The 288,358-nt window shown below is 35.5% G+C and overlaps 1 protein-coding gene and 2 long non-coding RNA genes across 4 annotated transcripts; all 3 read right to left on the bottom strand.

Moving 5' to 3' along the window:
• Positions 1 to 15,317: 15,317 nt before the first annotated feature.
• On the bottom strand, positions 15,318 to 19,772 carry LOC150096835 (uncharacterized). The gene is made up of 2 exons (XR_016549800.1): positions 19,614 to 19,772; positions 15,318 to 15,847 (listed from the first exon to the last, which is right to left on the bottom strand). It is a non-coding gene; the product is annotated as an uncharacterized LOC150096835 (long non-coding RNA).
• Positions 19,773 to 39,971: 20,199 nt separating this feature from the next.
• LOC150096834 (uncharacterized) lies at positions 39,972 to 74,121 on the bottom strand. Its single transcript, XM_090408036.1, has 3 exons — positions 73,893 to 74,121; positions 52,118 to 55,358; positions 39,972 to 40,257 (listed from the first exon to the last, which is right to left on the bottom strand). The coding sequence occupies exons 1-2, from the start codon at positions 73,908 to 73,910 to the stop codon at positions 52,131 to 52,133; spliced, it is 3,246 nt and encodes a 1,081-aa protein (XP_090264162.1). The 5' UTR covers positions 73,911 to 74,121; the 3' UTR covers positions 39,972 to 40,257; positions 52,118 to 52,130.
• Positions 74,122 to 103,308: 29,187 nt separating this feature from the next.
• LOC150096833 (uncharacterized) lies at positions 103,309 to 260,850 on the bottom strand. Of its 2 annotated transcripts, XR_016549846.1 has the most exons (4): positions 260,650 to 260,850; positions 234,417 to 234,635; positions 124,693 to 124,896; positions 103,309 to 103,353 (listed from the first exon to the last, which is right to left on the bottom strand). It is a non-coding gene; the product is annotated as an uncharacterized LOC150096833 (long non-coding RNA). The 2 variants fall into 2 exon arrangements; XR_016549845.1 differs by lacking the exon at positions 103,309 to 103,353 and having other exon boundaries at positions 124,438 to 124,896.
• Between the last annotated feature and the right edge of the window lie 27,508 nt (positions 260,851 to 288,358).

Genomic DNA, 288,358 nt, shown 5'->3' with positions numbered 1-288,358 from the left:
ATTAGGCCTAATATACGTAAAAGGTGGATATCTGTATTCCATTCTATTGGTATTAGTCCATTTGTTTAAATTTTATTTAAAATTTTTAATAAACTCGATGAAATTTTGTTCCAGCAAATTTATTCAGTTTATCCCATCTCCTGTTGGTTTTGTCTGGAGATATAACTACCTATAGAAGAATAATAAAAATATTATTCTTCCTTCAAAGAAATTACAAATTCACAAAAGCATATAAACAAAATTAACGCTGTAATTTTTTTTTACATTAAGTATAATTGATATATGAATAACAATAACAATTTGCAATAACAATATGTTACAGTAAGTAGAATAGGTACATTTTTAGACAGAAATACTACATTTTACTACTTGTGGTTCAGTGCATTGTTGAAATAATATCCTTATAATTTGCATAACGTCCAATTGTTATAATCGCCCACGTATTGCTATTATTAATAATAATCACAGTGATAATTTACCGTATATAATTCAGAGTTACATAAATGAATTAATAATTTACGTTGCGGTTCACATTTTTTTCTTCACCATTTGAGAAAGTGTGAATATACATTGTGTTTACATTTACAATTAAAATATTATACATCGTACTATTTCGTGCAATCAAACTGTATAAAGTAAATTCATTATTCTTATAGGAAGCTGAGAGGGTTTCTTTATGAGGGGACCATGTTATGGTTTTGATCTACATAATGTGCAGCATTGGTAATTGTTAATGTTATGCGCAGACATTTCCCTATCACATACAGAAACTTGGATGAAGATTAGAACATCGTTATGTCAGGAGTGTTTGAACAAGGTTGATAGTGTAAGCCAGTATTTCTTTATGCTTATGTTTGTGTGTAATATGATTAGTTCAAAATTTGTACAAAATTTATCCATCCAAGTATTTAAAGATTCAAATACAACACAGGTGACGTTTTTCCTGTTGAATATGTTCGGCGGGATTTATTGTAGCCATATTAATGCGAGCAAATAGCGTAAAACCTGTTCTTTATAGTATAGAAGGGATGGATGATTAAGTACTACATTGGGAGACTGGTTAGATCAGAGTCGCATGAGATCAATATGAATTCCACTGTTATCATCGTGTCGCATAAAGACCTGGGAATTATTACTCTATAGAAACGTAGTTTATTTCTGTTTTTTGTTCTCATCGCTTGGTGCAACAAGTTTCTGTAATATGGGGTCCAGTGTTCTGTTATATAGTTTGGAGTTGAGGGTTTATTCTTATTGAGAATTGACGTTGTTGGCTTTACCTTCTTGCTCGCAGCAAGGATGCGATCTCTCAAGCTTTTACTAGTGAAGTATGCGCTTACGCATGGTGGTTGGTCTCTTCCTATTTCGTTGTGGTCCTGGATTTACGGAGGCGATATCAGTGGATGTGACCGGAACGCCGATTGATGTGCCAATCGATTGTATTAGAGTTCAAATCTGCTGACTCTGCTTTGGGTATCCCATCTATTTGCAATTCTTTTTTTTTTTTTCGTTCTTTCTGTAAGACATTTTCCATTTGAGATTTGAGGGTTTTCACTTCTTTTCTGAACTCTCCGTTCTTGCGCTTAAGAATTTGCTGTTCTTCCATTACTGCTAACAGATCAGATTTAATAGCGCGCGCAGTTCCAAGCATTTTCTTCGACACTGCGTTATTGGATTCTTGACTAAATAGTGTTCGTAATCGTTAAAAATTTTGGTCGATTTGCTCCATGTGGGAATTAAGTATTTCTTTCGCCGTGATTTTAAAGGAATCTAAATGATCAATAACACTGAGGTCAGGAATTGACTTACCTCTCCGTATTTCGTCCGCGAATTGGTTTTTGCATCTCGGATTTTCTCGGCACTGTGGACAGCCCCATTCCGTGAGCATAGTTAATCCTTTTCTCTTCCTGTGCTTTCGAAAATACTGGTAGTATAGCTTCTGTTGACAACCAGATCAGTATGGACCATCCTCTTCTTCCCACAATGGCTCAAGGTATTTGTTGCAGGATATAGTGTTTGCGTAGCCCATTTAACACATTAGATGGTAGATTAAACTAAAAATGACTTAATATACTGAGGAGCATAACTCATGTCGACTTACTGTTATACTGACCACAACGCGTTTTTTGATAATAATAATAATAATAATAATAATAATAATAATAATAATAATAATAATAATAAATTCCAGTAAATGATGGTAATTATTGTCATTTCCATAAAAAATAAGAGAAATATATTCATGGATAAGTATTTTTTGATTGTACATTATATCAATCCATCGTTTAGTTTGATCCCCCATTTCTTGTCTGACCTCAGATCCACCGTTAATTACACGATCCACTTGAAAAATTCTTCAAACGTGCATGCATGGCCGTCATATAATGTACGATCTTAAATGGCGATGTCCTCAAATTGAAGAGATTTTTCTTTATCGAAGATTGTGTTTTCTAGTGTTAAGGAAGATCGTTAAGGATGTTGTCATTATTGTAATCTTCTTTATTACTTTTGTTACATGTATACTGAGAATTTCAACCACCTCCTCTCTCTCTCTCTCTCTCTCTCTCTCTCTCTCTCTTTATCCATCATTGTATCAAATATCTCACATCTTCCGCTTCCTGCAGTGTTTCCATGAATATATTTCCATCATCATTGCATCCTCGGCGTCGTTAAGTGCATTTTTACTGTACTTGCCTGTTCAATTTTTCAAGTGTGGTGCAAAGCGCGAACGATATTAAAGCATCCCTCTTCTGCATAGGGAGTTAGCTGTGTAAATAAATTTTCCCGAAGTGGTATTACATAAAAGTTATTTTTATACTTTTCGAAACTTTGAGTTTTGCAAACAGCTGAATGTCTGGCTTCAAACTCTGCTATTTTTCAATATATAAGTTCCAAGCAGTGCCCAAACAAAGAACCCTGTGTAAGCCATCTCGCCTCAAGACACTGTGGCTCCATACGCATTATATTGAAATATCTATCATATGTCCATTATCCAATTCATGACTAATATATTACTTCCCCCTAATATGTTTGTTAGGGAGAAACATGTTAGGGAGAAGGGGTGAAAATGAGCTTTGAAATCGCAGAATCTTTGTACGAAAAAAAAAAAAAAAACTGAGTTTTACACGTTCCACTTTATTATCATTATTGCAGAGGTGTTATTACCAAATGTGTTTAGTACTCGGTCTATATTTGTTGATTTATTTATTTTCTAAAAGAAATAAATCTATATATATAGCACTTATAAATAAATATATAGCACTTATATTAATATTAGACATTGTTATTTTTATTTAAACTTGTAAAAGTGTAGTACACACCTTATATTTTATATCATAATATTATTATTACTACTACCAGTGTTCAGATATGAACTGAGGTGAGATGCGGTGATTGATTCATCCAATCCAATACCCTTGGAGGGTAATGGATGGCAATGCTGTAGCCAATGAAGTTCTAACTAAGGCTCGGCTATTGCTGTTACTCTCCTGCCATGATCAGAGCTTTAATTGGCCAATAACACCTTATTCCTACAACGGGGAATATGAAAAGCATTCTTGCTTCGCCCCTTTAAGCCAGTCCTTATAAGGACTATAAGCCATTTTGTAGCTGGTATTCGAAATATAATGTTACTCCTACTATTCTTTTGTATATATTAGAAATATACTTATTTCTAAGGGCTCTTTGACACTATTTGTGCAGAAGCTAAAAAGGAGAGTGGCATCATATTAAAACGTCCCTTCATAAAACTCCTTTAATACTTCGTATATCATAGCAAAAAGTACTCAAAAATTATAACAAAAATATAAATGAGATATAGATAAAACTGAACATCAATTGGGTTAGTTAATTAAAATAAAAGTATAAATAAATAATGAGTTAAATAACATTAATGAATATAAATTTCAAAATCCATGTTCTAAATATATAGCGTAGATTAATATTACAATTACAGAAACTGTTGTAAACTTGATGTGGCTTTATTCGGCTGTTTACTTGACACTCCTATTCATAAAAACATCATAATACATAAAAACAAGTGAAATGTATCCTGTAATATTCATATCTAATAATATAAAAGGAAAATATCGTATAGCAATAAGACTTTGCTATCATCCAAGTTTTTTTTTTTTTTCTGATTCCCGATTTCTTATTTCCACGAAAATAAAGATTTTCGTGGAAATAAGAATTTTTATTTGAGGTTAAATATAGAATTGTCTTTTGGATAATAGTATGTTGTCTTGCATGGAATGATTTAATTCTTCCGTGCTCTGATAGATATATGTACGCAATGGCAAAATAATATGATAAATGGTTCTTGAAACGTGAGTACTTTTTCCAGCAGCCTTCTTAACAACTTCATATTTTTTTTAAAAAAAAAAAAAAAAAAAAATATTTAAAAAAGTGATTATCCTAAAAACTATAAAAAGACGTGGAAAAAATATTACGCCTATTAATATTTGAAGTGAAATTTTAATAACTTTTAAATTTGTTCAAAAGACGATAATTGAATTAATACACCAAAAAAAGTAAAACATCATGGAAGTTAATAAGAAATGTGCATAAAGACTATTGCAGAAAGTGGTGCAGAGTCTACAATTTGGATTCATTCAATCTAATGCCGTTGGAGGGTAATGAATGGCAATGCTGTAGCCAATGAACTTCTAACTGAGGCTCGGCTATTGCTGTTACCCTCCTGCCATGATCAGAGCTTTAATTGCTCAATAACACCTTATTCCTACACTGTCCTCTACAGATAACGGGGAAGATGAAAAGCATTCCTGCTTCGCTTCTTTAAGCCAGTCCTTATCCTTATAAGGACTTACTGCAGAAAGTGTCGGGGTTTCAGGGTAAGATACTGCTGCCAAAAGTATCGGAATACCTGGAAAATACTGCCACCTTTACTAAGAATCAGCATTTAATATGCTTGGTATACTTTTTCAACGTACATGGATAACTTCACGTCTTACTAGTGTTTAATTCGGTTTAGATTAAGCTAGCCACTCTAGTAGAATCATGTCATTGTTCTCGAGCCGAGCTATAGTAGACTTCGCTGTGTGCTGGTGGGGTGGAAGTAGTACCTGTCTATATTCATGGTAGTGCTGCTAAATACGTGGACCGTCCTCTCACACTTCCACCCACTACCTCCATCTAGAGTTAGGACAGTGCGGTGATACTCTTAGCGTCCATCGGTCTGCCGCAAAATGCAGACTTTTCCACCCATTGAAAACAGACCGTAGCGAGATATACTGCTGCAAAGCATCCTCTATGCACAGTGACATTGTTGATATTTGCTCAATTGTAAATCTTCTTGATGACGTAATGATCAACTGAGTCCACTGTTATTGCATTCACAGCAACAGATCTTTTAGTATAAACCCGCTAGTGGCTATCGCTCACTAAAGCAATCTTAAACCACTTCGAGGCACAGTCACTTCACTGATCGGCATTAGAATCGCCGACATAAATCGTTCTGTAGACAGGCTAGTGATGACCTGTCGTTCACGTTATGCCTCCAGCAATGCGTGGATAATGGGCAATCAGGGCGATAGCATTGTGGAACATCTCGCTCAGATCATGACTCGGTTGCGAGAGTGCAAGTTTTACAACAACGGGAGATAAAGCTGCTCGCGGAAGTGCTCAGGGAGCGGGATCAGGATCAGAGGCCCCTGTTCGCCCTTCACGGAGATGGCTTGCAACACCACCCCCCGAGCGATGCACCACCTTCTCACCGAGATCCTGACGATGTTCCGCGAAATAGAATTTGTCCCCCAAGGAAACGTTGAACAAGAAGTGCATCGACTTCACACTCAGATCGTGGATAGCTTGCGACAAATCCACGCAGTGCAAGAACAGGAGTAGGAGTTGATACAGCTGATACAACAACGAAGAGAGTAAAATGTGTTCTTTTTTCGTATTTAGGTCTGAATAAATTCTGCTTTGAAAATACATTCGTTTTTTGAGCACGTTTCTTATTTAAATTTCGTTAACTTAATTTGAATTTCCTTTTGCTCTAAAACTAAGTGGTGTAATTACAATTTCTGTGCTGCCCCGCAACAACCTGTAAGTTAGCACCTTCTGATATTTTTGATGAGTCCCTTTTAAAGATCGTCAGTGGATATGCCAACCTCTCATATCCACTGACAAACGAATAGCACTTAAATTCTCAATTGTAATTTAAGGAAATTAGCGTCAGTACAGAAGATTAATGGATCGGACTTGATTAACCTCCACCTGCGGAAGACATGATCGCACTTGTACCGCAGAGAAACCAAATATTCATCGTGAGATCGAATCTGCAATCACCAAGCCATTTAGTCCCCCCACAATTAAGTTTCCTTCTTTGAATTTGTCAACTAAAATTTAATTTTTTTTAATTTTATTTATTGAATTATTTTTGTCAGTTTTTGAATTGTGCCGAAATCAACCAAGGTGTTGTGTTTATTAATCGCATGCGTTCTTTAGCCGGTTTGCAGAAGTACAAATCCTGTCCGCTTCCGTATGAAATCGGCTAGCCTACCTTCAGTTGATTAACTCTTAGAAATGTCCTTCGTGCTGTACACAGTATTTGAATTCAGGTTTTTCCCATCCAAAAAATGCGGAGATTTAAACAGAAAATAGGAAAGAATTGCTGAGAATTGGAAACGTTATTCTAAATTCAGCGCAAATGAAAACAAATTGGGAATGGTGTTGTGAATGGAAAGATATTGGAAGCCTGAAGTGGCTTGAGAAAGATCCATGTTTTGTGTCCAGAGCAGGGTTCTTTGAATTATGTAAATTTTCTCCATAAAAATATGGAGAAAAACTCGTTAGGACACAGACTGTGCTAACATACGACAGGTTCACACAGTTTCGTTGGGACTCATAAAAACAAAACAATAAAATATCACAAAAAATTAAATATAAGCTTTTATTTAATTTAAAATTTACTAATTGCAGCAAACCTCAGTTACACGATGAATATGATTTGGGGGGGGGGGACGAGAACTAATAAAAATTCCGCAGGCATTCCTGATGCAAAAATAACATTAATAAAAAAATATATATCACGGTGTCTTGAAGTAAAAATAATTTTTGGAACCATTTGTCACCAATGGCTTGGGACTAGTGTGGCGCAACCTACACTGCTTAAAAAGAAATCAGAGCACACCCCCATTATACAACGTGCATTATACAACCATCTAATCTTGTAGCTGGTATTAAATTGAAGGAATGTGATGATCTCAATTCAGTGCAACTGGGTCTGAGTCTGGACCTGCAAAACGAAAAACTGATGGAGTTTGAAAGGGGGAGTCAACTGCAAGTGCTACCCGCAGTGAGTCGTGCATTTTTACATATCCTTCGTAGCACCCTAGAGGGTGCTACGAAGGATATGTAAAAATCGCCATTCGTTGGCCCACACGTTGAATGACCAGTTCCAATCATCGACTGGAACTCGAATCTGTACAAAAACATTTAGAACCGAGGTTCACAGCATGACCTCTACATCCTCTTCCGAGCATATGGGCGGGTTTGGGAGTGGCGGATGCTCAGTGAACCTCTCTTACTAGAGTTCGTAATAACAACTATGAAATTCGGAGGTGACGGTGTGTTGCTACTGTCTCCTGGTTTGTCCTCGGACCTTTGTTTGTGGTGCCACGAACATCTGAGAATTCTAGACAGTCTCTTTTAGCAAGACAATGCACGGTGTCATAAGGTTGCTGCTGTAACTGCGTGGTTTGTGGACATGAACGTCATCACCAGTGTCTTAATTAGGCAGGTGCCTAAGTAAGATGCATAGGCGTAGGGTCCACGACGAAGGGGACCTGAAATAGGGTATCAAAAAAAATCAGTATTATATTTTCATTTTCAAATTTTAAATTTTGCCGTCGTGGGGGGCAGATTCCGTAACGTTTTGGTTGAAGATAAAAATGAATTGATCCATTTCTATCCTATTTTGTTTTGTTTTTTTCCAAAAAAGGGGAGACCAAAAATAAAATCTTGCACAAAGCCCATGAAAAGTTATTTATGGCATTGGTCACCACACTTGCTGGTTTCCTCAGAGCCCTGATGTGAACCTTATTGAGCACCTGTGGAATGAACTGGAGCATCGGGTGAGGTCAAAGGACGTCCGCCCACCAACATTGCAGGACCTCATTACATGCCTACAGGAAGAATTATCAAACCTTCCCATTGATCGCTTTCGTGCGCTTGTGGAAAGTATGTCCCGTAGGTCGCAGCGAAAGGAGGCCCTACATCTTATTAAGATGGGCTCATAGCTGTTTGCTACTCACACTATGGTGTTCGTTGACTTCTTTCCAGCAGTGTATATTAGTTCATCTGATCTCTCCCGATTTTTAGTTCATCTCCTTTCCCGTGTTGTGCCCTAATTAACTCGACTGCAATGACTATTTTTTTTCCATCGGTATCTTCATCCTGAAGCGGAAGTTTGCATCTGTCGGTTGTAATTAAGAAGTTGTTTTCTACAAAGATGGTAATTCAACTCTGTTTCATAGTGCAAACAAAGAAAGAAATCTATTGGAGACACATCTTTCTTTCAGAGTAGTTGAAGCGAGCACAACTTCCTTCTTGTTCCGAGTGGTATGTTATTAGATGCAGATGTACCTTTCATCTTTTACACACACGATTGAGGTCTGATGAACACCTAGAACAAAAGTGATATTAAAGATTTAACCACAAGAAAGAACATACTGGTAGCAGAGTTAGGAAGGTAACTCGTGTTCTTATATCCTCGTGTGTTCTTTCTTTCTTGTGATTATATCAGTTGGTTTAATATCGCTTTTGTTCTAAGTGCTCATCAGAACTTTCCAGACACCCCCCCCCCCTCCCTCGTGTATATATTTTCCCTACATATCAGCAGTGTTGATCTAGCTCAACCTGATGGAATTCTTTGCCATCTCTTGCAGCTGTATCCAAACGGCATTGGAATGGCTTAGAAAGGGATTAATGACAGTATTAAGACAGTGTATCATCACAGTTCTGTTTTTGACAACAATTTGCGTTCGAGACTGAGCATTCATGTGCCGGACTGATTAAGAATACCTAAGACAAAGTTATTATTTATTTACTTTTTGGGAAATTACAGCGGATATAAATTACTTTGAGTTATCTGCTTCAAAGTATATTCCTTTAATTAGTCATTTGTATCTTAGTAGACCTATTTGGGAATGGTATGTCGTGTTCAAGTTGCATATCCCAAGATGGCTTTGGAGAATACGGAAGATTCTAACAGTAAGGTGGATGAAGGAATCATGGACATGTATTTACGAGAACGTCTGAGAAGTTTTCGGCCTCGACCTTACATGGCGATCGGCAAGACTTTGTTTCTAAGTTGGTACATCTTTCATACGCATCCATGTGGAATTGCAAGTCATTCTATCAAGTAGTTTGTTTTCTACAGATGTCTGAAGCAGAAATGTTGTCTGTATCCCTTGAAATGGACAAAATTGAGTATCGTACGGTTATAAAATTCTTTGTAAAAGAAGGTTTAACGCCAAAAGAAATTCATTCGAAGTTCATAAAATGGGTGCTAGATGGGTGCTCTTCTCTGTCGTTTACGACAATTAAGAAATGGGCTGCATACATTCGACCGCACCACACCAGCCTTGAAGATGATCCACGTGAAGGACGTCCAAAAAGTGTAACACCACCACCAGAAATCATTGATCGAGTGCACGATGTGGTATTGGATGACCGGCGAGTGAAATTGCTGAGACTATAGACATTTCAAAAGAACGTGTAGGATATATTTTGCATGAAGAATTACAAATGAAAAAGCTTGGCGCAAGATGGGAGCCACGCTTGTTCACGCGCATGAAAATCTCTGAACAGTGCTTGGAGCGTTTTAACAAGAATAAAACTGATTTTGTGCTTCGATTTATTACTATGGATAAACTTGGATTCACCGTTACACACCAGAATCCAAACAGCAATCAAAACAGTGGACAGAAGCCGGTTGTTCCGCATCAACGATGTTTTGGAATGCTAAAGGCATTTTGTTTATTAATTATCTTGAAAAGGGTAAAACCAGGAAATATTATTCCAATCTTTTAACCAGACTAGACGATAAAATTGGTCAGAAAACACCCGGTTTGCAGAAGAAAAAAATTATCTTTCATCAGGAAAATGCACCTGCCCACAAAGGTGTTTTGACAATGCGAAAATTAAGGGATCTGCACTATGAATTGTTGGAACATCCACCCTATTCCTCAGATTTGGCTCCCTCTGACTTCTTTCTCTTCCCAAAACTAAAACTCTTCCTCGCTGGTCAGCGTTTTTATTTGAATCAAGAGGTGATTGCAGCTGTAGAGGGGTATTTTCAGATCTTTCTGAGAACCACTACAGAGATGGGATAATGGCACTGGAGCATCGCTGGAATAAATGTCTTAAGGGAGATTATGTTGAGAAATAAAAATGATTTTGAAATTATAAATTCGTTTTTTCATTGTTAGGCCGAGAACGTTTCAGACCACCGTCGTACTAAGAAATCCTCTGAAACTGGATCCCACTTAATTCAAAAACAACCATTCATGAGACTGTCCGTCAGATGATAAGACTGTAATCGAAGGCAATGCGGAAACCTCTTGAATAGTCTGAATCTTGGGGGATGGCTTTAGCTTCCTCGTGTATATTGTTTTGTGACATTTTGTGGTTTAATTTGTGTTAGCTAAAATATTAAACCGATAGGTTTCCAGCGTAAAAAAATACTCTAATACGGCAAAATAGAGCTTAGAAAATTTTTTATTTGTCGCTGGAGGACCGGAACACTCGCCACGAAATTTAAACGGTAACTATTTTAGCTTCAACATCGTTCTTTTAGAGCAGTGAAACCACACGTCGCAATCTTCAAGGAGACGCGCCGTCAAGTGGCTCCAATCGCTGAGGATGGAAAATAAGGTGTTGGTTAGTAGGAAGATTAGATGCATAAAGAATTAGCACGAAACCTTCACTGATTTACAACTCAAAAAAACACCAGTTGCAACGATTTCTGTTTGACTTACCAACTTCACTTGGTCCGTCGGACGTACGCTTTTCCATAAGACGACAAACTCCGGAGCCAAAAGAATCTCCATTTGGATCAACAGCAGCTTTTGCATCTCGCGAATGAGGTCTCGGAATTTGTGAATGCTCAGGAGAACGTTGCGATCGCCGACAGCTTCCAATTTGGATCCCGCGATAAACAATCCCAAGGACAAAAGTGGCCCTTTTGCACCATTTGCAATTAGTTTTCTGAATGATTGTTGCTATCATAACGTAAACGAGTGGCAAAACAGCCCCATGCAATATTTGGATGACGACTACAGACATCGTTTATTCAAGGAAGCAACAATAGTGTTAATAACTGGCGGAAACCTCAACAGAAACCAGGATACTATTCTTAACAGTTCATGGAAAAACTTCATCCTTTCTCTAAATCCATCTGAACTACAGCTAGCCAGTAATCACATTACGCGTTTACAACAAACACGCATGCGTGATAATGAATAAGAACAATTAGTCTTCTCAGTCTCTGTCACGCGAACCTTAGCTACTAGATTGTTTACAACGTTTTTATGTTCCTTTCAATTTGCATTTACTATTTTTTTTATGCTTTTCCGTTAACGCCTTGAAAAAGCTAGACAGTTTGCTAGCGAAACTAGTAGGCAAAGGATGTAAGATGTTTGTACGCATTACAATATGGTCAGTATTAAAACAATAAGTTTGTATGTTTAATTTTCATAATTTGTTATTGGTTCAACTGATTGTGACGTCATAGTGTCTGGTCAACAAAACGCCTTAAACAATTACACATCGCTAGAGAAGTACTAGTAAAACAGCTGCAGTTTAGTTTTCGGTACAAAATTTGAAATCCGTCAAACCATGTCCAAAGATCACGTCCACCAACCAAATCAACTTTTACACTCGCTACAAGCATCCGTGAAGCAACTGAGTTCTACTTTTGCGGTGTCGCGACAAGCGTTCAATCTCTTACGAGCTCGGTTTCCTGGCTTGTCCCATCAATGGGAAATCCTTCATTATCACTTCGAGCAAATGCAAACAGAACTACACGACATCGAAGTGCAGATCAGAGACATGGCTGAGAGATTCGGTCTCAGTGAGTACACCACCACCACCACCACCATTCAGGACGTCACAATAATTACGAGAAGGCTCGAAACCTGCTGTCGACACTTGAGGACAATCCTCAACTATCTAAATCCTGTGGTTACCCTCTGCGGGAGGATTATACAGGTCTTCCGTGAACGACAGCTGGGTGCGGAACCAGGACCTTCAGATGCTGACCCCAATGAAGATGCGGAAAATACAGAATAATTTATTGCGACACAACTCCCAACATTTCTGATTTGCTAGTCCTCGACAATCACAGAAAATAGCAAGCTCTCTTTCTAGCTTTTCTAAATGTTTTTTATTAAACTATTCTAAGTGTTTTTATAGAATTTATTGCTGCTTTTTTTATTTGTTTAGTGGTAGCAATGCTTGATGTGGGTTTTCTTAGTTGAAATTTTCCCAGTTTAGTTTTAGCCAGTCAAAAAATTGCAACACCCATTCCTGTCTCTGATCGCTGAAATACATTTCCAGCTATTCCAATTCATTTTCATTGCAGTGTGCGTAGCGGGAGGATAAGCATAAATCTGGGAAGAACGTTCTATTTTCATGTTGTGTTCTAATCTGCCATCTTGATTCAAGTCACTCTTATTAATAAAACAACTAATTGCAAATTGATCACCGATCCAAAAGTAGGGAAATTTATAATTATACTGCGCCACCCTATTTTTAGATTAGTCTATATATAAAACAGTAGGATCAATTCTTAATTAAGTTAGTAGTCTTCTCATTTAGGCCGAATTATTTACTATTCTACTTGGGGCACCAGCAAGATTCGAATTTTTTATGAACGGTGCAATAAAAGGGAATTCAGGCAAACACAATATTTAGATTAACAAAATAAAACATTTAATATATGATATATAACAAATACAAGAATTCTACCTTTAAATGAAACAATACAAATAACTTAATACATCTTGCTAAGTCACTCATTCCAATTCAATGTTCTAAACTTTAACATACAATTCACAGCTTCAAAATTACAAGCCTTCTTAACTCAAGTTAATAAAACGAAACTTCTTATTAAATCATCCACATATCTATCAGCTGTACTTAATGTTTAAATTCACAGGAAGCACTAATCAAGGTAGACAATATTCCAAGCAATCTTATTTCGGACTTTGAACTTCGAAGATATGTTAATGTTAGAATAAACAAACAAGTATGACTACTCTTGCCAGATACAATCTTCAATACATCTATTAATTGTGAGCACACTTATGAATTAACTTATTTACGTTAGCGGAACACATTAATAAAATTTCTCCAACGATTTAACTGAACTACTGTTAATTGCACTTCACTACTCAAAAAAAAAAAAAACACATCAATAAGGCACTGATATCTTTCCTTGTTTACTTTTCTCAAACCAGTTAATTTCAATATAATTCTTCTCAGGGCAATATAGAATTAAGACGTAATCCTAGACTAACTGGAACTAATCAGAATTTTTGCATTGAATGTCCAGTTCTTTATTTATCCAATTACGGCATTAATCTTCCTTTACAACACAGCTGATTTCCCTTACAGCTAAGTATATGACTCACTATGTTTTGGCTCACTTCTAAACACTATTCTCATGAATTTCTGCCCTAGAGAACTTATAATTTTCTTCCACTTCCTTCGCTTATATCCTATCCTCCTTCCCGCTCCACAAAAACTTCTCTCCTCTCTAATTAAAAATCTTATATATATATTTTTTCTCCTTTCAGTCCGAAGGTCACGCTCTATTCGACTCGTGCTTGTTTATTTCATGCGTCTCCATGACAACAAATGAACGCAAACATTTCGCTAATGTAATACAATGCTCTGCTACTACATGAGTGATTACATAACGTTAAATTTTCACAAATAAGAATAAACAGAATATTTGAGCTATTTAATCAGCTTTTTGATTGCGTATAGAATTAATTATAATAATACTTTTCGTTACATCATATATATATTTTAGTTATTATAAATTCTGCACATATTATTGCTTAATAAATTAATAGTAGGTTAAATTTAGAATAAATATTTAAATAGTAATCCTAAATTAAGGAATAATAAATAATTTTTATACAAATCATGATTAATACATAATAAGCAATGTTAAATGTGAATTAAAAAAAATAAATTACACAACATAGTTTCATTCACAATTTAACAAAAGCATTTACGCTAAAAAATAAATTACGCTAAAAAATTTACGCTAATTTACGCTAAAAAATAAATTACACAACATAGTTTCATTCACAATTTAACAGTGCGTAGCGGGAGGATAAGCATAAATCTGGGAAGAAGAAGAATCACCCAAACATCATGGTCCGGAAGAAACAGGAAGGAGGCCAGAAAGTTATGATATTGAAGATGTCTTTTCTGATGGCGCGAGTGTACTCCAACAGATAATACGCTGTGATGTTACCAGTATCGTTGGAGAGTAGGTCAACCACGACTTCCAGATGTTATCATTATCAAGAGATCCGATATTTGAATTCTCCACCCTGAATAGTGAAAGAAGCGATTCTGATGTGGCATGCTTCTTCCTACGATGGAACAAATTTTGTTTTCGTTACCTGTCTGTTGCTATAGCGATACCTTAGACTGCAGTGGTGGCGAACCTTTTTATGTGCGCGTGCCAAAAGTTTACAAATCGCGTTACTGACGTGTCGGGCAGTTTATAGTAGGGGAAAAATTAATAGAAAATCTATTAATTAATTTATAATAATATATAATATTTGATAAATAATTATTTATAATTTTATAAATAATATTTTGTTTTATTTATATATAAATGTATAATATTCTTCAGTGTAAAATTAATTATTAAATTGATTTTAATGTTGATTTGAAAGAAAAAAATGGTAGTAAGAAAAATATTTATGCATTGTAACTCACCATATAGGGTAAACGGCCCCGCCTACTCCCTATACGGGAACAACATAGGCGTTAGCTGATTTTTTTTTAATTAAAAAACTTAAATATAAATGGCGGCGAACAATTCGATGAAGTTACGTGTATTAAAAGTTATGTCACCAGTGAAAAGGCCGAAGAATGGTCTTTTCGCTTAAAAAAAATCAAACTACCGGTTACCGTAAGCCAAATGCTATACTGAAAATTATATAATATACAATCATTTTACTTGACTGAAAAAAAAAAGACGATGGATCTTTAATATCCTTTATTTTTAATAATAAATTACTTTGGTATAAATCAAATAAGTGAACAGATCATTAGCAACAAACACAACTTTATTAAACAGGAGTTACGTATACTTACAAATAGATTAAAACATGGGAGAGAGAGAAGAAATTACACAAAATGCTTACAAGTCTATGCAGCTATTATCTATCAAAATAAAAATCTATTTACTAAAACAGTGAATTACTTCAAAATTAGTTACATTTATTTAGAAAATTATCATATTACAATTATAACATAACACATAGCAGTAATATATTACACGTTTAAGAAAAGTGTTAATTTGGAATATTGCATTTTATTATCTTCGTGTACTGGGTTCTCCAGGAGACATCTGGGAAAACATACTACTGATTGTTTTCCCTACTTCTTCGATCACTTTTTCACGCGACTTCTTGGCCATTTCGGCTATTTCTTTTCCCTGTTCAGAAACTAACAGTGACGGTGGATCTTGAGGGGACCTCCCAAATCTTTCTAGTAACAGAATTCTTTCGACACCTTGTTCCATATGAGGTTGGGGAAGTGACAGGTGTTGGGGTAGAAGAGTAAGTATTAGTAGCAACTAAAAAAAAAAAATTACAAACACTTCAATAAATGAAATTATTTCGAGTGTTTTAAAATTGTATGTAAACGTAAAGCAGTAAAATTATAATCTGTTATTAGAATGAATTTTAAAGACAATTCCTAAATTTATATGAAATATATTTTTAAATGCTTCTGTTTTCTTAATTTTTTGGAATATTTTTATGAAAACCTAAAATAGTATTATTAAAAAAAAATAAAAAAATAAATCGAAACTAGTCTGGGTAGTGGCCCTTCCCTTAATGCATAACATTATGCATATCCGCAAGGAGGTGTGTTTTGCATTATGGGAGATACTAGGATAGGAGTGATGGTACCTTGCTCCACCTTTGCTACGAGTTGCCCCGTGTTGTACTACCTTACCCCAGCCCTGAAGATATTTTCAGGTGCAAACTTTGTTTGCTCACACTTGGATAAAGGATTAAACTAAATTTATTATGGCAACTTTCATATCTACAAACATTCGGCTTTGAAATAATGTGGGATTTTTAATATCCACTTTGCCTATGTAACTAAATTATTATATTTATTAGCTTTATTAAGCAAATTACAGTTATGAATCAATAGTAAAGAATTAAAAAAACGCAATTTGCTAAAGCCAACGAGCTGATGGTTCTAATCCTTCCATGGGCAGGGATGTTTGTTACTGACTTTAAGCAGAAGATGATTTCGTCAACCGGTGTGAGAGCAACGTCCTGCTGACTGGAGGACTGAAGTAGCATGAAAACCTTTTTATGTTTGGTCTCACAGCAGAATTTCCAGATGATGTAAAAAATAGAAAAATCCTTAGCGCGTCCTACTACAACCTCTTGCATGTAAGACTCAAATGTAAAAAATGACTAATGATTAGTTAAATACATATTTAAGTATTATTTTTGATTAATATGATGTTTTAATTAATAATATGACTACTAGTTAATGCAAACGAAGTTAATGGAGCATATCAAAATATTATTTTTAATTAATGTAACGTTATCTTAAAAATTGCTAAAGGAATAAATATATTGAGTTTGATTCTTCTCTTAAGCTTAGGAATCTTTAATGGCTTTATCTTGTGAAGATGTGATCAGAATTTATCTTCTGTTATGAGTCAACATGCGGCGATAGCAGAATTTTCTACTCCCGAAATTCGAGATTGTCATTCCACATACAAGCAAATCGACCAGAGAACACACGCCATGTACAGACAACAAAATCCTATTAGTGTACGATACATGGTGGATTGGGATGCAGTTTGTAGTGTGGACAGTGAGTCGTGTGGTGTGTAGTGACCACCCACAGTCACTACTTTCGACTCTTTGGTGGTGTCACGTAACAATAATAAAGCATTATGTTTTATTAAAATATTGCATTAATTTAATAAATCGTATTAATGTTTTCTTTTTATTAATATTTATTTTACTACCCAACTTTCAGTAGGTGTATAAAGATAATTAATAAATACTTACGTTAATCAATATATATGAGAAATATACAGCCATTCTGGCTGCAAAATATCTGCCATCGAGTGTATAGTCTCCCTGTCCAGTCTATACATACTTGATGTGATAACTTAAGAGGACTAGGGTTACAGAAATCAATATTGAGGATGAATCTCGTAGGCTTATTTTTTTAAACAATTAGACAAGCTTCGACATGTTTCGCAGACAATTAGCTGACAGTAACATCAGAAGAAATAGCATAGAACGTAAAATAACATCTCAGCACTTTAACCACACATCTTATTCAAGCAATTCCTTCAAAATGAATATTTGAAAAGGTTATTAAACAAATTCTTATTCTCTGATAAAAACGAAGAGCCTCGGTAGCTCAGTTAGTATAGACGAAGCCCTTTGGTGGGAAAGATCTGTGTTCGTTTCCCGTTAGTGACGTGCTTTATCTAGTCTCTTTCGACTAAAAGTGAATTAACCGGTCTCATGCTGAGGGTGGGTTTTTTTTTACCCGGAAACCCGGTTTTCCTGTACCCCAAGAACAGGAAAACTGTCCCGGTAAACACACGTTGATTACAGCTATGAATATGTCCATGCCATATACCGGTACCGAGCCGGGATAAAATTGGAGGGAGGGGGAAGCAATGGTGAACTATCCTGTGAAAAAATTTAGGAATATTTTGTAGGCAATGCCTACAAAGTCACCTACAGTCGCAAACGACTGAAAACCAGTACAGTAGATAAAAACAACTCGTGCTTCTCCAGAAATTAATTATAGGGGAAACATTACTTGTATCCTGCGTGGGTCGTCAAGATCTCTGAAGTGATTTGTTCACACGGCACCTCGAAACAGAAACCAACAACCTACAGACTTATATACATCATGCTCAGACTGTGCATGATATATACTATGACACTCGTGACTAGCTATTTATGTTATATATTTCTTTCATTTAAAATAATAATAATAATAAAAAAATGTTGTTAATATGTTCAAATCTTTCTGTATGTTCTCTGATGCTGTCAGATAATTGACGACGAAACATGTCTAATTAAAAAAAAAAACCTTAATTCCACATTATTTATTCTAAGAAATTGCTAAGGTTTAATACCTTAAAATGAAAAATCTTTCATCTGAATGATAAAAAAATTTAACGATAATCTACTATGTGGATAAAAATAAATTCAGATCGGTTGAAGAATGTGCCCAAAACTGAAACTATCCATTTATATATAAAATTATAATTTTTGACCCCAAAATCGAGCACTTTTTAAGAGCTAAACAAGGTTATAAAAACGCCCTTTTTTTTAATATTTTAAAGTAATTGAAATGTTGTCTTCGAGTTCTATGTTATGAATAATAGGGTATTTATTGAACATATTCAAATGTAACGAATTTATGGTGAAAAGTTAAATAAATAACATTAAAATGAAAGTTACGTTTTATCAGTTATATTCACATGTGGAGACTGGTCGTGTTATGTGCCTGATTTAATTTTTTGTGCAGCTATAAATTATCTCAAGTGTCTGGTGTTTCCATCTAGTGACTACTTTTCAAACTGTTGTTATATATGAAGCTGCTGGTATCCAAATAAAAGTAGTAGCGTTCTCTGCCTTGAATCATTTCCTTTGCATCCCGATCTTAGAAATATTCAATTAAACTGTTTTTTATTTAAATTATTAATATAAATGATTTTAATACTTTCATGTATCTAAAATGCTACTATTAAATCAAAAATTTAATGTTAAGTTTTAAGAAAATTAGAGGAGATTAATTAAAGAAAATATTTACACCTTATATTTAGAATGATATGAAAATTATGAGATTTAAAAATAAATAAATAAATACGAATTTAAAAAAAAATAATTACGAAATTAGTTGATGGTTCATGGTAAAAATTTCAAATTGTATTATTATATAGTGAAAACATATTTAATATATTGTGCGTAAACACGTATATAAGTGCCAGCGTACACACGCACGTGAATTCCATTTTTATTTTAGTTTTTATGATACAATATAAACAATCACTCACCGTATTCGTTACAGATATTAAAAGATAGGTATCAATATTAAAAGTTATAAAACACGGCAAATTAAATTTGAATTTCTTATTTAAAATACTTTAAAATGTGAGGTTTTATATCGAAAATTGTTAATTATTTTGTAATATTAAAACAATTATAATAATAAGGCTCAGAAATATAATACACCTTTTGAAGAAAATTATCCTAACTATATACATATTTAGGAATGAACATTTTTTGATTTTATTCTACAATAAAGAAAACCAAGTGGATTTAGCAGAAACCTACCCAAAACGTCATGTTGCAAGCGTTGGGTACTAGGCTAAGAGGCAGACAGTTTCAAGGCACGTTGCTTCTTTTCGTGTTGATAGCTAAGCCGTTGTTAATGGCTCACACACATATCAATGTTTTTACTAAAATCTTACACTGCTATCACATGACAACACTTCATCGAATGTGAAAGGTCACTTTCACTGCTACTGATAAGTACTTCTGCGCTGTGAATTACTGAAAATATGATCGTTTCTCTTTCTTCCTGGAAAAATAAGACGCTAGTGACTTCCCTAAAGAACAAAGTACTTTTCGTGAGACTTTGGTACTCATTTAGATAATATTTCTTCAAATATCTCTTTTGAAGAGATGTATTTGTTAAAAGTATTTTGACTTTTTTTTGTTTTATTTTATTTTTTAATTTTTAAATTATTCTTCTAAAAAAGTAAATGAATTAATTATTCTTAATAACACATATTAAAATCTTTAAATATTTCTAGAAAATCACTAATTTAAATGATTTTAATTTTATCCAGTAAAAATTGGCGTGTATGAGTGAATTTATATTCTGATCAAGACACGTAAAAGGAAACACATTCAATCCAATACCCTTGGAGGGTAATGGATGGCAATGCTGTAGCCAATGAAGTTCTAACTGAGGTTCGGCTATTGCTGTTACCCTCCTGCCATGATCAGAGCTTTAATAGCTCAATAACACCTTATCCCTACACTGTCCTCTACAGATAACGGGGAATATGAAAAGCATTCTTGCTTCGCCCCTTTAAGCCAGTCCTTATAAGGATAATAAGGAAACAAGAAAAGGTGTAATAATTAATACCCTTTTCCTACCCTACTTCGGGACCACTAGCCACGTGCGGAGACGGTTCCAGAGTGGTACTACAAAATATGCAAACTTTTCAAAAAAATGGCAACGGATGGAGTTCGAGTGCTTCAGCTCAGCCCAAACAAGCTGTACTGGAAAATTTTTGACAACTTTGACTGGGAAAAGCTCGATCTGGGCACAAACAAAGAGGTGCTGTTCACCAACCTAAAAAACAGCTGGGGACAACCATTTCACCGGGACTTAGCCTGGAGAATCACCTACGGCAGATTCCAGGTGAAACTGGTAAAATCGGCCTACAGCTCGCGACCGTGCAACCCCTTCTGCGAAGCCTGCGGCGCGGTAGAAACCGTAGGGCACCTCTTCTTTCACTGCCCGCCAGCACAGAGTGTTTGGCACAGACTGGCTGAGGTGCTTGCGATCCCAGCGCTCACATTCGCCGAAGTAGTTTTGCTACAGTTTCCTCCCCCAGTAACCAAAAACAAGAAACACCTGATTTTCCTAATAAATGTGATTAAACACCACATTTGGAAAATCAGGAAAAAACACCTTCTTAACGAGGAGGATCGCATCTATCTCCGTGTTAACAACTGTCTCTCAGCCTACCTCCGCCGCTTCCTGGAGCAGGAAAGGTACTTACGGGGAAAAGAGAAGGTGGGTCGCACCTTCCTGAAGAGATGGTGCGACCCACCAACCATTTGCCAGATCATAAAGGGGGGGAATCCGGTTGTGTCTGCACCTATAACACCTTCAAGTTGTAGGTGTCGACGCTATCTCGATCTTCCTTCCTGATCAGCGTTTAACCCACAGGTATGTCTAGTCCTTTCACAGTTGAAAGTTTTTCTGTCCCCAGGTTGGGGTTGACCTGAACAAACCCGGACTGCGAAGGCCAACATCGAGGTGGTCTCAAGCCCTTTTCAGGGCGGGGTCTTCCGGGCCAGGTCATCTCCCTTTTTTTTCCTGGTTATACTGTTCTGGGTTTGCTCGGCAAACTCATTCCTCTATAGAATTGTCTTCCACATAGTCTTTAGATTTATTTACACTTGTTAAATTTGCTTAGTCTCTCCTTTTTTTTCCTTTTAAAAGTGAAAAATCAACGACCGTTTTAGAAGCACCCCTGGGGGGGTCAACAGCTAAAACAGGTCAGCTGAGGCCTCTTTTATCTACTCTACTACTATGCACTCTATCTTTATCTCCTCTACTACTATCTGCTGAATCTCAGCCTATCTTACTCCACAGGCCAATGATGAGATACGTTGAACTCACAAAATGATCAATGGATGGCAATGCTGTAGCCAATGAATTTCTAACTAAGGCTCGGCTATTGCTTTTACCCTCTTGCCATGATCAGAGCTTTAATAGCTCAATAACACCTTATCCCTACACTGTCCTCTACAGATAATGGAGAAGATGAAAAGTATTCTTGCTTCGCCCCTTTAAGCCAGTCCTTATAAGGATATAAGAAAAAGGAAACATTATATAAGCAATTACAGACCCATCCCCACATTGTCTGTAATCAACGCAATCATGGAGCACAGTTTGTGTGGTAAACTCTCCACATGCATTGCGAAATTCCGAATCATCCCCAAACACAATATAGTTTTCAAAAAAAATAATAATAATAATAAAGGAACAGCAACACTCCTGGAAGATTTCACAGGCCTGATAAACGCTGCATTAGATAAAAACAGAATAGTATGGGTTGTGTTTATTGACCTTACAAAAGCGTTTGACACATTAACACACAAAACCTTGTTGAACAAACTAACACATATCGGAATTGGTGAACGGGTCCTATGGTTCAAAAGCATACAGCAAAAAGCACATCACACGTAGAGGATCAGCGCGCAGCAAAGAGGTACCTTTAACCTGTGGAGTACCACAAGGAGCTGTCTTTCTCACCTTATATTTAACATACAAGGGTGGTCTGAAAAGTTCTCGGCCTAACAGTAAAAAAAAACGAATTTGTAATTTCAAAGTTATTTTTATTAACTCACTAACTCAGCGCATTTAGATATATACAGAATTGTATATATCTAAATGCGCTGTATAATAATAAACAATGATATTGATATTTAAAAAATTACATTATTATTATTATTATTATTATTATTATTATTCTGTGCGCTTGTGAAAGAGCTTCTCGTAGCCACCAACTCAATAACCTGCCACAAATTTAAAATGCATGTAAAATATTACAGTTTTATGCTCTCTGATAATGAATCGACATGGTTGATATATCAGATAGCACCCACGTGCACTCCACAAATCTAAGAAATTACAACATCCCACGCCTAAACTCCGTCCATTTAAAGGCCTAAACCTAATAAATAGTTTACGGTAACTTCACTCTCTTCCGCCTTCAAAGTTGGTGAAATAGAATGACAGAACACGTCCTCAACTCCTTAACTAGCATTACTAATAATAATATTTTAACAAACTCACTTTATATTATAATCTGCACAAATTCTGTAAGATAATACGATAGTTCTAACTAAATTTTCTAAGTATACCAATGTTATTTGCTACTTCCCTAAGAGAAAATAAAATTGATTTAATATATAGGGCTTTTTTTCTAAATATTAGTTTACCGGAACTCTACCATCTCATCTCATAAAACAAAAAAATCGAAACATACCAGGCCTTTGAAGCCCTCGTTCTTTTACTTTTGACAAATGGATATTCTATATAGCAAATGGAAATAAAACATTAAAGCAAAGATGAAAAAACTTTTAAAAATACCTTAATTTTCACAATAGCTTCCAAATTGTGCTCATCACACTGGTGTTGCCATCTTCACGAGTTCGTTCCTTACTTTTAGTGTTTGTTGCTAGATGTCTCCCTTTCAGGAACCAGGAATTGACTTAAGGTAAGGGTTGAAAAACAAAACAGGCAGAGGAGGCCCAAACAGTTTGATGAACATCAGTATATTCACGGACTTCATTTGAAGAGAAGCTCTTTTCGGTGTGATAATCAGGTTCATCTGGGAAAAGTCACGCTGTTGATCGACTGGTTACCCTCTTCTACAAAGTCACTCCTTTAAAGTTCAGATTTTCAACTGCTTGGAAAGCTTCACGATAAAAAGGCCGCCATTGACTTTCCTGTCTTCAAATAGCCGAATCTGTTATGAGCTTTGTAGAGTGTAATATCCCTTGCTGACAGTTCAACACTAAGTTGTGACAATTCTTGGAGAGCATCACACATCAATCCACGATCCAAATCAAAATCAACACTTGTTATTTTCTTTAAAAGACCTTCATACATTACTCTTCCAGACTTGTCTCTGTCTTCATTTTGTTTTGCTGCTGTAAAATGAGCCACAAATGCTTCATAATCTTTCCACACCACGGAAACACTTCTAAAACTAGAAGCAACCCAACGTGTACTTAAAACTCTTCCAATTTTGAAGATCACCTTGTCAAGATCTTCAGCTACTTTGCCTAGTTCTCTGACATTTTTGGGTGACTGGTGATAGAGAGAGAGAGTAAAGTTTGTCAAGAAATGACTTGAAGTGGTTGATTTGTTCTGGGAAGTCTTTTTCACAATGCCAAACCAAAATGTGAGCAATAGCGTTCCTTAATCAAAGCCACTACTCCTTTCTTCATACCCAACATCTCAGCTGCTCCATCACAGACAATGGCAACAAGAGTTTTCTTCAAATAATCATCATGAAACCCCAATTCATTAAGGGTATTCATCAAGCTATGGAACATACCTTGTGCGGATACATTTTTCAACTCTGCAATCTTAATAAAAATATTGGCGTGTTGCTCCATATCAAGTAGCATTGTGCATACATACATTATTAATGATGCCAACTGCCTCATAGGGGTGCTTTCGTCAATCAAAAGGGAAATCTCACAGTTTGACTCTATTATTTTTTTTTAAAAAGGATTTTTTTTTATTTCAGTTTCCAATATGATTTGTTATATTCATACAAGCATTTGTAGAATATAGAATTCGACCCATGTCACTGCCGTTCAATTCTTGGAGGTCAATTTCTGATTCAAAGTCATTGAAAGCATGGGTTTTCTTTGCAACTTTATATGCTGTTCTGAAGATTCTACAAGTGACTTCTTTCTCATCTTCAAATGCTTTTGAATAAGCTACCTCCAGTTTTCGTTCTTTTGCAGATTCTATAATTTCAGCGGCAGCAATGTGAGCTGAACTGTTCGTATGATCATGAATTTTTTTACGTTGTGCAATCATTTACTCTTTTTTTATTCCTACCACAATGAGAAATTTGAATATTTGCCCATGGCTTTGAAATATTCATACCTTGCTTATTCCTATCTACTCCCAAACTTGCGACTTCCTTACATATTTTACAGCCGATGTTTTCATTCTCCACCAACAGTCGGGCAGATCTTCTTGTGTGTCTTTGCTCGTCGTTGTAGCAACTTTTATTAGCAGCCACGTGTTTTATCCCTCCAGTTTTTGTATCGCTGTCCATCGGATCTGTTTTTGCCCCATCACAATCATTACACTTACAGTTCTTGAGTTTTAACATTTTAGTTGCGGGAGCGGTAGATAAATATTGTGTTATTTTACTATGGATCGCATAAAACTGGTGAAACTTCCACGAAACACGTTAGCCTCACTCACCCACGTTGTAAAAGTGCGACTCTACTTGCGTAGAGAACGTTAGTTTGTATGCTTATTCACATAGAAGTTCCGCTTCGGTAACCAGTGCCGTAAAGAGGGCGTAGCGAAAGAGGCGTCCTCCGCGGGCGCAACTAGGTTTGGGGCGCAAAACGTATAACATTTTTCTCATTTTTGAGTTGGGGGGCGCAAATTAGACACTTGCCACAGGCCTTCATACCCTCGTTATGTCGGCCGGAAGTTACGGTAACTACCGTAACTTCCGGCCGACTATCGATTCTAATCGAAAACTTCGATTTTCGAGGTTCATTGTCAACAACACAAAAGAAGCTGAAAAACACCAAAATCCGAAATAACCTCATAAAGAGATATAATACTGGAACACGACCTATTGATGAAGTATTAGAAGAACTGAAACAACAAATAGTTGTAGTTGCGGCTAAAATAAGAAGATGCAGTGCACGCATTGACCAGTACAAGCAAAATTCGATGTTTCGCGCAAATCAGCACCAATTTTACAAGAAAATTGATTGCTGTAGGAATGATAATCTTAAAGAAAATATAAATACAAATACCAGAGAACGAAAATACACTTAAATTTTGGAAAAACCTATGGGACAACCCTAAAAGGCAAAATAACAAGGCAAAGTGGATTGAACAAATTACGAACGAATCCCAAGTACGAAAAATGGACCAACTGAAAATAACAACTGCAATGGTTCAAAAGCAAGCTAAAAAAATAAAAAAATTAGTCAACACCCGGGAAGGATGAATTACATGGCTACTGGTTGAAATATCTAACAGGCTTACACGAAAGACTTGCTAACCAATTTTGTAATGTTTTAGAAGGAAAGTGCAAAGAAGAGTGGCTCACAGCAGGGAAAACATTTTTAATCATAAAGGATAAAGAAAAAGGTCCAAACCTAGAAAACTTCCGACCAATAACCTGCCTGCCAACAACTTTTAAGACTCACAGACATACTAGCTGATAAAATAAACAGCTATCTTAAAGCAAATTCTCTTTTCCCAATTGAACAAAAAGGTAGCATCAAAAATTCAAGAGGCACAAAAAACCAATTGCTGATTGATAAAATGATTCTTAAAAATTGCAAACGTTGAAAAAACAATCTTCATATGGCTTGGATAGATTATAAAAAAGCATTTGATTCGGTGCTTCATAGTTGGATTTTAAAATGCATAGAACTCTCGGTATTAGCGAAAACGTACAAACACTTTTGCAATCCAGCATGAAAAACTGGAAAACAACGTTGGTTATAAATAGAGAAGAAATTGGAGAAATTGCAAACATAAAAAGGGATATCTTTCAAGGAGACTCATTATCTCCTCTATTGTTTATCTTGTCATTGATCTTTAACTAGAATTATAAATAAAACTGCTCATGGTTATCAAACTGCGCAAAAAAGTGCAAAGATATCACACCTTTTATACATGGACGATCTGAAGTGTATGCAAAATCAGAGAATGAACGCGGATCGTTGCTAAATACTGTGCAAATATTCAGGCAAGATATATATCAATGGATTTTGGCTTAGACAAATGTGCAATTGCTGGAATAACAATAGGAAAGTTTGAAGATCTGAACGAAATCGAGCTGCTCAATGGTGAAATAATCAAGGCAATAAAATTCAAAGGTAGCTACAAATATTTGGGAATTTTAGAAGCATCACAAATTCTGCACAATAAGATCAAAGAAAGAACCAGAGCAGAATACATAAGACGATCAAAAAAATTCCTTAAGTCAATGCTTAATGCTAGAAATTTCATAAAAGCAATTAATACTTGGGCCATACCTGTTCTGAGATATTCAGCAGGCATTGTTGAATGGACCCAACTAGAGATGGAAGATTTAAACTGAAAAACTCGACAATTAATGACAATGCACCATGCCCTCAATCCTGGCAGTGACATTGATAGGCTCTATCTATCACGCAAAACAGGAGGTAGAGGATAATTACAAGTGAAGCAAGTTATTGAAGAAGAAAAACGAAATTTGAATGATTATCTGTAGCAAACAACGGAAAAATTTCTAATCGAGGTAAGGAAAGAGAGTTTATAATTGAGGTAAGGAAAGAGGGTTTATTTAAACCCATGGAGACAAAATTGGAATATAAAACCAACCAAGTAAAAGTGAGAACTGAAAGATGAAAAAATAAGACATTGCATGGAAAATACCTTCACGGCATAGAGGACAACGCTGACAGCAACTTGATCTGGCAATGGTTGAGAAATGGAGCACTAAAGAAAGAAACAGAATCGGTAATTTTTGCAGCACAAGAACAGGCCATTAAAACCTACGTTATGAAGGCAAAAATACAAAAAATGCAAGAAGACAGTAAATGTAGATTGTGCAAAGAAAAGGAAGAAACGGTAGACCACATTATAAGTGGATGCAGCAAAATCGCACAAATTGAGTATCGTAAAATGCACGATAACGTAGCTAAGATAATCCACTGGCATTTATGTAAATATCATGGGTTTAATCAGGTCCGGCTGATGGCGTGTGCGAAGTGCGCAATATACACAGGAGCCGCAGAAGAAAAGGAGCCTAAAAGATGTCAAAAAATATGAGATAAGAGTTTAAACGAACAACGAATGGTACATATAATTATGAATGTACGTGGTCTTCCGTTTGGGCCCCTTCAGATCTTCAGAAACGAACAAATAAATTCTGAAACTGTATCCTGGACTCGATTATATCACTGTAATTTTTTATTAAAATTTATGAAAATATACCTAAAATAGTTCTTTATTTTTTGATGTATCATAAATCAACTTATGATTAATTGTTGAGTTCCGTGTAAAACAAAATTGTATAAGCAGGACTAATCCGTAGGTAACATTAAACTGTAAAGCGGTTTTCATTTGTTTTTCATTTCCTGTTCGTTTTATTCACACTTTATTCAAAAAAACGTTTTTGGAAACGCGCTGAACATTAATCGCACAGACAAGACTAGGCGCCGGCGCTGAGCTTAATGTATCTAAAGACTATTGGAACCCTAAAGTTCACCAGAAAGTGGTTGAGAATGCAAAAGCGAGGGTAAAAAAGCATTAGTGCTTCATGAAGAAGGCACTTTTCCCCGCGTAAACATTGCGTCACATTCCCAGGCGCAGCGGGTCAAATTCTTAGCTTTCTAATATTTTTAAACCACTGAGAAGGCGGGACTGGGAGAGCAAAATTTTAAGCTCACCCATCACCCAGCGGCTGTGATTGGTTATTGTGTCAACCAATCCAATAGAACGTTGTCACTTGTCATGAGTTAAGCACCTTCCTGTATCTGATGGCTTTATTACAAACAGTTGTTACGCATGTTAAAGATACCAAGTAATTTTATAACCTTGGTTTTAATCCTTTTTCCCAAGTAAGCAAACAGACAAGTAAGTCCAGTTTGCGCCTGAACGTGGTTCAAGTCTTATGGTGGCGGTGCAACCAACACCAAGGCAACTCGTGGTAAATATGGATTAAGTTCTGATCACATCTTTCTCTCATCCGGAGATTCTTAATTAATAAGATCAAAGTGCCTTGTGGCAACTTGCATAGGTAAAATCGATAAGCTCTGTATTACTTAAACCTTGGCATTTCAGGGCCTGCCTACTCACTGATGAGAAGGCAGACCCTGAAATGAAAAGATAAATAAAATATACCAATTACTGTGGTGATAATGAAAAGAATAAAAGTGAATGTATTGAGCTCGAGCGAGAAAACTTCCTTGGGCTGCATATAATATGTGAAAGAGTGTTAGATCTGATTATAGTGTTAGAATGGGTTTCAGCTCTCCTGTCTCTGGTTGGTGCCAATGACCATGCGATACTCACTTAGGTATCGCATGGTCATTGGTTAAAGATGCGATATCAGAATGAGTCCCGAGAGATCGAAGAATAAATAGAGTAGGAGAGAAATGGATTGATCTTATCAAGCAAGAGATTCGTAAGAAAAAGATGACGTGGAAGGAATATCGCGTGCATAAGGATGATATCAGTTACGATAATTATAAGTAGCAGGCCAGAAGAGTCACAAGTGTTGTACGGAAAACAACACTTGTGAATCTTCTGGAATGCTGCTTATAAGTGTTGTACGTAAAACTAAGTCCAAGTATGAAAAGAAACTGGCTCTGCAAGTTAAAGACAACGCAAAAGAATTCTATCATTATGCTAGAAGTAAAAGAAAAAATAACTCTACTGATGCAGAAGTGATTGCTCAATTAATGAGTGACAATTATACTAAACGCAACCAACTTGGTGTATGCAACTTTGAATCCACCGCTACCTGTTCGCTGTATGAAGAAACTCAGGTGTATGAGGAGGAGGTACCAGAGCTGTTGCACAAACTGAATAAAAATGCTGCACCCTCGAATGGTGCTGATATGATATCAGCACCAATGCTAAAAGAGTGTTCATCTAAATCCGCTATTCCGTTGACTAGACTATATAATTTGAGTCTCAGAACAGGGAAGATTACACAGGAGTGGAAAGAATGTATGATAATCCTATTGCACAAGAGTGGTGCAACAACTGACGCACCCCACTATCGACTAATTGGTATCTTACGAGTGGTAGTCAAGATTTTGGAAAGATAGGTTAGGGCTGGCATTCGGAAATGGGTTGATATTGAATCTCTACTTTGAAATGAAGAAGTTAGACAAGGGGGGGATGGTTACACCATGATACTTTTGGATTTTGCTAAGGCTTGTATCAGAATACAGAATGAAACACTGTAGTATAAATTAGATCATATGGCATTAGATTATAAAATATTGGTATGGATAAGAGGATGACTGTGTGACCGATATCAAAATGGTATATGGGGGTTGTGAGTCAGTAAGACTTAAGGTAACCAATGGTGTCCAACAAGGATCAGTCCGTGATCCATTGTTATTCAGTTTGTAGATGAATGATATTGGGAAGGATCTGACAAGCGACATTCAGCTATTTGCTGACGATGCAAAGATAGGTACCGTAATCAGGAGAGCAGCTGATGTGCAATAATTGGAGAATACTTGAATATACTGTAATAGTGAGCATGCTAAAATGGCTATCAGTTCAATCTTAGGAGATGTAAAGTTATTCATTTCGGTGTGATTAGATATCCAATGTCGTATTAAATTCGTGGGATTATGTTAGAAGACACTGATCAGTCTAGGGATCTTCGAGTGTTAGTAGATAGGAAGTTGAAGTTCAGGGGCCATGGAGCAAATAAGAGAATAATTGCAATGCTGAACGAACCTTGACGTGATAAGGATGCTATTTTGCCTCTTTACAAAGCCTTGATAAGACCTCACTTGGACTACTCTTGCGCGCATATCTGGTTTCCCATGGTGATTCGGATACAGTGGAGAGCGAGAGAGAGAGAGAGAGAGAGAGAGAGAGAGAGAGTTAAAAATGATATCGGGATTGTAGAATACTGATTACGAAGTTACGAATTACAATAACATTCCAAGTTATTGTGTGTGGTGGGTGTGGGGATGGGTGGATAGGTGGATGGATGAGTGGGTGGATGTGGGTGTACATGCGCGAATTTCTCAATCATAGATTTCGTAGCTTTCCAACACAGCAAAAGAAACAATAAATAATAACCAACTGGTGTCATCCTCAGATAAGCTTACATATAAGCTTCGAGGATGAAAGCAAAGAAATTACTTCTCATCCAAGATGTATCATATGTAACCAAATGAATATAATGTATGTAATAACTGTAACAAATGTATGCAATGTAATAAAATAAAATAAAAAATGAAATTCTTCTTCTTATTATTATTATTTCGTACTCAATCGTGTTTTCACTCGCATTGTACCTCAGTGGAATAAGTTGAAAGGGCAAAAGCAAGTGCACAGCGCTAATTCTATCACGAATTATCGCTGTGCACTGGGGCATTACTTCATATTGTTCCTCTGCATCCCACGGGTGTGGTGCAGTGAAGTGGTCCACTCCCCTAAATCATAAATGCTCATATCCTGTATATAGTGTATATTATAGAAAACACTATCGCACTTTCCTTCTATGTAACAAGCCAATATTGTTCCTGAATCTTCCCTACTTTGAAGACCATTACAGCTTGGACTCGTCATAAATATTATAATTGATTGCATTCCTTCTATTAAAATACAGGAGGCAAGGTTGAGATGGTTTGGTCATGTGATGAGGAGGGAGGACGAATATGTGGGAAGAAGGGTCATGCAGATGGATGTGCAAGGAAGGCGGAAGCGTGGGCGGCCAAAGAAGAGATGGAGGGAGCTGGTAGAAGAGGACTTTAAGATGACTTGAAGACATGAAGAACTTGGATGTGGTGACAGCCCAAGACAGGAAGGTGTGGAGGAGACTCATAATAAACAGTGACCCCACTTAAGTGGGAGAAGCTGCAGAAGAAGAATAAGAAGAAGAATATTGCATTCCTTCTATTCTCTATTATATATAAGATGATACGCTTTGGAATATTAGTGGTAGCTCATAATATTTCAACGCTTTCCCCCAAATCACGTATGGCACGTTTGTTAATTCATGTCTATATAGGGATGCTATTTCGATATGAAGATAATAATAATAAAGAAATTAATCCACCTTACATTCTTCAAAGAGAACAGCCGAGAGCGTTTAGTCCTACGCAGCTTTTGAAATCTGGGGGAGAGGCAATCTCCACCCTTAGCTAAATACAAATAACTTACCCAAGGCTATCAATGATTCTCACTCGTATCCAGGAAGGAGATTACGGGAAAAAATTGTCGCCGTAGTCCTTAACCGCAAAACTATATATTATCTGAAACAGAACGAGTCTAGATTTGTGGAATTAAAACTTCCTACTTTCGATTACAAAAAAAAAATTGCTTATCTGTGTCAGATATCGACATACTCAAGAATTCGTCGAAGAAAGGCTTAGAAAAGTCCATTTTGGTCATCAATTAAATGGAACCTATCACGATCTTTCCTCCAGTGTCCTAGCGCTATGGACACAAGTGCATTTCCCAAAAGGTCTTACAAGCCTTTGTATATGTTTATGTAAATCACCTTTTAGTTCTGAACTTTCCTGTGTTTTTAAAAATAAAATAAGAATTTTATGTTCTTTATGCATAACAATGTAATAAAATAGTTTAATTTATATCTTTATTCGTTAGTTTAAGAAGGGTGTGGAATTATGTTTGCATATCTATCTATCATATTTCCTCATACAAATAAATCCCCTGGATTTCTTTGTATCCTACTTCTCCCCCCACATATAAGTCTTATGTGGGGGGAGAGTAGAATTGCAGTGTGTGTGTGTGTGTGTGTGTGTGTTGTGTATTATTTATTTATTTTTAATTTTATAAATAAATTTATATTTTAATATTTTTATTTTAAAATATAAATTTTATATTTTAATATAAAATTTATATTTTATATTTTAATTATATTTCTTTATATTTTAATTATTTTTCTTTTTAAATTCATTTACTTAAAAGTAGTAAAAATCTAACCACTACTGTTTGCTCTACTGCTTTTTAAATTATAAACTCATCAGGTTTGCTTTGGAAGAATGTTTTGTAAATTCGCAACTTATAATAGTGACGACTACGCTAATATTTATGGTTGTAATGTTGCCCTTTGCTTAGACAAGTGAAGTCAAGTAAAGACGAAAGCTTATACAATAAATCTGAGTATCATTTTTTCATATAGAAAAAATAGAAAAATTTTTATCCCCACCCTCCTAATTTAATATAGGCGTATTTTTTCTTCATTATCTATATTAGAGAAAAATTATGCCCGGAAAGAGAACTAGCCCAGAAGAGGCCAACTGCGTCAGAAGGACTAGGTGGATATCTAATATTCCGGTTGGCAAATTGACAGTTTGGGTCATATTAAGGGAATTAACGAAGAGAAGTCACCTTGAATTATAGAGGTTGAAATTCAAGGAACTTCACTGTATGGATCTTTGGACCTCAGAAAATCAAGGCTAACAGAAAAATATCTAATCATCATGTGAAGAAGGATAAAGACGGTAAATAAACACAACAGGAAGCGAGGAAATTTTGAAGCAGAGAGGATTAAAGAAACGATTTATTCAACAAAGATACAAGTTCCATCCTCGGAATGAGAACAGGAATTCGGAACGCAATTAAGAAAGTTGAAGTAGATAGATTGTCGTCGCAACCAGATGGAGTTCAGTTCGAAATTACATTCGACTTCAGATATCCGAAAGTGTTTTAACAGATTTCCGGTTGGATTTTGTTTTTGTTTAATTTGACTACCAAACAGGACATTGTATTCTTTGCTAAAATATAATTATGGTTGTTCATTCTTTTTCATTCTAGGTAGGGTGGCCATATGTCTCCGTTTCGCTGGCACTGTTCTAGTTTCCGCCTGTTGTCGTTTCCGGTTTAGCATATTTTCAGGTTTTATTTTTATTTTCAAACAAAATATTTGTTGAAGAAAGGCACTCTTTAATGAAGGCAAAACGTCAGTACCCATGATATTATTTAAAAAAAAACAATACAAAAAAAAATAATAAATAAATAAAATAAAATAATAGAATTGAGAATATTCTCCATTTTGTAGATTTCGCTCTAGGCAAGCCTAGAGCGAAATCTACAAAATGGAGAATATTCTCAAATTATTCTCAAAATGTGTCTGGCGAATACCACGTACAACTTTTAAGAAATTATTATTGAAATACTAGTTTAGTACATTTTCGTATACTTCTTCAGGTTACAAAACAAGTTGGTAAAAAAATGCTTTCACCGAGAATGCCTTACCAATTGTTATTATTCAAATGAAACTTGAAGTAGACGTTGAAAATTCTAGTGAGAAGTCAGACATCGACTCATTATTGTGATGTGGTTGATAACTTCTCTCGTAGCCTAATTTATAGAATTCAATTCACAGAAAAATTACAGTACCTGTAATTTTTCTGTAACCTGCCCACATAGCTGATTAAGTTCGTTTTCAGATGTACAGGTGGCAGCACAGTCCAGAAAATAAGTTGACATCTCTTGTGTGCAACGTTATGCAAAACCATTTCTAATATGTCCAGAGGAAAGCTTTCAGACACCCCTGTTTTGAGATTTTTTTTGTGTTAATGTGAGAAATCAATAAATAAGAATACTTGTTAGTATTTTGCAATATAGTAACCACGTTACATGTAAGAGAATTACAGTAAATCAGCATTCAATGGACTGAATATCAGCAAGTAGTATCGACTGTTAACGTGCTGCCATCTACTGGATACGAGCGAAACCTCAGGAAGAATGAAGAGGTCATAAAAATAAAAACTGATACAGAAGAATATGAATCCTTCTGTATTAAGAACGATTGCGATATTATGATAGTGTCCGTGTTTTCAATGTTCGTTATAATTTTTCAATTATACCGAATATTGAAAGCAATACTTTCGGTTGAGTGCCTAACGAAATGTACTGGTAAAACGTTCTTGTTCTATTGGAGATCGAGCAGCATAAGTTAATTTTCTTTCAATATTTTGTTATATACAAAACTTCGGAAGTTTTAAAACATCCAGTTTCAATGTCGGAGGTCAAATGTGTTTTTCTATTGAGTGTACTTCTACGTGGTATAAAAACGTAATTGATTTGAACTTTCTTAACAATAATAACTGTGTAGTTCAGTAGATGTGACGTTTGCACACCACAGTGCTTGACCTCAAGAAGGAAGACTTGCGTTGGAATCTAGTCGGCGACTGCAGGAAATTTTTCTAAGCTTTTTTTCGACTGGTTCCTGAGTTAGTCGATCTCTGGTACGAGCAAGCAGGTTTTCCTCCCATAAACTCGGGTTTTTCGTCCCGTAAACTAAAGAAAATCGACCGTAAAAGCCACATTATTTCAGACATTAAATATATTGTGTTAGGGACCACAAGATGGCGGCACTTGTTGAGTCGTCTCTCTTCACTGCGTGCCGCTTAATTAGTGATAGCCTTGGGCCAGCTATCTCTGATTGGCTACCAGTGGAGATTGAACTACCCACTCGGTCTCCAAAAGTTAAGATAGGGCTATAAACGGCCCCGCCTACTCCCTATACGGGAATAAAAAGGCGTTAGCTGATTTTTTTAAGTATTTAAAATATTCTAGAAAATTTTAAAACGTTACATGCCCCTTCATAACTTCCATGCAATGTGTTATGATTACGCCAAATGGCAGTTTCTCTTTTGAGTCTCTCCATGAAACATTTAGACTTCTCTGACTGATATTTTTACTTATAATTTTATTATAAATAATTTTGAATTACGTTTCACCATATTCTGCTGTTATTCTGGAAGAGTTCCATTCGTACTATTATTAGTAGTACGAATGACGAAACATCGTTCTTCATCAATCGCGCAATCGGAAGCGAAAATAATATGTGAAAATCAGTGATCACCTTGAGCAGTCACCGCTAGTTGAGATCAAGGCTAACGATGACTGCAGACATCAAGGTAGGAATACGGATGACATTGACAACTATCTCGTGTTCCTAATTCCAAATTAATGTATAATGATCTGAAATAGTCCGTGTTCTACTGCAGCGTTTTCGAACCCGAGGGAGGAAAAACGTTTTGTCTGTGACTTAATATTAATTAACTCGAGAAGAAGCTTTAAAAAAGAAGCCTTAAAAGTTTATCTAGTCGACAGCTACAGTTGAATAAGTGCCTTTTATCTGTCGATCATCAGTGCACCAGAAATCTTACCACAAAGGTACAGGAAGGAAAGAAGCTTCTGATTTCAGCATCGATTGCGACAACCAGCTTTTACAACATCCTGGAGTAGAAACGCAGAGTAGCAAAACACGCAGAGTATTAGTTCTCAAATACAAATACACAATAATTACAAAAATCTATATCCGAGTTTTGGCAACGTTGTTTCGCTACAAGAAGAAAGTGGATAGACTTCTTTCTCTAAGGTCACCTGCACTCCCCGCACACGCACGCACGCACGCGCACGCACACACACACACACACACACACACACACACACACACACACACAGTAGGTTCTTTTGCATTTCGTGTACGAGATCGATATAAAGCAACAACAACGACAAAAAAAAAATCTCGCCACATTTTATTAAGCAATTGGTTAGATGAAATGTAAAAATGAATGAGATCAAGGTAACTAAACGAAACTAACATAATAGGATACGGGTTTTTATTTACACAAAAAATGTAATTATGTATTGAGACAGTGAGCAGCGGGTGTGTAAGCTGTCCTGTGGCATAATGTAAAAGAAAACAAGCATGCAAATAGGAATGCATTTTTCCATAGTCGTCAATAAGTGTCTGTTCTGTAAGAATTCATTTAACACATGTAAGCAATAGGTATTATTTACAGAATGCGGGATATATTGAACAAACGTAGATATATTGAACAAACTAAAATGTAAAGCTTATACCAAGAGACTGTAGTGAGTTTTTTCATTATTATTTTTTTTTATCAGTTATTGTTGCTGCGATATCAAAGCTGATCTACACTTGAACACGACCGAACGAAACTTGATGGTGATTTGATTAGTGAAAATAAAATATAAAACAAACCTCGATAAATGTATTTCCCGAAGAGTCTTATTAACCTTTTTTATATATATATTTACTACACAAGAAATGACAGAACTCTAGTACATATTTTTCCCTTTAATTACTCACTCCAATACGGCACAGTGTGAAGCATAAAAGCAAGTAATTAAGATGAAAAAAATGTGCTTAAAATGATTAAAAATGTGTTGCGGGAGAAGTGTTGGAGACATAAAAAAAAAACAATCTCGTGTTTCTTGAACAGCCGGGGCCGTAGTCCATGGACTCCAAACTCCTGAGTTAGGAGCTGGCTTTGTAAAAAATATAGGAATACCATGGTGCTAGAATCCAAAATGATTTACTACACAAACGAGAAATAAATCTGGAATATTTTTTCACTTGATTATAAATTAAAATTAAATATTCCAAGAAATTATAAAGGGTGGTTTATAAGTCATAAATGGGTTTAAACTTTTAATAATTTTATTTATCTATATTTATAAATTTTTTGTTGTCATAATGAAATACAGAACCTGTAGATGTTTATTCGTTATGAAAAACCATATCATGTCTTTCATTTTTGGCTTCACAAATACGAGCCTCTTCTACGGCATGTTCCATGACAGCTGTTAATGTTTCTGGCTGCAAAACCCAATTTCTGGGCGCCAGACAATCCAACAGCTTAAGTTCAGCTATTGGACTGTCTGGGGTTTGTTCACATACACCTTTTCCCTCAGGGAACCCTATAGGAAGGCTTGTTCACACCTTTTCCTTAAAATAAAATTAAAAGGCTTCTTTATACTAGCATAATGTAAAACAAACGAAGTAGCAGAAAAATTAGAGTAAAAGATTTTTTATCCTCTACTGTCTGTGGTAACGCTAACCAGAGACAGTAGAGGGGCGGCTCGTGCATAGGCACTGCAACATCCCAATTTTTCTCGATATATAAATATATTTATTAATTTATTTATATTTGCTTGTAATATTTAATTTTATTATCAATAATTCTATACAATTCGTATAAAAAATAATAAAAATCCATCTTGTAGCACTTAGGAGGTGTAAGGACGCTAGTAGCTGTGTTTACCACAGTGTCATATTGCTACGCGCGCAAGCATATGCAGGCCATAGTGAGATGCGAGCTATTAGCGTAATGAGACACTGTCCGTCGCGCAGTTCCACTGTTGTTTATATGCAGTTTGCGCCAGTAGTAGAGTGTTCGTAGTGCTTATCGTGTTTACTCCATCTCTTTAAATATTTGGACATTACAATTAAAGACATTTGTAATAGTTTTTATTTTAGCACATTATTGGGGTTATAATAATGGGTTTTATTTTTAAGTAATTTTGAATTATACTAAACTCTATAATTTTATCGATAATATACGTCCGGTAGCGGCTTAGACTTAAAAATCAGGCGCTTCTGAAGTACGTCATCTGTTCAAGGATAAAAATGACAAAATACTTCGTAATATCTCAAAGAGGCAGTACAGATTCCAAGAAAGAAGGGGAGAAAAAAATTTATTCTCTTCAGTAAAACACAAACTACCGCCCAACAACCGTTCAAACCGAACTATTAGCTACCCAGCGCCAGAGGAATGGCTATTCTTCCAGACATATTGACCATCTAAATGACTACCGACCGGCTGATGGTCGATGTTTGATAAAGTCTGGGGAAGACTTGTTGTTCAATAATGTTACCGGTTTATACATCTATCAACGCACTGTCATGTGATATTTGCCAGCTGATGGCTGTTTTCTTGTCTACTCAAATAATAATAGACCATCAAAATGAATTTAGTAAGGTCTGACAGCTGAGTTCATCAATCCCTACCATCATTTCAATAAATGGATTATATATAAAAAGGAAATAAATGAAAAACAAATCCAAATGATAATTAACGACCTACATACGAGTATATTTGGGTTGCTTTATTGATTAGTGCCGTGTTTTCCAAACGGAAAAGCATGTTGCGCAGAGAGGATCGCCATTTATGCCAAGGAGGCTAGAAATAATGCCCAAATGATAATGTTAGTACTGTATCGTTATCTATAGACAGATTTCCTGTTCCTCTACATCATTCGATCAAGAATTTCATTTAAAATAAACAGATGTTAAATGAAAATTGTGATTTGTATATATGGTTGTTGTGTCCTGATACAATAAGAATTTTTATAGCTGTTATATTTCTAGAAATAATTAATATTATAATTTTTCCATACGTTTACGTGTAGTCGTCATGATGACGTATAACTTTGTCATTGTTATATCATTCTAAGTAGCAAGAGGTTTTATTTTTATGTATTGATATTGCTTCCATCACTGTAATAGAAATGAATGAACTATGTTATTCATAACCAATAGTAATACAGCACGTAACAGAAATGAACATTATTCATAACCAATAGTAATACAGCACGTAACAGAAATGAACATTATTCATAACCAATAGTAATACAGCACGTAATAGAAATGCCATAGTAACAGAAATGAACATTATTCATAACAATAGTAATACGGCACGTAATAGAAATGCCATAGTAACAGAAATCAACAATGTCATCAAACCATGAATTTTAACAGACATAATATTACTAGATATATTTGGTGTTTGGAATTTTAAGTATTAATTTTCTTTAAATTTTTAAATGATTAATTAAGTTAAATCATTACATTCTTAATGTACATTTTCTAGATGAAGTATTTAATAAATTTCTATAAATAATTATTTTTAAAAATTAATTGATTCAAATAAGGGGGAATTGGGTACAATATTTAATGGTGGATGGAGGCATCTTTACCTAACGTGAGTGAATAAATGCATGAGTAAAGGTTGTAAACTTATAGAAGTATTCATATATTAGTATTAGGGTAGGTTTACACGACCACAGATATAGATTAATTAGTACTGTTGTAGAATGTAAAACTCCAGATATCCTTAAAAATGTTGCGGGAATTAATAAACTGCCAATTACAGAATTTTAAACGATTCATTCTACAGACTTATCATATTAATGTACACCAACTTGTTCATTGTAGGCCTGAAATGGCTCGATAAAGTTTTATGTTTGCATTAGTGCATAGTTTTGGGATTATATAGTACGTAACTAATCCAAGATACAAATGCTAATGTACTATAGGGTTATAACAAGTGAAGTGTGAAGTCAGCAGATGCTACTTTTGACTGGTAAGAGTTAACTGACATCATTAGATCAATATCATTAAGCTTTCCACCATACTATTGCCTTATATTTTGATCTCACAATCGGAAAGTTTATATACTGGTAGTATTTCTACTATTACATAAATACTTTTTTTTTTCCCTTTGGAAGAATGTATATATCGACGCACATATATGGAGCATATTATGTATGCTAGTTTTCATTCTACTCATTAGGTGGCGCCACTTTCTCTCTCTCTCTCTCTCTCTCTGACGCCTTTATAAAAAAAGAACTCAGTCAATTTGACTTTTATTAAAATCAACTTTTCTTTTAACATAAAATTAGAAACTTCTTAACTTGATGTTAACAGCATTATGAGCAAAGAGCTACGTAACAATGAATTAATCGTTGATTCGTAATAAACCACGTGATGAACTCTTCAAAGCTTCCTGCCTTTTGTCAAAGGCCTAGGCGTCTACTATTTACAGCATATTTTTATTCATCGATTATGAGGGATAGCCTTTCAAATATAACACTGTAATCCGCTCTAGCTAACCCACGCAGAACATGGATGAAAAACTGAAAAAAAAAATAACCATAAATAACAATCAAGATTTATTTATGTAATATTTTAATTGTATATTGTAATAGTAAACAAATTTTATATTAAATGTAGCAAATAAAAATGGGTCACTAATATAAAAATCATTTTAATTAAAGAAATTTAATAAATTGTGAAGAATTATTTTACACATATATATAGTAATTTTATATAAACTTGGTTTTTAATCCTATTTCCCAAGTAAACAAACAGACAAGTATGTCAAGTTTGCGCTTCACGTAGGGCAAGTCTGAGGCAATTCATGGTAAAGGTGGATTAAGCTCTGATCACTTTCCTTAGTATTTTTCTCTTAATGTAAAGCACATCCCCTTGCGGAGATGTATGATGCTATGCATTAAAGGCAATGGTCACTACCCATACCGGTTTCGACCTTTATTGAGGTCTCGTTAGTGGGAGCCAGACCTGATAATGCTAAGGTTGAAGTAATACAGAGCTTAAAGGTCGAAACCGGTATGGGTAGTGACCGTTGCCTTTAATGCATAGCATCATACATCTCCGCAAGGGGATGTGCTTTACATTAAGAGAAAAATACTAAGGAAGGTGATCAGAACTTAATCCACCTTTACCGCGAGTTGCCTAGGAAGTGGGACTGGACCTTCGGAGACAGAGATATACAGAGAATTCAAGCAGCAGACATGAAATTCTTTTGAAAAACAGAAAAACTAACCCTATTAGATAAAAAAAGAAAAGAAGAAGAACATTAACAATCTTTAAAATTGAGCCTGACATTCAACACACCATGTTTTAATGAAAATTACGAATTTTGATATTCATAAAAGAGTGAGGCATTTTTCTATAAATTATTTGATTTATCCGTAGAGAAAAACTTTCTCTAGTTGCTGGTTTTCAGATCAGTTTTCTAAAAAAAAAAAAAAAACGGGGAAATAATGTGATAAACAATTGATAATTGAAAAACTGTACGATAATATAAAAATTGTATAATACAAGTAATATATAATATTAAAAAGTAGGTGCTCTTTGGGAAGCAAAGTAGAATGTTTACAATATCTTTTTTGGCCGAATGTGGCTGCCTATGTACACACATATGACTATTTCCTTTAGCATTATTTCTACTTTTTGTTTATTCTTGAATGAAGCTATCCTATAAATAAAATGCATAACCACAAGAATGCTGATGACGTTCGACACAACCAAACAGTAAAGAGCTTTGATAAGAATATTATTTTATGATGATGGGCGGTAGATGGCGCAAGCTAGCTTTACTTGGTATATACCAAGTAAAGCTAGCTTGCTTATAGTTGTTAGGTTAGATAATACCAGCTAAATATGGGCAGCGCAAATGTTTGTTTTTTTGAAGAAGGAAAATATTTCGTGTGCAGATTTTGAATTTTGTCCTTGACATTCTGTAATTGGTTCCGGTTGGTTTATTTGCCCTTCAACTTGTGTAGCCCATTTGCATTTTGTTTATTGTTTTGGTATAGTTTTACTGGATATCGGACGAAACTTAAGTACTATGGTTTGGTGTGTGTAAGAATCCTCTTCCACCATCTTTTGCTTTTATCATTAGGTATGAAATGTACTTCGGATCTAATTATCACTCTTGAAAATGTGTTTCTAATTTAGATCTTGGACTTAGCTCTTTTTACTAGACAAAGAACTGAATTCATGTAAACGGGTGTCCTGAGAGTAAACTCAGGAATCGGCCTTGATGCTAGGCAAAAGAACGGCTTACAATTACTATTTGAGTCAATGATTAGAGGAACTTTTTCTAGATCATTACAAATTCGATTATAATCGAACAGAACTTTTCCTAGGCCTCAGCACATTTCTGAGAAAATGTGTAGAATCAAAGGTCTATTACAGAACGTCAATGTCAATACATCTGTGGGATTGGATGGTATACCAGCTCGTGTTGTACGAGAAGCAGCTAAAGAATTGTCAGTACCCTTGACCATTTTGTTTAATTTGAGTCTCGGGTCTGGGTTAGTCCCGAGCGGGTGGAAAGAGGGGAAAATAGTTCCACTGCATAAAGGTGGTTCCAAGACTGCTGTTGTAAATTAACGACCGATTAGCATATCAGGAATCATTGTCAAGGTCTTAGAGAAAATAGTCAAAAGGAAAATACAAGATTGGATTGAAGAAAATGGGATACTGTATCGGGGACAGCATGGTTTTGTGAAGGGTAGGTCATGCCTCAGTAACTTGCTCACGTATTATAACACAGTGACGGCTGAACTGGATAAGGGTAATGGGTTTACGGTGATTCTACTGGACCTTGCCAAGGCCTTTGACAGGATTCCACATGGAATTCTAATCAGTAAATTGCAGCATATGGGAATGGACATAGGGTTGGTGAGATGGATAGGAGGGTGGTTGACGGAGAGATATCAGAGAGTGGTTTACTCGGGAGTAGAGTCCACAAGACGGCCTGTGACTAGTGGTGTGCCACAAGGATCTGTTCTTGGACCACTACTGTTTAATTTGTTCATAAATGATATAGGAAATGATCTGAGAGGAACACTTCATTTGTTTGCGGATGATGCGAAGTTGGGTAGGGCAATAGTGAATGCAGATGACGTCAAAATTTTGCAGGATGATTTGGATAGATTGGAGGTCTGGGCTAAGGAGAATGGATGTCAATTTAATGTGGCAAAATGTAAGGTTATGCATTTTGGGGTGAAAAGATTAGCGGCAGTTTACTGCATTGGTGGAACCGTGCTCCAGGAAATTGATCAGGCACGAGATTTAGGAGTGTTGGTAGATAAGGAATTGAAATTTAGGGGACACATTGCAAAAGTGGCCAAAACAGCTCATCAAATCACTTGGTTGCTGAAGAATACGTTGACAAGCAGGTTATTGTTCCTCTGTATCGAGCCTTGATAAGACCCCATCTAGACTACTGTGCTCAGATTTGGTCACCTAGGTTTCTTCTTGATGGGGAGGAGGTGGAGAGGATCCAGAGGCGAGTGACCAAGATGATAGCAGGTCTGTGGAATGAACCGTATGAGAACAGGTTGAAGATTTGTGGGTTGCAAAAATTGGTTGATAGGCGGAGGAGGGGAGATATGATTGAGACATTCAAATTACTGAAGGGTTTCTATAAAATTAATTCAGAAGATATTTTTGAGAACAGGGCTGGTTGTGGGAGAACTAGGGGGCAAACTATGGAAACTGGGCAAAAGTGTGGTTAGTAAAGGTGTTAGAGCTGGGTTCTTTACTTTTAGAGTAGTGAATGAGTGCAATGCGCTCCCTGAGTCTGTAGTGGATGCTGTGACAGTGAATGAGTTTAAGGCGAGGTATGATAGATACTGTATGAATGTCAGATAGTTGTGATGAATATGATTTGGGGCCTCCCTCGATGAGTCTAATGCCTCCCTGGAGTTGCCCGTAATAATAGTAATAATAGTAATATTGCGCAAATAAGAATGATTTTTCTTCAAGGATAAAAAAAAAAAAAAATCGGGTTTTCAATCATCTAACAAGTTATTGAAATCTACCATAGAATCCATACAAAATCACATAAAAATAAATATTATTTATTTTTATGTGATTTCTAAAATCTAAACAGAAAAGGAATGATTCTGAAAGACATCTGGATAAGCCTAATAAATTCACTTAGCTTACCAGAATTTCATTTCGCTAAAAACTATACAATGCACTCAATAAACAATGATTGAGACACCACTCTTATGATGTTACGCATCAGTTTTAATTTTAATTGATTTGACTGTGTTACTCCATTCTTCTCTTTTACTAGTAAACGTTGTTGTACTGTCATACTTATCCTGAAGAAGTCAGACAGAGTAACTGGTAAAACTTGATGACAATTTGTGTATATCTATTATACACAAATTTTCTTTTGGTTTATCAACTAATAAACCAAAAGAAAAAACTCAATTTTAAAAATAAACACTAGTTAGGATTAGGAACGTCATCTTTTGTCTAGCATGCTACAGAAGTACACAAATTTCAATAATAGTTAGGACTAAAATTGTACGACCTTCTCTTTTGGAACGAAAGGGCTTTAAAGGATTGCTTTTTATTCATAATCATGAATATTCATGATCAAAAGGACGTTTTTTTAAACGTAGACAACCTACATGATGAGGTGGATTCACTCGATTCTATTTTATCTTTCAAGTGTCAACAGGTTTTGAGTACCACTTGCACGTTTTCAAAGAAAGAAACAAAAAAAGTGGCAAGTAAATAGAAAATACAGAGGGGAAAATCCCTTATGAGGTTGGAAGAAGCTGAATGTATGCAGAGAACAAATAAATGTTTTGAAAGAAAGATGAATACTCTTTCTTTTTTGTCACTCATAGGGAAAAGATGCAACTCTTTAGGCCTAACTTTTTCTGGAAGAGTTGGTCTTGACTCTAGTTTACGACTTCGAGGAGATTATTAACGTCAGAAATAATAAACATAAAATAATTGAGATTAGCTTTGTTGTACACCGTTGAAAGTATTAAAAAGCTGAGCTTCGTTGTCTCAAGGCATATTTGAACAAGTCACTGTTCCTGTAAACAACTCAAGTGTGGTCCTACTGCTTTTATTGTTCGTGATAGACGTCGAAAACTCAGTGTGTTGTTCCTGCGTGTGGCATTTGGTGAGATCTGAAAATCGGAAACAAAATATGAACAAAATTTCTGCAAAAAAATCCCCAGTTGACAACTGAAACAAACACAAATGAATCCAAATTACGTTTCGTGTTGATGCACAGTGAAGCGTGTCTGTTTTTCAAGTGGTTACGCCATATTAAGAACTCACGCAAGCAAATCCAATGAGATGCTAATGGTTTTGTTCGGTCACAGAGTTGCTGTCCATTACGAATGTTTGACAAGGCCAAACGATTAAATCAGTATTCATAGGTGGAAGTTTTAGAGCGACTTTAGGGTGCAGGTAAGCCGGAAACGAGTGGAGAAATGAACATCCGGCGACTAGAAATTTAAAAAATAGACGATACGCTCCAACACCACAACTCAAGTTGGGGTTTCGATTGTTAATACAGTGTTAATGAGCATTCATATAGTCCACAGAATAAGAAAAATTAGTTCTATGACCTTGTAGAGATATAATGACTGATTGTTACCACTGTTCTTAACAGACATGCAAAAAAAATGTAGGGTACGTGTATTACATTGAGAAGTTCAAATCAAAACAACATATACAGGGAATTACATAAGGATTGTGATTAATATCCTTAAAAAAAACATTTCAATAATTGTTGGTTCGATAACGTTCGAAGCAACTAAGGCTATTAGGTTAGCTTGTGATGTTTGTTTATAGCACGTGTTCTCTGGTCGATTTGACTGTTTTGCAGTATTAAAAATCCGAATTAAGCAGGAAAAAAACCTTCTACCTGCTGGCTAATTCACATTCACTTAAAATAGTCCTTATGAAGATTTTCGCATCCTGAGGAAAGATTCGAATTCATGCCATAAAAACGAAGTATTATACGTACAGTTCATAGAACCGAGGTTGGCAATGTGCCAATAGTCAATTTATGTTGAAGGGAAGAAAGAAATAAAAGATGTACGAATTGGTCACCAAACACGCTAAATCACGTGCTTTATACGTAAATTTTCCAACTGTTGTACAAGCAAAATAGTTCCCACTTTAAGAACTGGAATTTTCATGAAAGAAAAGCTAATTTTCTGACGTATAATAATAAACATTCATCTCAAGAAACGCATTGACTACCCTAATAGCGGAAATGGATTCTCTTTCTTCTGATATGCGCAGAAGGGTCTCGCATCTGTGGGCATACAGTACCTACTGTATGTTATTGGGACTGAAATGGATGAACAAGAAAAGAAATTAGTAATTAATTCTCGGTTTTTTTTTCTAAATTTATCCTGGGTATTTTAAACAGTTTCATCCATCAAAACTCTAGTATTCCTTGCCTGAACAGATCAGTATCGAGTGACTGCATTAAATAAAAATAAATCCTTTAACGCCTCTTAATTCTCCATAAGGAGTAGGTGAAACTGTTTAGCATTCACTAACTTTGTGAAGACTAGTAAACAACCAGATCTCTCCTTAACTATTCAGTGATAGTTGATCCAACACTATTAATAATTTTAATAGGCATTTGGAAAGGAGAGTATGGCAAACAACTGCCACCATCTCCTGGTCCCTAACCCTAACACTATATATTATTGTTTAAAATAGTGTGAATTCTATACGGTCGAATTTCTTGAGTTGTGATTTTAAAAATCCAAGTTTTCGACAGGAAAAACCTCTAGTTTTCCGTTTCAGAGATCGACTAATTCGCGAACCGGTTAAAAAGGCTTAGAAAAATTCTAATCTGAGACTAGAATCTAAATTATAACGGTTTTTCTTCGGACAGTCCGGTGCTATAAATGCATCCGCCATCTTCCCTGGACTCAATAGGGTTTCTTCACATAGAAACTGAAGGAAAAAAAAGAAAAAGTAAAAAAACCTTGAATCATAAGTTAATGTAATTTTTCAAAAAAAATATTCTAAGTTTTATTTATTTTTTTTTAACTTTTTACGAAATATTAATGATAAAAAAACAACAGTAAATAATATTCCAGTAAGTTGACGTATTCTAATTCTCTGGAATTAGAATATTGAAGAATCAAAATCGCTGAGTCCCTAAAAAAAAAAAAAAAAAAAAAAAGGAACAAATGCCTTTCTTTTTTTTTTTTTTTTTTTTGTAGTTAATGGATCCAGTTTCGTTTTTTCAAGTGGTTAAAAAAATTAGCAACATGACGTTCGCTTTTACGATGATCCGCTCATACGAAATTCGCCAATCATGACCAATGCCCATTTACAAGACACTGCACTAGCTCATACGACGCTTTTAGCGACATCATGGTCCCATGAATCAACCGACGCGCAGTTTTTTGTAGCCTAAAAGTTTCTATTCGACTGTTACTCACTGCATCTTTCTGTGTTTTGTTTGTTCGCTGTGAACTATAATCGAAAAGCATTATTTTATTTTATTGTTGTTAATAATGGTAAAACAAAATTCAAATAAGGGTGCTGATGCTTCTGACAAGAAGAATGCGCATAAACCTATAACATTACACACTGAGGTAAAAGTGATTCATTTAGCGTCGATGGTGTATCGAACTTACTGAAACAACAGTATTTATTATAAACAAAGTTATTGCCGAACTGCAAAAACTTTTAATGGTGTAAATTGATGATCAAACTGGTCATAGAAGGAGTTTCTTTTATTTATTTATTTGTAATACTAGAAGTGTAGTGTGAGTTGGAGTTGATGAACTGCAAAGAGACTTGTTACCGTACGCTACAATGTCCGTCATCAATCAATTATGCCATTAAATGTAATGTAAAAGAAACCCACGTGGCATACTCAGGCTGCATAAATAGGCTATAAGGAAGCGCAACATATATACTTCATATCAAATGGACGTGTTCAGATATGACAACTCTCAGCAGAATCTTAACCCTCTCGACATTTGTGTACAGAGCAGATGGTATCATCCCATTGTTTGTTGATTTGATATATAAGGCAGACCATAACATGCCATGGGATTTGTTCAGCATCCTTCTATTCCACACTTTTATCATATGTTCTGGAAATATCAAGAACTACGCTACAGATTTCTCAAAACTTTTGCATGGCATCTGTCCAGAGTGGATGATGTAGACCAGGTGACCGAACTTGAATCTGAAGTGAGAGAATCTATCCTGGTGGTCAGCTTCCGGTAACAAAAAAAGGGACTATTGCTGATATTCACCATTGTTTCCATGCTATTTGAACATAAGTGATTATAAAAAACTATAAGAACGATAAAAGATGGATGTCGGTTCTGGAGCCCAAATTTAAAAGTTTACAGTTCTTCTTATATATTTCTGGCGAAGCAGTGGAAGCATGCGGCAGCACTGTTTCTAATATTGCAGAGAGTGATTTACCTTAGTCAGGTATTCAAGTGTCTCGGCATTATAGGTGCATTTTCAGGTGATAGGAACAATTACAAAAAGAGCTGGACAAGGTTGCCCAAGGACTATGTCGACGATAAGAGATTTCTATCCCATTCTAAGAGCAATCCGCACACGATGGTGGAGTACTATATTGAACCTTGAGATATCCAGCGATTACTGTGGGCCAGCACGAACATTAGACATAAATAAACCCGATTGAACATGTGTGGGACGTCCTTGGAACTCTTAAGATTTTCATTACCAACTATGTCTTTAGGTTGCTGCCGCCACAGATGAAAGCATCTCCTACGGGACCGTCTTAATGATCTGAAGGCTGAAACTTGTCTTCACGTTTTTGATAGAAATACCGTAACTGAGAAAAGGTACCGAGAACATATCTGAACTCTATGGCGACTTTGTAAGGTTTAGGTTGCTCAAGTTCTTTCTCGTGAGTGACGTGACCACTGTCCACGGCTAAAGTAATGGAGGAACATCTTGAAGCTGAAGCTATCCAACGATTGTTGTTGGTTAGCGCGATCATCAAACATAAATCCTATTGAACAAAATGTGATTCTTGCCACAGCATCTTGTTGACGCTCTTATAGTGAGCAACGTCCACCGCTGTTAGGAATTTTTAGCTGTTAGAGGAAGACTCATACAGAATACTGATTGTTCTGTGATCATAGTTTCAAGCATATGTGTTGCCATCGGTTGTGTGATCTTTTTGGTAATTTTCACTTTCTAAAATAAAGAGCAAAAAGGCTTCATTTCGGCGATGCACAATTATATAAATCACGGGATATTAAATCCAGCATTATTTCAAAGCTGAATATGGAAACGATGAAAGTTTCGTAAAGAAGTTGACCAGAGCGCTTACAGGAATACACTCGCCAGCATTTACGAGGTGCTCTAACCGGACTTTATATTTATGGATGCTAAAACCAATGAACGGAATGAGACCAAATTTTATATTGAGACTTTTGAAGGCATGGGGAGATGATTTCTGCAAAAAAAAAAAAAAAAAAAAGATTTAGTACCAAAAAGTCGCCAATATGGGAAATTTTGGCGCTGGTGGAGCCAAATACAAGCGGATAATTACATTAAAGGCAGATAAAATGGAATAATAACATTTCGACGGTGTAAGTGACAGCCGTGTCACTCATTCTAGCTGGATATGTGGCGCGTTACACTGATGATGATGATGATAATAATAATAATAATAATAATAATAATAATAATAATAATTAAACTAAAACAATAACTGCAGTAGACGTCTGTTACTGTCTCTTCTTGCACTGCTTTCCATCCTCTGCCAGGTCTAACTCGTAGTGATCCAGTTTCTTCAAAGTTCTTAATCATAGCTCTCAGTGCTACAGCTGACATAGGATGTGTACGCAGGTTATGAAGCTTTCTAAATCCCCGAAGGACCGCTACGGCATTGCACTGTTTGAGGTAAAACAACGTACGCAGGACGCATATTGAGCAAAATTCGTCAGTCATTCGAATAACTGCCTGAACGTTCCCAATCCCTTTTTAAGTGGAAATGGTGGCGCTGTTGTCACGTACGCACAGTAAAATTTGCATAATCCTTTTTACCTGCGTTTACTGGAAATATTTGACTGCTTTCGGCTCCGCCAGCGTCAAAATTTGACCTATCGGCAACTTTTGGTACTAATTTTTTTTTTTTTTTTTTTTTTTCGCGGAATTCATCTTCCCATGCCTTCAAAAGTCTCAATATAAAATTTGGTCTCATTCCTTTTACTGGTTTTTTAGCTACAGATGCCTCCAAAGAGGGAAAGTTATTTTATGGCCACCCTGTACTTTATGCACCGACCGAGAGTTTGCTTAGTGTCAGTTCAATTCCACTCACGAAAGATTGGTGACCTATGATACATTTAGTACTGTGGAATTAAAATGCTAATAAGCATATTTAATGTTTAATAAAAAAAACACACATACAACGAAGGATGAATCCTGAATTCCTCGACCCAGATCAAGTAATCATCGAGAATTCAAATCACTGGAAATTATAAATGCAAATTAATGCCCACCCCCCTTCTGATTCCTTCTCTGATTTCTCACCAGCTTACTTTTCCTCATGAAGGAAGGTCAATTAAATAACCTTGGAGTACCTGGATAACCTTGAAGCAGAAGTCTTCTTATTGAGGGCGAACCGTAACTATTTGCTAAAAGGATTGAGTCAGCTTTATAAACATGCCCTGGTTGTAAAGACTTAATTCTTGAAAAGAGGAAGCAATCCTACAGAGAAGTGGGACATTTTATTTCTGCTACACCTTCACGTATGCATTGAAACCGACACTCTTTGGTTTGGGTTTCTAAAAGAAGGTGTCATCAGATGGAGCAGCTGAATGACGCTTTCTGATTCCTTCTCTGATTTCTTCAATAATTATGGATTGGATCATATACAGATCTGACCTCATGGTTCACATAAGATCTCCTTAATACAGTAATCTCCGAGTGAAACATTCAACTTTGTCTACACTTCCTCAAAAAGTCAGAAAGTTAACAGATTGGGGGATCATACTGGCCATTCACGAGCATCTGCAGCTCAGCTGGTTGGAAAGAACTGTGTTCGAATCTAGGACAACCTTTTTCAATCAAAGGTGAGTTAGCGATTCTGGGGAAGTTTTATCTTCCGGAAACTCGGGGTTTTTTACGTATTTTACAAACTGGCCCAGTGACACACATCTACAGACATAGAACTATTGGACAAGGAAAGCAACACATTATGGAAAATACTAAGGAAAGTGATCTGGAGCTAACCCTACCTTTACTATGAGTTGTCCATAAGGTTGCTTCACTGTCACCAATCAGAGGCAGAATAGTTACGTCTTTAACGGAAACACCCTCTGACACTATAGTCAAATCTAACAATTTGACCTCAAGTTCCTTCTGTCACATGCTGCTTGAGGAAGTTGTCCTGCTACAGCTCATTTTGCCTGAGAAAAAAAAATCACATAGAATCTCTGGCTATTCATAGACCTTTAGTTAATGTCACCATAACACGTCTGAAATTGTTTAAGGCTACTGGATTTGAATAAAAAACCATTTCACCATAGAATATATTAATTTATTCAGAGAACTCTAATAGTAAAAATGGAAATGGGATATTCTGAAATATTATTTACTATATTTAGCAACGTAAATCCGAATGATGTTATGGAATTAAGTTGAACATTTTGTAGTCAGTTGAGCTAAGTTAAGGGTCTTCATCTTTAGGTCTACTGATGTGATTCGATAAATTTATCACGTTTTTTTTTTCGTTTTTTTTCAGGAACAGGTTGGATTTATCATCATCGACACGGCCTATCATATCCCAACTATAACGCCTTCCAATTGTAAGTTAGTCCCGTATTCTGTAACATTTAAGTTTATGGGAACGGGTGGTTATACACGTATGCGCTTCCAAATTTTTGACTGCAGGAGATGAAGTTTACAGCTAGCTCGATGTTATTATTATTCCCCCCCCCCCAGGGATATAATCTTAAAAAGTAGGAACACTTCCCAAGTGTTTTTGCAATAATATCAGGCCGTTCATAAATTTCAATTTTGCAGATGAAACTGGTATTTTGAAATCCATACGATTCGGTTTGAATTGTAATCTATATTTTCTTATTTTATTGATGAAAAGGACTATGAACTACAATAATAATAATGATAATAAATTTATCAGCTCAATTTACAGACGAAAAGATTAACCCCTGTGATAAAACTGGGGTTACGAAAACCAGGATATCCTGGCAGGTCGCGGGCCTGAATCACCTGTAAGGATTGCTGATTATTATTATTAAACTATAAATTCCTGAAACTTCTTAGAGGTTTTTAAGATTTTTTTTTTAACTTATTTAAATGGATAAAAATTTACGGAGTTGAAAGTATCAATGATCTCAGTATGCTATATATCAATAAACTTCTTACCACTAGATGTCACTCACACCGTTCGACCTCGCCTTTCATCAGGTCGAATGAATAAGTTATCGTCGCTATCTCCTTTTCGTGGATCATACACGGGATACTGCACTTCAGTCTTGTTTCCGCGTGATGTACTGTCCCTCTGAAGATAAATTTGCGACTCAATAATTTCTTTGGAACTTCTGAAAACTGGTTTTAATGGTACTGCCGATGAGCGGTAGGGAGTGACTGTTGGATGTCTGTCGCCTGAGGAAGACTCTCTTACTGCTGTTTGATTTTTCATGGGCAACACAAAAGCAGAAGTTCGAGACGCATCGGCACCACCATGTGGACTTTCTCCTGCCTTTCTATCTGGTACAGGTTTTCTAATATGTTCGTCTAAACCTGTGAGGTTCTGTTCCACCGATGGCACGTTCCATGCTGTATCACGGTCATCGACAAAAGATGTATCGTTACGTAGCAAAACACGGTCTGTCGTATTCCTTGTAGTTTCAGGTTTTCTGCCCTGAGGATTGACTTCTACACCGACAGGTGCTTCGTAACGACTTGTATCTCTGTTAACTTGAGGCAGGCGTCGTTCCTCATCTGTCCTTATTGAAGGGTCGTTTCTCTTCACCTGGGGATCACTGATCTCATCTTGCCTTCTAGCGTCGGGAGAAAAACGTCTGTCATCTATCTTTGCGTCATCCTTTAGTGGAGGACGAATTCGGTCTTCTCTTCTGGATGGAGGATCATACACACTTTCTTCTGTCCTCAATTTGGGATCATAACGCTCCTCATCCCTCTTTGTTTGAGGGTCATAACGTTCTTCGACCCTTCTCGTCAGGATGCCAGAGCGTTCTTCGACTCCTTTGGGTGGAGGACGGTATGGTCTATCATCCCTCCTAGGTAGTGGTTCATAATGATCTTCGTCTATCACCCGAGGAATATAACGTCCCTCATCTCTCTTTGAATCCCGATAATAACGCTCATCATCATGACGATCATCGGGTCTTCTATCCGGACGATTATCTCTTGTTCTTTGGGGATTAGGACGTCTTTCATCTCTCCTGAATTCGGGATCATACGGTGCTTCATCCCTTCTTGGAAGATCGTAGCGTCTATCATCTCTTCTCGAATAACGGTCATCATCCCTGGAATCGTAACGCCCTTCATCCCTTATTAAACGAGGATCGTAACGTCTTTCGTCTCCGCTGGATGGAGAATAGTCTCGAGAGTCATCTATCCTCGACTCCCGATAACGTGGTTCATCTCTCCTCGCTTGTGAATCATAACGTGGATCGTCTCGTCCAGACCGAGGATTATAACGTACTTCATCTCTTCCTGCTGGATTATCATAAGGTTCTTCATCCGTCCTTGACTGAGAACGATAAGGCGTATCACCTCGCCTATAACGATCATCTCTGTCCAAGTCGGTATCATAACGTCTTTCATCCCTCCTAGGATGTGGCTCATAGCGATCTTCATCTCTTCTGTCCTGGGGAGGATAACGTCTATCACCCTTTAAATCTCTTCTGTCATCAATGTTTCTACTCGAATGTCTGTCATCATAGTCATCTCTGGAAGGCTTCAGATCTGATTGTGGTTTGTTAGAGCGATACATTGATTCCGACCGGTCTCTTTCTAGTCGTTCTTCATCAGTTTCAATCCTGCGGTCTCTCCCTCTGTCTCTAAACGAGTCCACTGGCGCTTTATCATCGTAATAATCTCTGTCTGCAACTGAATCCCGTCTTGGTGGCAAGTAAGGTTCCGATGTCTGGGGTTTCCGATCAATCGGAATCATTCTATCCGACTGAGATCTATCTGGAATGGGGTCACGGATTCGGTCGGTTCCAGGTCTTCTGACTTCGTCTATACGATCTCCTGAGTTGCGAATAAGAGGTGGTCTATCACCCTTTATGATAACGGGATCTCTGTCTCGATCAGGAGATCTAACAGGGTTCGAATCAGATCGATATCTTTCGTCATGGGAATCAGGTCTGTCTCTGACTCTTCTATCATCATAAGATTCGTCTCTTGCTGGAGGAGCGTCTATTCTACGTCTGTCTTCAGGAGAACCTCTGTAAGTATCAGTTCTAGGCTCCTCATAAACCCGTCTATCATCTCTATTTGATCGGGAAATGGGATCAGGGGATCTACTCATACACCCTTTGTCTCCGCAAGGAAGTGGATCGATATCATATCTATCGTCACCTCTTCTCCGTGAGGGGTTAGATCTTGGTCTATCGTCATAAGCAGGCCTGCTTCGGAAATCATCGTTCGATGGAGGTCGTCTATCATATGCGGAATCCCTACTATCAAATGACCCTCGACGATCCTCTCGAGCTCTTGAATCCGATTCACGATAAGGACCATCTCTACTTTCCGACAGTGGTTTTGCGTATGCATCATCTCTGGTTCCTTCAGTCCTTCGGTAAGTACCGGAACTTGTCCTTCCTTCGTAGGTATCTTCACTGGAATCCAACGCCCGTCGGTCGTTACTTATCACTGCTGGTCGTATATTACGGTCATCATAAGAGCTTCCTCTATTTGAAGGAAGATCGGGTTCAGGTCTAACTCTGGAACGTTCGTTGTCCCTGCTATATTCTTCTCTACTAGGAGGATAACGAGAAGGCTGCCGATCCGTCTTTCTAAGGTCCTCATCATAAGCTGGACGTGAACCAGGTGGATAAATTCTCCTTTCTTCTTGTGAAACCGAATCGGTTCTAGATTCCTGTCTAGGTCTGTTTTCATAAGGTCTGTCTTTGTAATTTCTGTCTGGATCTATTACTGGGGCGCGCACTCCTCTGTCATCTTGAAACGTGGGACTTGTCATTGGAATGTCCGCTGTTTTTTCCCTGCTTCGTACAGCATCTGAGGTGGATTGTCTTTCACGATAGACAGCATCTGATGCTGGAGGAACCAATCTTCTCTCTGGTTCCACTCTTTTAGGAGCGATATCCCTAGTCATATCATCGGAACTGCCTTTCATGACGGATCGGTGAACTCCTTCATTCCTGGAATTCTGATTTGATTGTCCATCTGATCGCGAAGAACGGACATCATCTCTAATAATTGATGAACCTGTGATATTTTGGGGGTTGCGAATAGCGTCTTTCCTGACTGTAGGGTTATTCAAAGGGATTCTTTCTGTAATGATTTTAGTAGTGATCTCTCTATTTGGTCGAGGAGTAGTATCATAAGTCACTACAGATCTTCGTTGAGAAGATACTAGATACGTCATGTGCAACACAAGGAAGAAGTATACCTGAAATAAAGAAAGATTCATTGCATCATCTGATATTCACAAATACAAAGAAATATTATATATATATATAACACCTTTAATTCCCATAATTCCCATATAGAGAGTAGACGGGGTCGTTTTAAGCCTTATTTAACTTTTGGAAACAGAGGGGGGGGGAGTTCAATCTCCACTGGAAGCCAATAAGAGATAGCTGGCCCAAGGCTATTATTAATTATACATGCCATTCGGTGAAGAGAGGCGGCTGACAAGCGCCACCGTCTCGTATCCCTAATCCTAACAGTATATTTACTGTCTGAAAATGGTGTGGGTTCTACGGTCGATTTTTACGAGAAGAAAAGCCAGTTTCCTGGGGGAAAATACTTGCTTATTTTATAACTCGGGAACCCGTCGAAAAAAAAACAGTAAAAATTCCTGTGGTCGATAAATAGAATTGAACTTACGACGCTCTTTCTTTGGACGATCTAGTCCGGTGGACATCACGCGTCACTTCCACTGAGCTACACAGGTCACTATATTTATTTATTACATTTATTTCAACCTCGAGGTTGAAAATATTTTCAAATCGCTCGCTAGCATTTTGTAATGTTGACCGGATGCCGATTGGTTGGAAAGACCTTGGATCTAATTCCCTCTGGAACGCGAAGAACTTTTATCAGAGCATTTCAATGGAGGGTGAATCAGACAGTCTCGTGCAGTGGTGGAGGAATTTTTTCCCTTCCGGAAATTCGGGTTTTTCGTCTCGCAATCAGACCAACCGGTCAGAAGAACGCACGCAGATTACTGATAAATATGTAACATTAAAACTAATAGCTTAATATTGCTTTTATAGGATGGTATCGTACCCGTCTGTATAGGCCTCATAGCCGTTGTATCATCATACGCTATTAACTAACCGGATTTGGCTAAACACGTGACCTATAAATTTACATATGAGAACCAAAAAGTGTAAAATGTCAGATTTTGGTCTACGTTAATAAGTCACTTTAAAAATTGACGAATTGATCAGCGTTCCTACTTTTTGACCGTGAGTGTGAATCCCGCCGATTCACACTCACGGTGGGCAAGGGTGTTTATGATTATTTTTAGCAAAGTGAACTTTATCGCCCAAGCTCAGACCACCGTATCGTGGTCTGAACGTACGGTGAAGTGGCTTTAAAAGTTCCATGTTTTTCTCTAGAACAGGGTTTTCCGATTAGGTATAAATAAAATAAAAAGTAAAACACCCGAGCCCAACTGCGGTACTAATGTAGTATAGATTTACAAACTTTCATGAGTGGGAGTAAGATTAAAAAAAAAAAAAATTTAAATCGCAGTTCTCCTTGATATATTATCATCTATTAGAAAACTAGACATTTTGGTTTTTTTCTGGAGGACGACAGTACTTCCTTCTGTGTCTCTGTTTACGTTAACTGAATATTATCTCTCTGAGCACGTCAATTTCTCTAATCAAAACTGAGCGTTGGTTAAATTTATTTCTTGAAGTCCAGTCAGTGTAGAATAATTAACATAAGGAACGATTTATTGTAGAAAACAAAAGGTGTTGCTTTCTTAACTCTCCCCCCCCACACACACTTCTAAAACCACACCAGTCAAAATGTCCTTGATTGGAGGTCACCTACTAACTATTGGAATTGAAACTGACCTAGCTACTTTTGCGCAAGCACCTGCAACTAGCCGTAAACGACAAAGATGGTTATTAACAGTCGTCTAAAAAAGACTAGTTTGGTTTCAAAGTATGGTCTACAATTATTTTCTGTATTTACGTATTTTAGTGTGATGATCGTGAAGTGGTAGGATAGCTATAAAATCATTCAAAATTATCAGATTTTGTGTTTTAGTCTGGGTTAAGTCTGTTGTTTCCCTTTGGGAAACAACACACATTCCAAATTTTAATCATTATTCCGATAACCTCTCGTGTCAGGCTTTTATTTACGTTAATGATTTCAGGTTATTTACAACATTCACTTGAAATCATGCAATGTGATAATCTCATGAATTTATCTTCAACACAAATACTCGGCAATTAAAGGCGTTCTTGAAGTTACCCACGCAAGACCGGTCGCCCTTTACGAGAACTGGTATCGCCCGCGGAGATGTAAGACATTTGAGTCATTAAAATACAATTCTTATTTGGTACCATTTGAATCTAAGAGTCGATAACAAACACTGGGATTCGGTATTTGAGTTTATAAAGATATATCTTGCAATATCGTATGTATAGTTTTTAAAAACTAATCCACAAGATATTTCTATACCAAAGTAGCCATTATAAAGTACAGGGTGTCCCAAAATTCACGCAAGATTTAAATTTAGCGCCATTTGTGCGGTAAAGTGTTGCCAACGAGAAAAAAAGACAGCGTGACAGCTGACAGTTCAGGGTTATTAATTAAATGGAGCGCTACACGAAAGACCAACGCATTTTCATTGTTGAGCAATATTTTAAAAATAATGCTTATTTTTCGAACAAAATCATCTTCAGCGATGAGGCTCATTTTCATCTTGATGGCTTCGTTAATCGACAAAATTGTCGCATTTGGGGTTCAGAAAATCCACGAGTGATTGTTGAGAAACAAATGCATCCACAACGTGTCACTGTTTGGTGCGGATTTTGGGCTGGAGGCATCGTCGGTCCATTTTTCTTCGAAAATGCGGCTGGTAAGGCAATAACAGTTAATGGTGCTCGCTATCGCGACATGATAATCCAGTTTTTGTGGCTAAATTGCAAGATATGGATGTGGACGACATGTGGTTTCAACAAGACGGTGCCGCATGCCATACAGCCCGAGAAACAATTCAATTACTGCATGAGTCATTTCCTGGTCGTGTAATTTCCCGTTTTGGTGATCAGAATTGGCCGCCCAGATCATGTGACTTAACGCCGTTGGACTTTTTTCTTTAGGGTTTTTTTGAAGTCTAAGGTTTATGCCAACAAGCCCACGACCACCCACGCCTTGAAGGAGGAAATTGAGCGCTGTATCAACGAAATTCAGCCACATTTATGCAAAACGGTCATGGAAAAGTTCGACAAAAGAGTGCGTATGTGCCAGCAAAGCCGTGGAGGCCATTTACCCGATATGCTGTTCCATGCATAACCCTATACTGTATACTTTATGAATCAATAAGAAATTACAATTTTTAATTAAAAACCTATGTTTTCTATCAAAATTACTTCTTGCGTTGGGACACCCTGTACAATAGCCTCTTCACCTAAATGCACATGTCGTAATTTCACACAACATTCAGTAGTACATGCATCGTTGAGACACAAATATAAGAGAAAAGTAAAATTCTACAAAGTTTGCTGGAAAACGAAGCAATACAAGAACAGATTCATTTATCATCAACGTTCGCATGCCAAACTATTAATGCCTATAGAAGACCGGAAGAGATAGAATATTAGACCTTAAACAGAAGTTCCATCATTGAAAGTAATACTTTGAAGGAAAAAAAAATTGAAAACGCAACTATAAAGAAAAAGTTGGTGTCATCATTCATACGTGTCACTATTTATGCAAGGAAAAAAAGAAAAAATCTAGCACTTCGGTAGGAAAGAGATATTGAATTTTCTGTTGTTTGCCAAGAAAAGAGAAATATTTGATCCTAAACGAATAAAAGACTCGATCGACTTGTATATTCGCTGTCATTGTCATTTTAATGTGCAGCTGTGTGAGGAGAGGAAAGAAAGGCAAATACGATGAAAAGAGTTCAATCAATGGGTGAGAATGATGAGGCTAGCAGATGCTTCTCTTATTAAAGGCACAAAACGAACGTAGCATCTTGTGTTTGATGGACTAATGCTCTCAAAGAAACCAATTCTCAAGTTTGTTTCATAAAGACGATATTCAATTATATAAAACACAATTTCATCCTGAAAACTAAAATAATATTTAATTATATAATTTTTATTTATCTGGAAGAATTCCAGACCTATTTATTTCATTTTCCTTCTTTTACGTACTTGAAAGAGACAAAAGAAAGAAGAAATAACAAAGTTGTCATTTAATACATTCAGAATCTTTACGAGAACTTGAAATCTGTAGATTATTAATCTTAGTGAAAATGGGAAAGATACTCAACAGGTACCAGCCCTTGAACTCTTATTGTTTTCAATAAATAAGTGGATAATCAAGATACAGTTCAGTGATGTGTGACTGAGCTTTTGGTGTTTGAAATACTCGAGTGAGCAGCAGGTGGTACAGGGGGTTCATAAATGCCGGTGATTTGGTAATAAAGAAGACCGATTTGTTTTTGTATGTAACAAATGTTTTTTATAATTTTAAATAGTATACGAACAAATGAACTGATATATCAGCGACAGATAGAACGAGAAACTGATCATTTTGTTTTTCAATATTACAATATTCTATATTACACAAGAGAAATATAGAATAATATAAAGAATATTTTGTGACAGAACATATATGAATATAGAAGCACATATTAGAATACAATAGATTATAGAATACTCTCTAATAAAATACAGAAAAATATATTGGAATATAACAGATCATAGAATATTCTGCAATAGGATATGGAAGAATATAATACAGAATATTTTGGAATAGAATAGAGAAGAATACTATAGAACCACGGTGGCCAAACTGCGGCTCGCGAGCCGCATGTGGCTTATATCTTCTTATGTTTTATTGCGGCTCAACTAACAAATAAAAAATATTTATGATTTTTCTTAATTTTCTAGCAGACATGGGGCAATCAGCTAATAAAGTTTTTCCGAATGATGATAATAATTTAAAAATACTCGAGGCAAAGCCTAAAAAAGGGAAAAAAAGGCGATGTTTTTCTCTAAAAATCATCGATGTTTGTTTGCCATCCCTAATAAGCTGAATTTTGCTGCTCGATTGGTCAATGTTTATGAGTGGCTCGATGACATTTGCTGTTCATATGCTGTTCGGCAATGTAGTTCTATTTATATTACCTTGTCAGTAAATTTAAAAAGATACATTACTGAATTTCGTACTTCTTATATTAATAAAAAGGCAATAATTGAAATTCCAAATGATTTAAATGTTAATATTTTATTAACATTTAAATGGTCGCATTGATTGGAGTGAGGAGAGGACACACGGGAGGAAGAAACTGGATTTTATGCGGTTATTAAGGGATAACTATCTGCGACAGCATGTAATGGAAAATACTACGGGTCAGAGAGTGCTTGACCTAGTAATTACATCTGAGGATTTGGCTGTAACAAATATGACCACATTGCCACCAATCGGTGAGAGTGATCATAGGGTCTTAAGTTGGGAGGTGGATAAAGGTGTAGAATTTTCAATTAAGACAGGGTACATGTGGAATTATCGGGCTGGAAAGTATGACAAGCTTAGGAGTTTGATTGGTTCAGTGCCATGGCATGTACAACTGCAAGGACTAGACGTTGATAGTGCATGGGAGGTAGTTAAGAAGTGCTTGCATGAAGCAATGGCTGACTGTATACCTAGAGTCCGAATAATAAATCAAGTAGGGGTTAAATGGATGAATAACACCATTAAGCTTGAGTTGCAAAAAAAGAAACAACTATGGAGGGAATTTAAGGAGAAGGGTGACCAGCAGGCACATGAACGGTATAAAGCGCAGGCCAGAAGGGTGACGAGTGTGGTAAGAAAAGCAAAAAAGGATTACGAAAGAACATTGGCCATGCAGGCTAAAGAGAATCCTAAACAGTTTTTTAGATATGTAGCAAGTAAAAGGAAAATGTACATGGCAGATTGATTTTAAAGAATGCCGATGGTAGGGAGGTAACTGAATCAGTTGAGATAGTTGAGTTACTGAGTGAGCACTTTGCAAAAGTATATCATCCAGGTGGTGACATTGCAGAAACGAATAAACCAGTAGATTATACGGGAATTGTGGTTAATGAAGTGGAGGTGAGTAGTCTATTACATAACCTCAATGTTAATACATCTGTGGGAGTGGATGGTATACCAGCTCGTGTTGTACGAGAAGCAGCTAAAGAATTGTCAGTACCCTTGACTATTTTGTTTAATTTGAGTCTCGGGTCTGGGTTAGTCCCGAGCGGGTGGAAAGAGGGGAAAATAGTTCCACTGCATAAAGGTGGTTCCAAGACTGCTGTTGTAAATTACCGACCGATTAGCATATCAGGAATCATTGTCAAGGTCTTAGAGAAAATAGTCAAGAGGAAAATACAAGATTGGATAGAAGAAAATGGGATACTGTATCGGGGACAGCATGGTTTTGTGAAGGGTAGGTCATGCCTCAGTAACTTGCTCACGTATTATAACACAGTGACGGCTGAACTGGATAAGGGTAATGGGTTTACGGTAATTCTACTGGACTTTGCCAAGGCCTTTGACAGGATTCCACATGGAATTCTAATCAGTAAATTGCAGCATATGGGAATGGACATAGGGTTGGTGAGATGGATAGGAGGGTGGTTGACGGAGAGATATCAGAGAGTGGTTTACTCGGGAGTAGAGTCCACAAGACGGCCTGTGACTAGTGGTGTGCCACAAGGATCTGTTCTTGGACCACTGCTGTTTAATTTGTTCATAAATGATATAGGAAATGATCTGAGAGGAACAGTTCATTTGTTTGCGGATGATGCGAAGTTGGGTAGGGCAATAGTGAATGCAGATGACGTCAAAATTTTGCAGGATGATTTGGATAGATTGGAGGTCTGGGCTAAGGAGAATGGATGTCAGTTTAATGTGGCAAAATGTAAGGTTATGCATTTTGGGGTGAAAAGATTGGCGGCAGTTTACTGCATTGGTGGAACCGTGTTCCAGGAAATTGATCAGGCACGAGATTTAGGAGTGTTGGTAGATAAGGAATTGAAATTTAGGGGACACATTGCAAAAGTGGCCAAAACAGCTCATCAAATCACTTGGTTGCTGAAGAATACGTTGACAAGCAGAGACAAGCAGGTTATTGTTCCTCTGTATCGAGCCTTGATAAGACCCCATCTAGACTACTGTGCTCAGATTTGGTCACCTAGGTTTCTTCTTGATGGGGAGGAGGTGGAGAGGATCCAGAGGCGAGTGACCAAGATGATAGCAGGTCTGTGGAATGAACCGTATGAGAACAGGTTGAAGATTTGTGGGTTGCAAAAATTGGTTGATAGGCGGAGGAGGGGAGATATGATTGAGACATTCAAATTACTGAAGGGTTTCTATAAAATTAATTCAGAAGATATTTTTGAGAACAGGGCTGGTTGTGGGAGAACTAGGGGGCAAACTATGGAAACTGGGCAAAAGTGTGGTTAGTAAAGGTGTTAGAGCTGGGTTCTTTACTTTTAGAGTAGTGAATGAGTGGAATGCGCTCCCTGAGTCTGTGGTGGATGCTGTGACAGTGAATGAGTTTAAGGCGAGGTATGATAGATACTGTATGAATGTCAAATAGTTGTGATGAATATGATTTGGGGCCTCCCTCGATGAGTCTAATGACTCCCTGGAGTTGCCCGTAATAATAGTAATAGTAATAGTAAAATTTTATTATAGCATATTTTGCAGCATGACTCTTGAAAATAAACAGAAGCGGAAGTATATCGACGAACATAGAAATTTTAAGGAAGAATGGGAAGAAGACTATGCTTTAATTGAGAAAAATGGTCAAGCTTTTTGCCTCATCTGTAGTTCTACAGTGAGCAATTTCAAAGTAGGGAATTTAAAACGTCATTATGAAAAATTGCATTGCGAGTATTCGTCTCAATATCCGGAAAAATCTGAAATATTAATTAAAAAGTTTAAATCGTTGAAATCTTCAGTTAATAACCAAATTAACTTCATGACAAAATTTACTGAAGAATCTAAAACTGTAATACAGGCTAGTTTTAAAATATCATGGAACATCGCATGTGCAAAACGGCCTTATACCGAAGGGGAATTTATTAAGCAAATCATTCTTGATACAATTGAGTCACTGGACCCTAATAATTCAAAACTTTTAAAATTAATTACCGACATTCCTCCTTCACGACATACAATTGAACGTCGAATTTCAGAAATAAACGTGGATTTATTATCAAAATTAGAAAACGATATAAAAGATTGTGTAGCATTTTGTTTGGCGCTTGACGCATCAACTGACATTACAGACCAACCACAATTAGCAATTTTTATTCGTTTCGTTCTTGAGGACGGAGTGAAGCGAGAAGAATTATTAGATTTAATAGCATTAAAAGATAGTACTCGTGGCGTTGATATTAAGGAAGCGTTTGAAGTTGCCCTTAAAAATGTTCCAAAAAGTAAATTAGTAAGTGTGGCTACTGATGGAGCAGCAGCAATAGTGGGTAAGAATATAGGATTAATTGGACTTTAAAAAAAAGACGAAAGCATTCCCGATTTCATTCCAATTCATTGTAATTTGCATCGAGGACATCTTGTTGCAAAACACTTTAATTTTGAACATCTGTTTACACCACTCATAAAAATCGTAAATTTCATTCAGCCAATGCAAAAAACCCACTGTCAGTTTCGAAATTTTATTGATGAACTTGATTTGAATGAACAAATAAATGATTTATTGGTTGTACTGCATAGTGAGATGGTTATCTACGTACGATGCATTGAACAAATTTGTAGCTTTATTGGAACCTGTTATCGAATTCCTAGATATAAAAAAGCAATCATATCCGCAATTAAAAAACAATGAATGTATCCATGACTTAATGTTTTTTACCGATATAATGGAACATTTACAAAATTTCAATGTGTCGCTGCAAGGAGAGGACAAGAATATTTCAGAATTGAAATATTCTTGTCCTGTGATTGACATTCAATCACTTTCCACGTTTGAAAAAAAAGAGACTTCAGGGTGTGATATTCTTCCTACATCCATCAGTAACTATCGAGCAAAATGAAACACTTGTTGGACAATTTTGAAGAAGGATTTGTAGACTTACAAGAATTAAAACCATCTTTCTATTAAATCCATTTGAAATTGATGTAATTAGCAACGGTTTCCCGCTTCTAAAAAGCTACTTCCTGGAACGGCATCAGGAGAAATGGAGTTAATAGAAATGCAAGAAGACGAAGGTCTTAAAATGTTACATAATTCAGTAAATTTAATCAATGAATTTTGGAAATGTGTACCTACCATAAAGCACAGCCATTTAAAAATGCAGCATATCGTTTATTATCAATTTTTGGATCGACGTGTGATGTTGAATCACTGTACTCAACGATGAAATTTGTAAAATCCAAGTATCGTTCTCGATTAACAAACCAACATTTGAAAGAATTAATAAGAAGTTCAATTACTTATTATAAACCAAATTATCAAAAATTAGTTGCTAACTTAGAAATCCATAAACCTTCTACTAGTAAAGAGTAAATAAAAAAATGTAAATACATGTAAAAAAAATGTGTAATATAAATATAATGTTTCAAAAACGTTTTTTCCTTATTCCTCATAAATGATTGGATTTATATGTGTACGTATATGACTGACATAGATCTCTGGGATGCGGCTTTTAACAATTTCTGGTAGGTACTGTAACTACGGTTTTTGTTGCAAAAACTCTGGCCACCCCTGCTATAGAATATTCTAATAAAGTAATTTAGAGATGTGTTATTCTATATTTTATATTCTATAATAGAATATTCTAATCTAGAAAAACAAAAGTATCAATTCAGATCAAAGGATACACTATTGCTCATATACCAATTCACTTATTAAAATAATCCATTATGTTGACCATTGTGTTATTGTTCAATGATTAGAGTTTGCTTCTTGGTAATCTTGGCTCGAAATGAATTTGTTCTGAAATTTCAAGTATAGGTTCTTAGGTCTTTTTGCGATTGACCTGTGAAAGAGTGTTAAACAAGCTGATGTCCCTGAATTTAAAAGTACACCTGACACCAAACGAAAATCGAGATATAAAGTAAATACTCGTAAATATGTAAATTGTATGCACCCTCTGTCCAAAAAGAAACCGAACTTTTCGAAAATAGAAGAAACTAGTGGCGCCACCTGTTGTATCTTTTTGTTGTGGAAAGCGGCAACCTTCATTAGTGTTGTGTCAACTGTTTATGACATTTGTTTCATTAGAAGCCGAGTTATAGTGCCAAGAGTGACAGTGTGTTTTGACGAACGGTCGGAAAATGAGTTTTAAACACACAGCTGCGATTGACTTTTGTGTTTAACTTGGTAAACGTTTTACCGAAACGCATCAAATGCTTCAAAAAGCATACAGTGATGAATGGTTATCCCGTACTCGAGTTTACGAGTGGTTTAAGCGATTTCAAAGTGATCGTGAGACGCTTCAGGACGACGAAAACCCGGGCCGTTCAAAAACTGCTGAGCGAAGTTAACATATAAACACTACGTGATTTCATCAAAGAAAACCCGAATTCGTCCGTGAGATTGATTTAAGATGAATTGGGGATTCCAAAATCAACTGTACAGAACATTTTGACCGAGAGTTTGGGCCTTCGTAAATTGAATTCGCGATTTGTTCCCCACAAGTTGATCGATGACCAAAAACTGTATCAAATTGAACACTGCAAGGACCTCAGTAAAACCGCTCGAAAGGACTCAGACGTCCTTGAAACGATCGTTTCTGGTGACGAAACGTGGTGTTTTGAGTATGAGCTTGAAACAAAGCGCCAGAGTGCCGAGTGGAGACCACCAGAAGAGGGGCATCCGAAAAAAAGTCGCTTGGAGAAGTCAAAAATAAAGACAATGCTGATTTGTTTCTACGATTCCAAGGGCATTATCCACAACGAATTCGTTCCGCCTGGCCAAAGGATCAATGGTGATTTTTATCTCGAAGTTTTGAAGATATTAATAGCGAGAATTCGTCGCGTACGGTATGAATATCTTGGCGACCGACCGTTCGTCAAAACACACTGTCATTCTTGGCACTATAACTCGGTTTCTGATGAAATAATTGTCATAAACAGTTGACACAACACTAATGAAGGTTGCCGTTTTCGACAACGAAAAGATACAACAGGTGGGGCCACTAGTTTCTCCTATTTTCGAAAAGTTCGGTTTCTGTTTGGACAGAGGGTGTGTGTGTGTGTGTGTGTGTGTGTGTGTGTGTGTGTGTGTGTGTGTGTGTGTGTGTGTGTGTGTGTGTGTGTGTGTGAAATTCAAATAATTGAAATTCAAATAACTCAAGAAATATTTCATCAAAAAAATTATATCATATATATAATTTTTTTCTGTTTGAATGAATCATGCAAATAAAATGGATTTGAACCAGGAATACTTATGAAATGTTTTCAAATGAAGTGTTGTTAAAGAGACTTATACAGAGGTGGAGTTTATTCCCTATCTAAAAAAAGGACATACCTAATTGGATCTCAAACACTTGCTAGCGTGCGTGTGTTTTAGCCAGGTGTGTCCTTTTTTTCTTTTTCATGTCCTTCATTTTTACGCCCTATGGTCACTCCCGTACCTCATTTGTTTTGACATTCACGAACATTCATTCCCATGGATGGGATTCGAAACAGCAGCCTATTGGATTGAAAATGGAGCGAATACGCTGCCAGCACTCGGCTAGAGAGGCCAGTCATCCAAGCATAGTTGGCAAACATAATCCAAAACATCTCCAAAAGAAAAACGCCGAAAATTAAAACATGGAGGGATTTAAACATAGAACATTATTGAGAATGTGACTCTGTTTCATGAACATTATTTGTCAGGAAATAAATATTTATTTCAATAATAAGAAGAGATAAGTAAATTTGGATTGAAGAATGATGTTCTTTACATTTTATGCAAAGTAAAGATTTGAGGCTACGTTGGAAATTAATGTCGAGACAATGGCCTTGCCATAAAGCTGGTTTGTCTAGTGGGATTGGACTCTTCAGGAAGCAGTTTCCATCCCTACTTCTCCATAAGATCAGATACTTCCCATGAAACGCGTGTCCTCGCATTGTGGTTCAAAATGAGCGATATCCGATTGAGTCAGATTCCCCGTCGTCCATTTTATTATTTCACGCAACACGAACACCGTTAAGAGGTAAACAAGAGTAGGACGTTTCTGTTTACGAGTCTTGCTTACAACTACCAAGGTTGAAGCTATTACATCATTTCAAATGCCACGCATGCGCCGTGTGCAGAAGCATTAAATACCCCTGGTAGATCACTTAATCATGTTCCTCCAACATTACTCTGAATACTTTCTCTTATGGACTATATTCGGGGAGTCGGGGGAGGGGGGTACAAATTACACACTATGAAATAATATTAGCGAATCAGGAAACAAATTTACAATAGCTTATGCGTATAAATCTGAAGGTTATACCAACAGTTAGCGAAACTGTTCATAAAAGCAGCAAACTGCATTCTTTCATTGACACCAGTTCTGTTCTAATTAACTTACAGAATTATATCATTTATTGCATGTGATTTTCTACAGAAAAGAATATTGCTTCTCGACTTCAAACACATTGCCAATTCATTCCAACACAGTGGTCACCTTGAAGCTATTTAGCCCTACGGCAATCAGGAAAAGGTGTGTGGCCACACGTTAAAGAAACTGCCGCGAGACATACTGTAATTTCTGTATGTTGATCAGTGACGCAATATCACAGCGAAAATAAGAACGAGCTTATTACAGAAGATGCAAACACTGCATACATCTATCTCAAAAGGCTATGAATTTGATATTATCTAATCGATAAAAAGCCAAACTGGTAAACTACAGCATACACCTTTTTTTTTTTTTTTAATAAACTACTGTAGTTTAATTGGAGTACAATAATCAAATAATTCACATCCTAAATTGTAATTTTTGAACTACACCGACATTCCCGCTCCCTACGATTGCGTAGAGTGATATACACATGTAAGTACTGATGAAAGAATAACTGATATGGGCAGGGGCGGCTCGTGCATAGACACGAGGGAACTGCAGCACCCCCAATTTTTCTCGATATATAAATATATTAATTAATTTATTTATATTTGCTTGTAATATTTAATTTTATCATCAACAATCCTATACAATTCTCTTGTTTTGTATAAAAAAATAATAAAAATCCATCTTATAGCACTTAGGAGGGCGAAGGACGCTAGCAGCACTGTGTTTGTCACAGTGTCATATTGCTACGCGCGCAAGCATATGCACGTTATAGTGAGATGCGAGCTATTAGCGTAATGCGGCACTGTTCGTCGCGCAGTTCCACTGTTGTTTATATGCAGTTTGCGCCAGTAGTAGAGTGTTCGTAGTGGTTATCGTGTTTACTCCGTCTCTTTAAATATTTGGACATTACAATTAAAGACATAACATTTGCAATAGTTTTTATTTTAGAACATTATTGGGGTTATGATAATAAACCATTACATTCAAGGTTGTATAATAAGCTACACTGTGAAAATCGATCAGAAGCATTAGCAAAATCTAAAACAATATTAGTGTATGCATTCCCCTCATTCAACTCGCTGCCACTCTATTGTAACTTTCCAATAAATTGGTAACACAAGATATCTACCTTTAACAAAGCCATGCTGTCTTCTATAAAGATCAAATGTTACCTGCCTCTGGTTGCGATTTCACATTAGCCTCACAAACCTTAATGACTAATCCAAATATACAGACTACTCTATAATTGATTCTAGCTCTACACGTGTATAATATGGAATAACAATCCTTACTATCACTCATTTGAAATGATTGATGCAAAGAAGTATACAATCAACTAATCCACCTTCAGTTGAAAAGTCCTACGAAATCAGTTTTGCAATTTTGATTCTGAACATAAAAGGCGTATTCTTGGTTTTTCAAAGATATAACACTGAAGCGCATAAGATCTATTAAAAAAAACTTTGTTCACATCCTCCCACGATGGATTAAAATATAATTTTATTTCTACATTCATTTGTTATATTTGATATAAGTAATAAATTGCACCCTGCATCAAGTATGCGTAACTCTTAGCTCTTCAACTTACTCTAATTAATCCAAATAAATGTATTTTATTCGTAATTTTCTTTTCACCAAGCTTTTGTTTATTTATATATTTATAACGTGGCAATTTGGAGTTTCATCACACACAAGATGTTTTCATTAAGATATTATTTCTTGTAAAATCCCATGCAATGCTATCTGTCAAGAGATATGATGTGTCGGCTACATTAAGCCCAAAGTACGATACGAAATCTGACATTTTAATTTGAACTTTGTTTTCTAATGTGTCAAAATAAACGCTGGTGTTGGATGCATATTTAACACAGAAATATTTACGTAATCCTCCAAAATGTAAAACGTGAAGTCCGCGATAAAAGAAAGGAATCCACAAAGCAATTTTTTATCATACAAATTCACATTGTTTAATTTAAATAAATAAAAAAGCGAGAAAGGAGTGATGATTACAAACTAAAACCAATCAAGCAAATGGTCATTGGAGACATCTACGTTTGCTTGGTACGAATACGTTTATCATGTGACTAATGTTCCGCAATTTTTTTTTTTTCTTCTCCAAAATGTCTTGATTTTTACTTGAGTGTTAAGAAAAAGTCAATTGTTAAATAATATTCTAAACAGCTGCCTGAAAATTTTGCTTATAAGATCCAAAATAATGGTCTGTAATCTTTATTATTTAAGTAGATATTCCTAAAGCGTCATAAAATGGCAGCAAACATTCGCCAACATAATATGCAGGTGATTTATGTTTTAACACCTACAAGCCATGTTAATGAGGGCAGTTACTGATAAAATGACTAATATTATAATAACTTAAACGCTACCATCAGAATAACATGTTACATAATACCGTAGTGATTTGGTTAGGAAATTTCCTGATATGATTATACTTCCCGGATGTTTGATTTCGTTAATACCCATTACTAAACCGGAAGTTGTTTCGATAAATTTTGACCAAAAACTTTTCAATAATGAAAGGTCAGATTATTCGTTGTCATGACAACCACGAGTTCTTGACTCATATCGAACACATTGTTAGAAGAATTGCATAGCAAATGAAATTTCATGATTAGCCGTTGTCATGACAACCACGAGTTCTCATATCGAACACATTGTTAGAAGAATTGCATAACAAATGAAATTTCATGCTTAGCCGTTGTCATGACAACCACGAGTTCTAAACTCATATGGCATATGTTGTTTGTTGGCAATTAAAGAATCCTAACTGATTGAGTATTTGTTCAATTCTGTGGTTATTTCTCACTGCTCGATTTTTTTTTTCTTTGAGTCCCATTCTACACGTTGAACAGTAACTAAGAATTATTGCAGCAATTCCAAAGAACGCCATCGTCTCTCAGTACAAATGGAACCAGATGTCGTGTGTCTCTATGGGCTCGGGCACGTGTAAATCCTCGAGAATACATTTACGTACCTCTCTAACAGCGTTCGTTATTGCAAGTCTTAGCGACCGACCTACAATTCTCTTCGTCAAGGTGATGGCTATTCATTAACGGGGGATCAAGCCAGGAGTGTTCCCGTACACAAGCGCAGTTGGTTTCTTCTTTTCTGTAATTGTTTCCGAGGAAGATTCCGTGGAAAAGTTTTTTTTTGCTGTTTACTAGCAGGGGACCAGAACTGTTCGAGTAGACATTGTCAATGTCGCTTGTCAAGTCAGGTGGAGTATTTCTAATTTTGTTGTGGTTTATAAGTCTATAGTAATATTGTAAATATTTGTGCACCATTTTGGAGATGATAATAATAATTCATATGCTTATAGTTAGAAAGCAATGAAAAGTTTCCAAAATTCAACTGCAGTTCAACCCTGAACGCAGTTTCGCATCCATCCCGCTCATTCACATACGGGAAAAGGTGGACAATTTAGAAGCAGTTACTTTATTGCCATCATTTTCAATATTCAGTATATTTGGTATTGTAATCAGTGGCGGCTCATGGCTTGAAATCAATCCTGGGGGGGGGGCTGCAACTTTCGAAATATACATGCACACTGTAAGTACAGTGTATACGTGTTTGGATAATATATCAAAATTATGGTAAAAAAAAAATTAAACATGAAAAAATATTATTTATTATCGATAAAATTATACAGTTTAGTATAATTCAAAATTACTTAAAAATAAAACCATTATCATAACCCCAATAATGTTCTAAAATAAAAACTATAACAAATGTTGTCTTTAATTGTAATGTCCAAATATTTAAATAGACAGAGTAAACGCGATAAGCACTACGAACACTCTACTACTGGCGCAAACTGCATATAAACAACAGTGGAACTGCGCGACGGACAGTGCCGCATTACGCTAATAGCTCTCATCTCACTGTGACGTGCTTGCGCGCGTAGCAAATACTAGCAATAGCGCAATATGCTAGCGTCGTTCTCCCTCTTAAGTGCTACAAGATGGATTTTTATTATTTTTTATGAAAATAAGAGAATTGTATAGGATTGTTGATGATAAAATTAAATATTAGAAGCAAATAGAAATAAATTAATAAATATATTTATATAGCGAGAAAAATTGGGGATGCTGCAGTTCCGCAGTGCCTATGTACGAGCCGCCCCTGATTGTGATTAATGATGCTATTTTGGATGTGCATTTATATTATTAGCAATTAAAACTACATTATCCTACAAGTAGTCACTTCTAAACACACTCAATCTCTGCTTCCCTATACTTGGCTAACTACCTCATCTGTTTTGCGATCTCACTTAGTTTTTTGGATTAATTAGGTAAAACAATTAAAAAAGAAATTATCAAATGGATTGTACGATTCAGACTGGATTGGTGATTACAGTAACTACACTGCTCAATAGCTTCCTGTTTATTTTATTCTGATTGTAGCGAAACTTTTAGTACCGCCTATAATTACAAATTGATTGATTATTTGTATCTTTATTTCAGTTAGAGTTTAGGCAACTAAGGCTATGAGGTTAATGTAGTATGTGTTAAATGCGAATATTTTCATCTGGCCATTTCGCATGATTGGATTAAAAATCAAAGTTTTCTAGGAGGAGGGAAAAACCTTATCCGCCTTGGAAAAATCTTATAAAGATTCGTCGCGTCCTGGACGGATCTTTACAACTGAATTGAAGAGTATCCTCGATACTGACTGAGCGTATTCTGGTTTACAAAGTCTAAAATAATATTTCAATCGTTAATTAACGTAATAATAAAAATTCGCTAACGTGTTTATTCCCATAGGGAGCAGGCAAGGGCCGTTTTAGAGATGAGAGCAGTCAATGATAGATAACTAGCCCAAGATTATTACTCATTTTAAACGATATCTAGTGAAGAGAATACGGCACACAGATGTCGCCATCTTATGGTCTCTAATCCTAACGCAGTATGTCATTCTCCGAATGGGTTCTAACGGTCAATTTCGTTGAGTTTACAGAACGAAAACCCTGAGTTTCTGAGAGATAAAACCTGTGTGGTCAAGTCAGAGACGACTAACTCAGGGTTAGGAAAAAGTTCCTCTAATCGGACACTAGAATCGAACTTAGAACATCTTTCTTCGCGTGGCCTAGCACTATAGATGTAAATTCCATTTCCACAGGACTACATAGTTCTAATTTTTAATTAAAAGAGTCATTATACATTAACTCAAAATAGGATTAAATATTACATATTGTGTAATGGACACAATATGTAATATTATGTCCATCTGTCCTCTCATCTGTTTTGATTTTTGCATAGAAGTTCATTCAGAAATTATTTTTCAAAAAAATTTTGTTTGGAAATAAATTACATGCTATTTAACAACAGTATTGAAACTAAATAATATTTAGGCATTCTCGAATTTGTTAGATGGAAACACTCCAAATCGAAGTCTGATTTCTATTGATAATAAACATAGTTGAAATAACTTCCAAGTATTAAATAAAAAGAGAAATACTTTTCGTATGTACATATCTTACTGTTAATATATGAGCTTAATTTTATTTTAAAAGTATTCAATGATTAAAAGACATTACTCAGAACCTGTTTTGTATTTGATATTTACGCTTCTGCTTAGCCAACTTTAGTTTTATCTTGCTTCCCATATACACTGTACACTGTGTTTGGGATGTGACGTAAGTCCAGGTATAAAATTTATTTTGAAATGAATTTTATACCTGTAGTAAATGGCTTCTGAATCTACTGACCTTTTAAAATTATTAATACGCTAATGGAACAGCAATTCGGCTTAAAAGTGGATTGCACTATAACCGTGAGATGAAGAGTTATTACACTGGCGAACTTATCAATAAAGCTCATATTAATAACTATAATTAGTCCTTCTCTCTCTCTCTCTCTGTCGACTTAATTATTATAAATGAACAACCTACTTTCGACTTCGTTATCTTATAAGCTACACCGAATACAAGTATATAATGATCAGGCACGAATATCTATCTTGTTAGGCTTAATGCCTAAATGATATTATTAAGAACACTTCTATACACATAAAAAAAGGAAAGAGTGATTGAGAGAGAGAGAGAGAACTCATTAATACTTTTGGGATGGTGCAAAGTTGGCTTAATAGCGGTTCATTTCTCCTTAAGTCCTATAAGTGAAGAAGATTTGTCCCCCTTCTTAATAACCACTTTGCAAACATCTCCAAAAGTGTTTCAAAGATGAACTGTTTTTAACTCAAATTTGAACGAAATAGCTTCAACTTACCCAGGTGTTCAAGGCCATGGCTATCGTGTTCGAAGATCAACAGGCATCTACACACTCCGAAGATGCATAGCTCGTTCACGGAAAGTCCACGTGCCAAACTTGCATGTGTCCCGAGGCAAAAATTTTCCTGTTCACTGAATACGAGGCTAAAAACCAGACACGATTTTTTTTTTTTTTTTTTCCCTTTCGTTAGCTGCTGGAAGGCAAACGGAATATATTTACGTGCTGGTTATTTGAAATCATATTTCAAAGCAAACAAGTTCCACAGAAATAGTTGAGAGGCAAATAATAATGAAAATGTAATCTTTAACCCTCAAACATGATTAGTAGAGTCCCCCCCCCTTAGATTCGTGACGTCACCATCATAGGAGATGACGTCATGTGTTGCTGACTGCAACGCCACTTCAACTCGGTGTATCTCCTGTTTCTATGTCGTTTAAGTGGCAATGTAGCAAATCGTGTCCTGATTAAAGTTATTTGCGTTAAAAAAAAAAAAAAAAGATAACCACAAAATTAGTTAAATCGGACTAACTTATAATTCTATCGCAAGAAACCTTAACAGATACGTTATGACTGGATTTCCATTTTAACGTATTCCTCCTAAAATATAAAAAATTAATTTTGTAAATTAAATAAAGGAAAACATTAAACTGATTATTTTATATGTCGTGGAAAGGTGAGGGATTAGAGAGTGAAGGGGATATCCAATTAGATGCATAAATTAATTAGATACCCCCTTAAAGGTAGAACCAGAATTGTTGTGTTTGTCGCACATCTTTCACTAACGCATGGAGAGATTCGCTGGATAGCCCCCCCCCCAAAAAAAAAAAAACTTTTATTGTCACTTAGAATGTCATGAAATTGTGAGTTACGATATTTGGAGGCTTCACACAGAACTCCAAGTATCGTAACGTATAGTTATAAAACAGAAATATAAATATTTACTCATCTTTACAGGAAAAGTGTATTAATGTTAGCTAAATAATAATAACAACAAAAACTTAAAAGACAAAATTTTTCTAAAATTTCATAAATACATATAATTCAATATTATTTTTTATATAAAATTGAATAATTATTCTTGGAATAATTAACTCATGTTAAACAAAGTGTCTAATAATTATTTCCTCAAAACAGATATCATGTATTTCCTAATAAAATAATGTTAGTTACTTGTCAACTACAGCCAAAGTAAAAGTCTATGTGGCTATATAGTTGCATTAATGTCATATTTTAATAGTAACTGAATTACTCGCTGAGGAATACTCTACAAAAAGAAATAAACCAACTTTGGAAGGTCGGCATATAAGGATCCTGAAAAGAAGAAAGAATTAAGAACAAGAGAGAAAAATGAATGAATGAGCCTGAAGACATTCAGCTGTTGCTGACACGACAGAAAAAATCCATCTAAGGCTCAGAAGGCAGTGGTGATGTTCTTCTTACGGAAAACTGGATTTTTTTTTTTCATCTCTAAATCAGGTAAAACCGCAGTGACGTCATACAGTGACGTAGCTACTTCAGCTGTAACTGAATCACACCAAAACTATTTGTGGCGAGTTTGTCGCTGAATCCCCCTATTATGTATATAATACCCTATTACAGCACGTAAATTATCACATGTATTTTTATGTAGTTCGATTCTCTCTCTCACTCACTCATCTTAAATAGATAAATTGGCTCGAGTACATTACTCCACTCAACATACTAAAGAGGAGTTGTCTGCTCTCAGAGGATTAACAATGTTTTATCTTTCGAAAAGACAAGTCAGCCGAAGCACACACTTAACAAACATATACTATTCTCATATCTTTAGTTGTTTCGGGTAATTCCACACAGCAAAAACATGGCCTTATTTTATTTATCTTCGTATAAACTTAACCAACCAGTCAACTTGGGTTGGTTGGTGTAACTGTGATACTGATTCTGCATGGTTAGGCCTTGGGTAGGACCACAGTTCCAGGTTGGCTGTCCGGGTTGCCCCTAAATCATGCAGTTTCCAGATATTTCGGCCTGCCTTCATTCCAAGCTTCCCATATTTTATCCCCTAATTTCAAGTAACAGCTAGATCAGGTTCCCCAGTTCTTCAAAGTACATATAATTAGTTCTTTGGACTCTAGATGCTTAACTCTATCTGCTCTTCACATTCTCACTGGATGGTCTGAAGCTTGTTGGTCTATTTGGATGAATTAATACTGACTGGAATTACAGTCAAAGCAACTTAGCCTATGTAAGCTATATAATGTTTATTAATTGATTGTATTCTTTGAATACAATCAATTAATAAATTAACACTAAGCATAGAAATCTATTTTACTTCGTAGAAACGATTATGCGTTTCAAACTCAATTCTTTTTCAGCCAAACAGCTCGTGTGTTGCTTTTCTAACCGACCAAATCGATTACAAGATAAACACACGCAAACAAAAAAGAGAAAACACAGCTAGATATGAGTAAATAGTACAGGAAGATAAGTTAAAACTAATGTACAAAATGCTTTACACAAAAACGAAATAATGAGAGAAAGAAAAAGCCAGTGGTAGATTAATAGAACACAGATAAGTACTACAACACACACACACGTTAAGTATTACACACTCAAAGAAAAAAAAAAAAGCAGCTTTGGATAAAACATAAAGGACAATTAAATGAAAGAGATAAAATGACAAATAGAAGACAGGATACAGTTAAATACAGAGATAAACGAAAATGAGAATAAGATAAAGAAACAACGCAAGCAAGGCAAAACCCTAACCTGTGCACATGACTGACAGTCTGTTAACCTATGCGCAGACAGAAAAAAAAAAATACTCAAAGAGAAAGAAACGATGGACAGATAGGCAACAAAGTATAACTAATTTTGTTCCCTTGAAGGGTGGGGAGTTAGATAAAGGCTCTGATAACTGTTTTCTTTCGGAAGTTTCTTGACAGTCTGATGTGGAAAGCGATCCCTTCCTTCCCGTACTTGGTCTACGGTCCGTGGGGAATGATATGATCGTCAGACTGTGAAGCGGAAATCCGAAAATTGGACCATAAATCTAAGCCATGTCAAGAAGAGACAGGGATTAGTTGCTTGGGATTTTCGGTACGTTCTCCGTTAATCCCATAGAAGTGCATGAAATTGCTGCTTAGCATTCTGATCAGGGTGTACTTTCGGCCACAGAACGGTCAGGCTGGTGCGGTTACGGAACACCAACTTTTGTCTTAAGAGCAGTGCAGCCGCAACGGACTTCGACCTTCCCAAATCAAAGGGGAAAAGGGTGCTGAATTTGAGTAATTTTACGCTCAGTGCAGACTTTGATGAGTAAAGCAGGTCGTCCCTGACTAACAGCGAATAATGAACAGGAGTGAAACATAAAAGTCGTATCCCTTATTGCCACCGCTGACTAGGCACACCTTAAACCCCGAATTCTGTATAATAACAGCCAGCACAGTATCCGGAGTATGATGAGTGCGTGCCCATCGCTTATAACATTATATATCCGACTTTATTTTTATTATCAAGAAAACCAATGATATTTTGTACAATGAAAAAAACAATATGGATAATTACATAATTAAAATACTGTGAAAATGTAAAGCAAGAATCATCCCTACGACATGTCAACTGTTTTTCAATTAGATTGACACCTTCTGTGCAAAAAGAAACCGAACTTTTCGAAAATAGAAGAAACTATTGGCGCCACCTGTTGTATCTTTTTGTTGTCGAAAGCGGCAACCTTCATTAGTGTTGTGTCAACTGTTTATGACATTTGTTTCATTAGAAGCCGAGTTATAGTGCCAAGAGTGACAGTGTGTTTTGACGAACGGTCGGAAAATGAGTTTCAAACAGAGAGCTGCGATTGACTTTTGTGTTAAACTTGGTAAACGTTTTACCCAAACGCATCAAATGCTTCAAAAAGCATACAGTGATGAATGGTTATCCCGTACTCGAGTTTACGAGTGGTTTAAGCGATTTCAAAGTGGTCGTGAGACGCTTCAGGACGACGAAAAGCCGTGTCTTCCAAAAACATCCAAAAAAGTGCGTGATTTCATTACAGAAAACCTGAAATCGTCCGTGAGATTGATTGAGGTTGAATTGGGGATTCCAAAATCAACTGAGCACAACATTTTGACCGAGAGTTTGGGCCTTCGTAAACTGAATTCGCGATTTGTTCCCCACAAGTTGACCAACGACCAAAAAATGTATCGAATTGAACACTGGAAGGCCCTCATTAAAACCGCTCGTAAGGACTCAAACTTCCTTGAAACGATCGGTACTGATGAAGAAACGTGGTGTTTTGAGTATGAGCCCGAAACAAAGCGTCTGAGTGCCGAGTGGAGACCACCAGAAGAGGGGAATCAGAAAAAAAAGTCGCTTGGAGAAGTCAAAAGTGAAGACAATGCTGATTTGTTTCTACGATTCCAAGGGCATTATCCACAAAGAATTCGTTTCGCCTGGCCAAACGGTCAATGGTGAGTGTTATCTCGAAGTTTTGAAGCGATTGGTAGCGAGAATGCGTGGCGTGCGGTATGAATATCGTGACGACCGACCGTTCGTCAAAACACACTGTCACTCTTGGCACTATAACTCGGTTTGTAATGAATCAAATGTCATAAACAGTTGACACAATACTAATGATGGTTGCCGCTTTCGAGAACAAAAAGATACAACAGGTGGCGCTACTAGTTTCTTCTATTTTCGAAAAGTTCGGTTTCTTTTTGGACAGAAAGTGTATTTATAATTTCTATTCCCCTCCACTATAGTAACAAATCCAGTGATTGCAAGTGTAATTTGCCACCACACTTTTGGGCTATGACACTCGGCTATTTCATTCTTGACTACGCAACCTAACAGATGCAAACAAAACCTAATAGAAACATCACACACACGCGCATATACATATACTAGAAGCTCTGGCTTGATAACCAATGGACACTATCCTAACCTCGTAGTACCATTTTTATTTATTTTTATTTTTTTAAAGATTGTTCATAAAATACTTCTGATTTTTTTTTTTTAAACAATGGTTGATTTTGAAGCTTTATCCACCTTTGCACGGGTTGGCTTGTAATATATGCAGAGGCAACTCGTTTGCCAAAGAAGTTCCACCGTCTAGTGTCATTTAATTTTTTTAGAGAGATTACTGATATTCGATGGGATCATAATTTGAAAGATATTTTCGTAGAAAATTGCAGATCTATTTGTACCGACGAAAGTGATCACACCAGCATATAGAGGTGCTTGTTTTTAACTCACTATTATAATTATGTAACTCATCAATACTATTTATTGTTGTTGTTTTGAGAAAGTGATATATATCTTGGTAGCACAGTCGAGAAAACGATTTCGTCTTATTCATTTAAAATACCTGGGTGTTAGAAATTCGTCGAAGTACCAGATGTTTGTCGTATCATCATGCTGATGGGAAAGAGGATTCAATGTGAACAGAAGTAATATATTCTTTGAAAATATCTAGAGGTGTCTGATGAATTTTTACCTCATTACTTTTATATATTGTGTATAAATTTTGTTTGTCTTTTTTATTGCAATTTAAGGTTTTTGCAACGGAAATAAATATTTTTAAGAAAGCTTGTAATTAAGTATACGGGATTAAGTATATATATCTTATGCATGTAGATCCGTGTGAGTTCACAGGTCGGTTTGCTTATTCAGGGGAACGAAAAACCCAGGTTTCCTAATGAAAAAACCCTCCATTGTCATATGAGACCGGCTAACTCACCTTTAGTCGAAAGTGACCAGATAAAGGTTCCTCGCGTCATGGACAGGAATCGAACCCAGGTCTTTCCGACCAAAGGGCTTCGTCTATACCGACTGAGCTACGGAGGCACTATATTACATGATATGTCCAGCAGATGTCCCAACCCTTGTTCTCCAAGATGGCAGATTACTTCACATTCGCTACAAAACCTGTCTTGAAAGACAAGGTGCCCATTTCGAGCACGTAATCTACCGTCGTTAATGCTTTATTCCCACGGTGGGCTAAACTGCGGTTTGCAAGCCGCATGTGGCTCTTCTTAAGTTTTATTGAGGCTCAACTAACAAATAAAAAATATTTATAATTTTTCTTAATTTTCTAGCAGACATGGGGCAATCACCTAATAAGCTGTATTTTGCTGGTCGATTGGTCAATGTTTTACGAAATTCAGTAATGTATCTTTTTAAATTTTCTTGTCAGACAATTTAAAAAGATACATTACTGAATTTCGTACTTATATTAATAAAAAGGTAAATTTAAATTCCAAATGATTTAAATATTAATATTTTATTTTAAAAATTTTATTATAGCATATTTTGCAGTATGACTCTTGAAAATAAACAGAAGCGGAAGTATATCGACGAACATAGAAATTTTAAGGAAGAATGGGAATGGGGCTCTTAACCTTTGGGATGTGGCTCTCTTAACAATTTGTGGTATGGTAAGTAACTACGGCTCTTGCTGCAAAAACTCTGGCCATCCCTGCTTTATTCAATCAAGATTACACTGATAGTTCTGGAAGTACATATCATTAGGTGTAAAGATATATTTCTTTGTTAATAAACCCGTTTATTCCATAACATATATCGTTGTATTTATTCAGTACTGTTTTTTTTTTCTTTTCCTCCATACTACAGTAAATTTCAGTTTGTTTGTTTTTTTATTTCTTTTTTTTAATGACTCAACACCAACGTAGAATATCTTCCAAGTTTGCCTCTGAATTATGTTTGAGGTTCAGTTTTTTTTTTTTTTTTTTTTCAATAATCGGAACCCACTAGTAATATGTGCGGTCGCTTGATTTTTAGGACTATTTTACTTACAGTTTTCTTACACCTTCGTTTGAAAGTCCTTATAAAGATTTTTGTGTCCCAAAGACGGGATTTTTCTCAAACGTATCTTTACCATCTAACCGCTAGGAAGCAGTATCATGCATCTTATCACTGAGCTACAAGCAGAATCTATTGTTACCATGGAAACAATACACAATCTATTGCCTCACGGGGAATTTTTTTATTATGTCACTAAAACTACATCTTCTACAGAAAAGATAATGACATGTGATGCTCATTCGTTGCCACAGTCCTGCATATATTTTTCATCTGATTATCCGTATTTTATGGCAACAAACAGCGGTACATAAGCGCGCCACTTGTAACTTCAGAGTAAAATGGATCAACGTAGTTTTGAGTTTAATAAATAAATTAATTAATTTAGAAAAAGGCACATTCCGGTCCACTAAGCTTCTTTCTCTGCACTAAATCTGTTGCGTAGTACATTTTGCTCTCTAGCGGTAATATAAAAAACTAATTCTTGCGCATGCGTACTCTAAAACTCTTCGAGTTCTTCTATCAAATCATGCACGTGATATTTTTCATTCTACATTTTCGGCTGGGAATTTTGGTTCGTGCGGGAATCGAACCCGCTGGTTGCTGGTTGGAAAGAGAGAGCTAACTAGGTCGGATGTTGTCATTAAAGTAATGGGACGTACTTAGGAAAAGCACAATCGGTTCCTTAGACATTTTAAGGAGTAATATAAAGTAAAACGTGATTTTTATTTTTATTTTTTATTTATTTATTTTATTTTTTTTTTTTTGATGGTGTAATCCTTATGTATTGTCAGCGACGTCTTGCGTCTATGACGTCTTCCTGAAAAACTTTCATAAAAGATTCAATTATTATAGTTTTTGTTTGTTGGATTTATTTAATTGACACACATTTTCCAGCATTTTAAGCTGGTTATATTGCAAAACTTAGCAATTTCATGGAGCATCTGTTATCTCATTTCAATTAATAGATTAGCTTAATTCAGCAGTTGCTATAGTATAAGCTCAAAGTAAATATTAAAATCGAACGGACAAAAAAAATCAAGGCTAGGAAAGAAATGAAAAAACTATCTGAAAATAAAGTTATGTATCAAGAAAATATTCAATATACGTGTATATACAAGTATATACACGTATATTGTATACAAATGAAACTGTATACACTCGTATACAGTTTCCATTGGAAACCATGGTTGTTGTTGTATGAAACCAGACAAATGAAATTGATTCTGGTAATAGTACATTGAATTGCCTGTGAAGATAATACCTTTTAGTCGAAGTCAAGGATGCAAAGAATCTTTATCGGAGCTTTTAAAATGAAGACCAGTTATCCGGTCTTATATGAAGATAGCAGTGTTATTTTTCTTCTAGAAAATGGGCGCTTCTTTCATCCCTTAAACATGCAAACTAGAAAAACATACACAGTTAAAAGACATTATACATTGACCTCATAACCTTAGCTGTTTCGATAATAAATCAGAACAGCCTGCGTCCTTAACTGGGAAAATAAGGAAAAAGCTGGATTTGAATCCCGGTTGCAATACAATCAATCTACATAAGGCTTTACATCGCAAGGGGAAGAATTTTTGTATTGAAAAACAGAAATGATTAGATATTATACCACACGCCGGCCTGGTTGGTTGAGTGGTTAGCGTATCCGCTCTCCAACCAAGAGGTTGCGGTTCGAATCCCACCGTTGGCATGGATGTTTGGGATTGTCTTCCACCTTCATACATTCATTCATACAAGTGAATAAACACTCTGCCAAGATGAACTGGGTCACCATAGGAGTAGTAGACCTAACCTTCCCGCAATGGGAGAAGCCTTCACCCTGTAGTGGGTAGAAAACAGGCTGAATAACATCATCATAATCAGATACCACACGCATTAACAAATACAACAGACAATGTGGATATCATTAATCATCCTATGAATGCTACCATCAGATTTAAGAAAATAAATTGGTGGTGGTGATGGTGGTTTATCCTTTTCAGTCGTTTCCGATCTTAGGTGATTTTGTAGGCATTGCTTACAAAGTGTTCTAGGTGAGATTTTTTACGAGATAGTTAATTATTGCTTTTCAAAACACTCCAGTTTTATCCGGGCTAGGGACCGGCATACAGCTGGGACGTATTCTTGACTGTAATCCATGTGCGTTTGTTCAAGGGGCCGGTTTACCTCTTCTGGGGGACGAAAAACCCGAGTTTCCAGGTGAGAAAAAAAAAACCTACCTCCGTATTAGACCGGCTAACTCACCTCTAGTCGAAAGAGACCAGATAAAGGTTCCTCACATCATAGAAGGGAATCGAACCCAGGTCTTTCCGACTAAAGGGCTTCGTCTATACCGACTGAGCTACGAAGGCTCCGAAACTAAATTCGGAGCCGTCGTAGATATCAGCTCAGCTAACGCCTTTTTATTCCCGTATACGGGGAGTAAGCGAGGCCATTTAGTCCTGTCTAACTTTTGGAGACTGAGTGGACAGTTCAATCTCCACTGGTACCCAATCAGAGATAGCTGGCCCAAGGCTATCACGAATTAAGCGGCACTCAGTGAAGAGAGACGGCTCAACAAGTGCCGCCATCTCGTAGTCCCTAACCCTAACACTCGTATTTAATGTCTGAAATAATGTGGGTTATTATTTCTTGAGTTTACGGGACTAAAAACCCGCGTTTCCGGGAGAAAAAAACCCGCTTGCCCGTGCCAGAGATCGACTAACTCCGGAACCGATCGAAAGAAAGGCTTACAAAAATTTCTTCTGGTCGCCGACTAGATTCGAAACGAAGAGGTCTTCCATCGTGCGGTCAAGCGCCGTGGTGTGTAAACGCCACACACCGAGACACCACACACCAAACAACGAGAGGAATAATGACAACAAGATATCAAATCTAATAAAAATAAATAAAATAAAATAAAAATAAAAAAAATAAAAAAGTATATATGTATATAAAATAATTAAAATAAATAAGTAAAAGTTTAAAAAAAAAAATAAAAATATTAATAATAATATATAGGTACGCCTATATATAAGGGATAAGAATGTTATATATATATATAATTGTGTAAGAAAAAAAAAAAGAAAAGTAAATAGCAAATTACTCCTTAAGATAAGTCAATACTACTCTAGTAATAAATATGTAGATTAAGATATATTACCAGAAATATGTATATGTTCTTGTATATACAGACACAAGGACGGTAGAAATGTCAATTGTAAGAAATGTAGATAACATAAGTTCATAACATGATAATAACCCAAAATGTTAATAGGATATATTATCCATTTATAGACCTGTAACTAAAACGCCATAACCACTGAGCTACATAGGCTCTACCATGGTATTAATATGTAAAATAAGATTGAGACAGGAATAACGTAGTTCATAGTGTGAAGCATGCAAAGACATCTTGCGATTCAGCTCAAGATTTCTGGCTTGTCAAGCGAATAATCATAACGACAATTATTCATACAGAAAGAATTCGATATTTTTTCTGGAAGAACCATGTTCATGAGTCAGTCGCTCTTCAAACTGTAATTAAAATACTGATTAATAATTAACTATAATTAACTGATATAAAAACACGAAAAAAACAGAAAAAGATTCCTACAAAATTAACAAAATATCATAAAAACTCAAAATCTGACCACCCCCCCACACCCAAAAAAAAAAAAAAAGCTGCAAAAATCTATACAAAAATGTACTTCTAGATTCGATACTTCAAAATTCCCTCAACACACAGATAAACGATGTCCACCACTACAACATGCATCTAAACTGAACCTGATTTTTCTGACCCTGAACTGTGAGCCTCGGCAAAAGGTACTCTCTCTCGTCATCTAAATCACCAATCTTCACAAAGTACACTCTTCTTCCAGCGAAAGGCGGTACCCTTTTTTGGCAAGCATGAATCCCACCTCTTTGTTCTAATTTGGATTAAAATTTCCTTCTTACTACATTTTGATGCATTTATTTTCTTTCTTTCTTTATCCCGCTTTCAAATCATAACCAAACTGATCTCTTTGATTATTATATTTGAAGCTCGACTTTCTAAGTCAAAATTGTGGTGTTCTCTTATTTGGGACTTCAGTTTCAAAACTGACATTGCTTCTCTAATTCCTATGGTTACACTGGAAGAAATGGTGACATATTTTGTTGCTAGCTATGATCTAACTCAAGCTGTCCACCTCTCCAACAAGTGGAAATCAAACCTTATCATTCTTCCCACGCTTTTCTTATCTTCCAAATACGAGAGGTTAGCTTACCTCTTAATAAGTTAGACCATAATCTTGCCCACATTTCTTTTTCCTATTGAACATTCTTCACCCAACAATGTTTGGTCTTTGAAGGGCCTCTCACAAGATGAAATCATAAGAAGTTCGAATTTTCTGATGTAAAAAAGAAAAGAAAAAAGTGAAATAGATGAACCTTGTCTCCTACTGAAATGGCAATTGAAACTTCTAACCCTTCGCAAAGGCTACTAGGTATACCTTTTGTCCTTACACATCAAACTCTCTCTCATATAGAAGTGGTACCCTTAGATCAACAATTAACAATAGAGCTGACCTTCTGGTATCTATTTACCCCCCCTATTCCTGTACTAATATAAATCGCCTCTCAATATACCGAGAGTAGCCTACTGTGTTACATGCATGCGTATCTTTAACCAAAAAACACATCAGAAGAATCCGATAGTAAGTTTGGATATCAGCAAGTCTCCTGGTCTAATACCTGTTATATTACATAGTCTGTACAAGCTGTCATACTCGTCTAGCATCTGTAAGACTAAATAGAAGCGAAATTAAAATTCAACACATTAAAAAATAATAATAATAATAATTAAAATTAAAAATTAAAAACTCAACCATCAAGCTACATTTCTCTCGAAAATAATGGACAAGGTTATCAGCAACAAACTTATTCACTGGAGGCCCAGTAATGAATTAGTGATCATCATTGAGAATTCCAGTATTACATCACATCAAATAGTCAATTTCTTTTGGGGCGTACTACCCCAAAATGACTAAGACAAATATACATACCCAAAACAAGAATATATTATTCTTAAAAAATTAATAAAATAAAAATCGATAAATATTGGCAAATAAACAAACAATAGGCATAATATAAATGAAGTTAAAAAAATCGTAGTTAATATTATGCCATAAAGAATTGGATACTTGCCAAGAGGAACTACATCTCTTGATAGTACTGTAAACAAATATGGCAGTTTCAGCAAGATCAAATAGAGATGCTAAATTTATAACTAATAGTGAACTAGCAAAACATATGGTTTATTAACAACTCACCTCTTGGAAAAACTTTCTTGTGGTATAGTTTATTTACATCTGAAACCAAATAAACAGATATTTACTTATAAAACTGTGGCCAAGATTGTACATTCTTAAAAAGTATAGATATCTTAGGGAAGAATACTCTTTTTTCAAACCTTGGATATCTTTTTCAGTGTATATATATTTACTTTCACTTGTATTCTTTCAACTAAATTGCGTACGACAAAGGACACTGTCTATCTTCAGCGATAAACAAGACCTACGTCATCCCCTACCATGACCTATATAACATTTTCCTTATTGTTTTGAAGGTAATCAGCAAAGTTGTCTCGTTAAATATATGTAGGAAAATTTCCAAGTGTTGAAGTAAACATTTGTTTTTCCCTATTGCTCATCTTTCCCCAGAGTTAGGGGATTTTGATATAAAAATTATTTTCTGTTACTGAGAAAAGTTATTGAAAAGAAAGGAAATGTCACTCGGGGATACGTTACAAAACAAATGAGCAATACCGGAAGGCAGAACTACGTCATCAAGGGGAAATGCTTTATGTTGAAATATATTGTTTGAAATTCACAGAAAATCCTTGAATAAAATAATACATAAAGTATTGTTGGTCAAAACGGTATTATTGTAATCAATTGAAATACAAAATAGCTTTTACAAGGAAATCTACATCTTTCTTGTTATTCACTGTTTAAGTTAGGAAATCTACATCTTTCTTGTTATTCACTGTTAAAGTTAGGAAATCTACATCTTATTACTTTATTTTTTTGTTTCGTTAAATATCTTTTCGTCAGCAAACTTTATGTCGGCTACTGACGCGGACACTTTTAACATGTCCAAAGCAACCTTAAAATGTCAACTACTTAAATAAACAATTTTCGCGTTGATTAATTTTACTCTGCGCATATTTTCTACGCTCCAGGGATTAGTTTAATCTTCAGGTGCGCCTATTCGGTAGATGTATTTCAGCAAAAAAAAAAAAAAAAAAAAAAATCATTACTATCGCAGCGCCATCTACCGGACCATCAAAAAACTACCACAGCATGATGTTTTTAAGTGTATTTTAATATAAAATTACTATAAATATTGGATTATTTGCTACAAGGCTGATTGTTAAGTTCATATACTTAGATTTTCCTACTAATTAATTAAAATAAATGCCATTTAATTCTGTTATTGCGGATACGATATATGAAAAGTTAGAATTTTTAAAAATTAGTGTAAAAAGCATAGAAATTTAATTTATATATATATTTTTAAATTCTATTATATTAGATTAAACAATTACAATTATTGCCTGAAATTTTTAATTATAAATCTAGAAAAATTTCTTTAATATGCGCTAAAGAGGATTTAAACTTTCAAAGAAATTTTTACTCGCACCATTTTTTATGTGTGGATATCCGCACTTTGTATACACAATCATCCCTAGAGCGACGTTTTCCATTAGGATTGAATACCAGCGAGGGAAATGTGGAATTCGAGATTCACAGCATGCTATCATCAATCACTTGAGCATTTTTACAAGATAAAAACATTCTAGTCCTCTGTTGGTTTTAAACCAGCCCGCTTGCTAACAAATAAATCGTAGTTGAATCCACTGGTGAAGAATTACTCACGAAGCCAGTTTCGTTTCATTGATTTTTTTTCTTTTCTTTTTTTTTGGGGGGGGGGGGTTATACGTCCGTATAACAAGACGTCTCTCTTAACACATTACGCACGGTAGGGTAGCTTCCATATGGTTGTTTTCCCTCAATTAACCTTTTCGGTATGTGTGTGCTTGTGTGCTTTATCACCGTCCATTTTAAAGGTTCCTGGGCACTCCATCAATCATAAAACAATCGCATATGCATTCTAGAGGAAGCCTTCTTCTTCAATCATTTCGTTCTATAATTGTTAGAGAAATTCTTAATAAGCAAATAAATAACCAATATATTAGCGATTTAACTGATAATTTTCTATTTAATTATTAATTAAAATATTGCTTTATTGATATTTCTAAACGTTTGTGTAAATTTAAAAAAAAATGAGAATATTATTTTCATGTTCACCGGTAGATGGCACGATGAGGTTAAGACTGCGGAAATGTCAAAGAGCTTACAAAAATATTTAATGCATAAATAAAGCCACATAATAAACGTTTTGGGAAACGTTTAGGTTTATTCAACTCTATCGAATTTATAATAGTTTTATTCTGAAATTTTAAGACAACGTAAAATGACTGTTTAACTAAACGCTGACGAAATGCACCAGCCTGCGTTGCTAAGCAACGTAGCTCTAAAAGTGCAACATATTAGACTGGTGTACATTTCTGATTATTATTATTTGTGTATTTCACTCAGGCAAAACATCATTTTTAACAGTCAGTAATTATAAATAATGTACATTCCAAGTTGCTGAGCAACGACTGTTGCGTATTTCCTGTTGCTAAGCAACAGTTGACGTTATCATTGTTGAAAATGATTAGAGCCTTAATTCACACACAAATTAATTTTACCAGTGAAATCTGTTATTATGCTTATTCTAAAGCAGCATAATTGTGACAATTGATCTTCTTTTTTTGCGTGGCAGTGCAGCTGTTAAAAATAGTCACAAAGCAGCAAAAAATCGATAATTTTTACTAGCAGACGACTCCCCATTTCACACGTTGATAGTACGTTTCTAAAGAAAGTCGCCAGCTGTGGTGTCTTTAAATCATCGTTCTAGTCATATAACACTCAACTCCTGAATATTTTCACAGACGAAGGCCTCCGTTGTGGGAGTTTAGCGTTAGTGCGTGCAAGACCTCGTGACCTAGATCTTTGAGGGAAATGGGGGGGGGGTAACTCAGGTATCCGAGTTCCTAGCATCATTGTACACAATACAGCCTCCACGTGACCCTCCTAAGTTTAACTTCTCCTAGTCGTCAACACCAGCGAGTCAAATAAATGCCATTTTTCACTGTATTTATAGAAACGGCAACAGAGGCACGTGCTGAAACTGGCGTTCCTCCAAAAACGTGCCTCCAGCGTTCTAAAGAGATAAATGTTTACGTGCGGGCCAACGACCCATTCACGTGCAGCGCCGGCCACCCTTATCAGTTTTGGAATCGTACATCATCCCCTAAGTGAGGCAGTTAACGGTGGGGGTGGCAAAAGAAAAAAAAAAAAAAAGAAAAAGAAAAAATCAATCCTTCCCTTGTCGGGACGAACTACGGACACGCCACTTGCAACCAGATGTCATCGATTATCGGAAGTCATCTCCGAAACCAATGCCGGTAAGCGAGAGATAAAAAGTCTCTCGGAGGAGTGAGAGAGACGGGGGGGGGGGGATGACGAGCCATAATCCACGGGATGTAAAAGGAAAAAGTAAGTTTGAAAAATGCCTCTTTGCTCGGGCATCTCCTGAAGAGAGGAAAAAAGTGATACGTCTTCTTCCGGAGATGGAAGAGATTGGCAAATTGATCATAGAATCTGTTTTTTTTTTTATTATTATTATTATTCCTTTTCTAAGCCAGTAGGTATTTAATTACTCTCAACGCCTTCTATAGGAGCCATCGAAATCGTATGTTATATTGTAACCTGTCAACTTGTGACAACCTTTGCTATTAATGTCCTATTGCGACTCCCTGACTGTACGTGTGCGTTCTTTGGCTTGTGCTGTTTTAGTTCTCGGAGTCACCAAGGTGAGGATGCGGGGGACGCATACAGCAATGCAGGATTCAAGGAAGGAAGGGAGTCCTGATTTGTAGGGGCTGGGATCTCCGAGATTCCTGTCAAGTACATTTGTTTAGGATGTACAAATGTATTTGAACGTTTGCAATTTTTTTTTTCTACGATAAAGGGTTCACTCGGAGATAGTACAAAGAAAAAAAATCTGTTTATTAAGCTATTTATTCATTTGGATTTTAAAAAATTGCAACCATTATTTTTAAAACGCAACTGAAATATAAAACATCAGGCTGTTCTGTTCTGTTGAGAGAATATATAAAAATGAAATCAATTCTTTTAGATGGAGAATGATGTGGTTGTTGGAATTTATGAAGAACTGGAGTGTCTAGGATGGAATAACCTTTGTAGCTCCTTATAAAACTACTAACTAACCTTCACTTAAAGAGCTCTTATATTTCTATCCGAGACATGATTCGAACCCAGGTCTTTCTAAACAATAGATTTCGCCCATAGTAACTAAGCCGCATGCTCCTCAGCACCTCTTAAAATCTTTTTTAAAGATGTGATAAAATTTATTTATTAATTCTAAATAAATAGACTTATTTAATACATAGATTCTAAATCATTTTAATAATAATAAATAGATTATAAATAATTCTAATAATAATAGTCTAAATAAATAAATTTATTCTAAATAAATAAATAAATACCGAATGCAAACGGAATTCCAAATATTAATTTGTTTGAGAATCCCAAATATGCTAGAGAGGATTGTTATGATTTGTAATTCTGGAAGCCACAACAGCAACATTAAAAACGAAAATTTTCATAGGAAAATGGGGGGGGGGGCAGTGGAATATCCAAATTCACAATGTCGTTCAGCCAACTATTTAGTATTTATTGGCTGAAGAACACTGCAGATGTCATTTCATGTAAAAAAAATGAATGATTTTAATAATTATTATTATCACGAGCATGCACATCTTCCCTTATACAAACTACGATTTCTGCTAATTGTCTATTTGTGTTTCAATTTCTCTCTCTCTCTCTCTCTCTCACACACACACACACACACACACACACACACACACACACACACACACACACACGATAGCACTATATAACAACACAGTTGTAAAACTCTAGCATCATTCTCTTGAAAGTCCTGTAAAGATGACCAAGGCAATCACCTTGTGCAATACCAGAAACAGTGGGACGTCGTTCAGTATGAAATCTTTCGCCAGGAAGACACCAAGTGAATCTCAAATAAACCACATAACAAAACGTCGCTTCTGGTATTGATGATTTTTACCGAGTTAGAAGATGGTATTTATGTTATTTACCAAGTTCTAAGATGGTATTCATGGTACTGACGAAGTTCTAAGATGGGTATTCGTATTATATACCAATGGTATTCATTATATTTACCGACTTCTAAGATAGTATTGCTGACTCCACCATTACGATTTCTATTGATTGTATTGATTGATTCTATTGATTTCCCCTTCAAAGAAAATATGGCTTTCAAATTTCTATTTAAGACAAAACTTTTCATTTGTCCAGCTGCTATTCGGATCCCAAATTTGTTCCACTTAGAGTACCTTAAAATATTAGGGATGGATCAAAACTTATCGAATACTACGTTGTGCTGGAGAACTAATACCTGCCCTGTATGGTCTCTGAATTACTTTACAATCAATAAGAATCGACTATTCAACTAGGAAAACAAACTTTTATCTAGTAGATCTCATTAGACTATTTTCCAATTGCTCTCACCTCAATTACTGTAAAATAACGGAAATGGTCATCAGTGATATTTGACGAAGTTTTACCACAAGTCTCCATAATAAACTACCATCTGATGGGCTACGTTCCATCCTTTGCAACTTTAAACAATTTTCTCCTATCATGCACTGCATCATGGTGGATGAGTTTCCATCTTCAGATATTTCAACTGATGTTGCAGTGCTCCTGTCCATCCTTAAGCGCATTAATAATTTTCTCCATGGTTTTGTCGATGACAGAGCTTTGCCTTTCTGTTTAGCATTTGATAAACCTTGCAGTGCTCATATATTCCAGGATCTTCGATAATCAGGGTCTCAGACACTGATCTCCATGCCATAATTCAGTGGGATGAGGACACCTTATCATATGATACCATATCATATTATGATATATATCTACCAGGAAAGACGGAAGGGAAAAGTCAGTCCAAAAAGAGAAATATGAACTTGCTTGGATTTATAGATGAATCCCGATTATCAGCAATCATTGGAAGTTCTGAACTAGAAAGAAGAGATGCTGGATAAACTGCCTCTAGTTATTCCACCACCAGATCGAAATCATTCACTAAAATCAAACACCACAGAGATACAGAAGGTAAAACGGTTGCTTTCAGGCATCATGAAACATGTAGGAAATTCAAGAACCAAATTCATGCTCACAGCACTGCAGCAAGAACTACATGAATCAGACGGAAAGAAAATTTGAATCTGCGAGTATCTCAACGACGGAAGGCTAAATTAGTCCTAATCTCTGATGTCTTAATAGAACACCATGATATGGATTGGTCATTGGCTCTTTGATGTCTTAGCTTGCAATAACCTTCTATTCCTGATTGATAAAGAATCTAGCGAGGTTATAAGTTCTCATAGCTGTCTAAACGAACACGATGACCACATCTTGCTTTATATTTGGAAACATCCGTTTATGCAGTAATCAGTCTTCCTACGCTGGCAATCACCCAAAAGCTATTTTGTTGCAAACAGCTGGTAAGCTGGACATCATATATTTAACTGTAATGCAATCTTTAGATATATTTTTTTTTTATAAATGAGTGTTTTCTGGGTCTTCCGAGCTTTTTCTATTTGGGTTTTTCTAGTCAAAGTTTCCTTACTCAACGGATTTTTTTAAATGTGAGATTACTTATTTTTCCTATTAAATAGATAACATAGTTAAGAAATAACTACCTGAAATCGGCTTAATGCTGTTACTTGTATGCATGAGTGTCTGTGGATCAGGATTCAAAAAAAAAAAAAAAAGACGCAATTTTGTGATTTCTTTTTTTTTCTTTCTTTTCTTTTTTTTTTTTAAACAATGAATTTCATATAAATTTTCCTTTTTTTGTATAATGTGTTAATAATAGTTACTGTAGATGGTAATTTATAGATGCAGTTGAATAAGATTACATTTTTAACAGCATTTATAGGATAACAATGTTATATATATTTTACAATTTTTGCTTGCAATGTATTTAAACGCTGTAACTACAGCACTTCAATGTAATAAATGGATTTTTTTTTTCTTTCTGTTGATCTCGGTTGAGATGTAATGTTTCAGCTTGCATCTTCGAACCTTTTGAGTGAGCTTACACCGGTTAGATATCTTTTATTAATTTAATTGCTGTGTTGGAAGTATTCTAATGTTTGAGAGGTCAAATGAATGAGCTGATCAAAGTGAAATTGCCGATATATTCCTGGTGTTATTACATCTGTCTGGTGGTTCACATTCATTTTTATTGTGGCTTTGTTTTTGAACTAATTAGGAGACTTTTTTTTTTTTTTCACTGTGGCAGCCTTTCTATGTCTTCTGAGCTTTTGATTTGTATCAGCTTTGATGTTTGTGAGTTCCTGAAGAATATCTTCGCATCTCTGATCCGCAAAAATTGGTAATTTTTTTTTCTGTTTTTGCTTTCCTTGCTTGGTACAACAGATTTTGGTTGGATGGTGTTAAATATTCCGATAGGAAGATTGGTGTATTGTCTTGCAGGGGCGGCTCGTGCATAGGCACTACGGAACTGCAGCACCCCCAATTTTTCTCGACATATAAATATATTTATTAATTTATTTATATTTGCTTGTAATATTTAATTTTATCATCAACAATCCTATATAATTTTCTTATTTTGTATAAAAAATAATAAAAATCCATCTTGTTGTATTTAGGAAGGCGAAGGACGCTAGCAGCACTGTGTTTTTTACAGTGTCATATTGCTACGCGCGCAAGCATATGCACGTCATAGTGAGATGCGAGCTATTAGCGTAATGTGGCACTGTCCGTCGCGCAGTTCCACTGTTGTTTACATGAAGTTTGCGCCAATAGTAGAGTGTTCGTAGAGCGTTCGTAGAGTATTCTACAGTAGATGCGATATGCATGATTATTGGAAATTAATTGACTTGTTAAAATTTATAACAGAAAATAATTTAGATTATGTTCTTAGTGAATTTACTGTATTGATAAAAATTCTCTCGACAATTCCTATGATTTCATCAGAGCCTGAACGCTGTTTTTTAACATTAAAGAGAATAAAAACATTTCTGAGGGGCACTATGAATCGGGATAGGTTAAATGCACTTGCGATGATTTCGACGGAGAAAAAATTCTTCAACAGTCACACAAACATCAAAGAAAAAGTTACTGACCTTTTTACTGGAAACAAAACAAGAAGAATGGATTTTATTTTTAAGTAATTTTGAATTATATCAAACTGTATAATTTTATCGATAATAAACAATATTTTTTCATGTTTATTTTTTTTTTTAATTTTTACCATAATTTTGATATTTTATCCCACCACGTATACACTGTTCTTACAGTGTGATTGTGTATATTTCGAAAGTTGCAGAACCCCCACGATTTGAAACCACGAGCCGCCACTGTTGTCTTGCAATGCGTTCAAGTCTTTGGCAACCGTTTTTTTTTCTTTCTTTCTTCTTCTATCTGCTGGCTTTTATGAGATTGTCTCTTGTGGACTTGCTTGTAAGAAGAACTATGACTGGTGCGGGTCGCGGCAAGCCTTGTTATTTGCTCTTCCTGGGTATCCGATTTACGGTCTGAATGTGCTATGCTGTAGAGGAATGTCGATTGCATGGCCTAATTTGAAAACTACGTCTCTGAGGTTTTCTGTAGGTGCAATTTCAGGAAGACCGTTTATAATAAGATCTTCTTTATATTGTTGATGATTTAAACGTTCGTATTGTACTTTTATGGAATTAAGTTCTTGAAGGAGTTCGGATGTCTCTTTTATCAAATTGTGTTGCCTGTCAGTTAGTGCGTTAATGCTTATTTTAATGTATTCTACCGTTTGCAACACTTCTATCACTGCTAAATTATTATGTTTGACAAAATTCTCATATTCGCTAGATTTTTATGTTATTTCTTCGTTCTTGCACAAGCTCTACTAAGCTGGACTCTGAGACTTATAGTCTCTAGACTATAAATACTATAAAGTCCAAATGACAGGGCTCACGTGCTGTTTTTTTTTTTTTTTTTTTTTTTTTTTGTATGTTCAGTTCGTCGTCTGATTTTGCCTCCGGTATAATCAACTGCGCTGTAGGTGACTGCCTTAGGTACGTTTCTTTGTTGTCCTTGCAGAGTAGGCACTTCCATTCTTCTCGTGTTGCATTGGATTTACGTTGCCAGGTTGTTTCTGAAAGGCCAGCACATATAAAGTGTAGATTCCTACGGCAATTCCTACAGGTTATATGATTACCATCAGACGATAAATCCTTCAGGCATTTGATGCACTTCATAACTCACCTTTCTTCACTTGAGCAACGGCAGTGTGATTGTAAAGAGACGACGTCCTTTGTTCTTCGCTCGTTGTTGACCATGGTCCTCTCTGTTCAATATTCAGCACTCAAATGATTTCATCTTAGCCGATTTTGGTGAATTTTTTTTTATCACTGTCTTTGGCGTGACAAGTAGAGTTATTTGGGAACACGTTCAAATTAAAAACAGGAGTTAGAACCACTTTGAACTATTAAAAAACGGGAGCAGTGCTCTCACCGTGTGCCCGTTTGTATACCTACACAGCGCCCTCTCCTGTCGTTTATCTTTGTCGGTTGTCTTTTCTTAGCATTTAACGCGCGCCGAAGCTCTAACATAAAAAAGTTGAAGTCTTTCAAATCTTTTTTCTTTATTTTTTATTTTTTTGTCTTAGAATCGATAACTAGTCGGAGGTGAACTATCAAACGTGTGTGACACCTTTTTGGGTGAGGCATTGTGACAGCAAACTTACAGTGTGTGTGTGTGTGTGTGTGTGTGTGTGTGTGTGTGTGTGTGTGTGTGTGTGTGTGTGTGTGTGTGTGTGTGTGTGTGTGTGTGTGTGTGTGTGTGTGTGTGTGTGTGTGTGTGTGTGTGTGTACGAGGGGAAGGTGGCTGGAAAGTTCTGATAAACACCTAGAACAAAAATGATATTAAAGCAACTGATATAACCACAAGAAAGAACATATCTTAAAACCCTTTAATACTCATGTTTCATCAAATTGTAATAATTTGTTCTTTTTCTTTTAGGTATGTAAGAAGACCTTTCAGAGGTTTTGAAGAAATTTGAAGACAGAGGTGCATGCCGTCAGGTTTTTTCGTGCTGTAAGAAAGATCTGCAACTTAGGTTCATCAAACTTTGTGTGAGACTTTAGGGAACTGTGTCCCAGCATATCCAACAGTTACCAAGTGGGTGGCCAAGTTTAAAGTTGAGCATCATGAGACGACAGATGCCCCCAGGTCAGGAAGACCTTCCACAGCGATCACACCCGAAAGCATCGATGAAGTGCATGCCATGATCCTTGATGATAGACAAATACAACCAAAAACATTGCAAAGACTCTGGGGATATCTAGGGAACGAGTTGCGGTCATCTCCCACCAATATCTGGACATGGAGATGCTCTCAGCAAAGTGGATCCTCAAATGTTTGAATACTGACCACAAGAAAGAACGTGTGCTGTCATCTCAAGGCATTTTGGGTCATTTTGAGAAATCAGATGCAAATTTCTTGACTCATATTGTGTCTGTTGATGAAACATGGCTTCATCGGTGTGACCCAGAGACTAAACAACGGTCAGTGGAGTGGAGATGGAAAGGTTATCCACGGACGGAGAAGTTCCGAATCCAAAAGTCAGCAGGGAAGGTTCTTGCCATGGTCTTTTGGAACATGGATGGTGTAAAACGTATCAAGTACCTCAAAAAAGATGAAGCAGTTACAGCAGCAGCAGTTTACTCAACAGCTCTGAAAGAATTGGAGGAGGTACTGGAGGAAAAACGCAGGGAAACTGAGCAGAGGCGTGTTGCTTTTGAAGGAGAACGCACCTGCTCACATTGCTCATGAAACCCAGCAGTTGATACACAACTTGGGCTTTCCAATGTCTGCATCATCCACCGTATTCGCCAGATCTGGCCTCATCTGACTATTTCCTATTCCAAAATTTAAAGAAGTACTTCCAAGGAACAAAATTTACCACAGATGATGAGGTCAAATCTGCAGCTGACTGGTTTGTATGACAAGGGAAAGAACTTTTTTCTCAGAGGATTCCAAATGGCACCAGCTTTATAATAAGTGTATAACACTTCGTGGGAATTAATGATAATGATTCCCTCAGTATGACTAGACTTACACTGAGCCAAAAGATTATTGCGACCCAACTAGCAGCTTGGTGGACCTCATCTGGTCCAGATAACCCTTGCAACCGCATTGGCATTGACTTCTGTAGACCACTGAAATTATCCTGAGGTATTCTGGACGAGCTAGAAAGAATAATGTCTCAGAGGTCATTGAATGAGTGACCCTCTGGCGTCAAACATTGGATGCTACGTTCCGCATATCCTACAAATGTTCGATAGGATTCAATTCAGAAGACTTAGGTCGCCAGGACATCACAGAATGCTAGGATATCTTCTTCGAACCATGTTTGTATGTGAGCAGTGTAACAAGCGGCGTGGTCTTCAATGCCCCTTGTTACACAGACAATAGTTAGACAATAGGAGACAATATTTGGTCCGAAACAATTCCCGTGTTCAATGGTGGATGGAGGATGGAGGATCTAGTTCTGGCCATGACAACAATCACCATACCAGAGCGATGCAGTCTGGTCATAATATTTTGGTTCATGAGTGTATATGATGGTTCATAACAATATTGGTAGTTATAACGTCCCATTAGTTAAACAATATAACTATAGAGACAATTATAACATGCTATTGTTCAAACAATATAACTGATAACTAATATACTAACTTGGAATATCAAAGTAGACGAAACGCATTGATAAAAGTCAAAACAAACTATGTACGCGAGCAGTCGATAGAAGAATGCATTAACCAAGTCAATGACAACGCACTTTCTCCTGTAAAATAAACGCAACACTTTCCAACATTAAAAAAAAAAAAAAAAAGCTTTTTGATATTCGCTCCCGATTATGCCGCTCCGATGTTCGATAATTCTAACAGCAAAGAGGTGCCTCTAATCATAATGGAATGCATAAAAAAAAAATAATAAAAAAACTGAAAATAAAGTGCAAGGACGGTAGCTTCTTTCGCCAGCTTGTACGCAACAATGTCACCTACGAATCACAGACGATGGCCCGGATTAATGTGCCACTGCACTTTGTTTAGATGAAGTACCGTTTTGTTTGGCACAGAGCCAGTGGCGATTATCGTCAGCGAGTGGCGTTCTTTCTAATACCAACGAAATAGGGCCAGTCTCCCAATGTAACGAGACCTGGGACTACTCGATATTCCGCTCCGACTATAAAGGACACACTGGCAGACAAAAGTGACCCTTGAAGTCTATACTAGAAGCTTTAAAAGCAATTTTAGAGAGAAGGGAAAAAAAAAAAACATCTTTTACTAACCCGTCAGTCAAATAATGTCACCTTGACTTTACGGTCATTATTCAAAGAGAAAATAAATACATTCATACGATGATAAGCAGATTTGGGTTGCCGAATACACGAGAAACTGTTGAAGTGATGTTATCAATATATCCCGGTAGATTATTAATGGCATTTACGTAATTAGACGTCAACGTATTATAGATTCAACTTTAGTTTCTCATTTCAAACTAAATAGTTTAATATTCAATTTGTATTGAAGTGAAAATTACAATCACATAAGGACAAATTGATGAAAAAAATTTCAGACGTAAAATACCTGGATATTTTAAAATGAAATGGATCTGAAATTAACATGTTTATTTATTGTTTGAATGCACCAATTAAATTTAGCTTTTGCATTTTATGCAGATTTCATTCAGTGTTTTTTTTTTCATTGTTAACACAAATATGGCTTTTACGTCACCCAATTATAAACAATATCTCATGTCTGTTTCATGTTAAACACTGTACAATTATTTTTAAAAAATGTGAACATAATTATATCAGTATAATCTTTTGGTTAATATTTCTATAGCACATTCTAAACTAGAATTTTAATGCGAACTATTTTGAAAACAATATTAATTTGAACTTCCCTGAAAAGTTCAATTTGACGTAACTGAATTATAACAGAACGAGTTGTGATATACAATTTTTTTTTTAAATTTGCCTTAAAAAATGAAAGCAGTCATCTGTTTAGAAGCTTGAATAAATATTTTTTGTCAAACGAAATGGAAATTTTATTCCTAAACCAACAAGAAAATTGTTCATAATAACAGTTGTCCAAATGTCTTGGCAACTGTTTACTCTGCAATTTGAATAGCGTTAAAAGAATTTACGACCATAAAGGTTAGCTAGAAAAACGAAATATACAGAACATTATCGATCAGCTTAGCTGAAAAACTGATTAGGCTTAATTAAGCCTAATGAGTAGGGTTCACTAAGCCTAATTAGGCCTAGTTATGAATATTGTAGAAAGTACCTAATAATTGACCAATTAAGCACGTATTTGATATTAATCCATAAAGAAGATTAAGCTCTCTCTCTCTCTCTCTTTCTCTCTCTCTCTCACACATACACACACACATTTAGAAATCGATATCACTATTGATTTGCTGACCTTATCAGTCTGTCATTAGCCTTCCCTTAATTTTTATGTTTAGTAATTATCAGATAGCTGCACCTGCAAATAAAAGGTGATCGCGCTGATAAGAGAAAAAAATTGTTCATTATTTTAAAGTACCAAATGATCACGAATTAAATCCACATTTGTTAGCGTCCACGACCAATAGATTTCTACTTTACTTGTCGAAACTTACAAAAGCCATTTCATTTAAATAGTTTTCTCGTTTATACCGCGAGAGGTCTCCCGAAGATAAACTGCCATGTTTTAATTTTAAAGAAATGGAAATAATTGCAATTGATTTTATAAACAAACAAGAAATGACTATTAAAAAGAATTAAAAATAATCTTAAGAGCCATTGCATGAATTTAATATGAGGCTAAAGCCTTCGTCTAATAAGGATTTAGGGAGGTTTTTTCACCCGGAAACGTGCGGGTTTCTCGTCCCCCCCCCCCCTCCCCAGAACAGGCAAACCGGCCCCGTGAACTCGCACGGTTACAGTAAGGAATACTTAAGACCCAACCATAGGTCTGATTCGTCAGCTATACCTGTTCCGATCTCGGATAAAATTAGGGGGATTGAGATGGTGCTGTACTCCCTCGGAAAAAAGGGGCTCACGGCAGTTGTATCATCATAGGAAATAAATAAAAAATATAAGGTTTTACTTAGGTTAGTAAAATCGGGTTTGGGGCAATTTTCTCAGTTTAAAAAAAATGAAAACAATTTCAAAGCTCACACAAAAGCAGGTTCAGAGGTTCCTGAACCATTTTAAATTAAAATCCATGTCTTCTGGTTCCTAAAGTTTAAGAATGGCTATTGTAGTGTACCGTCTGACAATATCGGTTCTTTTTTATTATTTATTTATTGGTCTCCCACCTACAAATGGTTACAATAGTACCGTGAGTGGGCTAAAGATGCTTGTTTTTTTATTAATTTTATATATATTTATTATTTTTTCATTGATTTTTTTATTTCTAAAGCAAAAATTTAAATTTCCAAATTGATAATTGTTCTGATTGTCTTCTAAATAAAACTACAAACACATATTACTGTGATAAATTACGTACCGAAATTAGCTTCTCAAGAATGCATATTAAACACACTAATACAAACGTGAATTGTGATAAGTAATCGATGAGTTTTAACTTTCTGTCATAACTCTTAGCGCGGTTATCGGAACAAGAGAGAGAGAGAGAGAGGGAGGGAGAGAAAGTAAAGATCGTCAATACCAATTGGATACTCGTAATGCCACAAACTTATCTTGACCTTATTTCTGTAGGGTTCTTTACTTACCAGAAAAGGCGATTGTTGTTGATCGATGGTAGATCAAATACCCGAAACTCTTACAAGAGAAGCAGATCGAAGCCATAAAGAGATTGGTTTTGCTGATAGTGTGATGAAGCATCTTGGAATCATTTGGAAAAAAAAAAATAAATAGGACTTCTATCGTATTAACTGTGATTTTCAACGAATAGTTATTATGTAGCTGTGGCAGCATAGAGGAGATAAATAACAGAAAGTTTTGCACGAATCCCTTAGCCAAATGAACCTCCATCTTTCTTGATATTGAACAGTGAAATAAAAATTCGAAACAGAAAAAAAAAAAAAAAAAAGCTCCATTTCTCGAATCATTATACAATTCCAAAGTAAATATTGTTGGCTTAATGAAGGGGGCGCCACCTAATTGGCCGAGTGGATAATGTACTCACGCTCCAACCGACAGGTTATGGTTTCAATATTTCACACTGTACGCGAATATTTGTGAATGTCTTTGGAATAAATTTCAGCATCCAATGGGAGACCATTCTGCTTATTGGAGGCCTGAAGTGGCTTGAAAAACTTCCATGTTTGGTCTCAAAAGCAGGATTTCCAAAATTAACGATAAAGAAATATAGAAGGGTTCTTCAAGGGTTTTTCTAATAGTTCTAATAACCAATAGGGATTACCGATAGGGGTTATATCATCTTAAAGATAATGAAATGGAATTCGGTATGTTTTTTTTTTTTTTTTTTTTTTTTTTTTTTTTTTTTTTTTTTATGCATCTAATAAATCTCATGCCTTAAACTTTCACGGCGGATATCACAGAAAATAATTTATTTTATAAACCTAACATAGATGATAATTATAATTGTTCTCGTGCCCTTTATGCCACCCCAACCTCCTGAAAAAAAAAAGGCCTTATCAACTCCCTAAGAGAAATCCATTCTACCCCCTGAGAAACTATTGTATAAGATTATTTAAATGAAGGGGATATTAAATCCCACATTATTTCAAAGCCGAATAAGAAACTCAAAGATCGGAATCAAAGAGTTTCATGCCGAATATAGTAAACTATGAAAGTATCGGCGGATACCAGCGTAAGCCAAAGCACGCGTAGTTCAACACTAGGGAAACTCATTGCAAAGGTGGGTACAGCTCTGATCACTATTCTTAGTATTACCCATAATATAAAACACATCTAGGAGATGTATGATGTTATACATTATGGTGGAAGGTAATAAGAGAAGGCGTCAGGACGAGGATTTTCCCTTTGCAACGAGTTGCCCTAGTGTTGAACTATGTGCTTTAGCTCACGCTAGTAGTCGCCGATACTTTTATAGTTTACTATATTCGGCATGAAACTCTTTGATTCCGATCTTTGAGTTTCTTATTCAGCTTTGAAATAATGTGGCATTTAATATCCCCTTAATTTAAATAATCTTACATCGCCGAAGTGAAGCCCCTATTCGCTCTTTTATTTAAGTTGTATTTTATATAATAATATCTTATACAATTTATTGTATAAGATATTTTTGTTACACATCAGCATTGTTTTATCCTTTCAACACTAGATGGCAGCATGCACGCAACGTTTCGTGTCAGCCCCAGGCATTTAGTTTTAATATTAATTTTGCGCGTTATTTGTGGAAAATGAATTCCCGAAGCCATGCTGAGAAAAATGAGAATGCGTGATTGTAGTATTAATTCAGCAAATTACATTGAAAGTGGAATTATAGTTTTTCCCCTCACTTGGTATTTCAATCCTGGCGTGGATCGGGAATTAAGTTTAATGGAAAATGAAGCTACCGTTCTGTAAATTACGACAACTTTTCCGTGTGTGTGTGTGTGTGTCGTGGGTCGAAGGCGACCGTGTGCTGATTTAATAAGAGAAGGCGTCAGGACGAGGATTTGACAAACACAAGCGTGGAAAAGAAACACGTAGCGTACCTTCTGCTCTATAAATATACGTTTGCGTCTTCTAATTTAGGAAAGACTGGTATATTGCCACGGGCAAACTTTCAAAATACATTTACTAAAATAATACCTTCATGTCTGTAACAACGATCATATCGTAAAAAGAATGTTGCAGTTAGCTTCTAAAACTGTATCGAGAAATTCTCCATCTAGTTGAAACAGCAAATTTTGTGCTTTTTTATTTTTCAAAACTGAGGTACAAAAGTATCAGCGAAAAAAAAAAAAGAAAAAAAAAAACATGAGCATAAGAGCAATAAATATGTTTTTTTTTTGTTTGTTTTTTGTTTCTTTCTACGCAACAATACTTTTTTTACGCTATTAATGATGAGAGTCAGAAATTCATATATTAAACATCATTCGCACGAGAAGTGCCATTTGTTGTTGTACTTTGCACAAATGAGTGTTCTTTTTTTTTAGAAGCTTGCAATCATTAATGAAATCAATGATGTTAAGGGATTTCACCGATTTGAATGCTTTATGAAACGCTCTCTGTAAGAAATTGAAATATTTCCTTCTTTCTTTTTTCTTTTCTTTTTTCTTTTTTTTAAATTAAAATAATAAGAAACCAAGCTTCAGAAAGAGGAGAGAGAAATTTCTAAAAACTGAAAGAGGAGGGAAAAAAAAAAAAAAAGGATTTTAAAAACTTACTGTTCCTTGACAAGCTGATTCGGTGTGGCCTTTGACGTTGAAATCCAGTCTTTCATGTGCCACTAATGAAACAAAGAAAAAATGAGGAATCAGATAAAAAAAAAAAAAAGTGAACAGTTTTGCCACGAGAAAAAGAAGAAAAAAAAAAACATCGTAATACAAAATTCAAGAAAATAGTTTGTGTTTTAAAATACTTTTATTTGATTCTCCACTTTTAAGTGAAACGAGGGTTCCTGTATCAATTAATGGAAGCATAATATATAAGAACATAAAATATGCAAGTTTTAAGTATAAAAAATAATGCATTTGACTGTAATAGGCATTTTGTCATTTTACCATTTCTAATTGCAAAGAACGTCTACTGTGTAATACACTCGAGATATCTGCCATGAACGTAGAGGCAACAGATTGGACATTCCCCAAGATACAAACGGTAGCTAGATGAGCATTCCACATCCACTTTATTCCTTAAGATCAGATTAAAGATTAAAGATCAGATCAGATAATCCCACTAACCCACCCAAAAAAAAATCAAAAATCCTGGATATGCCTCTGAAAAACATATAACCGAATTAAGAAGTCATTTTTTTTTTAAATTTAGCCCTATGTTCATAAATAAAAAAAATAAATAAATAAAATAAAACTGCCTTTTCTATGTTAACAGTCGCACACAATTAATATTCTTAAAGAAATGCGCAAGAGAACATCCCACATCCCCCAATTTAAAAATAATCAAAAAAGTATTTATTTTATATATTAATATCGTTTGTTTTAACCTCCCAAAATACCTTAATTACAAAAGGAATCACGAAATATAAAATATAACATAAGCAAATCAGGCGATCATGTGATCACGCTAAATCTCCTTACTGTAATGTGTGATAGCAAAACAGACAGTTAAGGTGAGTTGTGAGAAAAACTACAAGAGATCTATTCGTTAAAATTGTTACAGAAAACTGCTGTATTGTAGATGCCTATTGGTCAGGGCAGTTCAGATAAAGCAACCGCAGTCAACGTAATGACCCCATGGCCATATATTTGCATAGTGTCATTGGAAAGCAACTTGTATAGAATCATACGGAGGATTGAAAGAAGTAAAATGGTTACTGGACCTTCTACCAAAAGGATCCTTCAAAACATTTATAGATTGTATGCTATCATAGAGTACTTTAATTAAATAGATATGGATGACAACCAACTGCACAATATTCTGATCACATACAAACAATTCACATTGAACTTAACTGGTTGATGGACTGAGTCCTTGACTCTTTATCCCTTCATCTGGATTTTAGTTTGTGGGTGATGAGATTATTGTGGGTAATTTACCCGCTCATTGTGAGCATTGAGGCTGTATCAGCTTTCTCTTGCGATGGAGGATTTCGGGTTTTTTTATGTTTGAAATGATCTGAGGGATTGTAGTCCGCTGCTTGTCGAATTAGGTGATTTGGGTGATTATCCGTGTTTGTGAAGAATTTCTCCGCAATGCCTGTCATGTAGGTCTTAATATCTGGAAGATTGGCTTCTTGATGTAACTGGATTTTTCTGATGAACCATGGGGCATTAAATGCCATTCTTAGGCATTTATTCTGTATTGTCTGAAGTTGTTGATGTTGCTTTTAGTTGTGTGTGACCCCAGGTTGGAGAGGCGTAAGTTAGTGGCGGTCTGATTACCGATTTGTAAAGGAGAATTTTGTTGCTTATGCTTAGGAAGCTGTTCCTATTCAAAAGTGGATATAGCTGTGCTATGGTCTGACTTGCTTTAGTGGCGACACTATCTATATGTGACTTGAAGTTTAGGCGTCTATCAAGATGAACTCCCAGATATTTGGTAGAATTGCGCCAAGGGATGATTTTACCAAATATTTGTATGCTTGTATTCGGTTCTGCTTAACGTCTGGTAAAAGAACTGCAGAGCTTTTGTTTGGATTGATTGCGATACGCCACTTGGTGTACCAATCCTCCAATTCATTGAGTGTTCTCTGCAGCTTGATTGTGGCCAGATGTGGACGGAGGGATCTGGATATAATGATTGTGTCATCGGCATATACAGCGGCGATAGATGGGGACAGTTTGGGGGAGATCTGCCATTTACATGGAGAAGAGTAGGGGAGATAGCAGAGAGCCTTGAGGGACTACGGCCGTGATTCTCCTCTCTCTGGATCTGATACCGTTGAGTTTTATTTTAAATTTTATGTTATTTAGATATGATTTGATAAGTAGAACTAGTGATAATGGAATACCAACTTCGTGTAGTTTAAAAATTAGTCCGTGATGCCACACTTTATCAAATGCCTGAGTGATGTCCAGGAAAACTGTGCCAGAGTGTTGGTGCCATTCATACCCTTGGGCTATATGTTCGACAACTCTGTAAATTTGTAGCGTTGTGGAGTGATATTTCCTAAAGCCGAATTGTTCATCTTGAATGACATGGTTGATATCTGTTGTCTCTTGAACCCGTGTGAGAATAGCACGTTCGGTAATCTTACCTATGCATGAAAGAAGGCTGATTGGTCTGTAATTTTTAGGAAACTGTCTATTTTTTCCAGGTTTGGGAATTAGGAAAACGTCGGCAATTTTCCATCGCTCTGGGAAATAATTTAGCCGGAGAATGGCATTAATGATGGCTACTAGATGCATAACCCCTTTGTGGGGAAGTAGCGTGAGCACCTTGTTTGTTATTCCATCTGGTTCCGGAGCCTTTTTGTTATTTAGTTTTTTCTTAAAATCTCATATATTTCTGTTGGTGACAAGTATTTGTTATTGGATTGGAGTGAAGCATTTTGAGTTATTTTACGCACTTGAGTGTGAATTTTACTTATGAAATTTATATCTGTATTGATATAATTGGGGCTTCACTGTTTTTCTAAACTGTCAGCAAATGCTTCAGCTTTTTCCTCGTCGTTGTAGATAACATTAGATTCACCTTGGATTGGAGGAAATGTAAAACGCTTTGAACGGAGTGATTTCATCATTTTCCATAATGATTTATCCTCTGTGTTTAATTGGTGAATTTTGTTATTCCAGAGTTGGTTACGGTGGTCCTTTAGGGCATATCGAACCTGGTTTGTTGCTCTATTGACTACTTGTTTATCCACTAGGTCCATTGTTCTCTGATATTGTCTTCTTAATCTGTTTTTCTCTTGGATAAAACGTTTTATATCCTCTGGGAGTTTATTTGATGGTGCACATTTGGTTTTACTTGTTACCTGTGTTATAGCTGTCAGTATTTATTTTTCAAGAGTTTTCACTGCTTTTTCTATATCTTCGGCGGATGTTATATACGGTATTGGACCAAGGTTTTCCTAGAAGGCTGAGGGAAGTTGTTTCCAATTTATAAATGTGGTGGTGTTTTCCGTTAAATCTTCTATGGTGCCTAGTTGTAATATGATGGGGTTATGATAAGAACTTAAGTCGTTGATTGCTTGTATCTGATAGCTGTGCGCTATGTTTTTTAATATAGCTATATCTAGTACATCAGGACGTCCGGTTGTCCCGTAATGTGTGGGTTTAGTGGGTCCTATTACTGTTATATTTCTTGAAGTAGTGTAAGAGTTGAGTATTCTTCCGTTAATATTTGAGTTTCCGCTGTTCCAGACTGAATGTTTGGCATTAAAATCTCCGGCTATAATCACTGCTCTGCCTGTATTTAGTATCACATCTAAGTCAGATTCAAGGAGTTTTTTTAATTTGGGGGGTTGTAGGCTGCATATATCGTAATGCTGTTTGTGTTTTCCATATGCATTTCTATTCCTGTAGTTTCCGTGTGTTCTGTCGTTTCCATGGGGTTCGGCTATTGAATTATGTTTTATGTTTCTTTTCACAAAGATAGCAGTGCCTTCACCTTTAGCAAAGCATCTGTCTGTACGGAAAGTGCTATAACCGTTGATTCTGATTTTGTCACTTGGACGAAGATGTGATTCATTCATGAGGATGATGTCTGCTTGAGTTTCTGCTGCAACCTCCTGCAGCTCCTGTAATTTGATAGATAAACCATTTGCGTTCCATGAAACAATTTATAGCGATTTCGGTTTTCTTTTGGACTTATCCATTAAGAATTTCCATAAGGAGTGATTGTGTGTGCCTTAAGATGATATCCTTGGCGTCTTGAGTTGGGTTGGTTTGCCGGAGTTTAGCAAGCATTTCTCCTAAGTGGCTTGTTATGTTCAGTAGGATAGGTTCGTTGTTTGCTGTGACTGATTTGGTTTTGGATATTTTTGGGAGGTTGATCTTGTAACTTCAGCATACGATCTTCCATCCGTTGTGGAGACTATGGTTTGATGGGAGGACGTGCGCTCTTGAAGAGGCTTACTGGTTTTGAGTTGTATCTTTTGGTTTTGGGGAAATGCTATACAGCCCTATAGTTTTCAGGGTGTGGTCCTCCGCAATTTGCACACTTTGCTGGAAGTGTGCGGGGTTTTTGGCATTCATTTGATGCGTGTTCGCCACCACATTTCACGCAACGAATTCAGCCTTGCAGCATCATTGTGCGTGCCCAATCTTCTGGCATCTATGACACTGGGTTGTAGTTGATTTATATTTCAATGACTCAACTTTCATGACTAGATCACAGATGGTTTGGAGATTGTATATATGTTTTTGGTCTTTACTTATTTCCACCAGAATTAGGGGATAGGGTGTTTTATCAGCTCTCCGAATTCGGCTGACTTTAATTGGGTTAAATCCCTTATATTAGAGGTCTGCTGTGAGGTCTTATATTTGTAATGTTTCAGTTACTCCCCTTAATACCACTTTTAGATTTTTCTCACTGTTGAGTGCAAAAGTGTGGTATGGCAGGTTGTTGTTGTTGTCTAGGAGTTTGGTTATTTTTCTATAGTATGACGACGTTTTAGGTTATATACGTATCCCTTCTTCTGTGTTTGTGGCTTTCATGAAGGTGATATCTGAAGATTTTAGTGCGGATGCTACGGACGTCCAGTGCTCCGTGGCCCTTAGGACGACTGGGGGTACCCTTTCTTTAAGTTCATTATCTGGTTCTATCTCTGCTGTTTTGGGTGTATCTGCAGTAGAGGAGATTTTCATTTTCTTTTTGACCGTTTGGAATTCTGTGTTGGTTACCAAAAATTGCTGAGTATTATCTAGGGATGCAGCGTCCTCAATATTCGTGGAGTGTCATCCATCCTATCCTCTGTGACTGCTGTAGGGGGGGGATGTATCTAACAGTTTTACTTTCCCTGGCCAGTTGTTGCTCAACAGTTTTCCTAATCTTAAAATTCTCTGTAAACTTCTTCGAATATGCTTTCATTGAGAGGTTTTGACATGTCTGATAGGAGGTAATAACCCTGTTAGAATAAAGTTTGAGAACTTTATTCTAACAGGGTTATTACTTATTTTATTATTAATTATTACCTAGAGCCCAATATAAATATTAGATCAAATCGATCTACCAGCATAGGTAGCAAAATTTTGCACTTAAAATTTTTCTGAACAAAACTACTTACCAAAAAACTTCATTTATACATACTTTTGATATTTGATTGCGAATCTAAACCAAAACTCAACAAACATTATTCGTCAAACTAAACGATATTACATTCACTAGGCTTTATACGACTCAGCTAACCCTCACTCAGTAGATACAATCCACTAATCTTATAATCTTATGCAGAAGTTTGCTTTCTGCCGAAATGCCAAACAATTCACATCCTTATCCTTATAAGGACTGGCTTAAAGGGGGAAAGCAAGAATGCTTTTCATCTTCCTCGTTATTTGTAGAGGACAGTGTAGGGATAAGGTGTTATTGAGGTATTAAAGCTCTGATCATGGCAGGAGGGTAACAGCAATAGCCGAGCTTCTGTTAGAACTTCATTGGCTACAGCATTGCCATCCATTGCCCTCCAAGGGTATTAATCACCACATCTTACGGTCGATCCTCATTTTTACATATAGTGTTATTAATTTATAAATTATATGGTAATTTCTTCCTATATTATTTATTTTAAACATTTTCTTATAATTACTTTCGATAATTAGTATATGTCTATTATATAATTGATACAATAAATTATTATACACGATAAATAGTTAAATTTAAAAAAACATTTCTTAATGGACTTATCCGCTAATTTTTATTCGGTACGTCATTAAATGCATAAAAAGTCTAGATTCCTATTTTAATTAGCTGAATTTATTTAAAAAAACGTATCATTATCGTTCATAAATTAACATCTAAAATAAATAATAGGAAGAGTTTAAAAAAAAAAAACGCGATCGCGAATATTGGCAAACTCAATATCTACTTAGTTCAGTGAATAAATGCAAAATAAATCAAGCAAAAAGACATGAAAATAAAGCAAATAACTGTCGATCTGTGGACAAAAATGTTCCCCAATGTGGACATACGAAAGTAAAAGATTAATACTTTAGCCCGTCTAGGTATAAACAAATGGTAAGGCTGTCACTATATAAAAGAAAAAGAAAAAGAAAAAAGAAAAAAAAATTAATTAGTCTTCTCCTTCTATTTCTTTCATTTTTTATTGCATATTGAGAGCAATTTTATGTCATGCAGATTTCAAATTCAAATCGTTCTCAAGTTTCTAAAAATGGAAAAAAAAAAAAAACAATAAAAAACGGTGTCCAAATAAAAAAATAAAAAATAAAGGAAAGAAAAATGATTCAGTACAAGCACCCAGCTCGATTATTTCGTAAGATAGTTAACCAGTTTCTGTACTCTGCATACCAGAGTTTCATTATTCTGTCTAGTTCTCCACCAATCGATTAAAACTTCTGGAGCAATCGCGTTATGTTTGTGTAAGACAAACATTTCCAAATCGATTCGTTTGGCTGATAAGAGTTAGCAGATGGAAATGGGAACTTAAAGAGAACAATTAATTCTCTTAGCTTGTAATCTTGCTTCTCTTTAAGTGCTCACATATTGTACACTCATTCATGCCATTCTTATTTATAAAATCCTCAGTGATAAATTAATTCTATGTTATCTTAGTGTTTCCTTAATATAGTATATTTTTGGTGAATAAATTTCTTCTTGGGTAAATGTATTAATATTAATAATTGAAAGGAGTTTATTTGTAAAAATAACGTAGTTTAATATTGGACAAAAGCTTCCATCGATCTCCACAAAAGGAAGTGTATTGTTGGTTAATTTTATCGGAAATGAATTACGTAACACATTTTTTTTATATATAGAAAAAGAAATAAACTTGTTTTCTTTGAAAAAAAAAAATAAAAGTGAAGGCCAAATTGATTACTGCAATGTTATTAAAATATTAGCGAACTATAGTTTTACATAGGCGACAATGTATTATCCTTTACATCAGAAATATACAGTAATTGATATGCTTGCCTTTATATTTTGCCGTTGTGCGGCGCTGTTGACGTAAGTCAAGTACAGTTCTTCAAAGCACGTCAATGCAACCGAAGGCGAAAAGGCAGTCCAAGTGATAATAAGAAAAAAAAAAAAAAAGTTCCCGTAAACCGAGCTTGATGTCAAGGTCACTTTTTTGTTGTTAACAGCTTGAAATAACAAATATCTAAAAGAGTGCATCATTTACAGTGAAGATTTTATATACAACTTTAAAAAAAAAAAATAATAATAATAATAGAAACTGATCAAATTGAATTTTGTTACAACCAACTATATATATATATATATATATATATATATATATATATATATATATATATATATATATATATATATATATATATATATATATATATATATATAACCCTGAACCGTCAGCGTTACAGCTGACGGTTCAGGGTTATTAAAAATGAAGCGCTACACGAAAGAAACAACGCATTTTCATTGTTGAGCAATATTTTAAAAATAATGAAGGTTTGGCAGCTACAGTTCGCAATTTTCCTACAAAATATGGTCGGAATAGTGATTTAACTTCATCAACTGTGAAAAGATTAATTAAAAAATTCAAGGAAACTGGATCAGTTAGTGATCTTATACACTCTGGCCGTCCTTCAACAAGTCGTTCAACAGAAAACATCGAAGCAGTTCGTGAGAGTTTGCTGAGAGTCCAGGAACATCAATTCGGCACCGTGGTCTTGAATTGGGCATTTCGAGAAGCTCTCTACAGCGTATTCTCACAAACGATTTGCATCTTTATGCTTACAAAGTTCAATTGACTCAAGAACTGAAGCCTACTGACCACACACAGCGAATAGAGTTCGTTGAATGGATTACGGAACAACAACAAGTGGATGCTTATTTTTCGAACAAAATCATCTTCAGCGATGAGGCTCATTTTCATCTTGATGGCTTCGTTAATCGACAAAATTGTCGCATTTGGGATTCAGAAAATCCACGAGTGATTGTTGGGAAACAAATGCATCCACAACGTGTCACTGTTTGGTGCGGATTTTGGGCAGGAGGCATCATCGGTCCATTCTTCTTCGAAAATGCGGCTGGTAAGGCAATATCAGTTAATTCGCTATCGCGACATGATAATCCAGTTTTTTGTGCCTAAATTGCAAGATATGGATGTGGACGACATGTGGTTTCAACAAGACGGTGCCACATGCCATACAGCCCGAGAAACAATTCAATTACTGCATGAGTCATTTCCTGGTCGTGTAATTTCCCGTTTCGGTGATCAGAATTGGCCGCCCAGATCATGTGACTTAACGCCGTTGGACTTTTTTCTTTGGGGTTTTTTGAAGTCTAAGGTTTGTGCCAACAAGCCCACGACCACCCACGCCTTGAAGGAGGAAATTGAGCGCTGTATCAACGAAATTCAGCCACATTTATGCAAAACGGTCATGGAAAATTTCGACAAAAGAGTGCGTATGTGCCAGCAAAGCCGTGGAAGCCATTTACCCGATATGCTATTCCATGCATAACCCTATACTGTATACTTTATGAATCAATAAGAAATTACAATTTTTAATTAAAAACCTGTTTTCTATCAAAATTACTTCTTGCGTGAATTTTGGGACACCCTGTATATATGAAACACATTCGGTTGCAAAATATCAGCAAAAGTATTTGTACTCTGTTGTGGATTTTCTTCTGGGGAGGGAAGAGGGGAGAACGATAGATTGGCTCATTCTGAACGTTTATGTGTGAATGGTTTGTATTTTTTTTTTCTTTTCTATGAGTGTTTTTGAATGACCAGCTCATATTTAAATATAATCATATGTCGTTCTACTCAGAAAAGACAGAATGGAGTCATCTGATTACTGATAGTGGAGCACAAGGTAAGACTTTGATTTTTGATGCAATTTAATTGCTATTGCTTCATTTAGCCTACGCTTGGTATTGCTGGCAGTCCTTTGTGGCTGCGGGATTTTGTACAAAATTTCTGCTGGCAGGTCTCTGGACCTGCGGGATTTCTACTAGCGCTCACACGCAATTAAATCGATATGAGCGTGCCTGACCTAGACGTCGTCACTGATTTGCTCGATAAAGAACTGGCTCTTATACTCATTAATAAATTCCAAAATAAGTTCAAGCTGACATGGCCTACTAGCATGATCGACCCCGACATCATTATCGAGTCACTCGATAAAGGGTTAGCACTCACTTTTGTTAAAAAGCTTCTCAAGAAATTTGAACCAGATTGGCCCGGCTACTTAAACTTATATTCTTAACCTGAGGTCGATATTGAAGAAAATGAAGACTCTCCTCAAATGGAGGAAAAACTCAATCTAGTTGTCTCTGCCTCTAATCCTTCTGATCAAGGAGAGATCCACGCTCGTAAGAAGCGAAAAACTCTCGCTGATGAGCCAACAAATGATGTTGGTATGGATGAGGACGCTCCCATTTCAGATCCCTCTGCCTCCCCCAATGAAAAGGTGCCACCGATTATCCGAAGGGAAAAGCAGAGATGGACAACACTAAGAACCACCATAGCTAACTTACAAATAAGTTATAGATCGGATAAAAATGTAGATGAGGGCATAAAAATTCAGCCCGCCACGGTGGCTGATTATAGAAATCTTACAAAGGAGCTGGACGCAAGAGGAACACAATATCACACGTTTTCACTTGCCTCCGAAAAAAATCTGAAAGTGGTCCTACGAGTAGTCTCCGAGGATATTGACATGGATGAAATAGTTACTGACCTCAACTTACATGACCTCCCATAAAAGTCATTAGAATGTTCTGATCAAATAGGACACCTATGCCTCTAGTCGTTGTAGAGATTCATAATATTTACAAAGACATATACAATCTAAAATCAATCTGTGAACTTAAAATCACCCCAGAACCATTGAGAAAGAGAGCATCTTCTGAGCAGTGCCACAGATGCCAAAAATTTGGCCATGCCCAGAAGCTATGCAAAGCCCAGTACAGATGCCTAAAATCACCCCACAAACACCTGCACCAAGCCAAAATCCACTCCGGCTAAGTGCGCTAATTGTGGGGGTTCTCACCCCCACATATTAGATGGAACGATCAAAATAATCAATCTACCTCGTCATCTAGTGCGAGAGTTCCTGAATTTCAGGCTTCTCAGTCCTCCCAGAGTGAGAACATGACAACAGGTGCTCGCCCACCATTAACTGAGCCCCTTAAGAAAATGAATCTTCAACATCAAGCGAGAACATATGCTGATGTGGCCCGCTCCAAACAGATAGTACAAACCCAAATTCAAATCTATCAGCTATTATCACCTCTTCTCTTGCAAACATACTGCAGGATTTCAGCAACTCAAATCCATCACTAAGTGTTACAAAAAGATTCTTACAGCAATCCCAATCTATATTATCTGCACTCTCTGATGCATAGGAAAAAAATCACCCCAGATTCGCTTAGGATTATCGCTTGGAATGCCAACGGTATCAAAACAAAGTGTTGGAAATCCAGGAATTCAATAATAGATATAATCCAGACATATTTCTAATCAATGAAACTCACCTGAGACCTGCTGACAACCTAAAAATTAGAGGGTATAAGATTTACAGAAACGACAGACTTGACTATAGAGGTGGAGATACAGCCACCCTTATCAAAAACTATATCGACCATCATTCAATAACCAACCCTACAACCGACAACCTCGAAATCACAGGCATTAATGTCCTCACAAACTCAATTGGAAACCTAAAAATGTTTGCTTCTTACAACCCTCCATTAAAAACATTGCTGACCTCAGATCTGGATGCCATCCTTGGAGTAAGAACCGGTCATCATCGCTGGAGACTTCAATGCAAAACATCCTGCCTGGAACAGTAAATCTACCAACAAAAATGGCCGAATACTGTTTAACCACTCTAGTTCCAATTGCATAGCTGTGACTGGTCCTTCTATACCAACTCATATCAGTCCAATTGGCTCCTCCGACGTCCTAGATACAGTTGTCCTCCAAAATGTCAAATTGCAGTACAACTTGGATTCACTTGACGAATTAACCTCTGACCACAACCCTATTCTGCTCCAATTAGGCAACCAGAAGGGACTGTCCCCCCCCCCGCCTCACACCTTCATACCTTGGGAAAAACTATCCAATGTGCTCCCAAACTACTTTGGTCCTGTTCCTCATATTAACTCTAAAGAAGAAATTTATTCTGTAATCAATAAATTTACTCAACAAATCAATGCAGCCTTATCATCTATCACCTCAAATACACCTACTTCTAAGCCTAAAAGACTTCCAGAAGATATTATGAACTTAATCAGGGAAAAAAATAAGGCAAGAAAAAGATACTTTAATACCAGGGCTGCCCAGGATAAAAAGTTACTCAACCGGTTGAATAGCGCAGTGAGAGATACACTGAAGGCCTACAGAAACAAACTATGGGAAGATAAATTAGCTTCCATTTCACCCGGGGATCAAACCGTTTGGAAACTGTTAAGAAATGTCAAAAATAAAAATAAAACTCTTCCTCCTCTCAAATCGGATTTAGGCATAGTTCACTCAGATGCTGAAAAAGTTGAAACTACAGTTAAAAACTTAGAAAAGCAGTACAGTCCATCTTATGATAACCTGAACTTCAATCATATTTATAAAATCCACTGCCATGTCAGATACGTACTAAAACAGTGTGATACTTGTACCAGCCAACTCACACCTACTTCTCCAGCTGAAATTTATGACATTATAAAGAACTTAAAGAATAAAAAAACTCCAGGGCCTGACGGCATATCCAACAAAGTTATTAAACTGCTACCCCGAAAGGTCATCGAAAGGCGTTCGACAAATTATGGCACTTTGGACTACTATACAAGTTGATTTTAGCTGCCATTCCATTAGATCTAGTCCAAATCATAAAGTCATTTCTTAGTGGCAGATGAATGCAAGTCAAACTAAATGATATATTATCTATCCAGCGACGAATCTTGGCAGGAGTGCCTCAAGGGTCCCTACTGTCACCGATACTTTTCACGATTTACATGGCGGACATTCCGCACGATCCAATGTCATCCATCATTGCCCTATACGCAGACGACACAGCTATACTAACCAGATCTATTAAACCGCACCTTGTCACCAAGAAACTGCAAGAAAACCTGCAGAGATTAGAGCACTGGTTCTGGGAATGGAGATTGCAAGTAAACCTTCAGAAGAGTATCGCCATGCTCTTCACTAAAAACTCAATATCTCCCAAAGATGACATCTTCTATTTAATATCAAGATTCCTTGGAAAGCAGAAACCAAATATCTGGGTGTACTACTGGACAGAAAATTAACCTTCAGTCCACATATAAGAGCCTCATGTACAAAAGCATCAAAAAGCATTGCACAGCTTTACCCTCTTATCAATAGGAATAGCAAGCTGGATACCAAAATAAAACTGCTCCTTTATCAGTTGATGATTCGACCCATTATTACTTATGCATCCCCAGCCTTGAGCCACACCTCAAGTACAAATATCCTCAAACTACAGAGAGTGCAAAACAAATGTCTCCGCGTGATCTTAAACGTACCATGGAATATCAAAAATATGCAACTCCACCGGGATACAAATATCCCCTACATCTACTCTTTCCTGCAGTCTTCAGCAATAAAGTTCTTCTCAGCATCCTCTTCACATCCAAATGAATTAGTGCAACAAGCAGCAATTATGATGAAACAGACTTCTCCAAATATAGGAGACCCAAGGCCATCCTACTTCCAAATGAAGATCTTTAAATCGCTCCCACACTTAGCTCATAAACTTTTCCCTACACAGCAACCTTATCAGACAGCAGGGATTATAAAAGCATTTTGCTTCACCCTTATAGTCAGCAACGTCTTGCGTCTTGCGAAACACATTCATTCAGTCAACCATAAACCTAATACTATAAATTATAGCTAACATTGAAAAAAATAATAATAAAAACTGCAATTGTTGAGTTCTCGAGGCCAGTTTCCCCGCTCTGCTGGATGAAAAACTCCAGATAAACTGGGGAGAAAAACCCTACTGTGCACGTCCAAGAGCGACTAACTTGGCTATGGAAGATCCTTCATCATCTCACGTCACCGACGGGAATCGAACCTAGGACACTCTTTCCGCAGCCATATGATTGGCGAAGCGCATAGTCACTAGGTTAACCGCGCGGACAGTATTTATTATTTTTAAATATAAAATATTTAAATACTGCTCGCAAACAATTTGTTCAACTTACAACGGTTTGTTTTACTGAGCCACTAATAACAGAAATGTAGGTTAAAACTATCTTCCATGTACGAACATGATATCCAGTAACAATATACTGTACTTTCTGTTATTCTTCTATTCCACAATCGAAGTCACCAATGTACATCTCCCAGACTGTAATCTTTCACATTTTCTATTTCTCTCATTCCTCCTGAAACATTAACCATAGTCTTCTTATCTGTTCTGCGTCTATTTTAATGACGTCTGGAGTATCTATCACGATTGTTTTTATCCGTCTGCCTGTTTTTCTGTCTGTCTCGCGACAAATTAACTTGAGAAGGGGGGAAAAAATGAATGCCATACGTTTATTAATAAAAGTTTCGGGATTAGATTCAGTTTAAATGAATAACTCTAACAAAGAATTAAATTGTTTTTAAGCTACTGATGCGATAAATCTATAATAAAAAAAGGGGGCATCTTTCAGTCAATATATTTTTTAAAAAAAAAAATTGCATTCGTTATGTTTAACAGATAAAACTGTATTCCATTGCATCTCTTAACGTGTTGTTTATAAAGTAAATAACTCATTTCTGAAGAAAAGAAGAAGGAAGAATTATACAATACCAATCAGCTAAGAGTGTCTCGTATGATGCCTTCCATTTCTGATAAGTTTCAAAGTTGAAAGACGTAAAATAAATAAATAAAATAAATGTCATTTGAAACTAGACATCTATTTCTTGCAAAATGCTGAAAAACAATTACTAGGATGTTTCATTTCTTTTCTTTCTTTTAAAGTCTACTTTCATTTGTTTTTTGTTTGTTTTTTTACCAATCATTCCATTGATAAGACCAAAATTTCCAGACAACCCCAAGTTTTTCTTCTATAATTTTAATCCCCAGTCCATCTTTGACGTATCACGTGAATCGACTCCTCAAAATCTAAGCACTTAGTTTTTCACTACAGATACAGGTTTATTATATATAGTTTAATAATATGTAATGTTATATAAATTTTAAAACCGATTATAGACTACTACTTTTGTTTATGACGTTCTCTCAATAGCCATGAGCTCCGTGGGTCAGTTGATTTCGACTCCCCTTTCAGATAGAAATATCTACATTCGAATGCAGTCTAGGACTCGAAGAATCTTTATCGGGTTTGTCTCAGGTATTGGGTGGGAGGCGATGTTGCTCATACCTCGAGGAACTTCACGTATCTATAGTTATTGGTTTGGGTGTTTTTAGGTGCCACTGCACACTCCAGGAATAACAGCAATGGTTGCCGAAATTGGTGTAGGATTCAGTTTTCTAACATACTCTCGCTTCAGTGCTTTAAAAGAAAATCATCAATGGACTATTTATTGAAAAACAGAAATTGATAAATCTTATAAAAATAATTTGCAAGAATTATTTTTATAAGACTTGAACGCAATGGATCATTTTGTAGAAACCCCCTAGCTTTATTTTGCGCCTAAAATATTAAGAACAATTTTGTATACAAATTAGAACTGACTTTCTTAATTTTAATCTTAATTCAATTTGATACCTTTAATCAAAACAGGCCTGTTATATTACACAAAGTTGATTTTTAATATGAATTCATAATTCTCTCAGTCAAATGAAAATAGCGATACTGTTTTACAGGTATATGTTTTATTTATCATATTATTGTAATATGCTACCATTCATACTCCTCCCATTCATTTCACCTTCTGCACGTGTCTTCAAAATTCATCATCATCATCACGTGTCAAATAACGTAAACCCATCCCTCCTCTTCATTTAACTTACGTGACCTTTAGAAGGTACGTAAAATAGCGTTGACTTCTACAGTGAGTTAAGCGAAAGTGGAAAGAATATCTTTACGCCCTCCCTTACCAGAGGGCGCCCCTACTAGATTTTTATTATTTTTTTTCTTTTGTGGCGTTTAACATTCCATTTTGGTTGCTAAACCAAAGAAAAAAAAATTGGATAAGTAATAACCTTTATCAGCTATTTGGAAAAGGAATCCTAGCCAAATGCGTAATGCCATCATGTGATTATTGACCAATAGAAAGCCATGAGAACTAATACGCTCTGAGCCAATTGAGTCTATTATCATAAAAACATAAATATGAAACATAAGCAAACTATATGGATTTAAATATCGCCTTTCTTAAGCCTACAGTTGTAATGCGCATGCGTGTAAGATAGCCCCGAATCCCAAAGGCAACTTTTTAAATGAAATAATGTCAAAGAAAATATTATAACATGTTTCGCATGGTTCGTTCTGTGACTGTTTCACAGGTAAACCACTTTCGTACTAAGTTAGTGAAAGGATGCATGCAAACAGTGACTGATGAAATATTCTGAGAAGAATGTAACATAAACGATACAGGGTTCTCAAGATGACAATAAGTACAACACCTGAAAGCGGGAGAGGATTCACGTCGACAAAAAGTTTTTCCGAACTTTTCTATCTTCTCTTTGGATTATCGTAACAGATATTTAAGCTGCAAGTTTAAAACTTTCGATTTTTATATTTATTTTTATTTATTTATTTATTTTCATTTTTTTTTTTTGTGTGATTTATATTTTTCTGTTGTTCTTAAACGTATGCGTACAAGAGACTACGATGTCTATGCGCATGGGTGAGGAAGGAGAAAGTTAAAATTGGGGATGTGCACTCAACCTCAAGAATAGGGTTTTCGAAGCAGATAAAAAATAAATAAAGAATACAAAATATATATAAAAATTAATTAAAATATAGAAAAAATCCATAGACCACCCAAAATAGTAATGTATTAAAGATTTACAACCTTTTCTGGGTGAAAGTTATATTTAAAAAAAAATATATCCCGGAAGACCAGGCTGCTATTTAGATCACCGCCGATATTTAATTATATTTTTAAAATAAACATTCCAATGCATATATTGATTTAAATATATAAAATTATCAGCTAATTAGCAACAATCTAAATTAGTTTATGAAGTTTATTTTTAATTTTTCTACCACGCGGATAATTATGAAATGGTCTAGTCCAATGGCAGATCCTAATCCACACAATCAGTGTTGAAGATTAAATAAGTCGCGTTTTTATTTTTATTTTTCCGTTTTATTTATTTATTTTGGATAAAATAAATAAATTTTTATTTATTTTGAATAAAATAAATAAATATTTTATTTATTTATTTATTTTATTCTATTCTCTTCGTGTACTTAATGGTTTATGTCTTTATATTTTTTGAAATCGTTAATTTTTGCTTTCATACTTAGGACCCCTTTTTTTTTTTTTAACAAATAATTCATTTTATCTGAAATATGCATTGAACTTTTCTTTGTTAACTGAAATATACGTTGAACCTTTCTCATTATCTGAAATATAGACTGAGCCATTTATTATTATTATTTTCCAAAATAATATTATTTTATAAAATGCTAACATCACACAGTTGGAAGACGCATCGCTTGTTGGGAAAGATTTGGATTCGGAAAAGTGCGAGACACTTTATCCAGATCTTTCTTAACCAATACTAAAGTATTATTGCAGTGGTTTTCTTCTATGAAGACCACTTTTTCTCCAAAAACAGCCAAACTGACCAAAGAACGTACAGTTAGAGGAAACATGACACATGCATGTGCCATGGCATATGTGCCTCTTAGTAATGCAACTATTATTCTCTCGGTTTTTGAAATACTCTTGATTTTCGTCCCTTCTTTCTCTTAGTTCTAGTTAGTCTTCGGTAACTAAGCGTTAAGTGTATTTTCTTTTTCTTCTTGTTTATTTTTTAATGTTTCTTTTATACTGCATTCCTCTATACTATATTGTTTCCTTTCCTAAATTCCTCCTTTTCTCTCTTCGTATGCCCTCTTCGTTTTCCACTGCTTCCTTGAATTTTCGTTCATATTCTTCTTCTTCCATTGCTGTTAGTGTTTGTTTTTAATAAATTTTACTTTCACTTTAGTTCGAAATTCATATCAAAGTAGAAAATATCGAAGAGATTTTTTTTTAGTTTCATTAAAATAAAAAATTTTTAAAAATTAAAAACAAAAAACATTCATATTTGCTGTATGCGTCTGTTACTCCCGAGTATTATCATTTGCTACATAAAAGCCCTTTAATACCTGAAAAAAGATCGTAGAAATTTAAAGAAGCTTTCTTGAAGATATCTGGGAAAGCCACGGTACAACACAACTGAATTTCTCTCACACAAAAGCATCTGTAGAAGCAAAAGAAGAAGGAGAAGAAGGCGTCTATAAAATCTTGTTTCCGCTCAAGCTCTCAAAAGGTCCAACAAAAGATTAAGAAAGTGCAAAAAAATCCTTCCTTAGCCAGGATATGTAGTCTGAATAACGTCTTCCTTCCACAGGATGTTTCACTCAGCAAAGTTTCCATAGTAACGGTCTTGAAATTTACGTCACAAAGAACACCTTCTTTATGTCCGCGTTGCATCTACCGTGTGCAATCACTAAGGGACAAACTGTCACAGTAAACAGCGACAGCTCGCGACTAAAGCCATACATTCCGTACGGGTACCATCTTGTACGATAACAATTTCGACTCTAAATGGATTTCTGACCCACGCAAATCTCGGTGCACTTTTGTAACAGTTGGATGCCGACACTAATAACTAGAACACCGTTCTCGTTGCCATGAAAATGCACCGCTCGGGTTTGCATGTCGTTTGACGGGCTTAGTGACGTAAATTCGGGACAGGGGAATTTAAAATTTTTTTTTTATTGTTGCTATTCATAAAATCTCGAGGGATATAACAGAATATGGTTCTATTGATATTTGGATGGATAGATATCGTAGAAATATTAAAATCAGCAAAACCCTTCAGCTAATCTGCCTGTTGTTATTATCTTCACTGTCTATAGCACGTGTGTGTGTGTGTGTGTGTGTGTGTGTGTGTGTGTGTGTGTGTGTGTGTGTGTGTGTGTGTGTGTGTGTGTGTGTGTGTGTGTGTGTGTGTGTGTGTGTGTGTGTGCGCGCGCGCGCGCGTGCGTGCGTGCGTGCGTGCACTGATTGAATACGAACCATGGGCTAATACCGACCTAATTGGTCGAGTAGGTGGCATACCCGCTCTTCAGCTGACAGGACGCAAGTTACGATCTCGCCATGGATATTTATGAACGTCTTCAGATGGGAGATGAATTTCATCGCCCTATGTGACACCAATATCTCTCACTTACTAGCGGCCAGGTGAGGGAGCTCAAAGTTTAGTCTCCGCAGAATGGCTTCTGAATTATGCATAAATAAATAAACAAATAATACGACAAAAATAATAAAATAGCAATGAACCTTAGTTAACCTATGTTACTAATGCGCAATACGCTTAAAAACTTTTTTGTGTGTGTGTGTGGAATTAGAATAATAAGAATAACGCATCTCCGGCTTGAGTTGTAGCCCTTACAAGATGTGATAGAGACTCTAAGGTTTTTAAAGATATAAATATTTGCAAATTTTTAAGTGATGATGATCAGACACGATTAAATACTGATCGCCAGTGTATCTTTATTCGTAATCCGGGGCGGCTCGTGCATAGGCACTAAGGAACTATAGCACCCTCATTTTTTCTCGATATATAAATATATTTATTAATTTATTTATATTTGCTTGTAATATTTAATTTTATTATCAGCAATCCTATACAATTCTCTTATTTTGTATAAAAAATAATGAAAATCCATCTTGTAGCACTTAGGAGGGAAAAGGACGCTAGCAGCACTGTGTTTATCACAGTGTCATATTGCTAGTATTTGCTACGCGCACAAGCATATGCACGTCATAGTGAGATGCGAGCTATTAGCGTAATGTGGCACTGTCCGTCGCGCAGTTCCACTGTTGTTTATATGCAGTTTGCGCCAGTAGTAGAGTGTTCGTAGTGCTTATCGTGTTTACTCCGTCTCTTTAAATATTTGGACATTACAATTAAAGACATAACATTTACTACGATAAAGAGCCAAGAGGCTATTTTTCCGGCGGCGTAAATTAAGTTAAGGGGATAATAAATCCCTCATTATTTTAAAGTCGGATACGAAACTCGGAAATCGAAATCTAAGAGTTTCATACCGAAGAACTATCGGCGAGTCCAAGCGTAAGTCAACACCTGGGTGATACAACACTAGGGCAACTCGGAGCAAAGGTGGAGCAAGCTCCGTCACTATCCTTAATATTTTCTCATAATGTAAAACGCAGCTCGGAGGAGATGTATTACTGTTTTACATTATGAGGAGAGGTCACTACCCAGACCGGTTTCGACCTTTATTGAGGTCTCATCAGTGAGTAGGTAGAACTGGATAATACCAAGGTTTAAGTGAACCAAAGTTACATTTTTTACATTATGAGAAAGTTTTACATTATAAGAAAATATTTTTTTTTACGTGCCGGAAAAATAGCCTCTTGGCTCTTTATCTAGTAATAATAATATATGGGTACGCCGGTCTGGCAATTCGTTAGTAGGGGTATATGCAAGTTCGGTTCACTTAAACCTTGGTATTATCCAGGTCCACCTACTCACTGATGAGACCTCAATAAAGGTCGAAACCGGTCTGGGTAGTGACCTCTCCTCATAATGTAAAACAGTAATACATCTCCTAGGAGCTGTGTTTTGCATTATGAGAAAATATCAAGGATAGTGAGGGAACTTGCTCCACCTTTGACACGAGTTTCCATAGTGTTGTACCACCTAATGTTGACTTACGCTCGGACTCGCCGATAGTTCTTCGGCATGAAACTCTTAGATTTCGATCTCCGAGTTTCGTATCCGGCTTTGAAATAATGAGGGATTTACTATCCCCTTAACTTAATTAGACATAACATTTGTTATAGTTTTTATTTTAGAACATTATTGGGCTTGTTGAGAATTATGACCTCAGAAACGCAAGGTATTCTTTCACTAAACATTTAGTAGCTACTAAATTATTTAACAAGGATAAATTAGCTAATTTTAAGAATAAATTGCCTACAGAAGAAATAAAATTGACCACTGAAGCATATTCCATGATCGACAACAAAAAACTTGAAACTGAACATCGAGTATTCTACAGGAGACCCGACATGCATGATTACTGTAAATTAATTGACTTGTTAATTAATTGACTTTTAAGTAATTTTGAATTATACAAAACTGCATAATTTTATCGATAATAAACAATATTTTTTCATGTTTAATTTTTTTTAATTTTTTTCTATAATTTTGATATTTTATCCAAACACGTGTACTTACAGTATGTATGTATATTTCGAAAGTTGCAGCATCCCCACGATATCAAGCCACGAGCCACACTATTCGTAATACAAGTATTTATTCAAAACTGAGAACTTAGTTTTGGCGTATACATGCAAAACGGAGTGAAGGATGATAGCACTGGCAAACATAATTAATTATTAACGATGGGAGTTTACTTGAGCATCCCAAAACTCCCATTTTGTTTCTTATTATACTACAAAAGCCCTAAAAACGACGTGACTCTTCCTTAGTATCACCTACACATTTCAGAATTCACTATTTAAAGTGGGTTTCCCAAATTTTAAATCTTATATGCATCTGGGAACAAACAAAAATATTAATAATAAATAAATAATACTAATTCAATTAATATTTACGGTTTGCTTGCTTCGGTGAACTTTGGGTCAGCTAGTTCATCTGCTTCTTCTTTTTTGGCAATTTTTATAATTATTACAATATTCCAAAAAATCTAATATTGAAATTTTTCCTAGCAAAGCGGCTCTCTTATGATTTCTACTTCCTCTGTCCTTCCTATAGTGCAGTCATGCATTCTTAACCCAAGATCGATACTTTGGCTATTCTCCCCTACACACTAAACTCACTCTCACTGCCAACTAATTCCTATAGTGTTCGCTTAATGATGTCAAAAATCTCCTTTCAAATCTTACCGTCACAATATTTATATCTTTAGACAAGATGAGATTTCTTCTATTGAAAAAACTAAGAGCCTCCGCAGCACATCTAGGAGAACAACGGGCCTTTGATTGGAAAATACCTTTGTTCGATTCACTTCGTGAGACGAAGGATCTTGATATAGGCGTTTGTCAACTGAAGCTAAGTAGTCGATCTCATGCTAAAGTAGCAGACTTTTTCTGAAAAAAAAAAAAAAAAAAAAACTTGAGTTTTTCATCAAGCATACAGAAGAATCGGCCAAGAGAACACGCGCAATTTACAGAAGAAATATTCGTAGTGGCAGGCGGTAGATAAAATTGTGTATAGAAAGTGTTTACCTTGGGTTTATTACACGTTAAAGATACAAAGAAATTATTTAAAACCAAATTTTAAACCAAAAAATTTAAAACCAAGTATATAATTTCTTGGGATTATGTGTAGGATTAAGTAGTGGAGAAAGTATGTTTTCTGTAGAAGAGTGGAGTGTTTCGACCAGTAGTACCTGCGCACCTTAGACGTGTCACGTAAAAAAAAAAAAAAAAAAAAAAAAAAAAAAAGAAAGAAAAAAAAAGAAACTACAGTATATCAATTCATAAGAATTCAATAAACGTATCTCCCCACTCTTAGTCAAATGTTCTTGTGCTAATTTTCAACCACATATAAATTCATAATTTTCTGACTGATTTATTCTTAATATTCAGTGGAATTCAACCTTCATGTATTTACTCTCTCTCTCTCTCTATTCATCGTAATTTGAACTGTCTATCCCCCCCCCCCTAAACGAGCAAAGAGGATAGTCTAATGGGCATTAACAGCATTGAGAAGGAGAATATCCTCTACTGTATAACGACCATGAATCACCTCTCTCTCTCTCTCTCTCTCTCTCTATGTGTGTGTCAATATTTCTCCATTTGCCTTTGTTCTGTCCATGTCCATGCAGTCACCTTCCTTCGCTCCTAAATAGTAACAGGAAAGCAAATTGTTACAAATCGATAAATGAGGGTAATAATTCATTGTGGTCCCACTCTTACTCTTCTGTCTTTCTCGCTCTTTCTCTCACGCCACACGAACACCCAAACTCACTAGCGCGCGCCAGCGTTGGATTAGAGGTCGGATGACTCAGGCAACGAAAACAATCTCCCAATCCTAAGTATTCACGACTTGCATGACAAGCATATTCGGAGTTACTCAGTAACCCCCCCCCCCCAACACACACCACGACCCCAACGATTAAATTACCAAACTGATTACGCCAAAGGCGCACGTGTCGCCATTATGACCTTGATACTATAGAAAGAGAAGGTCGGGACGACACACCAACAACCGGATTCTGTTGCCTTGTAACAGTTGAAGAAAGTCCGGTAGTGAAAGGCTTCGCTAATTTAAAACCTAAGAATTAGCTACGCGTGCAAAAGGTCCTATAGGAATGAATTATGACCTCCCTTGTAATCTGAAATGCTTGAAACATTTAACACCGTTCAAGCAGAGCCGTTTCTACTACATTTGCGGGGCCCTGTGCGAAATGGAAAAGCGGAGCCCATGAAAGTTAGCAACATTTATGGAAATTTTAAATGGAAGAATATCTTGTTAATTAATTAATTAAATCAAATCAAATATGAAAAATATTTATGCACATAAATAAAAAAGTATACTCTTTAGCATTAATTTAAGTGAAGGGGAAAAAATTAGTTCAAAAATAAATGTGTTTGTATGTACATGATATATTATTTGTTTATGTAAGTACACATTATCATATAAATACGCCAGAACAATGATTTATTTAATAATATAAATAATAATATAAAAATATGAAAAAAAATGTCCATTTTTACTATAAAGAATGAAATATATGTATAACAACTTATAAGATTGAAAAGAAATCTTAATATATTAAATTTTATTTAACCTAATGCGCTTATCAATAAAATAATTTATAACGCTATCAAAATTCTAATTTTTTGCATTTTAATGCTCTATAGATATTATTGCCAGTGACGACAAACGTTCTTGAGACATAGAGGATCACAAATAGGTTTTTATTCATTTTAATTTCTAAAATGACCTTTCTGCTGATGCGACCGTAACTGGACTGGTCAATAATATTTTAAATGTTGTAGTAATATTTGGATAAATATCCGACAAATTATTTGCAATTATGAATTTTAAAATATTAATGGGTACATCTTCTGGAACAATATTTCTAAAAATAATTAATTCATTGTAAAATTCAGATTCATCAATATCTGCATTTAATTATTGATACAGCTGTTTGCAGCAAAATTTTAATTAAATTAAAGTTCATTTTCTATCATTTTTCTTATTAATTTCATATCATAAAGAAATCCAAATGATTTTTGGTGAATTTCATACAATTCAAATCTTTTTTTGACAGATTGTAGAGCGGTATCTAAAATAACAAAAATAGAAATTTATCCTAAAATTATCTTTGTTATCACCTATGTGCGATTCATCAGGTGTTTCATAATCAAAAAATACTTTTCCTCGACGTACTCGACTTTCTTTAAATTTAATATATATTTCTAATAGATTTAACAGTTCTTTAGCAATTCAAAACAGCTTTCAAATCCTGATATTCTCTGCTCTTCAAAGTACTGCACTAACGCTTTAATATGCTTAGTTGCTACGGGAATTTTTGCATTTTATAATACTTTACTTACTAAATTAACTTTTAACAAAAGCTCATACCAAATTACAAGGCTTAGTATAAACTCAAATGAATCTATTTGTTCATATATTGAAACCACTTCTACTTTGATAGTATTATCTGATGCAGTTTTAAATAATTCTTTTAATGCATTTAAAAATTCTGGAATTTGAAAACGCACAGTTCTAACTGATTCTATTCTACATTCCCATCTTGTATCACATAACGGTTTTGGAGTTAATTGTTTAACAAATTGCTTTAATATGTCCCAACGTGAAGTTGAGGCAGCAAATAATGTATATATTTTTTGTATAACATTAAAAAATTTATTGCTATAATAGATGATTTTTGCTATATCCCCTAAAATCAAATTTAAATTATGACAGGCGCAAGGAGTATAAAATGCCTTTTCGTTTTTATTTAAAATGTAAGCACGGACTCCATTATATACTCCTTTCATATTCGCTCCGTTACCATACCCTTGCTTCTACAATCTGACAATTTAAGATTTAATTTATTCAAAAGTGCTTTTATATTTTCATATATACCTGTACCAGTAGTTATTAGTTGTTAAAAACTTCAAAAAGTGTTCACGAATTTCAATATCTGCTTCAAATATATGTAAAAATCAAAAAATTACGGAAATTTGCTCCTGATGACTAACATCAGGAGTACAATCGAGAATTATTGAATAGTACTTCGCCTGTCGTATCATATTTACAATATTTTGTTGAATTTTGGTTCCCATATCAACAATTAATTCATTTTGCACAATGGGTGATAGACACGAATTTTTTTTTCCCGAACATCGCATTAAATGATCTTTCAAAAGTGGATCAAATTCTGCAATTAATTCTATGATTCCAAAAAAATTACCATTATGGGCTGTGTACAAAGTATCAAAATTACCTCTAAAAGCTAAATTATGTTCGGATAAATAAATAATTGCTGCTACTATTCGTCTTAAAACATTTCTTAACCGTTCTGCTTCAAATTTTATGACATTTTGATTTGCCTGATCAATTGTATTGTGATTTTTTAAATTACATTCCATTTGTGTCCATGAATACATGCATTTCATGTGCACTGGATTTCGTTCGTGCGATTTTAATCTTTCACTTACATGTCGCCAGTCAGAAAAGCCATTATTAGATAAAAAAAAAATTATCATCAGAAGAAAATAATTTGCAACAAAAGCAAAAAAATAGAGTTGGAAGAGTTTGAATATACAAGCCATCTTCTGTTTTGCTTCTCTCCGTTTGCAATTGCCCTAACATAGTGAGCTGTGGAAAAACACCTCTTGTTGTCATCTTTTGGAAAATCATTTTCAGTCGAAGGAGACGGTGGACCACGTTGTACAATTTGTGTTAGTGTCGCGTTGTTCAAAATTTTGGGCCATGTTGCTGGATCATCAATAGTACACAGTTCACCTTCCTCTGGTGTCTCAGTTTTAGGATCTTCGATACTCATTGTTTGACCAAACGCGTCATGTTCTCCGCTTCCTTTAAGTATTTCAGAACTCTCATTATTAATTAATGTTGAAGCCGAAAAACCGTTTGTAGTTATTTCAGAACTCCCGTTATCAACTGATATATCTGAACAAATAGATGAGTTCAACTTCATAAATTTAAACAGTGAATTTCTTTGACGTTCCTCAGCCGCTTCTTTTTCTTGTTTTCGCTTTTGTTTTTCATGCCCACTTGGGTATTTTCTTCCATAATAATCTCTCTCACGACTAGTCATACTCTAGAATTAAATACGATAATTTTAATTATAAAATAAGTTAATAAATTAAAACAAAATTACTTACCAGATAAATAAAATATATCTACAATAGATAATATTAGAAAATAAATAAATCTAATATAGATTGAAAACTGCTATTGAAGAAAAATTCTGATGTCGGTTAACCAAAAATCAGTTTGCAAAATATATTTTTAAAGATGTTTTGCAAATAATGTCATATAAAAAAATTGCCATGACAGTACGTTGATATACTTACTTGTTCATAAAATCAAAAACTAAAATAAAAAAACTCCTTAAAATTATTAAAAACACCTGTTTTAAAATGCACTTTTACCCCTATTTAACACTATGTTGTACGATATTGTTATATATCTTAGAGTAGTTTCAAATACTACCGCTCTAGCGCTACGATCTTATTTCGCTAACTATAACAACAATAGTTAGTTGTAAAATTATATACATAAAATTTTCTATACAATAATATTTTTATATAATAATTACAATATTAATTTATATGATAATTTAAAAAAAATTAATTGATTTTATTTTTTCAATTTTTTGAGCTTTGCGGGGCCCTGTGCCACCGCACAGTTCGCACACCCATGAATCCTGCCTTGCACCGTTGATCAGAAATAATATGTTTTGAAGAATTATGTTAATTACAAAAAGGCTTAACTCTAAGAAGTTGAAATACATCTTTATTCTCTTTTATCTCATAACACCATATTGTTTCTCGAACTCTGATGGACTTCATGATCATTGGTATTTAATTACTTAAAATTCCGCTGCATATTTTGAAGATTGAAATAAAAGAATATTTTTCAAAAAAAAAATGCCTTGTCTGCGTGATTACTGGCAATTCTAATTAATATGCAAATCACCCGCTTATTCTAGTTTGCTTAAATCACCAAAATCAAAGAATGAAAGTGTGTTCAAAGAAAAACGAAAAGCAACTTAAAGCATTTGTGTGAAATTCTAGAAATTCTGAAGTTATTTTGAGAATTCTCTGGTATAATAAAGTTAATGAATTTTATAAATAGCTACTGATTACCGAACTAATACAACGTATCTAAAATAAATGTCTATTTGAAAACAAAAATATGTTTAATATTCGCGTATATATCCTTGATAAAAGACAGCCCCAGGGAAGGAGAGTGTGTATTTTAATTAATATGCAAATTAGGTGGTGATCTTACGGTGTTAAATCACACAATCAAATAAGGACTTAAAAAAAAAAAACACGGTTCATTAAAGTTTCCAAACATTTCATAATTCATCTTGAATGTCAGTATAAAATCTGTTCAGTTTATTTTTAAACATATATATATATATATATATATATATATATATATCGCGTCTTTTACCTTTAACGAATTAATAATAATTTTATTTTCTGCTATTTTATAAACTTGTTATTTTTTTTTTTTTCCACTGGTGTACTTTCATTGCAAAATTTTAACGAAAATATATGATTTAAGTTACGTCTTCCTCTTAATATATAATATTTGTAAATAAGGTCATCAGAAAGTTATCTGTACTCCAGTAAGTATTTTTTTTATTATTATTCTTATTAATATTAATCTACTTTTCAGTCTTTTGGCAAGCACGTGCGCCAGTCTTCTGCTTAGTTGAAATAAACAAAATCCGTGTGCCATATGAAAAAAAAAAAAAAAAGAGAGAGATTAGTTTAAGATAAAGTAACTAAAACTAAAAACTACAGCAGTTAAAATGTCGGTTTGGTGTCCAAAGAAAGTTTCCAAATTAGTAATACAATAATGAATCTTGTCTGGTAAAAAGATTTCACTTTTACTAAGCAAAAGTGGGCGATAGGATTCAGTTGTGAATAAAAAACAAGTAGCACATGGCAAACAGAGCGTCATTTTAATCAAGGAATTATATCTGATTATTTTTTATTAGGTTATTTTAATTTTTTTTATTATTTTATGCAAGTTATTAAAATATGTTTTCCATTTTTAAAATTATATTTATATTTTATTATTAATTTCTCCCAGACAGACGAACTGTAAAACTACACCTACGATATTTATATATAATATTTGAATATATATCAAATCATAAGCAAAGGTTAACCGTAATGTTTATTCTGGTGGGAAGTAATCATGGATTTCGTTTTGGCAGGTTGCTAAACATTTAGAATTTTCAAAGAAGGGATGTGGGTAAGTACAGGGAAGACTACCAAGTCCAAATAAAATATAAATATAAATAAATAAATTATATATAATTTATTTATTTATATATTTTTTATTTGGAGTTGGTAGGTGAAAAGAAAATGATCGACCGTGAGATGCGGTGATTAATACCCTTGGAGGGTAATGGATGGCAATGCTGTAGCCGATGAAGTTCTAACTGAGGCTCGGCTATTGCTGTTACCCTCTTGCCATGATCAGAGCTTTAATAGCTCAATAACACCTTATCCCTACACTGTCCTATACAGATAATGGGGAAGATGAAAAGCATTCTTGCTTCGCCCCTTTAAGACAGTATTCAAATATGAAAAAACCTCATGTATATATATATATATATACATGAGGTTTTTATATATATATATATATATATATATATATATTAATATTATATATATTCAAATATGAAAAAACTCTCTCTCACACACACACACACACCACACACACACACACACACACACACACACACACACACACACACACATATATATATATATATATATATTGTCACGATAGCAAACAGACAGTTGCTTATGATTACAAAATAAGAAACAATGGCGATACTAGAGGCAGTAGGCCTAGCGTAACGCCCTTGTAATTTCAATTGACTTACCTAGATAAACCAATATGGAAAAATAAAGTGTCTGTTTATGGTAGCAAGCAATTAACTACTATATATATATATATATATATATATATATATATAGTAGTTAATGTCTATTTGCTATCGTGACAAGGGCAAGGCATGTCCTGTCCCACAGAACAGACTTTGGGGCCAATCATGGAGGTACCATATGAAGAACTAAATTTCAAAGAACTTCTGGCTATCTTCAAGCATGTAGGCAATCTACTGCACACTAAATGGCCAGATCGTAATTCATCAAATAAAAGAGATTGATTCAGATGACCCTCAACTCTCTGAACTTCTTCCCAGTATCCATCAAGAGAGCACCAGCGTAACAGAAACAACCGCTGATGACAATTCCATTGCAGATCACAGCGATTATCGGGAGGTTCGCGCTCGCAAAACTGCAGTCTCTGAACCAGCCAAAGCTGATCAAATGGAAGAAGACGGTCCTGACCCGGACTCTCCTACCTCCTCAAGGGAAAAGATACCTCCGATTATTCTGAGACAGAAGAAAAAATGAAAAAATGGATGTCCCTAAGGACAACGATGTCCAATTTAAAGATTTCATACTGTCAAGCAAAGAATGTCACAGAAGGTATTAAAATACAGCCCTACTCAGTGATGGATTATCGAAGGCTGATTGGTGAATTGGATGCTAAAGGTATACAGTATCACACCTTTTCACTAGAATCAGAAAGAAACCTCAAGGTAGTAATCAGAGGTGTCTCTAAAGATGTATCCATAGAAGAAGTGGTTGCGGATCTACACCACCAAGACCTACCACCCGTTAAGGTCAGTAGAATAACCAAAAAAAGACAAGACTGCCACTGGTTCTAATTGAGATCAGTCAAGCTTATAAGCACATATATACTCTGACATCCATCTGTGGACTAAAAATTACTATAGAACCACTAAGAAAAAGAGCTTCAACAGGGCAGTGCCACAGATGTCAAAGATTTGGCCATGCCCAGAAGATGTGCAGGGCTGAATTCAGATGTCTAAAATGTGGGGTCGCCCACCCAACAAATACATGCACTAAACCAAAATGTACCCCGGCTAAATGTGTCAATTGTGGCGGTCCTCACACTGCCAATTACAAAGGATGCGCTCACAATCCAAAGAAATAGAAAATCAGAAGCAGAAACATTTTCTTCCTCACTCAGCACACCTATGTTAGAGATTACTTCACAATTTCCTGAAGTTCAATATAAAAGTCAGACGCCCTTCAGACGAAGCCAGAGGTTCCCAAAAGAGTAACTCCTCAACAACAATCTAGGACATATGCGGATGTAACTCGTCCAAAAGTCATCCTGTGAACAGACAACACCACACACAAATCTGACAGCCTATCATTACCTCTTCTCTCGCAAATATGCTGTTGGATTTTAGCAGAGCGAACCCTTCACAAAGTTCTACTAACAGATTTCTAAAGGACACACAAGCCATTTTTTCAGCGCTCACTAATGAACAGTAACAAATTAAAACCAGAATCTCTAGAGATCATTGCGTGGAATGCGAACGGCCTGAGGAGTAAGATTTTAGAACTTCAAAATTTCGTCCAAAGACATCAGCCAGATGTTCTTTTACTAAATGAGATGCACCTAAGTCCTTCAGACAACCCCAAAAATTTGTGGATACCAACTGTACAGAGCTAATAGACTATCCCACAAGGGAGGAGGCACGGGGATTTTCATTAAAAATTTCATCTCTCATCACTCCATAAACATCCCTCCTACCACTAACCTCGAGGTCACTGGCATTGAGATTCTCACGAGTTCTGTCGGCAAATTAAAAATCTTCGCAGCATATCATCCTCCACAAAAATCATTACTGTTCTCGGATTTGAATGCCTTATTCGATACCAGAGAGTTGTCGCAGATAATTTAAATGCCAAGAATTCAACCTGGAATAGCCGTTCCACCAACAAAAATGGAGACAGATACTATAAAGCTATGCTGGTTTCAACAACCTTCATGTAATAGGTCCCGCTTACCCCATCCATCACAAAACTTATGGTCGGTCTGATGTGTTGGATATAGCCATATTGCAGCACATCAGACTCCAATACAATTTAATGACGATTAACGATCTGTCATCAGACCATAACCCAATACGGTTAAAATTGGGAAACCTTGAAAAATTATCTCCCCTCCCTCACTCATTCATTCCTTGGGCAAGGCTCTCCACAGTACTTCTAAAATACATTGTTCCTGTTCCCATCATTAAATCAAAAGAGGAAATTGAAACGGCTGTTAAAAATCTAACAGAACAGATTAAAGCAGCCTGTGCAGCAGTTACTACCCGTGCAACTACCCGCAAATCCAACCACTTGCCAGAAGATATGAATCTGATTAGAGAAAAAAATAAGGCAAGAAAAAGATACCACAACACTAGGGTGCCGCAATACAAACGGATCTTGAACAGGTTCAACTCTGCAGTGAGAGATGCCCTCGCAGCCCATAGAACTCAACTCTGGGAAGAAAAACCGACCTCCATCTCTACTGATAAACATTCCATATGGAATCTCATCCGAAAGATTAAAAACAGAAATACCCCCCCTTCCAAACAGATTCAGGTCAAATCCACACTGATGCTGATAAAGCTGAAGCAATAGCAAATCATCTTGAAAAACAAAGTCAGGTATTCACTCAATTCTGCTCTCACATATTCCACTTAAATTGCACCCACCTCACCTGCTGAAATATATGCTATTATTAAGAAGTTCAAGAACAAAAAGGCTCCAGGACCCGATGGTATCTCTAACAAAGTAATAAAACTTCTACCAGGTAGAGGTATTGTCCATCTGACAAATATAATTAACTCCATCCTTCACTACAAACATTTCCCTTCCTACTGGAAACTGGCGGACATAATACCGATCCATAAATCTGGAAAAGATCCCAGATTGCCTCAAAATTACAGACCAATCAGCCTCATCTCAAATCTCGGCAAAACTGCCGAGAAGTTAATTCTTACCAGACTCCAAGATTCAGTACTCCGACTAAATATCCTGCCTGAGGAGCAGTTTGGCTTCCGACAATCACATAGCACCACGCAACAAATACACTGATTAGTGGAACACATCATGAGATTTAACTGACGTCAATGCACTGGGGCTGTTTTCCTTGACATAGCCAGTGCATTTGACAAGGTTTGGCATTATGGTTTGCTATACAAACTGATATCATCAAGTGTACCAATCGGAATCATTCATCTTATAAAGGCATACCTCTACGATAGGCGCATGCAAGTCAGGATGTGTGGGGTAGTCTCAACACAAAACTCATCTTGGCTGGAGTTCCACAAGGATCCTTACTAGCAGCAATCCTATTCTCCTTATACTTGTATGATATATGATATACCGCACAACCGATTATCTTCAAATAAAGCACTATATGCTGATGATACAGCGATATTGGTCAGATCTTTAAAGCCTCACCTAGCCATCAAGAAACTGCAAGAAAACCTACTGCTAATCGAACAATATTTCTCCAAATGGCGACTCCAAGTGAATCCCCTGAAGAGCATAGCCGTCCTATTCTCTAGAAGATCAGCGCTTCCTAAAGAAGATATTCTCCTTTTCAACACTAAAATTTCGTGGAAAACTGAAATTAAATATCTTGGTGTGATATTGGACAGAAAACTGACTTTCAGCTACCATATCAAGACTCTCTGTGCAAACACATCAAAAACCATAGCCCAGCTCTACCCGCTAATTAACAGAAACCGTAAGCTGAGCACCAGAAGCAAACTTCTCATATACTGTACAAACTGATGGTTCGTCCAATACTCATCTACGCTTCACCAGCCTGGAGTAATACTTCAAATACTAATATTCTCAAATTACAATGTATCCAGAATAAATGTCTCAGAATGATCCTGGGCGCCCCGTGGTTCATCCGAACTGTCCAGCCATATCGGGACACAAATGTCCCCCTATATTTACACTTTCACACAGACTATAGCAATCAAATTCTTCTCAAAAGCATCTGTGCACCCTAACAAACTGATCAAACTGGCTGCAGATTATGACGCAATGGATTATTTCAAACATAAAAGACCTAAAGCGATCCTAAACTTCAACACTGAGGACTAATCTCCTAGCCCACTCAGGGCAAGCAATTAGCTCATAAACTTTCTCCACTCACAGTTTCTCTCAAGATAGCCGGGAATATGAAAAGCTTTTACTTCACCCTTTATGTCAGTATAGTTGATATATATATATATATATATATATCAACTATTTATTTTTATGGGTCGTATTTTGCTTTGGAACGAGAACAGACGTATTATTTTAGACTGAGCCTGATTAGATTTCATACAAGGTTTTTCAGGATCCTCACATTGCACTGATGCTGACACAGTATGATTACTACTGTCTCCCCCCTCTGCATGAAAAATGCATGAGGTCTGATGGTCGTGTAGGTCCCACCCGAAACGAGGACCAGTGGTAGATTTATGGTATTTTAGGGTGGTAGGTTTTCACTCTGTGGCCAAGTGAGTTCTTGACACTGCTTTCCCCTTTTATTACGGCATTACAAACTTGCTATACTTAGCTAGTAGACTTCGGAGTGAGTCTACAGGACTTAATAGTAGGCTATAAGCCTCCATGCCAAAAGGCATAACTGAATAAGAGGTATATCTACCAAGGCGCTTTTTATCCAATTATGGACATCACGGACGATATTGTTCAAGCCTTTAGCAAAGAGCAGTTGCTAGACCTGTTCAAGAAGATATTAAAAAGGTTTGATACAGAATTCCCGAGATTTATAAACATATACGCCCAGGCCAATGATCAAGAAGGAGAGGATGAGGATACAGAGGGCGAATTCACAACGGTCCCATCGCCCAAGAAACATCGACAGATCGACTCCCAGGATGCACAGGCAACCAAAAGAAGAACGACCTCTGAAGATCTTATGGAAGAAGATCTAACACCACAAGCTTCAGAAGTCAAAAAAGAAAAAGTCCCACCAGTGATTCTCCGAGACAAAGAAAAGTGGACTTCAGTTTCGATGACCCTTGGTGAACAAAACATCAACTTCTCCAGGGCCAGAAACACAGATGAGGGAGTTAAGATTCATCCTGCTACTGTCTCAGATTATCGCAAAATGACAAAAATGCTGGAGAATGCCAAATTGCCCTTCCACACCTTTGCACTAGCAAGCAAGAAAAATCGAAAAGTGGTCCACAGAGGGATTTCCGAGTGCATCACAACAGATGAGATCACTGCTGACCTCATCAGTCAAGCACTTATTCCAATGAAAGTTAGCAGAAATCTGAGATCTGACTAAAGGACAAAAGTGCCTTCAGTACTAGTAGAAATCAGCAGCACCCAGATAAGGATATACGAAGTGACAGATATCTGCATGCTCAAAATTAGTACTGAGCCTTTAAGGAAAAGGGCGTTGGCAGGCCAGTACCATAGATGCCAAAAATTTGGGCATGCCCGAAATTTGTGGAGAGCAGCCTACAGATGTCTAAAATGTAGTGGAGGACACCAGAACAGCTCCTGCACCAACTCCTGTAGTACGGCTGTGCTACAGCCGTACTACACCTGTTTGTTGCGCCAATTATAGAGGATCTCACCCCACGAATTACAAGGAGTGCCTTTCCCACCCAAAACATCGTGGATCAGCAAGAGGGAACCCCCTGCTCCTCCATGTAATGACACCATAAGCAACCAAGCAGTTTGCCCTCCTGTTCGAAACACCTCAACTTCAGCAGCACAGGAAGATACGTGATCTTCATCCATGAACGAGACATATGAAGAGGCGGCTCGAACTCAGATTCCTTCATCACATGAGCAAGCAAGCTCCAACTTAACATCAATTCTAACTGCATCTCTTGCCACCATGCTGCAGGAATTCAGCAAAGCAAGCTCCTCATTATCTTCCAGAAAGAGATTTTATCTAGAAACCCAATCCATACTCACAGCACTATACAATTCATAAAAATCTCAAACCAAACTAACTCGCTCTACCCGTCATGTCAAAGAAACGCACCTTAGGCCAGCTAATAGCCCAAAATTACGGGGATTTACGATGTATAAAACAGACAGACTTACCGCCAGTAGAGGAGGCACAGCCGTATACATCAAAATTATTTAAGCCACAACGTCCTGACCAACCCATAAACCAAAAACCCACCCGGCATCCCACTGTTGGCAGCTGATTTCGATTCCATTCTCGGCTCTACTGACTCCTTTATTATGGCTGGAGACTTTATTTGTTTCAGCTCCACAATCAATGACAAAGGTCGTATTCTATACCACTACTCAACCCAAATCTCAATAGTTATAGCTGGACCTACAGAGCCCACTCATCACAGCCCAGCTGGAAGCTCAGATGTACTTGACATAGTCATCCTCAGAAATATTAGATACCAGTTCAGCGGGAAACACTATATGAACTGTCTTCTGACCACAACCCCATCCTGCTTAAGCTCGGTACGCTCGAACAACTCACTCCACCAGACTCATTTATACCTTGGGACAAACTCTCTAGAATTCTCCCAGAGCACTTCAGCCCATCCCCTGTTATTCGCAATAAAGAGAAGGAGATAGACTTAGCCATAAACAACCTAATCAGTCAAATCAAAAAAAGCAATAAAGTCAGTCACCCAAACTACAGTTTTTCACCCACTCAGTCGGATCCCCGAGGAAATCATAGATCCAATCAGATTAAAAATCAAAGCCAGAAAGTGGTACCATAATACAAGAGTCCCACAAGATAAAAGAACTCTGAATAATCTAAATAGACAAGTCCGTGAAGCTCTGCAAAAACATCGAAACCAAGATTGGTAAACCAAACTGATGAACCTAAACCCAGAGGACAACTCCATCTGGAAAATCTTGATAACCCTTCGCACTAAAAGGCAACTTATACCACCAAATCAGACCAAGAAGGGAGTAGCCCACACTGACAAAGACAAAGCAGAAGCTCTAGTTGACAGCTTGGAAACTCAACGTAAACCCTCTTATGAAAATCTGAACATCAATCTTACCTACAAGATTTACCGCCGAGTCAAGCTGGTCTTAAGACAACAAAAGGATAACTCAGAACCTATCACACCTGCTTCTCCAGCAGAAGTTATAAATAGCATAACCCATTTGAACAACAACAAGGCTCCAGGTCCAGATGGAATCACAAACAGAATAATCAAACTACTCCACAGAAAAGCCATTGCGCATCTAATCAACATAATCAATGCCATCGTCAGATTCAAGCATATTCCCATAACTTGGAAGACAGCGGATATCATGCCAATCAAAAAGATTGGAAAGACCTCTGAACTCCCCAAAAGCTACAAACCTATCAGTCTTCTATCCAGCCTTGGAAAGGTAGCGGAAAAAGTCATCCTTACAAGTAGGGCCACCGAGAGAAATTTTCGGGCCCGTGACAAGTCTGTGTTCGAGACCCCCACTTAAAAAAATACATCACTTTTTCACTATCTTGGTGTTCTTCCATCATCAAATATTTCAGTAGTAAATGCTTGTTTTTTAAATCTTCTTTTGCCTTCTCACGATTCGTTTTCTCCTTTCGTTTTTGATTTCTAGATTTATGATGATACAATTCTGTTGGTCAAATTTTTATCATTAAAAATATAATTTTAATAATAAAAAAATAAAATTAATAAGAATACTTATTTTTATTTTTTTAGCGCACGGCCTACACTATATAGTTGCACACTTTACAAACAATCACAAAACCTTCATCTATCAAAATACTAACAAGAATGAAGCGTTCTGGCAGGGAACATTACTGTGAGTGCAACTAGCGCAGCCGACTGCTACAACCTTGCACGAATGCCTATGACGTCATCACCCGCAATAACTGCAGTGATCTGTGCAGAGAGAATCAGTGTCTTCCGGACACTCATGGCGAGCTAAAGAGCATAGCCGTCAGTCATCTAAAACAAAACACAGTAACATTCTCGATATGCCATTATTCTTTATCTTCGTTGTATTATTACGAGAATTAAAACCATGCATTATAAACACAGTTATGTGACATGTTGGGGCCCGACGGTCGGGCCCTTTTCGATGCCAGGCCCGTGACAAAAGTTTCAGACGTTACCCCCCTCTCGACGGCGCTGCTTACACGGCTTCGGACAGCAACGGATAAGTTAGGAATTATTCCGGACGAGTAGTTCGGATTCAGAAAAAAACCATAGCACTGAACAACAACTACATCGACTGGTCGAATATATCACAAAATGTTTCAACTGGAACCTGTACCAAAATACCAATTAATCTAGTAAAAATAATTGACACATACCTCAAAGACAAGCCTGTGTAGCTCAGTGAATGTGGCCTTTGCATACCACGGTGCTTGGCCGCACGAAGAAAGACTTGGTTTCGAATCTAGTCGGCAACTAGAGGAAATTTTTCTAAGCTTTTTTTCGAACGGTTCCCGAGTTAGTCGATCTCTGGCACGGGCAACTCCGGGAAACTCGGGTTTTTCGTCCCGTAAACTCAAGAAAATCGACCGTAGAACCCATATTATTTCAGACATTAAATATATTGTGTTAGGGTTAGGGACCATGAGATGGCGGCACATTTGAGCCGTCTCTCTTCACTGTGTACCGCTTAATTAGTGATAGCCTTGGGCCATCTATCTCTGATTGGGTACCAGTGGAAAGTGAGCTGCCCACTCAGTCTCCAAAAGTTAGATAGGGCTAAATGGCCTCGCCTACTCCCGTATACGGGAATAAAAAGCCGTTAGCTGATTTTGACCTCAAAGACAGATACATGCAAGTGAAAATAAATGAAACTCTATCAACCAGATGCAATATCCTGGCAGGAGTGCTGCAGGGCTCACTGATAGTCTTCTGTATATATATATATATATATATACTCGATATATATACAGAAAGTGGTTGAGAATGAAAAAGCTAAAATACTCTGGGATTTCAAAATCCAGACTGACAAAAGCTTGGAATGTAACACACCCGATATCACAGTGGTTGAAAAAAGTGAAAACAAGGGTGTTACGTTTATCGAAATATCAGTACCGGGAGATAGTCGGATTGACGACAAAGAAAATGAAAAAATTACAAAATATCGCGATTTGCAAATCGAAGTTGAACGAATCTGGCAAAAGAAAACAAAAGTTGTTCCCGTAATAATAGGTGCTTTAGGCGCCATCCCTAAAACATTGAAAAAACATCTAGAAGCACTCGAGTTAGATGGATTAAAAATTGGGCAGCTGCAAAAGGCCGCTTTGTTCGGCACAGCTTTCATTTTCAGAAAGTATTTCCACAACTCATAGGCCCTTGGGTAGGGCCCGAATTATTGGAATATAACCAGCCTTTTCTTAAGACTGAGGAAGCAAATCAAGCTTTGATGAATATTCTATATATATATATATATATATATATATATATATATATATATAGAATACAGTGCCATCTGTTGGAATAAAATTTATATTAATTCCTAAATTCTATTTTTATTGGTATCAATTTCTTTGTAGAAGTTCTTTTTATCTAAGAAATAATAATAATGAAAAAACAGTTGCAAGCAATAAAGATAAATTTCTGGATTTTCTTACTTTAATACGGTCTTATACAGGGGATAAAATTCTCAGTGGTTAGAAAAACAACTGCAATTTTGCCACCTAACTGACCACATGGCTGTGATGTCCATCTCAATGCGTCTTGTGGACATGTTGTGAATTCAGCTTTCTAAGCAACCCAATTCAATTACCAACTTCGCGAAGAGATTATTTCAACACGCCTGTTTTCATTGCTATCGCCCTAACTTCTCTTCCCTACCCCTCGTCCCTTCCTTAATCTAACATCTTTGTTCGCTGGCTCTCCAAGTGTTCATCTAGTTAGCGATGACGTCATCGATGCGATGGTGTTTCGCTTGAAAGATTGTCACAAAAAAGCACCTCAATATAAAATCTATGAGATCATTGAGAAAATGAAAAACTTATTCAGCCAGAAATATGAAGTCAGAATTGTGTTTAGCTTAAAAAAAATAAAATAAAAAAATGTAAAAGGGATGTTGACTACGTTCAGCTGTATATTTATTTCAATCCCTAAAATAATCGTTTTTTTTTTTTTTTGTAGATTCTTTATGATTGTCACTGTTAATGGAAATAAATCAAGGCTAAAATTGTCACCTTTAAGGGTGATAATCATAAATAATATGCAGCACTTCGAATAATTCTTTTATAAAATTCAATTTACTTAGAATAAATAATATGCATGCAAAACTTCGAACAATTATTTTCGAATAGAAAATAATTGGCATTATATAGTTTGCTATACAAACTGATATCATCAAGTGTACCAATCGGAATCATTCCTTATCCTTATAAGGACTGGCTTAAAGGGGCGAAGCAAGAATGCTTTTCATATACCCCGTTATCTGTAGAGGACAGAGTAGGGATAAGGTGTTATTGAGCAATTAAAGCTCTGATCATGGCAGGAGGGTAACAGCAATAGCCGAGCCTCAGTTAGAACTTCATTGGCTACAGCATTGCCATCCATTACTCTCCAAGGGTATTGGATTGAATGAATCAATCACCGCATCTCACGGTCGATTGTTCCAATCAATCAATCTCGGATCATTTATTTCTATCGGAATCATTCCTTATAGTCCTTATAAGGACTGGCTTAAAGGGGCGAAGCAAAAATGCTTTTCATCTTCCCCGTTATCTGTAGAGGACAGTGTAGGGATAAGGTGTTATTGAGCTATTAAAGCTCTGATCATGGCAGGAGAGTAACAGCAATAGCCGAGCCTCAGTTAGAACTTCATTGGCTACAGCATTGCCATCCATTACCCTCCAAGGGTGTTGGATTGAATGAATCAATCACCGACTATGTAAGTAAAGGTGAAATCTCAAAAATACGGACGATCTCTAGGCCACTCCTTCGTGGGCGAAAGACCGTCCTAATCTCAGCGTTGGTTCCACTCAGTGACGGGCTCCCCGACCACTGAGCAGAACCACTCAAATTCCGAAGAAAATAATTCACCGACAAAGCCCCTCAGCGGGCCGTGCCGGAGAACACTTTCCCCGGAGACTCAAAGTGCTCCCTTAAGGCAAAAACCTTAAGAGAGCGAACTCAAAAACTCATCGCCCAAGAGGGTAACAGCAACAGCCGAACCTCAGTTAAACTTCATTGGTACAGCATTGCATTGTTGCCATCCCCAAGGGCATTAATGAACCAATCGACTATGTAAGTAAAGGTTCAATCTCAAAAATATCGGACGATCTCTAGGACACTCATTCGTGGGCGAAAGACCGTTCAAATCTCAGCGTTGGTTCTACTCAGTGAAACTCGAGTACCGAGCAGAACCGCTCATATTCCGAGGAAAATAATTCACCGACAAAGCCCCTCAGCGGGCCATGCCGGAGAACACCTTCCCCGGAGACTCAAAGTGCTCCCTTAAGGCAAAAACCTTAAGAGAGCGAACTCAAAAACCCATCGCCCAAGGGGGTAACAGCAACAGCCGAACCTCAGTTAAACTTCATTGGTACAGCTTTGCGTTGCTATCCATCACCCCCAAGGGCATTAATGAACCAATCGACCGACTATGTAAGTAAAGGTGAAATCTCAAAAATACGGACGATCTCTAGGCCACTCCATAGTGAGCGAAAGACCGTCCTAATCTCAGCGTTGGTTCCACTCAGTGACGGGCTCCCCGACCACTGAGCAGAACCGCTCAAATTCCGAGGAAAATAATTCACCGACAAAGCCCTCAGCGGGCCGTGCCGGAGAACAACTTCCTGGAGACTCAAAGTGCTCCCTTAAGGCAAAAACCTTAAGAGAGCGAACTCAAAAACTCGTCGCCCAAGGGGGTAACAGCAACAGCCGAACCTCAGTTAAACTTCATTGGTACAGCATTGCATTGTTGCCATCCGTTACCCCCAAGGGCATTAATGAACCAATCGACTATGTAAGTAAAGGTTCAATCTCAAAAATATCGGACGATCTCTAGGCCACTCATTCGTGGGCGAAAGACCGTTCAAATCTCAGCGTTGGTTCTACTCAGTGAAACTCGATTACCGAGCAGAACCGCTCAAATTCCGAGGAAAATAATCCACCGACAAAGCCCCTCAGCGGGCCGTGCCGGAGAACACCTTCCCCGGAGACTCAAAGTGCTCCCTTAAGGCAAAAACCTTAAGAGAGCGAACTCAAAAACTCATCGCCCAAGTGGGTAAGAGCAACAGCCGAACCTCAGTTAAACTTCATTGGTTCAGCATTGCCATCCGTTACCCTATATGGGCATCTTATATAAAATCAATCACCGTAATGTGTAAGTAAAGGTTCAATCTCAAAAATATCGGACGATCTCTAGGCCACTCATTCGTGGGCGAAAGACCGTCCAAATCTCAGCGTTGGTTCTACTCAGTGAAACTCGATTGCCGAGCAGAACCGCTCAAATTCCGAGGAAAATAATTCACCGACAAAGCCCCTCAGCGGGCCGTGCCGGAGAACACCTTCCCCGGAGACTCAAAGTGCTCCCTTAAGGCAAAAACCCCAAGAGAGCGAACTCAAAAACTCGTCGCCCAAGGGGATAAGAGCAACAGCCGAACCTCAGTTAAACTTCATTGGTACAGCTTTGCGTTGCTATCCATCACCCCCAAGGGCATTAATGAACCAATCGACTATGTAAGTAAAGGTTCGATCTCAAAAATATCGGACGATCTCTAGGCCACTCATTCGTGGGCGAAAGACCGTCCAAATCTCAGCGTTGGTTCTACTCAGTGAAACTCGATTACCGAGCAGAACCGCTCAAATTCCGAGGAAAATAATTCACCGACAAAGCCCCTCAGCGGGCCGTGCCAGAGAACACCTTCCCCGGAGACTCAAAGTGCTCCCTTAAGGCAAAAACCCTAAGAGAGCGAACTCAAAAACTCGTCGCCCAAGGGGATAAGAGCAACAGCCGAACCTCAGTTAAACTTCATTGGTACAGCCTTGCGTTGCTATCCATCACCCCCAAGGGCATTAATGAACCAATCGACTATGTAAGTAAAGGTTCGATCTCAAAAATATCGGACGATCTCTAGGCCACTCATTCGTGGGCGAAAGACCGTCCAAATCTCAGCGTTGGTTCTACTCAGTGAAACTCGATTACCGAGCAGAACCGCTCAAATTCCGAGGAAAATAATTCACCGACAAAGCCCCTCAGCGGGCCGTGCCAGAGAACACCTTCCCCGGAGACTCAAAGTGCTCCCTTAAGGCAAAAACCCTAAGAGAGCGAACTCAAAAACTCGTCGCCCAAGGGGATAAGAGCAACAGCCGAACCTCAGTTAAACTTCATTGGTACAGCCTTGCGTTGCTATCCATCACCCCCAAGGGCATTAATGAACCAATCGACTATGTAAGTAAAGGTTCTATCTCAAAAATATGGACGATCTCTAGGCCACTCATTCGTGGGCGAAAGACCGTCCAAATCTCAGCGTTGGTTCTACTCAGTGAAACTCGATTACCGAGCAGAACCGCTCAAATTCCGAGGAAAATAATTCACCGACAAAGCCCCTCAGCGGGCCGTGCCGGAGAACACCTTCCCCGGAGACTCAAAGTGCTCCCTTAAGGTAAAAACCCTAAGAGAGCGGACTCAAAAACTCCTCGCCCAAAGGGGTAGCAGCAACAGCCGAACCTCAGTTAAACTTCATTGGTACAGCTTTGCGTTGCTATCCATCACCCCCAAGGGCATTAATGAACCAATCTACCGCATCTCACGGTCGATTGTTCCAATCAATCTCGGAATCATTTATTTCTATTCTATATTGATATATGGAACCTTTCCGAAAAATAAAAAGGTGTTTTATTGCAATTTCCGTTTAAACAACATATATTAAAGTGTAGTTATATAATTTTACTCTTTCTTTCTTTATCTTTATTCTTCTTCCTTTTTTTATATAAACAAATACAGACAGTTAAGGTTAACCCGCCCTTGGTGGTTCCAAAGGTAGGTGGGTGACATTCAATTTACTAAAGTTCACTGTTTTATTTATGAAAGTTACGCCCTAAAGGGTGTAACTCCTAAAACCGCCTGAACTTAATTTTATTCCTAATTAAAATAGAATATGTTAGTATTCTAACGGCATCCTATTGATACTTTAATTCAGTTATTTTTAAAGTAGCAATTATGACATTAAAATATAACGATAAAAAACCCCAACTGCTTTTTGACTGTGTCGTTTTGCCTTTATTCATTTCCATTAACAGACTGTATAGTACTACTGCACCTCTTCACAATCAATTCTTAGAAACACATGGCCCTGTTGAGAGAAACAGGTGGAAGTTGATCATCGCGAGCTAGTCTTCAACTTTTTTTTTTCGTCATTGCTTATTTATGAAATAATATCTGTGATATTCACTTGTTCAAAAATTTATGGATCAAAAGTCCTATGCGGCCTTAAAGGTTAAAATGTTTACGATACTAGTTTATACGAATTTTCGAAAGTTTTCTTTGATATTTGTTCAGCAAAATGATCGTGTAAAAATTGGCGTGTAAAAATTATGCGCAACTAAATTGTAAGTGTATGATAGTTGTGTGTCAGATAAGGTGTGTCATAAGTTATAACCTCTGACACGCCCGTCGGAGTTTTTCCAAGTTGTACCACTGTTCCATACATTGCTTGCAATAACGTAAATTAGTCACAAGCATCATGACTCTCGCGAAAATTATGGAAATATTGACAATCGAAAATTCAATACTGAATACTTTCAAGCCTACAGTGGATGTAAATAATTAAATGAAATATTACCATTAATGCTAATGTGGTAAAATAGAATGCCCCGATAGTTTTTGTTGTTAAAACTACTCTTAGTTCAAGACATTTGGGGAGGGGGGAAGATTTTTTCATTATAATTCCATTTTTATTGACGAAATAATTTCTAATAATATAGTCTTTCTTTTTTTCGTTATAAATGTACCAAGTTAATGGCAAAATTACACAATGTCTACAGTGCGTACACAAAAGAAACAGCTTCTAGGTTGTTGCAAGTCTTAATAATAAGAAGAATTTGGGGTATTGCCTTCATGAAATAGTATTTACTTGCATAGCGCTAAACCGTTTTAGTATCAATTCTAGTTGCCGACTAGAAGAACTTTTACTAAGCCTTTCCTCGGTAAGTGGACTTTTTTTTTTCTCTCCAGGTAAACCAGGTTTTAACCTCTCACCCCCAAAAAATATGACTGTAGAATTCACATTATTTTAGCCATAATATGTATATACGTTAGGCATCATGAGCCAGTGGGATACTTGTCTGCCCTAATCTCTCCCCTGAAGGTCTTGATTCACTGATAGCCTCAAGTTCGTCAGCGATAGCACCGAATTATTATCCACGGAAATCTTCAAATATTATAGCTAAAGAAGCTGTACTTGCTTTTAGATAAAAATATACTACATAATTTATTTATTTAATATTTTCCAATAGTGACTTGTTTAATTATTCTAATAATAATAATAATATAATAATAATTTTTTCGGAGTACTTAATTCTTTATAAATATAAATATATATATATTTTAAACTAACTAAATATTTATCCTTCCTATTTTCGTATGGATTGGCACGAATGTGCATACAATTCACTATACAATGCAGTAATGCAGTTTAAGATTGACACAAGAGAAAGAAATATAATCAAAACAGGATTGAAATTCATTATTGGACTAAGATAAAAAAAATATATTATATATAATATATTAATATATTATATTTAATTATATAAGGGCGATGTTATATTGGATAGAATGAGGATACCATTTAATAAGAAATTTAATTATCAAGGGTATATTATTGTATAGGGTGGATGTTATTGGGATAGTAAGTAAAATAATAAAAGTAAAATAAATAAAAAATAAATAAAATAAAAGTAAAATAATAATAATTTTAAGATAATGTCATGTTGTTTGCAGAGTTCATCTTCAGTCACGATAGGCACGTTCTATCCACCGGCCAACATGTTCCTGAATTCCCATAGTATATATACATATACGATATCTTTAACACACTATCGTTAAGAAAGAAAATGTTTATAAACACACACACACACACACACACACACACACACACACACACACACACACACACACACACACACACACACACACACACACATTAATTCATAATGAACCATTCTTGTGGCTGTCCATTTTCCCATCGTTGTTCTGAAACTTAATCTCCCAATCCGAGTTTAAGTTTATTTTTGTCCATTTTTCCGGACTTGGGCGATAAATCATACTCTCTAGTCGGGTATCATTCGATGCTGTATTCATTTGGAAAGAGAGGGAATCAGACATGAAGGATTCTGGGAACGAACAACTGTGTTGTGCAGAGAAGAGGAGTGGGTGGGTGGGGGAAGAGTTGGTTATTTCTGGAACTGATCTTTCCTACTGACCTGAATTAAGATGGTCGACGAAACTACAGTTTTATGAGAAATCGATAGCAGCCAATTCCTCCTTTGTAGTCACATCGCGAAAAGTGCACGAGATGGGGGATGGGAGGGGGAGAAAGGACGAAATATTTTATAAGTTGGGATAAAATTGTTCCGAGGAGAAGTTTGTGAAAAACGGCAAGTACAAATAAGATAGCAGAAACCACATATTTTGGAGTTGATCCGACATATAACAAATAGCGAAAGGCAAATCGTATATCACGGAGAAATGCGGTTGCAAACCACACTTAAAGATCAAATCTTTTCTTAGAAGGAGGGCTAAAAGAAAAGAAGAAACAAATATAAGTTAGAAACAGTACGATCTCACTTATGCAGGCATTTAAGTATTCGATGAGATTCTAATTCATTTACTGTTAGTCTGGTCATTCTCTCTCTCTCTCTCTCTCTCTCTATCGTGAAAACTAAACTTCATTGTATTTCGAATATATTCACAATAAAAGTAATCTTCATGCATGCATACTCTGTATACTAAGAGATTCAAATACCCCTTTGTATTAAAATAAATAAACAATAATAACACGTGGAGACCCAGATCCTCTAGCTGCCAGAAAGAAACATTATATTCAAAATCACCTTTTTTGACGAAATAAATAAATCCAATAACGCTATTTTATTTTATTTTTCAAAGGGAGTAGGCTGAACTATTTTTATCCCTAACTTACTTTTTTTGTAAGTTATCACACTTAGTTACCACCGGTAGTTGAGTTCATGACTTCCGATGATTTTGAAGACTTCAGGAAGAGTGTATGGTAAACAACCGAGGACATTTTGTGTTCCTAAACTATAACTGGTATTATTGTTAACCGTGTACTTCTATAGTCGATTTGCCTTCCGTCACAAACGCAGGCTGGTTGGGCAATTTTGATATAGAATGAAAGAGAAAATCAGGAAACTTGAGAAGGTAGGAGTTGAAAAAAAATGCCTTCGGTTATTTGATATTTTAATAGGTAAGTGCAGAATCGATGTCAGATCATTGTATAAACCAAATATATCGCAATATATATTAGCCTTGCCAGCACAACTGAAAAAAAAAAATAAGAAGAAGTTATGAGCAGTAAATATTCGGATTACTTATTCCTCTTCACTCCATTGGAAGCATAGGGCCTCGATTACGGACTATATTTTGTGCTTCGGATTAGTTTGGTTGGAATTATGACCGAAATAGTCAATGCTATGAGGCCAGTGTATTAGTTATTAACTTAATGTGTTCTACGGCTGGTTTGTCTTTTTTACAAAAAAAAAAAAAGGTCAGTTTGAGTTGTTCTGATTATAGCAAACGTAACTAAGTCTATGAAAAAGCGTATTATGTCAGAAAATTGGTCCCATTCTTTCCAAATTTTGAGGGATAAAAATCCCCAGTAAACTTCCGCGAAGTGAGGACAAATTCTCAGTTCCGTATGATACTGAATAACTCACTTTCAGCTGAAAAGTCGTTATGTACGTTCTTCACATCTTATAAAGACTCTTCTAGACGGAATTTGAAACTATATCTTTACGGAAGAAAAATTAATGCCACCTCCGTATGAGATGGATAATTCACCTTCACCCAAGAAAGCCCATATGAAGGTTCCTGAAGTCATGGACAGCATCTGAACACAGGTATTTCTAATTGAAGAGCAGATGTTGCTTAGTCCTCACAACTTTCTCTACGGAGGGAAAACTGATTATCATGAAGTCAGATTACAGAAAACCTCGATTTCAATTGAGTAGATTGGTTTGTAGCAATAAAGTAAGTAAATTAATTTCATAGAAGTAAAAAAAAAAAAAAAGCAGATAGAGAAACTTGGAACCATAAGCGATCCAAAGAAGAATATTTCAACTATCGGTATCTGAATCCATATGCGAAAATACCACGAAGTGTGAGAAAGAGTAATTATTTATGATAAATATGAAGATTGACATCTGTACAATGTATATTCTGTCGGTTTTCGTTGTAAGAAATATTCTGAATGAGTTTTAAGTAGATTTATGGCAATAATTTTTAAACATGACTAAACTCAGAGGCGCAGTTAACATATTAGGCAATACTCGTTGTGTGTGTATGTGTGTTGGGGAGGAGAGAGCTTAGGTATGCTTATTGAAGGCCTTCAGAGAGTCCAAAAATATTCACTATTTTAAAGAGACCTTCGAAATCTTCTTTAATGTTGGAGAAGGGGAATTCTAGTTACATCCTGGATAAGATAGCAATAAAAAACTGTCTTATGACGAACATCTTTGTTAACGTGGTTAGTAGAGGTTCTTTTTTTTTTTTTTTTAGAATTAATTGTGGTGTACATAACACCAACTCTAAACAAGCTCTAAACTTTACTTACGGGACTCGCATTTACCCACCCCCACTTTGTTTTGAACATTGAGGGAAGTCCCAATTTTTTTTTTTTTTTTTTTCCATTTTATTTTTGAACATTGAGGGAAGCCACTATTCATAAACTTCTATCTGAAGCGAACTAAACGTATGGAAAATGACGAGGATTTTCGCCGTAGCCACCCCGAACAGTGGCACGTGATCTGAACGAAACAAAACGCTGTCGTTTTGAATGCATTTCGATATTCTAAATTCACCGCATCGACGGAAAACGAGACTTAACGTCAAGCCTGACTGTTCTGGTGATCATTATGTGGCTCAGAGTGTTATAACTCCCGGAGAAACGTTACTAGTGATAAATAGGAGACCAGCGTGACGCTATAGCTCAAGCGGCAGTCTGCCAGCATGCGTTTGTAGGCGGGAAAATGGTAGAGGTGAAATCCGGAAAGTGAGGAGGGGGATGCCAGGGAGTAGGAAACGGGGGGAGGGGGGGGGGAGAAACTGGAGTGCCGCTGAATGAAATGTAATCTACAGCTGAGAGAACAGAACGAAACTTTGCTGTTTGTGCAGATGAAGGCTTAGTTGATTTATCGCAAAATTAAGTCACCCAGCCATGTGGGGGTGGGCGTCTGGGTTGTCTCACTGTCTCCGGAACGAGCCAGGCAACAAACAGATTGAGAAAATGAGAAAAGGTTGCCCATTTGTCTTCGAGAAGTTCATTCCATCTGAGAAGTGATCAGATAGGAACCGATGAACTGAGTTTTATTCTTGTGATGTGTGTTGCATTTTAATATCTTTTCTGTTTAAGTGAGCATTTAATTTCTCTTTTATATCATCTCAAGACAGCTTGTAGAGAATTATGGGGAAAGTTAAATTCAAATATCAAAAGTGAGAGAGAGAGAGAGAGAGAGAGAGAGAAAGAGAGAGAGAGAGAGAGGTGATGTTTGGTCTTCATTATATGAAAGCTTTAAACCTCACAAGATCATTTTCAGGTTTTCATCCAAGGTTGAGTGAACCATTCGCAGGCCGAGGGTTAAGGTTTCGTCTCCGCAGAAATGCAAATCGATTTGAAAACGCGTGGAATTAGTAGACTCTATACAGAAAGCCATGAAGACTTAACTGTTCCAGCGATAATTAAGCCTAAACAAGCTACATTTATTTAAAACTTTTCTTGTCAGCTAACGCCGTTGTAGTGTAGTCGGTAATGATGACACTATTCTGAAGAAAAAAAAAAAAAAAGGTTGAATTCCCATCGCAGCATCAGAAATGCATTTCTAAAGGCTTTCCTTTTATAAGGATAAGTTAACCGGTCTCATTTATACCTCCTTCTACGAGAGAAAAAACACGCAGTTTATATATATATATATATATATAACAGGCGTATTAATCGAAAACGCACTAATCGAATATAATAACCTATTGGAGAAAGTATAATTCGTTCCTCGGATTTCTTTTTTGAGCCTTAATTTTTTTATAAAAGAATTAAGGTATGTCTCAGGGCCTAATGAAGCACGTGCGAATTGGCCGCCAACACGCGCAATCACGTGCTTTATAGATAAAATTTCCCTACTGTTATACAAGCAAAATAGTTACCACTTTAAAAACTACAATGATCATAAAAGAGAAGTTAATTTTCCGACCTGTAATAATAAACAACTCATCCCAGAAGATGGATTAATTACCCTATTATCGGAATGGATTATCCATTTTGTGACATGCGCAGAAGTGTCGAAGGGTCTCGAATCTGTGGGCGTACTATAGCAGACGACATAAATTTTGGCGGGAAAAATTTGGAACATAATGTACATGGAAGTAATGTAGTATGCCATTAAAGATAACTTTGTAAAATGTTTTAAATCGGTAACTAAATTATTTCATTCTAGTGAGTGATTTTTTAAAACAGTTAGCCATAAAAATGTATAGATAGAAAATATATATAAAAAACAGAATATATATAAACAGAATTTGATTTATTTTTATTGTTATTATTGTTATTTTTTTTAAATCTTTAATGGTGTTGCAAACTACGACCGTGATGTTTGGGTTCTAGTACCGTTGTCTTCCGTTTCAATTGATCTTCTAAATACGCACGCGTTTATCTGTGATTGTAACATGGTTGGATTTTGTGTGTGTGTGTGTGTGTGTGTGTGTGTGTGTGTGTGTGTGTGTGTGTGTGTGTGTGTGTGTGTGTGTGTGTGTTCCGACGAATATGTAGAAAGACCACCCAGAGTTTATAAATGCCCCGAGGCTCCCCCTCTGGCTGGCACATGTTTATCATTAGAAGGTGGGCTATTTACATTCAAACTGAACAGTTTAGTTTAGCAGAAAATTAATTAATTATTTTATTTTTATTTTTAATTTAAGGATGGAGAATCTTAAATTTGGTTTGATCCTCCTTGAGATTTATTTTGCTAAAAACTGTGCTTAAATAGCTGAAATATTTACTTGTCTACAGGTTCACCATTTAAGATACAGTGGATGTTTTCAATGTTCCTGCCTATTTTCGTAGTAAAACAAACTGGTAAATGCTTCTTACCGTACTCCCGATGCAAAAAAAAAAAAATTCTCCCAAAACCCTCTTTTTTAAATGATATATAATATATGGACCAATTTTTCCTGATATTAATGTGACGTCATGATTCTATGTTACCAAGGTAACAGTAGATTTTGTTTGCGCATATTAAGTGGAACAATATGAGTTGTGTGTTTGCACGCCTACTGAATGACATAGTCAATAACTGGTGTTGGTATTTTTTCGGTTAGTTCTTTGAAACTAAATTAAGCATTAATTAAGTTTTTGTGCGGTTGGATAATATGGTTCGCGATAGTTTATATTGCAAAACGTTGTCCTTTCAATGTGAGAATGATCGAGTTACACACACACACACACACACACACACACACACACACACACACACACGCGCGCGCGCAGTGGTCTGTGCACACACTAAACTTCTAGCAGGTTTGTTAGAACAGAAAAAAGTATCAAAGACTGCATAATTAACGAATCAAATTTACATATCAACAAGAAACTAATTAATAAATTAACAGTAATTACTAGTTGGATGGAAAATCAAGGAATATAAACAAGCTTTTTAGTTCAGCAAACACAAATAGTGTTTTCCTCTCCTCCTATACAACCCCTGGCACGATTTCGTTACATTAAATTCGACACACACACACACACACAGATTATATTGTACTTTCGTTCATCACAAAATCACATGTAAAGTAATTGGAAACCAAACAAAGCAAATCGGAAAGATTATCAACAAAAGGAGAACTAAGATCAGAAATAAATTAGTGACTGGCAACTGTGAAAGGGACCTCAGAATTATTTTTCCGATGAGCTTTAATTATAGCCAATCAGTCCCTACCGGACTACAAGTTGGTCTGATGAACGCTAATACAGAAGGGAAGACGTATTCGTAATTACATCAATTCCGCCTCCCTTTCGTGCTAGCAGAACCCTCCCCTGTGTACCTGAACAACATTTTGGTAATGTTGAAGGCACTTTATGTCGAATAACAACATCTGCTTCTCAATATTAACAACCAACATTCCTTTCTCTGTATATTTTACATATTCTGAATTACTGTGGGTTGGTATTCAAAGAACAACATGTAAGAACACAGGCGGACTGTATTTTATGGACGACATCAAACCCAAAGCTTTTTTTTTTTTTTCCTTGAATGGCCTATTTGCAAGTACACAAACAACCGGCTTCTTCTAGAGCAGTGCCTAAATGCTCTTGGACTACCGAACACAAGGACGTTGTAATGGGTAAAGGGAAAGACAGAGAGAAGGAAAGAGAGAATAGGGGGAGGGATGAAATGGCAGAAACTACGGATGCGTCCATGTGTCGCCTGAAACAAAGCAGCGTTGTCCAATCGATTGTTTTGTCAGGCCAAGGGGAAAATGCTACGACACAGATAACTTCAACAGGGATACGGTGGAAGCTGTTTATTTTAAATCAACGTCTTTTTCGTTTGCATAATCATATCCTATATGAGGTAGTTGGAGTGTGATGGACTCAACAAAGAAACGCCCATGTTTACTACGAATGCTTGTAACGTGAAAGCTTTTCAAAGTTGTCTGCACTTAAATATTCGAGAAGTTCATTAAGTACCTTTTCCGTGATTAAAAAAAAAAAATGAGGAAATGGCAGAAAAAATATTAGACGAATCATGGGAACAAGTGGTGTCCTTCCACAAACTCCAAAATCAAAAGTCACCTGGTTTTCTATCTTCCTTTATTGTACAGTATAGCTCAAGTGCAAAGGAAAACGGTAATAAAAACGACAAAAGATACTGTGCCCATATATACCACCTGAGACAGTGAAAACGCAACAAATTGACTCCACTATATCTCTTTTAATGACTGGATCTTTTCATTAACATACCCACAAACAGAAGCAAAAGATAGTGAGTTGGTAACCCGCTTTCTCAATAGCCAAGACTTTAATTATTCAAATGGAGCAGTACATCGATCTTGCCCTTTATCTCTTCACTCGCAAACGAGTCTAGAACCAATATATACACACAGGGATGACGTCAGTAACATCTAAGAACTCTTATCTTAATTGACGTTAACAGGCCGCGCTAACATTAGAAGACTGTCTTAAATCACTTCGGAAAATAAAAGGTTGATACTTCCAAATGGTTAAATAACATGTCTGGTACCTCCTAATAAACACACGAAGAGAATCGTAGTTCTTAAAAGGATAAATAGTGGTTACATACTGGATAAATGCACTGTTGTATTTTAAATGCAGAACAAAATGGATACTGTTGTATTTAATGGCGTATTTTCTCCAATGAATTCCAATCCTATAGCTTTAATAATCTCTTCTGATTTCGCTGCAAACTGCTTATCTATTAATATCATGGAATGACAGTTTACGTTGCTTCAATTATTATTATTATTATTATTATTATTATTATTATTATTATTATTATTATTAACGTTATTTACGCGATCAGCCTCTCATCTTCATCACGATATATTTGAATCTTTTAGCGACAATGCTTCTGTAATTAAATTAATTATTTCTGGCGAAATCATGTCCCAAGCTCTCAAAATCCAGTTGCACAACAGTTTTAAGGATGATGTCTTAATCTTAATCCTCCCCGCAATCGAAGATCGAATAAAAGTCAATGCTCTCACTCCCACATTTCCTCTACAGGTTGCCTCCCATTTCTATGCATATGATTGGTGTGGTATTAATTAAAGATCGCGCGACTCAACGACAAAGGTAAGCCGACGATTGTTGAGTTGAAATGCTGATTCTCTTCAACCGAATTCCGAAGTATCTGAAACAGCCATGCACTGTCTATTTCTTAAAGTTGTAAATTTTTTTCGTGTGCAAACTATATGTGAAACGTTTAATTTAATTTTTTTTTTCGTAAAGTAAAATCAGGGGTAAGAGTTATATTCGTGTAAATAGGGTAGTAATCCAGACGTTATATTGGAAATAAATATTACTAGAACAGAGAGATGGCACATTTTAAATGTAAAGCCTTCTTCACCTACGATTTTTAATAATCCAAGGATACCGGCCATGGTATCCTTGGATTTCGTGACCATTATTCCAGGTGGTTAGCATTATGCCTATGTTTGTGCTTTTGTACGTAAATTGCGTGCGTTCTTCTGAACAACCCGAGTTTTCTTCCGTAAACTGGGGTTGTTCATTTGGTCCAAAACAGACAAACTAGCTATAAGAACACACGCCATTAGCGCACATAAAAGATTGATCTCATTAGCCTTAGTTCCTCCAACAGTAATTCCAAAACAACATTCTTAAAGTGCTATATGAAAAAGGAATATATTTATATACAAATAAAAAAAAAATGTAAACTATTTTTATCTACATAAAGCAAGAATGGCATTAGCGCATTAAAATATACATTTTGGAAGTTAATGGAAAGTTTGGTTAGTATTAATAGATCACAAAACCATTGTTAACTCTCTTCTTCATCAGTTAACATTTACCATTTTTTTTTAATAATCGGGAACATCAAATGAACAGAAAATAATATATTAATTACTTCTAATCTATTAGAATTCTCTATCACCCTTTCCACACGGCTAATAATAATAATAATAAAACAAAAACAGCCAGCCATTGGACAAATGCATTATTTAGGAAAGTTAACATTATTGAAGCTTTTGTTTAATCACGTGAAGAAACAACAACAGCCGCTTGAATCTCACTTGACTGTCTTAAATCGCTTGTAATCTTTTCTACGCTGAAGACATTCGCTTGCTCAGAACAAATTACAGTAAAAAAAAAAAAAAAAAAGAAAGAAAGAAAAATGCATAGATATAACTAGGAGTGGGTTTAGGATGAGTGTACAAGAGTTCCCGTCATTGTAAGATTAATTTTGCGTGCTGTTGCAGTGACTAGAAGAGCGTCATGTGAACTAGGTGTCTGTGGTGATGATGATGGTTAAGGATCGCGTTACAAGGAGCCTAAGTCACTTGAATTTAAAAGCGATCAAAGAAAAAAAAATTGCAAAGAATAAGGTGGAGTATCAAATTGCGTATCAGATGATGACGTGATACTAAATAGAGAACCTGATATAAATTCAATTTGCCCATCATCTCTCGTAAGAATCACAGCTATTCTTCTAAGAAATTGACTTTTTCGATGCAATTATTTAAAGAAGGTATTCAGGCGAAGTCCATTATAATGAGATTTCCGAAGTGTTTTGATACTTCTGACGCATTTATATGAAACAATAAAAGTTGTCACAAAAAAAGAAGAATGGAAAATCAATCCACTGCGTCAGAGAATGATGCATCGATTTGATAGTGCAGGATGAGCAAACTCAAAGAGTAAAACCTTGGTGCCTCCGAAGTGATCGAGTGTTCTTCTCTGTGAACTTTAATTAATTAATCAGCTCATTCCAAATTTCACGTTGTAGTATCAAATTTTGTTAATATCATTTGTGTAACCAAAGAGCAACAACTCATTCAGGGCGAGAAACTGCATAAAGTTACTGACAGATGTATAAATCATCATTACAAGCATGCAGTAGTTTGGGTTCGGAATAAAATAAACCAGAATAACTAACACTATTTATATTTTAATACTATTGCAGTCTGTTGGAACCATTACTCAAAATTAATTTTGCCAATTATTTTGAATATTTTCGTCATTTTACTAGAATAGACAATTTTTCGATAGGGTTATTGTATTTGTTTGGGTTTAATTTCTTATTAAAAAAAGAGGGCTTGTGAATAGTGTTGATGTATTGCTTCTTGGCGTAATGTGGGAACTGCATATTTCATTTCTTGTTGTCTAAAAATGTATATAATTGAATACTAACGTGCTCATTATCATTTCTAAACAATAATAGTAATCTATAAAACGTATAAAAATCTAAGAGGTAGTATGCTCACTGTGATATTTTATTGCACTTTATAATACCTTTATATTGGTTTCAAGTGCAGATCTGAAGTGCTTTGAAAGCGAAAACTAAAATTTTGAGGGTAAACTTAGTAGAAGAGTTGCAGTGAGCTTTATTCCAACTTATAATAATTCTGTAGTGCAGTATGCCTGGAATTCATACGGAATCAATCAATATAAATTGTTAATAAATAAGTATAGAGTATTATTAGCACTAATCAATCAGTGCTAATAATAGTGATAGTCGCTAAGAATAACTGTCTCACTAGGATTTAAACGAAAAACAACCAAGTGGACTAGTTATAACAAAATTAATGAAATAGGGTCCCTATTACAATCAAAATGTATTCCTATGTTTAACATTATCGCTGTGACTGAATATTTTTTATCTGGGTCTTTTCAACCAAAGGTATCGTTGTCATCCATTGTGATACTGATGCTCCAAAGAAAGAAGTAAATCAAGACCCAAATTCTTCTTTCTAGCAGTAATTTCTCTTTCTCAGCCATGTTGTATTAGTGTTTACCATCCATTTTTATTTTTAACGAATTTTTATTTTATTTTTATTTTATTCCTTAAAACCTGTTGTTGTATTATTCGACATTATGTTAAAACTATATTAGGAATGCAATATATCAGAAATGTATAATGACCTTTTCCGTTCTGTTATTTCCAAGAACCCATCTTAAGAATGATTTAATATTTTTGAGAAAAGCTTTTAAAACTATCTCTCTCTCTCTTTCTGAATATTAAAATCTCTCTCTCGATCTTCTTAGGCAGTACTGCTCTATGCTTTTTTACTCTCACTCCATCGCCAAATCTTTCGTTGGGCCCTCTGAGATCTCGGTCTTCCCCCGCATTATAGAATTTCGCAATATGATAATACGCCACTGCTCTCAGCATATTAAATCTCTCTCTCTCATACTTTCATATTTTCTTCCTCCAGAATATTAAAACATTTTTAGCAAAATTGCTATGCGCTATCCAGTGACAAAAGCGAATAACCGTGGCACGTGTTTGAATATTTAAATACAGTGGAATTCGAAACACCCAAATGAAAAAAAAAAAAAAAAACGATAAAAAAAATATTGAAATCGTCTGTGAAAAAGTAAAGAACTGTTGATTTAATCTAAAAAAATCTTTAATCTATCGAGAGGTTTCTTTAATCAGACCATTAAAGACAAATCTCTAACAAAAGTTTAGTTCTTTGTTCCACAGAGTCCACTAATCACCTGATCTATCTTACCCAGCAGTCAAGCCTCGTGTGGGAACACTTCTTTAACATAACACACTTCACGCGAGTCGGCCAGGAGTGTGCGGTAGATTAACAATGAAAGTCTTTTTACCGCCCACTTCCTCTTGTACGCCAACAGTATGCGAAGAAGAAAAAAAGAAACTGGACAAAAACACGCGCAGAAATACTAAATAAAAGCGAGACGAACTCCTAATAAGATTAAGAACTCACAGGAAGGGATAGTCCGAAGACAGATTCGAGTAAGGACTCTTAAACAGATTCCCCAAAACAAACAGAAGCTGTTGGAATATATTCCTATTCACATTCCGTCAAAATGCAATTTTGAATTAAGTATTTTACGATAGTTTATTTACTTATAAGTTTGATGTTTTAAAAATATTCCTATTATTTTGTAGAAAATAAAAATTATAAACATTTACTGTAGGTTAGCGATTATTCTTAATAATAACTTTTTTTTTTAGAAATGAAAATCTTTTTTCATTAATATTACAGAGCTTCCCAAAGGTTTTTCCATATGACGTCACTGAAACGTCATATAACGTCACGATTTAAGAATATTACATTTATAGATCTAGTTTTGCCATGAAATTTCCGGATCAATATTTGTAATCAAATTCAATAAAAAAACAAATTAAGATTTGTTTTTTTATTGAATATGTGCTTCTAATTTATCCCACATTTAATCAAATGCTAACAATCAGCTAAAATTAAAATTAATTATTTAAAATAATTTCAACTGTATTTATAGAAATGTTTTGGGTGAATGTACATGTTATCTATATTGACGTATTTTAATTTGAATCAGTTTGTATTTGTAAATCTTATTTTTCTTTTTATAATTTATTTTTTTATCAATTTGGCCAAATTGGAACGTGGTATTTTCAGCATATCCAATTCTAGCCGCCAGGGGGGATAAGAGAAGATTGGAGTAATCAACATTTGGAGTGATCTACGCTTGCACATGCGCAATGGAGTATAGCCAGAGGGTGAAGGTAAAAGATTGCACAGACTACGGATATCTGGTATCTTCATTATATAAGTTGTGTCATGCTTTTTTTTCTACCGTCTCCCACCCACATAAACGTGCTTTTCAGAAAGAGGAACACACAGAGAGAGTACGTGCTTCTATCACAGATCGTTTATGGAAAGAAAAAGACAAGCATCAAGACAAAATTATAACCTTCGCTTAGAGATGCATCTTAAGACATTCATTGTCTTTAGAACAGTATGATCCCAATTCTCCACCATTTCTCGATGGATTTAAATTTTTCATAGAATCAATAGTCCTGTTTCGCTGTCTCCCAACAATCCATGTATAATTGAGCAGCTTCGCTTGCACAAAAATATACTTCCCGGAGATTCCATTTATAGGGTGTGTCGACAGAGAATTTTATACTGTTTGCATCTTTATCACGCTCGGAGAAGATTAAAATAGAATATGAGTGATATAAAATAGCTCTATCAATCACATTTATGCCACTTGGGATGCATTATTGGGATAAATAACATGTTTATCAATCAAGAATTATCAAAATTATTTAAATTATCACTGCCTTTTTTTCTTTTTTGAAGAGATCGCCTATAAGTTGAGAGGATGTTCAGACGAAAGAGATAAAGCAGATTGTGTTATCGATCTTTAGGAATCTGGCGTCTTCACTGTACATCTTTTCATAAATATGAAGTAAGGGCAGCCATGTAGAAGAGATTAAAACGAATGCATATCCAACAACCAGTATACAGACAAATCAATACCGTCTGGGAATTTCAAAAGTCATGAAACCAGTTTGCGTCCAACTTTTTTCTTTATTGTCTCCGAAGTTATTTTTTTTATTTTTTTTTTAATTCTGTCTACCCACCTATCTCATTTTTTAAAATATTTCCTATGTATTTATCAGAATAGTTTATCATTTTCTAAATATTTCAAACTTTTTTCTCATTCCACCTATCAGTTATTCCACTATTCTTTTTCTCGTTAGACTTTCAAGTATTTTTTATCTGAATTTTTTTATTCATCTTCTTACGATATGGAGGAAAGATTAAACAGTGATTTTTCCTGAATTTTTTATGTGAAAAGATTAATTCTATCTAAATATATTTACTCTGCAGAGAGAGAGAGAGAGAGAGAGAGAGAGAGAGAGAGAGAGAGAGGGGTTGAAATATTTTTCTGTATACAACTTTCGAATGAGATACTTGTATAAAACGTTTATTACTAAGTACTGTACGCCCACAGATACGAGACCCTTCGACACTTCTGCGCATGTCAGAAGAAGAAGAATCCATTCCGATAATAGGGTAATCAATCTATCTTGTGGGATGAATTGTTTATTATTACACGTCGGAAAATTAACTTCTCTTTTATGAACATTGTGGTTTTTAAAATCGTAACTATTTTGCTTGCATAACAGTTGGAAAATTTTACGTATAAAGCGTAATTTTGAGTGCTGGTGACCAATTCGTACATCAGCTTATTTCTTTTCCCCCCTTAAACATGAATTGACTCTTCTTGACAAGTTGCCAGACTAGAGTCTCGGATCCGTGGTGAGACAGTATTTAACTTAATTATACAAGTTTTTAACTTACCAAAATCTGTATATACAATATACAAGCGTCGAATTATTTCTGAATTCGATATCTGTCTGTTTAAGAACGTCGTAAATAACAATCTAACATCGCATATTATTATTATCATTATTATTAAATGGGTGTCTCCACGTAGTCAGAAGACTCATCATTTCGGAAACCCTATAATGCCACACTACCCATTATTCGCAACAATACCTATCAGACCTCTCTTTAAACTCATTCGCAGACGAAGCACTCACAACCACCTCTGATAACGCATTACACACATTCACCACCCTCCAAGGAAAAAAAAAAAAAAAAAACTAGTCCTATCATCCTTGTTAACCACACTCTTGTATAATTTCCAGGGATGACCCCTCGTTTTCTCCCATTCTTCACTGCACAAAAAAGTCATCAGTATCAATCCTATAAGATCCCCACCCCCCTTAAATTTTGGAATCCACAAATCTTCAGTCTATCCTCATAGGAAATATTCCACAGACCAGCAAAAACTTTGTCATTCGCCTCTGGATCATTTCAATAATCACTTTGTCATCACCAAGGAATCTAGGTGACCAGATCTGTGCGCAATAGTCCAGTGCAGCCTTATCAATGCCTTATAAAGTGGAACAATAACTTCCTTTTAGCTGTTTGTCCGTGTGTTCTTCAACAACCATATAATTTGATGTGCTGTTTTGGTCACCATTCCGATATGCCCACTAAACTTCAATTCTCTGTCTACAATTATTTCCAAGTCCCTTGCCTCGTCAACTTCTTGCAGTTCAATTGCATCAATATAGTACATAGCATGTGATCTCATCTCCCCAAAGTGCATCACATTATTACCTTAGCCACGTTAAACTGGCAGCCATTGAACTTTGCCCATACCGCCAGCATATTTAAGTCATCTTGCAAGATATCTACATCACTTTAATTGACTATTGCTTCTCCCAGTTTTGCATCTTCAGCAAACAAGTGGATATTTCCTGTCAAGTTATTTCTAATATCGTTAATGTACAAATTAAATAACAGAGAATCAAGTATTGAGCCCTGAGATACAACACTAGTCACTTGCCTTCATCTGAATTGAATTCCTCCATAAACCATTAATTGATATCTGTCCATCTGCCACCCTCTAATCCAAATCACCAGCTTCGGATCCATTTCAATTTGCTCCAATTTATGTAACAGATTTCCGTGTGGAATCCTGTCAATTGTCTTTGCAAAGTCCAGCAGTATCAACGAGTAAGGATTTCCTTTATCCAACTCCACTATTACTTTATTATAGAAAGTAAGTTACTGGGGAAAGACTGCCCCCTCACAAAACCATGCTGTCCCTTATAAAATATCATATTTCTTCACCCAATCCTGGATTCTAATTTTTATCAACCTCTCCAAAACATTAACAGTCACTCCTGATGTGCTGATTGGCCTACAATTTGCTACTTCTGTCTTGGAGCTTCCATTATGCAGTGGAATTATTATCCCCTCTTTCCACTCAATTAAAACCTTACCATAACTGAGGCTTATATTAAACAGCTTGGTCAGAGGAGGTGCCTAATTCTCTTGCATATTCCACCAATACGAAAACAATTAGAAGTTTCACTATGTTGAATTATTTACAAGGAACATTGCTATAATAAAGCTTTAAATGATGGTAATGTGATGGTGAAACTTAAAAATTAATGATAATTTTGAAAATTATAGTTTTTTTTTTTTTTTTTGTCACCATCCGTAGTAGAGTTCACTTTTACAGACGATTAGTAGACATGGTTGACAAGAATATGGCAGATAAGTGAAGCTATGTGGTGTTTCCAATCTTAACTGGTATATATTACTGTGTAAAATAATGAATTCTATGGGCGCTTTTTTATTTGCTAGACAGTTTCTGATAGAAATAACTACTTAAGGGCACCACAGATTGAAATAGGTGATCCACAAATAAATGGCTTAGAAACATTTCCGCTAGTCAGCGAGTTTTATCAAACCCTGGGTAGTCTTGTCTCTACTAGCCTAACGTCATGGATACACAGAGGTTACATCTGCTCTATTGTGCTTTATCTTGCTCTATATTTTTATTTATCTCTGTAATTTATTATGAAATGTGGTATCAATAATCATGAATACAATATTATTTTTAATTAACATACCCAAGAAATGTATTATATTTATAATAATTAAAATTAAAATTAATAATTAAAATCTATTGCCACACTCAGCAACTTGGAACATGAGGATGGTTGGTTGGATGTGGAGCCAATCTAGGAGACGTACAGAGCCATCTGGTGACGTTAATCTAGAATTTTGAGGGTGGATTAGCTGGTCTTCCTTGCTGTCATACAGTTTATTTTTATCGAGAAGTAAATGCAACTTGCTTGCGCGAAGTGTGCGCTTAATCACGTGATTCCAAATGGGTTGTTAGAAGCCAGTGATTACCCTGTTGAGTGGTGGAGTGATAGCTGTAGAATAGGTGCCCTCCCTCGATGAGCCTTTGGACTTCTTGGAGGTGTCACGTAATAATAATAATAATAATAATAATAAATTTGGGCACGTCATTTTTTAAATTCTTCACAAGTTTTAAGATTCGCTTTGCATCTAATTTCCCTATCTGAATACCTGAAAAAAAGGTTACTTTGCCACAAAGTTTGTGTGAAATGCTAACCTTAAATGATAATTGATACGTAAATCAACGTTTTATCAGTAAGAGGTGACATGGTGAGGATAGAGAGGTGGTTCGATGACCAGTACTCAGATCAAGTTAGAATAGTTTCAGCCTGTGATTTGAAGTCATGACAACGTTTCACGTATTAAAAGAAGTTTTTATGTAATTTTCATAATTATAAGAAGACCAGTATTATAACTTAAGCAGTAATACAAGCATAATCTGTAATGCAAAATAATAATAATAAACTACATATAGTGTATGACAATGTACTGATCAAAGTCGACTATTGTTTACTTTATGATTTTGGTTTTATACATAATAAGCACTAAAACATACAAATAGCATCAAAATATGTTGTGTGTAGCACTGAATCACCGATTTGGTGGTATACAACCGCATTATACATATTTTCTGGAATTTCGTGATATTTTTAATACCCGAAAATGGACTTCATTTGAAAGCGATACATGTCAACATCCTTTTTTTTTTTTTTTGTCAACCCACCGCGAAAGGTTTGTAAATATACCCTAGATTTAGTACCATGGTAGGATGTTAGCTAATCTAGCAGCCCTTGTTCTAGAGAACAAACACGGGGCTATTTTATGCCATTTCAGACTTCCAGTATGCAAAAGTGATCATATAACGGGAGATGAAATTCAACAGTTCATTTTGCTGAGTTTTATTTTGTTTTTCATCATTTTGCATTTTTTAGTTTTTTTTTTTCACTTATAAAATAAAAACTTAAATTAAACATCTTGCTTCAAATAATGACTAGAAAACAAAATTAGATAATTAAAAAAACTTCATAAAAAAAGGAAAAACTTTCGTGTATCGTGTGTTACGTAAGTTGATTTCCCTTTATGTATTTCTTTTTCTTTTTTTTTTTTGCAAGATGACACCGTAGTTACAGTATACTTGAAGTGAATGTTACAGGATGTCACAGATGTTGCGGATTTTCTATTTTTAATAACAGAATATATTAAATCTGTTAACCTAGTGAGTAACAAAAAATTTTAAAAAAAAAAAAAAAAAAACTCTTGCATCCACTTGCTGTGATATTCATAAATTTGTCAAGAATAGGATGCGAATATTATCAATTCATTACAACCGAAAAGCATTAGAAATATCAGGAAACATTCAATCCTTTCAATAAAGGAATGTGATGAAAACAGGACCATTTCGTCTCAATGGAGTGAACGATAGAGAATGTAGACTATTCCCGTGCTATACCCAGTCATACAAGACACTGCAACTGCCTTATAGCAACACAATCGCATTGAATGTGACCTAGATATCACACTCTAATAATCCCACCTTTCCATTGGGATGTGAAATCCTATCGGAATGCAAGGAAATGACATTCCAACAAAAACAGAAAGTATGCTGTAGATGATATTAAAAAGAAAGGATACGTAATTTCTTTAAATTGATTATCGTAGCCTAAATGTGAACTCTAGAAGATTGGACTTTATACATCTTGCAAATAAAACGAAGTATCTCTCAACAGAAATAATAATAACACAGTTGCATGTGTGTGTGTGTGTGTGCGTGTGTGCGCGCGCGTGAGTGAGAGAGAGAGAGAGAGAGAGAGAGAGAGAGAGAGAGAGAGAAAATAACGATTGCATCCTTAGCTTTTGTTTATCTTTCTCTTCCTCACTCTCCTATCCTTTACGAGAATGCACGCGAAAGATTTAAACCCTCCGCATTTGCTAGAGAGTACAGAATTATGTAATTAACGCGTGTAACTGCTAAAACTGGTTCATAGTAAGTTTACAAGCATCTGACCTTCATAAAGTTTGTTTCCCATCACAGTAGGAGAGGTTCAGAAGAGCAAGCCTACAGCCATTCATTACCGGTTATTTAATTCTGTAGAGGAATCTAATTAGCAGCGTCAAGAGCACTGGTGGATGTTCACAATTACGTGTAGTTGGTAAGAAGAGCAGTTACTAAAGTGGGAAACACTATTTAATGATATTCATAGCTGGAAGGAAGAGCAAAAGAAGATAAACCTAATATAGCCGAGCGTTATGATGCATCAAATGCTACGGGTCTGTCATTTATAAATTTTATGTGGATACCGCTGTGTATGGAAGGTTAGATTGCACCTTTCAACACACTCATCACGAATGCATAACCCTGCAGAGGAAAAAGGTCATTTAGGTTTGTAATACTGGTTATAAAGGTCGTAAAAACTTGCTGGAAGGTTATCGGCTACTTCTAGTTTACTCCCACAGTGTCCTACTAAAGAACTGAGCGTTGCAATCATTTTGTTTCTTCTTTTTTGACCTCTGATGATCTCTCGTGAACTCTGTAATGAAATTAAGGTGCGGTTAGCAGCAGCAAGGAAGATCTAGGTTACATGTATGCGCGGCTTGTACTTTAGGGTCAGGAAAGATCACGAGTTGTTTTAAAAGCTTTCTGCATTGCATAGCAAGATTATATATACGATACTGTCATCATCACTCTAGTGTGACATTATTATCGAACGTTCTGGTGCGAGCTGATTATTAATTATATAATCCAAAGGCTTGGAATTTTCATGTAATTCACAAGCTACACGAAACAATGAAGATGCGAACAATATATATGAAAAGAATTATAATGAAAATAAAAACTTGATAAATGTGAAGTTTAATTTGCATCGATTTGCCTTCATGAAGTCAAAAGAGACTGCCAAGATTTCGACGAAATGGAACACATCATAGACCGGTAAAAATCATTGATCTCCGAACAAAGCGGATCAGTTCAGTCCAGGGTTATAGTCGTAAGTTTTTAATTGAGAGTTCGGAAGGGCTGTATTATTATAGATCAGATCAAAAATAATAATTCTAATTATTATTGCTATCAATCACGGTCGTAACAAATGTGGAGCTCAGCTAGAATTAGTTTAGTGGGCCCCTAATTAAATTACATTTTCTGGATTGAGATACTTCGTAGCTCAGTAAAGATTACGCATTTTGTTAAAAAGAAAGGATGGGAAAAAGGTGTTCGAATTTTGCCTGCGATGCAAAGAACGATTACAATGACCTTTCAACCAAAATTCAGTTAGCTGCTTTCATACGAAAGTAGGAGGTTATTTAAACTTGCAAGACAGACAATCCGGCCCGAATATAAGCAAGTAAAAAAAGACACCAGACTATATATTTCCCTATATTAGATTTCCCTAAAGCCAAGTTACTTGGCCACTATAAGTCACTGAGTCTAATACGTTCGGATTCCAACTCCACAAAAAACAGAACAATGAAAATATATAATACTAGTAAATATATAGAACCTGCACTTTTCCATTTTATAAGCTATTTTTCTTTAGTCTCTGGCCATTCCATATGTCTTTGATTATTACTCAGGAACTATCATACAGCTAGCCTTTCATAGAAATCGGATTTAGATCTTTGGTCATCACCTCAGTGCATCGAACCGACAATTAAAAAAAAAAAAAAAGAACTCAAAGTCTTTCCAGAATACTTTCACATGGATGAGCAAAAGGATCCTTTGGGAGATGTTCAGTAAGAATAGACCTGATCTGGCTTCAAACAAGCCGAGCCATCAGCCATGGTTATGTTCAGTCCTTTGATTCTTAGAAAACTAAGCTATCCATAATTACAGTTTCCTTTTATAATAATCAATTATACAACTTGGATTCAATCATTCTAAATCTTACTTTGTGTCCAGCAGATATTATTTCTTCCCCATGCAAAAGAAAGCGGTGATGCACCACATATAACTTAAAGGCAATAACTGATAAGCACAATGATTATTACCCATCCACGTTATACCGTAGTCGCTGTAACCTCTAGTTTTTCGCTCTGCATAAAAAAAAAAAAAAATGTCTGTCAGCTACAAGTCGATCTGCACAGTGCACAAAACACTCCTATAATATTAGTTAAATAGCTTAAAAGAATGAAAGCATTTATTTACTTCTTCCTCTGTATATTTCTTGATTTGGTCGCTGTCGGAGCCCTCTGGAGTATTAAAAGACAATCACTCATTGCACTTGCGCAAATGAAAAATTAATCGCATGACTGTAAATGATGGAACAAACAAACAGCTTCCATGTTTCCGGACTGCAACTCAGTCTGCAATAAATGTTAAAACTTCAATGTTTGAATTGTTTTTTTTTCCTCCAAATATTTCGAATCATAAATCACTGTGCTCTTTATTCTAGGACAGACTGAATTCCAGATGCTAATTCCGTCTTGTCCCCTCATATCATGCAGATATAGGGTTGCCATAGAAACATACTGAGTGATACAATGCCTACATCTAATGCATACAGAAGCGGAATTTTGAGGATATGAAATGATCAATAGCGCGGTATGAAGCCATTACTCAGCAATGGCTCCCGAACCAAGTTAGTTATGTGTATATTACGAGAGTTTAAAGTATGTAACATCATTTTAAATGCAAGTTTTAAGTGATATTTTACACACAAAATCCTTTAAAATATAGTTAGTAGACAGTTTACAATCTCCTTTGAGTCTATCACAAGAGAGTTCTAAACTACAAACATGATAGAAGGTAATGGGTTAGGAAAATAAAACAACAACAAAAAAATTCTTCATCAGCCTTTCTATTTCAAAAATAAATGAGAAAATGCTCTGGCTCATGACCACGTAGATGACTAAACTTAACAACTAGCCTCTATACAGCCACACTTTTATGATCACCCATTTCGCTGGAGACATACGTCCGACTTCACAAGAAAATGAATGCCTTGAAGTGCTTCGAAATAAGTAGGAACAACAGAGGTCATAATTCGAAAAGATACGACTACCCATCGCTGACTTGTCGGAGTTGATATCTCTATTAACACCACTTCCACTAATGTGTGTGATTGACACCCTAGAATTGACGTCTTTTCCCAGCCCCTTGTATGACTCATCCCTCATAGCTTTGCTGGCAGCCCTTCCATTATATTATTTCACCAAGGCCGTCAGCCGTCAAATTATATGATTATTACTTTAGGCACTGCATCGTCGACTTGAGCTTATGGGGAGCCAGTAAACTATTAAAGAGCGGTCGTTGGCCTTGTACTTTATGTTCGGAAAAAGAAAAATGCCGGAAGGAGAAAGTTTGTGTGGGGACGGTAAGAGGGAAATGAGAAACGACACAAAGTCTGTTGATATGTTTTATTTCTTTACATGTTTTCATTTGAGTTTAGAGATGCATGTAAAATTGCGAAGAGTTAGATTTGAAAAAGAATTTACGTGTGTTTAATTCCAATACATACAATGTTTTGCTAAAGTTGTGTTATCATAATGTATGTCCATATTACAGCATGCCGTTTTCCTGAATTAAAAAAAAAAAAAAAAAAACTCTGACTCTAGTCAGTCCTTCCCTCGACGTGTCTGTTTGAAGCCTCATCATCAGGGAGTACGCAAAATTTTTTTTCATCTTTGTAGCAATAGGATAACCTTGACTAAAATAGGAGGAACTTTAATTTATTATGTTTTGGTAGCGTGTGGGGGAACTTTAATTTACTATATTTTGGATGTGTAAGTAGCTTTAAATTGTTAACAGCAACATTATCTAAAACCATTACATTTCAACTGCAGATATATAAATCTTCCTTGCACAACGGACTTTTATAAATCTCGAGAAAGAGGATTATATAAGCCCCTGGAGAAGGGGAAGTGAAAGCTGCAGTGCAGTGTGAAAGTGCAGATTTTTTTATGGCGCGTTAACGACACCGGGGAGTGTAAATGGACTCTTATGGACAGAGGGAAGGAACCTCGCTATACCTCCTCCTCCTCTCCCCTAATTTCACATTAAGTAGAATAAGTGTACAATGGTTCCACCTGGTGTTGATAGTATTTATGCTGGCACTGTACCAGTGAAATACGTCTAATTCGATTCGCATTGTTAAATAGGAAATTTTAGTTATTATTATTATTATTATTTATTCACATAAGTGATACACAGTCCAAACAAGATATCTTTGACTGGTAATAGAGAACAATTCAGATTCCACACATGAATCTAAGAATAGTCTGTCAGGCAACGTCGTAAAATATGAACTGTTCCAAGTAATTTTTTTTTTTTTTTTTTTGTAGGTCATATGGGGTTACTTCGTTGTAAATAGTTGAACAGCTTCTTTGAAGCTCCACCAAGTGCACCGATAACTATTGGGATGACTTTTGTGTAGTTAAGCCACAGCCGGCCAACTTCGATTGCCAGATCTCGATATTCAGTAATTTATTCCAGTTCTTTGTTGTTAATGTTGTTATCACTGGGTGCTGCGATATCGATAATCCAAACCTTCCGAGATTCGATAATTGTGATGTCAGGTCTATTGTGTTCCAAATGCCAATCAGTTTGTATTCTAAAGTCCCAGAGAAGTTTTGCTGCTTCGTTTTCCAATACAGTCTCTATTTTATGCTGCCGCCAGTTATCAGAAGTAGGTTGTTATTATTATTATTACTTTTTTACACTGGACGTTTTTCTGCCTAGTAAAAGCTTATTTATTTTCAAAAAGGTTTTGAATTTTTTGAATTTTATCCGTCCAAAAAAGCTTGTGTATGTAGGATGAGAAGTTGGTTCAGTGAGTCTGGAGTGCTGGGTCAATATCCATACGTTATATGGATATTGACCCAGCAGCCCTTCTTCGTACATAATTAGAAGGAAGTGGAAAATTAGAGGCGGTCAGTTGAGTGAGTGGAGTAAGATCTATGGAAATAACTACACAAAAGACAGAATGTAGAAACAGAGCGTTTATGAGAAAACCGATTGGAGACAGTTGTTGAGAAAAAGGTCATCTATTAAAAGAATGGCTCTCTTCGGGGAAAAAATCTAGCATTCTGACGGGGGGGGGGGGCTGGTACAATTCCCCAATCTGTATTTTATTTATTTTTATTGATTTTATTTCTTTAGAATCAGATATGGAACATATCCACTTCATAAATACAGGTTAAGTTAATTTGGAATTACAAGAAAAGCGACTTAAATAACGATGCGAATATGATGGATTTGCTTATTGTCCAACTTCTTTGTTTAAGGGGTAGAAAACCTCAGTCCGAGAATGGTTAATCCATCTTCGTTGTCTCTCAACATGAAGGTCAGCCATTAACTTCTACTTCTACCTATAAATGAACAATCACAAACTAACGAGGATAATTGCCATCCGAATTAAAAAAAAAAAAATACAAACAAACCATCAGATCATAGAAAAGTCTAATATGAAGTTTTAAAGTTAAATAGTAGCCACACTGCCTTCAAGGAATATTTAGGAGTTCCTCTGATTATCCACATTAAGAGCCGCTCTTTATCGATTACCTGGTTTTCTTTACATACTAAAATATGTAACCCATACCACTGGGAAAAGATAGGTCAAAGCACTACTTTATATTAATCTAGGCACCACGCAAAGTTGGAACGCATCCAACCTTAATATATCATTCCAAGTGAGAGGGTTTTTTTATTATTATTTTATTTTATCCTTTCCACGATTTAAGTACTTTATTTTTAAAATCCATACGATGACATTAGCATTGCGTAATGACTTGTTGGCTTTATTGGTAATAGCCAGCTTTCTCCCAAACATAAGGTTTATAATCTTTCCTATTTTGATGAGTATCTCATTAGGAAGGAACTCAGAACCCACATAGCTTAAAGAAAAAGCCCAAGATCCCTCTTTGTTCACTGAATATCTCATTGTTTAATGTATTATGCTAATGTGTGTCATGTCTAAGTAAAGATATTTCTAATAATGACCGTCTATAACAAAAGATTATCTTCATTAAAACATCTCCACTATGATCATCATTCTTTCAAATGATAGGCATCCTTTTTTCGATATATTGCGGCAGATCTGTTTGAACCCTAGAATAATTACAGCCCCCACCTCAAGCTTTGTGTATTTTATTTTTTATTTATTCATTGCCCCTTTTTCTTATTTTTGTTACATTTTAATGTTACTACTAATAATAATCTCTTTAACAATCTCTGTTTGCCATGAAACTAAAGAATAAACCGATATTAAGTTAATATAGACGACCTAACTCAGCACAATAATCCATGTTAGTTTTTTCTTGAAAAAAACCGATGTCATCTCTTCCCTACTGTTCAATTTTTCTATAGTTCTACTTTAATGTGTTGGGTCAAAAAAAAATCGTTAACTTCAATTCAAATATTTTGCATGGCAATAATCAATTCAGAATTATAAGTTAAACATTACAGTGCGACATTTTAATATTTACATTTATAAAAAAAAAAAAAGTCTTGTAAGTTGTTTTAATAGGTGATACTTTCGGAAAGTTTCTTTAGATTTAAAGAAAATTCTGATAATAATCAATATTATAAAATAACAATAAAAAACAACAAAACAGGGAATGAAAACTGAACAGTTCAGCGCCCTCTATATTGAATAATACTCGTAAATATGCAGATTTCAACTGTAACTTCATAGTAGAGGGAATGAAAAGTTTGAATAATTTCAGCGCCCTCTATATTGAAAAATACTCGTGAATACACAGAATCTATCTCAGCTCTTAGTGACGAAACACTGAAGCCCAACAATAAAAAAAAAAACGGCATTCATGTAAAAAATTCTGTCTACTGTAATCAGGCAGATCCTCCTTTTGTTAATTAAAAGAAAGATAAAATGTGCTACGAGGCAACTTCTTAACCAAAATTAAGGATGAAAGAGAAAACATACAAACAGCAGATTCCACCACCCTAATACAAAGGGAGGGTAGGAAAGGGATAATGCTAAAGTGGAAAACAAAACACCTCCAAAAATTTTTTTGCGTTAGGCGCGAACACTACAGCTTAAGATTTCACTGGATTTTTCCAATTAGACTAATTAGGCGTGTTAATTAGTTCATTAATTACGTTAATTTGCATCAGCTTGTCGTTTTTCAACACACCTGACGGTTTAAATCGATTGCATTCTACTTAGCTTAAGAATAATGTATCAGACCTTGAAGTCAGAGTTCCTCCACACAGGAGGAATAAAAATGACTCCATTCTATCCTTCTCACACTTAAAAGTCTTTTCTTTTTGGACAAATTAACTAAATAACAATGATAGGAAAATCACGTTTACATTATCGACCATTATTTGGTTAAACATTTTTATGATTATGTTCAGACGAAAACAGAGAACCCGGAGAAAAGACTCCGGTTCTTCGATGTGTAGAATTTTCTTTTTCTTTTTTTCTTCTTTTTTTTTTTTTTTTTTGTTTAGATATTGCTTTTTATATCGAGGGGATGACTTCCATTCACGATTTCTAATTTCGTTTTTGGAAATGATTACAAGATTGATTCGTATTCCGATCCTGGAATACTTCTTATAATGAGAAACATACTAAAGAAGATCAGGAAACAGAGAAAAAAATAGTTCACTCATGTACAAAGAGCAGATGATTTATGTCATATTAACTCAATTTGTTTGTTTTCTTGGACAAGTATCATGAATTATGGAGCAGAATGATCTATATTTCTTTCCATGTGAACTGTAAGTAGATCGGCATCTCGTTACCCTTTAGAATGTAACAATGGATTAGGCAATTGCCTGTATTACTTAAAAGAATGTAATTTAAAATTGCATTATTTTATTGGGGTGGGTTGTAATTTTTCAATTATTTTGCAAACCAGAGAGATTTCTAAATGTGCTAGTTGGGCTGCAGGCATCAGTTTGCATATTCCTACTCCATATCATTCCAAAAAGAAGCAAAGCGAAATAAAAAAATATCATCTGTTTATTATAGCTAAAGGTTTGACGAAAGGTTAACTTGTAACGAATGGTCCAGCCCTCTTTCGACCAATATTGACTACACCAAATTTGTTTTTGATGGACTATTGTAAAATGCGTATATATAAAAGTCAGCATAAACAACTATGATCAAGGCTATATCTTATCTTCCTCTGTGATAGCCCATTTGGCTCGACAGCCTATCATGGCCAAGCAATTTGGCTTAACAGAAACCTGATGGAATATTACATCGATATTAACCATATGAGACTCCAACTCACCTTCAACAACAATAAAAACCTGATAAAGGTTCGCTCTTCATCTCCAAGACTGGATTCGAATCAAGCCTTCAACCAAAAGGCATCTTTAATACATCTAAATCAGTAATTTTCTGTTCAGGTGCTACCAGCAAACGAGATTCAAATAAATGTTCAACCTTTCTTTTACTTTTCTATGTGTTGATCCTTACAACTACAATATATTTAATTTTCTTCTGAAATCAATCTGTACATAACTAATAGTGATTCTGTATTTCTCATAACACGAAATAATAAAGATTGCATGGTAAATATTAAACACAAAATGTGGTTTATAATATACAAATCGTACTTTTATATGTGACCAGGTAAGGGTCGTGTTTGAAAGAGCCAGATATTTAATATCGTTCTTGTAGTTGATTAATAGTAACAGCTGATTACCATCAAGAAGATGAAAATATTAATGACATTAATACTGATATTTATTTGCTATTTACTTAGTCAATATCTTCTATTCACAGATATTGCAAAGAAGCCTCCCTCATCCATAACAACCTTTCAAAAACCTGCTGCATGCTGAATTTTCTACGTTCAAGCAGATATTTAGAAGACTTAACCTGCCAAAGTCTATCAGGATTTTCTACAGCGATTTAACATACAGCTGAGTCGCTTACCAGACTCTGGGAAACCTTAAATTACCACAGTATTGATCACAAGGAGGAAAATCTGACAAATGATAGGTTATAACCTTTCTAAGTCGCTTCGATTTTTTTAGCAATTCAACATTTGTGGATGTGTACAAGCTAGCGAAATGTTTTTCAGAGTACTGCGGCTTATGTTTTGGATAGCACAGCTAATACATCCCACATTATTGGAATTTAACCATAAAGTATCTAGGTATTTTATTCAGTGTAAGATTTATAATAAAGAGAACTCAGCGCTTGCTTTAAATCTCATTTAAAGGAGGCTTACGAAACTAAAAATAAAAATCGTAAGCAACGGGCTTTAACTCTAATTTGGACCATAAACGAGACTAATTTAGGAACTGTTTTTGCTAAATGACTAGCTCGGATTAAATTTCTAGTCTGATTGGTCAAATGGATAGCGCTACAGCTCTCCAGTAAACATGCTGCACGTTTGAATCTCGCTGTGGATATAAATGTTTGTGACTGCCTTTAAGCGGAAGATGAATATCTTCGCAAGGTGTGACATCACCACACCGCTTATTGGATACCTGAAGCGGCTCGGGAAAAAAATTCCATATTTGGTCCTTTTCAGGAGGGTTCTTAGATCATCTCTTAGTCCACTCGTGATATTGCGATAAACGTCCGAAAGTAAATAGATTGGTTGCAGCTTTAGTTTTTGAATCTCGTTATAACAGGAAAAATATCCCTCTATTTAATATTATTACACTGACAGTGCATACCAAAACTCGCAAAATTGTTTTATATATATATAAATACTCATTATTTGGACTGCTGTAAACTGATACAAAATACAAGATTATAAATTAAATCTCACAAAATAAAAAAAAAAAGATTTCATATCCTACATTATTAAAAGTTATAAAAGAGTTAAATCTAGAAAGAAACTTAACTCTAATGCAAAAAAAAAAGGTGTTTTGTCATTAAAAAAGTTGTACAACCTTATACGGACTGGCTTAAAGGGGCGAAGCAAGAATGCTTTTCATCTTCCCCGTTATCTGTAAGCTCGATAAGGTGTTATTGAGCTATTAAAGCTCTGATCATGGCAGGAGGGTAACAGCAATAGCCGAGCCTCAGTTAGAACTTCACTGGCTACAGCATTGGCATCCATTACCTTCCAAGGGTATTAATCACCGCATCTCACGAAAGTTGTACAAAAAATCCAGCTAAAATTTAATTACATTTTAAGCGGGATTTAAAAAGGTGTTAGCTGTCGTTGTAAGTAATTACTCTAAGTAAATCTTTTAAAAATCAGCTAACGCCTTTTTATTCCCGTATACGGAAGTAGGCGAGGCCATTTAGCCCTATCTAATATTTGGAGACTGAGTGGGCAGTTCAATCTCCACTGGTACCAATCAGAGATAGATGGCCCAAGGCTATCACTAATTAAGCGGTACACAGTGAAGAGAGACGGCTCAAATGTGCCGCCATCTCGTGGTCCCTAACCCTAACACAATATATTTAATGTCTGAAATAATGTGGGTTCTACGGTCGATTTTCTTGAGTTTACGGGACGAAAAACCCGAGTTTCCGGGAGGAAAAACCCGCTTGCCCGTGCCAGAGATCGACTAACTCGGGAACCGGTCGAAAAAAGGCTTAGAAAAATTTTCTCTAGTCGCCGACTAGACTTGAAACCAAGTCTTCCTTCGTGCGGCCAAGCACCGTGGTATGCAAACGCCACATCCACTGAGCTACACAGGCTTATTACTCTAAGTATGTTAAGCATAATAACTGTAATAATTTTTTCATAACTGATATTGAATATTAAAAAGCTTTTTTTATATATTCAAATGAAATATCTAATATAATAATTCTATCTATATATATTTTTTTAATATTACGGAAGTATCTAGCTTTCTTGCGATAAAAGAACATTGAAATGAAAGAGAATAAGAGGCGTGATTGTACAAGTGATCATTGCTAGGGAGTGTTAATCTGAGTCTTATTTGAAATTAATGTAGCAAATTTGAACCCGGTAAGGTATTTGGATAGAGATCTCTTTCTATAATCTCGATTTCTAAGATTGGAAAATTTCTTTATCGTATAATAATGAAAAATAAGTATGCGCTAAGAAATTTATGAAGTCAGGCAATCCTTTAAATCCATTATTAAAAAATCAGTAAAATTTAATTTTAAAAAAATTCCAGGAAACTGTGAAATCGATAAGGGCTTTTGAAATAGGAGAGCCCCTCACCTAATTTCTGCGCAATCGCTATGAAAAGTTGAATGAAATTCAGTCGTTTGCATCCGACTGGGATAATTACTGTTAATTTTATTTTGAGAAAATGCCCAATAGCTACTGGATTTTCAGTACGTGCGGTGATGATTCAACTTTTAATGTGGGCCTTAAATGTTTATTAAATTCATTCAATGATTTTAAAAAAGAATCGCTACGTATTTTCACCCTTATAGGTATAATATGCGCAATTTATCCTTTGCCTATATTGTATAATTTTGACGTTAGCTTGAATGATGGACAAGTCAAATAAACTTGGGGAGCCAGAGTGTCTATTAACTGTGTTTGTGTGGGTTTTCGGGAGGGTGCCCATATTGCATAAAGAAAATCCCAATCCCACTGTGGACATGGATGATTGTGATTATCAGTGTGAGACCCCTGTCCACTTATAGGTGGCCTAAACTGGCTTGAAAAGTTCCACGCTTGGTCTCTAGATAGGGTTTCCGGACTATATATATATATATACTAGGGGGCTCCGCCTCCCCCCCCCCTGGCGCCTATGGCGCCCAATTCCCCGAGTTCCGGGCTGGTAAGCTGATTCTCCTTCAATTCTGATGACTCGAGACATGAGACAACAATGTGTTTGTCTCATGAAGGCAAACACATTGTTGGACGTTTCAAAACAATGAAGAGACAAAAAACGTGACATAAAAACGTTTCAAATTTCGGCTTATCTTTTTATATATATAGAATAGATATATATGAATAATCAATAAAACATAGGAAAAATACTTAGTCCTTCACGGTACTAATATATTATAGGTTTACAACCTTTTGTAGGTGGGAGCAACATAAACAAATATCATGAGGGCCTCGCGTCTGCGCTGTGGAAGATATACAATTAGGAGAATCGTGCTTTAACGTTGTTAACTTAAAAGAAACTATTATGTTTTAATTTCTCTTCTTGAATATACGTTTTGCGCCAGTTATCGTACCAGAGTCATGCTTCGTCATTTGTAAGAATGTTTTTCTGCCTGGAGAATCATTCGATCTTAATCTTTATTTTCATTATTGCCATCCATCTTCAAGAAGATTCTTGAAGATGGATGTATAGAGGAATCCACAAGAATCAAGAAGATTCTTCTGGCTTCCTTTAAAGCACTTAAAACTTTCAAAACAGATGTACGAGCTGACGAGAAAGAGAGGGAGAGGAGAGAGAGAGAGAGAGAGAGAGAGAGAGAGAGAGAGAGAGAGAGAGAGAGAGAGAGAGAGAGAGGACTTTTTTTAACACAAAATTTTACATTGGCTCACTTTTAACATCTACTAGGAGGTGATGCTACAAGATACTATACAGGGAAAAGAGTGATTAAAAAAAGCCGTGGCGAATAACTAGCTTTTTGTTTCACTTTACCGAATGTTCAACTAATCAATCAGAAAAAAAATAAAATAAAATAAAAGCAGTCTACTAAACTTTTTGAAGTTTTTTTATAAGTCGCATCCCATCCTATAATTCACTTAAGCGTTGGACAGAGCAGAGAAGACGCACACCAAAAATATCATCAATGAATATTAAACAAGCTTGAGTATTATAAAGTATGTCATTTAAATCGATGTAATAAAACATTATATGATATTTTATTCAACCCCAGTATAATACTTTTACAAATGATGCTCATATTAGTAACGTCAAGAATGGTGATTGGTAGCTACCCAGTACACTGATGTTTCGAATGATCATTTTAGTCATCATCAGGGGAAAAAAAAAAGAATTCGCAAAAGTCAATCCATCCATTAAGGAGGTCTCTAGTGTTCCAATACAGTTCAGACAATAACCTCCCCGCAACAGAGCGGCAATAAGACATTTTTACGGCAGGAATGCGTGTGTCGCGGATACTACAACACAAGAAATGCATCACTAGTGACGCTAATGAAGCTGAATTAGCGGATGGAATATAGTCTCGTGCATTTTGGCCATAAATATCTGTAATTTATGAGAAATGACGATGCTACTATCTTCTCCAGTTACCTCTGAGCTTATTTCAGTCTCTGAGTGCACTCACGATCGTAATTTCTGTGACTAACGTCCATAACAATGTTCTCCGTTGATTTTAAGGATCGAAGGTGGTCTAGAAATATCTACGGTCAGCAGACTCTCTCTCCATATAAATGGACTTATTTTATTTATTTTCTCTTGTTGTTGTAGCGGCTATGTGAGGGGCACCGATGTGGTTTTATGGCAGCTGAGAGAAAAAAAAAAAAAAAAAAAAAAAAAAAAAAACGCTGGTTATGAAGTCTATAGATAGGTTTAAAAGGTTCATAAGGTTATTTCGATGGGGGGGGGGAATTCTTTTTTTTTTTATTCTTAAATTTTTATTGGTCTCGATTATTGTTATTAATAAAGTTAATATTATCATTTATTTTAGGCCAGCGAGGAAATAAAATCACTCCCTATATCGAAGTTAAAATTTATTAGATAATTTTTGAAACAAAAGTAAGTAACTATATATATATATATATAGAGTGGATGCCTTCCCTTTGGACTCCCTGGAAGTGACAAATAATAATAATAAACGGAATACACAGTTTTTACTTCAAGTTTTAATTTTTGCTAACTTATCCCAAAGTCAAAATAGTTTTGTATGGTGGTCTCAGAAAAATCACTAAACTTAAAAGTATAAACTATCCGCTATAATACTTATTAATGCCACTTGATGGTATTTGAATGTAACGACGTCTAAACCCAAATATTCATTTTAAAGCAGTCGAATATTTCATCATCGCTGAGTTCAGAATTGATCCAAAAGTCAGGATGAAACTAAGGATGCCACCTATACAGATGATATTCCAGATAGAGATATTTGCACGGCTTATTTGCTATAATGTGTTTCGTATATGGAGAGTGGCTTCCCGCAATAAGTCCTAAGACTCCATAGTAACGTAATATAATAATAAGAAGAAGGAGAAGAAGAAGACTTATGCTCCGACTTTTTGACTCGTAAGCTGTTTCACAGAGGCACGCACTCACCTCATAGTGCGCGAGGTATACAACATGCAGAGAGATCTTTTGTGAAACAACTTGAGAAAGAATAACAAGTTGTTATTCTTTCTCACAGTGGGTAGTCGCTCAGAAGAAATATAACATCTTGGCGCAGTGGGAAAAGGAGGGAATGGTCAATGGACTTTTTTTTTCTGCACAAGGCATTAAAAGAGCAACGGTTCTTTATTCGTTTTCAATTTCATTTCAATCAGATATGCTTCGGGCGAAATATGGCAAAATAAAAAAATAAAAAAATAATAAATATATAAAATAATAATAATAAATTTATCGATTAAAAAATTCCAGGAAATTTTATTCTCTCAGCCAAATGAAACCGGTAGCATGCCTTCATAGGTTAAGATAACTATTAATAAATTTTGATTTATTAATATGCTCAGGTTTCAACAAAGCCCTTTGGTCGGAAAGACTCGGGTTCGATTCCCGTCCAAGACTTGAGGAGCCTTTATCTGGTCTCTTTCGATTAAAGATGAGTTAGCCAGTCTCATACGGCAACTCGGGTTTTTCGTCCCATAGAACAGTCATACTGGCCCGCGGACCCTGCATCAAGCGGTATCACCCGAGGAAGAAGATTGGTGATAATTACTAATGATCATTATGGGTAAGACCATAGTTTATATATCAGCAGTGTCAACATATGTATACGCACTTTATCTTTCGTTTGGATGGGCAAGGAAGAAATGTACGAGGCCAATGTATTATGTCTGTTAATTGCGTTCATCCTTCTGATTAGTTTCCCTGTTTAGCAGGAAAATACTGAATTTGGGGCCGCCATTTGAACATCGCTGGTTCATAAGATTGGTAATTAGCCCAGTTGTTACATGCTGAATGGATATAACATGATGTCCCAATTGTGCTAATCAAACTACAAGCACATCTATTCTGACACAGCGAATAGCGGTACACTCTATTATTAATATGGAAATAGGCGTCAATATATATTAGAATACAAGCTAAATGTGGCAATCTTCTAAGCTATAACAATAGCACTGGTTAGTAGCGAAACAACAAAGCAAAAGAAACATTTATAGTACAGTACAACACTCTGGAATTTGGAAAATTTTTATCAGTCAAGCAGCTACCAGTGAAGATTTCTAATGTCACTATAATCCTTCCACGTGTTCTTTAGCTAACTACGTGCAACAACAACACAATCCTGTAAACGAAAAGAAAAGGACAAAAGAAAAAAATCTGGCTGCTGATGACGACTCAAGTAAAGAACGCAGTCTCTAACAGCTGTCATTTGTGGCAGGAGCGGACATTGACGCAATAGTAATCACCCACTGAAAACGGGAAGTTCCATTTGCAGATGGCAAGCGCATACAATAAATGATACCAACGACATGTGCTATCTACTAATTAATCTCTTTATTTTTAAGAGACATTAATTCTAATACGTAATTGAATTAATAACATCCTCTTTATGGTGTAATGAGTCTCTTGAACAACAACAGAAATAAAAGATTAAGACTGAAATGGAAGGAAGATTTACGTAACAGTCTTCATGGAGTAAAGTTGTTTACTTCCAAACAAAGGAAACACTTCACTTGAAATAAATAAATACGGCAACACACACAAGTTATAAATAAACCAAGACATTTTAGATCAAGTAAACAACTATGGCATTCTGGTAGAAATCAAAACACATCACCTGGAACAAACACACAAAAACACTTCGAGTAAACACACAAATACGTTCCCCAATAAAATGGATGCATTCACTTGAAGCCAAATACGAGTTATAAAAAATGTCCCATCCACGCGAGACACGCGCTCTTGGAGATAACTTGGGAAGGAAATAAAATCGACTCTGCATACAAAACAAATCTGCACGCGTTATATAAACAAAGAGATAAAAAAAAACTAAAGAAAGAAATAACATAAACAGTTGATGGGCAATAATAAATTTGTATACTCTAAAATACGATTGTAAACATGTCAATGCACAAAATAATAGTTGGAATAACGAAGTTATTTCAAAGCAAAATTAAAACGTTTTCTCTTTTTGTTTTTCTTGTTTGAGTGGATGGGAAAGTTGGGTTAACCACATAAATTAGATAGTTGGTTACGCAGGGTGAACTGTCTGGAGCGAATATTACCTTAGAGACTGAAATGAAATCGCTTTCTTTGTTTTATTATGTCAGATATGAAGAGTAAATAAATAATTAAATCCCCTAACGTTTTTATTCTCAAAAAGAGAAAGCGAAGATCCTTTTTTGCCCTACTTTCAGCTGGTCCTCATCCTCCAGCCATCACTGGTACCTGAGTTCAAGATTATCAGTAAATCAAGACTTTCAGGTTAGAGATGCGGAGCATTGTTTCAATTTTTAAAACTAGATTTTTTTAAAATGATTTGTGAATCATGTTTGTTAACACTCAGATGATTTTTTTTTTTTTTGCATTAGATGATGATGAAGGTTTCACATTATCAATGCATATGATGAGTTTCTGTCGAGTTGACATACAGAACCTCTCCTCTTCTGCCGGCCTGATTGGCCGAGTGGTTAACGTATATGCTCTCCAGCCAAAAAGCTGCGGGTTCGAATCCCTCCGTGGGCATGGATATTTATGATTTTCCGTGAAATACTAGTGGTGGTGGGCGGTAGATGGCGTTGGTGTAGTTGCGGTTCGTTGTAGTTGGTGGATTGTGTGGTGGAGACAGAGAGTTGTAGAGTAGGTGTCCTCCCTCGATGAGTGTTTGGACTCCCTGGAGGTGTCACATAATAATAAATAAAAAAAAATGGAAATCATATTTCCATTGGCACTTTGTATGCGTCCCAAAAATAGTCAGTTGTTCTAAATTATGTAGTTTGATAATAATGCCAACATCTGCGAATCTATGTCATAAATGCTTATAGATTGCCTTTAGGTGGCAGATGAATTTTATCATCCGATGTAAGATGCTTATTGAAAGCTAGCTTATTGGAGGCCTGAAATATCTTAGGAAAAGAGGACCACGTTTGTTCTCGAGTGATTGGAACGACTTGGGTTCGATTTTCGTTTTTGTAGGCGAAGAATATTTACGTGGGCTTTTCATGTAAAGATGAGCTTGACAATTTCATACGGAGGTAGAGGGACTCCATCTCGCAAAACACACATACCAGTCAATATACACACGATAAAAAAACAATACACAGTCTCATAGCCCTCCTTGCTTAGGCCGTAATTCCAAACCCCCCTTTCTGATTATCGGAGAATTTTCCCCCCATTCTTGCTTGTTCCAGACTATAGGATGAGAATGTTGTAAGCTTATACGCCGAAGTTAAGTCAGTCTGACATTCTCTTTTTTTATTTCAAAAAGATTAAATGTCACGTTTTATGTGACAGAAACCTTCCAATTAGTAATCTGCCATAAGTTATTATTTGTAGGCAAAACGAGTCTGGTTGATGCAACTAAGCTGATGAGGTCACAGTACTATGTCTTTTAATCCAGTGTGTTCCTGGTTCGCCTATTGTGTAGAATGAAAAATCCAAATTTCCAGGGAAGAGGGAACTTCCAGGCCATATTGAACCACCAAACTCACCCTCAACTAAAAATCCCTTATAAAGATTTTTTGCGTCCTAGACGGAATGAAAACGCAGATCTTTCTAAACACAAGGCATCGTTGTTACAGAAATAAGTCAGTATTCCGAATATGTTTATCTGTATGCTGTGTACCAGATCATATGTAAAGTAAAGAGTTTGTTTGTTGTTGACTAAGACGTATGTGACATCACGCTGTTGTAGAAACAAACAGTGAAATACAGTACAGTATATAACAATATTTCTCGCATGTAAAACAGCAATACATTCTACTACCGTCCATAAATAGTATTGATCTGACTGTTTAATAAATTTGTAGCCTAATCTAGTTATTTATTAGTTTCTAAATATTTTTTTTTACAACTCACTAAAAGCATCGATAAAAATAACACATTTTCCGTTGCCTAAAAGATCTACCTAATCGAATATTACAAGAAAACTTAAAACTACAAAAAAAAAAAAAAACACGTAAAAATATAAAATTGTTAAGTGGGATTCTTATTGCTGCCAAATGTCTGGCAGTGGCTCTTTAAAAAAATAATACAAAATAAATCGATTACTTAATATGTAGTCCGCTCTATCTGCATTTGCTGCAAAAGGAGTTAGGGTTAAGTTCTTTATTCATACAAAGTGATTTATGCAGTTTCCAAGAGTACATCCTCCTTCATTTACGGTAACATCTCATGTCCTATTCCACTGTCACGTGGGACATCGATCACAACTCCCATTAGGATGGTGTGTAATTTATCAATACGACTTGATCAACGTTGTTTGTGTAGCAATAACATACAGCGGATGGGATTATTATTGCCACCAGCCTCTGTAGATAGTTGGGGAGGCTAATAATGAAAAGGAAATTCTCAAGAGAAGGCCACCTATTCGCTGTAATTACATACCCAGACCAAAAAGACTAAAAGTTGTAAGCAGAAGTGCAGATGCTGGTTTATATAGAAAAGAGCACACAGCGCTGCTGTCTCCTAGGTAACAGGCTGACAGTACGTTGCTAAGGGAATGAACATGAAGGTTAGTTAAGAAATATAGTAAAGTTAGCGAGAAACAAGGGCTTTTTTTTATTTATTATTTGGTTGTTGTTATTATCCTTCTCCGATCTTGGCAATTTTGACATTAGAAATACATCTTCTCTTCTGTCTGTCTCTTGATGATGAAATGCAACGAAAAGCCCGTTTGGAGAAAATGTTTACAATAATTAAATAGCGTCTATCCTTTTCGTTCCCTGATTATCATTTATACTACTGCGGTGCAATGAATCCTCATTTGCATATCTTTAATACAAGGCAAGTTCCGACTAAGTCCTCTAGACAGTTATTTAATTACAAATATCGTGTTGGTGATCTCTTAAAGTATAAGGAAGTAGCTTCTTGGTAGCATCGACTCAGTCGCTAACTGCATAGGAAACAAAAGAGCATTGCATCGCATATAGGAGTTTTAATAGAAACGGTGGAGAAGAATTTGAAATGGTTAATTATTGTACCGATGCGATATGCCATTTAGGAACTCCATTGTTACAACTTTTCTACGTGCTAATTACCTTCTGTGTGAGACCAATTGTTGTAACAGGGGCCCTAGTTTAAATATGTCTTTTTCGTTTTATGGTACTTCACTCGGTTTGCTGTTCACGGTGAAGTGCCTGTTAGACAATTAAAAACAATCCGGAATTCCACTGGATAATGGGAATGTGTGTTTGTACGTGTAATTGCATAACTTTATGGGTTTGCTTTTAGACCAGAGCGGTTTATGGTCAAATAATCAGGAGCGTGTTAAACGACTACTATTTTTAACCGAAGGAGAGTAGGAGAGGGGGGAGTACAAGAGGATGGGAATGTGATATTACTAGGGTAGACAAATACCCGACGTACACGGTTTATTTAATTACGGATACATTAAAAGTGAAAATGGATACTTAACTGCTTTAAGTGTCTTAAAATGCAACAGACTTTGCTTAATCTTCAAGAATAGCGTGTATATATATGGGCAATAAAGGTAAAATATTACCTAATGCATATATGGGAAGGTTTGTTGTATTTTCTCGTAGATAAGGGTAGTTCAAGTTCTTGGCGATTAACAAAGGGATGGTTGGGTCCTCACAAAAGGAAAATATGGAAGAATAAACTCATCAATGCCGGCATCATTTGCAAGTATTGGTATGAGTGATGGCGGGTTTTATGGATTTCTATGGATACCTTGCAAATAAGACACAAGAATTCACTTTGCTGGTGGCAGACGAGCATCAGCTAGTTCTGCAGATTATTGACAAACAGGGCAATCGGAAAGCGAAGTCGACATGTTTGTCTCGATTGTACGAGACCCAGTAAACACAAGCAACTGGGAAGTCTCGTTTAGAGTTGTTGATAGATTAAAATTACCTTGAACATGCATTCTGACGCGGCATTATCTGAACATGCAAATTACCATCACGGTTGATTTTCTACTAGTAATTTGTAAACTTGTTCCTTTCCCAATGAAGCATCTTCACTTCGTTTGCAGTGCTGGGGATTTACATACCGTTACATGTGTTTCATGTATTTATTGTTCATGTATTTCATTTAACACATGAAACATGTAATGAAACAGAACTTCTATGACCCCGTAGTTAGTTGAAGATGATGATTTCAAATTTCCCAATCTTGGTAGTAGATTGGGAATTACTGAAATGGATTACCTTCTTATTCATTTTGAAAGGAAAAAAATCACTTCACGCATGGGGATCCCAATGTGATAATCTCATCATCATAGCATGTTGTGAAAAGCTAGTAATCAGCTGAATCTATACTTAATGTCAAATCTGAACTTTTTTTTTATGATTCTCACCTAGAAAAGATTGTGCAGTATGATACATTCGCATAAGTGGTGAGTTAAGTTTGCTTTCATTAATTTTTATAATTTTTTGTATTTTTTTTCCATTTTTTTTTTTTTTACCTGGTCTGGAAATCTTGCTCTAGAGACTGAATATGGAAGTTTTCCAAGCAAGTTCAAGCCTGCGATGAACGGAATAGTAGTCTCGCACCGGGCGATGAAAATCATCTTCAATTTAAGGACAGTCAGAAACTTCCTTGTCCACAGATTGGAACCCACAGCCTCTTGGTTGATAGTAAATATACTAACTGCTCTGCCAACAATGGAAACAATATCATTACATTTCTAGGAACTATGGAAAAGAAGACAAAAAATTGTGAATCTGAAACTACGGGTTCTCATTATAAATAAGTTATTTGCTTTTATCTATCATAAAGTGAAAGGGGAAAAAAAAACTAAAAACATAACCGGCGCTGATGAATATCAAGTTGTGGCCATATCAAAGACAAAGAAATGGTCAACAACATTTAGAGGATTCCACTTAGATACACAGTAGAATCGACGAAATAAAACGCAACTACAGACACAGATCTCTTGATATGTAACAGCTGGAAAAACAGGATTGATTCACTTAAAAGAGTTTCAGAAAGAACAGTTAACACACCAGTTAAATAAATCCCGTTTTTCTGACAATAATAGGAATTTATGTCCCAAAGGAGCGGGAGAGAGAGAAAGAGTAAAGAGGGAAAATTTTACAGAGAACTTCAGAAAGAGATAAAAGAGATCTATTGATTGTACGATGAGACTTTAATGCCGGAATTCGGAAGAAAAAGATTTAAAGATCTCACAGGTAATAACTGACCGAATACCTTTAACAACAATAGCAAAGAATTAAGAGACTTGAAGGTTTTTTTGACCAACTTCGGGATAACCACTTTTTTTCTGTTATTTCAAAAAAGGAAGAAAAAAGTAGGTGAAAGAAACATCTCTAGAGAGTGCCTTACGAATTCTGGCCATTAGGGAGTTGCTACAAAGAATATACAGAAGAAATAGATAGAAGAAAGAAATTATGTAGGTTTCTGACAACGTCCTTGATGCTAGATTTACATACGAATGATCTTATAGGCTCCATTTTAGTCTTTGACTCGAGGAGCTCATTTTTTAGACTTTTTTTCGGCCAGCATCTGAGTTAATCGATCTTTGGCGCAGGCCAGTTTCTTTTACTTATATTTTTTATGGTTGTTTCTGGTTTGAGCCATTACAGAATTCGATTTACTTGGCTTGGTTCCAAATTACCAGTCCACTCTCGTTCGTTTAGTACTCAGTGGATAACTACTAACAGTAGCATCGTGTCAAGGTAAGGATTGTACATTAGAGAAAACTCCAGTCTGTTCTCCACATTTCTCGATAGTTGAATTCATATAATTCAAACAGCAATACTAGATGGGATTAGGAACAAGAAATTAAGGCATATCTATTTGCAATATTCTTTGAACGCTTTTATCTATGCACGTTAGAGATCGAACTAATCTTCAGCCAATGACAAAGTTGCTAACCGATTTCCAAAAGGTAAGGGCTAAGGTGTGTCTTGCATTCCCTTTGAGAAATTGATGAATAATAAATAATTTGATAATTTAAATCAGCAAATTTAAATTGGATATGATTTAATGTATTAATTCTAGATGAATGAAAAGATTCATATAATTAATATTCATTTAAGAAAATAAATTGTGTCTTTGTTTACACCAACATTACAAGGTTTATCTTAACATAAATATAGTAGAAAAAATAATAAAAGAAAGGAATAGCTTCAGGGAAAGAAAAAAAAACTGACACACTTATGAAAAGTTTTGTACACTTTTCGGATTTATTAAATTTGCACGGCTACGGAAAGCCAACATACACACCAGGATCAGAAACTTCGCAGAAATCAGTGGTTTCCTTATATGCATGCGACTGCCAATAGCGATCCTCTTCAATTCCCTGTAATAATAATTCAGTTCCAATAATAATCCCGATAATAATTCAGATTTATCCCATGACATTTAATATCTCATACTTTGGTGAGATATTGATTGGGAACAGCCTCAGATGACGGCGATCTCGTTCCTGAATTACTCTTAGACAGACAATGTGGGTTATTTTTCCACTGATTAAACACCTGGGATATTTTTTTAAGAAACCAGTCGGCTCTGCTGTTTTCAGAGTCGTGGCTCCAGCAAGACGGATATCCGCAATATGCTTTTTATCGAACTCCGAAAGATCCTTCGTTTTTCTCATTGTGATCAGCACTATTGACACTGTTGAGCAGCAGCATTCCTAAACAGTTGCCTACAGCACGTATACGCTGCGTAAGTGACGTTTACGTACATTATAAAGTTTCTAATTCAGTGGCCAGTGTGTGTGTGTGTGTGTCAGCAACCATAGTAATCACCAATCAGAGCTTGTCATAGGGAAGGCAACAAACGAATTGAAATGGATTCACTCAAGACATGTAGGCTTCTGAAATTTGTGCTGAGCATGTTTATGTGTGTGTGCGAATTCTACAGAGAATTACAAACGAATCTTATTAATACTGTAAGTAGGGTAAAGGTAAGATAATCCCTTACCCTACTCTAGAGACTATTCAAGCATGGAAATTTTTGAAGTCAGTTGAGATCTCACACAGCATTTGAAATTTATCTACCACTTAAAAACACAAAATATTAATGACCGCAGTGGGATTCGAACCCACAGTCTAACTGGACGGAGAAACGGAACTGATACTCACTTTACCAACCAGAATAGCCATTACTCATTCGACTTATGTGCCTTTCAATATCCTCAATGGAAGCCAATAAATCGTACTAAAGTAATAATAAATCTTAACTAAAACCGGCTCCATGTTTTATAAATGAAAATATACATAATTATGCTGTATACGTATGGTGATATATAGAGCATATTTGAATTATATAGCATAATTAAAATTTTGCTTATTAGTTTATTTTCCATATTTATCATTAAAATAATAATGATAATAATTTGATATTGAAAGTTTATTTTTCACTTGGTTACACAATAATAAATTTAGTTTAATCCTTTATCCAAGTGTGAGTAAACAAAGATTACGCTTGAACGTATCTTCAGGACTGGGATAAGGTAGTACAACACCTTACCTGGGGTAAGGTAGTATTGCATTACTGGAGATACTGAGATAGGAGTGATGTTAGCTTGGTCCACCTTTGAAACGAGTTTCCCGGTGTTGCACCACCTTACCCCAGTCCTGAAGATACTTTCAGGCGCCAACTTTGTTTGCTCACACTTGGATAAAGGATTAAACAAAATTTATTATAATAATTTGATAGTTAAATCAAATTATTTGTTTTTTTATTTTACTAAATGTTTTACTATTTTTTACTAAATTTTCCTTTCTGTTTGAAACAAAAAAAAATGCTTTTTCTTTGTGTTCCATTAAAACAAGTGAAATTTTAGCAAATATTTAATTAAAATAATTATTCTAATATTCCATTATTATAATTTTTAATAAATAAGTAAATCATCTAAAGCGTTTTCGCTTGGATTTTCTGTATTGATTACACAAATGAAAGCCGCTTTGAGAGACGCAAATTCATGCACACATCAGTAATCTGCTTTTATACTTTTTAGAGAAGCCTCCGTAGCTCAGTCGGTATGTAGACGAAACCGTTTAATAGGAAAGATCGAGGTTCGATTCCCCCTCTATGACGTGAGGCGTTTTCGACTAAAAGTGAGTTACCAGGTCTCATACAGGTTTTTTCCTCCCATAAACTCGGGTTTTTCATCCCTCAAAACAGGCAATCCAGTCCCATTAACACACAGAGATCTGTAGAGGAAGAATACTTCGGGTAATAATGGTGGTCTGCAATGGCCCCCAGTTAGGAAGTAACTTCTAACAAATATCTCATCTTCAGTGGCGGCTCGTGGCTTGAAATGGTGGGGGTGCTGCAACTTTCGAAATATACATACACACTGCAAGTACAGTGTATACGTGTTTGGATAAAATATCAAAATTATGGTAAAAATTAAACAAAATTAAAATGAAAAGATATTGTTTATTATCGATAAAATTATACAGTTTGGTATAATTCAAAATTACTTAAAAATAAAATTCATTCCTTTAATTGTAATTATAGGAATGGATTTACAATTTTTGGACATTACAATTAAATCCTTTAATTGTAATGTCCAAATATTTAAAGAGACGGAGTAAACACGATAAGCACTACGAACACATTCTACTACTGGCGCAAACTGGATATAAACAACAGTGGAACTGCGCAACGGACAGTGCCGCATTACGCTAATAGCTCGCATCTCACTATGATGTGCATATGCTTGCGTGCGTAGCAATATGACACTGTGGTAAACACAGTGCTGCTAGCGTCCTTCGCTCTCCTAATGATACAAGATGGATTTTTATTATTTTTTATACAAAATAAGAGAATTGTATAGGATTGTTGATGATAAAATTAAACATTACAAGCAAATATAAATAAATTAATAAATATATTTATATATCGAGAAAAATTGGGGGTGCTGCATTTCCTCAGTGCCTATGCACGAGCCGCCCGTGCTCATCTTAGATCCAAATATCAATTCTGGTATCCTGAATACTGAAGATCCTCAGTGTGTGTGTGTGTGTGTGTGTGTGCGTGGTTCTACCGACACGCTGCGGATTTGTAAATATCAGTATACGGAAACGAGATTTTTTTCACTTCCTGTGGTTGCAAAATTCCAACAAGGACTGATTGAAATTTTGCACTCATTGAGTTTTGGACTAATAATGAAAAACTCGTTGGAGTTTTGCATTGGTGCAAATTTCCAAAATTCAAAAAATAATACAGAGTTCGGATAAAATTTCATAACAGTATTTTCCTATTTTAGAATTCTCACGAGCACATGCAATTAGTTATTATAATAATAGAAAAGTAGTTTTTTTTTAAATCTGTGTTCGTTCACAAACACTAAAAGAATGAGAATGAGGGGGGGGGGGAGTCTAAAAAATCATAAGAAAGGGACTAGAGCTCTTAGCAGCAAGCAGATGTGTTTCTTTTTTAGTTACATTTCAGACTACATGCCGAGACAGAAAAAAAAATTGTAAAAAAAAAAAAAAGTCGTAAACATCCGGGACTAAAAAAGGGAAAGAAAACCAGGGGAACCAGCAACAGTATAATGAATAGTCTTTTCTCGTTGTAACACGAGAGTAAGGAAAGGAGGGTAAAAAGAAGGGTGGGAGAGCTGTTAGATAAATGTGATAGATGTCGGTGCCTCTAGCAGACAGCTTGACATCTGGACACTGTGATTATTACAAGTGCAAAAGCAACATCTGGTGGGTGGCAACCCCAAATACTTGGATACAGAAAACGGAAGTGAGGATAAAGGAACTAAAATTAGAAGAAAAACGTCTTCTAGAGAATAGTAAAAAGGAAAAAAACGTTGGTGCAAACAACATGAAAAGGAACACTATATCAATGTATCTAATGTAATGCTAAGGTAAGAAAAGAAGCTCCAATGACTCCGTCTACATAAGATGTGTGAAATAGTCTTAGAAGAATTTTTCTAGTCATGAACTAGATTTCAACTTGTATTCTTTTGCAGACAGTAGAAGCGATTGTCCAGCCGAGAAATCAAAGTAAAATAATAATAATATAAGAAAAATTGACAACAATTTTCGCCAAATTAGCTGTTTGACTTCTTCAGGGTGAATAAAAGAGATACAAAACAACTTAAACACTTAAACTGTTCATGAAGGAATGAACCGAATACAATTGTATTTTTTACAAATACAGAAGAACGCGTACATCAAACGCATGGAGCGTGTATGATGTCAACTGTATGCAGGAACGTTCTGTAATTAGCAGCGAAATTTAACTCTGACGTGCTTAGTGATCTTGTGAGGGTCTTCCAAATATCAGCTGGAATTAATCCTTGGTTTCTATTGAGGTTGTCTTTAGAACGGATAGCTGTTATGGCTTCTTTTATGTATTGGGAGCGGAAATTTTCCTTTAAATAGGGCATGGAGCTTTTGTTCAAAAATAAACATTACAAACCAATGGAATATTGAAAGCTCACTAAAGGAAGTGGTTCCATTAGTGGTAAAAGGTTAGTTGTAGGTAGTTCTGTAGCAAGATTGCTCAAACTATCAAAAAAATCACGATCAGGTTGAAAGCCATACACTGGTACTTGTGTAGGAAACATGAAAAACCAACTTGGAAAAAAAACCTTGGAAACATACAGTTGAAAATGTTATAGAAAAGGAAGATGGAGATGCTGTGGGAGTTTAAACTTGAGACGGATATATATCCGAAATGCAACATCCCTGTAGTCGAATAACAACGTGTGGTTTGTTGATGCCATCCAGGGAATAGCATAGTAGATGAAAAAGTGCATGAAGACCAAGTATAAAAGCTGGAGATTGAAATGCAAACAAATTTGAAACAAAAGCAACAACAGTTCCAGTTCTTAAAGCAGTGCTGGAGATACTATCAAGACAATTTATGAAATACGTGGAAAATCTGAGCTTCCCGGAAATAACACCATTTCATCTTCAGAAAACGGCATCTTTAGGAACATCTCACATTTTATGACAATATCTAGTCAATTCCTAGGCCTTTGGATAAGGCCATAATTGGACATTTGCCAATCAATCAAAGTTATTTGTTTACAAAGTTGTTTAAAAGTTTACATGTAACAACATAATCTTTGTAACGATTAGCTGCTAAAAACAAGCATTGCAAACCAATGGAATGAAGGCGTTATGTTAAGGTTTTCGTATGCAAATAAAACCGTTTTATTTGGAAGATATTTTTATTTCTTCTGCACTAAAACACCTAATATTTTATATTCACCTAAACTACAACTGGAACTACTGTTTCCAAGTTAGCAATATGGATCGAAATTGCTCAACGACAGACATCGCAAATGACAGGCCACCCCATCCTCAGCAGCTGAACTAAACGATATTCCAAGCAAACAGTTAATTCCAAAAAAAAAATGTGGAATTTTCGCAGTTCAAACACACAAGAATGAAACATCTAGGTGTCGCTGCTAGTCGTTCACTGCGTACTAATACAACAACAACGTAAGTAGATATAAGCTAATCGCAAAGGGATCCGGAGGCAATGTTAAACAGAGACATTTACCCTAATTCGAAATCCCATTTGTGAAAGTTAGTAAAGAAAGACAATGAGGAAAACATGTCACGCTATTTTAAGTAGGCATTACCATTTCATTAATGTGTTCAACACTTCCTCTTTTGTCCGTTTCTTCTTTTGAAACTTTCCTTTTCACACTTCACTTCGAACAGTTGACAGCATTAAGCAGGATGGAAAAGGGAAGAACCAACTAAATAATCTTTGCCGTGTGGTTCGGTTATCTGCTGCGAGGCAACAGCAATTGGGGACAGGGAAAAGCAGATTGACTTCTCTCTCTCTCTCTCTCTCTCTCTCTCTCTCTCTCTCTCTCTCTCTCTCTCTCTCTCTCTCTCTCTCTCTCTCTCTTTCTCTCTCTCTCTCTCTCTCTCTCCAAATGGAACTGGTTCTTACTTGTGCAGGCCTCCCGGGATCCTAGTGAGTCAGTTCTGTATCGCTAAATGCACTTTAGAGTCGTAGATGTGAAGTGCAGTCGTGTGAATGTAGCTGTCCTGTGTCGTCAATACTTGTCTTTTGTGTTGCTCCCACTGAAATGGGATCTGAAAGTAGTACAAAAGAGAACTGAGTGCCTCCCAGTTAAAATGTTGCCTTTCGTTTCTTAATAAGCAAATGCACCGCACACACGTACACACACACACACACATAGAAACTTGGGCTGCCTTTGTCTTGCATACGTCATCATCTCTTTCATGAGTATCACTTCTTTATTTCTTGTTTCTCGTTCGATCTTCTGATCCATTGTTTATTATTATTACTATATTTTATCCGACATGTTTGTTTTAGTTTCTATCCTTCTTCTTTCTTTCATTTATGTATTATTTTCTTATGAAATGTCGTAAAGATAAATCCTCATCAAATATATTGTTTAGAAATAGGATTTCAAGGTCAGCGAAGTTGTAAAATGACTTTCAATAGAAGTGCACTCTGATATGAAGACACTCGTAGTGAGTAATCCAACAGAAAAGAATTTTCGCAGAAGACTGTGGAGAGTTTATTCCTGGAAAGTGAACTTCATCCAATTCGTAAAAATTAATAGGCTTTTCTTTTCTTTTTTTTTTCTGCAGGTAGCGCACACTGCAATTACTATTATTACATTCCACAGGTCATCTCTTTGTTCTCCTTGATAAGAATAAGGAAGTGGCGTGCATTTGTGGTTCCAATGACACTGATCGGTAGACGGCCTCTATATACGGAGAATAATATTTTTCAAGCCAGCTAATAAACTGTTGGTGGAAACTTTTCCGTTCTGGTTGACCGAGTGGAGATTGCTCTTCTCCTTTCCAACTAATAGGCCATGTAGTTCAATCCCATCATCGTGGACATGGATATTCCCGAGTTTCTTTCAGTGGAAGATAAATTTATCGCTTGTGCAACAACTACTAATATATATATATATATATATATATATATATAGTAAAATCAATTTTAAAATAGCTTGGCATCTTTAACATATATATAACTAAGCATGTAGACTTAGCCCGTTCATGGATATATAAGTAACAGTTTATAGAGCAAAAAACCTGAATAAGATATTAAAAATTATTTAATTAAAACACTTCATTTCCTCATAATTATATTGGATTTCTTTAGGTGTAAACACAAAAACTAGCACAAACTGTAAAGACTAACAAAAGTGATAACCACCATGTAGTTATACAAGAATCTGATACTTTAAAAATTCTAATTGCGTGTGTTGCATAGTTGAGTTGGGCGTTTTTACGTATTTGGCTAATTATAGCTGGCATGTATTTCGACAAGTTGATACTTGGGTTTATATTGAGATGTTTTGGATCCAATTCCATTTCTGAGGATTCCCAAATTCTTCTCTCAGTTATGTTATAGCAACGGTGTAATAATTCAGATTTATCCCATAACACTTAATATCTCATTGATGAAGTCTTGTGGGTCAGCTGAAGAGAGTACATATGATGACAAAGCTGGGACTTCAATTCTTTGGACTTCAATATCTCGGTTGTGATCTTCAATGCGTTGCTCGACAGGTTTTTCTGTCTGTTCATAAGCAAGATGAGCGGAAATCACACCATAGCCGATAAACACCCGGATTATTTCATTGGGCCATGTTGAAGTTTTGAGGATCGGAGTAGTGATCTCATCTTGATAAAGGGGGATAAACACTACTTTGATTTTATATTCTCTAAGTAGTTTTGCAAGTTTTATGGAAATAGAAATAAAATATATATATACTAATCTGTAGTCGATGATCCTCTGATTTCGCGCCTATTAGCCTTTAGAATCCAGTCGCTTTTTCCACATTTTTCATCTTTTATATTTGGCCGCATTTTTCTCTTCTGGCAGATGTCTGTTCTGTTTTCATTCCCCAAAAAAGATTAATAACTGACGTTTTGAAAATAGCTGACTATAACGATTGTATTCATTACGACAGCACCAACCAGACGCCACCATCTTTAGAAGAGTATGAAATCGTAAACATTCTATGTTTCCGGTAAACTGATAGCGACTTCTTTCTACGTGATGACACTATCAGTTGCTTCCTTATTATCATGACGTCACAGAAAAACGTGCGTTCATGTTTTTGACGCTATCAAATGAAAGGATGAATAAAAAGTATGCATGATTTCTATAGACGAATAGATGAAAGCTAAAATCGTGATGTGTACATTTCTGATGTTGATCCTAAATTATTTAAGGATATAAAAGCAGAAGGATTCTCCTAAGACGTTAGCAAGAGAAGGGAGGTGTTATTATAAAACGAAAGCATGATTTGCGAACTACTAACCGAGACAATTTTAAAACTGAATTTTCATAATTTTTTGAAGAAATTTACAAATGTGAGAAATTGATCACTAGGCGAAAAGTCATCAAGGAATTCTAGTTAGATGAACTAATCTTTACTAAACTGTTGAATTAAATATTGTAACTACTGAACGCAATTTTAAAGCCTCTAAAATTTGTGTCAATCCGCTTGCTACAAAGTGTCATACAAAATCACAATTAAAATAAAAATGGTAAACTTTGTTTTTATTGAAATTACAGCAGCAACTAACGCTGTAAGATCAAACATATGCTTGTTTACTGTGTTCTTCGGCTAGTATGCTAGTTTTGTATGATGAAAATCTCGTTTCTTAGACCGATAATTTATAGCTTTTCGCCTTCAGTTGAAAAGTGGTGTCACATTTTAAAAAAATATATATAAAGGTAATGTAATATTTATCAATCTGAAATTTATATCCTAATAAATTCAATTCTTTTAACGAAAATTTATTGACAACTACTAGATTGGCTTGGTTGAGTAAGTGTATACTGTCCGCCCACAGATGCGAGACCCTTCGACACTTCTGCGTATGTCAAAAGAAGGAGAATCCATTCCGAGAATAGAGTAATCAATGTGTTTCGTGGGATGAGTGTTTATTATTATACGTCGGAAAATTAGCTTTTCTTTCATGAAAATTCTAGTTCTTAAGGTGGTATCTATTTTGCTTGTATAACAGTTGAAAAATTTACGTACAAAACACGTGATTTCGCGAGTTGGTGACCGATTCGTACATCCTTTATTTCTTTCTCCCCTTCAGCATGAACTGACTCTTCTTGGCACTTTGCCAGACTAGTTTCTGTGAATTGTGGGCATACAATACTTGCTCTTCACCCAACACTATGGGTTCGAATTCCCTGCGGCATGCTTATTATTATTATTATTATTCCATTTTTAGGATCCATTTGTCCTAATCAGCGCCTATGACGATGTTATTCTGAATTAAACACACGCAATCAACTGTATAAAATGATAAATTAAATAAAGAAATGTATTTGAATGTCATTCCATTGGCGGAAAACTTAAGGTTGGAGAAGCGAGATATTTTTAATGTTTTAATTTTTTTTATATTAAAATATTTTATGTATGGTGTTCAATAGTTCCGAAGGCTTAAGCTGTTCGCACATGCGGCACAAGAATCGTTTCAATTGATGTCTGATTTCAATTTCTTTCCTTTCTCTGACATCATCTTTTCATGAATTTTTATGCTTTATTTATCATATCTTATATTAGCGTTTCTTTTTTTAAAAAAATACTTAGTTTAAAAGAAATAATGCTTTTTTTTTTTTTTTTTTAATACCCAAAACAACTGATTAAGGAAGATGATAGCGAAGAAAAGTCAATGTGGCTTGCGACGACATCGGGGGCGAGGGGAGAGAAAAGTTGAAAGCTCATCAGGTCAGAGAACCGGAAAAGAAAATTACAGCAATAGAGTGAATCATCTCATCAGAGGGTCAGTCACATGATTAACCATGCAAATGCCTTATCACAATGACTTGATTACATCATCATAATAGCCCATTGTTCGGTCATCATATCAAATACGTGGGTTTTTTTAGATGGAATTTTAAGATCTGGATTCACTACCTAGAAATATATTGCGATCGTATAAATAAATTTTAGTTACAAAACATATATATATATTTAAATCTGCTCACCAGTATAAATAATTAAATCGAACTTCTGGTTTTAAAATCTAATTCCATTCTGACGCGGCAACAATAAAATGGAGTTTCTATGACAACGCGTAGTCATGGAAACACAAAGGTTCGCAATATCCAGTATTTATGCATGAAATGTGGTACTATTGAACATTAATATTCTTTTATAGCATCTTTTAAAATCTGCTCTTGGACTAGATCATTAAAGCAACTGCGACAAAGATCTCTTCTAGTTCATTCATTAGAAGATATAACAAAAGAACAAATCTAATTCCGAAATATCGGTGCCAGACAACTGCTCATTTCAAACAGAATTAAACTGTTCTTGACCAAACAGGCTGCTTAATCACCAGCAAACAATAATTAATATCTCGAGGACGGGAAAAAAAATGCCATTACCGGCAGAGTGATAAATATGTGTTTAAATTCAGATGCTAAACACTAGACATAAATAGCAGTTAATGTCTGGGAGTTTTAAGAAATCTCTAGGAATAATAATAATAAAAAAGAGGGTTATTATCTAGTATGTCGTAATGACTGTCATTATGCATTCATTAAGGCAAAATCTTTTCCAACTGTGAACCGCTTAACTCAACCTCTGAGTTCCCTTGATTCGAAAATCATAAACGACCCAGTAAAAATCGCTGACATAATCAGCACAGCTTTTGTGAAAAGCAGCACTGACTTCATTTCAACCATGAAAGATGGTGGATGGAGATATTTTTAAGCGCTAAAGTTATTACATGAATTTAACTCTATGACAAAGACGACCCTATAGAAAATGTAGCGAGGGATCATACCATTTATGTGCAAACACCCACTAAAAATATAAACAATGATGAATAAATATATACAAAATTGAAAAGTATTAAAGCATTTTTAATACTTATACTTTTTAATAAAAATGTAGGAACATTGCATTTATGTTCCTACATTTTTTAGTATTCGAATTTTTACTATTTAAAGAATACAGTTGATTTTTTCTTCATTTCCTTTATATTTATATTCATATCATGGGACTGTCGGCTGCTTGCTTCACTCTCTAGTCCTTCGTCTGCAGTATTTGTCAATTCATGGAATAAATATCCACATTTTGAAAAGCGAAAAAGTAAACTTTTGTTTACAGTGAGAGCTTGAGCCACCTTTGCCCGGAGTCGCCTTGATATGTACCTCTGAAGTAATGTATACAAAGGCTATTCATGAAAACATGGTTCAAGCACTTATGGGTATCAATGTCCTTAATAGACAATCGCTAGCATTATTATTGTGAATTATCTACAGGTTACTGTTTTCTAATTCTTTTGACAAGCCTATGTGTACATTCTGGATGTCCACAATAAGTCACAGCGGCAAATGGATTTTTTAAATAGTGGGAATGGGGGATTTCGCATGGCTGATGATATTTTCTATTACGGTCAACTTAATGGATTGTCATTGAACTGAATAATGTTTTCTTGCTTGTATCTATGGTTACCGATACACAAGAAAAGCTCAACAACGGATTGCCTTTCTTGTTTCTATACTGAACTGTTTAGTTTCCCATGGAACATAAGACAACGTATTTGTGTCGACTGTGCAAATAGGCTCCGCAGACGCCCCACATATATTTCGCAGCGGTAGTATTACAATATATATTTTATTGCGGTGTTATTGTCTGAAATGATGCATTAAATAAAAGCTGTTTTGATTGATAAGAATACTAGCGAATAATGCACGTGCATCTTCAATGGATGCCAGTGTTCAATTCCCACCAGCTTGACGGAGTATCATCAGAAGTATTTTTTTATCAGTTCTGATTAATCAATCTCAGACCAGGACAGTTAGGTGCCCCTCGACTCAACGAAATCTGATCACTGCCGCGCGCGCGCGCGCGCGCGCGCACGCACACACACACACACACACACACACACACACACACACACACACACACACACACACACACACACACACACACACACACACACAAAAAACAGATTCATACTGAAAAAAGTAGGTAGTAATATTACGGACCAGCATAATGAAGCATTATAGTGAAATAGCGCAACAGTCCATATGAGATCGACTAAGTGACCATTCGTTGAAAGCAACGTCACCCCTATCTCCCATATAAATTCTTTAAGTACAATAAAAACTCAAGAGTTTTTCAAGAAAGCGCACACTGATTCCGACTACGCTACAGATGAACTACATCGAGTTACTTACTACATATATAGAAAAGCGGTGGAGAAATGCCATCTAAGATAGCCTTAGATTGGCTATCTTGAAGATTTTCTGAGTGGAAAGAGAAACATTAGGTTCATTTACGATGGAGCGCCACCATGCTTCAGTTTCAGGAGGCCTTAGGATATCTCCATCAAAGATTCCTAAAGAATGGATTAGTAGTGGTCAGCCAATGACATTGCCTCTTCGGTCACCTGACCTAAATCTAGTACATTTTTAATTTTGGGACGATATGAAAGCATTAGGGTGATCTCAACCAGTGGGGAATGTTGGTGAACCTACATGCACTGCCTCAGACACCAGCCAGGAATGTGACGCTGTTAGTGGTAAGACATTTCAACGACTGTGTGGCTGGAAACGGAGGTAATTTTGAATACTGCTGTGAGTTTTTTTTTATTTTTTTTTACCATATAGTGTTTCGTTTGTCAGTTACCAAGGAATTTACGATTATTTCTTGATATTTTGTCTTCTATCTAATATCGTAGGTTGTTCGCGTCCGTGCTGTTATTACAAAGTGAATCTCGGAAACAAGTGGATTCCAAATTCATGTTCAATAGGACCTTTTCTTTAGTTTTGAGGTGTAGAATAGAACACTCACTTAAAGTTTATAAAAGGATACGTTTTGCAAAGTACGTCGGTGAATGACACACACACACAAAAAAAAGCAGTTAAAGCAACTTCATTTAGGTCATGGTTCTCTTAAAATTCATATTTTATTTTTATATATTCTTTCCTTCCAGATAAATAATGTATCATACAATGTATAGCGTACGAAGGAATTTAGGAGTAAATCTGAGTCATTTAGGCATTCTGTTAACAATAATCAATGTCTCTTGAATAATAAAAAAAATAAAATAAATAAAAAAACGAAGTACATTCGAATTCGAAAAAGGTATCTTAAGTAGAGAGACTTTCTTAAAATATTATCATTTTTTTCCCTAAGCAGGATATATTTTTCCTATCTTAGAGGGCGGTGGTGCCTGCTTTCTGAGTGGAAGCGTACCCATTCTCCAACTAACAGACGATTACCCTCAGATGGGAGATGAATTTCATCGGCTGATGTGAGGCCACAACTCAGCCTACGATTCCGGCTTCAGGGTTTCCAGATGATGTAAAAAATAAAAGTAATCCTATCCTCTCTTTCGTCTAAGGCTTACTTGGCTTCTCACGACCAAGTAACTTGCCTTCCTAGAAACCTGATTGAGTGGTTAATCGTATTTGCATTGTCTGCAAATGGTGTTTGACCGGTTTGCTTATTTTGACTAATGATAAACCCGAGTTTCCTGGAGGAAAAGTTCCCCCCCCCCCACACACACACACATATATCCGTATGAGATCGAATGACTTGCATTCAGCCCTGATAAAATTTTGCGTCCAACATGGGTTTCGAATCCGGATCTTCAACCAAAGGGCATCGTCAATACCGACTGAGCTACAAAGGTTCTGTCATTAAATTCACGAAACCAAAATAAAATTAGCCCTCCTATGGTATTAATGTATAGGTTTACAACCTTTCGTAGGTGAAAGTAAAATAAACAAATAAATAAACGGTCTTTAAAAATATCTTTAATGTGAATTGAATACAAATTTGAACTAATTTCATAAACATGAAGTTAGTTCAGCAGAAAATAAATGCCATCTATTTCTAATAGAGTGTACGCGCTAATTACAGTACTTATTGTTGCAATATACAGTATATGAGTTGTTCTGTTCTGCTAGTTAGCGTCTATGAAAGGAACATGGTAAAATTAAAATCAGGAGTTAAGCCATTACCTTCGAAATATCATTCTGGTCAAGGGATCACCATGAATCATACATTCGTCATGAGCTGTCATCGAAATTTTCGGCCGAACAATGCATTCCACACACGCCCATCGAGGCAAACGAGATTACAGTACTGTGTTGGTAGATATTCCTTATCTGCTCTCAGGGCGTGGTGAGTTTACAGCATAGCGAGTTGATGACGTTATTAGTTTTATGGAATCTTAAAAAAAGGGGTGAACCGGATTTATTTATACACAATAAATATGTTGAAAAATAAGGAGAATAATTATTGAAAAAAAAAAGTTGAATGATAGATTTGCATTATATTTAAAATCCTAAAAACTCATCGTTTGTCATTACCACCTTGGGGTTCACTCAATATAAACTTGCGTTGCACAAAAACTGCTGGAGATAAAATGCAGGTTGTACGATAAATAAAAACTGTTTTAGCCATAAAAATTCTTCAGGTTTTGTCTTTTTATTTAAAAAAAATGACGCACCGTCAAACACAGAGGAACACCAACTGGTATATTGTTCTTCTGAAGACATAAAAAGAGACTTCATACATAAAGGAGAATCTATGATGATGAGTAAACCTCCGTACAATACTGGAAGTGTGGTATTGAGGCATCGCAATTAGAAATTTATTGTATATGATCCAAGTAATTTGCGGCCATTCAAGAAACGCCTGCGTTTGATTAGAGCACGAATATAGACCTAGGTTAATTAACGAATCATTAGCGTCGACAGCAATTTAAAACCCCCATAAGTATTTGAATAATAAGATGTTTGAAGAATTCCTCAATGATCATTTGTTATATTTCGTATTAGTAAAGTCACAAAAGTTCGCCAGAATGAAATAAATTATCTTTAAGTAGTTAATGGGATCTTAAAGAAGGCGACATAACTTTATACAGGGTGTTCGGGATAAATTTGACAGTTTCGTAAGGAAAAAGAAAATCTTCTTTATATCTATTAAATTTAATGAATTGACAAAAAAACATTACAGGCAGAGTTAATTACAATACTATCAACAAGATTTACTCAAAATAACCACCATTAGCATCGATCACAGCTTCAATTCTGCTTCGGAACCTTGTAACAAGCTGATGCTACAGTCTCCCTGGGAAGGGCCGCAAAAACTGTTTTAATTTTATCCATTAACTGGGCTTTTGTATTACTGGAAGTGCGATTGGTGTCTTTTTCAACTGCGCCCCATACAAAATAATCCATGGGGTTAAGGTCTGGGGAGTTTGGAGGCCAAACATTTGGACTGGTGAAGTCGTAGAAATTTTCAGACAACCATTTTTGACTTTTCCCAGAGGTGTGGCAAGGGGCCGAATCCTGCTGCCATACATACGGCCTACCATTGGCTACCCTTGTTATCCAGGGCTTGACTACAGTTAGCAACTCCACGAACAAAGCCCGAATTCCAATGCCAGGGTTCTTCAACACCTGTTCCTGCAGATTTGCGAGGAATTCTGCTGTACGAACGCAATCAGATCGTCTGCTAGGGATCTTTCTTCTTGCTACATCCTCGTAGTCACCATTGCAAGTCTCTAGTTCATTCCTGATTGTTTTTACTGTATTCAGGGAGCATTGGGCAGCAGTCGTAATATCCTTATTTTGATGGCGGGCACGAATCATCATGATACAAGTTATTCTCTTCCATGATTCAGGTGGGTTCCAGCTATCCATCCTTTCTGACATCTTGTATATGAATGAAGAAGGGTCCAAACTTTTAAATGAAGAGAAGTGTGTGTTAATACATGTAACTTACGGAAAAATATAATTAATTATAAATATGTCAAATTTATCCCGAACACCCTGTATTTGATATTAAATATACATCTTTATATTTGAAATAAACATTCACGTGATTATGCATTTGCAGTTACCAAACTAATAGCAAATGTATCAGGTGGCATTCCAATATAAAATGGCGGAAAAAGTGAACAAAAATGAATAGAGAATCTGCAATAATATTGTTGCGAAACAAGTCTCTATTGAAAGACTAGGAGAGAACAGCACTGTTAAGATTGTGCAGGCTTGGTATTCACATTTATTAACATCTCTGTTATGTTATATCCTCTGTGTGTGGGGGGGGGGAGTCATAACTCTATAATTTTCTCATATATTATATATTTGTCAGCATGTAACTAAATATTACGTCGTCGTCGTCCGGTAGCATCCTCTAGCAAGAGGGCTGCAGCAGATGAGCAGCTCTTCTCCATTTCTCTCTGTCTGTCGCCTCCGTCATTCTTAAACCAGTCCATTCCACGATGTCATTGAACCACGCTCGAGTTGGTTTTCCACGTCTTCTCTTCCCCTCAACTTTCCCTTGTAATATAGTTCTTGCCAGGTGTCCCAAAGAACCTCTCAGAAGATGTCTTGCAAATCTGGTCTTTCTTTGCACAATATTCTTGAGCAGTATTCTTTCCATCCCAACTCGTCTTAAAACTTCTTGATTTGATATTCTCTCTGTATAGCTAATCTTTACCATCTTTCTATAACACCACATTTCCAATGCATTAATTCTTTCCATATCTCTCTTTCTGAGTGTCCATGACTCACTTCCATAACTTGCAATACTCCAAACTGTTGCTTTAACTATTCCAATTCTAACACCTACTTTAATATTCTTGTTTATTAAAATTCTCTTCATTTCCATAAATGGCGATTTAGCTTTGCCTATTCTATTTCTAATGTCCAACTCTGAAGTTCCTTTCTCTGAGATCCAGCTACCTAAATACTGAAATTTTTCCACTTCTAAAATCTTTCCTCCATATCTTATCTTTACATTATCTCCTGTTTTCCTACCCATTATCATTATCTTGGTCTTTTTTGTGCTAATTCTTAGTCCGTACTCGTTACAAGAGTTTTCAATTCTTTGAACAATTTGTTTTAATCCATTTTCACTTTCTGCCATCACCACTACATCATCCACATATCTTAAGTTATTAATGATTCTTGCATTTATGTTTATTTCTTCTTCTTCTTCTTCTTCTACGTAAATATTACGACATTAAGAAAATAGGTAATACATGTCGAAGGATATTTTTAGCGTAAAACGATACAAAAATAAATAAATAAAAAGCGATATTAGTTATAAATGCGTTGAAGGATCTGGTTTCTAAATTAAACCATGAAAATACTAAATGGCTTGATATACTAATTCTGAAGACCCTTGAATTTGAAGCCTCCGATTTCATGCTAAAAGACAGCACTGACTAAGCATACCAAAGGACGATTATTATTGGTAAAATTGCTACTAAAGTAGTTCTGAGCATAATAATGAATTGGATTCAGTTAATTTCTAATAGTGTGATTAATACGTTTACGTTTGATCACACTATTAAAAAATACGTTTTTTTCCCTGAGTTTAACTAAATAAATTAACCTAGATAACACTAAGACACAATACATCATACAAAGTGTTGAACTTAAAAACTCAAGTTAGAAACCCAAATACATAATACTTAACATAAAAAAATAGTTAATAGTTCACTTATTAGGTGAATTTGACACTTATAGGATACCTTTAATACGGATTTAAGAAGATAATAAGAGAGAGAGTCTCATACGTCAAATATTGTACTGCAGTTTCTGCTAGACTTGTTTCTCCGTGGTTAGTCACGAAGGACAGCTTACGACAACTTTGTGGTCGATACGAGTCCGTATAACTACTTCCATTGGGGCTATCCAAAAGACAAAGGGGAGAGAATATACGCGTCAAATCCACATATACAATACACGGTGATTGGAACAGAAAAAGAAATTGAGCGAATATCTTGAACGTGAAAGTGTTCAACATTTCACTTGATACGTTGCGTGCTGTAGCTGAATATTTCACTTTTCGATTAAGCGATTGAAACTTTCAGAAGGATGCATTGAGCACGTTCTGCATTACTGACATTTCCCATATTTCCCATATCAATGATTTGGCCAATTCTGACGTCTACTGCCCACATTGTAGGTGTCGAAACCGAAACACTGCTTTCAGATAAGTAATTTCATTAATTATGTTTTAAACAGAATAAACAACTGCGACCAAGTAATAAGTATTTTTTTTCTCTGTTTACATCTGTTCTTGCAGCATACATTAAAAAGAAAACTCCTGGAAGTCTCAAAGATAATCTGCAATTAACTTAGTATCCCCTTCGATGCGAATTGACGTGACCTATAAAATTCTGGAGTTAAATTTGACTCTGAAGTTTTGGATTAAAAATTAATTCATAACTTCCAGTCCCCAACAAAGGACTCATTCGTATCTACATAGATTTACACAGTGTTCTTATTTCTGTCGGTAAATATTTACGTCATCTGTTTCCAATCGAGTGAGATACTTCAATTTATTTCTCTGGTCATTATAGTTATCCAATTCCAGATGTGAAAGACAAAGCATTGTCGCTATTAGTAACAGAGCTAATCTCATTCGCTGCAGTAGAACCAATGAAGGGCGTGCCACAATTTATTTTTAATACTGTTCCCGTTAATGATCTAATAATGTAACGGGGAACTTCATTTACGTTCGGTTGACAATTAAAACAACTTCGCAGATCAATAATATTAGCGTGGTTAGAAGAGAAATTCTAAGTAAACAGTAAACCACACGTGCGTGACTTGTTGCTTAAACTAAATTAAGGGTGAAGAAAAAGAATGCAAGCAGTTTTGAGAAAATGAAAAAATTCCACGTAAATGTTAGGCTCAAAACACCTGTTTGTCTTTGAAAGTTACTAAATTTAATTTATTCCCTTTAAGGAAATCGTTCCGGAGAAAATATTAAAGACCTTACTCCGCCATTATCAGGAAACTTTGAGTCAACTATCCAACTAGAAATCATTATTAATCCTTGTGTGTGTTCCGATGCTAAAGTCAATTCTTCACCCGAGGCCGACACACCCGAATTTCAAGGGTTTTATGTTGCGTACATTTTTTTTTTGTAGTCAAATTCAAACAGGGGAGATTTAGTGATCGGGGAACTCCCTGCTTACTCAATGTTCACAGTTAATTCGCCATTTCGCTAGTTCCGCTTCTTTATAACCCGCATTTGTGTAGTGGCGACCCACCTAACAACAAATGCGATGATTACAACTTCCTGCCTACATTCCTATGACTACCTTTATCGTTCAGACACGTGTTCTGCTTTCCTGTAGTCTACAAAGAGGCACGCAAACTGGTTTCCGGATGTCTTTTCACAAATGCCGACCGCTGTGAATGCCGACAAACTAAGCGAACACCACCCTCAACAATTCTGGTGACCTACAGGACTCTGAAGTTGATGGGGACTCCACCCACACTTTGAGTAACAGAGTAATTCCCCTCTTAACCTCTACTAAAGAACTGTGAAGCTCCCTGTGGCCAAAAATGGAGCGACAAGGCTTAACGCCTGTTTTTATCTCTGACAATCTTAAAATGAGCTTGTAAAGTCAGTTAATATATAGCTAAAATTATTTGGAGGTGGTTTATAATGCCGGTAATAGTGTGGTTTATCTGTAAGATATTCATCACATAATATGTCTGAAAAAAAAAAAAAATGAGATGTGATAATACTTAAAATATTAAAATGCATTTATGTGTAGAATAGTTGTATAACAAAATAATACAAACCTATTTTTAATATTTTAAAATTTATTCAATTTCGGATTATTTGCATTTCCTTTACATTGCTGATTAATTTAATATTTAAAATCTGATTAAATAATTAATACTTGTGTAAATAGATATGATTATTCATATTTTAATATATCGTTATTTTAATAATTTAAATTTCCATTTTATTCAGTACTACCGGGGGCTCCCCCCCTAACGCCTACGGCGCCCAATCCCCCGAGTTCCTGGTAGGCCGGTTCACCTTGAATTCTGATGACTCGAATTTTGAAGACTTGAAAGGAGGGTTCCTCCCACCCTGGCGCCCAACCCCCCGAGTTCCGGACTGATAGGTCGGTTCTCCTTGAATTCTGATGACTCTAATTTTGAAGAGTCGACACTCAGGGTAGCCCCTGAGTTTCAAAACGTTTCAAATAACTTGACAAAAAAACGTGACACAAAAACATTTCATAAAAAGTCATCATTTTCTATTACAGAGTAGATTTGGTCCTCGGTTTTCAATTGGAATGGAATTGAACTTTCAACATTTAACTAGACTAGGGGGCTCGCCCCCTATTACAAGTACAAGCCAAAGTGCAAGCCATTAGGAAAAAGAAAACCAGGACGTCTTCTTAAAAGATTCAACGATGACTTCTAAGGCCGGAACAGGCCATGCTAGGCCTAAATCCTTGATACGCATGAAGATGATGATGACATTTAACTAGAATATCAACAGTCGAACCATCTTTCTAAATGGAATATATCTCATACAGAAATAGCAGTCCAATATTTGACAAAGTAGAATTAAAAACAAAAGCAGCTGGATTGAGTTAAAAAATGTGAAATGGTTGGCTCGAATTTTGAAGCTCAAAGATATAGGCATTGCTTTAAAATGAATTTAATATACTTTGATGATTTAATATATTTAATATAAGATTTGTTATTTGGAGCCTCTGTAGTTCAGGTGGTATAGACGAAACCCTTTGGTTGGAAAAACCTGGATTCGATTCCCGTCCATGACGGTAGGATCCTTTTATCGGATCTCTTTCGACTAAAGGTGAGTTAGCCAGTCTCATATGGAGGTAGAGGATTTTTTTAGTTTCCTTCTGGAAACTCGAGTTTTTCGTCCCTACACGGATTCTACAGTCAAAAAGACATTCCCCGCCCTCTCTAGCGGCAGGCCAGCCGACAGAACGATTGGGGGGTTTTACTAACAAAAAGTCGCATGAAATGTAACACGGAGACTCTACATTGGAAGCAGGATCGCAAAGGAAGAAGAAAATGACATTTATTTATTTAGGAAGCGTGCATATCTTCTTGGCAATGACATAACGATGACCTCATAGCTGCGATTGTCATCGCCAACTACAGGAACTTTACTTCAGTCGGTAACCGAGTTAGTGGTTCTTTGGCATCCCATAAACTCTTTTTTTTTATTCGAATTCCAGTTAATTAATTACCATTAAATATTTATAATTCTTTATGTAACACCTACCTACGAAATGTTGTACAGGTAGAGGTATAGTACTTCAGTACTGATTAGTTTATTTATATATTTATTATATATATATATTTTTTCTTTTTTTTTTGAGTAGACAAAATTTGCCTATTCAGAAAGAAAGAATGAAATCAACAGAAAACATTCCAAAACCTGTGCTGATAATTGAGTTTTTATTATTTTTAAACGTTCCCTTTTAACGATTTTAAAATTGCAATGATGGACGGCTGTTAACATTAAGTGTCGTTAAGTGTCTTATTAATGCGCTGAACAAGAATTACATTCCTTCAAATCTAATGTCGAAATGTAAAGAATGAACTCTCCATTTGGAGTGTCACCTCTTGTCTAATATGGAAACTGCAAGTGTAAATTCCATTTCCGACTCTTCTCTGCAACAGGTCGCCCCAAAGTAACAGAAAAACTAAACAAATAAAGGGAAAATATAAAGAAAAAAGAAGCGAAAAGGGTTACTAAAGAACGGCACACATTGGCGAATAAATGCAGTTACCTCGAGGGTATGCAGCTAGGGAGTCTAGAAACGTTGTGTGTGAGAAATACGCGGTATTCTGTCTCTTAATTACCGAGCTCATTAGAAGCAAAGCAGCAAGTTAATGAAACAGCAGCACGACTGCAGTAGCACTGCGAATGCCTGGGATGATCTCTTTGTTAATTAACACGTTTCTCTCTTCCTCTGCCATACAAATGAGTTTACAGTTAATTCGCTATTTTCAAACTGAAATCATCAACATTGCACTACTAAACGATTCTGTTCAATTCTCGAGATGAATCTTATCTCAAAGTATCCAGAGGAGACAATTTTAATGTAAAAGTAAATATTCATCAGTGAGCTAAATAAAATAATAATTTTTTATTAATCAGTATCAAAACTTATTATTATACAGTGTAATTATATAGATACAATATATATTTGCGTCGAGCTTATCTGAGGAATATATTAGATGGCGGTGGTTTTGTGGTTTTCTTTCAGTACCCATAACAAGCCAGGTGTCGACTTATAAGTACATTTTTTTTTTCTGGTTAGTGCGTGGTAGCAAGTACACGTGCCCATGGACAACCACTGTATGTGTGTGTTTAACCTTTTTGAAGGTGCGGGTGGACAGGGAGTGTTTTTTCTGTCCTTGTATTGGTGTTTGAAAGAACGTTTTAAGCGTCTCTCTCTCTCTCTCTCTCTCTGTGTGTGTGTGTGTGTGTGTGTGTGTGTGTGTGTGTGTGTGTGTGTGTGTGTGTGTGTGTGTGTGTGAGGCAACTCGTGGTAAAGGTGGACCAAGCTCTCGTCGCTACTTGTCTTGGTATCTCCCATAATGCAAAGCACATCTCTTTGCGGACATGTATACTGCTATGCATTAAGGGAAGGGCCACTACCCAGACCGGTTTCGACTTTTATTGAGGTCTCGTCAGTGGGAGGCAGACCCAGAGATGGTGATACTAAGGTGGAAGCAATGGAGAAGTCATATTTGCCTATATGTCCTGAAGATACTTCAGGCGCAAACTTTGTTTGCTTACATTTGGATAAAGAATTAAACTAAATTTATTATAGTCTAACCAAGTGAAAAATAAACTTCCAACATCTTTCTCTAAATCCAGAGTAATTTAATAAAAAGGTGGCACACCGTTTGGCAATTCCTATAGGTAAAGATGACCTCGCCATTGCTTCTGCCTGGTATCTCCACTTCTGGGCCTGGCTCCCACAGACGAGACCTCAATAATCGGTTCGAAATCGGTTTGAGTAGTGGCCCTTCCCTTAATGCGTAGCATTATACATGTCCGCAAGGAGATGTGCTTTGCATTAGGGGAGATACTGAGACAAGGAGTGATAAGAGTTTGGTCCACCTTTACCAAGAGTTTCCTCAGTCCTGAAGATACTTCAGGCTCAAACTTTGTTTGCTTACACTTGGATAAAGGATTAAACTAAATTTATTATATTCTAACCAAGTGGGAAAAAACTTCCAACATCTCTGTAGGTCCCTAGGTTTCTGTCGTCGAACGGCAGTTTGTTTATCATGTCAGGTATGTAGAAGTTTCGGGTGGCTTTTCCGTAGTGATTATTATACTTATATGCTATGGTTTGTTGATTGTGGTCTTGTTATCTGATATGCTATTCTGGTTGTTCTATAGTTTGTAGTGAAGCAGTGTTTTAACATGTGTGTGTAGTAGTATAAGTGTTTTACCTTAAATATTTCGTTTTCTGTCCATAGCAGTCTGTATAAGTGTGGGATTTTCTCTCTGTACGAGGAATATTGGTTTTGCCATTTTATATTGGAACGACTGTAATCTGTGAATGAAGATTGTAGTATGCGCAGAATGCGTGTGATGTAATTGCGTATCTTAAAATGTTTTCGCATGATGCTTTATAGATTAATATTTTTATATAAATGCCGGACCAATGTCTTTTAATCGGTATAATTTGTTCGCTGTCTGCAGTTTGTTGTGTAGATAATTTCGTATGGCTATTCCAACTTTGATCAGCATCGAAGTGAAGTCCGAGATAGCGTATTGCTTTCGTCTGTGTGATGGTTGTGGTTTTAGGATCATGGCTTTGCATATAAGAGGAGAATGGATGTCGGATAGTGAGATGCTTGATTTCTATGGTTTGGGTCTGGGGATTTTGAATATTATTAGCTATTTTTTTCATGATTTATGTGTATATGCTGTTTTCAGTTAGCCAGCTGGTGATCAGTAATAATAATAATAATACGTGCGATATAATTAAGCAAAAAAGAATCATGTTGCAAAAAAAAAAAAAATCTTTTGTAGTTAATATTGGAAAAAAAACTTTTAAAATCATCTGGTGAAAAATATACCAAGGAAGTGGATAGGATGGGATGATCCTATCGAAACGAAAACCGGGCGAAGAAAATAAGTTGAAATAATAAACACGCACGCGCGCGCGCGCGCACACACGCACACGTACACGCACACACACGCACACACACACACACACACACAGGTAATGCTCATAAGCTTTAACTTGATAAATCGTTACTAAGTGATTTATGGTGATTATATGCTTGCTCCACATTTATCAGGAGTTCATTCGGTATTGCTCTGCTTCAAAGAGGTTATCATCTTATACACGATTCAACTGTTTGTTCATTCATCCTATCGGATTGGTTAAAATTAATGTTTAGAGAACAAGACTACTACGAAAAGCATATTACTTGTTGATTATGTTCATCGGTCAGTTTATCTTTCTCAGAAGATAGTCAAAAAAAACTTCTGCTTCAGAAAGAAGCATCATTATTTCAACTTTCGTTGTAAGAGTGTAAAGATGGGTCTAACATCCTGGACGAATATGTACTTGTATGGAAGTGAGATTGAAGTCCGAAATTAATTTCAGCCAATATTCAACACATATAACATTTTTTTTTCTTATTAAATGCTTAAGTAAATTAAACTAGAATCTAGTAATGTGGGGATGATGGCAATGAATTAGCAGCACTTAATCACACACACAATATATATATATATATATTTTTTTTTTTTTTTTGCATTTATGTAACCTGCTTTTTACTAGCATTACTAACATTCATATCGATTAGACGGGTTTCCGTTAGAAATATTTACTAAACTTGCAGTCTACGCAGTTAATGCCACGTCTTTCACCTTCCTGGACGGTCATAAACAACGTCATTTTTCGAATTTTTTGACCTTATCCCCATTCCTCTGTCACTAAGTGCCATATATAACATAATGGACTCTTGGTTTACTGTCACAAAAGATTGACGTCTCCCAAAAGCGTCAGTAATTTATGGATAAGCCCGTGTAATCTCTATCTCGAGAAGTCTGTCTACGAGAACTCACGTTTTTGTCTGTATACATTTTTTTCTCGTTTGCGAGAAAATATTACATTTAACATAATGAATTATAATATGATCATTATAATTTAATAAATTGATTCAGTTAAAAGAATTAACTAATTTAATTTGTAGATTAATTTCTACCGAGTTTATATAAAATTTGTTTTTATTAGCTTATTCATAAATTTTGTTATTTGTTTCCAAAACTGATCTTAAAAAAAAATTAAAATAGCACTTTAGTACAAAAAGTCTTTTATTTCAGTTAATAATGAGTTAATAATAATAATTCAGTTAATAATGATCTTTCACTTATTAATAGAATAAGACTTGACAGATACTCTCGATCCACTGCGGTAACCATAACAACCATTTTTTTCTCTCTACTTGTTGCTATTTTTCATCTCATTATTACGTAATAAATAAGAGCATTGCCTCAAGGCCCGAATCACAATAAAAGATACTTCTCTTTGCTTTAGGCTTAAAAATCTTTTGATACTTAAAAGTGATCACGTCAAATTCCACAACCATTTTCCATAGGTTCAAATTACTGCAACAGTCACTCTACTTGGTTAAGTTCTTCGAAGCGGTAAAAAGGCACGCGCATCGAGACTACCTGTCTGCGCACTTCGTGCCGATTCTACCGCTTCGAAAAAATAGAGTGTGCAGGATTTTATTGGGAAACTGTCAAGTTCATCGGCTAGCTATCGATTTATAGATACCACAACAGCTGACTTGTTCGCTTTTAGCATCGCACAGAAAGAGAGAGGAATAAAAATAACGAAATAGTTCATTGTAATTTTTTCTTTTTTGCAATTTCTCATGTTTTGTTTCTCCACTTTTCAATCTGATCATTTTCTTTCTTTTTTTTTTATCATTTCATAATTTCTACTAGTTGAGTGCAATTTCTCATTGACTAACATCTCGTCTCTATGTATGATTATTGTTTTCGTTATTTATTTATTTTTATTTGGGACTATATTTGTAAGATCACTTAAACCGTTAAAACAATTCGTAATTCTGAGAAAATAGATCTATGCAAAAATTTTGGAATGGAATTCGTTTTTCATTGGTAGGTTTCTCTTAAACTAGACGTATGCAAATAAATCAATATGGGGTACATAAAGAATCGAGTTCCCCTAAAATAATGGACGTTGTTCTTCCTAACTTACCCAAAGAAATTTTTAGCAGTTCTTGTTTTTATTTTCCCATAATTTCTTCTGCTAGGTTTCTTCGAAAGAACAATATACATTTTTATTCCTTGTGTTATGTCCTTCCAGAATAATAAAAGTCTTAAGGTTTTAGAAAATCGAGATATGAAAGCAGATGTTTGAGATCGTACACCTACTAGGAATTCAACAGAAATTCAGAATTGTTAATGTAAACTGATATAACCACAATACTCAATGGTTATGATGAGACAGTGAATATAAATAATCAAAACTGGTGTTAAAAACGGATGGGATGACTCAAAATTTGTTTGCTTCCAAGTAAAATGGTTGTCTCTGATCAAAATACTTTTTTGTTCTTTCGAAAAACTTGTAGAAGGAAAGACCTTAAAGATTTCTGATTGGAGTATTATCTTAAAGTTTTGACGTTTCTTCTTTTGAATACCAAAAATACTCAAAATTACATAAACAGACCAAATTATTTTATAGATATCACAAAAAGACTTATAATAGCTCTCCTACTCGTACTTACTCAAATGAAGAGACGCCTTTCTTATAAACTTATGTATCTTTGTTTGCAGGATATATTAGTACAAACCTCACAGCTAAAAAGGAAAAAAAATGAATCAGCGGAGAGAACCACTTCAGCCGATAATTAGCTGGAGATCAAGAGCGATGTAATAGCAGTAATGTGGGGTTAACAGAGGAATATTACTGTTCCTGCATCGCTCTTGATCTCCAGCTAATTTTTTTTCTGCATCTGCGAGGAGAAACCATATTATACAATTAAGATGTATAAAAACAATTGGAAACGATTTGGTTTCTATTGTTGTGGATGCACAACACTTAATGCATCAGATATTTAAGTTGTAACTTGTCAGTTTGGAATATTAATTTCGGAAACATTTTTAAAGAAAAAATTAATTATCAGCTAAACCTTATTCCCTCTGATTCCTCATTATGATAATTGCCTCCCCCTTTCTTTCGAACGCACAGCATTTATCGTTACATGAAGACATTTATTTCACGGTCTTAAGTAGTTTATCCACCCCTCTGTGTGTGTGGCTGAGGGAAAAAAGGCGAACATTTCCTAACGAAGATGTTGATCTATCGATGTAAGTTGGCACCCAAACAATACACTAATGACCAGAGTTACATTTATAATGCAGATTAATGCCTAATAGTGTAAAGTCGGTATTTGCTTTTCTGTTCGTTAATCAGACAGACTGGCGCTAATGAGGCGCCATTTTTATTCTAATTAAATTTATTCCGTGTCTGGTTTGTTTGTGCTCAAGAAACTTTAACTTGGCATATCTGTTTCTTTTTCTTTCTTACCTCTGTAATTCTCCGATCATCTTTAGTTTCCAAAGGAAAATAGGGTAGGGAGGAAGCATGTTCCATTTACATGTGTTTGTTTATGAAGAAATGAATACTGAAGGCTTCTAGTTTGACTTGGGAGGGACCGACAAGGACGCAAACTGCTTTAATAGAGTACAACACATCTTCGTTCATCGCACATTGTAATTTCCGTTAGCTGCCAACGTGCATGGACCAGTTTTCAAAGAGCAGAATACCGGAAACTTCCACCCGTCCCCCTCTTCGTAATGCTAAACGTTTTCGGTGTGTTTATATCCGTCATTTGAATGAACGATTGGTCAAAGCAAGCAGCTCAATTCGCAATGATGAACTCCGTGTTGTAATCAAAGGTATACGCTGAGCAAGGATGAAACATGCTAACTGCATTCACGCAACTCACGAACAAACCTTGAACCATAGAATGAATTTCTGTTTGAATCGGTTATGAGTCGCATCAGGGCGAATAGTCAATTTGTTAACTCTAGTTGTCATCCACGTTTCTTCTTTCGCAGAAACCAAATTTTTGTTTGTATTTTGTAAACAGCGCCTCGGATAGAATTACAGTTACTGCCTCTAAGGATAAAATTGCAGGATATTAAGAGAGATTGATTTTTTTTTTTTTCTCAGGAAATTCCGGAGGGAGCTTGTCCATACATTATGCAATGCTATTTTTCAAATTTTTTTCATCTTTCTTATCAAAAAGTATTATATATATATAATGGACTACGATGTCGCAAAAGTGTAATACCTCTCCTCTTCTTCAAATGTGTATAATTGATGAACAACCCAATATTCTGATAAATTTTTCTATTTAATAGAAATGAAAAACAACTGCTTTACACTCTGCAGTGTATTTGCTATGTTAAATACACTGCATTTAACATAGTTAAATTGACAAGTAACACACAAGAGCATATTTCCGTATTGTTTGACATCATCGGTAGTAAAAGTAGCTCCAACAAAATGAAGACTTTTTGGTTTAAAACAAAAACAAACCTAAAGAATTTCAGATATTTCTCTCCTCTTCCAGACAAGTCGGAAGACAGACGTACGGAGTATTGAATCAATGGAGAGATAACAATGACAAGGTGTGTTACCAAAATTTTAACTAACCGTTTATTCAACTTTTTTTAAAAAAAACAGGATCCTCCATCCTATCCAGATGTTCTATTTTTTTTTCTTTTTTAATGTAACACAAAGGCAATAAGAAAATAATTAATGCTAATAGATGAAAATAATACTTTTGTTTTGGAAATAATCATGATAGAAAAATAAATATCTCTTTCTGCTATTTTCTAAAACAAATATTGAATAAGACAATATGAAGATAATACAAAATCTAGTTTAATTACACTAAAATAAAAAGAAAAACTAATGCAACTGGTTCACTTAATCTAACCGCTTTTCTTCAAACCGGAGAGTTTATTCTGGTGATTCCTGAACTGTGAAGATCTTTAGAAGGTAAAAATAAGCCCAAGTATACTCTCCCCAGGTGAAATCAACTAGCGGTAACGCTACTGTAGGATACAATATCATAAAATCTGCCTGGGAGTGGAAGAGTTTCAGAAATAAACACTTCGAATGTCAACAAAAAGTTCATTTTAGTAATTTTTTTTTTTTAATATTACACCCTCTGTCCAAAAAGAAACCGAACTTTTCGAAAATAGAAGAAACTAGTGGGGCCACTTGCTGTATCTTTTGGTTGTCAAAAGCGGCAACCTTCATTAGTGTTGTATCAGCTGTTTATCACATTTCTTTCATTAGTAGCCGAGTTATAGTGTCAAGAGTGACAGTGTGTTTTGACAAACGGTCGGTCGTCACGATATTCATGCCGTACGCGACGAATTCTCGCTATCAATCGCTTCAAAACTTCGAGATAAAACTCACCATTAACAAGCGGAACGAATTCTTTGTGGATAATGCCCACAAATACATTTTTTGTGGGCATTTTTTGATACATTTTTTGGTCTTCGGTCAACTTGTGGGGAACAAATCACGAATTCAATTTACGAAGGCCCAAACTCCCGGTCAAAATGTTGTGCACAGTTGATTTTGGAATCCCCAATTCATTTTCAATGAATCTCACGGATGATTTCGGGTTTTCTTTCATGAAATCACGCACTTTTTGGATGTTAACTTCGCTCAGTCCAGTTTTTGGAAGGCCCGACTTTTCGTCGTCCTCAAGCGTCTCACGACCACTTTGAAATCGCTTAAACCAATCGTAAACTTGAGTACGGTATAAAGATTCATCACCGTATGCTTTTTGAAGCATTTGATGCGTTTCAGTAAAACGCTAACCAAGTTTAACACAAAATTCAATCGCAGCTCTCTGTTTGACACTCATTTTCCGACCATTCGACAAAACACATCGTCACTCTTGGCACTATAACTCGGCTTCTAATGAAACAAATGTCGTAAACAGTTGACACAACAAATGCCGCTTTCGACAACAAAAAGATACAACAGGTAGTGCCACTAGTTTCTTCTATTTTCGAAAAGTTCTGTTTCTTTTTGGACAGAGGGTGATAAACTCATAAACCATGTCAGATCGCAAAACCTATACACATTGGTGACATGTGTAGATAAGTGCTTAAAGAGAAAGACAGAACGTGTTGACGTTTTTCTTGAGCAGCTGGAATTGTGCTCCTTTGGATAGATGGAATGAAAGAGGAGAAGTTCGTTTGGTAGGTATGAGACTCGTTGTGTTCTTATTGGCTTAGAGAACTATGGAGGAACGAAAGCCAGCTCAGCAGGGAGACATATAATCAGATTGATTGTTATTCAAAGATTAAGGAAAGATAGGTAAAATCCGACAAGCTTATCATCATCCCCACTGGAGAATGACGAAAATAACTCGAAGCTTGGAGTGTCCGAATACTACAAAGATTGTTAAATAAAGAATAGGTTGGTTGATTGGTTATTTTCTGGTTTATTGGCACAAGGACAGCAAAGGTCATACTGCGCATGACCAAAGATTACAGCAGCACTCAAAGTCGAAGAAGAGGAACGGTGTGTGTTTTCATTAGCAAAACTGCTGGAATAGTTTATGAAAAGTATTTAATCGGTTTTTACTGTTCCCTGGTGTTCGTTTATGAGAAACAAGTGAAATAAAAAAAAAGAACGAAAATAATATAAAAAAGTAATCTGTCACAAACTCTTGCGATCCACTGCGTTTTGAATTTGTTGATGGATGATTATATTGGTGTTCGTCAGGGTGCGGTGCTCACCTGTTTGGTTATTCGTGACATTAAGGATGATTCCTAGCACGTGTGCACTACACCACTTTTGCTTCCCAGCTAATTAAGAATACTGTGGAGATTCATCGCATCACGAGTCAAAGCAAACATCCACCTCTTGAACAGATTATCACTGCACAATTCTATATCTATTGGGTTGCAACGTAACATCGGTCAGAAGAATGATAAACTTTAGTTGGATGTAAACACGGGAAAAGTTTGGACTCTTAGGATTCAATTAACCTCACTATAGAGATGCAAATATACCTGTAGCGAGGCCAGGTCTGTTGAACTTAACACAACATAACGTTCTCTACCTGCCACTCAGTGTATGACGTCATACAAGTGGTCGGTGAAGGATTTGTATTATTTATGAATATCATAAATAATAAAAAGCGAATCGATAGTAGAATTAAACACATTTTTCTTTTGCAAATAATGATAATAATAATATTCTGAATCAGGACTATCCAAAGCACGGCCCGCGGTGGGATTTTGTGCGACCCGCCTGTGGGTTTTGATTTTCACGAGCAAAAAAATAAAATAACAATTTGAATCGAATGCATATTAGATATTTTAATTCTATCAGTAATCGATAATATCGATGTTGGTAATTTTATTTGGTGTTTTTACATCACTATAAACCCACGTGTTTTTCAAATATTAGATGTGTCAAAGAAGCGTTCTTACATTGTTTTGTTCCAATGCGCATGCTCCGAGTGCTCACGGGGAACGTGGGCGCGCGATTAGTACGCAATTAGTGTTGTTCGTTTGTTCAGCTATGGAGGTTGTGTCGTTGCTGCTCACCAAATTATTAGATACGCATTGTGGTGCGCCCTCGGATAAATATATTTTCTTTTAATGCGGCCCTCGGATTAGCTAAGGTTTGATAGTCCTGTTCTGGATCATGGAAAATAGTTTAATTTCCTCAACTGTTATTGATTATTGTTTTAATCTTATTTGTGTATGTTATGATTGACTTTTCAATCTATAATTATTTAAAATTTTATTAAGAAAAATACTTGCTCTACGGCTTACAGAACCTGAATTATTTTGTAGATGTTATGCGTTTTCCTTTTTTTTTTCCCCAACTTAAATATCTGGAGAATTATTACTTGAATACATTTTTGCTACAGGAGAAAATATTGCTTGTAGGCTGATCTACAAGCTTAAAAAAGGTCGGGAGATATGCTTCTTGAAAACAAAGATATACTAAAGCATCGTATTCACTTGCAATAATAACTTTGGTCATTTACATGGTCAAAGTATAGTAAGCTAAGTGCTTTCAACGACGGGATGGAGGGCTGCGAATATTAATATGTAACTATTTTTTATGTAATATATTTTAGCACAATTTCAATAGATTCAGAAATTCAAAGTTTTCTTCTTTTATTTTATTTTGTCGAAAAGTGTTTAAGAATCATTGAATTAGTTTAAAAAATTTTAGAAGAAACTTCTAAGAAATGGAATTGCTGATCATTGTCTGACAAAATAAATACATAAAAAAACCCACCGAGCTCAGATAATGCAGTCCGACAGCTTGGCGCCTTGTCTATAATTGCTGAATATGGATGTTATAGGAGGATAACGTTATACAGACCAAGAAATTTTCTAGAAAACAGACTTAACTAATGCGTCATCACACATCCCATGAGATCATGCGAATGCAGACCCATAAACATCTCCACTAAATGAGAGAACAGGGAAGGGAGAGGAGAAAAGTTGTCCCAGTTCCGAGAAAAGATGACAAACGAATTTAGTAATTAAATAGAAAAAAGTTATAGACCACTAGTATTATGTATATCCCTTGAGGATACACATCCGGAATTTGATAATGATGGTATTGTTATCATGAATATTTTATTATATTTTTAAGAATTAAGTCATTTCTTTAAAATAATTTAATAAATAAAAAGGGTCTAGTTCAGCATACTGATTATTATTATTATCAGATTACTCTGACACCCATTAATAAATTGAATAAGTTGCTCTTATATTGGGACTAATTAATGATATGTTGCGTTGTTGTTTGCAAAACATTATTTCCGGTGAAGCACATTATCAAACCGAACTTTCATTGTTTCCAAACATTAGCTCTTATAGAAAATCAACTGAGCAAAAAAAATTTTTAAGGCTCTGGAATAATTCTTTCAGAACTTGTCTAATTTTAATTATAAATTATGTCAGGGTTTAGTCTTGTTTCAAAAATATGGAAAAAAAATTAATTTTCGGTGAGTATAGTTACAAGCAAAAAATGATCTTGCTGACAAATAGTAACATATGAAAGACGTATATTTAAAAAAAAATTCAGTTTTAAAGAAATTTCTTACTGCATTATGTGGAGATCAATATATGTCAATATTATTTACTGTATTGGAGGTACTTCTTTCATTGAAAATATAATAAACAGCTTCGTTTTCTTTCATTTTGTTTTTAACCTTAAAGATAGCATCCTTTCAAGAATAATGGGCTGGAATGGTCGAAAGAATCCTTACATATCTGCATTATTTATAGAGAAATCGCCACATAAAAACAAACAAATTCACTACTTTTATATGTTCTGTGAATTATAGATTCGTTCTTTTTGCCTCATTCCAAATTCCATTTGAAGCACTTGTGGTTTTTTGAGAAATGCATGTCACATTATTCGTATAAACAACGTCTTCTTCACAGTAGCACTTTTCTCGAGGATTCATCTATCATTCATCTCGCTATTATCACCATAGTAACATCTAAGGTGATCAGTCTTATGTCCATTTCACCTGGTGCGAGGTTTGTAACCACTTAGCTATTCAATTTTCACGTTTTGTCTCATCTATGGGAGACAGATGAGACAGAATTCCGCTTGGAGTACCAAGAAAAGTGTTACATTATGCATCGAGGGAAGAAATAAAAGTTTTTTTTTCTTCTCCTTTCGATTGAATAAGTTCACATACGTAACGCAAGCAGAAGTACAAAATCAAGTCCGTTTGACAATTTTACTTGAATGTCAGGTGGCGTGATGAAGAATTGTTTGCGATTCGCTGTCCATTAGAAAGGTATCGTGGGAAGGTTTAACTTTAACCAAGATGGCCACTGCGATCGTTACATTGCATTACGCTGACAGCTAACAATTTGAAAGAATAAAGAGTAACAAAAAACCATGAAAGCTACTCAAAGAGATAATATCGCCACAGGAGCGATCAGTAGACGCAAAGGAACAGTCCGAGTCATAAAAAATCTTTATTTATTTATTTATTTTTTTTTTTTGAGATTTTAAGTTTGGTCTTTGGTGAGAGAGATTGTTATTTTTTTAAATCATAAAGCCTTTTTATATCAGGCATCTATCCGTAATCATTTCCAGTAAATAGCTGGGTATAAAAGAGATATCGGGCTTTGGCCAAATTTACTAGCGTATGTTTGGTAGATAATGCATAAAAGCACGCTACTATAAACCATGCTAATATCATAGAATTTGTCCTGTTCTTAGAAATCGCGTTTCAGGGAAGCTATATGTATAAAGTTTGGTAGTTTTTGTTGCGCCTTTGGCATCACAAATTTTTATACTATCATGATTTGCAATCTGGGATACAGCTTAATATTACATTAGTTTTAAAACAGTACACAAATAAGTACCACCTCTTCTCTGTGACGTCATTAATAACACCTGGTTTTAAAATGCATTACCAGAATAACATAAAAAATTAATCCTTTAATAATGGCAGCATACGTTTGACTAAATAAAACCAGATGAGTTTATTAGTCATGGAGTTAAACGAAGAAGTTACAGAAATATCCTTGAAGATGGAATGAATCTGGCGTGCAGTCTTTGTTAAGATCACGCACACATCATTTCCTTGTGTGGTTAGATGGCTTTAATTCGTTCACTGAGATGCTATCATTGATTATACGTTTCCATACGTTAATGCAATTTAAACTTAATGAAATCGAGAATCTTGAAATGAACGGGGGCAACCAAGTGTTGCACTGGCGTTCTGCTTCGTGACCACTTTATTAACGAAAATAAATATTGTATAGCCAATGGATAACAGTCGTTCATATGTAGCAAGCAATTTTACACCCTGAACAGCTAAAGATTAGCATTTAAATTATTCGCGCTCCATCTCTCTATTGTTGTTAGCGGGCGACATTAAAAGGCCCACCGCTTCTGCCATTAAGCTGCATAATTTATTTGACTACTGTGGAGAGCTTCTTGCTCTCCAGGAATACTCTGATGCTATGGTAAACGTTTACAATTTCCATTCAAGGCTTGCTCTGTGCACGCTACACTATTATAATGCTGCTCCCTCAACAACAGACAGAGTGCAACCGGTCTACCGCTAACTCCACTGTAGAGAGGTGACAGTTACTAATTACAACTGTGGGTTACTCTATAATGGGGTGATGAATTAGGTCATTCAAGGAGAAGAAAGAAAAGAGTTCATTGTGAGGAGAAGAGTGGGTTTTTTATTCCTTTTTTTTTCTCCCCTGCCTCTGGCTCTCTCCTAAGATAAATCGTCTTCCCAAATCAGCCGGTTTAGAGACATCTACCACGCGATAAAATTCTATCCTGCTTTTGTCCAAACAGAATGATATATGTTGAAGTATTTGCATATACGTAGCTGTTGAAAGAAGAAAGGAGAAAAATACACACTACAAGTTGTGGAAAATCGGATGGCTACAAAAGGTAATGCTAGAATGAAATATTATCAAATTTCTATGGCTGAAGATTTACATAGTTCCTAAGAAAAGTTGATGTATAAATGCAGTCTTGGTTGGTTACAGTTTTATTAGCGCATGGTCAAATGAGACCATCCAAGATTCAAGGAACACAAAATAATATAAATCAAGGCGAGTTCATCTAAGATGGCTGCTATTAGACTATAGGGAAATCTAATCATTTGTCTAACTTCATTTCTCACCTCTTCCGTTACCCGATCTGTTAACGCATGGAATTGATCTTTCTCTCTCGCTCTCTCTGTAAACTTTGGCTCATTATGGGCACGAGAAGAGTACTACCCAATTTGCAACAATAATTAATTATGTCACTCCAAATAATATGTTAGACGAAGTGGTCAAGGCCGAGGGAATTAGTTAATGCACAGACTGGTTAGAATGTTGCATTAACGTAATTTTGTTATGCAACTTAATGCATTTTGATATTTCAGAAGTTATGCGAATAATTTCTCGAATAATTTCGTACAACCAAAAGGCTCTTTAATAATGTTCTGCTAGCATATCAATGATTTTATTCCTTGATGTATGACAATGACTAAAGCGAATGCGAAGAAAGACGAACATTTTTGCCTTATCTGCTAGAAAAATAACTTCCTCTTCACGGCATACGTTTGTCTTAAGAATCCAATAACTCTGTATCGACTAAAGACGTTTCTTTTGTTGTTGCATAAGGAGTCGAGGGATTGTTGTTAACTTAATTCCTATACCTCGCCTATTTCTTCAATAATCGAAATTCCTTTCCACCAAATAACAAAACAAACGCCAGAATCACTTTTCAAGAAGAAACGACAGCGTTATTCCTATTGTTTTTCAAACTTTTTATATCATCCAGTCCTATATATACCCCACCAGAGAAATCCGCGGTAATTATGTAGCAAACTTCCGTCTTTGATTTATAAAGGAGAGTTCACCGGTATTCTACTTCGACGATGAATGAATGATACAGTCTGTGTATATAAACGCTTAAATTTCAAATCATGCTGCATGGACTTCATCTGAGCTATGTGCAAAATTGGACAGGTTTTGAAAAGACAACTCAGTTAGTCTCTTCTTTTGACCGCTCATTTTCTTCATACATTAATGCTACTATCATATCAAATTTTTTCATGAGTATGAAAATAATATCTGAGTGTAATATATTACTACACAAAAGCACTTTCTAAAGAAATTACCTCTGAAAGTTACCAGAAGAGATTGGGAAGAAGAAATGAATTACTGTTATCATGTGTCCATTCTTTCGGTCATCACATTTTCCAGAGTGTCACCACCTACGATTTTCGGGACTCCAGTTATAGGCAGCAACATTATCGGAAAATACCTCCAAAAAGTTCAAGCATTTTGGAACCTCCACCTTTGGAACTACCTTCCAAGGATATTATTTGTTTCACTATTGGAATAATACCATGAGTTGATATAATAAACAAAGGAAAACTCACCTTAAAACTTATTAATTGTAAAATTTTCGCCTGTCATAGGCATCTTCAGTAAATAATTATACAAAGTGTCCCAAAATTCACGCATGATTTAAATTTAGCGCCATTTGTGCGGTAAAGTGTTGCCAACGAGAAAAAAAAAGACAGCGTGACAGCTGACAGTTCAGGGTTATTAAAAATGACCACACACAGCAAAGAGAGTTCGTTGAATGGATTATGGAAAACAACAAGTAAATGCCTATTTTTCGAACAAAATCATCTTCAGCGATGAGGCTCATTTTCATCTTGATGGCTTCGTTAATCGACAAAATTGTCGCATTTGGGGTTCAGAAAATCCACGAGTGATTGTTGAGAAACAAATGCATCCACAACGTGTCACTGTTTGGTGCGGATTTTGGGCTGGAGGCATCATCGGTCCATTCTTCTTCGAAAATGCGGCTGGTAAGGCAATAACAGTTAATGGTGCTCGCTATCGCGACATGATAATCCAGTTTTTTGTGCCTAAATTGCAAGATATGGATGTGGACGCCATGTGGTTTCAACAAGACGGTGCCACATGCCATACAGCCCGAGAAACAATTCAATTACTGCATGAGTCATTTCCTGGTCGTGTAATTTCCCGTTTTGGTGATCAGAATTGGCCGCCCAGATCATGGGACTTAATGCCGTTGGACTTTTTTCTTTGGGGTTTTTTGAAGTCTAAGATTTATGCCAACAAGCCCACGCCTTGAAGGAGGAATTTGAGCTCTGTATCAACGAAATTCAGCCACATTTATGCAAAACGGTCATGGAAAATTTCGACAAAAGAGTGCGTATGTGCCAGCAATGCCGTGGAGGCCATTTACCCGATATGCTATTCCATGCATAACCCTATACTGTATACTTTATGAATCAATAAGAAATTATAATGTTTAATTAAAAACCTGTGTTTTCTATCAAAATTACTTCTTGCGTGAATTTTGGGACTCCCTGTACAACATCAATGAAACAATTACAGACAATTGATTTCAATTCTGGGTTCGAATCCTATCTAGGATGCGACTAACCTTTATAATGGATTTTCATCTGAATATGAGTTAACAGGTATCACACAGAGTGGTGGACGTTTTCCTCCTGGATACTTGGAATTTTCGTCCCGCAACCCTGCAAATCGGCCAGAAGAACATACGCAATTTACAGACAAAAAAAACTTTAGACACAGGACTAACTACCTTATCTTCGAATTACGTAAAGAAATACAAAAATACTTGGAAAGGTCGTAGACACAAGTGCTTAGGGACCAAATAATCATCCTGAATCTAAATTGGAAAAAAAAAGAAAAAAACATGACCGCGAAAGGTGTCACTGAAAATTTTTTTCAGTCCTTTTTTTTTAAAACTCTTAGACTGCATGACAACAGTTGGCACATTTTTACGACTCAATGTTTTTTTTTTCTTATTCTTTTCTTTGCTATTGGCTTCCCGAATTTCAACAGACTTCTTACATTTAAGATGGATTCATAAAATGCAAAAAAATGAGTTTATCCATAATCCATAATTTACTTTGATGTATGGTCTTCACCGTGGTCTTAAGATGTAAACTGAAACAGAAGAACAGATTAGCTAAAGTGGAAGTAAATGCTTAATGAGGTTGTGGAACCTCTCGATTAGAAATGTAATGGAGAATTACGAAGAACGGATACGTAAAAAATGGTAATAATTGCGAATGCCGACCTAGTTGGCGGAATGTTAACCTAACCACTCTAACCAAAAGGCTGTTCAAATCCCGCAGTGGGCCTGGAGATTTGAGATTATTGTTAGAAGGGAGACGAATTTCATCTCCAGATGTGAGATGAAATTCGTCTCAAATACTCCTCCTCTTATTTAGAACTTGAAAAAAGCTCCATGTTTTATATGTGGAGCATATTTCCTGAATTATGTAAAAACTAAATAAGATTACGAAGAAATATACATAATTAATAAAGAAAGAAAAACAGAAAAAATCCTTAGCCTATCGAAGATACCAATACACTGTAGACTGCAACCTTTCGTGAGTGAGTCCCACGCGAAAAAAATTCGAACCGAAACAAAAATTGACATATGAGAGGAAGAAAACTCCAGACATTTCTAAGGAAACTATGGAGTAGTGTTCAATAGAACTGGGAATGAATGAGAAGAAAGAAATGGAAGCTTCATTATGTATTCTTTCAAAAAAAAATAAACTGCAGTATAAACCATGCTTTAAAGTTGGATTTAATTGTGGCATTCTAATAATTACAATACAAATATTTACTCACTTTACATATTTCAAAAACTTACGCATTACATCAATTATATTTTTAAAATTAGAGCTTTTTAAACGGGTCATCCGTAAATCGTGCTTCATAATTCCAGAACCTCATAATGCGTGATTGCAATGAAAAATATTTACAGTTTTATAAAGAATTAAAAATGACTATAAAAATCGTGTGGTTTTTGAATTTGTTTTCTTATGAGCACTAAGAATATTTCATAAGATGAAAGTTTTCTATATTTGACTTAATTATTATTTAATTAAAATATACCGATTACCATAATGTATACTCTAGATACAGTAGCGAACAAATTAGTCCGAGCACTCATATTTTAAAGAAAAATCATAATTTCGCAAGAAAATAAGAACAAAAAATTAAACTTCAACTTTATGTAACAATTTATATGCGCTTCTTTGTTCCTAATAAGTTGATTAATTTGCTTAGGCATGCACTCTACCAATGTTGAACACATTTTTCTTATTTCTGCATCTTGAAACCATACTTTTATAATGGATTGTATTAAGTTATTCTTTGTATCACAATTTAATTTTCCAAGTTTCTTTTTCTCTATGATCCACAAATTTTCTATTGGGTTAATGTCAGGAGAATTACTTGGTCATTGAAGCAATTGGATGCTGTGCTTTTTGAGGCGCTCTTTCCCTTTTTTGAAATGTGATATGGCGCGAGATCCAGTTTGAAGATGAGTTCTTTGTTTTTATGGATCTGTGAGACCACTATAATCTCCAATATGTTTACGAATTGGTCACTTTTCATCATACCGTCAACAGGCACAAGTGAAATACTGGACCATTATGTGTAAAACAACACCAGAACATCTTTTTAGCTAGGTGTTTGGGAGCTTGTTGAAGGTGAGCCGGAGAAGTCTTCTCAGCCGTTGATTTGCGAACATAAGGTACTTGGTTTCCTTTGACAAAGAAATGGCTCTCATCTGAGAATATGACCTTCTCCTCAACATTCCATTCTTTGTACACTTTTGGTGCCTTTTTTTCTGCGTAGTCTTCGTCAACGGTTGTTTCTTTTTTTTTTTTTTTTTTTTGTCTGTGGGCAGTCATCCCTGCTGCCAACAACCTTCGACGGACTGTCATGTCATCCAACATTCCACTAGCTGCCAGGTCTCTATTTAAGTTTACAGCAGATGATACTGGATTTATTTTGCTTTTCATGACTAGTAGACGATCTTGAGCGAGTGTAGTTATCCTTTTTCGTTCACATTTTCCTTTTCTGTCAGGATAAAAGGTACCTGTCTCTCTAAACCTCTTTAAAATCGCATTAACAGCACCGAAACCAACACCACACTCATTGACAATTTGTCTTTGAGTCATGGGTGTGTGCTGCGAAAGAGTTCATATTTTGAACGCTTTCTCGGAAATGTGTTCATTTTATAGCTACACAAAATGAATAAAACTACGAAAGTCCATCTGTTTACATTATTATAAACGCACAAAACTATTAATAAACATCGTAGAGACAGCTAAAACACGGCGCTCTCATACAAAATAGTGAACTAAAACCAAAATCAAAACCTTGACAAAAATTCTGCTTGTTCGGATTAATTCCTTCGCTACTGTGCATGCCTAATACAGGATATGCATTTGTTAATATAACATAGAAACAATGATTAAAATCTCTAGCTGGAGAAGTATTTCCTGGAATTTAGATGCGGTCGTACATTACAAATAGAATCAGCATCTATTATCTTCTATTTGTTCATGAAATCTTTTCCGCTCCCTAGACAGATCATTAATTCTTCAAGGAGTCTTATGATGTGCATATTGTCTTTAAGAGGGTTTGCTTAGTAAGTTAGAAACAAACTATTTCTAGCTAGCGTTACAGCTGATACTCTGGAGGTTTGAACCAGCCATTGTATCAAAAAGCTGGTGAGTTGACTTCTATCTTCATGAGATGTGCTCAGAATGTCTTCATTACTTAAAGAATGATAAATGAACAACTGTCCGTAAAGAGTAAATGGCGAACTGTTCGCTTAGCTGATAGTTTCATGAATAGAGAGCTTTCGTAAAATAGCACTACGTTAGAATATCTGACTGGTATAAATCAATTTGCTACGAACATTTCTGTAGAAACGTTGCTGTAATGTTAGCATTATCATTCTACAGCAAGAACGTTTCTCATCACAACAATGAAATTTACGTGCTCCCAAATATGAAATCCCATGCTGGGTCGCTCCAGTGCCTCACATAACTCAGTTAAAGAAGAAAAACAATATACTTGCAATGGTATTAAAAATGATGCCGACGTCTAGTACTTCTCAATCTATTAACTCGAAAGATGAATGTATTATTCATGGAATTTTACATACCTTGATTTCTGTTTAATTTCCTTTAGTTTCAATTAGTATCAGATTGTTTTATCTTTATTGTATTGCTAAGTTAGACATCCATATATTGATGTTTAATTTAATGTAGCGACCGTCTAAATTTCTTTACTATATTTTACTATTATTCTGATTAGTATTTACAGATGACAAATAAATCTGTGATTGAAATTTCTATAAAATATTCAAAATCGAAATAAAACAAACTTAATTAAATTAAATTGAAAAAATTTCCGTCTTTATTTTGTTTATTTTTATTTATTTATTTGACACTCTAGAATTACATTATTGGTACCAATTCACCAACTCCCTCTCTCTCTCTCTCTCTCTCTCTCTCATACTCTTTGTACCAACCTTGCTGTTTTCTAAACACGAATCAATCACAGATAAGAATTACAAACTCGAAATATCCCAAATTAAAAACAGTAACTCGAATTCACTCAATGCACACAGATATAAAATAAATGCAGGAAGAATAACTACCCTAAAACTATATATTTATAATGAAAATATATTTTCCTTCGTTGTTTTTCAGGATCAAATTTCTAAGGTTGTTCCAGCATTAACACCTGCTATAAAATGAATGCACAAATCTCTTTTCACAAATCCATTTGCTTCAAATTTGTATGAAAGCATACTAAATGGCTTTAGTGTGTGCACTGCTGGTAATAGGGCGTTGTTTAGAGTAAACCAGCTTCCATAGGCTGCCATATTAGTTATTAATAAGCTTATATGACTACCGTCACTAAAATGTGGAAAAATCAATGTTTCCCAACCAGAAGTTCATCGCGCTCACAATTGTAGAAGTCTTGAACATTAAGTACTGAAGTTCATGTTAGGTTTCCGTGGAAGGGTTTCCTGTATATGAGACCAAAAAATTTCTAAGCAAAGCCCACGATGGGCTTCCATGGTACGGAGATCGTAACGATTATACAGCAGACTATTGTACCGTGGGCTGTGAGTGGGGTAGAGCGATGTTAATGCATGCGAATATTTCTTCTAGTTTGGACTAGCGAGGACTCCTTTGTCGTAGTGCCTAGAAAAATGAATGCCGAATCATATTGACATTTTGCACTGTGATCATGTATTCTTGCCATGTTTATACTATGGAAGTTGGATATAAATACTCCACTTGATTGATACTATTACATTGTCTATCATGTCATCGCGCAAAGAGGCTGAAGCAGCTATGGTAATATGATTTAAGGAAATGGAAATGCAAAATTAGCAACATCCTTCTGAATTCTATAGAGCAATTTGAAAATAGTTAGAATACTGTTGAAGGCAAGACCAACATGTTCATCTTCGTAACAAAAATGAGTAATGCATTTTTGGAATAGTCAAAATGCGTTTATTTACATTCAGTGGGAAGATATACACAAAGGCATCTGTAATCGAGGCAATGGTGCGTTGAGCTTTATAAAGCTGTCATTAGTTTAATATGAATTGCTATTTTAACGATGGCCTGTAAGACGAAGTCTAACAACCACGGTGGCTGTTGCTATCTGTTTTTGATGTTTAATGAAGATAAAGGAACTGTTGAGTGTGACATCTAAAATTACAAGTAATGTTAGTAAAAGAGATTAAATTATCCATTTTCATTATTACATTGTGCACGATTTTATTTTTCCATACTAATCGTAGGTCCAGATTAGTGTAAAGTAATCTTCTCCAAAATTTAATCATTAAGACTGGAGGTTTTTCTGATTTGTACGGAAAAAATCAACTTTACCTGAGATCAACCAACTCGGCTTTGGCTGAACATTAATTCTGCCCTTGTTTTGTTAATAGAATTAAACCAGACGCTTTCAAAAAAATGTCCTTCGAACTATTCCATTAAAACAGAAGTCCCTCATGTAAAACACAAAAACACGAAATACACGAGGAAAAATCCGTGTTTTTGTGCGACACCCTAAGACGAGGTATGAACGCCTTAAAATTGCAGCTGTTTTCTCTTGATTGTAGGTGTGAATAGAGTACAGTTCAATCAAGGTTAATTACCGTAGTGATCGATAATCACATTATTAACGATCAATCATCTATGCGAAGGGTCATTAGCACATCTCCACGAAAGTGTGGTTTATTATCGATTGTAAGCAGCCAAAGGTTTCTCCTTTTACACATCATAATGTGGTACTCAGACGATAAAACTAGACGGGGCTGAAGTGGGATTCCCATTCTGAGATCATTTTCTCCACTTTCCTGTCTATCTTCAGACACCGACAACGACAAGTCAATATCTTATTTATCGCAATATCATGGATATCGCTCTTTAGTGAAAAGAGTGTGAAAGTGGCCAATGAATAACAACTATGGCATTTTTATGTGTAACGGAAATGCTAATGTCGCTTCGAATACAAAGTATGTTTTGAAAATAGTGCAAGACTTTTCGAAAGCCTTGTACAATATCCTTAACAGTCACTCACAATTAAATACACGCTTGTAGAACACACCTGCGCAGTCTGGTACACGACAAAACCAAGTGCAGTTTTATGAAAAGGTTTCTGTTTAATAAATTGCCTAAAACCATAATCCTCAATTTGTATTTCAGTGAGGTATGGCTTTTTAATGAGGTTTACACGTAATCAATTGAATGATTCAAGTCTATGATATATAAAGGTTTTTATTCCACACCTATTCTCTAGGTGTAAAAACTGCTTTTCCTGGTGAAATAAAACATAGCTAGCAGGGGAAAAAAAGTTACTTTATAACCCTTGTTATAGAATAAAGAAATGCAGGTCGGTTGATATCTGCACTCCAAATAACAGGTCTGTCTTCGATGGTTTCATCTCCTGGTTTGAATTCAACCACTATCTTGCTTACTGCACGCTTGGAGAAGCTTGAAAAACGTTTCATGGTTAGTTTTCAGAAGAGATCGTTAAATCCTTGTTTCTGACGTCAGAAACTAGGCAGAAACCTGTAAATTGTTAAAAAAAAAAAACGAAAAAAAAAACGCTAGCTCTTGTTTGCAAAAGATATTTTCAGAAGTGAAATCTCGATTAGTATGAATTGACAAATACTGAAGGGGGGGGGGGAAGAATGAAAGAAACAAAGAAAGAGCGAACGAGAGAGAGAGAGAGAGAGAGAGAGAGAGAGACCAGAAATAAAAAAAAAAGTTGTCATTGAAATTTATTTTAAAAATAATCATAAAGACAACTCATGCTGATGGTGTATTCTCATAGACTCTCAATCACTTTCGAGATTTACCTCCTCCGAGACAAAATAGCAAGAAATATTTATTACGGTATGACATCCTGATAATCTTCAATAGCAAGCTGAAGTGACTTTATGGCACTCTTTCGAAATGAAAAGCTTATCTTGTTATTATTATGCAGATATGTATACACATATTTTCAATTTAAAAAATTCGAGTACAAATGTGATTTTACTTACAAAAAGAAAACAAAAAACGTTATTCTAATAATTTGAAATTTTGTGTATACACTTTTAACTCATCCTTCAAATACCATTGATTAGTTTAGTAAAACTATTCGTATGCGTTCCCCCCGTTCCTCCACCGTCCTAAGGGACGGTGGAGGAACCCATATGAATACTATAGCATGAGGCCTCGTAATGAGGGATTAAGTATGTATTTTATGACTAGATCCGTGTGTGTGTGTGTGTGTGTTCAGGAACCATTTGCCTGTTCTGAGGGACGAAAAACCCGAGTTTCAGGGTGAAAAAAAAACTTTTACCTCCGTATGAGACCCGCTAATTCACCTTTGGGCGAACCAGATAAAGGTTCTTCACATCATGGACGGGCATGAGTGTGTGCGAGCACGCACACACTCAAGCACACACACACACACACACACACACACACACACAAGAGAGAGAGAGAGAGAGAGAGAGAGAGATCATAAATTAAGGGTGGATATAGGCTGCATCAGTAGAATCAGATTTCTGTACAGTTTAATGCTTAGTCTCTATTATGTACTATTAGCACACTATGTAATATCTCTCTGTGTATTCTTTGATGCTTTTCATGTCGGTAGAGGGTCCTCATTTGTTTATTTCTTTTATCCATCTTATCTCTTTTTTTGTTACGTTTTATTTTTCTTAGGTCATCTATTATTTATCTGATTGCTGCTTTAGGCTATTGTTATCGTTCTCTGTACGGAATCAGAAAGCCATTTTGTTGTTTATTTGTATCTCGTTTTTTTTTTTTTTTTTTTGCTGTTCTTCGCATTCATCCTAGCGGAACATTTTGTCCTTAATCACAGGAAGAACAAAGGATCGGCGCAGAGAAGAGAGCTAACTACATCTTGATTGCATTAGCACAATCACAATAACGATTTCCTACTTCCCCTCAATAAAGACGAACAATGTCGCCCCTAGAATATCGAACTAAATTAAGCGATTTCGAAGCAATGTATTATCGACTTCCAACTGCGAAATACAACAGAGCTTTATTATTAGATCAAAAGTCAACATTTCGGACGTAGGACTAAACACCTCATTTCTTATAAGAATACAATTTGCTTTACGTATGATAAGGATTTTTGTATCGACATTTTAAATACGAAGGACAATGTGTAAGGAATATGCTAAGACTTTAATTACCTTGAAATATTATGACAGAAATTATATACCTGAATTTGACATCTGTAGCATGTCTTCAAATGGCGCACAGGGATCTGCATCTGAATCTCAGGAGATTTCAGCCTAACTCAGTCATCTGTATATAAAGTTCCGTTTTACATTTCTGCACGTCTTTATTTTGAAGTAGGACATTTAAAAAGTTTGGTCACATGTTTCAGTAAACCAATCAGCAATGAACCTCTCTTCACATCACAGGTGAAATTTCAACCCTGAACAATAATAATAAATACTCAGTTGTGTATAAAGCGAATGGACAGTTACGAAATGAAAAAATGATAATAACAATAACCGATCTCACTAAACGATAAACATCTTGTTACAAATTGTGCTATAATTTGGGATATACATAAATTTAGTATAGCGTTTTGGAACATACATTATAGTAAAAGAGGTGCCATTTTTCTGATTAACTAATGCTTAAATTTACAATATAAATTTAATTGTCATATAATTATTCAAAAATGATTAATAAAAAAGAACGAAATAAGACTGCGGAAATATAAAACTCATCTGATTTCATTACCTTTCGGTTATCAATATTTGAACTTCAACGAAGAATTCATGTGGGCTGATAAAAACTAATTGAGGGCACTACATCTGTGTTATTTCTACTGCAGACCAAAGAAAGGACAGGAATTTTTTAAAATTAAACAGATCTTTCACTATATTTGGACCATGAGCAAATAACTTGTATTATCAGGTTGCATGTTATGTGTAAATTCGCGCGCGCATTACAATGCAGCTGGACATCGTCTTCAAACAAACAAGCGACTGTCCCGACCTTCATGAATTTGATAATCCAAACCCATACGATGAATATTTATAATAATCCTTATTCAACGGAGAATTAAGGAAGATAATGGTAGCCAATATATGGTTCAACAGTTCGTATTTAGGGTCGGTTTTCCTCCATGTTTTATGATTTTCATCTCAGAAACATGAAAACATGAATGCAGTCTAGAACACTTTTTAAACTAATTGACAGTCAATCCCGTAGCCACCTATGATGGACTTAAATCTCCTGATGGGAGGCTGAAATAATAATGATAATGATAATAATATTTTTTTTATTGATTTCAAAAATATTTCCACAATTACAATAAACCTCTTTAGTGACAATAATAATATTGTCACTAAAGAGGTGACACTACTATTGTCACTACTCATCACAAATCACCAGCATTGGATGCTGGTGATTTGTGATGTGTATATTAATGTTAATGGTTTCTTAACTTTGTTGGTATATTTTCCAGAGTTCGTTTTTTAATGTTCTGTAGTTATCTACGTGTTTTAACTTTCTTGGTAGGTTGTTGAGTTGCGTGGGTATCTGATGTGATCTCACAAAAGAATCGTATGAGTTGTTGAAGGGTGTAGGAATCTAAAGAGTTGTTGTGGGTCGTGTTATACGATATGTGTCTCTGTTGTTTCGATCGGTGATGTTGAAGTAATTCCTTAGTAATATTATGTAGTTTTTCAGATTTTTAATGCTCAGGATTCTGTGTATCGCCATGTGCTGGTCGGATATTGGCTGTCGCGTATAAGGTGTCCAAATCACTGTTGACACAATTTTCCTGTGTAATGTTTCTAACTTTGTTAGGTGGCTGTTTGATGTGTTTGCGTAGACTGTATCTGAGTAGGGATTCGCAGATACCGTGATATAGGAGATTTTTTTATGCTGGATGGAATAATGTCTTTAACTTGGAAGAGTTTTGCTGCGATGATCCGGAGTTTGGTATGTAGGTATTCTATATGTTTAGTCCATTTAAAGTGGCAATCTATATAGACACCGAGGTATTTTGCATGTGTTACAGGTTTGATTTCGGAACATTTGCAGCTATTTTTGTTGTTAATGCAGCGGTATGTGTGACAACGTATCGATAGTGGTGCTGGGCGTATGATTTTTTGGTTGTGTATTAACAGCATCTGTGTTTTGGTGCCGTATATTACAATTGCATTTTGGTAGAAGTATGTTGTGATTTCGTTTAGGTCTTGTTGTGCTTTTGAGAGAGCCGTGTGGATTGCTAGTAGTGCGGTGTCATCTGCATACTGAAATATTTGACTTCTTATGGCCAGGTTATGAACATCGTTAATGTATATGTCGAATAGAGTGAATGATATATGGCGCCTTGAGGGACACCGTGTTTTTTTTTTTTTTGTATACCCCGGCTGTGACATGTACCTATTTTTGTTACTTGTGTTCTGCTTGAGAGGTAGTTCCTGAACTATGTATGCAGTGTTCCTCTTTATTGAGTATCGTTTGGTGAGTAGTATGTCATGTTCAAGTGTGTCAAATGCTTTGGTTAAATCAAGCAGTATAAGGACGGCGTACTTGTTTTTATCGAGAGCTTTGTTTATTGCGTCGGCGATGTCTTCTAATAAAGTGATGGTGCTTTTTTGTTTTCTGAAAGCCGTATTGGTTTTGTGAGATGACGTTGTACTTCTGTAAATAGTTCTGTAGTCTGGTGTGTGTTATTGTTTCTAGAATTTTTGAGATGACTGGCAGTGTAGCTATTGGTCTGTAGTTCTGAGTATCGTTTCTTTTACCATGTTTGTAAATTGGCGTAATTATTGCAGTTTTTAGTTGTTGTGGAATAATGCCACTGTCGAATATTATGTTCACGAGTCTCAAAAGTATTGGATTTATTTGTTCAAAGTGTGTTAAAAGGTCTGTGAGTCTTATTTTTCTATTCCTGGAGTAGTCTTTGGTTTTAGCTGTAAAAGTGCTTTTTTTTTCGGAAAATACATTGTCTGTTGTTGACTTTGTGCCGGTGGTTTTTTGTCGATCTTTGGTAGATTGTGTTTTTTTTTTTTTTTTGAGTTGTGTGATATTGTTTGTGAAGGCATGATTGAATGAGTCTGCTAGTTCCTCTTGAACTAGTACACTCATTCAAGAGGCACTTTTGAATGTATCCTGACCAAAACTTTTTGCCATAAAATCTTGTGCTGAAGTTTTCTTTTTTCGAGTTACTAATTCGAAAGTAGTGGCCCTTGCCTTTAATGCATAGCATCATACATCTCCGCAAGGGGATGTGGTTTGCATTAGGGAAAATACTAAGGAAAGTGATTGGAGCTTACTCCACCTTTACCACGAGTTGCCTCAGACTTGCACTACGTGCAGGAGCAAACTTGACTTACTTGTCTGTTTGCTTACTTGGGAAAAAGGATTAAAACCTAGCTTATAAAATTGCTTGGTATATATATATAAAATAAGAAAGAAAATCGCTTATTTTTTAACTCTGAATCAGATATGACAATGATTCACATGGAGAAAATTTGTTAGGAAAATATTGTTGTTTGGTTTGGTTTGTAAATATACATAGGCAGTTAATTTACAATACTAAGAGTGATTTTTAGAGAGCCGTTTTCGTTTTTGGATAAATGAGAGCGTCATAAGAAAAATAAAAATATTTTTTTCCTGACATTAAAAAATATTTATTTCCAGTATTGACATTAACGCCATGAGTTGAATGGCCAAGGAAAGGTACATATGACAAAAATTATCGGCAAATTGCATTTTAGAAATTTACTGTTTAAAAAATAAATAAAAAAAGTCTACAATTTAAAAATTTAATCACATAGCCACCTGAACGTATTATTAAGAATGAAAAGTTGCCATTTCTGGCTACTTTATTAGTAATGCCTTAAAAGTCATACGTTAAAAATTTATTATGTTACGTAAGAACCATTTAACCATACATATTATGCGTTCTAACATCACAGCGTAAAAAAGAACTCGCGAATATGTTAAATTTCCTTCTCATTTTATGAAGCAAGTTGTGCAAAAAAAGAGAGCTGTCATTTCTGCACCATCTTTTTTTTTTTTGTTGTTATTTTTTTAGAATATGCTAAGTGATACCTTACGGTTTAATCTCAGCATTTTTTTACATTCTTCTGATTTGGTGTAATTAGCTAGTTAAAAAGTTAAGGGCGTTAAAGATTTATCCATCTTTAATAAACTTAGATTATTAGATTAATTAGACGATCAGATCAGATCAGCGTAAAGTTTTTTTGCTCTTTACTAATTTAGTTCAACCCATCTAATTACAAAAATTAAAAAAAAAAAAAAACTCGGTAACTACGAGAGATTCTCCACTGTTATGAATGTCAAGTTTCGCAAGCAAAGCTCACCGAACTAATTACATCCGTATATATTCGTGTTAAAAATATATAAATACATGAATTTAAATAAATAAATTAATACAAAAACAATTATTATAATAATTTATATATTCATAACATATTTTCATAGGATTCTCCATTAAAATATTAGAGTACCTTCAGAAATACTTACCAGGTTTTTATGATTTCTAGTTTTATTGATATAATTAGTTTTTTAACCTATCAAAATGACAATTAAATTGATATTTAAAAACTAAAATATAGTCATTAAATAAATTAAATATTATTCCTATCTCAAAAATATGGATATTTTTATTTTTTAATCTATTATGAGAAATATAGCTACACATTACTGTTATTATATTTGATATGCTTATATGCTCACATTAAATATGATATACAATACTTAATGATTTTATTATGCATAGTTTGGCAATCACACAATAATATTTTAATTTTATAGGCGAATAGTGACTCGGCAATAATTTTATGATAATCCTGCCGCTAAGAGTTGCTCTTAGTGCTATAAGTTATATTCAGTCTTATCCCCCCCCCAACACACAAAATTTACTTACGTTTTTAATTATAAAACCTCTTGCTTTGCTTTTCGCCATTTATTATCTATGTAATTATTTGATAACTTTTATTATTAATATTAGTGAACAACGTAATGCCAAATAAAATATCTCAACTAGAAATCGTTTGGTTACTAGCAATACAGCGCCCTCTCATGCAAATTAATAATTTGCATGAGATGGCGCTGCTAAAAATTTGAGAAATTCACTAAGAGTCGTCTGCACGAAACAGATTTACATAGCGCATTTTTTTTTTTTTTTTTGCTTATGGTATTTATGCTATTTTCTTTGTATTTTAATTCCAAATATAGTTTTTAAAAAAATCTGGAATCTCTTCGGAATTCACCACTGGATCGCGTAAACGAATTTATTTATTATTCTAGTCAGCGCTTATATGATCTGCAGCGCACAAAGTCTTCTGAGGAAAGAGCTGTATTTGTGAAAACCTAAACTAATCCTCAAGAATTTGGATGAGACGGTACTAAGAATTTAAACAAGATAGAAAATAAATTGCAGTAAACTAGTGCCAGACGTAAGTGCGCCACTAGCTGTTCGAAAACCTATTGCTTTATTTCAAGATAAAAGACACTAAAATTTACATTTCCCAGAAGGCAGGTTCCTTTGATTTTCCCAGTACATTTTAGGCTATAGTTCTTCCAGAAAGTGGCTTGGTATTGTACCATGAAATTTCTCCTATCTTTAAAACTTAATTCAAAGCATTTTTAAACGGGTCTTAGTAAGCACTTGAATGAGATCTATGCATTAATTTAAATAATATCATTCTCGTTGGATTTTATTTTCATTTATTATTTTCTTAATTTTCTAGATAGAAATGTCAAAATTTAAATGCAATTGTCTTTAACGAAAAATAGTCAAATGGATAATCAAAACATAAAATAAAATAAAATCCGGAATGACATAAATTGCCTTATATAATGGATTAAAAAAAAAAGATTATGTTGGAATCACAAGGAAATCGATATTTTGTAGAAGCGATGCACACACACACCACTCATCTAATTCTTTCGGAGTGTAATTACAGTCAGCATTCATTGCATTCGTTCCTCTGAGTGAATCAATATTTCTGTCTTATTTCCTGCCAGAAATTCCCATCGGGGATCTGAGGGTGGGTAGCAGAGCGAGGGAAACATTTAGCAAAGCTACTTCATCTACGATCCGGACATTCACTGTCCAAGCAGCAGGCGGGCGACCTTGGCGGTTAGTGAACTGAAGAATTCCTGGCCTTCAATATGCCGATAGTCACAGACAGTGGCATGTACGGTATGCAGCTGTCTACCTACTATCCCCCCTCGACATCAAGGTCGTTTCTTCTCGGCCTGTTTGCTATCGGAAAAGTGGAAACGGTAGTTAGGGTAGAGTTCTGTAAACAACTTGCCGTTAGGAAGTGCCAGCGAGCACATTCTGTAGCCGAAGGCAACTCTCTCTTAGCGGAAAACTTATCTGTCTTTTCTTTTCTCTTTTATGATCGATATCTTCATCGAGACTAGTGTACCTAACGGATTGTTGACATAAGTAATTAGCCTTAAATATCCTAACTTTTGCACAGCTGGTATATAAACAATCTGAGCTCATGTTAACTTATGGAATATATTAACAAAAACGTAATAAGAGTTGAAATTCAACTGTGGAATGGAGCTTTTAAATATCACGATTTCAACGTCATGAAATCCTCACTCTGAACAATGCAGATCTGAAGTGGCTGAAAATTTTAGTGTTTTAATCCAAATAATCGGTTATCTAATCCTTATCCGTCACAGCACTAACTGCAGTCTCCGTTAGAATAAAGAATGTGTTTCTGGAACATTCAGATGTAGAAATTTAAATACTTGGGATGTTAGATCACAGATAGCTCTGTCTATGGATATTTAATGACAAAGTGTAATAACTTCTGTGCTATTAAACAAAATCGGCAAATAACATTTTTGGAAATGTGTTGGGATCAAGTTTTCGAAATACTTCATTTGGAGTAGAACGATATTCTGTGATTTAGATTAGACAGATATTCTCAAATACTCATTTTTGTCCATTGTGCCACAGCGATAGAGAATATCTCTCTCCACTGCTGTATAACAATGAATAAAATGTGCTTGTTTTGGAAAGATGGCAATTTCAAAGTATGCTCTTGGATTATCATTAAAAAACAGACGATGGAGTTAGTGAGCGAGAGAAACTGCTGTTGCAGATTCAAAGTTTCTCCAAATGTTGTACTTAGTTGCTTAACGCGCAAAGGAGTTATGAAATGTGATCAGTATGGATGATGAAGAACAAGGGGCAACAGCATATAGCTCTTATATCTGATTTTATATCAAACCTTCAGTTCTAACCACTGACTTAAAACTAAAGTCAGTGGTTAGAACTCAACCCATCCTTAGATGGGTTGAGTCCCCAAATTAGGGATCTTAGGCAATTTGTTGTTAGTTTGCCATCTTCTGCTGCATTTCTCTAAGTATTTTGTCTGTAAATATGTGTGTTCACGGGGCCAGTTTACGTGTAAGGGATGAAAATTCTAAGTTTCCGGGAGAAGAAGCCCTCCACCTCCATATACGAGACCGACTAACTCATCTTCAATTGAAAAGCCCTGATAAATGATCCACAGGTCATGGACAGGATTCGAATTCAGGGTTTTGCAATCAAAAGGCTTTTTTGAAACGAAATATGCTACGGAGGTTCTACGACTTAAGTATGAGTTCTGTATAATGAACCTTTATTATTATTTTTTTAATCTTAAAAGCTGCTGGTTTGAAACCCACATAAGGTATTCATGGATATTTATGAAGGTCTACTCGGACAATTATTTATGACTCTTGATTTGTCAAGGCTACGACTCAAGCCTCTTGAATTTTGTCCTTAAATATATAAATAAATAAAATTAAACGATTCGTGCACCCCAGAGATGTCTAACTGTTCAGCAGTCTGCTTCTATAGAAGTTGATGTTGGAATCCTAATCTAAAATAACGCTCAAGTCCCAGAACCATCATAGTTTAAGTTCATTAGGTTCTTTTGTCAACCACGTCGTTTTTCTTGAATCTGTAGTTTAACCATAGCTACAGAATTATTAATTTCTGCTCTGTATTCCTCATTTTTTTCGACATATTTTTTTTAATCGTATATCCAATAACTCTCCAGTCTATCCTATATATGCTTATTATAATAATAAATTGCCTTATCAACAGAATTCTTGTTAGTTTACTGCGCCTGACAAACTTAGTACTTTTTTTTGGTAAAGAAACGCATTGGAATCCGAGAGTTTATTCAGATAATTTCGTTAAAGCATTCATATGAAAAGGAAATTTGCTACGTACTGAAAAAAAGGAGGCTGACTGCAATTTAGAGTATTATTGATATTATTTTATTATTAGCACTGTTCCTGCTGCAGTGATAATATTTCTCAGAAGGTAATTTACATACTCAGCAAGTAAAACAACAATATTAATCGAATAGCCATTTCCAAATCCCCAAACCTCCTGTTTCTTGTGGTATTTGTCTCACGTTATAACATTCTAATTCAGTTCGCTTAAGTAAATTCTAATTTACTTAAGCGAACTGAATTAGAATGCATTTTATCTAAATTACGAATTAGTATTTCTTTAATTTTTAGTTAATTTTTGTTTTATAAACAAAAAAATCGGTACTTTTTAATTTTTTTTTTGGAATTTTTTAATAAAATTAATAATTTATCACAAGGCTAAAGAATGTTTAAAGTAATTTATTAGCTTTTCAGTTTCATATTATACGTTTTATTGTTTTAATTATAAATTTGCGCTTATAAAGTTTAGCTTCCAAAATTTGCTCTAAAACTTTAGAAAAGAGAAAGAGAGGGATGGAGGAAGAGAGAGATATTTTGAAAAATGAAAGAATAATAGTAATAATAATAATAAGCGTATCTTCCTAGTCCACGACCCACCAAATATTCTTGGCTTATGTGACCTTACAGTAACATCGTTAGTCTTAAGCCTAAATATATATATTGTTGTTGCGTGACTAACTCGCTGTCAGTTTAAATGCCCCCCCCCCCCCCTCAAAACAATAAAGTTGCATCCAAGACACATTGAAACTTAGGTCTATCAGAATAAACTGCATTCACTGAGTCACCAAGGCTGCCGATTACAGACAATACATTATTTATTTACTCATTAATGCCTAGCGATCATTATCATCATTGCCAACATCAACTTACTGACATGCCCTCAAGGGAATTACAGGATGCCACGAGAGTGTAACAGGAAAGCTTACATTATTAGTAATTGCTATTGACAATTTTGCTCCAAATTAGTTTGTTATCTGACTATCTGACAGGACTGCAATATTATTAGATCTTATATTTCAATCTTCTAAGACACTTTTAAATGCATCAATCTACCCAGATCTTGATCTCCAGCTTTTTTTTTATGTTTTCTTTTTTAATTTTTAATTTCTCTGTTAATTTTTCTTAAACACTTTCATATCTACTCTCTCTAGTCTTTAATCAGCTGCTTTAGATCAGATAGTTGAGTTATAATAACTCAACTATCTGATCTATAAATTAAAATTGGCTGGAACACTATTTTTATACTGCTAATGTAGTGTTTGGAGAAGTCTGTGGAGCTCAGTGGAAGTGACGTTTGCTTCCACAGCGCTAGACCGCCCGAAGTATGACCTAAGTCGCCGACTTGAAGAACTTTATCAAAGCCCTTCTTCCACCGGTTCGGTAGGTTGTCGATCTCCAGCACAGACAAACGGATTTTGCCTCCCGGAGACGGGTTTTTCGTAAACGCATAAACTGAAATAAATCAACTGTAGAACCCACACTATTTCAAGGACTAGGAGATGGCGTCATTGTTTGCTGTCTCTTCACTGGATGCTGCTTAAAATTAGTGAAAGTATTAAGCCAGCTATCTCTGACTGGCTGCCGCTGGAAATTGAAATGCCCACTCAGTTTGCTTTGCTTATTCTTTTATTTATTACCATATTGAATTTCTTCCCGTCACTAAAAATTGTGCTCAAATAGAAATAATATTTTACTTCTTTTATAGGTTCTCTATTAGAAATGCAGGGGACGCTTTCCTGATGATGCAGGTGATGCTAATCCAGGAAAATACAGATAACGACGTTTTACAGAAGCGATATGTTATTTTCAATTTTCATGAATTACTGATTTTCATTCTTCTTCTTTCCGTGTGATGATACACGATCGTGATCCCCCTTTTTACGGGGAGGGACGGCATCGTCTAAGTGCCCCCAAATTTTATCCAGGCTCCGGACCCGGCATAGCTGACCAATCAGACTTCTGGCTCGGTCAGTATTCCTGACTGTAATCCGTGTGTGTTCACAGGACCGGTTTGCCTGCTTGCAGGATGAAAAAACCCAGATAAAATGGTGGTAAAAACCCTGCTGTCTACGCCCAAGACCGGCTAACTTGCCTATGGCTGAGGAAAATCCTTAAGCTCCTCGCGTCGTCGACGGGAATCGAACCTAGGACATTCCTTTCCAAGGCTTATGGTTGCGAAGCGCATAGCCACTAGGCTAACCGCGCGGACACTGATTTTCATTAGCGCAACTATTCAATTTAGTCAACGAATCCTGAAGATATTCACTTGATTGATTCAAGAGTATTTGCATAAAGTAAAGAGTTAAGTCGAATATCTCCAATTTTGATATCAGTAGCCAGTAAGTAGCTGCAGAACTTACATACTTCAGTTTATTATTATTATTATTATTATTTATAATTCTTTTCTGACGTTTCATAATAAAACAAAAGTTTTTTTTTTTTTAATTTTATATTTTTTTATTTTTTATTTTTTATATTATTATTTATATGTAAAATAATTTCTTTATTTTACATTTTTTTTTTTTTTAACAGATCTAAGTAGGGCTCGTCGGTTAGTAATCCTATGAACATTATGTCACTTGTTTTTCTTCTCTTCACGATAACGGCGTTGTCGCCCTCGACTGTTTTATGACTTTGACATCATAACTGGCTAACGGTTGATCTGTGACTAAACGATTCCTAACATTAACAAGAGGATAAGACAGTTCTCATGAATTTAGTCTAACCATTGCGAACGTTAATAACTTGACGTTCTGATGACGACAGAAGATTCGTTTCAGTGGACAGAGAAATAAAGCAATGAATAATAAATCATTCTTTTAGTTTAATTCGGCTAAAATTGAATGTTGAATGGAACTACACGGTCAATAATGCTTGGTTGACATCATGAGAATACACAAGTAGAGTACAAACTCGTATAACAGCGTGTATGTGGCCATCATTTGAAATACAAAGAAAGGAAATAAATATGATTAAAAAGGAAATAAATTTGATTGAATTGGAAGTGGTTCGATATTTCATTTTTATATTGCAAAACAACCGTTACAAATGTTGAATAGCAAATGATAGCCTTACCTTTTCCTGGTAGTAAGCCTAGCAATTAATTACAGGCAACACATCAGGATAGTATGTAATGTTTACTTCTACTATCACCTTCAGTTTTTTTTTTAATCAAAATGAGGTAAAATTTCCCAAATCTAAAATAAGATTTTAAAATGAGTAACATAAACAATCTATAGTGCTATAACTTATGTGAAACAGACAGCTCTATCAAATTTGAATAAAACAAATTTTATTAAGATAACAAAACACAACATTACGTAATATCTCTGCTTATTGGAGGCCTGAAGTGGCATCGAAGGATTTCATGTTTGGTGTTCAGATTCTAATTTTAATCCAGCTAAGTAGGTTTACAACCTTGTTCGTGGGCGCATTTATGAAAAAATATCATCAATGTGCGACAACTTCACACCTTACCAACAGATTACCAATACCGAGCATTCCAAAATTCAGCTTTAAAAAAACATACCATAAACCGATTCAAAATGAATTCTTTTTGTAATAATTGCCTTTGAATCATATATCTTTTCAGATTTATCCTCTTTTTTATACCCGTACGAGGAACTGTCAACAGAAGCGCCTATCATTCGGCACAGTGAATAGACCGAGTGCGGGGTTCATGAACCAGCTGGCACCTTATGGAAGAGAGCTATTTTTTCTTGATCTGAATCTTTTTTAAACTATATATATATTTATTTATTTAACGACCTTATTCTTTTTCATTTTCGGTATATAGTCATTCAAACTAATTTTTATAACATTATCTACCTGGTAAATATAAACGATAATTTATATATATATATATATATATATATATATGTTCTAAAATTTTGCGTATTCAAAGCTGGAAGAATTGTTTCTTCTGGCTTCGAATCCTATTTGCTTTGTGGCGCTACGTATTTTTAAACTAAAGGGAGAGAGACATAGAGGCGCCACTGCACAACTTAGATTGTTTTGTCTGTGACAAATTAAGTCACAAATCAAAATGCCTCAACGAACACAGAATATTCGATAAAATATGATCTCTTTGAAGCAGTGAGGTCGCGTTCTGTCTCAAAGAAAATAAAAAAATAATATTCTGTTTGCTACTAAAACTTAGGGAAGCGTCGTCACATGAAAGTGGCCACAAATTGCGAGCATCCATTTAACGCCAATGATCCGCGCGCGCACGCACGCACGCGCGCGCACACACACACACACACACAATGCTCTAACATCCGTATAACGTCTGTGATCTATACTGCACTGAATTTGAAAATCACAAGAGACAGAACGGTCAGAGTAACGTTCTTCCCTAAACAGGTTGTAAATAAAAGCTTTAAAACTTGTTCGTACACTGCCACTCACCGAAATGCGTGTCATTTCGTCTATTCTTTCGAAACTATTAGTCTTAGCATCTTCCTTGTATTGATGATTTCATTCTTTCATCACCATAAAAAACTTTCTTTTTATTATTATTTTCTTTTTACCCTCACAGCAAACATTCCGTCCATTTAGGATTCATTTTGTACTCATTTTCAAACTGGCTTCCTGCTAATTTACAAATTTAGTAATTGATTTCTGCGTCAAATTCTTGTGAAATCACGTTAAAGCATTTCTTACTGCAAGGGTTGACAACCCTTTCAAGGAACAAGAAACCTTTTTTTTTTTGGAACAAAACGTTTCGAGAATAGCAATCCAATGCATAGACATCCCTTGTATACAACATGCACACACACACGAATATATATATATATATTATATTAGGGTTACCAAGTAATTTTATAAGCTTGGTTATTTTACTCTTAATCCCAAGTAAGTAAACAGTTAAGTTTGCGCCTGAACGTAGTTCAAGTCTAAAGGTGGTACAACACCAGGGCAACTCATTGTAAAGTTGGGTAATGCTCTGATCACTATTCTTAGTATTTTCCATAATGTAAAGCACATCCTGCTAAAAGATGTATACTGCAATGCATTATGGGGGATCACTACACAGACCGGTTTCAACTTTTTTGAGGTCTCCTCAGTGAGTCGCTTTACCCACCTTTACAATGAGTTGTCCTGGTGTTGTACCACCTTTAGACTTGAACTACCTTCAGGCGCAAACTTAACTGTTTGCTTACTTGGGATTAAGAGTAAAATAACCAAGCTTATAAAATTACTTGGTAACCCTAATATACATTATTCCCAAGTTAAAAACTTATTTATATATATATATATATATATATATATATATATATATATATATATATATATATATATATATATATATAAATCATGGTTTCTAAATTTTTGACTTTTTATTTGCATGGGAATACATATTTCCAAGCATCATAGTAATGCTTGCGTTGTTCAGGCTAACCTTGATTGGTCTTTCAAGGGTTGTTTGCAACGTCCAAAATTCTCTTTTGCAGAGCATTGCTGTCATTTCCCTTTGTAGGTCCAATAATGCTTTCCACTAATGCTAAAGTTTTCCGATTATCCGAATGACAGTTCAGATGATCGGAAAACTATTTGGAAAAATACATTGAGGGTTACATTATGATGGAAATGCATACATCAATGCACTGGTGCATACTTCAAAGGGATCGGAGACTCATTTTTGGAGAAAAAAAAGATTAAGATGTATATTCAATTCACTGAAATGATCACTGAATATATATGGTCAGATTAATTGGTTTCCAGCAAGTCCACATCAAAGATTTACCGAAATCAGGAAGTTAAAAATTCAAAATTCGTTTCAATTGTTTCGTTGAGATGTTCACAATCTATCAATGCTCATTACGAGTCTTATTTATTCCACATCGAGCGAACGTTGCTTCATCAATAAATAAAATGTACCTAAATTACACAGGATTTGCTGGTAGGCAATCATAAAAGATTTACTTACAGCTCTTAACTGCCTCTTCCGGGCTCTACTTTGTAGAAATGGTATGGATGCAAGCGCCCTCTAAAGTGCCCCTCAAACAGTCGTTTTAGGACTCCAAGGAATGTGAATATTCGCCGAATACTGCTTCAAAATACCGTGGTTCGAGACATATAGGACTGGTAGGAGAACATTATCCACTTGGCCAACCAGATCGGCGAACTACATCTTTATAAAGTAATATTAAACAGAACTGCTCCCTTCCTTCCATTTTTTGAAGTATAATTAGAAAAAAAAAATCCTAACTATTATATTCTTTCTCCTAACACACTTCTGGTACTTGAATTCTCCTTCATTGCGAGGTTTCTTAGCGTACTTATTTTACTGCAATAAAAACCACGGTTTAAACATTACTTATTTAATAGATCAAACAGTAAAGGTGGATATGAACTTCTTTCTTACATCAACAAATTTTTGTTGAACTGCACATTTATTTTGGAATAAAATTACAATTTTGCAGTCCATTCGTTTATTCTGGCAAAATAAAAAGGAAACTAACATTCTTTTCTATATTTAGATATACAAGGGTGATCTGAAACGTTCTCGGCCTCGACCACAGATGGCAACACTATCGGCAAGATTATTTTTTCTAATAGGTACATCTGCCATAAGCATTCATGCGAAATTGCAAGTCATTCTATCTAGTGGTTTGTTTTATACAGCAGCAAAATTGTTGTCTCTGTATCCCTTGAAATGGATAAAATTGAATATTGCGAGGTTATAAAATTCTTTGTAAAAGAAGGTTCAACGTCAAAAGAAATTCATTCAAAGTTCATAAATGTTTATGGGCACTCTTCTCCTTCGTTTTCGACAATTAAGAAATGGGTTGCCGTTTAAACATGGCCGTACCAGCCTTGAAGATGATCCACGTGAAGAACGTACAAAAAGTAACAACACCAGAAATCATTGATCAAGTGCACGATATGGAATTGGATTACTGGCGAGTCAGAGTGCGTGAAATTGCCAAAACTATAGGCATTTCAAAAGAACGTGTAGGATATATTTTGCATGAAGATTTGAAAATGAAAACGTTTTGCGCAAGATGGGTGCTGCGCTTGCTCACAGCAGATCTTATCCTATCCCTCTCGTCCGTCCTAGGACGGGTTCAGTCCTCTCCTAATGAGGAGTTACTGGTGTATTAATGCAGCCGGTTCGCCACTCCTCTGCTGCATCCCCTAAGGGCAATATTCATGACTCTAATCCGTGTGTTCACGGGGCTACTTTGCCTGCTTGCAGGATAAAAAATCCCAGATAAACTGGAAGGAAAAACCCTGCTATCCACGCCGAAGACTGGCTAACTTGGGTGTAGCTGAGGAAGGTCCTTGAGTTCCTCACGTCGTCGACGGGAATCGAACCTAGGACACCCCTTCCCCAAGCCACTAGGCTAACCGCGTGGACACTGCAGATCAAAAATGCACTCGCATGGAAATGTGGAGCGTTTTAACAAGAATAAAACTAATTTTGTGCGTCAATTTATTACTATGGATGAGACTTGGATTCACCATTACACACCAGAATCAAAACAGTGGACAGAAGCCGGTTGTTAAGCGCCAAAGATGACAAAGTCGGTTCCATTAGCAGGAAAGGTCATGGCATCGGTGTTTTGGGATGCGGCATTTTGTTTATTAATTATCTTGAAAAGGGTAAAACAATAACCGGGGAATATTATTCCGATCTTTTAACCAGACTAGACGAAAAAATTCGTGAGAAAAGAGACCCGGTTTGCAGAAGAAAAAATCATCTTTCATCAGGACAATGTACCTGCCCACAAAGGTGTTTTGGCAATGGGAAAATTAAGGGATCTGCACTATGAATTGTTGGAACATCCACCCTATTCCCCAGATTTGGCTCCCTCTGACTTCTATCTCTTTCCAAAACTCTTCCTCGCTGATCAGCTTTTTTCTTCGAATGAAGAGGGTGATTGCAGCTGTAGAGGGGTATTTTGCAGATCTTACTGAGAACCACTACAGGGACGGGATACTGGCGCTGGAGCATCTCTGGAATAAACGTATTAGTCTTAAGGGAGATTACGATGTAAAATAAGAATAATTTTGAAATTATAAATTCGTTTTTTCATTGTGAGGCCGACAACTTTTCAGACCATCCTCGTAGGAACATACATTTTTGAAATATGCTGGGTCATAAAAAATCCAGTCACATAGAAGTGACTTGAGTTTTTCTTACAGCTGAAAGGCTTTGAAAAAAAAAAAAAAACGTACCAATGAAGAGGAGGAAATGCTTTGCTAATGGCAATAAACTCACAGCATTACTTCTGAATAAGAGTGAATATCAACAGACCCAGAACAAGTAATTGAAGTAAATTAGATTTCCGATTCTGCAGGAAGAGGGAGCAACGTTCCAGGATCCATTTTAAACGAAAATCAATTTCTCTCCTGCCGGAACACTGTTACGACTTTACTTATTAATCTAATAATAAGTGAGAAGTGATATGATAAACATTAAATTATTAATGAGGCGACTCGGATTGTCCAAGAATGATGAAACATTAAGCTGTATGGGCAGAAAATGGTCACCAAAGATATCAGTCAATACATCTGCCACCTCAACTCGCTAATAGAATTACATACATCTTTTCTTTCACATCAAAACGAGCTATGAGTTCTGGCATGTCTACTATTACATTAGTGAATTAAAAAGACGTCCATTTAGTTCTTATCGTAAAAAGCATTAAGTTGAAAATTTCAAGGGACCATCATCAGTGATCCCTACTCCCAGGCGACCAAGTAATTAACTGTCTTCGATACAAATCACATTAACTTGGTTTCGGTGTAATTATTGTAGTCTAACATGCCTGGGTCGTTTATTCGCTGGTTCCATGTTGCCTAGAAAATACAATCTAGAAAAAAAAAAAAAAAAAAAAAAAAAAAAAAAAACATCGATATCGTAAATCCACCAAATGTTAATATTTAAATGTGGAAATCGAATCAGAAAAATTTGACGTTCAAAACTCCATCCGATACTTGCATTTAAATGTGTAATAATGTGTTTACATAACCACTAAAAGAAATATCGATTGGGTTGAAAATGTCAATTGCTGTTTACATAAAAGTGTCTGTTGAAGATACGAAGCAAACCATGTTTCCAAGTGCAGGCAGTTAGAGTAAAAATGTGCTAAGAAATTGTTCAGGGGCAATACAATACAGCGAATATTTCTTCGTAGTCTTTCTCTTGCCTTTGCTGGTCGATATATGATAATAATCCCGAAAACTGAAAGATGAGATGTTCTTATTTCTTCTTACATTCTTTACCGCGTTGCTTTTACAGCTCAAAAGAAATTTAATTGTTTTGAAACTTCTTGAAGCAGTCAAAGAAAAATATCTTACACGCCCACCACTCAATAGAATTTAGATCAAAATGGAATCCGCGGCAGAAGAAGAATTCTTTCGGAAAAGCTACCCTTATGTTAAGCTTCCCTTTAATATCATTGCCCATCACACTAAGTCAGAAAGGCGACAGTAATGGCTTTGAAAAGTTTACTTGACAAAATCTTTCGCTGTACAAAGAAAAATCGCCGTTTTTATCCCTCCAATTGTGAATTCTTCAAAAATTTATGATTTTCTTTTATTTATTTATTTATTTATTTTTAAGAGTTGTTTTGGAAAACATCGCTACTCTTAATACAAAGGTATATCTTAGTATTGTTTCATAGTTGGTACACCACGCAATTCTGCTTACGTAACTGACTTTGTCATCTTCAAAAAAAGTTCAGTCCATAAAGAGATTACAAAGACGGAATGAAAATAAAAATTCTTCGAACTATCACAGTTCGAAATTCTATATTAACAACAGAATATAGAAATGTTTTGAAATTATTAAAGTAATATTGCAATTTCGTTCAATAGGGATATTTTTTTGTTTGTTTACTGAAAAAAAGTAAACAAAAACAATCGCCACATACTTAAGTACGCGGTGTGAATTGTGAATGATAATTTCCTTGCATATATTAGAAAGATATGAAAATATGAAGATGTCGAAACTAATGATGTCGAAGGCTTCATCCATCCAAGATGAGTTGCGCACTCTGATTAGAGGCGTTAACGCAATTTAATGCACCCAGAATTGTATGTTCACGGGACCAACTTGGTTGTACTGATGGACCAAAAAATGCGAGTTTCCCGGAGAAATAAAGCTCTACTTGTGTATGAGACCAATCTAACTCACCGTTTGATTGAAAAGATCTGAAAGTTCCCCACGTGGTAGACTGGACCCGGATTTTTTCAACCAAAGGGCTTGTCTATATCAACTGAGCTACAGTAGAGGTTCCTTGTCAAAAATGAGCGAGGAAAAATAACTTTGCAAATATCTCCTCGTGTTTTCCGGAGGTCGAGCATGTTGCACATGTGCATGATAAGCAGCTGTCGATATATATGAAGTTACTTCTGACCTTCAATAAACAGAGAAGTCGTGTTACACAGTTTAGGATTTTCAAGCGTTATACATTTAGAATCTGGGTTCAATATTTAGGCTATGTGGTTTCAGTGAGTTACTCTTTGGGAGAAAGCAAGAAATAATAAAAAAAAAAAAGTAAGAAAAGGAACAAGTCTTTTCACCTCCTTCCAGGAGCTAATTCAATCTCCTTGATAACTCCAGAAAAGGCTAATGTATTCGGCTACTTCTTGATAAAAATTAAAGAAGATAGTAATCAGATTTAGAAATATCATATAAATCCCTTACCACATGTCGCCTACAGGCTTTTGTTTTCAGCCTAGTTGATCTCTTACTATTGTAAACCACACGCACACGCAAGTGTAGTTGAATAAAAAAATTATTCATATCTTCGATTTAAAAACTGTTCCTAATTTCTTTATTAAATATATTTGAATGAAGAAAATAATGATATCAGCATACAGAATAAGTAACCGTCCTATAATCCTCGAATTCACATAATTTTAGCACATTAAAGAAACCGGAAAGTGAAAAAAAATAAATGAAAGAAAAAAATAAATCAAATGAATCCTTGATTGTATCGTAAACTCAAAAAGATCGAGAACCGTCGTAGAACATTAAAAGGTGTCAGTAATCTAACTGGACGATGAAAGACAAAATTACACCAACTTTTTTTTTTCTTTTTGTGCCAAACGTACCCTTGGAGAGCATGGTTTACATCGATTCGCAGCGGTTCATCAACATTGTCGTATACGAGGAACATTTCTACATTTAAAGAAAGGTAAAAACTATATTAAAATGGCATCTACATCGCAGCTTTGCTTCTTCTTTTTTGAAGAAACATCAAAACCAGAAGCTCTACTCAGAGTGGACTATATACTGTTAATGAAACTGCTGCTTGTACGTGTTTCAGCAAATATGACATACTCAAAGTCTGTGACAACAATGCTTGCCATGTAACTGCCAAGTTAAACTTCAGCCGCCATTTTAATTATCCATTTTATGTTTCTTGTTAGTTAAATAATTATACATAACAATCAAAAAGGTGACAAAAGACAAATGAATAAGCTTGTTTTATGGACTATCTAGCACCGCAAAGATTTTTGAAAGTGTCACATTAACAAATCAGTTTAGGAAATGTTTCGCTTCGTCAATCCATTGCCCCAAGGCACCATGAATCTTAGAAATTAATGGAGTCTTCCTTGGGGTATCTTGAGTTACGTAATGATTTCTTTTGATAGCCAAATTTTAAAATTACTTCCACATTAATGCAGTTATAGCTAAAATAAGATTAGGGATTAATTATACATTAAATAAGATATTACATGAAAATTCTCTCTCTACAGATACATTTATTTCTTCCCTGGAGATATTCGTGAGAGAGAGAGAGATCAGTAATTTGCGATTTTTGGAAACTATGTTCTATGCGATAGACAGCTTAATTGTAAAGTATGTGTGTGGGTGTAATGTAATCATAATATTAATCTACCTGGAATAGGAGATGCTCATTTGGAAGATGAATGCATTGAACATCATACACTCCCAAGACTTGCTTAAGGATATTTTAGATGTTTTAATCGGTTTAAGAAGTTTATCTGTTTTGAAGTATTATAGCATTGAAATTAATCAATTGTTTGCACTACAACAGGAATTTTCACGAGACGATTGACTAATGGGATAAATAAACAGTAGATAATAAAATTAATTAAAGGACTCATTAACTATTATATGATTAAAAAGGAAAAACTTTCCAAATACAAGAGCTTGCAACGTAAGCAAACTCTATGAGAGAGTTTGTTTTGGGTTTATCGAACCCAAATCGTTCCACATTTTGAACTGCTGCTAAACTAAATTATGATATTCATTCGCTGAGGGTCGGGAAAGTGTGATTATAGACAGCGGTTTGTGTGGACTGAAGCGATGGGCTCAAAGATTCTTTGGAGATATTCTAATTTTTTAATTTTTAATTTTTTTAAAATTTTAAAATTTTAAATTTTTAAAATGTTTTAATTTTTTAATTTTTAAGAATTAATTTTTTTTAATTTTTTGATTTTTTATTTCTTAATTTTTTAGATTTATCAAATTAGATAACATGCTTTAACATGTAATGAAATTTTAAAAGCAAAAAAAATTCTAAAATCCTATACAGAGTGAATACTTGATGATTACAAAATTACATCCAGTTATTAATTCACTTTTAAAATATGGTAGTGGAGATTATTTTATATTGCATAACTAGAGTTCATGTTGCTCCTTTTCTAATCTTTCTTATGCTTTTTATTCTGATCACGGCCTTACTTCACCCCGTATTATGTTAGTCTTTCTTTCATCCTTCACAGGTTTGAAGTTCTAGATTTTTATTCCATTATTATATTTCGAATTTTAATTTGACAAGTTTTATAGTATATTTATTATTAATATCACATCATTCATTACCGAATTTATTCTTTGCCCAAAATTCATAGTATCCTATCATTTTTACTCACTTTTACGCGTTTTTACAGCCAAAAATGATGATAATAATAATAATAAATAAATAAATAAATAAAATTACCTCCATGATCAAGTGGCCAAAATAGTTCATTGGCATGTATGCAAAAATATGGCTTTCCTACTTCTGATAACTGGTGGCAACATAAAATAGAGACAATATGGAAAAACGAAACAGCAAAAATTCTCTGGGACTTTAGAAATCAAACTGATCGGCATTTGGAACACAATAAACCTGACATCACAATTATCGAACATCGACAGGTTTGGATTATTGATATTGCAGGAGCCAGTGATAACAACATCAACAACAAAGAACTGGAATAAATTACTAAATATCGAGATCTGGCAATCAAAGTTGGCCGGCTGCTGTGGCTTAAACACACCAATAGTTATCGGTGCACTTGGTGCAACTTCAAAGAAGCTATCCAACTATTTACAGTAATTAAAAATCAATGAAGTGACCCCATATGATCTACAAAAAAAAAAAAAAAAACAGCATTACTTGGAACAGTCCGTATTTTACGACGCTACCTGACAGACTATTCTTAGATTCTTGGAAAGAATCTGAATTGTTCTGCATCACCAGTCAAATTGTTGTTCGAATGATATCATGTTTTGACTGTGTATCAATAATGTGAATAAAGTAATAATAATAATAATAATAGTAATACTATCAATAAATTGCAAATAAATTTTACTGGGAATTTAAAAATCAAAACTGTGATTTTCGATTTACTGGTTTATTTTTAATTATAACGTGATACGAAGAATGTAAAAAGGGAGAGGATATGAAGGCCATTGTCGTTTGGTAAAGGGGGGAGGGAATAATCGTAGGACTATAAGGCTATTTTTAACCTTCAGACAAGTAAATTAAAAGTCACACCTTAATAAAAGCAATAAAAAAGCAAATAACTGATGAAATGAAAATTAAGTTGTGCCAAAAGACAAACATCTGTTTTCCAATTTTATAGCGCGTGTGTGTGCGCGCGATTTGTCTTATTATGATATACCCTAAGGCAGGCGAACATTTATGCAAATTAATAAATAATTAGTTTAGCCAATAATTCGTCTACTCTAACTGCATATATTAACCTGGAATGGCATCAAACACGTTAGCATCAGAAACGGCGTAAAATAGACAAAACAATAGTTTGAATAGAACTGAAAGAGAGCAACTGTAGTTTCATTTATTATTATTATATAGTAGTAGTAGTAGAAGAAGAAGAAGCAGAAGAAGTAACAGTAGCAGTAGTAGTAATAGTATTTTATTTTTTGAAGAATATGAATTGCTTATTTCTGGTAAATAAGTTGTTTCTATCTAAATCCAAAAAGTTATAACAGAAAACGTGTTTCATAACAGATGTTGAAAGTTTCAGAACAACGGGTACAAGGAACACAACATCCGTTTGTGTGTGTGTGTGTGATGTGATGTGAACTGTCTCCTACCATTGCTGTCAATCGATAAATGGGAAAGCAAAGGTCAAACGAAAGACGATACGGAACAAAGAGATTAAGCCTTTCTTCGCAAAGTATACGGTTATCTACTCGTGGTTGTCTTAACTATTTGTGGCCGTCTTGAGGGATGGTTTTAAGTTCTTTTTTGGCTAGGATAGGACAGTTGTCGCTCAACAAAAATGGAGCACAGAGACAGAGGGGGGGGGGGGGGAATAGGTTTATTGGACGATAGAGTTGAAGAACCTCCACTCTGGTTGTTGACACTCGCGATAAAGTATGATTCATCTTATATCGAGGTTCATAAAAATTCGACGATACTATAACCAGGGAAAAAAAAAAGTTAATTCTCCAAAATTTTCCCCGTCTTTATTACGAAAGAAATGTAATAAAGACGGGGAAAATAAAAAAAAAACGCTGAAAAAAAAAAAAACAGAAAAAACATTGAGAGAGTGCCAAAATAACATACATACTTCGCAAAGTCCATACAGCATACCAAAATTAAAGTGAACCGGGAAAAAAATTATCCAATAAAATTACAATAAAGATCGTCCATCATGTTCACAGAACAGATTCCTGATGTTGGCTTTGAAGCTTCGCGGAATTAAATCAGTATAGACTTTCAATATCTTTCATTACACTTCGCAAATAAACAGCAGATCTCCACTAATATACGCGATCTTGTTGCAAGGAATTGAATGCTAAGTTACAAGAGTTGGCAAAGGTGTTTGCAATCTTAAACAGCGAGTCGATACACACCGCTCTGTATAGATCTCGAGTGACAGTTAACGTTTTACTTCGTCAAGTTCAATAAAGCAAAATCCAATCATAGCACGTTCTGATACAGTACACCATGCTAAACTCGATCGCTGTGGAATGTTACAGGAATATTTAGTCATTGAAATCCAAGGAATCACGTTGTGTGATAGCTGATGAACACTGAATGGTATTTAGTAGAAACCAGACATTCGAATACATTTTTGTATTTAATGGATAAAATGCATGGACTACAGTTTATATCCGTTAAAAAAGGTATGTATTGTAGGTATTATATGTGGGATATACAGACGATTATAAAGTTTACATTTCCAACGGCTGTACCTACTTAGAGCAGGAGTCGGCAAAAGTTTTAGACCACTGACCCCTTCATGGAATCCTTGATCCTTCATCGAATCCCATCACGTCAAACAAATGAATAAATGTTATCAATAATAAATTTCTCAATTTAAAAACAATAATTCTGTCACCGTTTTACTTTATTACTGCTTCGCGATAAGAAATATTTAAAGAAATTTAAAGAAAATACTTAAAGACATTTATAAAGAACATTAAAAATTTAACCCCCCCCCCCTATTAACCCCTAGACATTTATCGACCCCTTGGATAATCACAAAGAGGTCGACTATCGACCCCCAGGGGTCGATGTCGACCACTTTGCCGACCCTTGACTTAGAGGAACGATTTAATATTTAACACGATGATGTGTGCAGCAATGAAATTTTATCCTGCGCAAAAAAGCCAACGTTAGTTCTAAAAGTTACCACTAGGACGACACATGGCACTGCAATACCGAGTAATTCAAAGCGTTACCAAACCTTGGGTACACACGGCGCGTTGTGTGTACCCAAGCAATTTGCGATTTTGCGATTCTGAAATCGCAAAATCGCATGCTGAACCACAGAACGTAGAGTTTCGCTCGAAATGTTGGGATATGGCATGTAATGCTGGTCTTCAGGTCCACTAAGTTGGCTATGTGTCCACAATAGACAACGTCTTTGAGATGTCCCCACATCCAAAAGTCACAGGGGTTCAGATTCGCGAGCGCACTGGCCACGTTGTACGAAAATGGCTGTTGATGATTCGGTCCTCGGTAAAATGAGTCTGAAGCCACCCCTTGATAGAGGTGGCGATGTGAAGAGGGGCGCCCTACTGCATAAAAAAAGCACTGACACTGTTGAAGTGTTGGAATCCCCTGATTGGCTAAAAGAGATGCATATCGCTGGCTGATAATGAAATCCATTCTAAAACCACACCGAACAGTGAGTGACCTTCGGAAAATCTGTCGCACGATGTGCATGTTTTCGGTTGCCGAAATTCTGCAGCTCTGCATATTCACAGCGCCGTCCAGATGGAAATGAGCTTCCATATGAAATAATAACAGCGCAGAATTTGCCTTACGACTTTGTGAACCGTGTTTACGGGTTTGTCTAAAGACCGTGCAATACGCCGTGCGCTGCTTCCTACGACATTTGCCATCCTTTCTTCCTCTAACGCTGTGGCTACTTCCTCCACTGTCTGCCATTCGATGGGCTTCCATCCTCTGCCAGGTTTGACACCCAAGGAACTTTAAATTTCCGGATCATTTTGCGCAAACCATTTGCAATCACAGGATCCGTTTATAATCCCTTGAATATTCCAAACTTGCGCAATGCTGTCAAGGCAAAGCTGTTATTTTGGTAAAACAACTTCACGAGAAGTGCGCTTTATCCTTCGACAATAGTGACATTGTGCTTTAACATGTTATCTACCCACAGGCAACGAACTGACATATTCCGCAGCTAACTGCTTCTTTCGAAGCATGCCTCATTGGTGACATTTGATATTTGCATAAATGGTAAGGTCGCAGCGTTTCATTGCATACCAAGAGTATCGTACGTAATTTACATCTATTGCAGCGTCGTGTATCTCCCTAGTGGCAACTTTTAGAACTAACTTTTGTTTTTGCGCTAAATAAAATTCCATTTTCGCACACATCATGTTTACTATAAAAACGTTCCGCTGATTAGTTACGAAGTTACAGCCTTTCGAAATGCGAACTTTGATTATAAACACCCTGCAGATTAACTTGACGTTGCCTTTAAAAGAATACCTCATTGGGTACTAAATCTGGACGCGATATTAAATTACTTTCGATTAATATTAATCCAATAGAAAAGAAGAATAGTAGAACATGTTGCTTGTACAAGATAATAAATGGAATCCAATATTTTTTTTTTCTAATAAAATTAATGTCGTATAATGTGATGCAGAGATATAAAATACTGACAATTCACACACACACACACACCAATACTACACTACAACATAAAAATACATTTCTTTTCGGTCATACCTTAATGTCATTGCTTCAATTATTTATAAAAAAGTCGTCAAAAGAAATATTTATATACAGAAGCAAGAATAAAAAAAAAACTAAAATATTCAATTGATCAATAGAAAATTTAAATAATTTATTTTTAATAAAATACTAACCATAAAACGGACTTTTTAAGAAATTTGTGATTTTACGAAAAAAAAAAATAATAATAAAACTGATATTATCTCATTGCTTATTTGGGCCATACAACTCCGCCTAATCATTAATCAAAATGTTTGGCTATTTCCATGAGCAACTAATAATTCTTCATTTTTATATATTTTTTTCCTTCCTCAAAGAACTAATATTGAAATTGAAATCCTAAATTGGATTGTTATTCTTATATTTTTAAAATAAAAAATAAGAATAACAATCCAATGTTGCAATACTGCTGATATTTAATAAAACTGCATTAAGATTGATTAGAACTTCAATTCTGTTACAGTCGAAGAAATTTAGTTAGCAAAGAAATGTGAAACAATCGAATATCTTACTAATATAATTAGCAAACTAATTTAAATCCACTATTTAAAAAGTATTCATCGCAATTGTAACAGAATGAATTAAAATAACAATTACTAGAAGTTAAAAAAATGTCATTTGAATGAAAGAGATTTTTTTTTTTTTTTTTTTGAAGGAGAAGAAACGAAATGTTATGAATACTAATGGTAAATTATAATGTTTAAAAGTTAAGCAATTATAAGCATTAAATGAAACATAAAGAATTTATTACGAAAATCATCTTACTATATGTTGCTTAAATCCCTTTTCTGTAATGAATTACATTGTTCTAAACGAAATTTCTAGAGCGCACACTCTTTTGGTGGCGTAGAAAATAAATAATTCGTTTTAAATTAAAGCTAGTAAGTCGTTAACTTATTTACCACTCAATAAGGCAGCGCCTGTCACCCTAAAATTATTTAACGAATTCCCACTATTAGAAAGCACTTGATTTATACCTTACAAATCAATGAAGGCAGCAGTAACTGCGCAGTTCGCTGTTCCATTAAACTGCTTGTACCTGCGCATGCTATTCTCGTGCTGAAATTTTCGTCGTTTGCAACTAAATCCTTAGTGCAAGTGCCTTATTGAAATTTCACTGTTCGAACTTTATTAATTCATTTTTCTTCTTCAGTAAATGACGCCCGTAAAATTCCCTGCAGACGAAAATCATGCAATTAATTTTAATGTGACAAATAGAAGGTATTTCGACTGATAAATTTTTACTTTTAGTTTACTACTATCAAATTTTCTAACTCTGTTGGTAATTCTGTGAGATAAACGATGGTTATCAAAGTAGTTTTCTATATACAAAATGAAAGGTAAACGTGAATAAGAAATAAAACTGCAAACATAAATTCTCTAAAAGTTATGTTTTTTAATATAATTGCGTTGAGAATTGAGGCTTGCTATCAAGAGTCACAGCAGTGATGTAGAGAATTACTGACTAGTCTTATCAGGAATCATTAGAGCCAAAGTAACTCTAGCTTATGCCGAATATTACTGATCTACTCTTTTTTATTCGATACACGTATTTAACCCAATAGAGGGGTTCTAAATTCGAAGCGTTAAATTACGTTAACAAAAAAATAAATAAATAATCAAAGCACATTGAAAACAGCGAAAAGTTACCTAAAGCGTCCTTTTTTATATTTTTTTCAATTTTCTGCAGACGTACACATCAACAAGTTGCATAAGTTTTAATCGATTTCCATCAAACTTGGAATGCAGTTGCTTCTTATGTTGACTGGTTAATCGTAAGCCAGAGCTGTCTCGATTTCTAACGTACCTCTTGCTGTCTCGATTTCTAAATAGAACAGAAGTGAGCGAACGAGTAAGAGAGACAGAGAAATGTAAAAAGGGACAGAGTTGAGATCGGGAAAGTGATCAGCAGAATCGCTTTGATGTTGGAGAACAATAATACGATGTCAATGAATTTCATCAGTCGGTGACATCTGATATTATTTTTCTTGAGTAGTGAGATCAGAAATAAACAAAACTATGTCCGGAATTCGCAGAAAAGTTCTGACTTCCTTTCCTGGCATTCCGCCGACCATGTTAATAATATGTCATGTGTTTCGTGATTATGGCAGAAGCTGAAGTCATAACTCTTCCATTTAAAATAGGCCTGCATATCAGTCTTTAGATGAAAGATTCTCCATCTACAAAATGATCTTCATTTTCACATTCCCTCTCTCCCAAATAATCATAAAAATCATTTACACTTAAAATTTTAAGTGTAAATACAAAACTAATTTGTTATTTAATTATAAATTCTGTTAATGAAATAAAGAGCCAAAAGGCTTCACTTCGGCGATGTTAAAATTATTTAAATTAAGGGGATATTTAATCCCACATTTCAAAGCCGAATAAGAAACTCTCAGATAGAAATCAAAGACCTTCATGCCGAACCTATCTTGATTTCTATCTTAGAGTTTCTTATTCGGCTTTGAAATGATGTGGGATTAAATATCCCCTTAATTTAAATAAATTCTGTTATGAAATTATCATCATATATAAATTCAATTATAAAATGGTAATTATTAAAGTAATTACAAAATTATTTGAGTTACACAGTTTAATTTTATAAACATTATATTACATTGAAAATTCGTATGTTCTAATTCAATTATAACAAAAATTTTAATATTTAATTAATATAAAATAAATATGATTTTTATTTTATTACAAAATAGTTCCTTATCGTAAATTATATGATTCAAATGTATACTTAAATTTTATAATAGACAACTTCAGAAACATCTTAGGGAATTTAGTGACTTGGATTTTACCTTATTTGTGATTCCCTTTAAAAAATTTTTGTATTAATCATAAAAAATGTTTTATGATTTAAAACATTTTATTAGAAAATATCTTTTATTTTCATCACATCTGTTTGTATGTAACGATAAGCTTGTGTGCTTCCATGGAAACAACAAGTTGTCTTTGGCTCATCGTATGGTGACAATTTTCGTCGTCAATAACGAAATAGGCGAATGTTCTTAGCTCATTAGTAGAATGCTTGCCACTACTTCAAATTGTTTTGGGTCTGAGTCTAAATCATGCCTTTTAAGAACGGAATACGTAATATTGGTCATAAATTCAAACAACCCCAACTATCCTAACGCCAACCTTTGGGCTAAGGCAAAGATTTTTTAACATCCAAAGCTTAGAGTTTATTATCGGATTCCTTAACGATTGCTCAGTTTTTATTGGTTCAAAAAATATATTTTTTTAATTTAAAGATATTCATCTCCGGTCTCCAATCACTCTTCTAATTACACAGTTGATAGGGAATTTGACTTTACTCTTGACTTTAATTTTGACTCTGTAGTCAAATTCAAAGTCAAATTGATTTCTGTAATAACAAACGAAAACACACCTACGAAACGATCAGTTACTGCACAGAACATTCCGATGTCACGCTCTAGTTGAGTTTACAGAATACTCAAATAAATTATAACACTATAGCACATCTACTCACTCAGAGGAGATATAATGATGTCCAAAATACCTATCGATTTTATATATAATACATATCATCTGACAATTTGAACAGGTCCACAATACTTACATACTAACAGTTCTATAGTGCACGAAACTTTTTTTTGAAAAAAACTTGAAATAGGCTCCCGGAACAATGAATCAAAACAAAGATAATAGGTTTACGAGAGCTACTTCACTGCATAATGAATATCAAATTCAAGCTGTCTCTATCAACAAAGTGTTCCCCCAAGAATCGTTCAGGATTCAGGGAGAAAGGGGAGTTTAAAGTTTATTTACACGGGTAGTTTAAAGATTGTTCACACAGATTTGGCAGAACCGATACCTACATAAACTAGGAAGACTTTGGCTCGATGAAAAAATTCATCGAGCCAAAGTCTTCAGTTAATCTTTTCAATTCAAATATGTTTTAAGTATGGCTGATCAAACACCTGTTCATATGTTTACTATTCTGGTCCTGTATTGCATAGATGAAGATTTGTGATTCAGAACTGATGATTGGTCAATGGAAACTCAGATGAAGAGAAGTTAAATCGGAAAATGAAAAAAATGAATTTTGGAAGAAAAATTTAATGTAACTTTTACTTATTAATTTTAAATTAATAATTTTAAAAAATTTAACTTTTAAATTAACAGATTTTCATTTTAATTAATTAAACGAATTTAATTATTATTTTTATTTTAAATTTCGTATTTATTTATTTATTTAGCGTTAATTCATTTCATATTATTTACAAAAAAAAAAAAAGAAATTAATATAGTGTTAAAAAAAATTAAAATCATAAAACTTCCTCTCAAAGCACCTTCAAATCATTCAAAACAAATGTTGAGAACTTCGTTTTGAAGTCCGAGTATAATCAGTGAGACAATTCTACGCCGACTGTCCCACACACGGAAACAAACTATTCCGTAACTGAAGCATGAAGAATTTTGCAATCACTGAAGACAAACGCGATCATCAGCAAAATGGTGATATCAATGCGACAATGTTAAAGAAGAAATGAGCCGGTTAGGAGAAACAACTAAAGATTACTTGCTTAGCGAAGCATTCAGTCAACGAACAGTACCATAGATTACGTAATACTCGAAGAAGTCCTTTTGGAAGCACTTACCGTTTATTGGATGCATTCTTAAGTCTTGTTTTGAATGGAACAGCACGGAGATTTGGTATCATTTTGTATGCTAGCTATCTGACATCGCATCATTAAACACGTTGATAAATGTTGATGGTGTTTGGACGAATATATATATATATATATATATATCAGATAACTACTGCTAAATATAAATAACCTGGCCATTGATTTATCTTATGGTTTCAAAACAAAGCAGTGTTTAGTTACAAACTTATGTAACTTTCGTTTCGTAATTATGAATACTGTATGTGGTCTTCATTTAAGCAAAAATAATTTAATAAATTCTAAAGCGCTTTCATTCTTGAATGGGAATAGAACTGGAACTTTTTTTTTTTTTTTCTAAATTCGATGCTTAAAATCTCCATCTTTTGCAATCGTTGCGGATGAATGTTTTTCAACAACGTGCTCTGGACGATACGATCTGTTTCTAATCATTGGCATTTATTTATGTAGTGCGCATGCGTGCATATGTGTGTGTGTGTGTGTGTTCTAAGGGATTCAGAACCAGAGTTTCTTCAAAAACTACTTGAGTGAACCAGAGATCAACTTACTCTAAAAGAGATAAAAACAAACCAAGACAAAGGTTACTTATTTTGTAGGACTAGAATATGTCACTGTCTTTTTTTTTTTTTTTTTAATCGCCGACCAAAATCCTCTACATGAATGCAAGCAAACACGTTTTTAGGGAAAGAGAAATGATCTATATGTTTTAGTAAGAATAATAACGAGGGCAATAAAATTTTAAGAGTGGTTTAAAAAGCAATCGATGATATACAGACGTCATGTAGTCTACAATGACTTTGCATGTGAACTAACTTAACCACCTTATCGGCCATTATGGATCAAATACGCATCCTCATATCGTATCCATCACATATTTCAATGTAATATGAATGGTATTACAATTTTAATATGCACTTCGCATCCATGATAACTTTGACGTCTATAGATCTTGGCTGGTAACGTGGTTAAGAAGGAAAGTTTTGATAAAAACCTAGAACAAAAATGATATTAAAGCAGCCAATATAGCCACAAGAAAGGTCATACGGGAATATAAGAACATAAGTTACCTTCATAACTCTGCTACTAGTACGTTCTTTCTTTGTATATCAGTTGCTTTAATATCATTTTTGTTCTAAATGTTTATCAGAAGTTTTCAGCCCCCCCGTATTACTTGAAGTGTGCCACTAACATGGCACACAGTTTCGATTTTTTTTGTGGGGGGGGGGGGGTACTCCTGAGAGAAGAAGAGAAGGATCTGAGGCAAGTGTGTATAACCAACTGTCTCCTTACGAGACCAATAAATTCACCTTCGGTTGAAGATCCCTTGAAAAGGTTCATCGGGTGCGATGGGATCGGAATCTTCGTTTCTCCAAACAGATGACACCGCCGATGGTGGAATTAGAGATTCCCAAATATCAGTGACATTAGCATGCACGTATGCAGTAGCTGACTGGGGGGAGGGGGGCTTCTGAAGTTCTGGGAAATTTGATGATACTGTCCGATCACACATACGAAACCCTCGGCTGGCTATGTGCCAAGAAGAGTCAATTCATGTTGAAGGGGGAGAGAGGAATATGGCGATGTACGAATTCGTTACCAACAAGCGAAATCACGTGCTTTATACGTACATTTTCCAACTGTGGTACAAGGAAAATAGTTACCACTTTAAAAACTAAAATTTTCATAAAAGAAAAGCTAATTTTCTGACGAATATAAGAATAAACACTCATCCCACGAAACGCATTGATTACCCTATTATCAGAATGGATTCACCTTCTTCTGACATGCGCAGAAGTGTCGAGGGTCCTGCATCTGTGGGCGCACAGTAGATGGAAGAGTGGATTCTGAAGAAAATGTTATACCGTTTGGGTTCCTAAAATAAATTAAACCGAAAAAAAATCAAATAATTTAGATTTATATTCTCAACAATTTTCGTCTTCGGATATCCACATAATTTCGTCTCTTTTTTCTAAAATAAATAAATTCAGATTACGAAATGCGTTCATAAAAATCAAGAAATTGCAATAAGCAGATATTTGTTATTAATTAAATAATTCTTCGCTATTTATTTGTTTAAGTGCTATTTTTATTCAATTATCCATCTAATTTACGAAGTATTTATCTTTGTAATTGTCGTGTTTGTGTTTTCTTGATAAACATTACTAGCAATAAGCATCTTTTCATTTTAATTATTTTTGTTTATTCTAGTAAACAAGTTCTCTCTCTGTTGTTTTCATCGTTTTTTTTTTCTTTCTTACTAATTACTTTTCTGTTTGTGCTTTCTTTATGTTAAATTTGCTCCTTTTTTTTTAATAGTGCAAAGTTCAGCATTGCGTTTTACTTCATTAACATCTTTAATTTCTTTGGACTTTTCCCCTTAATTTAAACTGGAATTTTCCAAATATTCATTTGCAGTTAACTACGCATCTTATCTGAAGCTAATACTTAGGCATCGGGAAATGAAGATCTTCGCTATTTGGGTATGTAAATTTATAGCATAACCTTCGAGCTCATTTTGTATTTTAAGCAGGGGCTCCGGCTTAACTTAGTCGAGACCGATTGAATTCCTTAAAATGGAAACATACACACACATTCTTACTCCACAAACAACAAAATTAAATGTAAATGGTGTGTTTTATTAAGTTACATTTTAAACAAATAATACATTAATCTCAAAGTGTCCATTTACACAGTCATGCAAACATAGTGACTTAACACATAATCACAATCTTTACCTGATACTAAACGATCCCAATTCTATCATGTTTTTAAAGCCTGAGAGGAGGTTTGTCTTTGCTTTTTCCATCGGAAGCGATAAAATTATCAGCACTCAATGGTATTGACAGTAACTACATCTATTCATAGTCCAGGATACTCAGAATACTCGTCTAGGTTTAGAAATGTTCTGTCAACAAATGCGAAAAAGGTAAACTGAATTCTGTTTAATGTTCCTGGAATCCATTACGAAGTTGAATACGAAAGTAGATCTATTGCTATTCTGGAATTCGAAGTATCCTACTTAGACACTCTTTGCTGGGAAGGCAAAGCTAGAAGGAATGGCTGCGAGAAGGAAACTGGGCGAAGTTTGAAAGCGGCGTCGTGATAGGATGCCATAATTGCAGGCCTATCTGTTTGACAAATTGTTGACAAATTGTGCCATCTCAGGTCAGCAATCAGTGATATCGTCCTGAGATGGAAACGCAGGGAGGCAACTGCAAGTGCTACCCACAGTGGACGACCTACCTAACGAGACTTTAGGGTGGTACAAAGAATAATATCTAATAAACGCCATTTGTAGGCCAACACGTTGAATACAGAGTTCTGGCATCCACTGGAACACAAATCTGCCCAAAATATTCATAACCGATGCTCACAACATGGGTTTCCATGGTAGGACCGCAATATGTAAGCTCCACATTACCCAAACCAACGGGCAGTGTCGTCTTCAGTGGTGCAAAGATCATATACAGTGAGACAAGGAAATCTGTGTTATGGAGCGATGAATCACGCTAAAGTCTCTACCGAGCAGATGGACGGGCGTGGGTGTGTCAGATGTCCAGTGAACGTCTCATAGCAGAGAGCGTCACTCAACTATAAAATTCAGAGGTGGTGGTGTGATGGTATGGTCCTGGTTTGGCTTTGGACCTCTGTGTGTGCGTGTGTGTGGTGTGCCTTTTTGAGCTCCAAGAAATATCTGAATATTCTACAGAATACAATGCTTCCTACTTTGTGGTGTTTCTAGGAATTGACTATTTTATCTTGCAAGACAAGCACCATGTCATAAAGGCGATGCTCTAAACTGCGTGGTTTGTCGACATGAACGTTACCACACTTGACTGGCTTCCACAGAGCCCTGACCTCAGCCCTACTGAACATTTGTCGGATGAACTGGAGCATCGGGTGAGGGACGTCTGCCCCAAAACAGCCAAGAATTCATTACGTGACATGCCTACAGGAAGAATAATCCAGAATTCTGATTGATCGCTATCTGTGCTTGTGGAAGGTATGCCCCACAGGATTGCTGTAGTCATCGCAGCAGGTCCTACACCCTATTAAGGTGGGCGTCATAGCTGTTTGTTCCTCACACTATGGTGTCCGTTGACTTCTTTCGAAACAGTGTATAATCTACGTTTTCTAGGCTCCTAGATAATTACATTTGTACCAATATTACGATTTGGTTCACGGATGAAGTCAAATCTTCGATATCATCCAAATAGGAAGTGTTATGTTAGAATTAAGCTGTCATCAAAATGTCCATATTATAATAAGGAGTTTCTTGAAAATAGAAAGTTAAAATCTTTCCAAATTATACGGTATCGTCGAAATCCACTGAGCTCCAGAGTGGATTGCTCAGATTGCTCAGTGGATAGCTCAGAAGACATTAATACATCATTAATTAAATTAAATAATTCTTTTCTGAAAAGCCCTCATAGAGTTCGCGTTCCGAATGCAATTCAAACTCAGTTCTTTACAACTAAAGAGCATCGTTGAAAATAACTGAGTTACGAAGACTGTAATAAATCATTAATTCAATTAAATTGATAATTATATTAGAAATCCTAAAGAAATTCTTATTACAGATCATACGCGATCGCAAAAATGGTATCGTGATAAATATTCGAAATAAACTGACTGAAGTAAATGGCAATGTGATGACAAGCCTTACTGATAAAATGGCCTTGCATTAGAATGAATAAAATGGTCTTGTGATAAAAAAAAAAAAAAAAGACATGACAAAAAAACCTTGATAAAAGAACTCCCAAAACAAAGCGCTCTCAGTAAAATATATTATTCTTGAATATATCATCTGAATATTTACCCAATTAGGTAGTTGATTCGCTCCCAATACTGATATGAACAAAACTTTAAAAATCCCAATGTCATCAAAGTAACTACTTAATCTAAATAATCACAAAGGATTGATCATAAACAGTTTCAGTACTTTTTAATCCCTATACGTACAAAATGCATTGTGAAGTATCATTTTGAGTCTCAGTCATATCCGATTTTTGAAAGGCATCTTTTCATTATTTATCTGCACTTTCTCCCACTCCATTGTCACACTTTTTCTCACCTGACTCCATTTTGTTCTGATAACTCAAACAGCATCACTTCAGCTACAAATCACTAGAGTGTGCTGTAAACAGGATCCCGTAGTTTATTCGGTATTTCTGTCATTTTTAAAAGTACACTAGTCAAAATCTCTGTGGCCATTTGTCATCTGTATTCCCCATGTCTCCAGACTCTCACACTTGTATAAGGATCCAAAGCTTCTTACTTAGGTGTTAGAGTTCTTATCTTGCACGCTGTCTTCTGCTTTTTTTTTCTTTTTTTTTCTTTCTTCTATTTTTTTTTTTTTTTTGGTGTTACTTTATCTGAAAGTGTGCTGTAGATCACTGCTCGCAAACTTAATGGCAGTTATTTATTTCTTCGTTTTTCTTTCAGTGCTGATTCCATGTAAGCATCTAATCTCTCTCTCTCTCTTTCTCTACGTGTCATTTCCCATCTCTCGCTATCTTGTGCACAGTGCACATTAGGCTTAGGAACTTATACTTTCACCATTGTCTGCACGCGTTAGTTCACAACGCAGTGCGAATCTTGCATTTGAATTCGCATGGATCTATTTTTTTTTTTTTTTTTTCAATGGCGCTTGCTAGTCATAAATTAGCGCCAAATATAAATTTATACTGAGCATGCGTGTGATATTGCACCCATCACATACTCCAGCTTTATACATATTATATAAGTAACCAACACATAATCTGTTCAACATATTGCATCACTGAACACTGTGGAGTCCCTTTTATGAAAAATTCTTTTAAAATAGCCCACCGTTCCTAATTCCCCAGCTTTGTGTTGAATAATCTGAATGTAGATAGTATTATTTGCAGTGCATTTCGAAAATTCTAGACAGGGAGAGACACGAGACACTAATAATATTTTAATAGATACCGAATCCTGCATTTACCAGGCTTCTTTTCGTGTGTGTGTGTGTGTGTGTGTGTGTGTGTGTGTGTGTGTGTGTGTGTGTGTGTGTGTGTGTGTGTGTGTGTGTGTGTGTGTGTGTGTGTGTTCTCGAGACTGTATTTTAGAATTAACTGTGTGTGTGTCAGTGGCATGGCTAGAGCAGTTATATTTATTTTTGAAGTAAAACTTTAATTTCAACATTCTAAAATGTTATTTTTCTTACTTTTCTGTTAGCAAAATCGTCGATGACATTGGCTATTAAAAGAAATTTATTAAAAAAAACTCCTCTCACAACTAGCAACACTTACAGCAATTGTGAGGAAAATTCGCAGCAGTATTACAATATTTGGAAATGAGTTCTCGCGACTGTATTTTAGAATTAACTGCAAAAGTTCAAAGTGCCGCCCAGGGCGGACCGCCCCCTCCGCACCTCCCCTAGCCACTCGTGTGTGTGTGTGTGTGTGTGTGGCAAAAGCAACTAAGACTCTGAAATTAATATATATGTCTGTTAATTGCATGTGAAACATAATTAACAGGCATATACAACAAAACCCAAGTTTTCTGAAGGAAAAACTATTCCACCTATGCTTGAAAACCAGCAATTCATTCAAAAAGTTAAAAAGTCTATAAAGATTTCCTATATCGGAATTCTAACACGGGTCATTCCAAACAAAGGAAGGATTGTTAATTCATTGTGGCGTCCGCGCGGTTAGCCTAGTGGCTTGGCGCTTCGCAACCAAATGCCTGGGGAAGGAGTGTCCCAGGTTCGATTCCCGCCAATGACGTGGGGAGCTCAAGGATCTGCCATAACCAAGTTAGCCGGTCTTGGGCGTGGACAGCAGGTTTTATTCCTGCCACTTTTTCTGGTGTTTTTCATCCCGCAAGCAGGCAAACCGGTCCGAGGACACACACGGAGTACAGTCAGGAATGCTGACCCATCCATAAGTCTGATTCGTCAGCCTATGCCGGTTCCGGAGCCCGGATAAAATTGGGGGGGGGGGGGAACAGATGGTACCGTGAACTCCAGTACAAAGGGGGACGCTGTATCATCACACGGAATTTATTTATTTACTTCATTGTGGCGACTATACTACAGTGACATTCGATTGTAGGGTGGAGATGGAACACATCTTATTTTACACTATCATTGGTGCATTGGTTCACTGGTAATGCCTCTAATTTTGCCTGTCTGATGGACAATATTTTAAATTTTTGTTTAACTAATTTATTTTTTAGATGCTTAGAAATAAGAAAATATTCCTCCCCCCCCCCACCTTAAATATATAATTGTAAGCATTTAATCTCTTCTGTTGTATTTCTTTCTTGTAAGTCTTTATTTGTAAATAAATAAATGCTTTAATATTTTAATTTTTACATTATCTAATAAGCAGAAAAAATTACACATTTGGTCTTCTGCACAAAAATTTCTGTGAAGAAGACCAAAAAAAAACAAAAAACTGCAGGATTGCTTACTTCAATTCGCCGCTAAAAATATTACTTGAGCCTTTACCCCTATCTAATCTGTTGTCAGACTGATAAAAAAATAAAAAAATAAAAAATAAAATAAAGGAAGGAAGAAGGAGCGATAAAAAAAAAAAGCAAAAACAATTTATATTTCTTGGACGGGGAAGGAGGGGGAAAAGTCAATATTGAGTTACTGTGACGCAAAGCCTTAGCCATCATTGGACAGGAAAATACGGTATCCCCCTTGTGATTTTTTGAAAATGCAACGAAATTCATCTATTATGCCATGCGCAGGGATTTCACCGAAACGGAGACTCATTATAAACACAATTTCTAATGAACCAAGAAGAAAATCACATGTCAGATATTGGACGAAGTCTCTGAGGTGTTTTTCCAGTCTAATTTCGACAAAAAAGTCTCCTAAAGAAAAACCAATGCATTGATGTTCTTAGCGTCAGTAGAAGAGAGAGATTCAAATAAAAATAATAAAGAATGGCAATTTATTTTTTTATATTTTAAGCTAGTTTATTGCTTTGGAAGGGTAAATTGTTTACCTGAGGGTTTAATAAATAGCTACAATACAATTGAAATATTTTATACCGATGGAAATGAGAAAGATTGGACTGAGCAAAACCCAAAATAGTAACAAATTTCGAAGGATTATTGTTATATCGGTATTATGATAAGCGAATAAATAAAATAAAAAAACAAGCTTCCAACCTCTTTGGAGAGCGTCTAGCAACCAATATTTTCAGAAATCTTACTGATGTCACGTGTGGTGAATAATCCAAGTTTCTGCGCAGTACATTCCTGTGCAAATGACACTGCTTATTGTCAAGCCAATACCAGCTAGGTGCAGTCCAGGAAGGCTCGTTGCTGGGCAACTGTTAGAAACAAAGATTATTGCGCCAAGACGGAGGCGGTTTCTGATCAAAAGGATAAGTGTGTCTGGGAGCAAGACTGGCATGTAATATCATGCTAAAATGCTTTGATCTCTGCTGCCGACTATTCGCTTCAGAGATTGAAGAATAAGAAAAATTGGCAAAGTCTTAAGTTTTGTTACTGGTGATAATGTAAAAGGAAAGGTCTGTTTTTACATTTGCGGATTATCTCGGTAGATATTGTGGCAATTAATAATGATAGAAAATAAAATTTATCGATTTTTCTTCGTAAATTATCTTATCTGCGAAATTGAATGGTTGGGAGCCGCTGGCCCTAAAGGAAATATACGTGATACTTTTTTATATATATATATATATATTTAAATAAGTGAGTTTTATTTTATAAAAATAAAACCGTCAAATGCTCAATTATTTATGTTGCAGTGATTTTATCCGAATTTGTTTACATATGATAGCTTAACACATTTTTACAATCTTGGATGCAACTAGTGAATAATACATGGAGATTTGATTTTCCCATTATGCATTTAGGGATTTTTTTTTTTAGTGTGTGTGTGTATATTTGTCCTAATTAGACTTTCATTTATAACGTCTTCTTATATCTTTTACTCTTGGTTTAAAAACATTCTACAATCATTCTTAAAACATTCTTCAATCATTCTTAAATTCTTAAGTCATTCTTCAATCATTTTAAATTATTCATTTATTCTTAAATTCTTAAATCATTCTTAAGTTCTTCAATTATTCTTAAATCGTTATTTATTCTTCAGTTATTCTTAAATCATTCCTCAATTATTCTTAAAATCATTTTTAATCTTTTAATTCTTCAAATCATTCTTAAAGATGAATATTTTAAGTAAATATTCAAGGTAAACTTTTTCTTTTTTAAGAATAATAATTTCTTAATAAGCAATTAAACACACAATGAAGCCATTAAAAAACTTTCTATTCTTTTTCTAATTTTAATTAGAACTTTTATCAATCTAAAGCAAGAGAGTTTTGAGATGTTTTTAAGCAAATGGGTACGCAAAGAACAATTCAAATAGGAAAAGATGCCCCAAATGATCTGACACACTACTAGCTGAAAAGATGATTGCAAAGCTTAATTATATAAAAGAAAAATAAAAGCATTTGCACCGTCCTAATTTCATACAGATTAAACATATTCCTCGCTACACGCAATTGCCCGATTATGAAGTAATCATGATTACACCACTTTGAAAATGGATCGGAAACCTTGAGATTCATAAAATGTATTTTATGAATCTCAAAATAACAAATTAAGATAATTTGTTATTTTTAAAAAACAAATATTAAAACGGAAGGTTTCCTTCCCAAATATTTTGCAGTCTTCAAAGTAAATTTAGGGATGTTATTAAGCTTCAAGCTATCAGTAATTTATTCGCCATCAACTAATAATTTTGGAATGAAATACAAGAACAAGCATATAATTGTCCAAAATCAGACAAGCTGGAAACAGTTTATGTATTTCACTTCCCAAGTCAAGGGAGCAATTCTCTGAAATTATTTTACTACAGTTATAAACATGGTACGCAGTACTGACAGACCTGTTTTCTAACTTTGAAAGACAGTGAAGCATAAAGCCAAAGGATGTGGTTATCTACACGTTTAATATTTGTCAGTTTTATTGTTAATGTGAATCATTTTTATAAACCAATACCATAACACCATATTATCCCTCATTTCACTTTCCTGTATTCATCCTGTAACAAGAGATCAAGTTCATTTCTAAACTCAGTTAATGGAGTCACTTTGCTTGGCTCGCGTTCAAATAATAGAACTTGTATAAATGGATTTTTATTATTAAATTACCGAGTTTAGTTGCCAACCGTTATTAAAAGTGTCAAATAATCAATTACCACCGAATCAATCACGCTACAGTATCACTGCAGTGAACTACGATATAAAAACACACTTATTAAAACCAGATAGCAACACAGGCTAGCTACAATATTGCAAAACTCTTTTACGCAGGGGCTCTGAAAGCTAGGTGGGTTCAACAAAAATCTACAGAAGCCCATTAGTAGACTGTTGCGAGATGACCAAATTTGCAATTATGTTACTGGATAACATCTACGCCTCCGTTACCATCATAGCTAATATTTTCTAGGTTTAATTAAAGGTTTAGAACTGGAAATAAAATATAAGGATCCATTAGACAATCACACAAATATGGAATTATCCGGTCAAACTTCGGAAATAAAAAAGAGAGAGAGAGGTGCCGTGATATGGCAAATGGATCATTATCTGTTAGAAATATTCTAGATAAAACCCTGGGTAGTCTAATTCTCTATATGTTTGTAATTTCAGTATCGCCCGATCAAACCGCTAGAAACAAAAAAACATTATTCTATTATGAAAATGAATATGTAGCTTCGCTACATTATATCTCTCTCTCTCTCTCTCTCTCTCTCTCTCTCTCTCTCTGATGCTTTTTATCAGGAATACAGAAAGAATGGCCAGTCTGGTCAGCATGTGATCTGTTACTAGAGCATCAGGTCTTATATATTCCTGGCTTCTTTCCAAGTGAAAGTGCAGGTTTTTTCGACGATCTAAAGAAGAAAGATAATTGGTTTAGGTAACAGAAAGAAGGATTTATATTCTTTTTCCTTTCCACCTTTTTTTTTTTTCTTTTCTTTTTATTTTTTATTTTTAACACAAAGACTATTCTGTTCGTAATGCAGCTGAGGGAAGGTCATATTTGCATTCATAAAAAGAGAATATTATAACAAGAAATCATAATAATCGATTTTGTACTTTATCGATTAATCGCAGAACATTAGAAACAGGAATGAAGCACTAGAAAAAAATAATAAATACAAATACAAAAGAGCACTGGTACATTCAAGTTCTTAAAACATGTTAAGGTTCACCGGTTATGATCAAGGGAATTCTCCCGATATACCGAATAAAAACGGCGGTGAGTTACAAATAATTTGAAAAAGTTGCTCTTTAAAAAGATAGTTAAAATAAAATTAAAAGAAGCAACAAAACACTGGTTTGGTTTTCTTTTCTTTTTCCCGTGATAAAGAATGTGAAAAAAATGCCAGCTTAGACAAGCCTGGGATGCATCCTCGAAAGAGAATCTTCTAGGAACCCACTGTTATCTTACGCAATGCTTTTTTTATATATATTTTTTTGTAACAGCACCACTAGATGTATATTTGTGGTCACATTATAGGGAATATGTATAGAAAAGAAGAGGAGAAAGATAAAGATAGAAGAAAAATTCGATATTGTTATCTACAATATATAACATTATACCATATGTATCTGTTATGGGGGGGGGGGGGGGTTCAACACTGCAGTCTGAATATACCTATACGTTTTCTGAGTCAACACAAATGGATAGATTCAATAACTATGTTAGGTACATAGACCGATTCAAACCAACTGACTTCAACCTGACATTGTGACTTCCCTTTATGGGTAGGCAGAACACCAACTGACAGTTTCAAAATCGAAAACAACTAAATGATGAATTATGGGGGAAAATGGCACGCTATCCCACCTATCATATATACGTGCGATCAGTCATTAATGTTAGTGACAGATTGCAGTGTAATTAGAACGAAAGCTGCTATTAAAGGAGCCATACGCATTTTCCATAAAACGTAATAAAATCAACATAAATATATTATCAAAATTAACTGTCTGATTACTGTAATTTTGCTTTCGAAGCAAACATAATTTTTAATTTTTTTTCTTGGGCAGATTTTTTTTTTTTTTTCCAAACCTTTTCCCTTACAGCGAAAGTTAAAACTTAAACAGAAAACCCGCGTTGCTAAGATACCAACCAGCTATTAACAATCGATGGCACGCTTATAGCATCGATTGTTAAGATAAAATATCCCTCTTGACAACCATTATGGAAAACATCGTGGGATATTGGAAATGTTTTGCCATATGTGATTATAATTTGTACTTAAAAAAATACCTCTTTCAAAAATTTATTATAACACACACACAGCAATTTAAAAATAGCTCGCTTTAAATCGTTACTGCGTCTTTCTCTCGAGACGGTTTTGGCAAGAAAAGCTATTTCCTTAAAACACTTTGATAATCAAGAACGTCATCTGATTCCATTTCTAAAGTGCAACTTTTGTTAAAAATAGAATCTCAATATAAATTTAGTGCCGCAATCTAATTGACGTACAATTATTCAAATGTAAATTTCTTTAATTAAAGTTTTCTACAAAAGGCAATTATTTTATCTAAAGAAGTAGCAACGAATGATATTAGTACTTAAAAGATATTATTATCATTAAGACGAGCATTAATTTACTAACAATACAATGCTTTCGGTTTACTTTAGAAAATAGAGAAACTTGAAGTCTCAGCGAAATGCACAACAAATTATACCTAGCATAATGGATACTTCAAAATGGCAAGCAATACACACTGGCGCCACCTGTGATAATCATTCACTTAATGTCTAGAGAAATATCAAAATGCGTGAATAAAGTTCATAAATTATTAAAATTTGATTACTATTAAATTGAAGAATTTTATAGCAAATTTAATAGCAGTCGCTTTTTTATATAAAAGAAGTAAGCGGTAGTTTGAAATTTACCAGTGAACTACACGGAGAAAGTAAACCTATTTTTGGAGAAAATTATCAGTGAATATTTTTGATAAAATTATCAATTTACCATGATGACGTTGAAGTTATTAACAAACTCAATAAATAAAAACTTCCCTTTTTTAACACAATCAGAAAGCGAAACCTAGAAAGAAATTTGAAATCCAGAACCGATTAATTTTCAATAAAATCTAATTTTGTGTTTGGTTGTCAGTTATCGCATATTTAATGAGCAATTTTTTTGCATTCGAATGTTATTATATAATTCATATTCAGATTGTAATTATAAAAATTGTAATTATTATCTTTGCCTTAAGATTTGTGGCAATTTGTGGAATTGCCACAAATGTGTGGAAGTAACATTGTGGAATACTTCCTACGAAGTATTACACAATGGGAAGGCTGTTCCACAGAACAGGCAGATGGAATGACAGATGAATGATGAGAGTAACAGGTTCGGTGATTGGGCAATTCAACCGAAAAATCATGTAAGGTTGTTGCTTGTGTTGTCGTAGATTTAACAGAAATAGCAGCATAATGAATGTCGTTTCAGCTGAATAGGACCCACGGAAATATCTAGAGAGAATTTGTGAGGGGTTCATCAGAAGAATTGTCCTCTTTTGGACATAATTAAGAATTTTTAAAAGAAGTATTTGGTGTACCAACCCAAATTTGAGTATTAAATGGTCAAGCTGATTTGGAATTGTACAGTGTTAGCAGATGGATGAAAAGTAACTTATTGAGCGAATGCCAAAAGAATTCCAAGTTCTAAGCTGAGGATGAAATAGAAGTGATATGTTTGTGCCAGGAAAGGTTTGGTAACTCTCAGACTTGTATTATCTAAGGAAAGCGGAAAACAACTGGGATCGTTGCGAAAAAAAAGAAACTGTTTTGGAAACAGTTAAGGTGACTAGTTTATTAGATCACAGTTTAGGATACTGGTTGTAGATGATATTGAAGCTTCGGATGTTTGAACACTGCAAGGTTTGTTGTGTGAGTAAGAGAAACAAAGAATGCCATCATCAGAAAAACTCTGAATAGGATTTGAAATCATTCAGGTAAGGTCACTATGCTCGTGAGGATATATAGTGGGTGCAATAACAGAATACCTAGGTTACTAGGAAAATCTGAAGATAGAACATCCTCCACCATTACACGCAATGAAGAACCAGAGAGAAAATTGGCCTTCCAATTTTCTGGTGTGTAAGGTAGACCATAAAATGAAACGTTTCAAGTACCTTGGAAATATCAAATGCAACAGTAAAAATTTCTTTCCATGGTATGTGTCCAAAGTGGATGATGTAGGTATTTTAGGTAAGACGATCTGACGTGAATCTTTATTTCTTAAATCATAATATTGATCGATTTTTGAATCAGCTGTAAAAGAACTTGCTTCCATGGATGTCAGCTGAGTATATTATAGTCTTTTCTGGTCTACAGGTTAATCGAAATTCTGCTAATATCTTTCTGGTAGGTAGTACCTACATTGCAATGCAATGTTCCAGGCAAAGATGAATGTGATTTTCCTTGTCATATACGCAAGAACTTGATGAAGAGAATGATGTGCCAGGAAGTTTTTATCTTCAGGTGATGTTTCAATACTTCCATAGTAATGAGCAAGAGGCAGAAGCACAGATGTACAGAAATTGCACCTACCAGCATTCACAAGAATGCTGAGCACAATGCGGATTGAAATCCATCACTGGAACATAGAAAAATTTTGTAGCACCACAACAGGTATCTGGACCTTGATTACAAAAACATCAGTCTGCCCAAGGAAAATAAAAAAGGAACTAAGAATAGCTTCATATAAAAAAGAACCAAATATAGCATCAGCTACTTCAAGCATGGTCGTCTACTACTCAGAAATGCAAAGTTAGATTTTATTTAAAATTATTGAGGATCCAATTTCTCTGGTTCACTTTTTAACATTTAATAGCGCCCTAGCCATCGTTCCGATACGATAAGTCGGTTGTATCTATATTCATTCTTCTTTTAATGCCAATATCGTGATGAAACTGTTCCCATGCTTCAGGTACTTGCATGATTATCCAGAAAATAGGTGAACTGCGAATATCGAAAATTAACTCTTTAGCTCATACTGCACCCGAATTTCTGGAACTTGTTAAACATGTTTTATTTTATTTATTTCTGTAATTGGAGTGCGTAGTTTTTTTATAAATCTTTTCACGAGAGCCTTGAAGTTGATCCAATTTTCTCAACCGGAATCATTGTTACTTCGAATAGTGCATCCTGCATTAATTTCTTCATGTTAAAACCAATGGAACTTCCGCTATTCGCCTTTTTTTTTGTAGGTGATATTAGGGAATCAATTTGGTGCAAATCACTTTAAAGTACATAAACTTTTATGAACTTCGAATGAATTTCTTTTGGCGTTAAACCTTCTTTTACAGAAGAATTTATAACCGCACGATACTCAATTTTATCCATTTCAAGGGAAACAGAAAACACTTTTTCTTCAGACAGCTGTATAAAACAAACTACTTGATAGAATGACTCGCAATTTCACATGAATGCTTATGACAGATGTACCAACTTAGGAAAAAAACATCTTGCCAATAGTGTTGCAATCTATGGTCGAGGCCGAGAACTTTTCAGACCACCTTCGTAAATCCTATCTCTGTTCAAGGTTTTGACAAGTTTCTTCGTTAGTTTAAATTAATACACACGTGGCAACAGAATTTTTTGCAGATTTGCAAGCGTATTTCTGATGATGTCTTTGGAATCAGAAGAAACTCTTCGAAACTCCGGTTTTAATCCAGACAACTCAATTTTAAACCTTACACAATTTCGAAAAAGAAGGTTAGGATGGTTTAGCATTACGTGATGACAATGGGCAGTTGTTTGCTGTTCTTTCTTTCCGATGCCTTAAAAATCATCGATAGACCTGAGTTTGGATGTGATTGATGGCTGAGAGTTGAGGACAGTTGCCCACCAATTTCGAAAATTTAGTTAGTGATAAAGATGCTCCGTTTATTCTGCGGTTTAAGGACCGGACGGCTATATTTACGATTGTATTAAAGATGTTTTGAATAAATCTATGAAGTTTTTAGCTATTTAGATTGTATGTTGCTCATATTTCCGCATAATACTGGCTGCATCACTGTAGTAAACCAACAAAACAACTTCTACAAAATGCGGAACAAATTTACTTTCACCATTGCTGTATCAAACAAAGATCTTCTTGCACTGTAAATTACTTATTTTGCTTTAGCCTGGAGTCTAAAAATCCAGCAAAAATATTCGTACTTTGAGGTATGTAAATCCCTTACCAAATACACCTTGTAAATTAACAAATTAAATATTTAGTCTCTTTGTTTAAAAAAGAATTGTAATTTGGAAGTCTTCTTTTCCTGTTTACAATGACCTACCATCTTGCTAATGCGAAGTGGGGAAAAAATGTAATTAAGCAATCCTGTTTTTTCTCACTAACTCACCCTCAGTCGAAAGAGACCAGATAAAGATCCTCACGTCACCGACGGGAATCGAGCCCAGGTCATTCCGACCAAAGTGCTTCGTCTATACTGACTGAGCTGCGGAGACTATATATTTCTTTTCTTCTAAAAGTCAGTGATGTCTTATGCTTGTCCCATCGGTTTATTCTCCAGTGGCTGAATAGATTTGCTTTTATTCTTTTGTGGATTGAGTAATCAGTAGCTACCCACGATATTAATGTTATAGATGCAAACCTTTCACCTACGAAGTTACCATAAGAAATGCATAAATATAGGTCTACTTATGTTAATGTCATTTGATTATTTTCACAGAACGAGTCATTGTTTATTATTTATTTATTTTATTTAACAGTTTTAGCAATTTTAACCTAAAATTGTGCAGCGACATGACTTACTCGACGCTATCTGATCACCCTTAGCAACACAGAACTTGGTAGTCACTACCTTCGGCTATCAATGTTTCATTTTGTTTCAGATACGATTTAATAGTAAGGATACTTGAAATATTTTGTTTTCACACTTGTAAAGTAACCGGCAGTTTAAAGGATTGTTTTCTGTGAATTTCAACTAAAATTAATATGAAATCACACGTTCGTTCTTTTGCTTTTACTCTTTGTATTTGTTCATCCGCATGTGTGCGCTTACACATACTTGAAACATGAATATTCGCAGTTATTAAACACTATACGTGTACCAATAAGATAGATATGTTATACTATAAAACACAACACATTAAATTTAATTAAAACGCTCTGCATTTGCTATTTGATTCTGGGGAATTTTTTTACATTATCATATGTTTATCTGCCTATAATAACGATGATATTTTCCCAACTGTTCTCAATTCTCGTTAGATTAATAATGTATTAAAACAGTCAATTGTTCGAATTCTGTATTATCGGTATTTTTTAAATAAATCAGAACCATAATTAATGAAGCATCTAAATTCTGAAACAAATATTAGTTGAAATATTTTGATAACACATTGGCACCAAAAATACATTTATATGTTCAATTATAATAACCAGTGGAATTTTTCTAGGGGCCTTATTATTATTATAAAAATCAAGTGGATATTAAATCCAACATTATTTCAAAGCCGAATACAGAAACTATAAACGTTTCGTACGAAATCTCGCCGGCATTTACGAGTTGCCCCAGCTGCACCTTATAAGAGACATGATCGCTTTATTTATTTATATTTTTTTTTTCAGTCTGTTTTCGAATTATTCGATCTTTGGCACAGGTAAGTAATAATTTATTTCCAGGTAACTCAGAAAAATCGACTACAGAACATACTGTTTCATGTGATAATCCTATCCTTTCATCCGTCCCTTGGGACGGGTTGAGCTCACCCTAATGACGGGTTTACGACGAATTAATGCAGCCGGTTCGTTACTCCTCAGCTGTCACTGTAATCCGTGTGTGTGTGTGTTCACGGGAACGGTTTGCCTGTTCTGGGGTACAAGAAACCCGAGTTTCCGGGTGAAAAAAAACCCTACCGTATAAGACCGGCTAACTCACCTTTAGTAGAAAAAGACGAGATAAAAGTTCCTCACATCGCTGATGGGAATCTTACCCAGGTCTTTCCGACCAAAGGTCTTCCTTTATACTCATGCAATAATACCAGCTAGGATTAAAACATTAGATATCTGCAGTTGATGGAACACCTTTGTAAGGCGCTTTCGTCTGTGCATGCTAGATAAAGATCACGCTAATCTTCTAGAGACCGAGGAAGTTGGGGACAGCTATCAACATTAAATATAAACAATTCAAAATAAATTAAATATAAACAAATCGTCTATGACTTTATATTCCCCAAAGAGAGTAGGGGGTACTAACTTTAGGAATAATAATAATAATAATAATATGATTGTCTGTCTAATTTTTTACGTGCGATGCGAGCAAAAAAAAAAATAAGCTGAACTGGAATCTTTTATGAAATAAATTATTTGAAATAAAATGCGTTGAACTATTTGTCTATTATTGATTGACCTTGCGTCCAAGCGAACAGTGGACATGCTATTCGTTCTGTATCTAAAAAGAGTAATTTGTTGGCATTATTTAAACCGACTTGGGAAACAATAAATCCCTGTCGTCTCTTATGTCGCCAGGATTCACGTGTTCTGTAAGAAGCTATGCATAACCATTACTCATCAAATGACATTTAAAAGAACCAAACAAGCGAAAAACCAGAGGAATATGTAAAACTTCTCGTAGCCGTTTGAAAACGGATCAATTGCAAGTTTAGTTTTTTTGTCTGTTTGAAATGGAAGTGGTAGAAGATATATGTGGCTTGTGTTCGTAGTTGCATTTGAGATTTTTCATTAGATTTCGACTCAGTCTACATGTCTACTAGATTTCTGGATGCAAATGACAAACATATGAAGAGAAATAAAGTAACTTGGAATATTATCCATATCACAGTGGAAAAAGTGGGGGGAGTAAAAGAAAAAATAATAATAAAGGCTACGCTTTTGGCGGAGTACATTTTGCTTCTGTCAGCCACATATACTAACGCTCAGTTGCATTCTTTCCACATATGTGAATGTATTTGACAAACTACCTCGGACATTGTACTGTACAGATGTGCTTTGGTAGTATCTTTTGTAGAAAATGCGCTAACTCTTTCTCTCTCTCTCTCTCCATCGACTGATTTTTCCATATCCCAGTGGCGTAGAAAATTTTTATTTATGACAAAACTGCACCACAACATTTGCCATTTTCTTCCTGCTTCAAAAACCGAGTATTTTTTTCTGATTAAATCGAGATGTTTCATACGAGATTTCCAAACTACAGCGCCGTCATTGAAAGAACCGAACTGCAAAATTCTGATTCTTGAATTCTAGAAAATTGTCGTGCATTCAGTTTTGGACGATATACACAAATGTCGAGTAGTTGAAGAGCAAGCAATAGAAAGAACCAACCGTCGGTGAATTTCGGAAACTGTTAAAAGCATAACAGCGACGAGCTGTCTTTCAAGATTATTGACAAAGAATGTTTGCAACAAACTTGAAAACTTTCGTTCGGTACAAAATACTTGATGTACAAGAAATTGCATTCATTAACTAGCTTGTTTGATTTATTTCTCTTTCCCCCTCCCCATGTTTCTCTGGATATCAAGTTTCTTCTTTACAAATGACAGTCTGCGCTTGCGCGAATTTTTCAATACTGAGACTTTTTTTTTTTTTTTTTTTTTTTTTTTTTTTTTTTTTTTTTTTTTTTTTTTAAACATAAATAGTAATACTTCTCGGTACAATTCATTTCACTTTAGTTCGACACGCAAACACCGTTTTCCGATTAGCAAATTGTCATCATGTTGCACAAGTGAGCTCGCAAGCAACATGGTAACATAATGAGATGTGCTTTTCTAAATTCTGATCCCGTTACAATTCTTATCTCCCCTATTTCATGTTATGACACTTTCAAAACGTGACTTGATCCTCAATACAAGAAACGTTTACTTTTTTTTTTTTTTTAAACGACTCCCTATGACTTCTAAACGAAGAGAAAGGTAACATTCTCTAGGGCTATGAAAATATGCTTGTGAACTAGGAGGCGATCACGTCATAAATTTTTTGAAGATGCCCACACTGAATGTATTTCAGTATTCTTCACCGTATTACTATACCGTTGTTCATATTATTGAATTAATTAATTCCATTTCATTGAATGTGATCTATAGCCTGTGTAGCTCAGTGGATGTGGCGTTTGCATACCACCGCGCTTGGCCGCACGAAGGAAGACTTCATTTCGAGTCTAGTCGGCGACTAGAGGAAATTTTTCTAAGCCTTTTTTCGACCGGTTCCCGAGTTAGTCGATCTCTGGCACGGATAAGCAGGTTTTTCCTCCCGGAAACTCGGGTTTTTCGTCCTGTAAACTCAAGAAAATCGACCGTAAAACCCACATTATTTCAGACATTAAATATATTGTGTTAGGGTTAGGGACCACGAGATGGCGGCACATTTGAGCCGTCTCTCTTCACTGCGTACCGCTTAATTAGTGATAGCTTTGGGCCATCTGTCTCTGATTGGGTACCAGTGGAGATTGAACTGCCCACTCAGTCTCCAAAAGTTAGATAGGGCTAAATGGCCTCGCCTACTCCCGTATACGGGAATAAAAAAGGCGTTAGCTGATTTTTTTTTTTTTTTTTTTTGAATGTGATCTATGGAAATCGGTACGAGTATATTTTCATTACGATGGAATTATAATGACATAAGCGACAATGGATGAAAAACAAGAATCTGCTATGCGATGTTTATCATTATTCTTAGCAAATCTGTGGAACTAAAATGATGTTAAATTCATCAAGATACGTAGGTATCCCAAAAATAAATCAAATTCTTCGATGTACCCGAAAAGTAATGTTAAATTGAGACCACGAACGAGCATACACAAGCAAGGGCTCGTCCATATACATACATGGGGAAGCGGCGAGTAGGTAGGTTATAGTTTTGTGACGGTTTGTTTGAAAGGAAGAAAGGTTCAAAATATATTACGTAGCCGAACGTTTTCTTTTCAAAAACATGAAAATATATTTCATGTTTCTTACTCTCATGACATTGAGCAAAACAGTCAAATCAGTCAGAATGCATGCTGGTAATTGATAAAATACATTATTCTCACAGCCTTAAGCAAATTTCATCCGATCCCTTTGTGATAATATTATCTCTTTTCTAAACTTGTTTTAACTTGCATAGAGAGAAAGATTAATTATCTGTGATATTGAGTGATAGAGGATATGAGATGAGATGCTTATAAAAATTCTAAAAATAATACGTATTTTATAAGCTGGCTAACTATGCCGAGTCATTTAAAATATAAACTCAAAATTAATTGTAATACAATCTTTCGAAATGTTTGCTTTATAAACTTTCTATTATATCTATGTGTCAAAATTTTTCTTGCTCTAATTCGATGTAATGGTTATAATAGCATTGGAAATATCATTACGAGTAATTCTTACTTTTATATTATATAAAATTTTATATTTTTTTTATATTATCTATTTATGAAATCTTAACTTTTATAAAATTGAAGATTTTATAAATAGACAGAAAATTGACATGTTTTAAAATTTTTAAAAATTAAAAATAACATCATCATCACCATTATCATCATCATGCTTGTCAAAGTGGCCTGTTCCGGCCTTAGAAGTCATCGTTGAATCGTTTAAGAGGACGTCCTGGTTTTCTTTTTCCTAATGGTTTGTAATTTAAAACTTGTTTTGGTAATCTTTCTATTTTCATTCTTTGAACTTGTTCCATCCATTTATGTTTATATTTTTTTTTTAATTTTTTCTATAACTGATTCCTGATTTAATGATTTCACAATTTCTTCATTTCTTTTGTGATCGAATAGAGTATACCTTGCAGTTTTCCTCATAAACTTCATTTCTGCTGTTGCTAATCTTTGTTTGTCTTTTTGTTTTATTGTCCAGATTTCGCTTCCATACATTAAGACCGGTAGGGCTAATGTATTGTATACTTTTAGTCTGGTTTGTTTTTGAACTAGATTTGGTTTAAATATAGAGTTAATTACACCTGTTATTTTAAAATATTTCGCAATTTTTAGGTTTATTTATTATTATTATTACGGGCAACTCCAGGGAGTCCTTAGACTCATCGAGGGAGGATTTACTGGATTTTGTCCTTTAAAGGACATTGTTTTTGATTTTCCTGTTGATATTATCATTCCATTGAAAAAAAAAAAAACTGCTGAATACAGGTTATTCTGACGTAACAATAATGGAAATAAATCTATTTTTTTAATGTATTTACATATTTAAATAATATATAAATACGAAAGAGGAGAATGTATCTGAAACTGTGCGATTCCTTACGACGCGGGAGGGAATACTGATGCCCCACCCAAAAAAATGTTTGCAGTTACGTTGCGAATTTGAGCACCAAACTTTTGTTCTTGGCAAACATGAAATGATTAAAAATACATGCATAAAATGCTGAATATGTATGAAGACATAATTTCTGGAAAGTATTCAAAGTGTGGGGAGTGCAATTAAAGTTTACAACATTTGGAGGAGGGATGATTAAAGCTCTAACAACGTTTGGGAGGTGCTGATAATATAGTTTCGAAATTAGCGCGCAGGACTGCAGTGTTGCGAGGGTTCATTAAGGGGTTAACAAGTAGAGTTCGATTTCCAATCCAGCATCCAAAACTGATAGTGATAGTGTAATTTTTATATCGAATTTTGGGGGATTTTATATTTAAAAAAGCGACTGTATTTTGGACATGTAATCAAAAACATATCTCTCTATGTTTCGTCGACTTGGTATTTATTTTGTATTATTCCCTAAGAAAAATCTTCCGTAAAAATATGTTTTATTTATTTATTTATTGCTATATTTATTGAACTAATAAAGGAATTAAATCAAAGAAGTCAAAAGCAATATTATACTTCATTGTAATCATTTACTAATATTTATCCAAAGAAAGGTTATTTAGGGAAAGTCGATTGTAAAAATATTTTCGACTAACTTGCTGGAAGCAAGATGGCTCACCATGGAAATTCTTGATTGTTGTAATTGCAACAATAATTGAACTTGCAAACTATACTTTGCAATTTCTGACCTTTTTCTGCAAATACTGGCCAGCTAAGTTCGAACTGGGAGGATATATGAATGGTATATTCCGATATAATGAACTAGGGATGTATTAAATATGGATAAGCACCGTTAATCTCCTTATATACTTCAGTATTACTTTAATTAGTATGTCAAATTATAGTGTTAAAGTTTGATTTGTTAAATCAAATATTGGAGAAACTAAGAACAGTAACATGTTGGATCCTGCTTCTTCTAACAATGTACCACTTAAACGTACGATTCGATGATTCCACTGGACAGTTGTTCCTATGGAAGTGTCATGCAGGCAGAATGAATCCTCAGCCATACAACTGGTGGGGTAGCTACATATGCTATCATATTAGGGAGATGATTATGAGCAAGGTAGTTTCCCGATGCCTTCCTTGTTGTAGTATATTTTATGACTGTAGACCAATGGTCGCCAAAGTGGTCGATATCGACCCCCAGGAGTTGATATAACATTGTTAGGGGTCGACAGAAAAATATAACATATTATTGTAGGGGTAATATTTAATTCGATTAACTTGGATTACCTCCATCCTGAATGACAACGCAATTAAGAGTGAATCGTGGGAACAGACATGAATAGGACCTGTAAGATGGAGCAAGGTCATGAAAATAGTTACGGAGGCCAATCAAGTAGGCCAAAATGACGTATTTACCAATAAATGGATGTTGTGGTTCCTGCTCGGCCGACGCGGCGGGAGCAAGATTGCCACGCGTGCGCGGTTCTTATTTACTTATACTTACGCGTATTCGATCCCAGTTCTCATTTTTGCTCATCGACATACAAGTG

This window comes from Typopeltis vanoorti, chromosome 18, assembly GCF_054136105.1.
Source record: "Typopeltis vanoorti isolate ZY-2024b chromosome 18, IOZ_Tvanoo_1.0, whole genome shotgun sequence".
In the NCBI taxonomy this organism is placed as follows: Eukaryota; Metazoa; Arthropoda; class Arachnida; order Uropygi; family Thelyphonidae; genus Typopeltis; species Typopeltis vanoorti.
Note: the sequence above shows the minus strand (reverse complement) of the source record. Positions and strands in the feature narration are given on the sequence as shown.